The sequence below is a fragment of the Catharus ustulatus genome, chromosome 3 (assembly GCF_009819885.2).
Source record: "Catharus ustulatus isolate bCatUst1 chromosome 3, bCatUst1.pri.v2, whole genome shotgun sequence".
Classification (NCBI taxonomy): domain Eukaryota; kingdom Metazoa; phylum Chordata; class Aves; order Passeriformes; family Turdidae; genus Catharus; species Catharus ustulatus.
In genome coordinates, this window is record NC_046223.1 from 32706013 (window position 1) to 32982426 (window position 276414).

The 276414-nt window shown below is 52.8% G+C and overlaps 10 protein-coding genes and 3 long non-coding RNA genes across 39 annotated transcripts; 7 read left to right on the top strand and 6 right to left on the bottom strand.

Moving 5' to 3' along the window:
- The first annotated feature begins 6371 nt into the window (after positions 1–6371).
- Positions 6372–21591, top strand: TCTE1 (t-complex-associated-testis-expressed 1). The gene is made up of 5 exons (XM_033056561.1): positions 6372–6455; positions 10288–10545; positions 12453–13021; positions 14082–14531; positions 16432–21591. The coding sequence occupies exons 2-5, from the start codon at positions 10362–10364 to the stop codon at positions 16606–16608; spliced, it is 1380 nt and encodes a 459-aa protein (XP_032912452.1). The 5' UTR covers positions 6372–6455; positions 10288–10361; the 3' UTR covers positions 16609–21591.
- TMEM151B (transmembrane protein 151B) lies at positions 17609–37185 on the bottom strand. Of its 4 annotated transcripts, none has more exons than XR_004417547.1 (3): positions 37075–37185; positions 28085–30053; positions 17609–22796 (listed from the first exon to the last, which is right to left on the bottom strand). XR_004417547.1 is itself a non-coding variant. In XM_033056560.1 (2 exons), exons 1-2 carry the CDS (start codon positions 37165–37167, stop codon positions 28617–28619), a joined length of 1530 nt encoding a protein of 509 aa, XP_032912451.1. In that variant the 5' UTR covers positions 37168–37185; the 3' UTR covers positions 17609–28616. The 4 variants fall into 4 exon arrangements, 1 of the variants encoding a protein (XP_032912451.1); XR_004417546.1 differs by having other exon boundaries at positions 17609–28000; XR_004417545.1 differs by having other exon boundaries at positions 27611–30053.
- Positions 37186–43948: 6763 nt separating this feature from the next.
- On the top strand, positions 43949–45198 carry LOC116994316. The gene is made up of 2 exons (XR_004417456.1): positions 43949–44645; positions 44676–45198. It is a non-coding gene; the product is annotated as an uncharacterized LOC116994316 (long non-coding RNA).
- A 983-nt stretch (positions 45199–46181) lies between these two features.
- Positions 46182–59097, top strand: NFKBIE (NFKB inhibitor epsilon). Its single transcript, XM_033054760.1, has 6 exons — positions 46182–46531; positions 56642–56744; positions 57268–57499; positions 57670–57758; positions 58035–58283; positions 58604–59097. The coding sequence occupies exons 1-6, from the start codon at positions 46182–46184 to the stop codon at positions 58667–58669; spliced, it is 1089 nt and encodes a 362-aa protein (XP_032910651.1). The 3' UTR covers positions 58670–59097.
- Positions 59098–63806: 4709 nt separating this feature from the next.
- SLC35B2 (solute carrier family 35 member B2) lies at positions 63807–67697 on the top strand. The gene is made up of 2 exons (XM_033054761.1): positions 63807–63887; positions 65583–67697. The coding sequence occupies exons 1-2, from the start codon at positions 63807–63809 to the stop codon at positions 66519–66521; spliced, it is 1020 nt and encodes a 339-aa protein (XP_032910652.1). The 3' UTR covers positions 66522–67697.
- Positions 67698–69580: 1883 nt separating this feature from the next.
- HSP90AB1 (heat shock protein 90 alpha family class B member 1) lies at positions 69581–76474 on the bottom strand. Of its 2 annotated transcripts, none has more exons than XM_033054037.2 (12): positions 76366–76473; positions 76114–76260; positions 75731–75937; positions 75264–75423; positions 74937–75073; positions 74160–74471; positions 73561–73726; positions 73171–73361; positions 72743–72890; positions 72220–72488; positions 71447–71780; positions 69581–70169 (listed from the first exon to the last, which is right to left on the bottom strand). In XM_033054037.2, the coding sequence occupies exons 1-12, from the start codon at positions 76426–76428 to the stop codon at positions 70060–70062; spliced, it is 2244 nt and encodes a 747-aa protein (XP_032909928.1). In that variant the 5' UTR covers positions 76429–76473; the 3' UTR covers positions 69581–70059. The 2 variants fall into 2 exon arrangements, 1 of the variants encoding a protein (XP_032909928.1); XR_004417297.2 differs by lacking the exon at positions 69581–70169 and adding an exon at positions 72008–72114 and having other exon boundaries at positions 71690–71780; positions 76366–76474.
- Positions 76475–78708: 2234 nt separating this feature from the next.
- On the bottom strand, positions 78709–111796 carry SLC29A1 (solute carrier family 29 member 1 (Augustine blood group)). 9 transcript variants are annotated; one of them, XM_033054040.2, is made up of 14 exons: positions 111645–111796; positions 105736–105900; positions 86188–86270; positions 85656–85737; positions 85251–85417; positions 84888–85027; positions 84573–84707; positions 84323–84420; positions 83885–83975; positions 83685–83773; positions 83434–83542; positions 82098–82183; positions 80267–80466; positions 78709–79716 (listed from the first exon to the last, which is right to left on the bottom strand). In XM_033054040.2, the coding sequence occupies exons 3-14, from the start codon at positions 86214–86216 to the stop codon at positions 79605–79607; spliced, it is 1338 nt and encodes a 445-aa protein (XP_032909931.1). In that variant the 5' UTR covers positions 86217–86270; positions 105736–105900; positions 111645–111796; the 3' UTR covers positions 78709–79604. The 9 variants fall into 9 exon arrangements, with proteins under 9 accessions (XP_032909931.1, XP_032909932.1, XP_032909933.1 ...); XM_033054041.2 differs by lacking the exon at positions 111645–111796 and adding an exon at positions 111142–111473; XM_033054042.2 differs by lacking the exon at positions 111645–111796 and adding an exon at positions 110908–110973.
- Positions 87286–105693, top strand: LOC116993462. Of its 3 annotated transcripts, XR_004417300.1 has the most exons (4): positions 87286–87378; positions 91108–91175; positions 91346–91436; positions 103669–105693. It is a non-coding gene; the product is annotated as an uncharacterized LOC116993462 (long non-coding RNA). The 3 variants fall into 3 exon arrangements; XR_004417299.1 differs by having other exon boundaries at positions 90566–91436; XR_004417298.1 differs by lacking the exon at positions 87286–87378 and having other exon boundaries at positions 88291–91175.
- A 274-nt stretch (positions 111797–112070) lies between the features above and the next one.
- Positions 112071–132753, bottom strand: LOC116994478 (spectrin beta chain, non-erythrocytic 2-like). 4 transcript variants are annotated; one of them, XM_033056200.2, is made up of 33 exons: positions 132215–132753; positions 129021–129128; positions 127502–127657; positions 126680–126811; positions 126381–126572; positions 126216–126299; positions 125982–126100; positions 125718–125832; positions 125366–125449; positions 124957–125072; positions 124654–124798; positions 124355–124461; positions 124158–124236; positions 123876–123995; positions 123670–123801; positions 123156–123412; positions 122915–123038; positions 122556–122750; positions 122118–122273; positions 121431–121651; positions 120940–121117; positions 120470–120616; positions 119848–120246; positions 119412–119531; positions 116779–118284; positions 116288–116368; positions 115981–116067; positions 115762–115853; positions 115476–115561; positions 114833–114899; positions 114546–114709; positions 114131–114265; positions 112071–113920 (listed from the first exon to the last, which is right to left on the bottom strand). In XM_033056200.2, exons 1-33 carry the CDS (start codon positions 132641–132643, stop codon positions 113685–113687), a joined length of 6369 nt encoding a protein of 2122 aa, XP_032912091.1. In that variant the 5' UTR covers positions 132644–132753; the 3' UTR covers positions 112071–113684. The 4 variants fall into 4 exon arrangements, with proteins under 4 accessions (XP_032912091.1, XP_032912093.1, XP_032912090.1 ...); XM_033056202.1 differs by having other exon boundaries at positions 112072–113920; positions 124170–124236; positions 125366–125452; XM_033056199.1 differs by having other exon boundaries at positions 112072–113920; positions 125366–125452.
- Positions 132754–139087: 6334 nt separating this feature from the next.
- On the bottom strand, positions 139088–151948 carry CAPN11 (calpain 11). 2 transcript variants are annotated; one of them, XM_033055762.2, is made up of 22 exons: positions 151890–151948; positions 148731–149013; positions 148084–148153; positions 146660–146778; positions 146389–146522; positions 146062–146230; positions 145458–145541; positions 145289–145374; positions 145031–145105; positions 144458–144618; positions 144209–144378; positions 143994–144005; positions 143510–143721; positions 143347–143386; positions 143015–143080; positions 142603–142660; positions 142440–142504; positions 141522–141590; positions 141316–141394; positions 140738–140854; positions 140606–140664; positions 139088–140359 (listed from the first exon to the last, which is right to left on the bottom strand). In XM_033055762.2, exons 2-22 carry the CDS (start codon positions 148974–148976, stop codon positions 140333–140335), a joined length of 2118 nt encoding a protein of 705 aa, XP_032911653.1. In that variant the 5' UTR covers positions 148977–149013; positions 151890–151948; the 3' UTR covers positions 139088–140332. The 2 variants fall into 2 exon arrangements, with proteins under 2 accessions (XP_032911653.1, XP_032911654.1); XM_033055763.2 differs by lacking the exon at positions 151890–151948 and adding an exon at positions 150886–150931.
- Positions 151949–154503: 2555 nt separating this feature from the next.
- On the bottom strand, positions 154504–201177 carry TMEM63B (transmembrane protein 63B). 5 transcript variants are annotated; one of them, XM_033054520.2, is made up of 24 exons: positions 201080–201177; positions 173042–173246; positions 172343–172422; positions 170773–170811; positions 167192–167282; positions 166377–166414; positions 165480–165622; positions 165173–165224; positions 164778–164886; positions 164189–164259; positions 163326–163406; positions 163069–163192; positions 162841–162974; positions 162558–162695; positions 162130–162283; positions 161755–161861; positions 160950–161036; positions 159468–159533; positions 159166–159328; positions 158891–158996; positions 158587–158754; positions 158337–158452; positions 158056–158136; positions 154504–157014 (listed from the first exon to the last, which is right to left on the bottom strand). In XM_033054520.2, the coding sequence occupies exons 2-24, from the start codon at positions 173222–173224 to the stop codon at positions 156850–156852; spliced, it is 2496 nt and encodes an 831-aa protein (XP_032910411.1). In that variant the 5' UTR covers positions 173225–173246; positions 201080–201177; the 3' UTR covers positions 154504–156849. The 5 variants fall into 5 exon arrangements, with proteins under 5 accessions (XP_032910411.1, XP_042635086.1, XP_032910409.1 ...); XM_042779152.1 differs by having other exon boundaries at positions 201066–201170; XM_033054518.2 differs by lacking the exon at positions 201080–201177 and adding an exon at positions 174430–174446 and having other exon boundaries at positions 154504–157011.
- Positions 201178–201281: 104 nt separating this feature from the next.
- Positions 201282–211530, top strand: MRPL14 (mitochondrial ribosomal protein L14). Of its 4 annotated transcripts, none has more exons than XM_033055903.2 (3): positions 201282–201335; positions 208438–208524; positions 210880–211530. In XM_033055903.2, the coding sequence occupies exons 2-3, from the start codon at positions 208451–208453 to the stop codon at positions 211244–211246; spliced, it is 441 nt and encodes a 146-aa protein (XP_032911794.1). In that variant the 5' UTR covers positions 201282–201335; positions 208438–208450; the 3' UTR covers positions 211247–211530. The 4 variants fall into 4 exon arrangements, with proteins under 4 accessions (XP_032911794.1, XP_032911796.1, XP_032911797.1 ...); XM_033055905.2 differs by having other exon boundaries at positions 201288–201309; XM_033055906.2 differs by lacking the exon at positions 201282–201335 and adding an exon at positions 201665–201991.
- Positions 211531–233255: 21725 nt separating this feature from the next.
- On the top strand, positions 233256–268673 carry LOC116994461. 2 transcript variants are annotated; one of them, XR_004417492.1, is made up of 4 exons: positions 233256–234906; positions 238981–239074; positions 264725–265451; positions 265560–268673. It is a non-coding gene; the product is annotated as an uncharacterized LOC116994461 (long non-coding RNA). The 2 variants fall into 2 exon arrangements; XR_004417491.2 differs by having other exon boundaries at positions 264725–268673.
- Positions 268674–276414: the final 7741 nt, after the last annotated feature.

Here is a 276414-nt window from a genome sequence, read left to right on the forward strand (position 1 = left end):
GCACTTGGATTTATCTAAATACAGCACAACAAGGAGAGGTGGAAATTGGGGCAGGGAAGGGAATGACACAGAGTCACAAGCTAAAATGCAAATCATGGACCATCCTGTGGGAAAAAAGAGACCATGCAAAACCAATGGATCATCTCCATGAGAGTGCTGGAAAACAGCCTCCCACTAACTCTCATCCCCAGCCTGGTAAGGGAAAAGCTTCACACCTGCTCTGAATGTCGTGAAGTCTGCAACAAGCCCAGACAGGAATAGAACTCACTAACTAGAAGCTTTCCCTCCTCCAACCAAATATGCAGCCAGCTCTCTTCTCCCGCATGGCACCACAGCCTGGCTCACGTGCCCACTGCCAGGTTGGTGGAGTGGTGATGCCACATCTCCCGGCCACAGAGCCCTGCAGCCAGCAGCCAGGTGGACAGGGCAAGGCAGATGTGACCAGCATGGCTGAGGGAAGCTCCCACAGCTGGCATCCTTGGCAAAGACACAACAGCACCCCATTCACCAGGAATTGAGGAGGAGGGCTAGCAAAATTTCAGTGATCAGTGTTTCTGTATTAAATACCTCCCTCGTGACCTGCTGCCTTGCAGCAGGATACATCTCTTATCTTCTGTGTATGTCTCCTCCTGGACCTTACTAAGAGTCATGTCTTCCTCATCCTCTCCAAGGAGCTGAGTGACAGCAACCTGGCAGTGAGGAGACACATGCTCCAGGGACAGGACCTGTGGGGATTGCTGTGACACAGTAGTGACAGCAGAGACCCCAGAGCTGAGGCACTACTAACGGAGATGCCCATCCCTGAGTATCAAGAAGAGCCAGCAAAAAGTGCCAGAGACCCTCCAGGAAAAGGAGGGATTGCTCAAGAGGCAGCCAGTTCTGAGCCAAAAGCAGCAGGCACTGTGCTAACACAACTATCTGAAGCAGAAAGGCTGGGAATATCTGAGCACGTCCACCCTGAGCTTCTTTTGCTGTCCAAACACAGCCCCATGCTCCCAGCAGGACTCACAAACAGCAAATTTCTGCTGCCCACAGCCTCTGTGACCTACCTTCTGGTAGGGTAGTTGCTCTGCTGTTCCTCTCCTCCTTCTCTTCCTCCTCCTTGTTTCAATACAGGGGGCCTGGGCGTGTGTCCTGCCTGAGAGGAGCTTGCTAACCTTTTGTCCTGCAGACCTGTAACTACCTTTCAGGTGGTTACCCAGTGCTGGGGAACTACTCCAGACAAATAAGAAATTTTCCAACAAGAAAAGAAGGAAGTGGGGCTGGGGGAGCATGGAGGAAGCAGTGGCTGTGGTTGTGTCCTCAGCACTGGTTGTTATAATTAACACAGAGCTGGGCACAGAGGGGAGCTTCAGAGCAGGTCCTCTCTTCCATGGCACCCCTTTCTCCAGGGTTGTGCCAGTACCTCCCATGTCAATCCCACTGCAACTGGGGCTGAAGACCACAGAAGCTGGCACAAATCCGGCAGCCTGAAATCTGGCAGTGCTGGTTCTCTTTTCTGTAGATTGAAGGGTGGAGAGAAAGGGAGGGGAGCCTGGCACAGCTCCTTCTCGAGCCTAGAGTGCCATCTGGCACTTGGATGCAACACAAGGGGCTGAGTGGGAGTCAGCAGAGGGACTTGAAATTTCTGGTCTGACGTTGGAGGGATCTCAGAGAGAGGGAAAAAGAGAGGGCTCCAGAAGCAAGGAGGCAGGAGTTTTTAAATGAGAATCAGTAGGTCCCTGGGCACAGATCCTGCCTGCTGGAAGTTTATTTTAATGCAGTCAAGAAAACATATGATCTGGGAAAAAGCTATTTAAAAACTAAGAGGCAAATGAACTGTCTTGCCTGGGAAGTATCAGCTTGGCAAGATGGTGCAGCCTTTTTCTTCTTGCCCTGCTGCAAGCAGCAAGGGTCAGTGAAGAGAAGAAGTTCCATGGTGGAAAGTGTTACCAGCTGCTAAGCTGAACCAAGAAAAGAAAAATCTAAGTTTTCAGGGAGCTGTAAAGATTCATGAGGCACTGTGGATGTTCAGGTAGGCCAGGCAGCACAGAGGTGGGGTTGTGAAGTGCAGCCTTGCCAAGCGTTTTGGGCAAACACTAATGCAGAGGATATCCTGCCCCAAAGTCTGGGATGTACAAGAAAGATTTAACAACCATCTACATTTGCTTCCATCTACTTGGAGGTGATTCCTAGGAGGCACAGCCTCCCAGTGAATGAAGAAAACCTCCTGCACTGTTTATGCAGTATTTTTGAAGTAACCTAAATGAAGGAAACCTTCCTGCTTCAGAGTTCAGGCCAGAGGGGCACTGGTGTGAGAAGAACAAAACCATTCCCCTTGTGTAGGTCATATCCTGATTAACCCAATGGTACCTAGACTGTGCCCTGCAGAAGACAGGGAGCAAGTCCAGGAGTATTCTGGGACTGGTTTTGCACCAACAAGGGAGGAAGGATACCCCTTTTCACAAACCTTGGTGTGATGCATGATGATGGGTATGCCAATCATAATAACAGGTCAGATTCCCTGATCATTTGTTCCCCTGTTCTGTTTGTTTAATTAATCTCAAAGAGAGCATCCAAGCCACCCACACCCTCAGCCTGTGGTGGGATGATTTATCTCACACCCCATGGGGCTCCTGTGAGCCACTGGAAAGGCCAAGCTGAAGGGAGCTGCTGCAGCCTGGCAGCTGGCAGGCTCTGCCTCCTGCCCTGTGCCCAGCATCCATGAGCAAGACCTGTGGGATGTCCTGGGGAGATGACCTGCACTCCTGCTGTCAAGCTCTGCTCGCCACAGAGCCAGTGCAGGCAGCAGATGGGCTGGTCTCTCCCTGCCAGCACAGGCAAGGGGGCTGGAAGGTAGGAGGTAGAACCAAATCCAGTCTCATTAAGAGTAATTACCATTCATACCAGGAAGCAGTAGGAAAAAGAGCCCACGTTCTCCCCATCTATTAATAGCTGTCAGCAGCTGCATGGTTCCTGCTGGGACCCAGGGAGAGCAGAAAGCTTTGGGAGAGCAGCAGCACAGAGAGCATCCTGCTCCCCCATCCTTCAGCACTGGCTGTGCAGGGGCACTTTTCTTCCTTCCAGGATGTCATTTGTTTTGCTGCTTCCCCCAGGACTCCAGGAACTGCTGGCTGCTTGTGAGCAGTGTTTTCCAGCAAGAGCTGCAGGGAGCCAGCCAAAGAAGGACCTGTAAATAGAGCTTTGGAGCCAGTCCCTGATCGTCAGTATCCTCAATTTTCTGAGTCCTGCCCAATTTTGGCAACTTTCTATGCTCCTCATTCGAAGGGTAGAAGCCATTCATGAAAGAGGATTCCACTAGTGCCAAGGACAAACCTTGCTGGCTCCTACCCTAATGAATCCCTTTGGTGTCAGGCAGACATCAAACACCAATAGGCTCCTCTCAAACCTGACCTTCAGCTGTGCCCATGGCTCTTCCCCACGGAGAGATGAACCACATTTGACAGATGGAGGTTGCCTTGCTGCAGGCATCAGCTAGAGAGGCTGCCCCACATGGAGTGCAGGACTCAAAGGAAATTATATCCTGGACTGGTGTGGTGACTTCTGGCCATCGTGGTGTGATGTGAGGACACAGGGGAGCTGCAGGAGATGCACTAGCAGAGCTGACCAGGACACAAGCACAGAGAGGGTTTTTTTTCACTCCTTCTACCTCCAGCTGCCACTGCAAACAAACAGCCTGCTGCTTGCTGTGGGCAGAAAGCTCACCAGATGTGTTCCTGCAGTCCCTGAGGAGACAGCTGGTGCTGGTGTAACTGGAGAGAAGAGAGGGAGAGGTAGAGCGAGAGGAGAAATGCTTGGCTGCAGGATGTGTTGGTGGCTGGGCAAAACCAGGGAGGATAATGTTTCTAGTCTGTCATGCTAGGACACTAAAAAAGGTTGTCACCCTACAACCATAGCTCTGTTTCCAGAACAGCACCTGAATCTCCCATTAGCAGCAGAAGATGCCCCATGGGATGTGTTCCTCCCACACAAGGCTGCAGGACCTGGCTCCTGTCCAATTTATTTGTTGTGATATGAGGTTTGACTGTTGTTACACTGTTCTCCAACTCCAGGCAAAGCTGGCAGAGCTGATAATGTACAACACTGTCACAGGTGCTGTCTGGGGGAAATGTGAGATCTGGCAGCTGGAGGGATCCTGAGGGCACCTGGGGGCTGCTGGTAGGACTGTGCTTTAGTCACTAGGGCCAGCAAGCAGCACCTTCCCTTCTCCTCACTCTCAGATGTCAACAGTGGGGATGGGAATGGATGCAATGTTTTACCCTGCATCCCTGCTCCACCACATTTAAGGAGCAACTGCCACTGCACATCCCACTGAGAACAACACTAATGTCAGCACTCATGGATATAAATGCTAAGGTAAAGAAAGAGTTAACATAGATATTTTTGATGGCCACTACTTCTTTTCAGTGTATGATTCAACACCTGATTTTGACAACTGACTGCAATATTGGGCAATGTTGTCTCTGGGAATCAATGACTGGATAGACACAGTTGGACTCTGTTGGACTGTAAAGTCTTCAAAATATGACATTTGTATTATATTGGCCATGAGGTGGGCTAAAAACCTCAGTGTTGATGGCTTGCTGAAGGCTCAGCTGGGAAATTGATTGTCATTATGCAGGCAACTCCGGGGTGCTGTTTCTGTGGATCTGGTTTGGCTATCTCCTTTGCAATTCAGGAGTCTGACCAAATGTGTGCATGGAAATCAGTGCAAGAGAAAATATCTCTGGTTTTATGTTGCTGTCATTTCTGCTTTTCAAGGTCTCAAAAGCCCTGGAGATGTGTTCCCAGGAGTAGCATGGTCAGTGTGAGGCCCCAGTTTGTGAAGGGCTTTGCAAGGCTTCTGACTACCCCACTGTGTTAAACACCAGCTTGACTCACAGGCAGTGTCACTGTCTTCTGGGGAGCTGAGTGACAGAATCAGGCCACACCTAGAAAAAGAAGTACATTGCTGGCAAGGTCTAACTTTCTATCTTTGAAATTCACAAAGGAAACCTCAGAGTCTTGATCCTTTTTTTTTTTTTCAATCTATGCCTCTTTGCATTTATTGTTTTGTTGCTGAGCCTTTGGGGTGATCTGGGATCATGCTTTTAACATCTTTTTCATGACCAGGAGGTAAATTTTATATGAAAGTCAGCACAGCTCCCTAAAACTGCCAGCTATTATGGGACTTGCAGGACTATCATGAGAGCTGGCACCAGTGTTATGTATGCTCCCACAGGGCACAGGCTGGCTGCACTCCTCTTGTGCCCGCTACATCAGCATTCCAAAGGAGTGAAAGAAAAACCTGTTTCAGGCTGGAAATGCCCTGGCGCATACTGCAATGCCTAGATCTGAGAAATGGGAAAGAGGGAATGCATGTTTTCATCCCCTTGTTTACTCTTTATATTCCACAGCATGATATGTGCCTTGGTGAAGATTCTGGTCTTTCCCCACCTCTGCAGAGGATGCTTAACAGCAGAATGAAAAGCGAACAGGTCAAGGAGAAGAGACGAACATGCAGCAGATGGACCAAGATCTTCTTGTTCAAGAACTCCAAGTGGAGTTCTCAGATTTGCTTTCCTCCCCCTCAGACCTGCCTGTGATATCGTTCTACCCCAAAATACAGGGCCTTGAAGCAAGCCCGTTTCAGGTGCACACAGCGTACCTTTAGCCGTACAAACAAGCAACGAAGCGTGTATCTTGAGGACAGCAATGCATTCACCCTTTGAATACTGACTGGTACCGAACCATTCGCATTGCACACCTCGCTCCGTTCTTTCCATGATGTCACAGCAGCTGCTGCAGGAGTGTTCGGGATCCAGCGAATGCCCCCACCCCCCTCCCCACCCAGCACTCGTGGAGCATGGTGGATAGTGGTGAGCTCACACATTTCCTCCGTGCTGGAAGTGGGGGCTCCTACTCCCCCCGGCACTAACACCCAGCAGCAGCAGCAGCGGGGCGGGGTGCCGGGGGAGCGCCATCCCAAATCCCGTCCCTTGCCTTGCTGCTGGTTCTTGCAGCCCCGCACGCCCTGACGGTGGGCAGCCCTGTGACAGCTTGGCTCGGGACCGAACCCCCCCGTGCCCGGCGGGACCGAACCCCCCCGTGCCGGGCGGGACCGAACCCCCCCGTGCCCGGCGGGACCGGCCCCCCGCGAGCCCCCCGTGCCCGGCGGGACCGGCTCCCCGCGAGCCCCCCGTGCCCGTTCGGGGGTCGCGGCCCGCGGGGGCCCCGCCCCAGCAACGGCCGCGTCCGTGGAGACAGCGGCGGTGGCGAGCGCGGGGCCGGGCTGGTCCTGGTCCCGGTCCCGGTCCGGTCCGGTCGCTGTCCCGCAGCAGCAGCAGCAGCACAGAGCCACAGCCGAGTGCCCCAGGCCCGGCGGTCCGGAGCGCGTTCCCGGCCCGGTGCCCCCGGCGGTGCCGGGGCTGGGGACAGCAGCGCCCGCGGCCCGGCTCTTCCCCGGCGGTTCGCAGGTCTGGCTCGTAACGAAGCGGCCGCGCTGAGGGGCTGCCCGCCCTCTCGGGTCTCTTGGCTGGCAGGGGAGCGCAGGGCCGGCATGCCGTGGAGCGGGGCTGGTGGGGCTGGCGGGGGCCGCGGCGTTCAGCAGCATCCCGGCGTGCTCCTTGTTATCCTGGGGAAAGGCACCCCGAGCCGAGCCGCCGGGGGCTGCGGTGGGCAGTGCTCAGGTCCGAAAGGGCTTTGGTTTTTCTGGCATCCCACTGGGGCAGTGGCCATTCCCAGGTCATGCTGACACAGATCCAGGAGCACAGTTTTGGCCCTTGACACCGCCAGGATTACAGCGGTGACATTAACCAAATTCCCAAACGGCCAGCTGGCCTCACTCTGCCCAATTTCCCATTACAGACAAATTTCATTATATCCAAAGCTAAATAGATTCCTCATTGGACTTCTGCTTTTTTTTTTTTTAAAAAACTCACTTAAAGCCTATTGCAATGTCTCGGGCCCTGGATTAGCCTGCAACACGGTGTCCTAATGCACACTTAGCATTAGCATTAGCCTTTGGAAGTTCCACAGAGCATGGCAGGTCCCCACAGGTGTCAGTGGGATAAGTGGTGTTAGCCAGACTCAGGACCACTTGCCTGGAGTACAGGTAACAGCATTAAGGTCAGCGCACCTGCACAACAACTGGAATTTTCAGGGTGCTGCTGCAGTGGCCTAAGAGCTTCCTCAATTAATGGGCAGACAGAATTTCAGTGCAAATGCAATCTTGGCTGGGGCATAACCACCCTCAGAAATAATTTATCCTGCTCTTACAAACTCTCCAGTGAGCACAGTGTTTACAGTTGTTCCATTTCTTGGATCTCTGTAATGTTGGTAGGAGCATCAACCAAAGGTCACCAGTTTCCATGCAGCTCTTCTTTTTTGGTCTCTCTGGGATTTGGTGTGAATGAAAAGAGCAAAAATATTTTATTTCCAGATCAAAACAGGTTCAGCTGAAGAAGGTTTGTTAGGCATGTTAGTAGCAGCACAATTTGGTTGTGTGAGTAGATTTGTGAGTTCCTCCTGGGAAGGGAAGTGTGATTTCCTTTATTTTTTTAAGAACTTCTAGCATTATTTACTTTTCAGTCTGATCTGGGTGTTAAATGACAGAATCTGGGAATTTACTATGTGGCTCTGTTCATTATATATTGTCTAATAAAGTCTTTTTAGGATAGGCGACTGATGTGTATTTAGAGTGGGTGGGAAGGAGCGTGCATTAACAGTGTTGACTTGGTTTATTGATAGTGAATTACAGCTCTACCCCTGTGTTTAAATATGTGCTTAGCAAACCCGGCTCTGGAAACTGGCTTAGAGTCTCAGCTCTGGCTGGGTGAGACTCCTGCAGCCGAGGCAGAGGGGGTGAGCAGTGAAGGAGGCCCTTCCCCTGGTGGCAAGGGCACCTGGCAGATGTGTTCACCACGCTGGTGTGGTGGGAATGGATGTACGGGGAGCAGTGGCTCAGTGTCAGACCTGGCACCACAGGCATGGGGTAGATCTGGAAGCTTTGCGGATTTGCAGTCTCACTGCTGTTGGCTTCGTAGTGAGTGACAAGTGGGCATGGTGGAGTCAGCTGAGCTGACTGCTCTGGGGCTCAGATCAAGGGAAAGCTCAGCAGCCTGGGCAGCTCTGCCTCAGGGCAGCTGTGTCCCCTGCCCCGACTCTTGGAGCCCATTCAGCAGTGTGCCATGGGTTATCTACCCTCTGAAAATCAATCTGCCATCAGTAAACATGCAATCCAATCATCTGCTGGAACAGACAGGAAACAATCCTAGGCCACCAATGCTGCACTGGCTCTCCCCAACAGCTGGCCTTTAATCATTGTTTCCAAAAGGTCAGGAAAGCCATCAGAAGCTCCAATCAGCTGTGACTGGCCTGGGGGACAAAATGATACAGATGCTTTTTGAATAGGACAAAGGACTGAGCAAGGAGAAAACAATTTTTCCAGGCACTTCTATTAATGCCACCTCACTGCCTTCTAGCTGTGCTTTGCCCTTCCACTGGAGTCCATGGAGCACCAGGAGCTGGGTCTCAGCTGGGTTAGGGTGCTGTGGAGAATCAGGTCTCTTCCCCTGAAAGGTGGCCCATCATCACAGCACCTTCCTTAGGGTACAAGGACCTTTGTAGGGAAAGGACTCCCAGTCCATCCTCAGGGCCTCCTACCACTCATTCCTTCTCCTTCCACATCCACCCTTCATCAGATCAGGCTCCCATTTTCTACAGCCTTTACCTTTGTCATCTGTACACTACTGCCTCCCAGGAAATACAGCTTCCCTGCCCTTGGCACCCTTCATCCTCCTGCTTTGGGCCAGAGAATGCCCTGCCACTGCCATCTCCACCCTTTCCTGACTGTCACTCTCAGGCCTGCCTCAAGTGCATTTGAAGAAGCCTTTGCTGACATAGTCACAGCAAGAATAATTTGCTCCTCTTTTCTAGACCTCAGTGTTTCACATCACAGATCTCCTCTCTTCCCTCACAAAAGAGGAGCTGGTTGGGATCAAACAGCCCTTCAGATGAGGGATATGGTGGCCAAAGATACTTCATGGCAGTTATCCTTCCACAGGATCCTTTGACCCTGTGGTGGCGTGAGGCCACCATTGCCCTGAGATATCCTCCTGGACTTGCAGGACGGTGTTCTCACCTCTGACATTGCCGTCCACCTCTGTCTCATGCTTCTTGCAGGTGTCCTGCAGCCTGGAACTGCCCAGCCCTGTGCTGCAGCCCTGTGAAGTCCAGTTAGCCCCAGTAAGGATCAGCATGGGTCTGTATGCCCTGGGGAATGCTCACCAGACCTAGATGCTCTTGTGGAACCCAGAACTTAAGTGGATGATTCCTTCCTGGTGTCTTTTCTGCCTCTTTCAGACTGGCTGGTTAGAGAACCATTAGGACTTCCAGGCAATAACTACACATGTGGAATTGTGAGAGTGCTGGCCTTGAGGTTGGAGTAGGAAACAGCAAATGGAAGGGGAAGGCTCTGCAAAGTTAATAGGACCAGGCATCCTTCCTTCTGCTCCAGGCTTTTAGCTCATATGCTTAGGGTCAGTGTGGTCTGAACAGGTCTGACCCATCTCATCAGTTAATGGATGTTTGGAAGGAGTTCAGCCAGAGAATAATGGAGAAAAGCAGGAAAAGAATACATTTATAATGTATGCATCTGTAAAGCATCTGTCTTTAGAGAGCCATAAGAACGGGCATATCGAATCAAACCAGGGGATAGCTGCTCAAAAACCCATATCTGACAGTGGCTAGAAGCAGACACCTGGAGAAGAGTGGAAAACAATGCAAGTGTGTGTTCTTTCCTCCAGCACTCTCCCCACCTCCAGCTGTGTTCAGCTGCTCACACTGAGCCACATGACTTCTGTGTATTTCATCATTCTCAAAGGGTTTCTCTTCCATGTACCTTTCTTAGAGTCTGCACAGACTCCTAATGTCCACAGCATCCTGTGGCAAGGAATTCCCCAGCTCAACTACAGCCTGTGTGAAGAACCCTTTGCTTTAAGCCTAGCTCCTGCCAGCTTCCCCTATTACTTTTATTGGAAAAGACAGTAAACAATCAATTCCTGTCCATCCTCTTCAACAGCACTCTGAATTAACACCACGTTATTATGTCCTTATTACATGTGGTGCCTAGAGACCTCTTTGCACAGGGCAGGGTATAAAGATGAGGCTGAGTAATAGTTGTTTGGCTGCAGTGCTTCCAGTCCAAAGCAGAGGAGGCAGGCAAAGGGCAAGGTGTTACAGCAGAGCAGTGTGAGCTGACCATTAATATTGCAGGCTTCTTTCTAAAGCTACCATTTTCTTTTGCAGGTAACCACGTAGTGGTGACTCTCAAGGAATTTTCCCCTTGCTTCTCCTCAAGGAGAAGTAGGTCCTGAGCAAGGATGGAGCAGCCAGCAGCTGCTGACAAGAGCAGAGCCATTCCCTCACCATGCCCACCTGAGGCCAACGCCGCTGATGGCTCATTCTACGTACGCCGCTGCATCACTGAGGATCCCAGTTGGTCCCTGGTCACTGTCCCCCCCCTCACTGAGCTCTGCCTCCAGCACATCGCTCACAATTTCCAAAGTAAGTGGGAGCTCATTTACTCTAGGACTCATGGAGAGAGAGTCAGTCCCAGGGAGCAGAGGGTCAACAAGGCAGGCAGATGCATCTGAAAGGCAGTGTGGCATGCAGCCCTGCCAAAGGAACAGATGGGGAGAAATATCCCCTTGGGCAGCCAGTTAAACAAACTGTTTAGTTGCTAAGTATGTATTTGTACACTCCAGGGATGGCTGTAGTCCTCTGGGCTGCAGTCCAGGATGTGACTCTGTACTGACCTTCCTCTATCACATCTTGTTCCATCCATGCTCTTCTGGACTCACCTCAACCAGGACCAGGGCTGTGCAGTTGCTGTTTCCTGCTCTCGATTCATACAGACAGTAGGGTAGCACTCGAGGATGGAGCCCTGTTGTACTGAGTGCTGTGCAAAGAGATGGAGAATGGCTCCCTGCCCAGAGGAGCTATCCTCTCAGTATTGTACTCACAGGCTCAGCCCTCCTGCATGGCTTTTGGTGGTGATGTGACAAGTTATATCCTCAGGCAGGGAATGTGCTTTTGAAGCAGGTGGACTGATGAAACACAGCAAAAGAAGTAGTGTGTCTCATCTGAGAACTGACTGGGAGGGGGAAAAGAAGGGCCTACCTGTCTTTTTGGCTGACCCAGTGAAGTGGCAGCAAAGACCAAAGATAATTTTAAGGCTACGTCCACACTGGGGCAGTAAGACAGTACAGAGGAGCTCAGTGCTGCATTATGCCAGGAGCTGATGGTACTTGAGGGTCTGAGCTGGGACAACCTTGCAGTCCCAGCAGCCTGATCAGTCAGTTTGATGCCAAATGCATTGGACCTGCAGTGTGCATAGATAAAAGCAGTGTGCTCATTTTCATGGGGACCCTTGTGCTGTTACCTGAGCTGGGAGGCTGCACCTTGCCCATGATGGGGCCTGAGTGAGCCTGAGTGAAGCTTGCCCAGCCCTGCCCACGTGTCCCACCTCTGCTTGTGTCATGGGCCTTTGCAGAGAAGGTCACTGCAGTGTCAGCTGCAGACTCCAGGAAGAGGCTGTGGTAAAACTGTCAGTGTTCTTAGGAAGGGAATGTCCCAGAAACAGAGGAAATATAAAGCTAACCCCAGTTTGTGTTTCATAATCTGGTTTCCCACACACAGATAGGTTTCTCCACTGATTTATGTTACTCAATACAACTGTACACTTAACCAAATATTCATGGTGTGAGTACACATGGCTTTCTCTGGCATTTCTTGCCACAAAGAACTTCCACCAGAGAAGACGGCTGAGACTTAGGGAAGGAGACTCAGGTGAAAGAGACCTGGGAAAACAGAACTTTTATTTCAACAAGGTAGACATAAAAGCTAGGAGTGTGTCTCAGCAAAAAGGAACAGGAATCAATTTGAGGTAAGACCAATGCTTGAATTAAGACAAAGAGGCACAAGGAAATAGGCACGTGCACTGTGTGCATGAAAAGCACACAGTTGTTCTCAAACACTGATCTTCAATACGCTTAGAAACCAAAAGGGAGAAAGTTCAGCAAATGGCAGGCCAAGTTCTCCCATCACTGTAAGGTTGAATTTGTTCTCTTGAGAGCAGAATTCGTGCTTTGAATAGAAACTGCATTCAAACTAAGTTTAAATTTTAAATGGGGAGCTCAGTTTCTGGTGCAGTTCCCAAATATTATGAGAGTAAAGCAAATTACACTGATGTTTCATTGTAGAAGTGAGAAATCATATATGGAAATGTACAAATGAATCCTACATGTCTTCTGCCAACTTAGTTCTGTGCTCCAGCTTCTGGCAACCGAGGAGAGAGCCAGTACCATCAGAGGGGAGGGCATGAGCACATAGCTGGGGGCGCGGGCAGAACCGTAGTGCCAGCAATTGTTCCTATGCCCAGACCAACCTCTCATTCTTTTTAACTCTTCCAGACAACCCTATTTTGAACTGTCTTCTGCCTGAGGACCAAAAGAAGGTGGTGGACAGGCTCTCCACGAGCCTTCCACTCACTGTGACTGCCAATACAATAAGCCATGAGGACTACTGGAAGAGGTGCTGCATGGAGCGCTGGCAAGTGTGTGACGTCTCCTACTACGGAGGCAGCTGGAAACGGATGTTCTTTGAACGTCACCTGGAGAACATTCTGAAGTTTTTCATCCCTAACACCACAGACCCCAACGAGGTCCTAGAGCTCATCCCGCTCTGCCAAGGCTACGTGCGGAAACTGGAGATTGATCAGTTCCTGCCACCTCTGCGGGTGGATCAAAAGGAGGAGAGCAGTGACCTCTCTGACACAGAGGATGATGCTGAACTTGGCGAGGTCTACATGCATCACTATGACCTGAGAGATCTCATTCCTGATCTCCCTCACCTTGAAGAACTTCATCTCACTTATGGTGTGAAGACCTGTGGCATGAACTTTGAGTGGAGCCTCTTTAACTTCACTGAGCTGGATTGCTCCAACTTGGCTGCTGCAGTGAAGATGTGCCGTAACTTGAAAGTAATATACCTCAAACCGAACCTTACTCCCTCAGCTAGGTCTTCAAATTGCCTGTGGATAGAAATACAGGGACCGGTTTTGCTTGCTGGTAGCACCATTCCTTTTGCAAGTTACAGACCCTGTCAGAGTGCAGAAATGCTAACCTGCTGGCCTAGTGCTGAGTATCTTGTTCTGCCATGTCCTTGTTAGAATGGGTTGTCAGAGGATCAGTAAGAAAAATACTTGCTCCCACAAAACTTGTTGCCTGTAGTGTAAGGGGCAGCAGCACTCCACTGTTGTAACTCCTCATATAGTTCTGGGAGGAAGGAGAGGAAAAGTCCAGATGGAGCTTTCCGTAAGGAGTTTTTGGTAGTTTTGATCAGTAAATGCATGTCAGCCTCTCCCAGAGGATCAAAGACCTCCAGGAATAGCATGGGGAAACATTCACAATTGCCTTAGAGCAGTGAGGGATTTTCCACCTAAGCACTAACAGTATCTTCAGCTCTGTGGCAACTGCAGTGCAGATACTCAGCCCCTCCAAAACATCAGTGGGTATTGCTCTCCAGAGTGGAGCCAGAGTGAGCTGGATGAACTCCCCACAGACTGGCATGCTTTGGGAAATATGGCTTCCAGAAGAGAAATTACCTTTCTTGTGGTTATTAAGATGCCCCAACCACACAGGACATTGTGCTGTGGTTACCACTGGTGCACATGCTCATTCAGACAAGGGTCATCTGTGATCTGGGGTGGGTTCTGCTGCTAGTTGCTGTAGATATTTGGACAGCTTTACGTTGCTTTAATTTAGCCCCCAGTTAGAGATCTTTTGCAGTCAGAGGAGAGGAACAGGCATTTCCAGGAGGCAAACCCTAGAATAGGCGTGGGACATCAGTGGCATGCCCTGCTTGCTGGAAGTATCTGTCCTCTAGGAAAGCAATTGCTTGAGCCTGCTAGCTGAAGGTGTCTGAAGTGAAGGGAGATGAATCCTCTCTGATGGACCATAGGTTTAATTCTATTATGATCTTGTACAAAGCTCAGTCCAAAGCATTGGCTGTGGTAGTGACCCTGGTTTTTATGCCCACAGGTTTTCAAGCTGACACGAAGCAAAGTGGATGACGACAAGGTCAAGCTCCTGGCCCGTAACTTGCAGTACCACCCTTGCTTGTTGGAGCTGGACTTGTCCCACAATCTCATTGGGGACCACGGGGCACAAGCTCTTGGCAAGATGATCAGCCACAACAGACTACAAATCCTCAATCTGTGTAACAACCAGATCTGTCACCTGGGGGCTCAGGCTCTTGCTCAAGGCCTGGCTGAGAGCTCCACCCTGACCTCCCTGAACCTGCGCCTCAACTTCGTGGATGACAAAGGCGGGGAGGCGATTGGCCGTGCCCTGCTGACCAACAAGAGTCTCAGATCCCTCCATCTGGGAAGTAATAACCTGTCAGAGCCCACCGCAGCAGTGTTCTCCCAGGTCCTGGCTCAGAACACCACTCTGAGGAGCATCAGCTTCTCATGCAACCACCTGAGGCTGGTAAGAGAAGCCTCTTCTCCCTGCAGTCTGTGAGCCTGTGTGGTGGCCTAGCAAAGCAGATCCTGAGCCTGTCTCAAAGCCACAGAGGCAAACACATCCCTCACTTTGCATTCTTACTACGATAACAATCAGTTGTGAGCAGGGAAGAGATTGTAGCAGATGTCAGGAAAGGAAAGAACACCTTCTCTGCATAAACATGCCTTTACCTCACTTGTTACATCTAGCTCTGTTCTGAATCTGTCTTTGAAGCTTTGGGCTTTTGGGCAGAGAGGGATTTTCCCCCCAGGAAACTGAAAACCAGGAAGCATGTCTGGGAAAAATCACAGACGCTTCGCACACGTGAGTGTAGTTAATGATAGGCGGCATGAGATGAGGGTCTCATGCATATCCTCTGTGCTTTGGATCTGCTGTGCCATCTGTCACTCAGCAGCACACAGATAGAGTCACCCTTCCCAGAATTTCTCCTGTCCATCACATGCCCAGAGGAGACTGTTAGAAAACTGGCTTGGCTGTTGAGCTTCATTAACTCACCCTGCAGCCCGGGAGCAGTGCGGTGGGTCAGGAGTGTCACGTCTGTGTGCTTGTAAGTGGCTCCTAAAACATAAGCTTACATTTTCTAGGCAGAAGAGCATCCACAGATCTTACTACATCCCTAAGAGCTGCAGTATGCAACATGCCCACAAACCAGACCGCTCCTCTTCTGCTGATTAAAAAGAGCTTTAGAAATCTGAAACTAGACAGCCAAAAGCAATCACGCTGGCTTTTAAACTTTCTGTGCTGCCTCAATTATTCTCACTGTCAAATAAAGAGACAGCAAGACCAGCTGTCCCTGCTGGCAGGAATATTGGCATCGATGTTTGACAAGGGTTTTAAAAGGATTTGATGGCAGAAAACCTTTTGTGAGTTCTGAGTTTTATGGTCCTGGATGTGGAAAACCATTTGAGTTTAATGATACAAGGGGGCAAAGGTTGGAAAGGATAGAAGGACTTTTGTTTAGTAAATAATAATCTCTGTGCTTAGTATCTTCCTTCTGATGAGCTCTCCTGTTACCCATTTGTGAAGTTCCATGGCAGCCCAAAAGATGGCTGGTGGTATAATCTTTGGGAAAATCGGGGGTTTTGCTAGAGAAGCATTCAATTCTGACCTCTGTACCCCATAAAAAGAGACCTCTTCCCAGTCCTTTTTGCTCTGCCATTTTTTGGCAAAAGGGCTAAGAGGCACGGTTTTGGGATGAGGGGACCATCTGGATGGAGGAGAAGGGGCAGGAGGTGTATTTGGTACCTGTAAGGGAATAGCAGCAGTGGAAAAAATACAAATTATCACATCCCTAAATACTGTGTTTTATGTATGGGGGGCAAAATGCCTCAGAGCGGGTTCCCTCCCTAAGGCTACATCACATTTTCGGTCTCATGCAGGCTGGTCTTCAGTTACATGAGATATTCCCCTCAGGAAAGCCAACCCAGCCTGGGAAATGGCATCCAGAGAGAAAACTGCCAGTTCTGGGGCCCTCATGACACCAAGATGAGAAGCAGCACTCTAATCCATTTGTCCCCAGCCAGCAGTAAGCTGGGAACCGGGGGACAAGGGAGAGCAGACTCCTCAGGTTATCATTGCCAGATGTGTTATTAACCAGCATGAGCTTGAGAACTCCTGACATGGTACCCAGAGGGAGTCATTAGCATGTGTCACATCACAGAGAGCTGCATAAGGTTACACTCCTCCTCTGCACTTCTCCTGTGAGCAACATTTCGGACCTGGGTGGAGGCCTTTATCCCTTTTGGCACCATCTCATGGACCTCCCACTGAAGCAGCAGAAATTGCCCTGGGGAGGAGGGAAAAGGAGCAATTCACTTCTGTTTTGGACCTCCTCCTCTAACCATCCCCTCTCATCCTTTTTTAGGATGGTGGGAAGAAGCTGCTCGAAGGTCTGGCAAACAACAAGACACTGACTGAGCTCGATCTCCGGCATGCAGAGGTGGATCAGGAGACTGATTTCCTCATTCATGAAATTGTGTGGGCCAATCGGGAAGCGGCGAGGCGGGGATCTCAGCAGCACCCCGCCACTGAACCCCTCTGAATAAAGTGCTCCAGAGAGCAATGAGCTTTGGGTGTGCAGTCTTTTACTTCAGGGTCTCGGTTTTATTTGCTTTTCTGAGAAACCCTTGACTTGTGACTGCCACCACAGCCTTTCCCAGACCCCCATCATCCAACCTGTGGCTTAACTGGATACATTAGATCCCAAAGCACTGTAGTGGCACCACACAGCAACCTGCCTCTCAAGCCCTCTCTCTCACTGCACCCTAAATCTCACCTCCCGTGATGCTTTTATAAGCTCCAGCAGCAAGCTTAGCTCAGGCAACTGAATATTGTTTTACCTGTAAAGCAGCTAAGATGAAGTCTCTGCCACCTAAATGGTCTAGTCCAGACCTAACTTTTAGGTTTTGCTGAGGATGTGAGAGGCATAGAGGATTGAGGGAATGTTGTTTCTAGTTCCTCAACAGCTTTTTCTGGCTCTTGCTCAGCTCAATAATCTATTTGTACTTATAGTAAAATCTGTCTGGAGTCTGATATGGGTGGTGAAAAGTAAATAGAAATAAATTCAATAGATCAAGAGGTCTCACCACTGTGGTTTCCTGCTTTGGGTTGCTCTGCTTTTGATCAGTGCTAGCCTGCTTTCCAACAGGTGAATTCTTTACAACCAGGTGCTTACCTTACCTAGTAGTGCTCTTCTGTGCAAACCTGTCCAAAACAATCTGTGTTTTGCATAACTTCAAGCTAGAGGGGCCCCTTCAGGACTGCTGGCCCACATAGCTCACAAGTTTGAAAACAGTGCAGCTTCCTTGGACTCAGCAAAATGGAGCAGCTTCCTTTTGCTCTACAGGCTGTAGTCACCTGAGGATGGGACGAGGCACATACTTGAGTGAGGTGGTCCATTGACCACCCTGCTCAGGAGATATCAGGGAATTAAGCAATTGGGTTTACTTCCATCCCCTCCCACTCTCTGAGCAATGCAGGAGCTTCCCATGCCTCCCAGCCCTGCCCAACCAGTGCTCACAGACCCACTGCTGGCAACCACCTCAGTGAATCATCTGAAACTTTTATTACACCGATTTGGTTTACAATCTTTGTACTTTGATATTTCCAACAAAAAAGGCAACATTGTGATATACTGTTTGTACATATATAGAGAGACAGACAGAGCTAGATCATATTGACAGAGTTGAAAAGTAAAAACCGTTTCCCAGTGTTCACAAAAGAATTTATTCACCACGTACCCGCTTCTGCCTTGCCCTGCCTGATGGATACAGACACCGACAGTGCCACTGGCCCCTGGCTGACAGGACCTTCACCTGCACCCTGTCACGCCCACGTAGATCAGAAAGGATGGAGTACAAGGCTGCCCTGACAGCAGGGGCCACACAGGGGGTGCTGACAGGGCTCAGCCCCAAGCCCTCACAGGTTTGTGTAGCTCCCTTCCCAACTATTGATGGATGCTCCAGCGGCTACGTCCAGAAGAATTCCTAACCAGCAGTAGCAGCTGTGAAACCTCCCTACCTGGGCATCTCCCACTACTTGTTTCCCATCCTCGAGACCGAGGTATTGAATATACTTATTTATTTTTATTTGCATTTACAAAATATTTTCACTGGATGACACACCTCAATGAGATGAGAACTCATGTTCAGAAATAGCAGAAAAGACCCAGATCAGCATCAGGCTGATGAAGCAACAGCTCCAGCAGCGAGGGTGGGGGTTTAATGGGGGTGGCCTGGTCCTAGGCAAGCCTGCCTGTAGCTCCAAGGACAGGCTGCAGCTGGTCAGCCGGTTGTGCAATGAAAGCTCATGCTTGGTGGGCAGCAATGAGATCCTGCAGACATGCTAGCAGACATGAGGAGGAATTGGCCACCAGAGCCAGTGAGGACAAGGGACAGAAAGAAAAGGGCTTGGGAAAACATGTCATCACCAGAACAACTTCGGACTTGCTTTCCAGGATATTCACTGCTTATTTTCCTCCTAACAGCTGAGACTCTTAACACCTCTTAAGCACCCTTCAAACCCACTCCTGGGCAGCCACATGCAGGAATGCCTGGATAGGTAACTGTTTCCTGGAGAAACTCTTTGCTCTCTCTCCCATCAATCTCTTGGCCAAAAAGCTTAGTTCAAACCAAGCAGCTTGCACCACTTGCCCACAGCCAAGACCAACAGTCAACTATCTGCCAGTCTGCAAGGGTTAAAACCATTTCAAATGCCACACACTCTGGCCAGACAGCAACAGCAGACTGTTGGAGTGTGAACATTTCTGCTGCTGGTGGGTCACTTGTCAGCTTTAGGTCCAGCTACCACAGGGTGGGTAACAAGCTGGTCACTCTGTGCTGAGTGCAGGGCCAGAAGAGACAGCTTAGCTCTCCCATGAGATCCATCTCCAAGGAGTACTGTCAGGCTTTGAGAAGAGGGGGTCATTTGTGGGCCTCCATCTGGAGAAGGGAATGAGTTTGGGCACTGCCACCACCCACCAGCGCAGCAGCATCAGCAGCACTCAGCAGAGCCAAGCTGGGAGCACCCTCACCCATGGGTCTGTGCCAGCAATGGAGAGAGACAGGGGTGGCCAGAAGGTAAAGACGGGGGAATGCCACGAGGGCTTGCTCTGGGGCTGTGCCGGCGGGTGTCCCATCAGGCTGGAGCAGGGACACCCGGCTGGCTCCCTCCCACAGCAGATGGCGAGCCCGGCTTCCGCTGCTCTGAGCAGAGCGCACGCGGCAGCAGGAGACAGTGGCCAGCTTCCCAAGCCTGGCAGCTTCGGCTCAGAGACCCAGGCATCGACTTGCAAGGTGTCACACTGGCATATGTCACAAACAGGGTGGCAGATTGATTTTGAGCACCGACTTGGGGAGGAGGAGCAGGCTGCCACAATGATGAGCAGAGGCTGTGCACAGAAATGGTTGCTGTGTTCATCCTCCCTTTGCTCCTATGGAGCTGGATTTGTCTAGGCTGAGCTGTCCCTGCCCATTTGGTACCTGCTGGCCCTCTGCATCTGCCAAGGTGCTGGTGGCTGGGGTTCAACAGCACAGGGGGTCCTGAAAATGGGGGTCCTGTGCTCTGCCTCTGGGACAGCACAGTGGGGTGAGGAGGAAACAGCACGCTTCTAAAGCATAGTGCCAAGAACTCCTGGCCTGAAACACACCCAGACAACTAACACAAGCTCTCCCAGTCACTGGGGACCACCACTGTATTGCATCACCCCTACAGCACCTGTGCCCTGTGTCCAGCAGCTTCCCTCCAAACTCAATCACCAGCTACCCCATGTACCACTCTGCTGACAGGGCACTTTTGGCTAATCTAGATCCTTTCATGCTTCTTCAGCTGCATTGAAGAGGGATGAAGCCTGAGCTCATGTGGCTGGGAAGATGAGAAGTGGCGCAGAGCCAAGCCCTGCATCAACTTCTCTAGGTGGAGACATTTCTGGATGGCTCAGAAACGAAGTGTTCCTCCTCCCTACAGGGTATGCCTGAAATAGCCAGGCTTGTCAGATCCCTGTCTCTGGCCGTGATGGATTAGCCCCTCCAAGGCACAAGGCAATTTATCCATTAGTGACACTTACACCTTGTGGCTGCGTTAGCCATCGTGGTTGATGACACGTGCTCAAGCTGTCAGTGCTGGGCTTGGAGGCAACATTGCTGCTCCAACAATGCAGCAAGACATGGCCTGGGCACCTCAGCTCAGGAATACCTCCTGCCTTTCTCCTCAGCCAGAGCATGCACAGATTGCTTTGAAAATCCACTGTATTCCAGAGCTTCTCTATCAAATTCCCTGTTCCATTTCTCCCCCACCCTCCTTGCCTTGCAGCACCGTTGCTCCAGCACCACATCCTCCTGCCCCATTTTGCCTTCTGTCTCCTGTAAAAGCCACCACCTTTGCAAAGGTTTTTACAGCTGTTCTCAAACAGCTCTCATCCTCCCATGTCTTGCTGAGCATTCACATCCTATTCTGCCCTTTGTCATCTGCCCTCAGCCCCAGTGGAGAAGCACAGAGCCCGCGTCGTCCTGCAACATTTCACCACGATGCTGTCCCCTGGTCCCACACTGCCACAACAGCTGACCTGCCTCTCCTCTCCTCCCTGGTCTGGAGACCAAGACTGCCAAAACATCAAGGCCTTCTGTTTTCTAGCTTAGGATGAGCGCTGCAAAATTCTCAGGGAAAGCACAGAGTGATGCCAAAGTGATGCCAGGGTGTGCTGCGGTTGCTCTGAAGCAAGCAAGCAGTGGGCATGCCAGGGCAGGGAGCACTGCTGGGAGGCTGTGCACAGGCAGGGCACGGTGTGGTCTGGCCACCAGCATGCCTGTGGCCATCATGCATCTGCTGGCATTTCATGGCTGGCCCATGGCACCCAGCAGGGAGGGGACCAAAATGATGAGAATGCACAGTCTCGGAGGAGTTCAGGGGAGGGGAGTGCTTTGGCTAGCTCAGAGGAATGACAGTTTGCACATCAGGTTTGGGGAGAGTGTGAAGAGCTGGAAAGCATTGTCCAGGGAGCAGATCCGGCAGCTCTCCAGTTTCAGGCAGCCAGTAATGAATTAGCTTGTTCTCAAACACAGCTTGCTCCATGCTTTTATCCCTGCTCCCTGCCACTCGCTGCAGCAAATGTGACACTTCACACCATCTCCTCACAGAAACCAGGTCAGGAGTTTCCCCTCATGAGAACAAGCAATGCTCTGTCACCCTGAAAAGCCCTTGCTGCAAGGTGGATGGTGTCACCACACCAAAGCCACAGCCCTATCAACCCTCTGCAGGGCCACAGATCCCAGCTGTGCACGAGCACACAGAACCCCACCCTGCTACGTCTGAGTCGATGGCATGTCACACCCCCAGGGGCAGAGAAAGATTTCAAACTCTGGCCTCCATTCCTCATCAACCTACCCCACTGCAAAGCCACAGGGCCACCATCCTGATCTGACTTGGGCATTCCTTCTCCACCAGCACAGCACATTACTTACAGAGATGGAAGGAGTGGAGAGTTTAAACTCACATCATCATCAAATTTTTGTCTGTTTTTTTTTTTTTTTTTTAAAGCAAGGAACAGCAATGTGAAACTTCTCCCAGCTGTTAAGGCCTTCTAGTCGCATTTCAGTTTGAAAAAGCCATTGGCGTTCCCAAAGTGAAATCCTGTTATTTTGGGGTTGTCATTGCTGTTTCCCCAGTCAGCTGAGCAGCGCTGCTCCATCAGACACACTCTGCTCAGCCCTGGGGACAGGCTCTTCCTGGGGGCAGGTGCAGCACAAACAGAGCCCACCAGGTTCTGCCAGAGCTGAGCAGGAGGTGATGCCTGCTTTCAGCTGATCCGCCCTCTGCATCTGCTTCTGGAAATGTGCATAGACTCAGGCTTGGGATTTTCCAAATTTTCACCCTGACTGGTTCATGGGCTGCCATCCAAAGTCTGAATTCATGTCACGGCAGCTGACGGCGCTGCTAATGGACGTTGGGACCATGGGACTGACACAAAGTACTACGTCATCTCACCACATTCTAGCTAGGCTTTTTCTTTCACTAAAGTGAGTAGCTAAGATTGCAGAAGCAGCTTGTGCTGATGGAGAGTGAAAGAACCTCATGTGTCTGTGTGTGAAGTTATTTTGTTCTACAAAATCCACTAAATTATAATCACAGTAGGTGATCCATCCATTCACAGAGTTCGAAGGACTGGGGAGGGTTCAGGATGGGCACCAGTTTCTCACCATCTTAATTTCCCCCAAATGAAGTTTACAAAAACCAAACAAACGAACAAACAAAATGGCCCAACAAAAAGAGTCTTCCTGGGGAATGGGGGAGGAATAAAACCCACTTAGCTTTCCAGCAGCCGCTGTGCTTATTCTCAGTGCTGGATGGCCATGCTGCACATTGTAATGGGCTCCTGAAAGAAAATCTGGCAGCTTCTGAAGAGTTGCATAGGTGGATGATATACCTGTTAGTAGAGCCTGTTTACGAGCCGCAGGAAGAGGAGCTTGTTGAATTCCACAGGGAAACTGTCCCTCCCCCAAGAGAGACATGAGGTAAGGAGGGAAGGAGGAAGGGCAGGCCACGAGGCCATGGGTCTTGCAGTTCTGTCCTTGGGACCTCTTTTACATCAGAGGCAGAAAGGCTATGGTCCTGTGGGAGAAGGCTCCTCTCCCAGTGCTGTGGAGGTGCTGTGGAAGTCAATTTGCTTGTTAGCTTGCTTTTGAGGGAGTTGACGAGATCACATCCATGGGCATAATGTTCCCCTTGGCGGAGCAGCTGTGATAGAGGCAGTAGAGCAGAACAATTCAACCCACTGCTTGTACAAACTACAGATATTCAACATTCATTCATGTTGGCCAAGTCCCAACACAAAATCTATGCATCGAAGCAACACTGTGACAGACCAATTTTTCTGGACTCAAGGACAGACCCCTCTGAGGAGCTACTAAGCCAACCTCACATCAGTATAGTACCACTGGGTTCAGTAAAATTACACTAGCAATGAACACAGCCCATTAATTTCTACCTGAAGTGTGACTGTGACCCCTTTCCACTTTTTCCAGAATGCCCACAGGGAAACAGCCCTAGGCAGGCTCAGCCCCAAGTCCCACTGGGGTCCCAGGTCCTATGGACCATCCTTTGGTCCCCATGCATACCTGGCTCAGTGGAAAGTATAGACTCAAGTGCACCACAGGAGGCAGCAGCACCAGACAGAGCTATCATTTAAACTATGTTTCATTTCTGACATTACCTGGACCCAGATCATATTCCTACAGACTTTATTCTAACCACTGAATATGAATGAAACATGATCAGAAGGACATATCCCAACTTGAGACTCACAGCTCTTTGGTAACACAACATCTTGGTGGTGCTGTAGCATTTCAGACCCAGCCCCTACAGCGACTGCAGCAGAGTAGGAGCACACTGCAGCAAAGTCTGTACCCTGCTAAAGGCAGCACCCTGGTGACATTAGACAGCAGTACTGAAGCTGTGGTTGGAAAAGCTGAAAGGAGAGCTTAAAAGGCGTTATTCATCCCACCTGCTAAGCAGCAGGTGCTGTTTTACAGGTATCAGATGCTATCTAACTTTTTTAAACTTCCACTTAATAAATCTTTTCCTGCAGTTCTCACCCCATGGGCATCCATCAGTTATTAAACAACTCTGCAGCCTTTCGAGTGAAGAGACAACGAAGATGGCAGGGACCAGCTAGATCTCTAATGTGCATTTTATGGGGAGCAGAAAGGAATGGGGGTGCATTTGTTTGATAACAGATGAACAACAGCTTCTCCAGCCTTAATACTGCATCTGCCTGGAAGGCCTGGCCTTGACCATAGGCTCAGATTCCATTCCTCCATCCTATCGAATGCCCCTACAGCTGCTCTCCCTGACAGTCCTCTCTGAAACCCCCGTCCTTGGTGTGGAGTGAGATATTGCACACAGAGGGCTAAAAGAACCCTCTCAACCACTTGGCTGGTTGGTGTAATCGACTGGTTCTCACAAGGTGCCAGGCACTATGTGGGAAGCTTCCACTGTGCTGAAAGATAGATAAAGAGGTGGTGATGTGTCTTTATGATCAGCTAATTCAGAGCTTATCACACAATTCTCTCTTTCTTTCTCTATTTCAGAAAAGCTGGAGAGCTTTCAAGTACCTGGTAAGTATATTGACAGCAACGGGAAACACCAAACAGCCCAAACTAATTCTCCAGCCTTGCAGCAGTAAGGACTAGCCCTCTTCTGGCTTGCATGAGCACCATGAAGGGCCACGCAGAGGAGCTGGTAGCACTACTGCCTCCCTCCTTCTGGTATATGAGGAAAGTCTGCTGCTAAGTGCAATGCTGAGCCTGATTCTCAGCCCATGGAGAACTGCAATGTTTGAACGATGTATGGAAAAAACCAAAGCCATCTGACTGCAGAAATCCTCCTAGTTATTGCCCCTATCATACTGACAAGCACCCAGCTTCAACCTTCCCAGAGGGTGATGCGTGCTGTCCTGCTTTCCTTGTGTAAGCTCTGTATACTCTGCTCACTTTGAAGAGATCTTCAGCACCAGAAATGAGGACACAGCCACCCTGACAGACCAAGGCACTGCTTGCACCTTTGGCCCTCCTGCCCAGGCCAGGCTCAGGGCCGGAGTGACATACTCACTACACAGTGAAAACTTCTGCACCATCACTTAAGCCAGGGTCTGGCAAGTGAGATCAAGACTCTGGGATTGGTGAAGAGAAGGCTACAGATAACTGGCCTACTTGTGTCAGGAAGGCCATGAAGAAAAGGAACAGAGCCAATGAGACTCACCAGTCAAAGGAGGAGATGTAATGGGATTAAGACAGAGCAGGGAGAACTCAGGTTAGATAAAAGGGAGAGGATTATCCTGAGAGGAGCAGACTGGGCTATCGAATGACCTGCCAAAGGAATCGCCATCACCAACGTGGATGCAGCAGAGAGCAGACACAAGTCTCAGGAAGAGCAGACACCTGACTGCTGCACAGCCCAGAGCCGTGGTGGGTGAGGTGTGTGTGCCAGGAGATGGGACCAGAACAGGGACAGGCCATGTCTGGGTATCTCTGCTCGTAACCTGAGCAATAAGGAGTATTACAGCAGCTGCCCTTGGCCCAGGGCACTGTGGTCTCTCACCAACACTTAGGAGGAAACCCTCTTTGCCAGTAGTGTCCCATGCCAGGAGTAGTGCCCCACGCCAGGAGACAGAAGGGAGAGCCCAGTTTTCTGCTCCGAACTTTCCTGCCTGACTAGATGTGCCAGGACAAACCCTACCTTCACTCTCTCCTCTTCAGCTCCACCACTGGTCAAGCCACCAGGCAGCTCCTGCCCAGTCCTGCTCCCCTACCATGTCCAAGTGCAGAATTCCCCTTTCCTGAGCTTGAGGCATGTCTCCACTCTTTAGAGAATGGAATAGGATGGACTACGGAGGCAGTTCTAGCAAGTGCATTTGGGTAGCAGGGCCAGGAATATGAGAGATGGGATCTCTGAGAAATCCTGGCATGCAGTGGGAAACACTAGAGAGGTCTCACTTCTCAGGGTACTGTGGCTCTGGACTAGCCACAGACAGTAGCATTGGGACTACAGCTGGGACCTGGCTGCAGCTGGGGAAGGTGCTCAGCAACAGGAAGACTGTATGGATCCTGTGGGTCAGAACAACAGCTGTGCCTCGAAGATCCATGTGTCCACCTGGATAAACCACCTCCAGAATAAGATTTCATAGGTGAAAATGGAGCCAGAGGAACAAGGCAAGGCTTTCTTATGGAAAGCCCGAGAAAGAGCTGAGGATACAGTGCCTGAAACTCTGCTGCAGGTGCTAAAAGCTGGGGGGCACAGAGACCCTGCTAATCTGTCCCTATTGTGAAGACTGTCTTTGCCCCAGGGAGCTTAAAGGCCTGCCAAAACTTAGATAAATCCATCTGTCCAAGGCACCTTGGAGGCTGGAGATAGAAAGATGAGCCATTACAGCCTAATTTAAGCAATGTGCAGGAGATTTCAAAGAGAAAATGTCAGGAAGGACAAGCAGGGACCTCATTCCTCACTAATGACCCATTGCAGCTCCACTGTCTCAATTCAGTGGGACATACAAGCACACACCATTATCTCCCTGGAGTCAGGAGCACACTCCACATTGGCCTTGGCTTACATTAGGCCCTTGGAGAGAGAAGCACGAGTGCACAGCAAGCCAAATGTCATTACTAAGCAAGGAAATCCCAGGGCTGCTTTCGCCCAGTCTGAATCTATGCCAAAAATAATGAGAACAAAATGCAGAGAGGGATGTGCCTGCACCAGAGACCTTATGCTTCTCCATCGTCCAAGGGACCCTCTTCTTAAAGCCAACATCTAGCTCTGGTAGTGAAAGCAAGGGCAGATGCTAAGACAGAATCATAAACAGAATGAGATTTTAAGAGATTTCCTGTTCAAACCACTGTTGTTCGTAGTTTAGCACCCAAGATCCAGCAGGACAAGGTGACTTGAAGGGCAAAAGACATTAAGCAAGATATGCAGGGCATAAAGAGCAGAACAGACTGCTCTGGGGGAAACGAAGAGTGGAACCCTACAATGCCCACGTGCTGACCACTCCAGGCTTGCCAGCAGGAGATGACTTTCAAAAGAGGACTGGTGTGTACATGGGTGCATTTGCAGCCTCCTCAAGACCTGGGAGGCAAAGCAGTACAGCAGCACGATGAGAGAGACAGACCCCTCATTAATAGCTGGCAGGAGGAAGATGGCTGTGTGGCAAACAGCGCCTCACTGTTTGCCCTTCTGTGACAGATGGGGAGGCAGACACCAAGCACAAATGCCCAGGTGCCAATGGACTTGCCCTTGTCACCCAAGACATGCTGCCCTTAGCTTTTGTTTGCCACAGCTGATGAGGGAAGCAGGGTGAAGCTAAGGAGTAGTGCTATCTGGAGAAACGGCTGGCTGATTTGGCATGCACTCCCCAAAGAGCTGACGGAAAAGGAGACAGCTTTTCTGAGAACAAGGACGCAAGAGAACTGGGGATGTGTTGCTGGAGGAGGAAAAGCTGGGTGTCTGCATGCTGAAAATACTGTTGCAGCTCCAGTGACAAGAAGGCTCTTTGCCCAATGTCACTGAGATCCTTTCCAGCGTGGTAGAAAGGGCAGCACAAAGCTCAGACCAGCCTGCCCCGACAAGAGCAAGGCAGAAGAACCCAGTAGCTAATGGGCAACACAAAAGTAACCTCACTTCTCACAGCCTGACACCTCCCTGCAAAAACCTCTGTCATGCCACAGATTTAGTTTTAATCAGGTTCTCCTTTAACATATCCCTGATCTCTGTTCTGCAGAGCATGTCCTGGCAGATGCCTCCTGCACCAATAGTGGGGTCCAACAGAAATGGAATCCTTTTGATCCTCCTTTCCCCAGCCAAAGTTCCCAATGCTCCAGCATGCTTTTGCATTTGTCCCTCCTATCCCCTCAGAGCTCTCTGGCAAAATGAGGCTCCCAGGATCCTGCAGCTCAGAGTCCACAGCCAGAGCCCAGCTGGATCTCATGCAAAATTCACTCGTGCAGACATACACCAACCTGCTGCTCCATTATCAATAGGTGAACTGCAGCTGAACCTACCAGAGACTTCCTTGCTGCGTGGCTGAACCAATTAGGACTCACTTGAAAGCCAGGAAGGGTCCCCAGCCACTTGATGTGCCACCTGATACCACGATGTCTGTCCCAGTGCCATCCTCTTCCCCTTCCCTAGCTCACCAGGGGCCTCTCGTTTTCTCTTTCCAGCTGAGCCCTCCTCCAGCAAACACATCAGTAGCGCTGCAGATCTCTGCTCCATCTGGATTTGCACATTCATCCCTTGCCCGGTGCTGCACGCCCAAACAGAAAACCCTTTACCAAGGGGGTGCTGACTCACAGCTGGCACACCGACGCTTCCTAAGGAGCTGAGCCTGGGATCCTCTGGAGGCAATGCCATTCCCAGCAGTGAGAACAAAGTAACAGTCGGAGCATGGTCTAAAAAAAAAAGTGGGGAGGGTGGGGAATGGTCAGGGGGGAAGGGGAAGAGGCGGATTCGTGGCTTTCAGCCTTTGCTCTAACCTGCACTCAGCTCCATGTGCCTGGGTACCCATAACCTTCTGTCACAGGCAGCGACACCCTGCTCCCAGGGGATGTTCTCCTCCACCCTGTGAGGGGTCTCGCTCCAGCGTGGGAAGCAGGGTGTGCGGAGGTGCAGCAGGGTGCTTTTGGGCGGCTGCTGGTTCCTTGGAGCACGAGCCAGCCCAGAGCCAGCCACCCCCTCCCTGCATCAGGCCTGTCATTTTATTCCCCCCTTTGGGTCTTGATACCATGAATTATGGTTTTGCAGGTGGTTTGGTTGAATTGTTGTTTTTTTTTTTTTGCATGTGGTGATCGGTCTAGAGTTCTGTGCCATGTCAGGGGGAGCATCAGCATCCACCCCTCTGGGAGGTCAGAGCCACGGCGGGGGAAGCTTCTGCTGGCTGCCAGGGCAGGATGCCATGTCCACTCCATCCTGATGTCCTCCTAGGCTATCCCCCTTGTGCTCCTCTCCCCAAATCCTGCGCTGGCTCGGGCCAGGCAATGGACAATGAGATCTCACCGCCTTCTGCTTTCACAGTGAGGTCTCCACGCAGGACCCATTGCGGTGGAGGTGACGGTGGTCGTGGTTCAGGCAGCCTTCGTTACGGTGTACAATGAGGACGGGGAAATAGAGGGCATCCTGGTAAGGAGGGGGGTCTTCCTCCTCCACAGTCACCTGGCTGGAGAGGCGTGTCTGCTCAGTGGGGCAGCTCTGCTCGTTCAGGCTGCCACTCCGGCTCTGCCAGAGGCAGCTGCGTCGCGAGCCATACAAGCGGCCCAGGGAGAAGCGGCTGCTGCTGAAGGGAATCCTGGGACTGCCGTTGCAGATGCTCAGAGCACTGCGGGAGAAGATGGAGGAGCTGCTTATAGTCCTGTGGCACCGCTCGCAGTTCTGCCGGTAGCCCCCGTAGCGGCAAGCGGAGTAGCTGGTGCAGCCGGAGAGCCCCACTAAATCCATCAGGACCGCTTCCGAGTAGCTGGGCACCAGCTGCTGGTTGGATCGTATGTGCCACTCCAGCTCGGTGCTGTCCACCGTGTTGACACGGGGCATCCTCCGGCAGAAGGAGCGCTCCTCAGCCGGCGTCACCGCCACGTAGTCGAACCCAAAGAGTTTTTCCACGTGGTAATGGACATAGGAGGTGCGGTACTCATTTAGCACCCGCAGGGGCCAGGAGAGGGTGAGCAGAGCTGCCACCCAGAACACGTAGTGAGATACGTACCAAGGCAGGTTGTCTGGGTCGGAAAAGGCCACCATGTATTCCTTGAAGTCCACATTTTTGAGGTGCATCCCCTCCCTGGCCTCCATGTAGTCGTCTAGGCCCTCGTTCTCCGTGAAGAAGCGGGCCCGCTGGGTCAGATAGGAGTTCTCGGACTCCACGTTGGCAAAGCTGAAACACTTGGTGAAGCGGAGCCGTGTGGCTGGGTAGCTCTCCAGGTCAATGAGGTCCTTGGAGATGTCCTTAACCCCACAGTTGGAATAATCAAACTCGGCCTCTGCCACGTGGGTGTTGACGCGCTCGTGGTACACCTGGGTGGTGGTGTAGGCGTCCCCGTTGCGGTAGCGGGTGACCTGCCGGGTCCTGCGGACGTAGTGGTAGCTGATGGCCTTCCACCAGATGCAGGGGGTCGCCTGCTGCATCCGCTGCACACGCTCGTGCACGCTCTCCACGTCCACTTTGTACTGCAGCTCGTTGCGCGTGTAGCAGTGCCAGCACTCCACCAGGTACACCACGTAGAGCATCACCAGGAAAGCCAAGGGGATGTAGACGTAGCCGTTGGAACAGGGGCTGTCATGGTACATCATGGACTTGCCCTTGTAAGCGCTGTCAAAGGTCAGCCGGGTCACCTTGGTGACGTGGCACCAGGTCATGGCTCCCATGCAGCCATACATGAGCAGGGACAGCAGCAGGCATTTCCAGTGGGACTCTCGGCACAGGGACTTGCTGAGAGACTGCTTCACTGGCCGCTGCTGCTCCAGCGGAGCGGGGAGAAGGAGAGAGAAAACAAGAGAGGAGTCAGTAGGCTGCAGCGGCAGGGGAAGGGGAGCAGGCAGCAGGGTGCTGTGGCAGCACCTATAGTTCTGCCGACAGACAAAACAGCAGATGCAATGGGGCCCCTGGCCTCAGGGGGCAGGGCAGAGGCTGGGATCTCTCACAGGATGACAATCATGCAGTGCAGACAACTGTCACCCCCCACCTCCCTTTCTGGTGCTCTGCCCTTCCCTGGGAGACGGACAGAACCCAGCTGGACATGGGGGAAGGTGTCAAAGGACAATTCTGTCAGCAACACCCTGAGCATCCCCCTTCTTCAAGGGGGAGTAACCCCTACCATTGCCACTTCCCAGGGAGAGCTCTTGGACCACAAGATAAAAGTCAGGGTGGTCTCCTGCACATTCCTCAGCTTTTGCACCCACCCTACCAGCACAGGCAGCTCTAACTGATGTCAACCCACCTGAACCCCTCACCACAGCTCATCCCACTGCACACGAGTCTCTCCCCACTTTCCCAGTAATGGCCAATAGCAACATTCCAGCTTCTCCACCAGGGCGGCACAAGTGCCTGGTGTGTCTGTAAGATGGAGAAACAGACCTTCTGCAGCTGGGAAGGTCTGTGTTTGGTAATGACAATTCCCACTGCAACACTTGGCAGCCTAAGGAGCTTCAAAGTGCTTCTCAAGTGCTTTATAAACCACACCAATGAGAAAGTACTTTTCCACGATTAAAATGCAACCACCTCTGGTAGGAGAGAAAGCAAATATGGAGTAACATCCTAAAAAGTGTGCAGGCTGGAAGGGAGGAGCATCCTACTAATCTGCAGCAGCAAAGGGGGCAAAAGGCCACTCACAGCTGCTGGCAAATGTGCCTGCTTGCGCTGGGATTCAGCTGTGACAGCCCACACTTCTGAAAAAACTGCTCTTAGGTCTTTCATAGTGAGGAAAAAGCAGAACTTCAGCAACGGGACTTTTTAAAGGGATTGCACTGGTGCCTTTACCATAGAACAGTACAGGGTTTCACACAAACCCATGAAAAAAAATTTGGTTAAGGAATCCTCACTCTGCAACACTAAAGTCTCAAGTATTGATCCAGCTTTTTCTGTGAGATCTGACATCATCCCACTAAAAGAAAGAACAGGCAAAGTAACTATTTGCTTTCTTATAGAGAAGATTTCATCCAGCAATCTCCAAAGGTGCAACCTGAGAGTGGGGGTCGAGAACCCCAGCCTTGTGCAGATGTCACAAAACTCACTCAGAGGCTTCAAGCTTTGCTCTCCCTCTGCACCTGCATGCAGGTGCTCCTTTGCTCCTGAGCTCACCTCTGCCATGTCAGGGGCCAATGCCATCTGTAATGACACTGCTCACGGCACTGCAGTCCAAGCCTGGCTCCATTATTCCCCACTCCTGAGCATGCTGGTCTGGAGAGGTCTCTCATCCAGGAATCTCAAAAAACTGAACGGGCTCACACTGTTAGAAAGCAGGAGCAGCACTTTCACTATGGCATGAAAAAGAAAATTAAAGCCAAGACCAGAGATCACAAGGCCACTGGCAGATCTGGGCCTCTCCTTTCCTTTAAGAAATGCATCTTGCTCTTCTGAAGAGCCCCTTGTTCCTGGCTTGGTGCTCTAGAGTCCCACAGGCCAATCTTTCCTCCCCAGCCTTGTCAAACCCTCCTAGGCGGACTTCTGTCACTGCACTCAGCAGGGCTGGATCCTGCCCAAATCTCCAACAGAGGTTTCTCTCCTAGAGGCACAGAGCTCCTCTGGCTGCCCACCCCATCAGCCAGCCCATGATGAGCAGAGCAGGCAGCACATCCAGACAAACCACTGTTGGCAAGGGGAATGGTGGTACATCCCACTGGCAGTCCCAAGTATCAGTCATGCTGAGCTCTCCTCTTTGAAGCCACTAGCTGAGAGCAAGACACACAGACAGAGCCCAGGGCTGGCAGGTGGGGTGGTGCTGGTCTGCAGGAAACTCAGAGAGGGGCAGGGTGGCTCTGCTGGCACAGCTGGCATGGACACATGTGCAGTCCAGTCTTCCCAGTGCAATTGAGCACTGCAGCAGCCTCACAGTCATGGGGCAAGAAGGCAACCCCAGGTAAGAGAAAAGGGAGTGGGGAGAAGAAGTGGGGAGGCTTTCAGGAGGCAGAGCCACCTGAGCTGCCTCTCCCTCCTGAGGTCAATGCTGCAGCTACAAGAGCCTGCTCAGACCCCTCTGTCTGTGCTTGGCTGCAGCACAGCTCTCCCATGCTGGAATATTGTACCACTACCCAGGCAGCTAAAGGCTTCCTCTCTCACTGCTGCCTTCTGCGTTGCAGGCTTTCCCTGGCAGCGGCAGCTCTGACTGTGAGGATCTAAAGGAGCTGCTCAGGCAAAGGAGGAGCATAGGGAGGGACAGGGCCCTTGGAGTGGTACATGCAAAACCTGGGGTGTCTGCAGGGTGCGAATGCTCAGAAACAGCGCCTCGTTTAGGAGGCAAATCCACAAACGGAGCACAAGGAATAAAGCAAAGCATCCAGCTCATTCATTTGCCAGCTGGGGAAGGGGCACCAGAATGACAGGTCTTTGGACATGTCTGTCTCAGAAAAGCAAATTCCTCCCCAGCACTTCACATTCCGCACTGCCTGTGTCGCAGGAGAAGGGAGATGCTGGCTGTCACCCTGCAGAGATGTAGGCAAGCCCCGCTGCGGTTACCCACCCAGGGCAGGGAGCACGATGCAGCTCAGGCTTGGTTCCAGGAACTGTGTTAGCAGGGCTCTAGTCCATGCATTAGTCTCCTCCTAGGACTACGCAGTGTTGAGATACTGCGGCGCTTTTACGGGGTCACACTAACCCCTGCTGTAAACTGTTTACAACCCAGCTCTGTCCTAGGCTTTTGAGGTAAAACACATACACCTCGGCTGCACTGCTAGGGTTTCCGAAAGCTGATCAAGTGCCAATGACAAGATACAACCACAGCAGAGACGGAGGAGGAGCCAGATGCAGAGTCTAATCCCAGTAGGAACTGCAGCATCCCTGCTCCTCTCCCAGGCTGCAAAGGGCTCACAGGAGCAAACAATCAGCTCCACAGATTCCCCTGCAGGAGCAGCTGAATAAGGTTGTCTCCTTGAGCTCTTAACCAGTCTTGGATAAGTCCAGTATAGCTGAGGAAAGAGAAATCCATCTCAGAACAGTGTCACTAGGAGGAGAGCAGGCACTGATATAAATGCCATCGTCATCTGCCCGCTGCAGTCTGATGGAATGAGGCAAAAGACTTGCCCTACTTCACTGCAAACAGGGTTTCCCTCCATCACTGGGAGCCTCCCTCACTGCTCAGGCTCCAGCACTGGAGAGTGGCAAGCAAACCTGCTATTGCAGGTGCACTGAAACATCTCTGCAGTGCTAGGGGGCAAGGCTAGCCATAGCTTAGCTGAACTTGTTGTGGGATCCCAACCAGCTCCCTTCTCTGGGCTTCAGTTCAGTGTAGAACTCATGGGGCAACCTTAGCAGGTGCTGAGACACATCTTGTGAAAGGCAAGAGGGAGGCTGCTGCTTGGGCCTCCCCTCCCTCCTGCGTGGCACTGGCCTCTGACATTGCCCCTGAAGTGAACAGAGATGGAGGCCCACACTTGCAGCTGCTGCTCGGGATGTGTGGGGTGGATGGAGGGGACGGAGGGGATGACTAACAACCAGACAGGGAGAAAAAGGAGGCACCCACAATGCACAGGAGAGACAGTAGAAGAGGGGACCCCCATCGCTGCTTGCATTAAACTCCTTTGAGATCTGGGGGATCCTCTTCTAAAAAAACAGCCTCAAGGCGACAAACATGCCCAGCACCTCAGTGACCAAGCACATGGGTCAAAGCCCCTTAATCACCCCTGCAACCTTGACTGTGCAGCTTTGAATACTAAAACCCCTTAAGTTCTTCAAACTACTCCCTGTAACAGCCTGGCCTTGACCTCACCCACTATCCCCTTTTTTAACAAGCGTTTCCATGTCATTACCTCCCATGCCTCTCACCCGCCTCTCCCTGCAGAGAACTCTGTGAAATCACCAATTCACCTCCAGAGCGCTAAACTTTCATTTTTCAAGACAGCCTGGGGTTCAGAGGGTTAGGTGTCCTAGAGACAGCCCTCTAGAGAGCCGTCAAAACAATCAAAAAAAGCCCCAGAGCACCAGCCTGAAGGCCCAGGTAGCTCCCGAGTGCCAGGTGGTGGCAGCAGCTTGCAGGAGACTCCAGAGGGACTCCTGAGCATCAGTTTCCATGGCTCTTCCCCAGGATTCACTTACATCATGCAAGAAATGAATAAGCCCTAATCCCTTTGACCTCAAATCTCCAGAAAAAGGGAAATAGAGAAGATCCAGTAATTTCTAGGAATTACCTCTGTCTTCCAAGGCTCTGGACAAACACTGGCAATTCTTGGCCAGGATGGTCCCAGCAAATACTCACATCACACACCCCCTGCCTACAGCCCAGGTTCAGGAAGTACCTGCCCAAAAGAAGGAGGTGGCTCAGCCCCAGGCTGGCAGTGTTGCCAACTGCAGAGGACAGAGGAAGGCTGAGCATCGACAAGCCAGGGAATCCTGCCAGCAGTCAGCTTCTGCAGCGGTACCAAAGTCTCCATTTTACACAGCAGCTTGGAGGAGGACTGGCTCCTTCCATCACATCCCACCTGAGCAGCAGGACAAGGATATGTTTTTGCTTGTTCCCAGGCTGAAGAGCTTGTCCCTTGGCATCTCCTATCCTCCAAGTATGCATTGATGAGTGAAATTCAGTTCACCACCACTAAGTGTGGGTGTAGGCACGTGATGCCAAGATGGAACAAGGGCTCAGTCAACTCTGGCTAATAGCTCTTGCATCTGGGACAAGCTGAGAAGCACCTGAAGCCCTTCCTGGCTCCTAGACACAGCAACCTGAGAGACCAAGATGAGGCACCTTCACACAGTAGAGGGCACGTTTCCCATTTTCCAGACATCTCCTCTGGCTTCCCACTCACCCTGGCCAATGGACCCTGACATGTGGGATTCAGCCACACTGCAGGGACACTCAGCAATGCTGGCACCAGCAGCTGGTTCTGATGGAAATGAGGATGTTGCACAGCCTATACGGTGCTACATAGGCACTAGAGGGGAGGAGGAACATTCTCCCCTCCTGACAGTTCTGAAGACAAGAGGATTGCACTAGGTCAGTCCATGAATCCAAGCTCACCACTAAAGTCTCTGCTCATTGCATCAGATGAGACACCAGCAAGTACGGCACCATCACGAGAGGCTGCAGCTTCCCTCTCCTCCACCAGCTGCTTCATGCAAGTCTGTGATAGCTTAGGGCCACAAGAAGGATGTCCTTAGCCCAAACAGAGCAGGTCGTGGACTACAGCCTTTCTGCCTGCTCCCACGGAGTGTTATACTGACACCCTAGCTGGCAGCCTCCACAGAGTAACTGAAGTCCGGACAATCTCATAATCCCTGCGAGCCAGGGGCACTGTAGGTGAGGGAAACTCCTCTGGGCACTGCCCCTGCTACACTTCTTTCACCCAAACTGGGTCTTGCTCTGCCGCCTCTGAAAAGGCTGTGCTGTATTGAAAGTAGAAACAGCACTTCCAGAGCACCGGCAGTAAGAGACCACATCATGTCACAAGCATAGCACAAGCACGTCCTCATGCTAAAAAAGTGCCTCACAGTTTAGCTACCCTCGCCAGGATCATCTGATTGAAGAGCTGGGCTCAGGTCATCAGGAGTTGTTGAATGCAGGCAGAAAGAGAGGAACTGACACAGGGCAGCATATACAGTATTTGTACAGCTTCCCAGTCCTTGAACTTCAGCATTCCTCTCCTGCAATTATTTATATCTAAATATAAGTCTGTATATATAGAATAACAGTGCATGGGCATGCATGTTCTGCCCAAGCCAAGGAGGCAGAGAATACCAGGATTATGCAGCACTCACAAACTGCAGCTCCTCAACAGCAGAAGGGCAAGTGATGCACCAGCTTCTGAGTACCCCCTCAAGCTGCCCTTTGAGCTGTGGTCTCACCAGACAGGACAGCCCACCACAGCAGGAGAACACTGCCCTTCCTACACTGCCTAGTTGCCCTCCACAGGTCAGCAGCCCCACGGCATAAAGTGAGTCTTGCCAGTCAGTGCAGTGGCTTTCTCTCTGCTTGGGAAGCCCAAGCTTGCAAGCAGGATCTGTAGAGGCAGACAAAAGGGCTGGCACACCTGCCTCCTGGTGGTGCTCCCGAGGCACAGGGCACCCTGCTCTTGACCCTTTTTGGCATCTGCTGCCTGGACTCCAGAAAAGTCATCTGATGAGGGAGACTGCAGTACACCTGGAGGCAAGGCTGTGCTGGTACCTGGCCTGCCCTAGTCTGCACCTTCCACTTTCCCCAGCCAACCTCTAGCTGGGAGCAGCCACCAGCTGCCAACAGCCCCTGGCTTTGCCACGTCCCCAAGCCCTCTACCCTGCTGCCCACCGCATCTTCCCTCGCAGCGACCCAGGCAGCTGTGCCACATCCTGGATGCCCCCAGAAGCCAGCGCACAGCAAGGAGGGGGTCTCCACGTCCACTTCTTCCAGGCATAGCAAGCTCTGCCCGCGGCAGCAAGCCCAAACGGTGCCCCGCTCTTCTCGTTTGTGATATTTTTCCCTTCATCCTCCATCCCGGCCACTCCAGCCCCGTCCCCCGCTCCGGACGGCGCCGGCTGCCGCTTCCCTTCCAGCCCCGGAGGCTCCGCGGCGATCCCCAGGTGACGGCCGAGCGATGGAGAAGAGGTGCGCCGGAGCAGCCCACGGGCGGCGGGGACCGACGGGCGGGCATCCTCGGCCCCCAAACCCCCCCGCCCCGCCGGCCCGCATCGCATCCCCGGGGCCGGAGCGGGGCGAGAGGGGCTCGCAGCGAGCGGGTCCGTACCTGTGCGGGCAAAGCCCCGCGGCGGGGCCGTCAATGAACGCGCCATGCAAAGCGGGCGGGGAGCGAGGGTGGCAGGGGCAGCCCCGGGCGGGGGGGCGGCCGCTCTCCTCACCTCCTCTCTGGCCCCCTCCGCCTCCTCCTCCGGAGGCACCGGCGTGCTGCTGCCTCCCTCGCTGGCGGCGGCGGCCGAGGCCGGGGGGGACATGGCGGCGGGGGCGCCCCGCTGGCGGTGCCTGCGGGCCGGGCAGCTGCATTATCCCGCCCGCCGCCGGGCGCTGCCTCGCCGGTGGCCGGGCGGGCGGCGGGGCGGCGCGGCGGGCGGGCGGCGCGGCGGCATCGCCCCCAGCCGCGGCTCGGCGGCAGCGCTGGCCGCCCGCCGGCCCCGGCCCCGGCCCCGCCGCAGCGCAGCGCCGCTACACGCGGCGGAGGGCGGGCAGAGCCGCGGTGGGAGGGCCGCGGCGGAGGCGGGGGGAACGGCGCGGGGATGGCATGAGGATGGGGATGGGGTTGGGATGATGGGGATGGGGGCACGGCGGGATCCGCCGAGCGGAGCGGCGGGTGACCTTGAGGCGCCGGCCGGCGGCAGAGAGGGAGGGAGGGAGCGAGCCCGGTGCAGCCGCCCCTCCCGAGCCCCACCGGGAGCGGAGCTGCCGCCCGGCGCTGTCGGGGAAAGCTCCTGCTCTCAGCCGCGCCGAGGGGTCGTCAGGCTGGACTGCTGATGGAGAGGTGAGGGGTCCCGTGGGTTTTCCTTCCCTCGGGATGAAGCCGGAGAGCCAGGAGCATTTTGCATGTGCCCCGTCTGCTATTCTAATCTGCAGGCACCCCAGCTGGTCGGGGTAAACGGGGTAGTGGTGACCGTCAGTGTTGATGCTGGCACTCATGGAAAACCTTAGGTTGGACAGGATCTTCCCTGCTGTGATCTGCACCGGGCCCAAAGCTTCTCAGCTAGCTATTGCAGAGCCAACTGCAGCTTATTTTTCCACAGAGCTAACCTGCGTGGTTACAGGGATGAGTGGAAAAGCCTCTTCAGACCCTCAATCTAAACTCACTAGGGGACACACACAGAGTTTGGGAAGGGTCCGTACTTGTCAAGGTCTTGATACTGGTACAGCCCAGCTTCCTTGATAGTCAGAAAGTCAGGTGTCTCTGCTGGTGCTTCCCCAGATCCAGACTGGGGAGAAGCATAAGCTGCAGAATTTGCTGGAAACTTCTCTTTTTCTGAGCTCTGAGACTTAGCATTGGAGATGGGATGATTGGCATGTCCTTGTCCACCGTTGTCTGGAATGAGGAACAGTGTGTAGGCTGATGGCCTCACTCAAGGAGGTGCATCCGAGGGGAATTGCCAATCCCTGCTTCTTATGGGAATAGATGTGATGGCCGGGGGTGCTGCTGAAGGAGCTCATCTTCAAAAGAGGCTGGGGATGTGTTTCCTCTCGCCTTTCCCCTGTTTCCATGGGAACAGCAGCAAGCAGGAGCAGCCTGCTTGGAATTCCACTGCCTACCGCTCAGACCCCCCCTGCCCAATCATCCCGGCAGACTTTGGCTCTTGAGGGTTTCAGACCCACCCTCACACGATGGATCCCATGCCTCCGAGGAGAACTCACCCATGCATGTGTGTCATGGCAGAGCAAGGCAAAGAGGCACAAGCCCAGAGCTGCCACAATTCCTGTAGCGGCACTGAATGTTATTCCATGCACACTAATAGACAGCTGTAAATAATTTGCATTCCTATATGCATTTCTGCTTTTTATAGGATGTGACCTCAGCTAGACCAAAGGGTGCCTGAGGGATGATCGCCCTCTAGGAACAGCACTGGTTTTATCTCAAATATGTGAATATCACACAAAAAGAGCAAAGCAGAAGGGTGAAGAGGGGGAAAAGGTGGTACAAGTTTGTCTTTGCATTTTATAGCCCATGGTGTCTTTTTCTCCAAGGAATTTGTCCATTCACTTTTGAATTCTTTTTTTTTTTTTGGACTTGTAGATGCTTCATGCATTCTGTGGCAAGGAGTTTCACAGCATAGCCACAGACTTGGGGAGCTTACTTTGATGTGCCCATTCTGTGCTTTTTATCCACTAGGACTAGCCCTTGGGAAGCAGACTGCTGCCACCCTTATGGACCTACCCACAGTGCAATTTATCCTCCACTGGTGGAGTTGGTGGCTACTGGTGAGCCAGAGGTAGAGTTTTTTTGTGTCAGGCATCTTTGATACTGGTCCTGGCAGCATATCTGGAAGACAAGAAGGGTTGAAAGAATAAGGGAGGCTTTTAGGAAGATACAGCGACTAAAGTAGAGGTGGTGCCCTTACCAATAGGTTTGTTCTTCAAAAGCTCTGTATCTGTCACCCTGCAGAGACATTCATATCTGTTCCAAGCAAGCATAAAGCATGACATCATATTAGCAGGATTCGCTCACTTTCCATAATGCATTGAACCGCAAAAGGTCTCACTCTTCTGGGTCTGGTAGTTACAGAAAATAGCCTTTTAGTTCCTGCTTAAATATGCTATAGTTCTTACCCACGCAGCAAATTTGCGTTCAATTTCTAGAAAAAATTGTGACAGAGGCTGCATTTTAAACCAGATGGCCATAGATAACCTGTCCTTGTTAGTATTGCTAGTATTGCTGGTATTCATAGCCTAAATTTAAAAATTGATTTTACAGCATCTTATAGATATATATCACATTGTGTTTAGCTTTATTTTTTCCAATAGACCAAGTGTGATCAAAACTCAGTCTTTTGTTCCAAAGGAATCGATGATTCCTAGCAGTGTGCTGCTTTTTGTCTCATAAGAAGATGTGTGGCAGAGAATCTCCTTGTGTTAGGATGCAGGATTTTTTATGCTCAGAAATAAATGCCTATTCAATTTTAAAATTTCAAGGATACTTTGTGCTGACTGCCTGAGCCTTCCAGAATGTGTCACTCCAATTAAATTACTCCTTTATTAGTGCAACAAGGGGAGTGTGGGTAAAGGAATGTGCCTCTTGCTCCTGTTAAACAACATCCATTTGCCACTGCTGGTCAGTGGTGTTGACTGTCTGGGTGCCATTTACCTCTGCAAGCTTTGTCCTCAAGGAAATATGTGTCATTAGTTGTGTTTTTGTCTGCTACACTCAGGCCTTGTGTCTGCTGGGAAGAGACCCAGGTGTGCCGTTTTTTATTGTGGGAAGGAAACCTCCTGGTGATATTAATTGGTGGCTGGGGAGCTCATTTCTGTTTAGCATCACTAACAGGGGTACACGTCACGACTGCAGTCCCCAAACACTCAAAATCTTAAACCTCACAAAGTAAATGGGTTTGTAGCTGCCGGTCTGGGGTACATTTCACTGAATAGAATTGCTGTCATTGAAAAGTCTTTGATCCCCGCTCTGATCCTTTCTTTTCCAACAAGCTGCCTGTATACAGTTTGTTTGTTTTCCATCCAACCTCATGAGAGTCTATTTTGTCATCATCACAGCTTTTGTGAGGCTCCACAGAGGTTTCTGGGTCAGGTTAAATCACTTTCCTCTCTGCAGTAGCCCAGCAGGATACCCAGGGCCCTCCCTCACATCCCCCCTAGAAATGAAAAGCGGATTCAGCACTGCCCAGATGCTGTTTGACAGTCCTCAGGACATTTTGTCCAATATAACTCCAGAGCAGCAACCACCCCAAGTGCCTGGAAACTGAGCCAAATCCTCCCTTGCCAAATGCTTTGTTCTCACTTAAATTTTTGGCCCATCACCCCCAGAAAGGAATAAACCACAGAAACTAATGGCTCAGAGAATTTACTCTATCTCTAGTTATGGTTCCGGGAGTCACCTCCCTAAAAATAGGTTTCTGTAGCAGTTTGCCTTCCCCACACTGAAGGGGTGGAGTTGACATAACCTGATCTGGAGAAGCATTCCTGCCCTGCCAAGCTCTCCCCATGGACCTGGCAGGCAGGGAAGTCACTGTGTTAGGGAAGAGGCTAAAACCCACTGCATGCTTAGGGGTCATTGCATAGGCCAGGTCTATGTGTCAGTCTGGCCAAGATCCTGGGGAATGGCTGCAATCCTACTTTATGTGTGCCCCATCACCTGGGCAACACAGACTTGGTCATCACTTTTTCATGGTGTCAGAGCTGCTGTGTCCAATGGGATGGCCACCTGCTCCTGCTCAGCACCTGAATATTTCAAACAGCTCACTGAGCGCCCCCTCCCCTCACTGCCACCCTGCTCACCCTCTCTTCCAGCCCCTGCCTGGGCTCCTCACTTGTTTCCAGTAGCGTGGCTCCACCGAGTCTGTTCCAAACTCACTCTGATGCAAGTGTGGAGAGGCACAAGCTCTAATTCAGTCTGGCAGCTGGGAGGTTTAACTCTCCTGAGAGCAGAGCCGAGCTTGCATGAGTAATACCTAGCCACTCGAGCTCTGCTAGGACACAAGGACTGGACTAGTGGGCTGTGGCGAGGGGCTGAGGTGACGCAGAAAGCAACTCAAGCAGAATCAACTTAAAAATGAAAGTTAACCCATCCTCCCTTCTACCAGCCAGTGCAGCAATGCTGGAGCCCAGGAGCAGCACTGGCAGCATCTGTCCTGTGCTCTCTGGCAAGGGGAGCTGAGGGATGCTTGGGTGGATTGAGGTTTTTGTTTTGTCTTGGCTAGTCTCTGCCAGATGAACTGTACTTAGAGAGTCATGAATAAATGATTGTCCAGCGATGGAGCACTGTCTTCCACAGCTATTCCATGGGGAGGGAGGAGCGTCCTTTATTATAGTGATGTGGCCAGACAGAGGTTATCAGAGCCACCCTCTGAAGTGAGTCTGTCTCATCACTTGCTATAAAGAGAGCCTCAGGTGACAAGATTTCTCACCTAGGGCACAGTTTCACCATCTATTTAAGCACGGTTTTATTATCAGTTCTCCAAGACCATCTGCCACTCCCTCCCCACTCATAATCACATCTGCCACCTCCTTTGGGACAGCTCTGAGCACACACACACATAAACACATAGCAAGGCCCATCAACCATGCATTCACCCAGACGCAAGCAGAAAGCATTGTTCCTGCAGCCACCAGGCTCACAGGAATTACACAAGAGGGATATAATTTAGAATGAAGGTTTGTTAAAATATCTCCGGTTTTTGTTCATTCACTTTGTAAGGTTGAGGATTTTTAGTGCATCCTTATACCAATCACTTTCTGCTTGTGGAAGTGAATGCCATGGCCAAGAGTGGAGTGAGTTAGGTGTGATTCCTCATTCAAGGAGTTAACTAATCCTCTTGTCCAACTTCCCACACATCATACACACACATACACAACAACAGAAGGAGGCAGAAACTTCCCTGTTCACTGTGGGACTCTGAGCAACAGCGGGAATCTTCTCAGGAAGGGCGTTAGCTGGGCAGCTTGCCGACCACCTACCACATGCAGACAAACCTGATCTGCCCTGGGTTGTGTCAGCACAATGGCATGATGGCTCCCATACATTACAGGAGTGCACTGTGGAACTATGAGAGGCATGCAACACAGACTGCAAGGAGAAGAATTCTGGCTGGAAATAATCAGGTATTGAAAAAGTAAGCAGATGCCCAGAGCAGCATCCCTGGAGATATTCAAAATGACCCTGTGACTTCAGCCAGACTTACCAGGAGAGGGCAGCCAGTGCTTTCTGGGCTGACTACCCCAGAAAATGGGTACCCGAGGAGGACATGCTTTGCATTGCTCTGTTGGAAAGTTTGGCCTTGCTTCTGGGCATAGAATCTTGAAAAGTCATGTTTCTTCTTTCCTTTATTGGTGCAGAAAGTGAAGTGACCCAGTTTGGTGCACTACAGAACTGACTTGCTGTCAGATATATGGAACCACAGTCAGAGAGACAGTCTGTCGTCTTTCCTGCAACTTTCATCACTCTTCCAGGGCTTCTGCTTCCCTTGAATGCCTAGCTGATAGGCTGAGCTCTCTGAGCTGGAGCTGGAGCTCCAGAGGTCCAGGTTGTTGCTTGTGGTCCAGGTTGTTGCTTGGGATGCCCAGCAACATCTCTGGTGGGGAGAATGCAGAAGGAGCTTCCTCAAATCGGGATCTAGCACATTTCTTATGGACTCAGCATTTCTGATTCTGGGGATGAGGGAAAAGGGCTGCATCCTCAGGGAATGGAGCAGCTCAGTGCTCATTTGGGATAAAAGCTGTGCAGTGGACAGTCTGCATGAGGGGAAGGTTACGTTGCCTGGTGTGAATTATTGCAGCAATAACTGCTTATCACAATTATCCATGTTGCTTACAAATGACAGGATCACAGCTGGTAGTTAAAGGACCATTGTTTTTTCTCAGACACAGACTGGGTGTAACTTCCCTTTCTCCACCTCTGTCAGCTGCATTTCACTTATTTTACCCAATTGACAGCTCAAAGAACAGAGAAGATGCTGGTGCCAGGCCAGGCCTTCGTTTCATTTAGTCACTCAGAGGGTTGTGCTTAGGGACAGGACATTGTCAGGGACAACACCCGGGGGTCTGGGTAGCCTGGGGATTCCTTCCCACGTCCATGTCTGACCTGACGCTCCTCGCAGCGCAGTGTGATGGGAGAGCGCTGGTGCCTTGAACAGCGTGTGCTGACACTGACCTCTAGTGGGAATAGATCCCTTCCTCTTTAGATGGTCCCTGCAGTTTTAACCATTTTGAGTGACACATATTAAGGGGGACTGGAGAGAACCAAGAATCAGAGCTTCGTTTTTAAAACCTGCAAAACTAAATCAGAACATCAAGATTTGTCCCATATTATATTTAATTATTTTTAATCCCTCTACCATTGCCTTCAATACACTATATATAGATATTTATGCATATGTGTATCTCTCTGTATTTAAAGCCTCTGAAAATAATGGAAGTCCAAAAATTGCACAGTCAGGCAGAAAAGTTCTCTGTTAGGAAGACAGCATGAAAGGGGGCCCAAGCCTTGCAGAATGAGTAAGGCTTTGCAGAAGGGGCAAAGTGGCCAAGTTCCTCTTTCAAACTTTCCAGTGAAATTATCTGAAAAGTTAATAGAAGCGCACCCAGTCAGAAGAGGGGTGGGAGGAGATGGTGCCTGAGCTGGGTATTAGTGGGTGTAGTTGAAAGGGCAGAGCAGAGAGTGGCTGGCCATGGCTGCCTGGGGGGCATAGCTGGTGTTAATGGGGCATGCCCGGTCTCCCAACTCAGCTGCAGCAGATCACAGTGTCACAGCCCTGGCACAGCACTAGCCAGCTCAAAAGAGTTCAAGGCTCACCTTAAGGAAGCTGCAAGACCACAAACTCTAGCTAAATTCACATCAGCAGAGAGGAAGGCCATTTCCAGGGGCTACTTGATAGCCAGAGGTGTAACAAGACAGCTTGCAATGGACTGGACTGTAGAGTGGTGGGTCTTGAATTGCCTGTCTGCTAGAGCTAGTCCAGGGCTTACTACTCCAGATTCTGTGCTTTGGCTGAACTGTTCCTGGACATGTGCTAGTCCTGGATCCACACCTATTTCCCAACTGGAACAGCACATCGCAATATAATAGAGGTGTGACTGATACAAAGATAAGCTGCAACTAGCTCACAGAAAAATTAAATCTTTGTGTATCACCACACAAGTTGAACATTTTATTCATAGGAAAGTGTACAAGGAACCATTCCATGGTGAAGCTGCATCTAGTATGTTACTAGAGAAAATGGCAAAGGCATTTAGGGAGGCAACTGATGGATAACCTAGTAGTATTTAGGTATGGAAAGCTGAAAGAATAGAAATTCAGGTATGGAAAGCTGAAAGAATAGAAATTCTGTGTGGGGATCGGGTGGAGCCACCAGGGTGTGAGAGGGATTGACATGGATATATGGCCCAAATCCCCATACTGCACTGGACAGAGCTGACAGATGTGGGAGAAGCTCCTTTCCCTTAGTAATTGTAATTTTGCAGTGACACAGTGCCAAAGACACAACTGGAGACACTAAAACAGATCCTGAGCATGGGAGGAAAACTTATGATTGGAAGTCATCGATGCCAAAAGAGACTTCTTATGTCTCCCTGCTGCTGCCCTCACACCCCAAAACCTTTCTTCCTACAAACCAAAAGCAACAGCTACAGTGTGGGATAGTGAAATATTTGTCGCTCTGCACGTGATTCCTGTGAGTCCATCCAACATCCATCACAAAGCTCTTCCCAGGTAAGCTTCCTTGCAGGAGATTGTTCCCTTCCTGCTCAGATGAACTGGAAGAATGGGCATCCTGCAGAGACAGGAAGTCATGTCAAGCAATAAAAGCAAAAAATGAAACTGATTTTGAAGTGTCAGCTGTGTTCAGAGCTATCTAGTTTGTCTTTTGAGGAAAGCCCACTGCTTGGAACACTGGAAAGTAATTACATGATGTCTATGCAGATCCACAGGAGTTTTGGCACTGGGAGGAGAGCACTGAAATGCAGTCTGGTCAATCATTCACAGGCAGTGAGCTGGGCCTTTATTCAACCTTCTATTTCCAGGTTTGAGCTGTGTGGCTTGGCTGCTCTTGTGTGAGCCCTGGTAGCCACTATGCGCTTTGAAAGGATTTCTATTTGCACACTGGAAGGTGGTGGGGAGCGCTGGACCAAGAGGCTTGTGCAGCCAGCTACAGTGACCTCCTGGCTTTTCCTGCGAAGGCAGAACCGATGAGAAGGAGTCTTAGTGGGCGGAACAGTTTAATGCATGCACATGGGAAGCGCAAACGCCTTGCTTGCACCTCTGCTCCAAGTGACATCCACCATGTTGTTTCCCACAGAAGAGCCTGTCTTCAGTCAGCACCTGCACAGGCAACAGCATCCTCACCCACACACCGCCTGCCTGGACGAGCTCCCGCTGCCTCCCCTGCAATTCAAAGCACCCAAACCAGCCGGGCCGGGGAGGCGGCAGGCCCGGGACAGCCCGGCGAGCACCGCCCGGTCTGGGGAAGTGCAGCGCTGCCACCTCTCTCCCCCGCGCAGCCCGGGTGCCGCTCCTCGCCGCCGCAGCTCCCCCGCCTATGGCGCCCGAGCGCTGCGCACACCCAGAGGGCGGGGAGGGGCAGCCCCTGGCCGTGCCGGGGCGGGCCGGCGGCGGGGGAATCCCGGGCGGGCGGGCCGGGCGCGGCTGACTCAGTGCGGCAGCAGCAGGAGGAGGAGGCGGAGGCGGGGCCGTGTCGCCTTAGACGCTGCGCCGGCCGCGTTCGGTGGCTTTCCGGCCATGAGCCCCCCGGCAGCGGGGCCGGGAGCGGGACCCGGGCCGGGGCGGGCGCACGGCGGGCGCTGAGCCATGTCGCGGGCGGCGGGCGGCGAGTGCCGCAAGGAAGCGGCGGGCTGGGAGGGCGAGGACGGGCAGTGCGACTCGGGCATCGAGTCGCTGCGCTCGCTGCCGGGCGGCAGGGAGACCCCCGCCGCTCCCGAGGGCCCGCCCGCCCTCTCCGCCCCCGAGGAGACCCTCGCCGAGGCCGCCGCCGCCGAGGAGCGGCTGGATTCCAGCTACGGCTCCGGCGCCCTGCCCGAGGCTCTGCCCGGGCTGCCGGGGGCTCCGGGGGGCCGCCCCGAGGAGCCCGCGGCCCGGCCCGAGGGGCTCAGCCGGCAGCAGCTGGAGGCCCTGACCTACCTTTCGGAGGACGGAGACACGTGAGTGACCCCCGGCGAGCTGCGAGCCATCGCCCCCCGGCCCCGGGCTGCTCCCGGTGCCTAGAGATAAGCCAGGCTGTGTTTGCCGCGATCCCCAGCCCTCTCCCGAGAAACATCCCTTGCTGTTAAGCCGTGTTGTTAAGGACTCCCCGGGCCCCTGTCCTAAGAGCCTCCCGCCTTGCCTTCGTGCGCCTGGATGCTTGGCATCCAGGTTTGGGTGGATGACCCCTGGGCCTGAGAGGTGTCTGAGCCAGGTCCAGCGGAGTGAGCGGGAAGCGATGCACCCCGGGCTACATGGCACGGAATGGACTCGCCATAGGAAGCCAGCTTCCACTTGCCTTGGGACTGCTAGCAACCAGAAGAAAAGGGGGAGCAAATCAAACCCTCCCTCCACTGTCTCTTCCCCAGAGCATGCAAGGTTTCCTCCACAATGGGGAAGGCTTGGCTGCGTAAGATGGCACGTAAGCAAGTCCTGAAACAAGATTGGCCATGCAGGGCAAGACCTTGAGATGGCTGTGTTAGATGCTGCTCAACCGAGCAACCCAAGAGCTATTTGTTCTCAGGTGGGAATCGCCTTGCTTTGCCAACTTGCCCACAGAGCCGCGCTTTTGGCAGAGTTGTGACGCACACCGCGATGTGGGGCTGCCCTCCTGAGCTTCTGTGACGGAGACAAGTGTTTCTCTTAATGAGGGGGGCTTCCCACATCCCTAATGCCCTCTCAAGGGCAGGGGCATCACGCCAGAGTTATTTGGTTTGGCTTCTGGTAATTACCTTCAGCTAATCACAGCGTTTTTTCCTGTTGTACATTCCGTCGATGGAAGGTTTTCATCATGAGTGTACACACAGAGCACGAGCGAAGTGTTCTCACAGCTGAGGGCAAAGATTTCCTCCAAAACCAGGCTAGAGTTTAGTACTGAGTAATTGGTGCAAGAGGAAGAGAAACTTAGAGGCACTGACATGATCAAGCAAGTGTCTTCAATAGCGAGAGCAGCCAGAAAGCTCTGTCCTTGCCTGGCAGAGCACATCTGGATTGAAGCTGAAGATGAGCTGGGAGACAGACTGAGTGTTTACTTCCCTGTTAGGAAGGAGGTGTGCATCTGCTAATTAGCTCATTAATGCTGACTGTGGGATCTGTTCTGAGGATTGGCTGGAAGTCTCATGGCAAGCAAACCCAGCCTCCCACATTCCCCAGACAGGCTTTCTAGTCATGTCCTATCTACAGGCTGATTCTGTGGCTCCTCAGAATGGAGGAGCTTTGCCAGTTTCCCCAGCTGTAACACTAGAGCCAAGGTGCCCATGAAGAGAGCCAGGCGTCTTTTAATCAGAGCTGTGGAAGTAACGCTTCCCCCCAGGTTTGTCTGTCATGGTGTGCCCAGGGCTCCTTGCTTACTGTTTTATTAGCGAGCCCCATAGATGCAGCTGCATGGAGATGCTTTTAGTGCTTGAGGCTGTCTTGTTTGGTGTTTGAAGCCTTTTGCCTGTCAGACTTGCTTGGAGAGACCTAACACAAACATCTTATTAACTAGGAAAACATTAATCAGTGGTGCCTTGTTTACTGTAGGCAGGAGAGGCTCTCAGAGCTCCCCAAATGGTTGCCTTTGCTTTTCAGTTTTCTCTCACTCACAGTGCATTTCAGAGCAGGAAATCTTTCAAGAGTGAGGGAGGGAGTGATAGCTCTGCTGGTTGTACAGCTCTGGGCTCACCATGTCCACACAGGAGAGAGGCTTTCCTGGGATCTACTCCCACTGCTGGGAAAAAAAAAAAAAAACAACTATTCTTGTGGTTAGAGTTGTGAGGTTGTGGATTTGTGCCTCCGCTATTCTTGTCTCTCCTCCTGACCCTGCGGCAGAGGTAGGTGGCATTTATATTTAGAAGTGCTGAACATCCACCACTCAGGTCGATGCAGATGGGGACTGTGAGCACGAAGAGACTCATTGAACTGCCACCGTCTCAGGGCTGATAGTAATGCTAAAGTCTATGGTGCAATTGCTCATCCAGTGACGAAGGTCCCCAGAGGAAAGGGATCAGATGGCCACAGGCTACATCCCTTTCATCCGGCCGAACAAACCCATCTTCCTTTCTTCTTTTCATCTCTGTCAGCAGCACATTTCCTTGTGTGCCTTTTTTTAATGTCTGCCACTAAACAGCTCCAGGCAGACAATTAAAATCATACTATCATTATACTTCAGAAGACTTGGGCAACTACACTTTCCTGTAATTGTAATTTTAAAAATACAAAAAGTTCAGGGGTTTTGGCCAAGTAGTTCCTGTTTCCCCAGATGCCCTGGCTGGTACTGAGCTGAGAGGAGCACTGGGCTTGCACAAAAGGAGCTGGCAAAGTCTTGGCTCTACATGTGACAAAATGTTCACTGTCTATAGCTCCCTCAGGCTCACCCACCTGTGCCATCTCAAGGTGTGCCTGTGTTTGTCAGCCTGGCACTTGTGGGGTAAGAACAGGAGGTGGAGGCAGAGGTGAAGAGCACATGCTTGGGCAATTGGAATGTCAGCAGGATTCTCCTTGGATACCTCCCTGCTTGCTTCTGCAGGAGTGGAGCGTCAGAGCAGGCAGGATGAAGCAATGGGGCTAAAACTGTCTCACCTCTGCCCAAAGTTAGAAGGAGTCTAACTTTGGCAGGAAGGAAGTTGGCTGACAGGAAGGATGGGGGTATGATGGCCAGTGAAATGCGTGGGTGCTGTCTTCCAAGAATTATTTGCCCAAATTTCATCCTCTCCATCTAGTACTGCTGGCTGCCCCTCTGCCTCAGGGAAGTCAGAGCTGCAGTAATCAGGCTCATTAGTCCCCAGGAGAGCGTGGCTCAGCTGTGAGGGCAGGAGAAGTCAAGCATGAGGAGTGGGGTGGCAAGCGGAAGGTGGTGGGTACACTTCGGGCAGTGATCTGTGTCCTGCTTATCGCGTGGGCTGGCAGAGAACAAACCCGTGCACTCAAGCTCAAATGTCTCCTCCAAGCATCCGTCTTTTCCTTGTGACCCAAAGCTCCACATATCTGTCTCATCCATGTAAACAAGCTCCTTTTCTGCTGACTTGGGTCCTGATGGGACTGCTTTGCATGGAAGTGAAAGAGGGGCTTTCCAGCTGTAGGCCTGGCTTTCTGTGAGCGGACTGCAGACGGGTTTATTGCTGTGCCCCAGCCTCCAGACCATCTCAACCTTTGTGAAGATTCACTGAGGAAACCCCATCCTTCCCAGCCTCACCTGGCAGATGCACAGTTCCAATATCCTGGGGAAAGGATGGGTGTGGGACAAGTTCCTTCAAGGTGGAATGGGCTGTGAAGGGATCACCTGTTTTTGTTCCAGCTCGAGAGAAAACCTCCCCATTTCTTTGGGCTGGTATCAGCCTTTGCCAGCTCTGGAGAGGCAGAATTGTTTCATCAGTGTGTGAAGTTAAGCAGTTTCCTCTCTCTAGGACTATATAGTCTGTCTTTAAAACATGTGTTCCTTTGTGCCCATGCTGGTCCTTGGGCCACACACCAGTTTCTACCATGGTGAGGGAAAGGCTGGGGGCTGTGCCTCTGCAGGAGAGAGACTGTCGTCTGCATGGGGCTCCATGTGCAAAGCAGTGCAGCCCCTCTGCAGGGCTGAAGGTCGAGGGACCCCAGCTCAATCACAAAAGGAAGACCTAGGCCTCCCTCAGATGGAAAATGGGACTGTGTGGTTTTGGTTGAGTGTGTGTTTCAGGGAGGGAGGGGAGCAGAGGAAGCCTGACTTCCTCCTTCCACCAGAGACAAGTGGTGCCCCATCTGCTGATAAGAAATCACGTGCCAGTGACTCGTGGGCTGAAATGCCTTAACAAGGGCTTGGGGACAGTTAATCGAGTAAAATGAGGGCCCCATGGGAACTGATGTTCTGAACTCTTCACATGATGGTAGTGAAGGGGCCTTCCCTACCTGCCCAGGGTGTTGCATTGTTGCTGCCCATGAAGGGTCATCTTGAAGGGGCCAAGAGCCACTTCTAATCATTCATTGGCATGTGCCAATCATAACCTTTTTGAGCCATGTAGTCTCAGGCTGGAGATCTTCCCTGAGCAGGGGAATAGAGGTTGTCCCCATTCAGACTGTCTGCTCCAGTGTGCCTGCTTTCTCACTGCTTGCCCTGCTGTGCAAGGCTGTTGCTGAACCCCTGTGTACCTGGGGAAGTGCTCAGAATGTGACAGCAAAGATAAAGGGAAAGAAGGAAAAAGAAGCAGAGGACTGGAGAGACTCAGTTTTAGTAGAAGGATTAAAGAAGTCTGATGCAGAGAGCACACCTTGTTGCTGGTCAGGCTGGGAGTTCCCCTGCTTTGCTGGGCTGTTGCCAGCTGCCCAGTAGTGGGATGGCCATAGTTAATGGGAGGTGGGGATGCTCTTGGTTTTACCACAGGGTCTTCAGAAACCTTCTTGATTGCCAGAATTCAAGTTCATCCCAGGTTATTGCCTAGCATGCTGCCAGTTGTGGGGCATTACAGAGAGCGAGTCCTAACATTCGTCTGCCAGGAGGGAGATTTTTCTGTGTCCAGCTCCCTGTCCCTGAACTTTCAGTTCTTCCTCTATGCGTGCTCAGGAGTCTGGTAAACAGGGGAGCTTGGTGTCCCTCTAAGCAAGGCCAGGCAGCTCTGCACATGTTGCTTTGGAATGCCCCAGAAGTTGCTGGCTGCTGCAGGGGTCACACGCACATGGCCTTGGCGTAAAGTGGGTAAGTCCTGGCAGCCTTCTGAGATCGTGCTTGCAAGATTTTTCCCTGTTTGCATGACTTCAGCCTGGCCTGGAGGAAGTTTCTTCAAACTTTCCACCTGCCTAGGTTTGCCTCGGAGCTGGGAACAAACATTGGGAACTTCAGCACAGAGGAAGGGAAAGAATAGCTGGAAATTTCTGTGTCCTGGGATGAAGAAGCCTGGCTGTAACAGATCAGCCAAGGTGGGGTGGGCTTCAGATCCTTGCACTCTGTAGGCAAGCTTGACTGCTGCTGGAAAGGGGTTGAGCTCAGCTAATTTAACACTTTTTTTTTTTCATTGGCTTGGGTTTGGGTTTTTTTTTAGTATAATGTGAAAAAAAGAGGAGTCAGACTTGAGTGTGTAGGAAGAGGTTGTGGATCTGAGCTGTGAGAGTGGTTACTGCCTCTCAATGAACTGCGTGGGATGCCCTCTGTGTCACAGAGCTGGGAAGCCCCTCTGACTGGGGCAGATCCAGAGCTGAAGGGGGGCCCTGAGGTATCTTAGACCCACGGCTCGTGCCTCGTTAAAAGAGAATCCTGAGACAGTGAGGATACCTGTGGGGCTGTAAATGATTGCTAGGGTGTGTTGTACAGGCTCTGGCAAAGTCCAGGCACTTTCCTCTTGTAAGAGGCTCTTCTGACCTCAAGATATCTCTTTGTGTACAGAAACTGTGGAAATGTATTTGCCTCCCAAGGAGTCAGGTGTGAGTTTGTTCTGTTTGAAATGGACTGTCCACAGTTAATGGACTTTTTGGGATGTTTGATGCTTTTATTGAAGTTGTTCATCATGCTTCTCTGATGGTGACTGGCCCCTGCTTGGGTGGGCTGACCTGTTTTCTGGCTTGGCCCATCTGTGCATAGATAGTAGTATGGGACAGGCCCCTTGTTTTGCAGGGAACAGCCCACATGCCTCTGATGTTTAGTGCTTCTGCAATCCTAGACCCACCATCTGCTCAGAAATGGAGCAAAATTCTCAAATGTGTGGGTTCAGAATCTAGAGGCTGTGAGGTCAGGGTACCTTCTCATCCCCACCTCAATGAAAAACAAGGCACCCACAGCCCTTCTGCAATGCCTCTCCTGCTTGTCAGCCTCCAGCTCCCCTCATCCTCAAGCACTCAGAGCAGACTCTCTGCAGAGCACCCCAGGAAAGGTAAGACTGTCTCCTCTGCTCACCTGTTGGTTCCCCACCCTCACTCTGGCCCCAGGAGCAGCAGGCTGGGAAGCAGATCCTGGAGATCAGGAATGCTGAACCTAATGTGGCTGAACGGGCTTTGCATCCCTGTAGCCACAACCTCCCTCCAGTCCCATCCCAACCCCCCTCCACTCAAATTCAACCTGTGCCCTTCCCAGGGAAAGGGATGAAACCTGCAGGGCAGGAGCACAGAACATGGGATAAGGCAGCTGAGACCCACTGCTCCCTTGGAGCTGCCAGAGGGCAGCTGGAACAGCTTTGTGGAGCAGGGCAGCATTGCACTGGTATGTGGGGAGGAAGGAAGGGAGCCAGGCTGGGCTGGTTCAGGGCTGCAGGGCAGGATCAAGCTGTGCTTGCTAAGCCCGCTGGCAGAGGTTCATGCTGGTGGCTGAGGAAGCGGTTAGCAGTGCAGGTTACAGGGCTGGAACAGGAGAGCAGGGTAAGCGTGGAATTCCCCTGCTGTTTTCCTTCTGCCTTGCTCTCCCTTCTATTGCTGCTGGGGCCATTTCCTCCCCCGAACAAGTTTTTCTTGTGTGAATTGTTTGTGTGATTTCCTACTGTTTCACTCAGCCAAAACAAGGAGCTGGAATGAGCTGTTTCTGCTGCAGACAGGGACCTTATCTAGAAAGGGAGAAAAACTTGTCAAAGCAAATTCCATTGAATGCTGGATTCCCCTGATTAAGGTGCTTCTCTGGTGACATGGTGAAGGGAGAGGGGCCTTGCTCTACAGATAGGGGGGATCTGCATGCTCAGCTCCTTTTCTAGAGAGATGGAAAAGGATAGCCAGAGAACTGGTGGGACTTCATCAGTTCTGCTTGTCTGTCAGTGCTAGGTGTCACCCCTTACCCTGTTCTTCCTTATGTGTGGAAACTTTTCTTACTGGACACTTGAAGTCACTCAGAAGTTGGAGGTGGACAACAGTGGAAATGGATGCCCTCCTGTGCCTAAGCTAGGACCACTTTGGGCATGGCATGTTAATTCCCAGGGATATCCCCAGGGATAGCCCCAACCTCTCTGCTACAGGGTTGTTATCTCTCTGATGATGAGTAGATCACATTGTGCCAGGGATGTCCTGTGCTTTTGTGATTCAGAGTGTTGAATCCCCTTATGCCAGGACAGAGCTGGTGTGCAAGTGGAAAATCTGAGAATGAACCCAGCAGTCTGTACTCCTGCTGTGTTTCCCTTGCTCCCAGCTCCTCTGTCCCTTGTCCTTTCCAAAATTCCCTGTTGCCCTTTCTGACAGTTCCTGCTGGACACCCACCCCTGTCGCTGCAGCCAGGAGCACTGCAGGCAAGATATGGGGATGGAGGGAGCAGGCAAGTAGAAGAAAGCAGAGGAGAGATGTGCAGGCAGCCCAGGATGGGCAAGGATTTGAGCATGGCAGGGCAGAGGGCTTGTTCTGGCAGGGGCACACTGCTGTGGCTGGGCAAGGAGAGGTTCTGGCAGTGAGCTGCTGTCTCTCCATCACTGTGCCCTGGCTCTGGCACATGATTTGCCAGCACACAGGAGCCCATCAGCAGCTGGACCACTGCTCTCTGTGACACAGAGAGGTGTGCTTGTAGCCTCAGTGGAAAAAAGTGGAGACTGGCAGGATGCCTGCAGCTCAGTCTCCTGGTGTAAGAGGTTTCCTGAGTTAGGAGACAGTCCCAGCTCCTGGTTGGCAGCACTGCCGGTGGCACAGAATGCTGCGGTGACATGTGCTCGAGTGGGCTCCTCCCAGCCCACTGGCCTTGTGATGATTCCCCCAAGTAGCTCAGGTTCTTGCAGCCATTTCAGGAAGTTGAGGGCTGGTAATGAGGAAAGGCGGGAACGAATGCAGAAATGAAAGCCCAGGAGGATGCTGCACCCGGGTGGAGAAGGAAGGGGGAGGGAGGCAATCAGTCCTTCCAAGCAGGCACATCCCAGCTGCAGGGTGAAAGCCTGAGCTCTGGCCAGGGACATGGTCACGCCGTTGCCTGAGCAGCATGGATACCCAAACTAGCTCAGCATCAGCCCAGCCCTGAGCAGCTCTGCTGCCTTGTTGAGCTGCAAAGGCAGCCAAGCCAGGAAAAGTGAGGTGGCTCGGGGGTTTCCAGCTCGGCTGGGTGACTGCCCCCCTCGTCCCCACATGATCGTACAGTGTGGTGTGGGTAGTGACAGAGGGGCCCGGGGGATTCCTGGGGCAGCAGGCCTGTCAGCCGTGGGACACAGCCCTGAGCACTGCTCTCTCCCCTGGGAGCCCAGCGTGGCTCTGGAAAGCGAAAGCACCCGCGGTTTAAAGTTCAAGCTGAATTGCCGTGGAAAGTCCCTCATTTGAGCAGTCTTAACTCTGCTGTACCTGAGAAAGGCAGATCCTGCAGCCTCTTCCCGCACGTGGTGCCTGGGAACAGGTTTGGAGGAACAGGGGCTGTCCCTGCAAGTGTGCAAAGGACACCTCAGCAGAGGTGCTACCACAGGGACTGGCGGCCTGATGCAAAACCCAGCAGGGAATCTCCCTGCTTGGATCACACCTAGGCTAGGGTTAGCAAAGGCCTGATAAGGGGAGAGCTATTCTTACAGCTGGTTGCCTTGTTCCTGGGCTGAGCCCCTTGGCTGTGCCTCTGCCCCATGGTCCTCTGAGGGTGGCCAGACCCTGCCCGTGGGGCTGCACAGTGCCCGTGGGGTTGCAAATGAGGGTTGCCTCCCCTTCCTGTGGGGAATTCCCTGCTGCAACAAAACCTGGGGTTTCCCCCAGGAAAAAGCCTCTCCTGTTGGGCAGAGCCTCTGCCCTGGCAGCAGGGTGGAGAGAAACGGGTCTTGTTTTGCCTTCAAGTTTCAACTGAAGATACCTGGGTCCCAGATGCTGGCTTGATCTTCAAGCAGCACTTGGGAGGAGGTCAATAAAGGACATTTTTGGGGACTGGCGTCTGAGCTTCTCAGCACATTCATGTCCCAGTGCAACTGGCAAAAAGGCAGCCCCCAGCCTCACTTCTTGTCTGCAATGCTTTAGGGCCAGGTGTTGTTCTCCTGCCTGTGGAGGGATGCTCTCTATCCCCCACATTGCAGGTGGCATCCCAAAGCTGGGCTGTCTGGAGAGCGGGGTGTCTTGCCAGGGCTGGCACAGATCTCACCGTCCATCTCTTGGCCCTGTCAGTGTCCATCAAAGCAGCGGATCCCAGCCTTCAATTTGGAGCTGGTTCCTTCCAGAGTCTGAGGCCACCCAGGGCCTCTAGTGCGGTGGTGAGGGGTCAGGAGGCTGAGCTCATGCCTGCCTTGCTGTGCAGAGTGGGAGCTGCTGCCTGCTCCTCACTGCTGACCACGGTGGCCAGGTTTGGCTGAGAGGTCTGTCCTGTGGTGGAAGGATGGGCCCTTCAGTGCAGGGGGCCTGGGAGACAGGAGGTTGGCAGGGGGGACTGGAAATTCCCTCTCAGCTCTGCCTCTGTTATGCTCTCACTTCTCTTCTGACTATGCAGAGACTGTCTGGAAATTAAACCTGTCCTTGGGCTGGTGACCCTGAGGAGCCTGGCCACCCCATGGCTCTGGGGACCACAGTGGTACCTGCTTGCCACCAAGCTCTGACAGCTGCACCTCTGGTGTCCCTCTGTGCTGACGGGCTGTGTGCCAGCCCTGCCATGACAGGGCTAAAAAGGAAGGAAGGATGTGGGGGAAAGAAGAGGAAATCGGTTTGGACTGGCAGATCGTCTGGCATTAGGGACTGTGCCATGCAGGTGATCTTGGACCAGCCCTGGGATCCTGCCCAGCTTTGCCTGTTTGCCTTTGCGGAGGGGAAAGCAGAAGTACAGTGTGCAGCTGGCAGTAAGGAACCGGAATTCCCCGGGCAGCTGCCAGAGCTCAGACCTCTGTCCACAGCCACCAAACCCAGCTCTTGGACTCTGGGAAAGACATCCCAGGCTCTTTGGACCTACACCAGTTGGAGGCCTGGCTTTGGGCAGTGCTGGGTTCAAATCCTACACATGCTGTGAGGTCTGAGGGAGGACCCTGTGTTGCTTATCAGGGACAGGAGGGTCTGTTTCCCTTGGGGATCAGAGTAAAGGACTGCTCTGTGGAGCCTCAGACCATGTTCCTGCCTTGGCCTTCTGCTGGGCTTCCCCAGGGAGAGGGCAAGATGGATGACCTCCAAGCTGGAGGGAGGTAGACTGGAAGAGGCAGGGAGATTATTCCTTCACACAGCAGGGAAGGATCTCTGCTCCTGAGCATGGCACTGGGGACTTACTTTTTTTTCTCTCCCTCTAGGTTGGTTCATCTGGCCATTATCCATTGTGTGCCAGCTGTAGCACTCTGCTGCATTGCTCAGCTACCCAGGGAGGTGCTGGAGATCCAAAATGATCTTTTCCAGGTATGCTGTTGTGATAGGCAGAAGATTGGAGGAAGAGAGGTGCCACAGGCTGTTCCCTGGATTGCTGCTCAGTCCATCTCCCTTTCCCCAGGACCCCACACCTGCTTCCTCCAGAGCATGGTGAAGGTCCCGTGTGTGCAGCCTCTTTGCAGGGAGGGGAAGAAGGGAGCTGCAGATACCCTGAGAGAGAAGTGTGACAGCTCCCAGCACTGTAGGCTGAAGGGTTTCTTTGAAAGGCCCCAGGACATTGCAGACAGCCATGGAAGAGGCATGGCTTGAATGTGGCAGGGTAGATAACTTGGGAGAATGAGATCTGTCTCATGAGTGAGCTGTGAGCTGAGGTGCAGGGGAACAGCCAGCTGTGTGACCCCACCAGTGTCAGCCACATGTAATGTCACAACAGGGATGGCAATGTCCCGCATGGCAGTCAGCCTGTGCTGCCAGGCTAGCTCCTGGGGACTGGTGGGGCTTGTCATACCTGGTGTTCTGCAGGGCATTCTCCCCTTTCCTGATTTCTCTCCAGACCCCGCTCCACCTCGCTGTGTACCTGGAGCAGCCCAGCGTGATCCAGGCACTGATCCGCAAGGGAGTGAACCCTGGGCTGCAGGACCGCAATGGCAACACCCCGCTGCACTTGGCCTGTGAGCAGCAGCACCTGCAGTGTGCCCAGCAGCTACTGGAGGGCCCAGACACAACAGATGGCACAACTCAGCCCCATGGGCACCACCAGGACCTGCAGCTCCAGAACTGGCAAGGTGAGACCTGGGGCCAGCGCAGTGGCAGAGCCGGTGGCTAGATTAGGGCAGAGACCATGAGATGTGCATGCAGGGATCCAGGAGCACAGCAGAATGGGAATGTGGCTGGGATTGGTGTGCCCCAGGGTGGTCTGGGCTGACTGTGACTCTCTTCTGCCTCCCCATCACAGGCTTGGCCTGTCTGCACATCAGTACCTTGAAAGGGAACATCCCAATGATGTCTCTGCTGCTGGAGAGCGGTGCCAACATTGATGTTCGGGTAAGACTGGGCACGGTGTGATGTTTTGTAAAGGCTGGAACAGTGGGTCTCTCCTTTGGATGCTCCCTGCAGCCCTGGGGCAGGCACTACTCTGAGGCTTGGGAGCACTGAGTTTAGAGGGAGCAGAGAGTAAAGGTCCTTGAGAGGTTGTTGGGTGCTGTGACAGCAATCAGGGTGGGGACTGCCCTCTGCACCCATTCAAAGGGGTGTGCGTGGGTGCTGCAGGGCCCAGCTGAGGGACTTCTCACCCACACCCTTGTGATCTGTGGGTCACAGGAGGGCACGAGCGGGAAGACCCCATTGCACCTGGCTGTGGAGTGCCACAACCGTAGGGCTGTCCAGTTCCTGCTGCGCAATGGGGCGTACGTGGATGCCCAGATGTACAACGGGTGCACTCCGCTCCACCTGGCCGTGGGCCGCAAGGATGCTGCCATTGCCGCCATCCTCTCACACTCTGGGGCTGACACCCTGCTGAGAAACATGGAGAACGAGACAGCTCAGGACCTGGCTGATGGCAATGATGATGTGAGTCTCTGTGGGGGGAAGCCTGCGGCTCTGAGAGTGTGCCAGGGGGTGCAGGAGTTGGATGATTAGAGGGGCCCTCCTAGCAGGAGTTTCTAGCTGTTCCTATCCTTCCCTGAGTGTTGTAGGCATTGGCTCTGTGGTGTGTTGGACAATTGCCTTTTGCCTTGAGCCCTAGGTAAAAGCCAGATGGGGTTTCGTGGGGCTTCCCTGGGGATGTGGGAGGCTGCAGGACTGGGTGCGGGGAAGATTTGGGCCCCTACCCCAGCTTGGTGAAGGCACAACCTTGGATGCTTACATGTCCATACCTTTGGTCTTTGCAGCTCCTTGCCTTGCTGCCCTTCGATGACCTGAAGATCTCAGGGAAGCCTGTTGTGTGCTCTGAATGAGCAGATGGATTCCTTTGGCCTGTCAGGCTGCCTCCTTCCTCTGTGCTGCTGCCCTGCTGCCCACTAGGATCTTGCCTGCCTGCAGTTCAGTGGGTGCAGAGACACTTTGGGAGACTTATCCCACTGCCACTCTCCTCTTTGGAAAAGTTTTGTTTGCCTCAGGCTGCCTTCCCAGATGGAATAAGGTGGCATTATGAGCACTACACGGGGGAGGCTTTTCTTTTAGAATCTGTGTGCTGCAGCAGGACTGAATTTCCCCTCCCTCCCATGACTTGTGGGGATCTCCAGCATACAAAGGGAAGGAGCAGGAGAGGACTCATTTTCACACTGTAGGATGGACAGAGCATCATCTGGCACCCCATCAGAATAAGTGTGGGGTGAGGAGAGTCAACACTCACTCTAATAAATGTTTGTTGTTACTGTGGGCATGCGAGGTCTCATGTGATCTAACCCACCCCCACAGTGTCAGGAGGCTGTGCATCACCATGGGGGCTTGGGGACGTGAGGGCTACAGGGGTTTCCCCAATCCGCCTGCTCCCTCGGGCCCTTCACACCACAGGTGAGTGGGAGCACAGGGCCTTCCCCACTTGCAGAGTATTTCCACTGCTCAGGGCCGAGGCTGGGGGATCCCAGCAAGGTGCTCTATTCCCATTATGTCTTGCTGAGCATCTAGCTGCAGGGTTGGAGGAAGAGCATAGGAGATGCTAAAGACTAGGTTGTGGATCCTTGCTTCTGCCATTGTGCCTGACACCTTGCTGCTTTACTGTGCTGTGGTTTCCTCTTTCACAGAGGACAGGAAGATGCTGCCCGCTCTCCTGGCTGGGAAGGGGGTTAAAAAACTTAGGGTATGGCTCTTTCCTGGGTTTTAGATTCTCCCAGGCTGAAAGTGGAGAGGTGGCAGCATTATCTTCCCATCCCTTCTGTTGTTTAGCTCAGCGCCCTTCCCTGTCACTTAGTTCTCTAGCCAGAGGAGCACATGCAGTGCATTAGGAAATCAGCCAAAGGTGCTGTGGGAATGGAGGCACAGAGCTGACAGCCCATCTCAGCCAGGAAAATTCCTCACTTGTTGCCTGGGAGCAGCTGCTATTGTTTGGGACAAATACTGGATGGTGCAATTGACCAGGATGCTCTGGAGTGAGCTTTTTTTCTTCCTCCCTTCTTGCAAGGGAATGCTGCCAGCAAAGCAGCATAAGGACCCCCCAGGCCTCTGGACCTTGTCTGGTTTCCTCAGCAGTCCTGGGCTGGATTGATCTGTTTCTTTTGAATCTTTGCCTCTCACCTTCTGGCAGGGCCCCTGCTGCAAATGCACGGGGGTTTCAAGGACACCTTTCACAAGGGACACGAGGCAATTCCAGGCTGCCCAAAGAAGCAATGACAGATGCTGCAGGGCAGTGTGGGATGGTGTGGCCAGGGCTGTAGCTGGGAGCAAAGGGAGAAGGCAGAAACAAGTGATCTGCACTTTTTTTGTTTGTTTTGTTATTTTAAAATAAAACTATTTGTTTTAAAAATATGTCTGTAAGTAAAACATTACTGGGTGGCCCTGCAGCCATGCCTGAGGCTGGGATACGGGATTTGGGAGTGGGGCTGGAGTAGGTGCCATACTGACCTGCAGCCAGCAGCCCCAGGGACCAACTGGCAGGGCTGGCAGCTCAGAGGGGGCTGAGACAGGGGGCAGGGATGGGGGGATGCTGTGGGTCAGCTTTGGGGGCTTTTAGCTTGAGTTAAGAACAGTGTGGCCATCAGGACTAGAGAAGTCATTGGCCCTCTGCACTTGTGAGGTTTCCCATCGTATCCTGTGTCCAGTTCTGGGCTCCTCACTTTAAGAGGGTGCTGGAGTTTGTCTATAGAAGGTCAATGGTGCTGGTGAAGGGTTTGGAGCAAAAGCCGTATGATGAGCTGCTGAGGGAGTTGCGGGTGTTTAGCCTGGAGAAAAGGAGGCTCAGGGGGGACCTTGTCACTCTCTACACCTCCCTGAAAGGTGGGTATAGACGGGTGGGCATGGCCTCTTTTCTCAGGCAACCAGGAATATGACAAGAGGACATAACTTCAAGCTGTGCCAGGGGAGATTCAGGTTGGATGGGAGGACGACTTTCTCTGCAAGAAGGGTGATTAGACATTGGAATAGACAGGCCAAGGAAGGTGGTGGAGTCACTTCCCTGCAGGTATTTAAGAGTGGCTGTGGCACTCGGTGCCATGGTCGAGTTGAGATGGTGGTGTTCGGTCACAGGTTGGGCTCGATGATCTCAGGTCTTTCCCAAGCCGATTCCACGATCCTGCGGTGGCCGCCCCGCCCCGGCCCGCCCCGCCCGCCGCGCTCCCTCCGGAGCGGCAGGGGCGCTGTGGGGCGCGGAGCGCGCCCGCCGGGCGGGGGTTCCGCCGCCGCCGGGAGCGGAGCCGAGGGGAGCCGGCCGGGACGGGGCCGGGGCCGGGCCGCAGGTGGGTACCGAGGCCTTGGGCGGGCGCGGAGGGCGGGCCGGGCCGCGGGCGGCAGCTGCCCCGCTCGGCGAGGGCGGGCGAAGGCGGCCGGCGCGGTGCCGGCCTGCTCGCTGCGAACGTGGCCGCCGGGCAGGGAGGCGGTGCCAGGGCCACGCTCGCCCCGCAGCCGGCCGGGCGCCGCCGGAGCCTCGGGCAGAGACGCCCCGGAGTGGCAAGGGCAGGGCTGTCCCCTGCCGGGAGCCCCGCGGCGAGGGTGCCCCGCGGCCGGCGGGCAGCAGCGGCCCGGTGCCTCTCTCTGCTCGTGGCCCCAGGGACAGCGGCAGGCACCGCTTGCGACCCGGCTGCGTGCAGGGACAGGGAGCAGACACGAGATCCCGATGTTGGTATGGACTTGTCAGCTCCAAGCTTGCCTTGGACCTCAGCCCTTCCAGGCGCTAGAGGCGCGCTCAAGAGCATCAGGGCTGTAGGCAAGGATCTTTTTCAGACCCGGGCCCCAAACTGTGCATCCCAGGCAGAGGGCTGGGTGCCAGCCCGGCTCTGAAGCGGTGCCTTTGAGAGCTGCCCTTGCAGTGCCCAGGGGAGCACGGCCGGCTCTGTTGTCTGGGCTCCTGGGCTGCTCTGCAGACTAAGGCTCCTTTCATGCTTTTGCATGTTGCCTGCTCAGCCCCCCCGCTTTCTACCTGCAACACTGGCGTCCCTGTTCCTTCCCAGCCTCGGCGGAGAGGGCAGGGCCTGCTGCATTGAGTCAGCTCTCGGGGCCTGGGAATTGCTAGCGCAGGCATAGAGAGCCATTGTCCCTCCATAGCCTCCTCTTCACGGTCGCTGTGGGAGAGCGGGGCTGATTCTCCTCCCATGGCAGCGCTGCAGGAGCTGGCAGGGTAACAGCAGGCGCAATCGTGCTGAACGAGCTTGCAGTCCCTGTCAAGTTGCAAATATGGCAACAGACCCTGTCATTTATGTCTGACTTCTGCAAAAGTGAACAGCCGGAGTTACGTAATAGTACCAACCCAGGAGCACATGTGCAACTTCAGCCCCAGGTGAGAGCACCTAGCCCTGTTTTCGCATCCCACAGCACCTGTGCAGCCTGTGATGATGCAGCACGAGAGACTGAATGAAGGTGTCTTTTTCTAGGGGAAGGGGGACACAGAAGAGTAAGAAGCAGGCAAAGAAATCCACGCCTAGCCATTTGCACCACTCTCTGGGCTGGGAATTTCTATGTCCTTTAAGTCACAGAAGGGAGATTTCTGGGTGAAACACAGCCTTAGCTTTGGTCAGGTTATTGAATTCCCAGGGCCTTGCCACAGTAGCTGAGGATCAGAAAAGTCCCTGAGGTCTTTCCCAAGGGGACAAGATGTTGGTGGGAGTGCTTGCTCATGAAATGGCAGGGGACTTTCTTGCCTTTAAAGCCCTTAAGTTTGTAAATCTCAGTTTCGTGTGGGGGCTACTAAAGGTCACAGCTACACAATATTGAGGCCAGGTACACCCCTAGTTAGAGCCTAAATTCCTCTGACTCACTTGTTTCTGGGGGAGGAGGAATTAACATCTCTGTCCCTTTCGGTCACAGGAGCTTTTCTGGTGTGTGTAGCCAGCCCACAGCACTCTCACCTGGCCCCCAAGGCAACTGTGGCAGAGCAGTAGCATGGACCAGAGAAACCTTCTACCCTGATGCAGGAAGCTGCAGCTTGCTTTGTGAGGGGAGGATGCAGGCAGTCTTGGGTGTAGGAAGTTCTTGCCTGGTCGCTCATTCTATTGAGTACCTGGTGCCCCTGAATATTGCAGGTTTGCCTCTGTGAGAGAGAGGACACTGAAGGGAAGAACTCCTTCAAAGACTATATAAAGCTATTTTAAAGCTGGCTAGATCACTTCCTACAACTATAGCTGAAGAATATCAGCTATACCTCATTGCATAGTCCTGGTAAAATCCCAACCAGACAGCTGGTAGGAAACTTCCTTTCCAGCCTTGCTTTCTGGCTGTGTTTTACCAAGCGGGTGAACCCTGGTAATTTCCTCTGAGCTGTGAGGAATGCTTTGGCACACTTCCAGGGCTCCACGGGGAGGTGGGGGAGGCTGGCAGTCCCAAACCCTGCTCTGCTCCACTCACCTGGTGTAGCTGGAGGGGAAAGCTCTGAGCCGTTTGCTTCCAGAGGAAGGTTGCTCATTGCCACAGGCTTGAAACATGAGCTTCTAAGTAGGAGTCAATTTTTCCATTCACTGACCTTTTCCTTTTCCACCCAAAAGCTGTGCTAAAGTTTAACTTACAAAGGTGAGGTGTGAAGTGCTCCTCGCATTTGGAGTAAGAGTGTAGTCAAAACCAGATGGTTACAGTAGTGTTCTCTCTAATCCTGGGAATCCAAGGTTCTAAATCCACGTGTTCCAGAGCAATCACCTTTAACAGAAGCAAACATATATGGCTGGCCTGTGCTTTTCAGCTCTGTGTGCTGCCAGCATCACTGTTGTTGCTGCAGTGGGGTCTGGGTGGCCGTATTACAGGTGGTGAGGAGCAGGCTGGATGGTGGGTATTACAGGCAGGTGGAGTGGAGCTGCCCATGTGCCAGTAGCCCACCACCTGTCTCTTTGTCTCTCTGCAGATTTTGCCTTCCCCTCGTGCTGGCTTCCCTCCCTACAATGGCTACAGGTGAAGAGATAGCCCCTGCCCTGCAGGACTCGTGGGGGGACTTCTGGCTTTTCCGTTTCTTTGTTAATGCTGCTGGCTATGCGAGTATTGTGGTACCGGGCTTCCTCCTCATCCAGTACTTCAAGAGAAGGAACTACTTGGAGACAGGTAGGAGTGGGAACTTCCCTTCCACATCCTGCATCCCTTGGAGCTCTCTGCTCTGCCTCTGTCTACCCCACTCAGGTTTCCCCAGTCTGCATTGTCAGGCTTGAGCCACTCACGGAGCTGTGTCCCAGTGCTGTCCAGCTGCTATCCTGAAACAAATGTCTCTGAGGCCCCCATGCCAGCAGATCTGGAGGCTAGTGAGGAGGGAGGCTTCACCTCTCAAGCTGGTGCAGCATGTGGTGCCCAGGCTTCGGTTAATTGTGTCCATCTTCTCTTACCTTGTTCAGGCCGAGGCATTTGCTTCCCTGTCATCAAATCGTGTGTGTTTGGCTCTGAGGTGAAGTCTGTACATCAGGATGATGGCTCCCTGCCACCCCGAGCAGAGCCCACAGAGTCCTCCACAGCCCGACAGGTCTTCAAGCTGCTCTTCTGTGCTGCTGGTCTACAGGTAGGGGTCCTGTGCATGTTTGGCTGTCCCATTCTGGAAGAAGGAAGTGGCCAGTGGGTTAGGGACTGTCAGTTCCTTCAAGACCAAGGATGCAATGCTGTCCTTGATCAAGGCTGGGTTGGAGGCTGGGATAGCCCACCTCTGAGGGCTGTGGAGGTCCATTTAGCTTTTGTCATTTGGCTTGGAGCCTGTCTGATCGCAGTCCTCTAGAGCCTCTAAAAATTCTGTGATTCAGCAGATTAAGGCTGCTTTTGTTCTGGCCCTGATGTCAGATCAGCAGACAGTTTGAGCCCTCTTTTCTCCCAGGCTCTCCCATGGGTCACTGTCTGGGGTTGATGCATTCTGCCTTGATAGATTGAATTTGAGTACTGGAGAGAAAATACTTAATTCAGCTACAGATAAAGGGGAATTTAAAATCTTAGATTCCCCAAGTTTCAGCTACAGCCTAGGCATCATTAGGAAGGGCAACGTTTTCAGTCTGTGAGGACAAAAAATAGCAATGTGGGCACTGAGATAAAAAAAACCCAGGTGTCCTGCAGCCAGAAAACTACTCACTCTCTGGCCTACACCCCCAGCCCATTCAGACTTGCTGTGAGCCACTGAATTCTTCCATCTCTCTGTGTCTTAGTTTCTTGGGAGATGTGTGATGAGATAGTCTGTATTACTTCTGTGAGGGACTTGGTGTTGTTGCAACAAAAGTAGTGGAGATGATAACCAGGACAGTGATCATTTCCTTGTGGACAATTTTGTGTGCTGGTTTTGAAACTAGAATTGATTTGGATGTAAAAACCAATCCTAGGGAGCTGGAAGTGAAAACCAGTGCAGAGGCCATTGGGAAAACTGCCAGGACGTGCCGCAGGGAGCTGGCACCAAAACCACAGATAAAAAGTAATCAGTATCAGTAATGTTCCCTGATTCAGTCAGTCTGGTTCCACAGGCTTAAAGTAGCTCAAAGCATAACTGCTCATTCTCACCAGGATGTTTGCATTGTGGGCTTTTCTCCCCTGTACACTGAGCAGGTGTGGTTTGGAACAGGATGTTCCTGGTGTAACCACATGGGACAACGGGTTCCCTCAGACGGGTGGAGTGGGGGGTGGTCCCATCTCCCAGTGTCTCAAGGAAGCATTGGCAATGCACAGGATGAGGCAACACTGGGGAAAGCAAGGATCTCCTGGGGACTGTTCTTCCTGTTGATATTGACAGCTGCTGTTGTGGATCCTGACTCTCCCTGTGCTCCTGCTGCTTTGTAGGCTTCCTACCTCACATGGGGTGTCCTCCAGGAGCGTGTGATGACGAGAACGTATGGTGCCACTGAAACAGACCCTGGTGAGAAGTTCAAGGACTCCCAGTTCCTCGTGTTCATGAACCGCATCCTGGCCTTCACAGTGGCTGGTCTGTACTGCGCCCTGACCAAGCAGCCACGCCATGGGGCTCCTATGTACAAGTACTCCTTTGCCTCCCTCTCCAACATCCTCAGCAGCTGGTGTCAGTATGAGGCACTCAAATACATCAGTTTCCCCACCCAAGTGCTGGCCAAGGCCTCCAAAGTGATCCCAGTGATGATGATGGGGAAACTGGTGTCACGCAAGAGTTACGAGTACTGGGAGTACCTGACTGCTGCCCTCATCTCCGTGGGGGTCAGCATGTTCCTGCTCTCCAGCGGTCCTAACCGGACGGTGTCCACTGTCACCACTTTCTCTGGCATAGTGCTTCTGGCTGGCTACATAATCTTTGACAGCTTCACCTCCAACTGGCAGGACGCTCTCTTCACCTACAAGATGTCTCCTGTGCAGATGATGTTTGGCGTCAACGTCTTCTCCTGCCTTTTCACCGTGGGCTCGCTCTTGGAGCAGGGTGCCTTGCTGGAGTCGCTGCGCTTCATGGCTCGCCACTCGGAGTTCACGGCCCACGCCGTGCTGCTCTCCGTGTGCTCTGCCTGCGGCCAGCTCTTCATCTTCTACACCATCAACCAGTTCGGGGCAGCTGTCTTCACCATCATCATGACACTCCGACAGGCCTTTGCCATCCTCCTCTCTTGCCTCATCTATGGGCACACGGTCACTGTTGTGGGTGGGCTGGGCATAGCCGTTGTCTTCATGGCCCTCTTTCTCCGTGTCTACGCCCGCAGCCGCATGAAGAAGCGCAGTAAGAAGCTCCCGCCGGGGGAGAGCCCTGTACAAAAGGTCTAAGGAAGCTGAGGCCATGGCATTTAAGCCATGCCCGCTGTCCTGCCTCCACTTGAGGGTATTTGCTTGATTTCTCAGAACCCACTGAGGAGAAGAGTGGGGTATGGATAGGCAGGACCAGTGACTCAGTTTTCCACCTGCTTTTCCTGGGAAAGGGGCTGGAACAAGCCCAGGAAATGCTCTGGGCTGATGCAGCTCCAAACCTTTCCATTTGCCTTAATAGGTCAGAGACTTGCTGCCAAGGCACGGGCCTGGGGGCACACCAGCATGGGGCTGCTGGTATTCTTGCCCCACCTCTGTCTTGTGGCTTCTCCCCAAAGTCAGTGGTGAACAAGGGAACTCCTCCCTGGCACTGTCTTGCCTTTGGTTAATGTTCCTCCAGTTCTGTTAGTATTACAGAGCTTGGCAGGAGGAAAGGGCAAGTAAAACACTAAGTTTCTTTTTGAAACACCTCTGAGTGAGGCAAGTCCCAAGCCGAGCCCATCGAAGGGTGGGAAGTGCTCTTCCTCCATTCCAGGAGGGGCTCTGGGTAGTACAGGCACAGCCAAGGGAAGGACTTTGAGCCTGTCCTACCCCAGGCCTGGGATCTGCTCTGGGAGGGCACTGCAGTAAAAGCCGGTACCTCCCTGTTTGGTTTTATCAATTCTTTGCTCCTGCCCCAGGACACTTTTCTTTGCTCCCCTCACTCAGCCCAGGCTGATTTTTATGCAGTACCTGAGCTGGACAGTTCCCAAGGCTTGCCAAGTCCTTTGTGGTTGCTTTTTGGTTACATCTGCTGCTGGTACAGGCCAAAGGCTGCACTGCCCAGAAGCCCCAGCGCCACCTCGGGGTTCCTGAGTGCCATGGTTTCTGGGCTTTGCAGTTGCCATTCAGACAAGCACAAACAACCCCTCTTTTTCCTGCCACCTGGAGGCACTAGCCCTGGTTTTCCCAGGGGCTGCCCAGTCTGTGCCTGGAGGGTTGGGACATGGGGCAGAGCCCGCTTGCGGTGCCTTGTTCCTGCTCCACAGACAGTGGGGAGGGAGCAGTGAAAGCTGTTCTTCCCCAGAAGCCTGGGTGTTATTGGATAATCCTTTTCTCATCAACAGAACCTGACTGACAAACCAGCAGGTTTTGGTACTTTTGCAAGGCAACTTTTTTCTCTTTTTATTTTATTAAATTAAAAATATGCTGCATATAGTGCCATGGACATAAATGTGGGGTTTTTTTGGTCAGTTTTTTTTTTCCATGTACCTGGAGGGGGTGGGGGAAGAAATTTTCAACTCTTCCTGTGTCCCTAGTCTCTGGGACAGCAAAGTTGTCTTCCCAAATACAGGTGCCACACTCTGTATTTGCCAAGGCTGGTATCAACCAGGGTTGCACTCAAACCTGCAAGGCCTGGAGATCCTTGCACACACAACCAGGGAGCACAGCCAGGTTTGGAATGCTGCTTATGCTGGGGGCAGGTGAAGGAGCCATTAGCCTGACCCTGCTTTGGCTCCTAGGTTCCCTGCATGGTGCAACTTAAGGAATTCCCAGTGGCTGTGGCTACCTAGAGGTGATACAGAGACCTGCTGAGCACCTACCAGCCAGGGCCCACCAGTTCTGTAACACTTTGTGGGGTGTGCTGCAGCAGCCAGAGCCAGGAGAGGCTTGAGGTGTGGATGGTCCATCCTGCTGGTAGGTGTGGGAGGCGTGGAGAAAAACTCTGTGGGCAAGGGTAAGTCTAGGGTCAGAGACAGGACTAGGGCCTAACACAGCTAGGGAAAGGGGACACAGGAGGAGGGGTACAGGAGAAACAGGAGGAGAGTAGGGATAGTGGTGACTTAGCTGAGCCTGGAGGGATACCAGAGCCGGTGCTGAACATAGCCCAGGCTTCAGAGCACTTGGCTCTCCAGCAGTTATACCCATGCTCCTTTTTAGCTCTGAGCTTTTGGGTGTGCAACCTCACAGCTTTTCATCCTGCCCTACAAATTTGCCCAAATGGCCGCATCCACCATCTCTGACAGACTGGAAATGGAATGTGATTCTCTTTGATTAAAAACAAAACAAAACCCCACATTGCCAGGTTAGGAATGGGATACAATGGCATAACTTTTCTAATTCAAATGTAGATTTATACAAAACAGTGGAAAAAGAAAACCCAGGACATTAACTTAAAAAGTTAATTTTATCAATTCAGTATTTGGCAATGCCTTCCTATCCAGAGAGAAATCCTACTTTTAAATAATTTGCTAGCTCAGCTCCACCACTGCCCTACCAGGTTGCACCTACACAGCTGCCCCACTGGCAGCACAGGCAGTGTCTTGGTGTGCAGCAAGGGATTCCAGCAGGCTCTGCCTCCCTGTTGAAGATGGATAGTGGCTAAAGCCCATTCTATTTTGTGCCTGTGGCAGTTGGCATGTGGGCAGCAAGAGAACTTAATGCCGGTGTCACTTTTCTCTGACAAACCCCAAGGGCCACTGTTGCCAGGCGTGACAAACCTCACAGTGTGGGCTCAGTGCAAGGGGCAGCTCAATCAGAGGCGATGTCCCAGGCTTGCCATCTAGGACACAGATGGAAAGAAGCCAGATACTGCCCAACACCTAATGGCTGCAGAAGGCCAGAAAGGGCAGGCTGGAGGTGGGAGGAAAGGAGTTGCGTCTTTGGCCCAATAGCTGAAGACAGGCCTGAGCTGTCAGTCCACACCCTGCTCCACACTGTACAAAAACAGGCAGATGGCTCCTGCCACTGTCCTGCCCCAGAGGTGCCCAAAACAAACCAGCCAGCAGCAGCCCAGGCTCAGGCCCAGGCACCAAGCTGACCCACACAGATTGGAAGTTTGCTCCCAAGCTGGAGGGCATGCAGCACTCCAGGTGGACAACTACTGCTCATTGGAGATGACCCCACCTGCATAGCAGGTCAGGTGCTCCTTCCACTCACTTCATCTTGCCAGGGCATGGAAGAGATAAAGATGACCTAAAGCAGGGCTCAGGAAAGCAGTCAGGGCACAGGGGAGACAAGCACAGGAGAGTCTAGTGCCCTCAGGCACAGGATGAGATGTTTTCCTGAATTAGGCATGAAACACAAGGCACCCTGCCATGTAAATCATCAATTCTTTAATTCCAGTAAAACAAACAAAAAAGCCCAGAAAAATAATCAAACAAAACCCAGCCCAAATACATTATGCTATCCCCTGGGCCTTCAGGGAGGTAGCAGTTCAGAGGAAGGGCTCTCCCACCCCAATGGAATAAGGACACTGTTTGATGCCTACTGGTAACATGGGACACTCCATGAGGGGGAGAGAGAGGAGAGGCCTGATGCCTCCTCACACCTCTGCTCCCCATCAGCTGTTCCTACACAAGCATAAAGACACAGAACAGACAGGCCTCAGGCTACCTGAATCACTACTAACAAACAGGGAATCATGCCCTCCTGCACCCTGCCAAAAACAACCCCAACCAAACAGAGCCAAAAGAATAGCCACCACCAAGAAGTCAGTAGCAGCTGGTGGGAACAGACCATCTTCTAAGCAGACATGATAGATCAGAGGTCTGGCAGGTAAAGGAAAAACCTTCCTCTTTTAGTCTACCTCTTCCATGCGGGATGCATCTTCATCTCCCTCCAGAGGGGGGATTTCCTCAGGGACAGCAGCACTGGGCTCCTCTGCTGTAATCTCATCTTCATCAATGCCTGGGAGAAGGAAGAGATAAGGCCTTCAAATGACACCTGATCCCAGATGTACACCGTCTCCCAGAGTAAATCTGGCTCCTGCCCCTAACTGAGGAATGAGGCTATTAGCATCCAATAGTTCAAGGAATCATAGAACATTCTGATTTGGAAAGGACTCATAAGGAGCACTGCAATCAGCTCCTGGCTCTACACAGGACAGCCCCAAGAATCACACCATGTGCCTTGTTGTTCAAACACTTAAACGCTGGCAGGCTTGGTGCTGTGATCACTTCCCTGGGGAGTCTGTTCCTTGGGCAACCACTCTCTGGGTAAGAAACCTTTTCCTAATATCCAACTTAAACATCTCCTGACAAAGCTTCATGACATTCCCTCAGGTCCTATCACTAGTCACCAGAGGGAAAGTATCAAGGCAGGCCCCTCTGCTTCCACTGCAACAAGGTCACCTCTCAGTCTCCTTTCCTCCAGGCTGAAAACTAATAAATGAAACTTGTTACCAGTTACTGTCAACTCCAGCACTAATGCTGAATCAGTAGCATCTTCCCAGTAACATCTACACTAGTATATGGATACTACCTATGCCATTAGAGTGCACTCTTGGCCAGAGATTAACTACAAAAGACTTATCACCCAGCACCACAAAACCTGGAGTTGAAGCCAGAAGAATGTGGTTTGATTTCTCTAGAGAAAAATGCAGTAAATCTAGTCAAGTCACAACTAAAGCAGTTGCAAAACTCTAGAGCTCATCAGCTTCCAACACTGCAGGTTGCTGTTTCAGTACACCCTGAAAATTGTACTACCATACAGTCCCCTTACCTGCAACTTGACTAACAGAAGACCCTTCTCTTACTGACACTAGCCAGCACAGAGTTCCTAACTTAGTTGTGCCAAGCCACAGCACCTTCTGAATCACGTTTTTAGCTAAATAGTGAATTTGGAGGAAAAGGCTGTGTGCAAGCATAAGCTGTTTCGCCAGATGGGTCACATCACCCGTGACAGACTTTTCACATTTACTCCGAAGGAATAAAAAGCCTCAGCTCGTCATCCTGAACATCCTGGTGGTGTGGTGGATGGGGCAGTCCACCCAGAGTCCTGAGCCCTCCTGAAGTACCTTGTTCCAGATTTACACTTTCTCCTGGCCACCTTATGTACAGAGCCCCTTCAGCACATCATAGGAGCATGGCTCCCTTACTGGCCTCCCTCTGCCCCAAGACACTAGCCTGACCAGTTAACCTGCTTTGAGGCCTGCTGCAGGCTTGGGAAGCTGCATGGATACACACCAAGCCCGAGTTTGATCATCCTGTAGATTCGGTTGGAGTGGGTCTGGGGATCTTCCAGGGAGAAACCAGAGGACAGCAGAGCAGTCTCAAAGAGTAGCACCACCAGGTCTTTAACAGCTTTGTCGTTCTTGTCAGCATCAGCCTTCTGGCGAAGGGTTTCCACAATTGGGTGGTCAGGATTGATCTCCAGGTGCTTCTTGGCCATCATGTAGCCCATGGTAGAGTTGTCCCGCAGTGCCTGAGCCTTCATGATGCGCTCCATGTTGGCTGTCCAACCGTAGGTGCTGGTGACGATGCAGCAGGGAGATGAGACCAACCGGTTTGAGATGGTGACCTGCCAACATAGCCAAGTGTTAGCTAAGTGAGGCCCCCATAAGCCCTGGACTGGCCTGGCCACAGCACATTACAGCGCAACTCTTTGCCCCTGGTTCACCTGGGGACACCCCAAAGCAAGCAGAGATGCTCCAAGCAACTCCAGGACTGCTTTGACTAATTTGCACAGACTAATTTGGACAGCTCAGCCAGCACTTAGAGCACCCACTGCATGTTTCCCACACTTACCCTCTCCCATTAATGCACGTATTTGGGTCAGTGCCCCTCGCCTGCAGCCTGGCTGCTTAGAGCAAGATGGTGCATGCTGGGACCTCCAGTCTCCTTTATCGGCTCCTCTGCAGGAGATGAGAGGCATGCATTGAGCGGGGACCCTCACCTGCAGCATGGAGGACCCAGCCCTCCTCCCTCCAGTCCAGGGCTAAGATCCCTGCCTGTCTCACCTTCTCCACCTTCTTGTCCAGGATTTCCTTCATAAGTTTGCAGAGGTTCTCAAACTTGGCCTTGCTCTCCTCCATCTTTTTTTTCTCTTCCTCATCCTCAGGCAGCTCCAGCCCCTCTTTGGTGACTGATACCAGGGTCTTGCCATCAAACTCCTTGAGCTGCTGCACGCAATACTCATCGATGGGCTCTGTCATGTATACCACCTCAAAGCCACGCTTCCGCACACGCTCCACGAAGGCTGAGTTAGCAACCTGCTCCTTACTCTCCCCTGTGTTTGTGGAGGGTAGAAATGAAACATCACCAAGAGAAGAGAGCTGGTTACCACCACCAGTGACTTGGGACCCCAAACATTAACCTGGTAGCAGCCATGGTTCTAGGCCTGGTGGCCTTTCCCCAGCCCCTAGGAATGAGCTGTAATTCAGCAGGGATGACCTGCTGAAGGCAGCACAAGTGTTTTTAATTAGAGCTCGTATGCAGGTTACCTGCCTCTGCCTTGCTAGGCTCAGAGGAGCTCTGGCTCACCTGTGATGTAGTAGATACTCTTCTGGTTCTCCTTCATACGGGACACATACTCAGAAAGCGAAGCCACCTCATCGCCTGACTGGGACGTGTGGTACCGCAGCAGCTCCGAAAGGCGCTTTCGGTTGGTGGAGTCCTCATGGATGCCCAACTGCAGGCAGAAGAGATGCATGAAGCCTCCAGGATAGGACTTGGATGCATTTGGCTGTCCCTGAGGCACAGCCATCTGCCCAGCTCCTGACCATTCGAGTGTTTAACCTAGGGCAGCCAGAGGGGACAGGTGCCCACAAAGGCACTCCAAGGCATTCGCAAGACCCACTCCCTTTATCCTAACATCGATGCAGAGGAGGCACAGCACAGGAACAAGATTGCTCCTCAGACAGATGGGTTCTGGGCCCTTTCCTCCTCTAGGTGTACGGTGCCCAACTCACCTTCAGATTCTTGGAAAAAGCCTCGTAAAATTTCTTGTAGCTCTCTTTGTCTTCTGCCAGCTCGGAAAAGAGCTCCAAGCATTTCTTCACAATGTTTTTACGGATCACTTTGAGGATCTTGCTCTGCTGGAGCATCTCACGAGAAATGTTCAGAGGAAGGTCCTCTGAGTCCACAACACCCCGGATGAAGTCTGAGTAGGGGGAATGAAAACAGGTGTCAGGTTAAGGATTTTGAGCTTCAAAGAAGAAAAGAAAGGAAAGAGCTAAACCACTGGCTGCTATGCACTCACACCAGCTAGCACCTCAACCAGTCCCTTTTTACTGGAAATGGTACCTCAGGCTGTGGGGATCCCAGCTCTGCACTGGGAGGCTGAAGCAGGGGGCTCTTACTTAGGTATTCAGGGATGAGCTCGTCACAGCTGTCCATGATGAAGACCCGCCTCACATACAGCTTAATGTTGTTCTTCTTCTTCTTGTTCTCAAAGAGGTCAAAAGGGGCACGACGCGGGATGAAAAGCAGGGCCCTGAACTCCAGCTGCCCTTCCACAGAGAAGTGCTGTGGACCCAGGAAAAAAAACAAAACAGCTGCTGGAGTGCTTCACTTCTCCTTTCCCCAGCTCCCACAGCAGGGAGGCTGAACTGCCACTCCTCAGCACTGGGGCTGGCAAGGGGGCACAGCATCATCTCTAGCATCCAAGATTCCTCCTGCTCAGGCCCACTATTCCCTATGTGCCAAGGTTCTCTGGCATACAGCAGGCTTGGACAGAGAAGTCAGTGCTTCTCTGAGACCCCACATCATCCTGTCTTGCTTATGGACTGGCACTGCCAATCCTTCCACCTGCACGGGAGTCACAGTGCAGGCAGCTCCATCACCAAGTGGCCTGAGAGTGCTCAGTCCCACAGAGGCACAACCATGTGGTAACGCTGGATAAGGAAAGCGAAAGGGGCCCTCTGTCTCTCCCTGGAAGGCAGGGTAGCCCAGCACCCACCTTGACAGCCAAGTGGTCCTCCCAGTCGTTGGTGAGGCTCTTGTAGAACTCGCCATACTCCTCCTGGGTGATGTCATCAGGGTTGCGGGTCCATATTGGTTTGGTCTTGTTCAGCTCCTCCTGGTCGATATATTTCTCCTTGATTTTCTTGGTCTTTTTCTTCTTGCCTTTGTCTCCCTCCTCCTCCTCATCAGAGCCCACATCCTCGATTTTTGGTTTCTCTTCATCTTTGGACACTGACTCTTCCTCCTTCTCATCTTTCTCCTCCTCTGCTTCATCATCACTGATCTCTTTCTCACGTTCTTTCTCCAGCTGTGGCAAAAGATACAAGCAATAGTCAGGTTTAGCCCCAAGTTACCAAGAATCCTTTTGCTCCAGATGAGAAAAATAGTGTCCTCCAAGGCCAAACAAATGCATCATCTAGAATCACAGCTCTTGGAACCAGTCCTCAAAAGCCCCTTGTCGTGCAACCAAAAGCCATGTCTGAGAACAGACAAGTGGAACGAAACCCTCCTTTTTCCATGGCTGATTTAAGATGATCTTCAGCTGCAAAGATCAAAGGCCTTGGAGGTGGCTGGACACCCACCTCCTTTGCCTCCAGTAAGCCCCCAGCCTCAAATCACCTTTGGCCGCAGAAGCTGAGAGTACCACCCAGGACCCAGGAACTACAGAAGAGACAGAATCACACACTGGGTCTTTTCTGTGCTCCTGTTCCTAACACCACCCACCCCTGCCTCCAGCTTTCCAGTTGGTCCCCACGGTCCTTTCCTTACGTACATAGAGCGTGATGGGGTAGCCAATGAACTGGGAGTGCTTCTTCACCACCTCTTTCACACGATGCTCCTCCAAGTACTCAGTCTGGTCCTCCTTCAAGTGCAGGATCACTTTGGTGCCACGTCCAATGGGTTCCCCACCTGCAGCGTGGGGAGAAAAACATTAGTATTTCAGGGCAGAGTAAAAGCATGACCAGCTCCTTGAGCCTAAATATCATGTGCTACCCAGTGTTAACCAGCGTGACTGACAGTGCAGCACAGCTCTAGGGAGCACCAGCAAAAGGGGTGCTTCTGGCAGGAAAACAGGCTTGGTTTTTTGTACAATACGCACCATGGTCAGTTCGGACAGTAAATGAGCCTCCAGCTGATGACTCCCAAGCGTACTGCTCATCATCATTGTGCTTGGTAATGACAACCACCTTCTCAGCCACCAGATAGGCGGAATAGAAACCCACACCAAACTGTCCAATCATGGAGATATCTGCGCCAGCCTGTGAAAGCAGAGAGCACCTGCTAAGATCAGTGTGGAGATAGAAAATATCTGTGACTGATTCACAGCAGCAAAGAACTAGGTCAAGCACCCAGAGAAAAACATGCAAGTACCAACAAGCAACCAGCTCTAGTCTCAGCTCCTCCCTGGTGTTGGAAAGGTGGAGGAAGCACGCTTGGGTAGACCAACAGCTCCCACGGCAAACAAAGCAGTGGAGCCTTTCTATTATTGATTTAATGTTATTTGTACATTCAGTGCCAGCCTGTGACCCAGGCCCCAGGGAACCCACGCAGCCAAATGCAACCCACCTGCAGGGCTTCCATGAAGGCTTTGGTCCCAGATTTGGCAATGGTGCCCAGGTTGTTGATGAGGTCTGCTTTTGTCATCCCAATGCCAGTGTCCACCAGGGTCAGTGTGCGGTCGCGGGGGTTGGGGATGATGTCAATTTTCAGGTCTTTCCCACTGTCCAGCTTTGAGGGGTCAGTCAGGCTCTCATAGCGGATCTTATCCAGGGCCTGGAGAGAGAGAGCTGCTCGACACGGCCTCCCTACTGGACAGCCTCCTCCGTCCCTCCCCTGCACAAGCCTTCCCGGAGACAGGAATGGGCCTCTCCTCAGGCACCCCCGGGAGGACACCAGCCCGACCCCGAGCCCGCCGCCAGAGGAAGGAGCCCACTCCCGCCCGGGCTCACGTCAGAGGCGTTGGAGATGAGCTCCCGCAGGAAGATCTCCTTATTGGAATAGAAGGTGTTGATAATGAGCGACATGAGCTGGGCGATCTCCGCCTGGAAGGCGAAGGTCTCTGCATCCTCCTCCTCGTGTTGAACTTTCTCAGGCATCTACAAGGCAAACACAGGCCTATTTCAGAGCATTTTCAGGCTATAAGAAACACGGAGGGGATGGTGAGTGTATCAGGCCCAGCCCGTCCCCCATCCAGTCCCTACCGTCTCGGGCGTGAGGGACCAGCAAAAGCAGTGCGGCATCCACCGGCCGCTTTTTATAGACATGGAGTGGGGCGGGCGCCTCACTGTGCATTGTATCCTTCCGCCTTAAAGGGGTCTTGGTCAGAGAACTATAGATGGATGGCGCATAGGAGTCAGCGGCGTTGCCCTTTAGCGGCAGCCATGGCGGGGACGGGCGTGCAAATGAATGCTCGGCTTCATGCTGCCGCTGTGCGGTCGCCAGCCGCGGCCGCCCTTCGCCGCGACGCTCGGAGGGCCTCAGGACCGGGACTCCCGAGCGCCACGGCGAGGGGTGGCGGGGAGCTCCGGCGAGGAACTCTTTCCGCGCCCGTCGCGGAGGAATACAGCTGCGGGAGAATGGCACTTCCAGAGTGTTCCAGAGAGGTTACGGGGCGCCTCTCCGGCTTCAGGGCTGGGGCTGGGGGCTGGCAGCTGGGAAACCGCGCTGCCCCAGCTTCATCCTGCAGCTCCCCCTGAGGCCGGGAGCCGCGTAGCTGTGCCGGCCTGGGGCTGCGCGTAGCCGCAGCACAGAGGGGAGGGGCCGGGGATAGAAGGTGTCAGGGCCGGAGTGTACGGCAGGCCCGTGTCGCCGACGCAAAACTGTGTTTGGAGGCGTAGTCTTTTCAGTGTCCAAGAGAAGTAATAATATAAACCTATCTTAAGCCTTACCATTCTAGTACCTGCAGCGCTCTGTCTGCTTCTGAGCTCCTCAGTACAAGAGAGATGTGGAGCCCCCGCAGCCGGTCCAGCGGAGGAAAGAAAGATGATTAAGAGACAGGAGCATCTGTCTTAAGAGGAGAGGGTGAGAGAGCTGGGCCTATTGAACCTCAAGATGACCGAGAGGGGAGCTCACCAATGTCTGTAAGTGTCTCAAGGGAGGGTGAGGATAGAGCCAGGCTCTGCTCGGTGCTGCCAAGCAATAGGACAAGAGACAGAAGCCAGAAACTGATGCACGGGAAATTCCACCTGAATATGAGGAAGAACTCTTTTACTGTGTGGGTGACCCAGCACTGAAACAGATTGCCTACAGAGATCGTGGAGACTCCCTCACTGGAAATGCTCAAGAACTGTCTGGACACAATCCTGTGCCTTGTGCTCTAGGATGACCTCGCTAAAGCAGAGATGTTGGACCAGATGATCTACTGTGGTCGCTTCCAACCTGACCCATTCTGTGATTCCGTGTTGAAGCTGTGGGTACAAAAGCCCTGACCAGCAAGGAAGTTAGAAGTGGGATGAGGGGACCAAAGCTCCCACATGGGTTTTGGTGCCTGGTGGTGCAAAGAGGTGATGGCTGTGAATGATGTGGGACAGAGGGAGGGAGATTCCCGCTGGCAGGCTGGTGTAGTTCACCCCAGGAGCAGGAGGTGGCACTCTGGCTGTTCCCAGGCACAAGGAAAGCTCCCAGGTGCTGTGCTGCCGGTCACTCCACCTCAAAATGTGAAGGTGCCTCTGCTCTTTATCAGGTGTTGGTGGTCCCTTGGTGCACCTGAAGGGCAGCATTCCCGCGATGCTGGTGGATGAGAGACTGGCCATGAGTTCACCGTGTGCACTCACAGCTCGGAAAGACAGTGGTGTCCTGGGTTGCATCCAAAGCAGCACGGCCAGCAGGGCAAGGGACAGTTTTCTGCCCCTCTGCTCTGGTGAGAGCCCACCTGCAGTGCTGCATCCAGCTCTGGGGTCCCCAGCACAGGAAGGACATGGACCTGTTGGAGATAGTCCATAGGAGGAACACCAACATGATCAGAGGGATGGATCACCTCTCCCACAAGAGAAGTCTCCGAGAACTGGGATTGTTCAGCCTGGAGAATGCTTTGGTGTGACCTAATTGTGGCCTTCCAGTACCTGAAGGGGACCTACAATAAAGATGGACAAGGAACATAGTTACAGGACAAGAGGGAATGCTTTCAAACAGAGGGAGGGTTTAGCTATTGGGCCAGAAATTTATTGCTGAGGGTGGTGAGCCAGAGAGCTGTGAATGCCCTACCCCTGGAAATCTTCAAGGCCAGGCTGGATGGGGCTACAGGTAACCTGGTGTAGTGGAAGTTGTTGCAGCCCATGGCAGGGGCTTTGGAATTGGCTGATCTTCAAGGCCCCTTGCAACCTGTACCATTCTGATTTTACAGTTCTATGATCCCCTTCCCACACTGGTTGTCCTCATAGCTGGGCCTGGCTGTGCAGGAGATGCACACACCATTCCCACATCTGCTGCTGGTTGCAGGGGACCACAGGATGCCAAGGAAATGCCAGTGCCTTCTCACTTCAACCCTTGACCCTCCACAGCCCCTCTCCCCTGTGGTGACAGAGACAAAAACACATACCCAAAGAAGCATTTCATTCTTTTTATAGAAAATGGCAACTGTATAGACAACATTTACACAACAAAGGACAGGAAAGACAAGGGAGAGGTGAGGCCTTCCCTTGTAGCACGTGGGTAGGGAAGGCAGCTTTGTTGGGAAGGGAGTTGCTCCCTCTCCTCTTGTAGCCCACAGTGGAACCTCCTGTCACACAACCAGGAGGCTGAAAAAAAAACAATGTCAAAATCACAAAAAAAAAAAGGGAACAGAGGCAAGGAGAGGGGGAGAAGGTGGGGTGTGGAGACCTGCTCCTCCCTCAGCCTAGCCACGGTGATGGCTCTTTCTGTGGCTGGGACACAGATGTCTACACTCTTGGGATACCACTGGGCAGGGGGATGTGCGTCTAGCAGAGAGCAGGGATGGCCAGGCTGGCTGGGGCTCTCCTCCCCATTCACAAGTCTTACAGAAGGAGGAGGGGTGTGGGGTATTTCCAGGGCCCCCAGAAGGAGAGAAGAGACTCTCCTAGGTGCTTTGGAGACAAGGGCAAGAGAAGGAGTAACACTGGTTATCAGCCTTTCACTCTGTCAGAGAGAAAGAGCCTGAAAATGGCTTTTGGCCTTGAGCCAGGGAAGTTACGCAGCACGGGAGGCAGCTGGACCTCTTGGAGATCCCGGGGGTCTTACAACACACACAGCATGGGCCAGGAGAAGGCACGTAGGCCTGAAGGCATCACACAGCCGAGCGTGGCAGGAACCAGGCCAACCCTGCAGGAGTGGAACTGTCCCTGGGTGTAATGTCTGCTGTGGCAGTGTGATTTGCCAGGGACAGGTGTGAGCTGTTATTTCCCCACAGTGCTGAGGTGTCCAGGGCCTCAGTGGAGGATGCGGAGCCATCTCTTGGTGTCCCTGCACCCTCTGTGTGCCTCTGCTAGATGAGAATTCGGACCAGAAAGGAGGAAGCAGCTCCTAGGGCCAAACCCAGTGCCAGGAAAAAGGCCATGACAGCTCCAGCCGTCTCTGCTTCGTGCGCAAGCACTTTCCTACGGGAGAAAAAGATGTCAGATCCATCCTCAGGATGTGTGTCCAGTGCCCTGCTGTTCAGTGGAACTTGGAGGCTTGTCTGCAGCAGAGGAACAGCAAGAAGAAATCCCCCTTGGCTCCCAGAGCCACAAGAACTCCAGGTGTTTATACTGTGGGCTCATAAAGTGCATCAGGCAGGCCACTTTCGAGTTCCTGGCACCAGGGACATTCCTCTCTGACTCCTGTGGAGCTCCTTGTGCTGCTTCTGCTGGGCAAGGCTGCTCACCCTGCTCTGGGTGCTGTGCCATGCTTTGCTCCCCTCCACATCCCCGCTGCATCCCGCCCCTTTCCCTGTGTGGCAGGTGGAGAAAATGGAGAGCCCAGATAGCTTCCTCATCCCTAGGATATGGAGGCACAAGCCTGGGAGATGGGACACTGTGGGTAGGACTTCTGTGCCTGCAGCCTCTTCTCCAGATACCAGAGCTGGGCGAAGCCAGACTCCAGGAGTCATGCCAGGGCTGGCATGTGGGGGCATAACCAACCCTTCCCTTGTTCCCAGCTTGCACTCACTTTGGCCCGAAGCACATGCAAAGGCTGGCCAGGTAGCCATTGGAGATGGAGAAGAAGATCATGAAGACGATGTACCAGGCGTCATGAGAGAACACAACAGGCAGGTAGTAACGGGGTTTCACGTTGCACAGCATGAAAAGAGGGACAAAGATGACACGGAGGACCACTATCACTGGCAGGAGGCAGCTGTCTTTCCCGGGCTGGGAGAAAAACACAGATCACTGAGCAGCTGAGAACTGGACATTCCCCATCCCATGGCATGCTGGCAGGGGCTCTAGAGAGGCTGTCCCTACTGTGCCAGGGCTGTGGAGGAGCCACAGAGATGGCAAAGCTGCTGAGAGATTTTATCAGCCACAACAAATCTCAGCACCACCACCTGCAGTCATAAGTAGGTTCTAGGTCTGAAAGCCCTGTCCCAGGTGACCTGAAGCAGCACTAGAGCCAAAATACTGAGCCAGGCCTGTGGGGAACTGCTAAGCCCTTGCTGGCAACAGGCAAGCAGGCAAGAAGAGCTTTGTGCACACTCATGTAGTGAGCCAGCGTGCAGAATGAGGGTGGCTGAGGTCAATCCCCTCTGGCACCTCAGTGCCTGCAAACTGGGCTTTAGCCAGCTCTTCAGTCCTATGCCATCCCCCAGCCAAGCAGGGCAACATCCAGCAATGTGGGAAAGGGATTATGCTGGGGCTGTTTTGGAATGTGCTGGGAAAGGCATGGACTGAGTTACAGTCTCCTTGGATCCTACCAGAGTTCCTGAGCAACTAGGGCTGGGACAAAGAAGGAGCTACCATCCCCCTGTGTTGTCCAAGGCAGCACCTGGAATGAGACAGGCCTCGTCCCCTCAGTGAGGTGCCAGGTTCACAGATGACACTGTTCTGAGGTGATGAGAGACCCACAGCTGCCATGGGAGCTGCTGGGCTGGTGTGGCCATAAAAACTCCACGAACACAGGAGGAGACTGAGGTTAGGGCCAGCTGCCATGTCTATGGGGCAAGCTGGAGACAGCAGCTGCCTCTCCTGCTTGAGAAGAAAAAGAGCAAGTGGGGCCCCAACCAGGGAAATGTGGCCCAAACCACATGCAGTCAGACTTTCCACACAGCCTTGTTTTGGAAACGTCTCCTGCTGGGTCATCCCACCATGGAGGCTGTGGCCTGGACACCAGGCAAGGCGGCTCATGGCCAAGACCCAAGACAACAAGCAGCGATGGCCAGAGGAGAAGCAGCTCCAGGCCATGGGGAAGGCAGGCCCAGGCAGACGCCATGCGGCACATGGCCCTGAGGCGCTTCTGTAAACAAACAGCCTGAACAATACAGGGGGAAACAGGACTTGGGGGGTGGGTGAAGGGGCAGGAAGAGACCCAGACAGGACAGCCCCTTTCCTTGCCCATCCTGGGGAGATGAGAGCAAGGGGATGTGGCAGGGGACAGTTCTGTGACCCACATGGCATGGCCCTGCCCTGCTCTCAGAAGGGGCTTTGAAACAGCTGCGTCCTGTGCTGAGGCCAGAGGTTTTATTTTGGGCTACCCTGCCTTTCACCCTCTTTCCCTGTCGCCATCCTGTCTCGTTGTTTGCATAGCTGGAGTGAAGGTTTGTTTACAGACGGACTGAAATGGAGGAGGCAGCTTCACCCAAGCCATGTTGAAAGAGAGGTGGGAGGACAGAATAACACTGTGGTTCTCAGCTCTAACCCATAAATCTTCACTTAGAACTTAAAGCAGGAGTTAGCTCTGCACCTCTTTCCTGCTCCAAGCCATGGATGGCAGCCTCAGTGAGAGCCGTGGCTGAGGAACCTAGGAATGGACACTGCCCGGCATTTGCTCCCTGTTCCATACTTACCCATGTGAAGAGGGCAGTGAGACTCCGTCCTGTCCAGTCAAAGACATTAAAGAGCAGGAAGCAGGAGACAGGAATGAAGTAGACACCTGAAGAAAGGGATGGTCAATGACAAGCCTAGGGTGCCTCAGCCCCTCATACCCATTGCATGGAGACTGACTGTCTTACAGGTCTAGGTCCCACCACTTTCCCACTAAGGCCTGGAATGGTCTCCCAGCCAGGCTGGTGTCTGCATCCAAACTATCATGTGCAGTGGTTCCCTCTTCCCTTCTAGCATTCTGTATTGGGTCTGTGTGGCAAGGTTTTGGTAGCAGGGTGGGCTACAGGAGCAGCTTCTGAGAGAAGCTGCTAGAAGCACCCCCAAGTCTGACAGAGCCAATGTCAGACAGCTCCAAGACAGACCCACCACTGGCCAAGGCCATCAGTGACAGTGGCCTATGGAATGACATATTAAAAAGGGGAAAAAAAATCTCTCAACAGATGCAATTGCACCCAGAGAGAGAAGTGAAAATATGTGACAGAAACTGTTTTGCAGACACCAAGGCCAGTGGAAAAGGAGGGGGAGCAGGCACTCCAGATGTCAGAGCAAAATTCCTCTGCAGCCTGTGGTGAAGGCCACGGTGAGGCAGGCTGTCCCCCTGCAGCCCAAGGAGGTCCACAGTGAGTCAATATCCACCTGGTGCCTGTGGCAGACCACCCTACTCTGAAGCAGGTTTGCTGGCAGGACTTGTGACCCACACTGGAACAGTCTGTTCCTGAAGGACTGTGTCCCACAGAAGGGACACAGGCTGAAGCAGTTCATGAAGAACTGCAGTCCATGGGAAGCACTCACATTGGACTTCAAGGAGGACTGCCTTCCATGGGAGGGTCCCCATGCTGAAGGAGGGCAAGTGTGGGAGGTGTCCTCCCCCTGAGAAGGAAGCAGTGGCAGAGGAAATATGTGATGAAATGACTGCAACCCTCATTCCCTGTCCCTCTGCACTGCTGCAGAGGGAGGAGATAAATCGTAAATAAACTTCAGCCTGGGAAGAAGGGAGGGGTGGGTGGAAGGTGTTTCAAGATTCAGTTTTTATTTCTCATTATACTACTCTGATTTGACTGGTAAATAAATTGAATTCATTTTCCCCAGGTTGAGTCTGTGATCTCTCACTGTCCTTATCATGACCCAAATCCTTTTGTCACATCTTCTCTCCCCTGTCTAGCTGGAGTGGCTTTGGTGCGCACCTGGTATCCAGACAGGGTAACCCCACCACGCATACCTTCAAGCCCCACCTTCTTTTCTCCCATTTACCTTGTTCTCAGTTTTTTCCTACCTCACCCCTATCCCTGGCACACTTACCCCATTTGTTTCCCTCTCCGAGGACAGTGGACACTTGAGCTGTGACGGCAGGAAAGACGCCAATGGTGACAGTGAAGACAAAGCAGACAGACAGAGCCAAGACCCAGAGCTAGGCAGAGGAAAGAAAAATGCTGGTACCAAACACAGGGCAAGAGACCAGTGCAGGGCTGGTCTCTTCTCCCCATGCTCTCCTACACCTGTGCCCATCCCAAAAGGAAGGGCAGGACAAGGCTTGCTGGCAACTCACGGACCTTCTTAAAAATAGCAATGACAGAGGGCTGCTCATCAGGGTTGTGGATAGGGATGATCTTTGAGTTATTCTGCTCCATCCCATTCTCATCTGTAGGGAGAGAAACGAGTAGGGCATAGCAGACCTCAGAAAGCTGAGATCTAATTCAGTCCTTCCATCTCATTATTTCTTTAATCCCTTTTCCTTCCCTCAGACCCTCACCTTTCTTAATCAGGTCTCTCTTGGTCTCCAGCTCTGCATTGTACACGCGGTACTCTGTCTTGTCCTTCATGGAATAGTATCGGAAGAAATCCTGCAGAGAGACAGCAGGGAGGATTCATTCATGTGTGCAGAAAGAAAGCTGCCAGGGGCTGTGTGACAACAGCAGATATGGGCAATATGGGCAAAGTATTCCTTCCAGCTATGTCTGATATTGATGCATTCCTGCTTACCCAGGGACTCAGATACACCAAGCATACTGGGGTATCTGTGGTGGGAAGTATCCTAGAATGCTCCCTTGGGACACGGGAGAGCCTGCCCTGACACAAGAGGTGGAGGCTGGTAGGAGCCAAGGCTGGGCTGCTAATGGGCCACGGTTCTTGTGCTGGGAGGTGGAGAAGTCCCATGTTCCCAAGCCCTTCCCTAGGACAACAGTCTCACCATGTGAGGCAGAACTACGTAGGAGACGATTGCCAGCACGATCGTCACACAGGCCGTGGTGAAGTAACCGATGAAGCTCTCGGGTTGCTGGGCACCAACTGAGAGCACAGGAAGGGAGAGGAAAGGAAGATGATGATGGCTGAGAGGAGCAAGGCCCTACTGCCATCTCCCACACAGCATGACCTCGGCAGATGCTGTGACAGCAGTGGTCTGGGAAGGCCCTGTCACCTGCAAGGCAGGGATTACTCACTGGCAATACTGAAGATCATTGCCAAAGCAGCGAAGGTGCCTGCCAAACCCTGCCCACTCATGATGGGGGCTGTGTAGCTGGCAGGCAGGAGCCCTGCCAGCCCAAACAGGCTGCTCTGGAGAATGGCGCCGAAGGCTGCAAGGGGGAAAGATGAGCAGAATGAGAAACCAAAGGCAAGGACAGATTGCACCTCTGCAGGGAGGCAAGTCCCCCTCCCCCATGACTCTCCCACAACAAAGTTCACGCTTTTCTCCCAGAGGGATCAGCCCTAGCCATGGGGCTGTGTCCCTCTCCTTCCCTCACTGCTCCACTCACAGTTGATGAAGACAATGCTGATCATGGTAAAGACGAAGAAGGGAAGAGGCTCCATGGGGACTTTCACCATGATTGCGGTGACTAAAAACACCAGCCCAATGGCCACCAGGCTGCCTGAGATGCGAATCTGCTGGGGAATCCTACAAAAGAAGGTCTCAGTGAGGAAAACCCAACTCCCTAAAAACCTGGGGCTGGGACCAAGCTCTAACTGTGGGAATCCCAGCCAAATCATGAAACAGAAGACCAGTCTTTTGCCTTTGACTTGACCGGGCTGTAGCTTGGCTCAGTGCTGGGACAGAAGAACAGGTCAGGGCTGGGTGGCCCTGTGGGGGCTGGCAGGGGCAAGGACAGAGCAAGGCTCACCGCTGGTGGATGAAGGAGTTGAGGCAGGTGAAGATAAGGAGGGGCACCATGGCACAGAGAGTCATGAAGTTGTCAAACACGGACTGCAGGTAAGAGGGTGCCAAGGTGGCCTCACCAGTCTGGTTCCTGACGTGGCTTGTCTTGTCCGCGAGGCGACCGATGAAATACTGCAAAGGAAGGAGCCTGGTGGGGCTGAGATTCTGTGAGGCCTTCCAAGGCCACCCTTATTCTTTGTCCAGACCCATGCCCATCCCTCCTGCTGCCTCAGTGCCACTCATCACACCCAGCTCACACATGCTTGTGGTCCTCTGCATGCTGTGCCATGCTGCCACATCTACACCATGGTCCCGAGACACAACAGGGGACAATTACTGTCATGGACAACAGCAGGAGGGAAGCCCTCACCTCCCTGGCGGTCATGAAGAAATTCCATGGCAGCAGTGTTCCCAGGCCAAGGATGAAGAAGATCAGCCAGACAGCCTTGTACCTGTGAAGAGGACAGAGTGGTTTAGAGGGGAAGCTGAGTACTGCTTCTGACTGTCCCTGAAGTAGGAGGTACCAGACAATATTTATTGCCCTGCCCCACAGCCCTTGCTGGCCTGGGCTGCCAGAGAAGTGGCACTGCAGAGGGGCTGTGGGAGGCCCTCCCCAGGAGGCTATAAAGGCAGGGAGAGGTTGGCTGCTCCTCAGCATGTGGCACAGGTACACAGCATCCATCACCAGATCTGGGAGGCAGTTAGGTTCCCCAGGCGTGTTTACTGGGGATTGTTTACAGTTTACAGCCCATTTGCTATGGAAAAGCTGAGAAGGAAGGGACAGATTGGTAGCCCAGTCAGCATGCAGGAGAGGGAGTCCCCCAGATGCTGTTCCTCCTATCCTCCCTCACCTCCTGATACCCTGGCAGTACCCACACAGCTGCATCAGAACCAGTCATTACCTATCTTGGGGCCCGTCTCTTGCTGTCATCTTGTGTGGCAAGAGTCAGCACAGGTCCCAGCAAGTCTTATGGCTGCTCTCCGTCTGGAAAGCAAACAGAAGATTTTATGGGAAAGTGAAAGACACAAGCTAGGCAGGGGCAGCACTGATTTAACCCCAACCCATGCTGCCAGTAAGTTTTACACAGTACTGAGAGCCAAACACCAACCCAGAGAACGATGAGAGTGCAGGAGCTTTGGAAACCTGCAGCTCAGAGTCCTTAAGCCAAGAGGTTGTGACACAGCCTTATTCTGCTGGCCGGGCACAGCCAAGCCTTCCCTCGGAAAGGAAACTGCTTTCCTGAGATACTCAGGCTGCTCATACTGGCTGCCCAGCTGCTTGCAGCAGGTTCTTAAGGGATTTGTGAGCCTGCTGTCCCCAATCCTGGGGCTGTGAATGAACCGTGTGCGCAGCGGGCTGTGTCTGCCCCCCCTGCCCGCCCCAGCTCCCTCCAACGCCCGGGGCTCGGTGGCACAAAAGACACATTCAAGGCCAGAACCAGCAAATCCCAGTTCTCAATTCCATTTCCCTGGGGCTCTCACAGCCCTTTCCTGGGTCACCTTGAGAAGCCAAAGGCGTTCCTGGCAGTGCTGTCCCCTCCCGGTCACCCACCGCTCCGTCTTTCCCGTCTCCACCTGCCTAGGCGCTGCACCGCTCAGGCAGCGCTCTGAGAGCCCCAGAGACCTGGCCCCCCCAAGAACCCCGAGAAGGGACTTTCCCTTCCCGGTCACCCTCTCTTCCCGGGGCAGGGTGGGATTAGCCGCCAGGAGGAACCGCAGGCCTGCCTTGTCCTTTTCCAGTCCGGGCGGCGCAGCATGGGGTGCTCCGGCACTCCTCGTAGGGCTTCACCTGCAGCGGGGCTGCCGGCGCCGATTCCCCGGCTCCCCCGGGACATGCCCCGCGGATGCCTGCTCCAACGCCGCCTGCAGCATCCCTGCCCGCGCCCGGCCAGGTACGGCGGACGAGGAGGAGGAGAAGGAGGAGGGGCAGGCAGCAGCATGCCGGGATCTGTAGTCCCTGCCAGCCCCGGAGCGCACTGACAGCAGCGCAGCGCGTCCCTGTGCCCGTGGGGTTCTGGGCACAGCTCGCCTCCTCCTCGGTACGATCCTGCAGGATGGGGAGCCTGAGCCACGATGGAGCCGAAACATAGCCGGTAGGATGTGCGGAGGGATTTTGAAAGCCCCTTGGGAAAGACACGGCAGGATGCCTGCAAAGGATCGAGGGCTCTGCCAAGCCAGCAGGTGCCACCCTGCTGATGTCGGAGCCATCTGCATCACCGCTCCCCTGCCTTCCCACATAGAGCTCGGGGGCACGACAGCTCCTGCCTTGCCCTCGTGAGCCATCCGGGCCTCCAGAGAAAACATCCCAAAATCCCCTCCTGGCAGCCTGCCGGTGCCTCTGCGGAGTGGAGACATCCCAGGATTAGCAGAGGGATCTGCAAACACAACTGCGATCCCCTCGCACACAGAAACCCCACCGGGGTCACTGCTTGCCTCCAAGCAAACAGACCTCAACCCAAAATAGGCAAGGGAAGCTCAGCTTCCCCCGCGGGTCCCCAGCAAACCCTCAATACGCTTCCCCTTGCCAGCCAAGCCGCCGATCCCCTTTCCAACCCCAGCAGGTCATATCGCCGTCCCTACAAATAGAGGCGGGGATTGACCCCATAGACGTACCTGGGAGAGAGGACAGAGCCAGGGCGAGCCCTGTGTTCAGAGTATTTGAAGGCAGCGTGTCCCCCTGGCTCCACACCCCCGCCCTCGGCTCCGGTCACCGGGGCCGGAGCCCCGCGGGTCTAGCAGCACCGGCGGAGGAGGAGCAGAGGTATCGGGTACCAGAGCTGGCACACAGCCCGGGCACTGCTGCCCAACCATGCAGCGAGGAGAGGAGTAGAAGGGTGCTGAGGAGATGGCAGGAGCCGAGGGTGTTGGGGAGGAGGCACGGGGGGTCGGGAGCAGCAGTGCGGGGGTGCTGGGGCAGGGCGCTCCGCCATGCTGCCTTCCCACCGCCTCCTGCTTCCGTCCGGACAGTGCCCGCATCCCCGCTCGGGAGCCCAGCCTCCTTGGCAGCACTGCCCGGCCGCAGTCTCCTGCCGCTCTGTTTGTTTTCTGTCTCACTTCACTAAATGCCTCCTAATTTTTTCCACAAAGAGACAGTGCCTGCCAAGGGCAGCAGTCATTACAGCTGGAAACACTTCCAGCTGCTGGCTGTCACAAAGAGCCCTACAACAAACAGAAAAGGTTACACGAACCAACACCAGCAACAGGTGGCAACCCTGCTCCCACTTGCGGAGAGCTGCCCTACCCGATGGGACTGAGAACAGATGCCACTCTTCCAGCTGGCACAGCACAGCTCCAACCCCCACTCCCACAGGAGTCTGCTGGTGTTTAGCCCAGGCACCAATTTGGTGGCTGCACGTCCCAAAGGACACAGAAAGGAAGGAGCAATGTGGGGCTTTGGCCTAAGGACATCCCTTTTGTTCCTGGGCATAGAGGAGTCTGTCTTAACCCCACCGAAGTGATGTGTAAGCAGAAGCAGCAAGACCACAAAAGTGGGCATAACAAACCATAAGCTCAAACATTTGAGCAGGTTCAAAGAGATGGCACAGTTTTAATTGCCCATTCATGACACACAAAGGCTGTGACAGATGCTAAGTGACACCCTCAGTGGCCATGTGCAGCCCCATTGCCAGCCAAGCCCTGGGAGGTGACTGCAGGGCCAGCTGTCACCAAAACCGCCTAACCTCTGCAGAAAAACCCGCATTGCAGGACAGCCACACCTGCAATCAGGCATTTGTCACCTGCATTTGGACACTTCCCTACCTCTCCCTTTCCCCACATCGCTTTTTCCTGCTGTCTTTGCCAAGAGTGAGCACAATGCATGCTTAAATTCCCACTCAACAATTCCCTGTTGCCACGTAGGCATGCTATGGCATCATGGAATTTTAAAAGAAAAACCATGTAGAAGTGTCCTGGCAGGCCATAGCCAAGGGGTTGCCAGCAGATTCACTGCTAAGCACCTCATGTCCTCCTGACACCACTTGTCAGGGGATCACTTTGCAGGGATACTGTCAGTACTTCCCTCAAGCATGGCCAAGATGGGACAGGACCAGTTGCCTCACCAGCCCTTCACCCCATCCCCTACGTCCACTTGCAACACCAGAGTTCTCCTGTCAGGAAGGCTGATCCAGGGGCCCCTTGAGGTTTATCTGCAGGCACAGAACAAGCCCAGCACAGGTATGTAGGCCACATGAAACCTTGGTGTCCGTGACTCAGCTGGAAGATAGGGAACACTTACGAGGCTGCCTGCTTCATGAGATCTCATATGCGTGCCTGAACTCTGACCACGCTGCTTGCAGATCCTCCTACCTTGTACCGAGGCGCAGGGAATTCCACCTCCACCTTCAGTCACCTGCTTGAGGACACACGCTTGTATTTCACAACACAGATGAGTGTGCACTGTTGTGAACCACCACTGTGGTGCTGAGACAAAAACAAGCCCTCCCAAAACAAGGGTAGGCACATGCCTTGAGTCAAAGCTCCATCAGAGGGCAAAAGCAGATGCTAGGAAAGACTAAATGTTTTTTTACTTGGGTACAGCTATGGACTGACTGTTCCCCAGCCTCCAAGCTGGAAGGCTCATGATGTTCGTGTGTTTTGCAGCCATGGTGGCTTTCACTTCTGTGAAGTCCTGCTTCCCCTTTCAACTCAGGAGCTCCTGAGAGGGGGTAGCAGCTCCCCCCACATGCAGGGCCTCACCCTTGCCTTCAACATCAAAGGGTGGATGAACACTGGAGTGGCTGCTTTACAGACCAGGATTGTATCCACCCAACAGCACATTTTCCAAATAGAAATTCTAGCTCACTTAGTCATTCAGGCATGGCTCCATGGCTTCAGTCCTCCTTGTTGCTTTTCCCCAAACCTTCCCCAGCTCCTCTAATCCTTCCAGAGATGCTGGTGCTGGGGGCACACAGGGACTGTGTGGGGGGGTGAGACACCAATTTGAAGAGTGGCACAAAGCTTTCCTGCTTTGTTTCTGCTTTGTAACTGGGAAAGATAATTTAATGTGCTTTTTCACGCACACTGAGCTATCTAAAATAGCCCCAGGCCTTGCTGTGAGTGGCCAGCTCATGGCTGGCTCTGTTAATAATCTTGTTTGTGAATTTGGGGCTTCCTCCCTTCCCCCCTTGTCTATCACTTGATATTTATCTAAACTGAATTTCAGTTGCCTGGTGTTGTAATGGCTGTCAGTACTCCTCCTAGCTGGCACTTGTCCCCATGAACCTAAGTAATCCAATCACCTCAGCAAAGCCCTGTCATCTCATTGCTCATTCTCTTTTCCAGGTCACTCATAAATGTGTTGAAAAAACATGTGACCAGTGCAAAGATCTCTTTTCACTGAAAAAACTGACTGCTGACTCCTACACCTCCTTCCTGTTTTCATAATAATTATGGAGCCAAGTAAGCACTTTCCCTCTTGACCAGCAAGTTCCCTTAAAAACTGGGCTGAAAGCCGACTGGAAGTTTTTGGGGGCAGCAGTGTGGACACTCTGAGCCCAGACTCCGTAGGAACTGCTACTCCAGTCCTGGGGGCCCCTCCACAGGAGCCTTCCCACCTGCCCACAGGCCCTGTCCTGCACAGACACCCAGGACGTGCAGCAGATTCAACAGTCATCTTTTCCCTTGAGTTCCTTCAGCCCTTCTTAGAAAAGAACGTCATATTTTTCCCTCCTCCCAGTCCCTGGAGGCTGGAGCAGTTGGAAATGAATGACTAGAGGCCACACATCATAACCAGCTGCTTCACCCTCCCTTTCCTTCTGGGGAAAATTGCCTTGCCCAAGACACTTGCTGCTGTTTACCTTTGCTTTCTAACCTTTCCTCTGCAGATGCTCTGAGGAGCTCCCTAAAGGAAGGTGGAAGAAACTGCTTAGGCTCTAGTAGAGCTAACAGAGAGGTAAAAGCTTCATCTGTCTTTTCTACTATGGCCTGTCTTCCTTTGATCCCTTGTCCCTTCAACAACACCAGCAGGTTTCCTAGTCCTGGAGTGCTTTGTGAGCGGTTTCCACCAGCAAGCTGATAGCACTTCCTATTCTTCTTTTTCTTCTTCTCCTCTCTTCCTCTCAGATAACAGCCTTGTGATGCCATCTCCTCTTCCAGCCCTACTCCTTGCCTGCGTCCTGAGGAGAGAACTTAGCAGGAGAGCAGGAGGTAGCAGGTATTTCTGCCTTCTAACTTTACTTGCTGTCTGCAGACAAAATCCTCTGCTTTGCCAGGGCTTGGCCAGCAGAAAAAAAACCTCTTACAAAGTGCTCTGTGCAGCACCCTCACCCCACAGAATGAGGGTCCCTGGGCAATGTTTCTGACCCATTTCACCTCACTCTCTCATGGACAAAAGGAGAGGCGCCTCTAAACCCCCTCTGCCTTTGGGCTTGCTGCACTAGCAGCCGCCACAAACTCCTCACGAAGCAGCAGCAGCTGTGGATACTGACCTTGCTCCCAGCACTGCCGTTATCTCAGATGCCGGGTGCTGCAGGGCGAGTGTTCAGCCCTGGTGTGTTTTGAACTGCGTAGTAACCGGCTGCAAAATCCCTTATCTGGAGAGTTCAAGGAGCCCTGAGAGGCTCTCTGGGGGCCCTCACCCCAGGCAGGTAAAGGAGCCGGCTGGCAGCAAATTCCCCAGGGCCTGGCGGGACTCCAGCACTGTCCCTTCCTGGCTTCACCAGGTAGAGGGCAGAGGACAGTGACAGGGCACAGCCAGCTTTAAAACTAACCCAAATGGCACAGCTGGGACTATCCCACCCATTACTGAGTCCCAGGGAGCCCTGGACATCCACCTCTTCAGCAGGATGAAGAGTTCCCAGCCCTATTACTGGTCAAATGGCATCGATGGCAGCCCCACGATGAACCCACACACCTCCCTCCTCAGCACATGGCAAGTGCCCAGGTGCAAGCTGGTCCCCGGCCACAGAAAAACCCCCCAGGAGCAGATATGGGTGCTCCTGCCCAGCATCCCATCAAACGCCACAGGACACTGTAATGTCACAGCGACAAGCTTACCAGAAGGGCAGGGTGGGACCAGCCCCTTGCTCCTTGTCACTTCAGGCCACAGGACGATGCAGGGACAATGCAGCCTTGGGACAGGTAGGAAAAGCCCCACAGATACTGGAGCCGTTGCCTGCTCCAGGGGTGGCGGTTTGGGGATCCAGGAGGAGATACAAGCGCCTGGGGGAGGGCAGGAGCAGGGGGGGAACGTCATTTATGAGCAAGCGTCAGAGGAGGAGAGATAAGCTGATCTCAGGAGACTGTTTGCAGAGACAGGATTCTTCCAAGAAGCTGGTTTCTCTGATGGCACATGCTTAGGCTGCTCCCCAGGGAAAGGGCTGTCCCCTCCAAGCCACAACCCCAACCTGCTTCTTGGGAGGCTGTGGAAGGAGACACGTTTTTCCAGGGCTAGCTTCAGTCTCCATTTGTTGAAAATTTAGAAAAATAAAGACCCTTTTTCCCAAGGGCAAAGGGAGGGATTTGCTCAGGGCTTCACTCAGTGCAGCTGCAGAAGCCTCCAAGCCCAGGCAGAAACCATCTCCAGGACCTGGATGGTGCTTCCAGGCAGTTTTCAGCACCTCCAGGAGCTGCAAGGAGGTGGGGAGGGGCAGAGGGTGACCCACTACAGGCATGCACAGCTCACACCAAGCTCACAACACCTGACCGTGGCTTCTTGAGGGACCACCACGGGGTTGGGGAGAGCCTGGGGATGCCTCGTCCCAGACCTTCATCCTCATCCAGCAATCCTCTACAGCCAGCAGACCCTCACAGCCCATGTCTGCAGGGCTGGTCCAAGTCCCCAGGGGTGCCAGGATGGCCAATGGAGGTGCTGCCCCGGGGGCCATGGGGAGGGGAAGTGCTGCGGGAAGGGATCCTTCCCTGGAATCGATCTGGGGGCTGCAGCAGGAAGAAGCACAATGGCAGGAAACCACGTTTCCGCTTCCAAATGGAGAAACCTTACAGGACACCTGGAGAAAACAACCAGATATCATTAATGTAAAAATTCAGCTGGGAGCACAAGGAGCAGCTCCGAGCTGGAAGCGGGTACTCCTTGCATGGAGGAGCCAGGGTGTTGATGCAGTAGTGGCACAGGCCACCACGTGCCAGGACAGCAACGCACAGAGGACAAAGGCAAGCCCAAACATGCACAACACAAGGCACAGTTATGGCTCTTGCCTGCCCGCAGCCTGGCTATCCCACGGGCAGGTCCTTATTTCCACCCAGCCAGGTGGGAAGAGGGATGCTCCCTGGTGGGCTGGGACAGCAGTTGGGTAAGACCCCTTGGGATGTGGCTGTCAGATGCACCTATTTTGCATTAGCAGCTTTCCCCCCCTCTGCACTCATGTTTGCTCAAGAGGAATCCCTGTCTCTGCACCATGGTGTCTTGGTTGGCCACACCTTGGGCAGAAGCTAAAGCAGGTCAGAGGGATGGGTTGTCCCAGTTCCCTCTCCTGTCTGCAGCTGAGGGGAACAAAGGTGAGACACAGAAAAAGGAACCCACAGCAAAACAGGATGAGAGCAAAACAGCTCTCAGCCCAACAAGTCTGAAGATAAGGACTCAATGAATGTGTGAAACCTAGGGGGTAGAATCCCACAGCTCAGGAATGAAAGAGACGTAAAATTAATTTTTCCATAGCCTGTCATCTCCTGGGTTCGGCAGGGCTATGTCTACACATGGCTACCCCAAGGTCACTGCTTGGGGAGCAGTACCAGAGGGAGACCACCTGCCACTAGCACCCCCAGGGTGCTGGGATGTAGACTGGAGAGGATTCCCCCTTCACTGCTTCATGTTCCTGGCTCCAGGACAGAGTCAGGGCAGGATATATATAACTTCAATGTAAGGGAGCTGAGCATGGAGAAACCTGCAGTGAGGGTCCAGAGAAGAAGGATGGGGGACAGCTTAGATTTCATTTGAGAGGCCCTCAAAACAGTCCTTCTGTGAGGGGCAAGGCAGAAGGGGCTTGGAGGGCTCAGCACAACCACTGTCCCACCCCAAATGCCACCCTGCACTTCACAGGAACTCCTTTCCCCAAGGAGAGTCTGAGCCCTCACTTGTCCCCAAAACCAGGAAGCTTCTAGAAGAGCAGGAAAAGCTGGCAGCCAACCAGCAGTGAGAGCACCTGCCTGCAGCATCCCATTGCCACCTGCACCCCCAGCACCTCCACCTCCCAGGAGAGAGGCTGTCCTTCCTGCTCTGGCTCCTTCCTCTACGGAGCCAGATTCAGAGGTGCAGAGCTGGCAGGACCCTCAGCAGGCAAGAGCTGCCCAAACCCAGTGAGATCTGCTGAACTGCTGTCTCCTGAGAAGGTGGGAGAGCATCCCCAGGGCTGGACAAAGTGAGCCTTGCTGTTGCACCCGGACAGCCCAGCAGAAGGCTGCAAGTCCTGTTTGGGGTACTGGCCCAGGAGCAGAGGTCATTTTGCTCCCTCCTAGCAGTTTTTTGGAGGCTGGTCTGGCCTGCACATCTGTTTCCAATTTAGTGGAGGACAGAGAGATGAAACCAGAGCCAGAACAACACAATCTTCCGTGTCACCATCTCCCCAGCTTCTAAAATTCAGAGAGGAAATTCCTCCCCACTGAGCAGCAGCCCCCTTGGCAGAGGCTGGGACAGACATGTAGGAGCCAAACACCACTGGCCTGTGGCGAGTTGAGCTTGGCTCTGTCCTCTGCATGTCCCAGAGGCCAGGACAGAAATACATGGGCTATTTTGGGTCCCCACAGACCAAAGGGGCCCTTCACTTGTAGGCCAGCTCAGAACAGGGGCCCTGGCTGACCGCTGCTTTTGGCATTAAATGTCTCAGCCCTACTGAGATTGGACTGGTGAGCACAGAAGCGGGTTTTGGGACCTGCCAGCATTCTGTGCAGTCTGTCTGTCAGCCACCTGTCCTGCCAAGATCCTGCTCACTGCCCAGACAGCCACAGCATCACACAAATCCCAAACTGGCCTCAGGTGCTAAATGCAGCTATTTCACAGTGGCTCTACTGCAAGGGATAGAGAATGTCTACCACCCCCTCACCTCAAAAACCCACTCTGTCCCAGCCCAGGGACACCCCACAATCCCCAGAAACAAAAGGAAGGAGAATGGATGGATGCCCTGTCTGGGTCTACTTGTCCCAAATCCATTCACTTCCAAAGCTGCAGCCATTTCCAAAAGTGGGGTAAAGCCATCCCCACAAGTCCCAGGAGTTGAAGGGACTTGAGGAGCCACATACACCTGCACATTTCCCAGCAGGGAAGGTGCTGCCTGCCAAGAGCTGGGTTTGCCATATCCCTGCTCTGGTGCAGACACAGGAGAGCTGCGTGGGCAACACATGATCTGTGGACAGAGGAGGGGAAAGCCAAAGAAGCAGCGTGCTGTCAGCGATGTGGTGCAAGCACAGGAGTTGAGCAAACACCCAGGGCAGAAGCACCATCTCTGACACTCTCTTCCCGAGTAACTCAGCTTCCCCAAACAGCCTGGCAGGACTGAGGTCTCACATGAAGAGCCAAAGCAAGACTTGAGGCAGACACCTCCTTCGGAGCAAATAAGTCAGAGCTCAAACCTCCCACCCTTGGCACCAGCCTTGGCTAAACAGCGGCAAACAGGAAAATCTTTATGCAAGTAGGATCAGACAGGGAGAGCAAACAGGAGGTGGGGACAGCTGTGTCTGCCCAAATGCCATCAAAATGGAATCTCACACGCAACCAACAATAATAAACTCAGCCACAAGTTGGGAAAGAGCAAGTCACATCCCCTCCAAATCCCAGCCTGTGCTGCTACATCCGTGCAAGCAGCCACCGCCCAGTGTGCCACAGCCATGCTATCGCAGCCTGTCTGGCACCCTGAGCATCCTGAGGATGTCTCAGAAAAGCACAGAAAACTCTGGTTGAGAGCCACTGAGTGCTCTGCTCTTGTGGAAATAGCACTTTGCAGCCACTGGCATTTGCTGGCGGGCTCCAGCGGCCTCTCAGCCTCCCCAGATCAATGTGGGGAGCAGAAGAGATGCTCAAAAAGGCAGCTCTAGACACCCTGCTGGGAGACTCAAGGTTACAGCAGCCTCCACTGAGGTGAGCTGGCCATCTGGCAAGGTGTCCTGTCACAGCTTGCCTGGGTGGATGCTGATGTACTTCCATGGTGACACTAGGTGATAGGGAGCCCAGGGTCTGAGCCTCACTGAAGCAATCCCTTCTGACAGACTGCATCCCCTTCACAGCCACGGGGGAGTGCAGAGCTCTTCTGCACCTTCCTCATCCCCCTGCAAGGCATGGATTCTGACCCACATGACGTGGGCAGCCCGTAGCCACTGCCTCCAGCCCTATTCAGGAGCATGCAGGCAGATCAATGTCCTGGTGTGGTTCACCACGCAAACACACCAGCCTTGTGTTGCCAACGAGGAGTGGCTGCGAAGATGGGAAGGAGAAGCTGCAGGGTAGGGTGGATCACTTCATAAGAGCTTGGCTGTGTTGCTGTTGGTCTGTGGTTAATGGATAACACTCCTGCTCTTGCCAGGATTCCATGAAGACCCACCCAACCCTGCCATCCTCAGCCACAGCCCAACGCCTACAAACCCTGATGGGATAAAAGCACCGTGCACTGTGTGCATCCTGCAGCAGTGGGCTCCCCGTGCAGGCTGAAGTCCAGTCCAGAGCAAATACCATCAGGGAGCTGAGGATACAGAACTGAGGGAGGATAAAAAAATGGAATGGCCTCCACCTTGGTCCTGAGGCCAGGAGATGACAACGCCTGTCACGGGCAGAGCAGGCGAGGCAGATAAGGTTGGCATCTCTTTCAACCGTGAGCCTTGGGCAGGACTGAGAAGCCAAATGTCACCAGTCCCTCCTGCCTCCATGGCTGTTCTCCAGGGGTTATCCCCAAGCTTAAAAGGGGAGTTTCTCTCATGAGGGTTTAACATGACCATGAACAAAAAATCTCTAGCAAAACTCCAAAGCTCTCACAGGCTCGAGCCAGGTGAACGGGCGCTCAGCCACAGGTGTAAACTGTGTCTGTGGTTGGGTGTGCTGGGCAAAATGAACCAGGCAGGGATGAGGACCATGTCTGGAGCCACAGCTTGGGCAGCAAAGGAGACACCAAGCAGGACAACCCAGGCAGGACACCCTTCTCCCCAGCAGCTTTGCAGGAGGCTGGAGCCACTCCAGTGTCAGTCTGGGGCCACAGACACACATTCAGGTTGATGGCTTGCTCTTGGCAGAGCACAGCTGATGACACTGTCCTGCTGCCATGACTGAGCCTCAGTACATGGCCAGAGCAGACTGCTCAGTGGGTGGGAGGTTGATGGCACAACCCTCCACTCCCACTACTGCTGCCCACCCAGTCACGTCCCTCCCAGCCCTGCTCTTCACCTCCAGCTCCTGCCTGCCTCCTCCCTCTGCAGCTTCCTGGACTGCTCAGTCCATGAGTTTCCATCTGGAAATTTCACAGCGAGGTGCCTTCCTATCAGACTAGTCCTAAAGGAAATGAACTAAAGCAAGTCTCACTGGCAGCCGTGTAGTGGCAAGAAGCAAGAAGGCTCTAAGGAAATCTGCCTGACTTCCTGCTGACAGCTTCTGCACGACTTGCTAGGCAGGCAATAGGTCTCTGCTCCCTTTGGGCCCCAAAGAAAGTTGGTCTCCTGGAGAGGAAGGCTGTGTTCACAGCTTAACCAAGAGGCTGAAAGAGAGCCTTGAGCACTGCACCCAGAATGGCAGGCTCACCAATTTGTGTCACAGTTAGTACATGACAGCCACACACACAGAGCTTTGAGCCTACTCTTTCTTGGGGAGACCAGGAAAAAGCCTGCTTCAAGCCAGAGCAGGACCCAAAGTCACAACAGTGACAATTTTCACGCCACTGACACCAGCAATGAAATTACAAAGGACTTACCAGTGTTATTCCTACGCAACAGCTTCCCTTGTCTCATGGGAACAAAAATCCTCAGATGCATTCCTCATGCAGCATCGCAGCTCCTCTCCCACACAGAGACCCCACAGCCCATGTACAGCCCCCCACCCCAGCTAGGTCCATGGAATCTGGAGTGGGAGATGGGGTGCAGTGTTGCTGCAGCCTCAGCTGGGGCACTGAGACCCTCCAGACCACGCATCCTGATGTAACCAAATCCATCCAGACTCTGCCCCTACTCTGCACACTTCTTTTCCCATCCCACATCTTGCACACTCTTAACCTAAGAAGCAATTAGTCTTTATAGCACTGCTTAATCAAATCAAAATAGCTGTGTGGCTGGTGAAACCCTGACTCCTGCCCAGCTGCAAATGCCTGCAGTTCATTTTGCATAGTGCTTTGGAACTCAGCTTGTTGGTAGCAGAGTATACGAGCTAGCATGGAGATGAGACGGAGAGCTGGCAGTTCTGCAGCCTCAAGCAGTGCAATGCTGGGCTCTCAGGACAGAGCTTGATGTTGGGAAGGCTCAGGAAGGCACGGGGAGGTAAGTGAGGTTTACACTGTGGGGTCAGTACGGAGCCAGCAAGGACCGTGAGCAAACAGAATTCCATGGATGAGAGCGGGCATTGCAGCTGCTGTAACACTTGCCAAGGCCTGGACGTTACACTGAACAAAACCAGCCAAGATCTACTTGTGTCCCATGGAAACCACCAGAAACCACCAGAAGCCACCAGAAGCCATTTGCTGGCTTCCTAAAGCCAGTGGCTGGCGCCTTCCCATTTGGACAGGGCATACAGGAGGTCCTGGGCTCCCTGTATCCCAATGCGCTGGTCCCTAAGCCCTGCCTCTGGCAGGAGAGCTGGGAATGCAGCTGGTCAGTGGAGAAGGAGCAGCACGGGAGTGGGTGAACGGGTGCCTTGTCCTCCGCACCCTGGCTTACCCCCATACCACAACAAGGAATAAGGCAGGTCAGGCCGGGGCAACAACAAAGCCCATGGCTCATCTTCAAAGAGGAAGAGGCTCATTAACACCTCCCAGCCCAAGATAATGAGAGCAGGGATGCCGTGCTGGGGAATTGATGCCAGTAGTTAATTATGCAGCTTGGTGAGGAATGGGGAAGAGGGACAACTGCAGGATGGGGGTGCCATACTGTCCTGTGTGCTGGTGCCACATCTGCTGACTTAAACTGAAATGAATTTCTTCAGCCTACTCACTTCAGGTATCTGATACAGCCTCCACCTCTTGTCTGCACTAGTTATGGAAGGACAAGTCATCCTGCAAAGCATCTTCTGGGGCTGATGCTACAGCCCTTGGTGCTGAAATGAAAGTGCCTGTGCTCTGTGAAAATCTCTTTGGTGAGCCAAGAGCAAGCCTACCTGCCTTTCTGAGGAGCAAAAAACAGTGTCAGGAGCAGGAGTGCTTTGGAGGGCATATGTGTCAGCATTGGACACTAACAATGGCCCTTGAGCAGCACGAATACAACCAGTGAACCCTAGGGAAAAGCATCCCTCAACAGTCACATGCTGAAACAGCTTTGCAGAGAAGGCAGGCTCAAGGGAGCCTGAGGCTCTCCAGCAGCTTGCAGGTGCTGGTGAGTGGAAACAATGCCACCAAGCTGGGATGCAGTGCAGGAGAGTGGGATTTCCCATGTCGGCACTCACAGAAGTCCCTCAACTGTGTCTGCTCACAACAGGCAACTGAGGGGCCACTGGGCTGCTCTCTGTTTCAGAACAGCCGGGAAGTGCATCCAGCTGTGGCCAACAGCTGCACAAATTCCTCCTGCAGCCCCTAGCCCTGGGATCAAGGACACAGGCTTTACTTGTCTGCGATCCCACAGCTCAAGGGCTTAGCCGCTGTTGCCTTCCCACACAGTCTGCAATTCCACAGCCCATTCCCCGGAGGCAGATGGGAGCGCTGATGAGTACAGGCAGGGACTGTGTTGGTCTGGCAGAATTAGCATCTAGCAGGGGTGAGAGGCTCAAATTTAACTACAGGGATGAGGACAGCACAAAAGGGCTCTACAGGAGCACTCGGCACTTCTACCTGGATTGGGCTCTCCATAAACGCTGATGGCTTACTCAGGAATGGAAAGAAACACTCATTGAAATCATCCACAACATCCCACAGCCAACTAGGAGCATTTTCTTGAGCAGGACGCGGAGCAACCCCGGCCCAGCAGTTTTTCTACCAAGGGGGCCCTGCCCCACTTCTCTCACAGCAGCACATGGCACCCTGCCCACGCACCTGCCCGCGGGTCCCCAGCACACCCGCCGGCTGAGGCAGGCTGCCACACAGACCCTGATCGGCAGGGATGTGCACCCCTGCAGCCGGAGGACCGCGGCACAAACCCCTCGGTGAAGTCCTGCATCCCAGGTACCAGAGCATCACTGCGCTTTGCCTCCCCAGAGCCACGTGCTGGCCGCTCCACTTCGCATCCCCAAAACCACACGCTCTCCCCCCGGCAGTAACTATGAAAGGGGATTTGTAGTTGCCGTGCAAGGCAGCAAGGAGGACCCCCTCCCCCGAAAAGCAGCATCTATGCCTCACAAACCCCGCCCGGTCCCCCAAGCCGCGACTCGCACGCCGCCTCTCCCCGCGCTGCGGCGCCGAGCCCTGAGTTTGGGGCATCCCCCGGCTCCCTCCGAGGGCTCCCCACGCACCCGGCAGCTTGGGAACCCCGCACGGAGCCTCGGCGGCCAAAAGCTCGGCGACTTTGCGCCGGTATCTCGAAGGCGAGCGCCCACCGCTCCTTCTCTGCCGAGAGCGATGGGAACCGCCATCCTCCCCCGTCCCGCTCCCCAAGCCCCGCCTTCCCCAGCGCCACGCGGTTCCCGCGTGGGAGAGCCGGCGGGTTCTCCCCCTTCCCGCCCGTTCCCCGTCCCCCCCGGCCCCCGGGAGAAGAGGGATAAGAGGAGCCGCGATCCCTCCGCGGGCAGCCGTGCGCACCCGGGGCGAACCCACCTGCGCCGCGCTCTCCGCCTTGTGCCGCCGTGCCTGGCCGAGCCCGCCCGCCCCTGGCTCCCCCCATTTCCGCGCCTACTGCAGCTCCCCGCCCCGCATCTGGCGGGAAACCCCCCTGGCCCGCCTCTGCTGCCTTGGGGAAGGAGAGCAAAACAAGCCCCCTCTAACTCCGGAGCCGGGTTTGCGCTAACGTCCCTGCATTAGTAGAAATTATAGCTAAAAAATTGTGTTAAAGTGTGGCTCTAAACGGAGTGTGAACTGGCCCTCATGCTGCATTCTAATTCAGACAAAAACAACTCCGCCGGCAGTCACCACCTAAGGGTGTAATTTATGTACATATTTATATATATACGAATGTGTATATAAACGTACACACAAATATACATATGCATGTGCATACATACGCACATATATTATATATAAAAACAACTTTCTTGAGTTAGTGATCTAGTGGGTGTCAACCCTATCCAAGGCAGGGGGACTGGAACTTCATGATCCATAAGGTCCCTTTCAACACAAACCATTTACAATTCTATAAGTCACAGAGAGGATTAAAGACAGCTTTTTGCACTGTGTATTTGTGATGGTGCTACCTAGGATGACAGGCAATCTGCAGAGCCCTATGAACCTTAGCAATCCCCCTATATTTGGAGGATATATGTGTATTCAGACTCCAAAGGGCAGGCAAAACGCTATGGCGCTTTCGAGTTCCTGCCTCTCCAGAACTGATATCTACTCTGCTGTGATAAAAGCCTGTTGCTCATCTGAAGTGCAAACGTGGAGGATTCCTCAGGTACTTTGTCCCCCAGCAAAGGGGAGTGCACCTGAATTTAACCTTATATCCGTGCGGTTAAACAGTCACAGAAATATTTTTTTATCTAGCTGTATGTTTAAAGGAAAACAGGGCCCTTCTGGCTCTCTCCATTCACTGTGCTGTGCAGGCACAGTCACTGGCACCATAAAGTCCCTGCAGCAGCTTTGACCATTAAAACATTTGTTCCATTAATAAACAGCCTCAGAAAATTCTCTGCAGATGGTGATCAGTTTGGGTTAGAAATTAAAACCAGAAGTTAAAACACCCCCGAAAGCTGTGGCAGATTCTCATTCTCACACTCTCTCAGCAATATGATCTCTAACACATCTTCCTGTAGAATCCAAGCACCAAGTTTATATTTTAACAGACCTACAAAACATTGCCGCATAAGCAAAAAGTCCTCAAAGCCCAAGAAAAAGGCAGTGGTAACAGGGCTGAGACAGCTACTGGTGCTTTCTGATCTGCAACAATGACACTGTGGAGTGTCACCCTGAGGAAAAGATCTCTTCACTGATCTCAGCAGCAATCTCCACACCTGGATTTCTCCCTCTGCTCTGGCCATAGCTATTTGTCATGGTTATGGGCTTCTGGGGTGACATAGTAGGGTACACTAACATCATGAGAAGAGCATCAGACAACACTGCCAGATAGTAAGACAGGAGGCTCTTTTCTTAAATTTAAGATCCATATCAGATCAAATTAAATTTAAAAGCTCTCATCTCCAATTAAAGCTCCCAGGCTGCATCTTCCAGGCAATGACAGATGCAAGCCGTGGGCCTGCCTTTCCTCAGCCCCCTTTCTGCAAGCCATTCTGGTCTGGAAGGTGTTCTGGCTAAGCTGCAACACAGACAAGACCTCTCCTCTCCCCACCTTGCCTCATCTTTTCTCTCTTCTCTGCAAAATCCAAACCAAACAGAAAAGCACGGTCGCCTGCTTGGGGTGTCTTATGTCACCTCTCTAGCTTTGAGATGTGCCATTTTGCCACCCACAGAGCCACACAAGCCCCCTTGGTAATCCCTGTAATATGGATGCCACAGCAGCTTGGGCGCCGTGTTTCTCCTTGTGATATCCACACTTCCTGCTCATCAGAATGAGCTAAAATTTCAGCATCTCTGCAATTTTATTTTTCTGCATAAGCTCCAACTTTAGCACAGACTAAAAGCTGTGAGAACCAATTCCCCCAGGAACTTGAGCACAGGGTCGAGACTGGCACTGCCCAACCAAACTCATACTTGTGCTTCCACAAGCCAGGACAAGGCTCTCACCCTTGACTATTATAACTTCAGACCCCATCAGGAGGAGAAACCACTGCAAAATTTACCTTTGAGTGGATATTCCAGGAAGTTTCTCCTTCAGGACAGGGCGGGTGTAGCTGCTGCCTCACCCCAGGCTTTCAGCAGCAGGGCGCGTAGCACTTACCATCACCAAAGTGCAGGATTAAATGTTCTCTAATTGGCAGCTCTGGTCCTGTCTGCACAGCCACACCCCCAATCACTGGAATCAAACATCTCTCCATAGAGACAGCTCTCACTGGAGATGGCGAGGTTGAAATCCATTAGCGCTGAACAGCGTCCCAGCCACTGGTGACCGCAGGCAGACAGGAGGCCAAGACAGCCCTGAGGGGAGGCACGGAGAAAGGCAACTTCCAGATCCTGAGCACAGCATCGGCTGCTGGCTGCTTCCCTGCACACACCTGGGCACCCACCCATCACCAACTTGCAGGACAGGGTCTAACGATGGCTTCTCTTGTGCAGGCAGAAGACCTGGAGCGAGCAAGACACCATGGGGTGAAGAAGGCTAAGTCTGGAAGGCAGTGAGTGTCCTTCAAAACCCAGCCCTGGCTGCTGCAGGGCAGGAGACATTTTGCCCAGAATTCTCTTCCCCGTAGAGGCACTTCAGCCCCTCAGGGAGCACGGCTGCTCCCAAGAGCGACGCAAGTCCTTGGGTTGTGTAATGTCAGTGGCAGCTTGCAGTTCCAGAGGGGTGACACCTCCTCTACAGTGCATGGAAAGGTAACAAATTGCACTCGTTTATTGCCCCACAAACATGAGCCCTTGCTGCAGGGCCAAGTGGCCTTGCTTCATCTTGGTAAAGGTGTTGTGTTTGAAGAACCCTCTGCTCCCAAGTGACTCATGTTATCATCTTCACCTCTGCGTGTACAATAACAAACCTCCTAGAAAAAGCACACAGCTACGAAAACAGTCTGTGCTCCAAACTGGAAACAGCTGTGCTTTGCCCAGCACTGGTCCTGGGCCCACCACTGTATGACCCACAGAGCTAGATGTTTCTCCCTTGTGTAATTCAGCCAAGGAGGAAAGGCAGCCTCGAGTGGGGCCCGGGGGCTTGCTGTGCTCCCACCCTCTCCATCCCCAAAGCAGCAGCACAGCGCCAAAACACGCTGCTGCTGTTGGCAGATTGCTGCACTCCCCAAAGCAAAGGGAGGAAGGCAGCCAGCAAAGCCTCTCTCTTACATAAGGCTGGGAGTCCCATGGACATGCTTTCCAGAGCACACTTGTGGGGCTGAAGCTGCCCAGCCCTTTGAGTTTTCTTTCTGGAAACTCGAACGTGCACTACAGGCGATGCTGTCACCTGGAGCCCAGTTTTTGTATGCTCTGGTCACAGCTAGTTTGTAACAGGCAGAACAAACAGGCGAAGTGCTCTCCCTTCAGTGACACTTGCTGCCAAACCTTTCACAAAAGCTGCCTTTTTTTTTTTTTTCCCCTCCTTCTTTGTAGCAATTCCCTGCTTCAACTAAAGCTATGAAATCCAAAAGGGGAAAACAAACAAACAGCTGGTTTGGAAAGCAAGAGCAAAAAGGGAGATTTATTCCAGGCAGTGGATAATGCATCATAGAAGCTAAAAGAGTATTTTTGGTGCCTCTTGGGCAATATCTGAGTTTTAGGCTGCATTTGCAGGCACTTAATGTTTCCAGAATCCTTTACACTTGGCACCCACGTCGACCGTTTTCCTTGGAGATTTGCAAGCACTTTGCAACCATACATTAATTAACCCACCAGCCCTCCTCTGCAATGAGGTTTCCCTTTCCCTGTAATTTGCCTGTACTAGGGACAGGGTAAACTGAGGCATGGCAAGGCCATCAGCCTGCAGCAGAGCTGAGGCCAGGGGGCTGCATGCCATCCAGGTCTCCTTTCCATTGCAAAACCACCCTTCCCTTTGCAAGCATGACCCACAGCGACTGCGTTTCCCTCCGCTGGATGCTGCCTGCCCCATTCCAGAGGAAGGCACGGGCAGGTCAGCTCACAGAGCCTCTGTGCTGGCCCTCGGTGCCACTGAGCAGAGAAACAGAGAGCCAGTGTGTCTGAAAGGCAGAGCAGGCAGGCAGGAGTGGAATGGCAAGCAGATTAGCAGCTGTCCCATTGCCTGCATGTGTGACAAGGCAGCCGTATGGGGAAAGGGGGAAAAGGGGCATTTTAATCAGTCACATGGAGAGAAACATAGTCAAGTACCAGCAGGTTATTAATCTATTAGCCAATGGGGGCAAAAATCCTACTACAGGCTTTTGGTAATCCAGTTATGACAAGACTACAGCGATCATGGATGCTTTGATAATCAACAAAGCATCTCAGCCTGTTGCTGAGGCCAGCGAATGGCTTGGGGATGGATCGTTTTAGTTTTGCTATTCCCTTGCTGGTCCTGACTGACCCTGGAGCAAGGTTCTGGCTGAACAGCTGCTGGCAGACGTTTTTGGGGTGGGAGATCTCTCCAGTCATTGCTTGCAGGACTCCTGATGGTGATCCCTGGGCTCTTGGTGCCCTGCCCTGTATTTTGGGATGGGATGGTAGGGCAGAGGTCATGCTCACCTGCTGGCCCGAGCCTTGCTGGGATGAGGTGGGGAAGGAGTGGGCTGCAATACCCTCCTGAACTCTGCCTGTGGCACAGAGATCCAGCTGGGACATCACCGCTTGCAGGGAGCCACGCAGACCTCCAGCATCCTGTCGTCCCTCTGCTTCCTTGCACAACTCGACCTGCAGGGATAAAGTCAGGCAGCTCTCTGTGACTTCTTCACTAGTGGGCTGAGGGCAGTAGGAGCTCGCTGCCAGCAGCCGAGCAGCCCTGGGTGAAACCCTGCAAGGAAAGGCAAAGGAGAGGGAGGCCCTTGCTGCCAATCAGCCCCACCACCTCCCCATGCTAAGCATCCCGTTCACGGGTAGCACTGAGATGCGATGTGGTGATACCACTATCCCCGAAGCAGTCACATCCCTGGTGAGCAAATGTTCTGGAGACATGACAAGGAAGGGCCTCCATGCACCTCCAGCCCAGTGGCAGTGGCAGGGCCGTGAGTGTTTTCCAGCTCGGCAAGCAGAAACAAATCCCATTGTCCGCTGATTGGTCACAGCTCAGCAAGGGGCCCACGGTGCCCCACAGGGCTCCTGGGGCCTGGCACAGACAGTGGGGTCCAGTCAAAGCTCCAGCCCCCTCTCAGGCTGCCAGAGGTGGGGCAGCCTGCCCCAATGGAACAGCAGCATCTTTGGGACACAGAAAATCTCCCTGCTGTAAGGCTGGGGGACACAAGCCCCTCTGCCCAAGCCACTTCTGAGGGTCTCCCATCCTTCACCATCTCCTGGGCACAATCCTTGCACAAACAATCCCTCCCTCCTCCTTCCCCATCCCTCTGTCTCCCTCCCGGCACTGCTGCTGCCCTCTCCTGAGCTGCAGCTGCCCATTTGCTTTCTGCTACAAGCATTAAGGCAGTAAATATTGACTAATGGCACCAATTAGCAGCTGAACTGCTGGGTGCTAGTTACTGAGTGACAACTGTGCCATCAGGGGCCAAGGGTGAATTGTTACCTCACTGCAGGCAGTCTCCACCTGCCAGGGCCCAGGCTGAGGCTTGGGAAAACTTAAGATGCACAGTGAATGCTCCCACTTGGACCAGGGGAGCCAGGGTTAACCCCTGGCTCCGCGGCAGGCAGGAACACCCTGTGGCATTCAGAAATGCTAGCCCTGGGGCACAGACCACTCCAAGTACCCGGTCATGGTGTCACCCCAGGTCTCCTTGGCTGAGGATGGAGCTGGTGCTGGCAGAGGGAGCCACACTATAGCCAAGGTCATCTGGCCCATTGAAGCACTGCTGGAGGCACATCCTCCTCCTTAGCTGGCAGCACCAGTCTCCCACAATGGAGTACAGCCATTAAGAAGTTGGCTGGCACTCAGCCACACTCGTAAAACACTGCAGGGGAGCTGCGGGCTGCTGGGAACCAGGGAACCTGGCAAAAGGAAGAAGGGTGGCAGCTGCTGTGTGGTCCTGTTCACACCCATCCACACGCCAGTGGAGCAAGGTGCCCAGTGACTCCTGGGGTCTCCGAGAACCATCTAACAGGTAGAGGGTGGTTTTCTGTAGGATGGGTGAATACCAGCTCTGGAGGATAGCCTGAAGCAGTGGCTCCCCATCAGCCTTCCCAAGGCACCTTGGTGGCAGTAAGGAGAGCCATGCTCCAGCTCTCTGCGAGCACTGCTGCAGCCAGAGTCTGCCCATCCTGCATGGCCAAGGCGCCTACCTGTCCTCCCAGCCAGCCTGCTCCCTGGGCAGTCTCTGCGTCACTGGCACCACGGGGACCATGGCACATGGCCACCTGCAGAGATGAGGGCTCCAAACACAGGTCCAGGAGCTCTCACGGCCATGCCAGCCCTGGTCTGTGCCTGGCCCAACATTTGCTGGCTGGCATGGAGGAATTCCGCTCTGTGCAAATGTCTGGCAAGGCTGACTAAATCCTGTCTGGAAACTAAGTCCATCCAGTCATGCTTTCCCCTTTGGGCGAATCAGCAGCAGAGCTGTGGCTGAATGCTCCTAAACATCCCCCAGGGAGGTCTCCAGGAGGGCCCTTTCCCACACTTCCAACAGTACCAGCCGTTCATCATTTCTTCTCCTTGCCAGTCATGCTCCCGCAAGTTCCCAAGCTGAAACGAGGCCCCCAGGCCACCCACTGGAACACAACCATGCGACATCAAAAGAAGGGCAGGCCAAACCCATGACCAGCAGCCCAGCTGCCAGGGTACCGCTGGGACTGCCCTCCCCCGCTTCCTCAGCCCCTCTGCAAAGCGGAGCGCGCACCGCGGGCAGAGGATGCTCCAACACGGAACCTCGGGGGGTCTCGCACCCCTCACACGAGGAGCCTACAGTGCCATGCTGCCGGGGGAGCGCGGCAGAGTTTGCCGGTGCCCAGGGGGAGGCAGTGTCCCCTTCCCACCCCTGTGCAGAGCTGCCGGGCCCCGGGGATGCCCCGGTTCGGGCTGAGCCCCCAGAACCGAGGGGCGGGCGCGGGCCGGCGCTGCCCCCTGGCGGCCGCGCGGGGCGCAGCGACAGCCGCGGGCCGGCCCGGCGTGACCGGGAGCACGGGGAGCGCACGGGGAGCGCACGGGGAAGGAATTAGCCGGGAGCGGGCTTAAGCGGCTGGCTCCGCGGAATGCGCCGCCAGCGTGGGGAGGCAGCGTTGGGGGGAGCGCAGCAGCGGCGAGCTGGTGGCTGGTGGGAGAGGGACTGGCATTCCAGAGTGGGGAGGCATCCCACGCCACCCCTCGGGCAGGGGGTTTAGGGAAGGGTAGGCACGGCGCCGAGCACGGGGATCACCGTGAGGGTGAGGAGGTAGTGAGCGACAGCAAAATAGCACTGGGAGCCAAGTGCACAGAGTGGGACAGGGCACCCCGAAGTGTGGGCTTGTTGTGCTGTGCTAACCCGTGGGGGATTGGGGATGAGTGAGAGCCTGGAAACCTGGGAATAAGCTGGGAAGTCCAAGGGCAGAAGAAGGAGCTTTTTGTTTGAAGGTGGTTTAAAGAGTTTGCCTATAGGTAATACACTGTGCAGAAGGGCAGGGATAGTGTTAGGAAGCAGATTTCAGGGTCAGAATGGATCACATGAGGTCATAAGACTGTGACAGTCACCCTGACCGTGGTAATTATTCCGCGGGGCTGTGCTTCCTGCTCAGTTGCAGGCCACAGAGTCTTGGCTGGTCCCCTGAGAACCCGAAGTTCCACAGGGATGGGGAAAAACTTAAAGTACACCTCCCCAGCACAGGTTTATTCTCAAAAGGCAGCTTGCCTGCTTCTCTCCTTGCTGCCTGTCTGTGAGGCATCCAGAAGCACCCTTGTGCCACAAGACCTCAGGGATAAGAGGGGCTCCTGGCACTACCCTCCCAGGGCCTCAGGCTTATTCTGTACATCCATACTCAGCTGATAGGGACTCAGTCTCCGGGGAAACAGCCTGCTCTTCTAACACTGCTACCGAGACCCAGTAAATCTCTTTTCTGGCAAGCTAGATGACAAAATATGTCCGGACAACAGTGGTGGCTGGCTTCCCGCAAAGATCCCTTTTCTAGGGAGAAGCTGCAGACATCAACAATCCCCTGTCTTCTCCACTCTCCACACAGGATCTGCCATCTCCAGAGGATCCAAGCAGGTGGGAAAGTCTCACCTGACTTTTGCTAATGCTGTGTCCTGGGATGGTAGACTTGGGATGCTTCATGGCAGAGCGGAGCTGCTATGCAGTGCCCAGCAGTGCTGCTGCTGTTGGCCCTGTTTGCATTTGCAGTCATGGAGGTGCTGGGTTCCCTGCAAAAAAAGCAGGCTTCTCAAGAAGGAAAAGACCTCCACAGAAATCTAGCTTTCTGGAGAGCCCTGGAGGGTCTTGTTGCTGGCAGTAGCTCAGGGCAGGGCTGCCTGCTCTGATGGAGGATAGGCTTCTCTGCCACTGCTGTCCAGTATCTCCCATCCTGCCGGTCCCAGTGACATCTAGCTTGCCTTCAGGGATGCCCTGGGCATTCCTGGCAGCGAATGGCAGGACTTCTTATATGTCTGTCCAGAAAATAGGGCAGCACAGCTGGTGCTCCTTCACTACATCCTCCATCACCTTCCCTGCACAAGTCTGAGGAACATGACAGAAAAATTTCACCATCTCCTACCACCCAGCTGTGCCAGCTTCCCTCACTCTCTATGTCTGCTGATCCATTTCAGCCCTTACAGCACGCACTCCCTTCCCAGGACAGCACCAGGGCACTGGAGATATAAGGACAAAAAGCAGCAGTGGGGACCCTGTTTTCTCACCTCCTGCATTAAGATCTTTACTGGGGCAGCAGAGCAGTGCCCTGACCTTGAGAGGCACCACTGATTTGGGTCAAGGGGCCATGCTATGAACCCTGCTCTGCCTGTACCTTCACCTCTCTTCTGCCTGCACGCGAGGTCAGGCTGCTGCAAACAAGCCTTGGGCCATGCCTTGAACTCAGAATGCGGCCAGGAACTCTGCACTGGGCCAAATCACGCCGAGGGCAGCCAGAGAACGGTGCCTGGGGAGGAAGGACCTGCGTGGGGAATGGTGCAAGGGGGAAGGGCAAGCTCCCAGCGGTCAGCCTACAAATAGAAAGGGTCATGGGAGAGTGCCCAGCTACAGGGACAAAGGGCCTGTAAGAGGCGAATAGGGTTGTAGAAGAAGTTCTGGCAGGGAGGTGAGCGGTGGCACTGCCCCAGGAACCCCGAGAACGTGGAGAGCTCCCCAGAGGTGCTCCCTGTGGCGCAGGCACCCCCGGGGCCATCCAGGAACATGTGACTGGCGGGCCAGGGAGGGAGCCAGCACTCAGAGAGGGCTGGGACTGACACAGGAAGGTGACGGAGCCAGTAAGCGGTGACCGTGCCAGTGACATCTACCACCACGGGTAGCCAAACACCGTCCCCAGCTGGTTGTTTCGGGGGATAGCGAAAGGGGAAGCGTTTCTTTCCCCGTGGTACCGTGTTCCGGGGACAGGCTCCCTGGCCGGCCCCGCGGCGGTCCTGTAGAGGAAGGAAAGGCAGCAGCACCCAGCACCAGCAGGAGCGGGGCCGATACAGCCGGGGCCGGAGCTCCGGTCGGACAGCCGGCCGGCCGCACAGCCCCGGGACGGCTCCCGGCGCTTCCCCGAGCGCCGCCACCGCTGCTGCCGGGGGCCCCGCTCCGCCCCAGCACCCACCCCCGCCCGAGGCAGCCGGGGCACCGCCGCGTCGCTTACACGTCTCCCCGGGGCTGCCGGCTCCTTCCCGCGCCGCCGCCGCCCGCAGGGCACGGTCCCGTCCCGCGGCGCTCGGTGCCAGCAGCGCCGGCCGCGGCCGGCCAGGTCCTAGCGCTTCCCGCCCGCCAAGGGCACCGCGCGGCCGCGCTGGGACAGCCCTCGGCTCCGCGCCCCCTGCCCCCGGCCCTCGCACCCCGCCTTGACCCGCCCTCCCCACAGCTGCATGGGCCGCACCTGAGAGCGGGAGGCTGCCGGAGTCGCCCCGCTACCGCAGCTCCGGCACAGCAATGTCCAGTGCTCTGGCTTTTCCCCAGCGTCTCCCCTCCTCCTGGAACGGACGGCTGGCCCTGCTGCTCTGGGAGGGGGGCATAGCCGTGCTGTCCCTTTGCTGAGGCAAGGAGGGCAGGGTGCCGGCAGCCAGCCCCTCCACTGCTGCTCCCCGCTTTCACTTCCCCCTGCGCCGGGGTCAGGCTCTGAGCCCTCCTTGCAGCTCTAGGACTAGAAAGCTCCGGACCCTGTTTGGGGTCCCTCAGTGTGCGGTGGCCTCAGAGCTCAGCACAGGCTCCCGGCTGCAGGGTGACCTTGCAGCAGAACTGCCGAGCCGCCGAAATGGGGGACGAGACCTTGGCTCAGCGGAGGAGGCTGGAACCAGCCCCTCTCCTTGGTGCCCGGCAGAACAAGGCACAGCAGGGACAGTGCTGACTCGGGTCACCTCCCTGCCTGCACCGTGCCCTTACCTTGATAGCTCAGCTCTCCTGGTGCCAGATGATGCTGCCTGCAGACTCCTCACTGCCTGGTGCCAGGCAGGGTTGGGATTTCCCACAGCAGCAGGACCAGGGTGCAAAGGCTTCGACACCCCACAGGCGCTGCAGCCGGAGTGGGTTTCAGAGCCCTGGCACTGGCTGGGGCTGGCTGAGCACGGCTTCCGCTGGCTCAGCAGGTGGAGGCTGCATGCACGGGCAGATTAGTGGGGGGGGGAGGAACTGGCTTCTGCCATAGGAACGCAGGATTCGTCAGCGGGTTGCTGTGGGGCCAAGTGCCAGCACGAGGGAGGAGAGAGGGGAGGCTGTGGGTGGGCAGCTGCCTCGGGGGGACAACGAAGCCTGTACAAGGGGGGTACACTGAAAGCAATTCTGCAGATGCCAGCATTGTCCCTTGGGATGGTGTTATCTCTAGTGGCATGTGTCACCCCGTGCTCCTGTGCTGGACTTGGGCCATGGTGGGACTCTTGTTGAGCTTGTTAGCATCGACCCCTTAGGGCAGTGGGGGGGGCCCTTAGTAAAGCACCCTGCGCCCACTGCCCCTCTGCCGGGCCCCGCAGCTCTCAGGAATGAACTGGCACCAGCCCACCAGCTGCTCTCCCGGTATGAGCAGACAGAGCTGGAATGCTGTGTCTCGGCCTCCTCGCTGGCCTGGACAGGCCTGGCCCCTGCCCAGGGCATCTCCCCTCCCAGCCTTACCATCCTGCTTGTCTTTTCCCATTAAGGAAGTGCAGGCAGCTGAGCTTTGGTGCTGGAGGAAAACAGGTGTCAGAGCCAAGAGTGATGGAGCCAAGTGTAAGACACAGGGGAAGCTCAGAAAGCACACCCCCGTCCACACAGCAGCACCTTGAACGGGCATTCCCTCCTGCTGGGAACGTGGAGAAAGTCCCTCTGCTGGTGACGCTGGTGTGCCCACCTCCACCTCAGTGCCTGTCTCCAGCCCAGCAACACTGCAGGAGGGAGATGGGGTGGCAGGAGCATTTCTGCTCTCCCAGCCCTTACTGCAGAGCTGGGCTGCAGCCAGCGCTTCTATTTTAAGCCCCACACAAGCGTTTGAGGAGGCGAGTGGTGTGCACAGCTGAGCCTGACAGCCCAACAGGGAGAGGCCATGCTACCCACTTCCCTGGAAACTTCCCCTTCTTCCTCTAGGGCTGGTACAGGCTCAGGGCAGGTTGGACCAGCTGCTTTTCCCCCCTTCCCAATACAGGCGGCAATTTGGGCAGTTGAAACTGGTGTGGTCTGGTGAAGTTACTGCAAAAGTATCTGGGCTGCAGGAATGGGGGTCTAGCCACACACCCCTGTCCCCGTCTGGTCACACAGCATTCACCTGCTGTGCCCTAGGCTAGCAGCCACCCTCTGAGAGAGCAAGGCTGGGCAGGTTTGGCAGGCTTGGCAGGCAGGAGTATTGACTCTGTAGGTAGTGACTTCCCCGCTAAGCTCCCAGGGCAGGGAAAAGGGGCCCAGATAGCCTGCAGGATTAGCTGGGCTGAGTGCAGGCAGAGGGGAAAGCACGGGACAAAGTATCTTTGTGAAGGGCACCAAACGGCTCAGGCTTCCCCCAAGAAGGACTGAAGCTCATTGCAGAGCCCTCCTGATCTGAAGCTCCCCTGACTCCTTAGCAAGGACCACCTTAGAGAGAGCTCCTTTCCTCCTGTGCCAACAGGTGCTGCTGGACAAAAAACACTCCCACGCTAAGCATCTATTTATCTTTTAATAAAAACCATCATCCACCCCGCTCTGCTTATGCTGTGTGTCATTAGGGTGCCTGGGAAGCCAGCGGCACCCAGGAAGAGTACTGGGCAGGAGGGGTGCTCAGCACCAGGCTGAGGCTGGGGGCTGCAGTGGCTGGGGCACAGGGCAGCCCTGAGGCTGGCTGGAGCAGAGCCACTTGGCACAGCCTCTTGCCCCTGGGTAGGCAGCGAGCCCTGAACTGGTGCTGGGAGTAGAGACCATGCCAGAATGGCCCAAGAGGAGGACAAAAGACAGGTTAGAGCATTTTCTCCCTTTGTCTTGGCCTCACTCTTTCTTCCCGAAGAACTTCTTGAAGACAGATTTGTTCTTGATACGAGGGGGGCTGGTGGTCTTCTCCCCTCGTGTGTCCCGGGGGCTCCCTGTTTGGGCCACAAAGGAGTGACAGCGCGCCCGGGGCATGGCTGACACCTGCTCCCCGATGTACAGCGTGACAGAGTAACTGCTCCCAGCCTCCACCGCCTCCTTGGGCACGGCCAGTGGCGTGATCTTCTGGTAGGTGGCTGCAAGAAGGAACAGTCAGTGGAAGGAGCAGGGTGCCAGCTGGCCCTGGCAGCCCTCTAGGGCCCTTCCCAAATGGGGGCTGCAGCCAAGGGCAGAGCTATGCAGGATCAGGTGCGTGCTGGAGCAGCATCGCATCTGTTCTCAGCTGTCTGTGGGGACAGAGGCAGTGGTGCCACCTCCTGGCGATGACAGCGACATCAGGACTGTACCTGAGGTGAAGGAGTAGGACCTCCTCTTGTTGGCCACCAGCCCATAGTCGTCTTCTGGGCAGATGTTGTCCCACAGCCCGGGGGATGCCCTGGGTGACCACTGCTGCTCCTTGTCCCCAGCTCCCTGAGCATTCTCTGAAGCAGAATGGAGACAATGTCACAAGGCAAGGCCATCACAGAACACCCCTATGCCAGTCTCAAAGGGAAGAGGGAAATGTATGACTGTCTCAGTATCCCAGGAAGTGAGGTAAATGTTCCTTTCCCCAAGTCCCAAGCCCTGGGACTCCTAGCCCAGACACAACCAAATTGGACTGACTGACATCCTTCAGTCTTCCCCAGCTGTCTCCCATGTATCTCTCTGGGGTGGGGAGAGAAGCTAGGGGACAGTGGCAGCCCAGCCAGAGAGGAAAGTCACCTGCTGCTGCCACAGTCCCATCGACTGGGCTGTCCTGGCTGCCCAGAGGCCGCTGCAGTAGTGTGCTCGCACAGGGTAACACCACAATCTCCTGGCTCTTAGTGGTCGTGACCTGATGATGTCCCTGGAGGTGGGAGGTCCCAGGGCTGGAGACCTTGCTGAAACTGAAAGTAGCAGAGATATAGCAAACCAGACTGGCCCACCAACGTCCTGCTGGAGCAGCACTCACTGGCAAATGTGGGAGAGAGACAGAGCAAGATCCAGCAGTCCAGCTCCTGGCTACTCACCTGCCAGTACCACCGGCACCCTCGACACACCGTGCTGCCGCCTGGAAGTAATCCACTTCGGGGAAACCTGGGGGCACAGCAAACATCCTGCTGGATGCTGGCAGGATGCTGGATGCACACAACTGTTGCACAGAGCCAGTCCCTGATCCGAGCGCCCAGGCTGCATGGCTGGCTCCTCCAGCCTTGTGCTGTAGTGCCTGCTCTTGTCCTGATAACCAGCCTAGGATTTCATAGCAAGGCTTGAACTCCTCAGGTATGGGTACAGCAACAGAAAGATCTTAGTATTAGAGATGTCCTTGCCTCAAGGGCAAGCAAGGCATTTCCAAGCCCAGAGGATATGGAGGAAGACCAAGGCACAATTATAATTTTCCTGACACGGGCTTTTTGCTGCTGAGGCACCACTGACGTCAGCTGAGCTATTCCTGATTTATAGCTGTGTATGTGGTGCGAAAACAAAGCCTCCAAATCCTGCCTGGCAGAGAAATGCTGTTCCCAAGGCAGGCTAGGAGGATGCATAAATCAGAGTAAAATGTTGTGCTGCTTCTCTTCTGACCCCCCATGTATCAAAGGGCTCAGCAGAGGCTGAACAAGCATGGTAACCACATAGAGCTGGGCCCCTGCTCTGCCTGCAAGGACTGCTCACCTGAGTTTTGCTGCAGCTTTGAGACCCATTCGTTCATGAGGGGTTGGGTGGGGGCCCTCAGGAGGTATTCAGAGCCATCCTGCAGCCTGCAAGGAGAGGGGAAGGACTATGATGTAGGTGCAGATACAACAGCCCCCACCAGACCACGAAAGAGAAACAGGTGAGAAAGGAGGAAGGAAATCCTCATCCCACTGAGCTGATCCTGCCTGGGGGCTTTGGTACGTGTCTACCCCAGCAGGCACACACTGGGGAGAGCTGTGGTTACTGCCTTGGACTGGGGACTCACTGAAGCCTGAAGCAGTTGGTCTTCTTAGTGTACTCAGCATCTGGGGTGCAGACTGCTCCGGAGAGGTTCAGGGGAAGGGCCACTACGGAGCTCTGCAGCACAAGGGAAAGCAAGAGCAACACCAGGGTTGGACGGCTCTGCCTTCCCTGGCCACAGGGCCCACAGCCATCAGCCTGCTGCCAGCCCCCTCCCATGTCATCCCAATCTCCCCCACCACACCTTGAGGCTGTCCCTGCGGTCCTGGTAGAAGCACAGCGTCTGCCTCATCAGCACGGCGTGGAAGAGGCCCCAAGCACGGCAGCTGGCCTGTGGGACACAAGCAGGGGACAGCTGTGATGCCAACAGCTTTGGAAGAAGACAGATGGTCTCATGTCGCTCAAAATGCAGCCCAGCCCCTCTGAGGGTCTGCCTGAGTACTGGCCAGCAGTACTCCCACAGTAGTTCCAGGAGCATCCCTGGCTTCCTTCCATCCCCTGGCATGTCCCAGCACCCCTGTCCCAAAGGAGCCCCACAGCCATATCTGTACCTTTCTCCCTCCTGTCTGCAATACGTGCTTCCTTTCCAGCGTCCCCTCCATCATCTGAAACTCCATTTTACCAGGAAGGACCTGCAAGGGCACAGAGGGTGAGTGAAAACTTCTCTGGGGCTCAAGGTACCATCTCAGCCTCCATGCACACGAGGTCTGTATGACCCATCTCTGGTGAGCGATGCCAAAGTGGGAGTGGGATGACAATGAGGAACAATGTTCTCACCTGGGCAGGGGCTGGGCTGTGTATCAGCTTTAGGGGTGAAGTGCCAACTTGCTGAGGCTATGAGTTGGTGAGGTGTATGTGCGCTGCAGGCACCCCAAACACCACACCTAGCCTTTCCCCACCAGCTGAAGAAAAGGGGCCACTGGAGCCAGGGAGTCCCCAAATACACGTTATGTTTGCTGGAGTGGGTAACCAGCTGCTGCCTTGGGTGCTCCTCAGCCCCCCACCTGACCCTGAGGGAGAGTCCCTGGCCTGTGGATCTCACCTTGCTGCTCTCTCTCTCCTCTTGCCCGTGCCCCCACTGATCCCAGGCACTGGAGGCATCCAAGGGGGCTGCAGATACCAGCTCCTCCACGTGGGAAGAAACTCTGAGCCCAGTGGGGCTGCCACTACCGCTGTGCACCACCCTGGGGCTCTTCTCTCCCGACGGGCTGTGGAGCAGCTGGGCAGTGGTGGGAAGGCTGAATTTGGCCACTAGCATGTTGTTGGCTGATGAGAGGATGAGGGGACCACCAGCAGTGGTGCTGGGGCTGGGCAAGCTGCCTGCCCTGCTGCCCGTCCCATGGCTGGCACAGCTGCCTTCTGGTGGGCTCTGTGCCTGTCGCTCGTGTGCCCCATCCCAGATGGCCTGCAGTTCCTCCTCCTCTTCCTCAAACTGCCTGTGGGCAGGGTGGCAAACTTCCTTAGTGCCCAGTGCAGGGCTCTGGGGCTGTGGAGACCCCAGTGCCCACTCAAAGACAGAGAGTTGTGTGGGGGCGGCAGGGGAAGCTGGGGACCCTCTGGGCTGGCTGCTGCTGGCTGGCTGCTGTGCACAGGCAGGGCTGGGGATGGCTCCAGCCCTGCCTGGGATGCTGGCTGGGGATGATCCAAGCTCCAGCCAAGCAGCTCTGTGATGCCTGGCCCTGCCAGTGGTAGTGGGGCTGTCATCCTGGCCAGAATGGGTGGTCAGCTCATCCCCCACACCGACACGGGACAGCTGGCTCGGCCTCAAGTCCAGAAGGTCTTTGCTGGTGTTGCTGTGGTGCCGCAGGTTCTGGTGCTCCTTCCCAGCACGGTGTGCCCTTTGCTGGCTGTAGCTGGGGTTGAAGCTCACCTCCTCAAACCATGTTTCTTGCTCACTCTTGGGGGACATCCCCAGCCTCTTGCTGGGCCTCTGGGGACTGTGCCCATCTTCCTGCCATCCAACTCCATGTGTGCCTCTGGGCTTCCAAGGCCTCACCCCTCGATCCTGCCTCTGCTCCTGCCCCTCTGCCTCTTGCTGCTGTGCCGCAGCCTCTCGGCGGCACCCCAGGACCACAGCATCCCGTGGCAACTCCAGGCTGAGCACAGAGCCCAAGGAAACACGGGGGCATGTGATTTTTGGGCTAGGGAGGCAGGGCTTCTGAGGGGCTGCCCCGCACTCGGCATCGATGTCCTGCACCAGTGGGTTCCTGACATAGAGGAGCAGCTCCCCGAGCTGAGGTCCAGCAGCAGCTGCCCCCGGCCCCCCCTTCCTCCAGCCGCACTTCTGAGGCCACGTGTGGCTGGGGCCATGGCACTCCTCAGGCGTGGGCCGCAGGGAGCTGTCGCCCATGATGCCCCGGAGGGTCAGCAGCCGCGCCTGCTCCGCCCGGGCCTGCTCCCGCCGCTGCAGGCTGTTGAAGAGACAGCCAGCCCCGGCCTTAGGAAGCGTGTGGGAGACAGCCGGCGCCCCTCCGCTGGATGCTGGAGGGCGGCGGACAACAGCGGGCGGCCGCTTCGCTGTGCAGGCCTTCCTGGCCTCCACCTGCACCTGGGGAAGCAGAGGAGAGAGGCGTGATTCCCATGGCTGGAGCTTCCACCACCCTGTGCCAACTGCCCCCTTTCCATGCTGCATCTGGAAAGCAGGGAGCTGCAAGGGCAGGCAGACAAAGATGCTCACCCAGCAGCACATGCAGTGCTGGGAATGACAGAGCTTTGCCTCAGTCCCCTGAGGGCTGCTCCCACACTGGTGCAGGCAGGGTAGAGGCAGACAAGGGAATCTGCCCACGATGGAGTCCCCCAAGTGTGGTACAGCTGGGGCTGACTCTGCCACACAGTTTTTCCCTGACACTGCTGACTTCCAAGCCATCACTTTTGGGTGGCTACTGAGACAGCAGTCACTGCTGTCCATGCCTGCCAGCCCTGTATGCTCCAGGCAGTAAAGCAATGAATGCAAGGGAAAGGACTGAGTGCAGACCCTTCCCCTCCCATTCCTTGCAGACCCTCTCCCAGGCTTCCACAGCTGCAAGAGTCTGCAGGAGCTGGAGCAGTGTCCTCTTGTATCCATTAGGCTGGATGGTGCCCATTACCAAACCCCTCCTGGCAGCCCAGCAGCCCCTCTCCCTGCCTCAGGCCCTCCAGCCTCTCTGTCCTTCTGCCCTCTCCCTTGGGCTACTGAGCCTGGCTGCCCTTGGTGCTCCTCACACAGAGACCTTTTTGACTCCGGAACAACAAACAGATGTGAGCCCAAACAAACTCCCAGACTCCAGGGTTACAAGCCAAGCAACCTGGAGTGAGACCCTCCACCATCCCAAAATATGCACCTCACACAGCTCCAACCACCCTTGTCCCCTTCAGCTGGCTACACAAGGAACTGCTGCTGCCCCAGCAAGGGAGCAGGGAGGCTCTCCCACTGGCCACCAACTAGCCATACATCCCATGGCCACCAAAACTATTTCAATTGGGGGGGGGCCAAACTGCAGCAAGCCCGGCCTGAGCCCCCTTCTCACATGTCCCAGCAACCCACACTCCGGACCCCACAGCACCAGAAGGGTTTTCCCTTTCCCAATGGACCACTGCCAACAGAGCACAGTGGCATGGCCAGGAGGGTTGGTGTCAGGCAGGTTCACGCCATGCAGCCACTCTGCCCAGCATGCACAGCCTTCCCCAGGACGTTACCTCTTCCACCAGCTGGCGAGGTGGCTTTCTTTTTCGCTTTAAGCTACCCCAAGTGTTTCCTAAAAGCCCCTGGCAACGCTTCCAAAAGGTTTTACAGCCTGAGTGTTTAGTGGCGGGGAGCTGAGCAAGGGGAGAGAAAGAGACACACAGAGAGGACAGAGTGGGCAAGGAGCTGCAGCAGGACAGCACAGGCAAAGTGGGTGGCGCAAGCCAGCCTCAGCCCTAAGGCATCACGCAGCATCAGCATGGCCAAAGGCCCCTCTCCCGAGACTCACACAGTCCCAGCAGCTCACTTAGAAATAGCCTAGAGGGGTCTCAGCTTGGGAGTTACCCTGCAGCCCTCACAGCCTCCCAGTCTGCATGGGGCACAGCTCCAGAGAGCTCCCTGGCTGCTTGCCCACGGCTCTGCCAAAGCCACCCACCATACCCCCCGTACCGTCGGCAGTGCCTCCTCCCCTGGCTGCTCACTGCTGGCCAGCAGCTGTGCCTTCTTCTTCTCGCCCTTCTTGCCAATGCTGAGGATGAGGTTGACCGTCTCCCCGAGACCACAGGGGCCCCGCGGTGGCAGCAGCAGCATGGAGGTCTCAGCAGGATCCCAGGTGGCAGCCTCCTTGGGGGGTTCCACATCATGGGGTGTTTTGCTGCTGGGCTCCCCCCAGCTCTGCTCCACTCCTGGTGGGGCATCGGAGAGGGATGATGCGGGTGGGGAGATGGCTGTTTTCTCTGGAAGCTTGGCCTCTAATCTTTGCACAGGCTCAAGGAAGGAGCAGGGCATGAACTTCACTGGGCTGTGGATGCTTTCCTGGTGGGGTGCAGCATGTGAGGCATGCTGCTCCTGGGAAGCAAGGCAAGAGAGGGAACATGAAGGAAGGGCTGCTGGAGGCAAGCATTCTCTCAGGACAGCCTTCCCTTTGCCCTGCCTGAACCCCAGAGACTCCCAGAGACTCCCACACATCCCTCCCTTACTTCTGCACCACCCACTTCATCCAGTGCCTCTGCTACCCTCAGAATCAAGGCTGTCATTCTCCCTGACAGTCTCAGCATGGCTGGGTACTCACTTGACCAGTGGGGGATGTGCTTGAGAGGCTCTCTGGGTCCCTCCTGTTCTCCAGTCTGCTCCCCAGATCCTGCTGGTGCCTCTGAGCTCGCCAGCGCACCAGCACCCAGCCCAGCATGCTCTGCAGCTCTTCCAAGCGCTCCTTTATCTGAGGAGAGGAGAGATGCTGGGCAGCCTGCAAGGACTCCTGGCCCAGGGACACTGGCTCTACTAGGATATCTCACAACAGAGCAGTTAGGAGATTTTTGGGAGTGGGATACAGTCACAGTCACACAGTCACATCATTCAGATCTCAGGATCCACTGGATGAAACTTCTTCCTGCCCTGAGCAGCCCTAGGGATGCATAGCTGTCCCCATCCCACTTACTGGGGCTCTGCACCCATACCTTGCTCTTTCTTTCATGGTCTGTCCCCAGAGGACATCAGGGAGTGCTGAGAATTTCCCCCCGACCCTATTTCCCCTGTCCTTACTGTTGCACTCAGGTAGTGCTCCTCAGACACCAGCTGCTGCCCTGCTGCTGCTAGTGCCTCAAACTCCTTGAGTTTGTCTTCAATTCTCTTCTCCAGTTCCTCACAGGGAGTCTCTGGGAGACTGGAACTGCTTGGGCTTTCAGAGAAGATCCGAGCCCGTGTGTCCTCTGTCCAGGAGCTGTGAGCACGTAAAAGACAGGCTGAGGAATGACCCAACCTTTCTTCAGCCCTGCAGGCCCCAGGGAAGCCATTCCCATGCTCAGGAATAGCGGGAAGCAGCTCAGTGAGGTTGTGGCAAGGCTGTTGGGGCAGGACAAGATGCTGCAGGGCTGCCTCACAGCAGACAGCTGTGGTGCAACCCTGCATTCCAGGCTCCCCATGGTCACGCCTGGCTGCAGCTCCAGCACTGCCCACATACTTGCCAATGCCATGCTCTCACCAGCTGCCCCCAACCACCACAGAAGCAACCCCAAGAGCTCACTGCCACTTACATCATGGCTAAATAATCCTTGAAGAAGTGCCGGAGCTGGCTGGCCTGCTGCACACGGAGCCGGGTCTCCCGCAGCAGCTCTTGCAGCCCTGCCCAGGCCCACAGAGTCTCCTGCAGCTCCCGGCTGATGGGGCACTGCCGAGCGGGGCACAGCTCTTGCAAGCGGGCAGCGGCCCTCTCCAGCTCCTCCAGCTGCCCTTGCAGGCTCTGTGACACTGCACGCTAAAGATCACAAGGCAGGAAAGGTTCGAGATGCATCCAACCCCTCTGAACCCAGGCTGGACTCCCCTGCATCCTGGGATGCAGGGACAGAGGAGAGGATGCTGGTACATGGGCTGCAGTGAGTGGGCAGCGCTAGCCTCTGTGGGGAGCACAGGAACGGCACAGAACTGCCTGGTTTCCCAGCCCTGTGTGCAGAGTCGCTTCCCCACCAGTGGGAAGACGAGTGAGGTGCTGGCAGCTGGGTGTTGGCACATGGGAGCTGATGCAAGCTCTGTCCCCTTGCCTGGCCCATGCTATCAGAGGGGAGCAGAGCAGGCAAGTCCCAGCTCCACTGGAAAATTCCAGCCTGCCCTGCCACACTGTGCCAAGGCTTACAACACCTGGGCCCCTGGAGGTGGGGCCAGTGCCTCACTAGGACAGCCCCAGCCAGCCGGGACACCTCCCTGGCAGTGCTCGCCTGACTCACCTCCATCTCCTGCTGGCAGCTCAGCAAGCCCTGCAGCCCTTGCAGGTCCTTCTCACTCTTCACCGTGGTGAAGCTGTTCTCTGCTAGGGCAATGTCTTGAGACAGCGCCTTGGCTCTGCTCTGCAGGGCCTCCAGCTGGGGGGATACCTTCGCCACCTGGATAGGCAGGAGGGGACACAGAGGGAGATTAGCCCCAGGGTGGAAGCCCCTGTGCTACCACCTGCCACACAGCCCCAGCCCACCCCACCCTGCCACCCAACCACAAAAGGGCAGGCGCTAGCCATGGGAGAGACAAGGATGCCAGCCTCGCATAGAGTGGTCCTCATGAATCCCAATGCCCTTGTGTCCCACTCATGACAGCTGAAGTGCGTGACCTGTCCCAGTTAGCTGGCATGTCCAGCTGCAGAGGAACCACCCCGTTGCATCCCCTCTCCCTACCAGACGCTCCAGGTTCTCTGTCTCTGCTGCCACCTCCATGACCCGCTCCCGCTCCTTTGCCACGTCATTCAGCATCTCCACGGCCTCCTGCAGCTCTCCCAAGGGGCGGCTCATGTCCTCACTGCTTGGAGACTTCTCAGCCTGGGCTGAGAGCGGGGGAAAACACCCCTGCGAGCCGCAACGCCCACTCCCTGGCTGAAGCCAGCAGAAACACCAGATGTAAGAGATGGGCAGTGACACCCCAGGCAGCTGGGCTGGCGGGGAGCACTCAATAGGGTCCCCTTGTAAACCACAGATCAGCCCTTGGTCCAGACCCAGGTGCTCTGTGATCCCAAGGGATGCCTTGCCCTGCTGCTCACCGCTGCAGATCCCTGCTGGCTCTGTGCCTCCTCCTCTTGCAGGTCCTGCAGGAACTCGGACAGCACCAGGGAGTCCCGCAGATCTGCTGCCCTGTGCCGCAGGGCTGCCTGCACGTGTGCCAACCTGTGGGAAGAGGTGCTCATCAGAGCTGCTGGCAGCTTCTACACCTCCTCAGGGACAACATCTTCCTCCCCACCCAACCTGAGGACCAGAGAAGAGGCACCTTCCTCCAGGACTCACTTCTCCTCCACCATCTCCACCTTCCTCTGCATCTTCCTTGCCCCCTCGTGCTCAGTGGGCGACTCGCCTGCTACTTCTTCCCTCAGTGCCTGCAGCTTGAGGCCACACAGCTGGAGCTGCTTCTCCAGCTGGCTCATTTCTTCCAGGTCCTGGCGTAGCTCCTCTGGGCTTCTCATGGCAGCTGGTTCCAGGAGTGACCCAGACACATCTTGCAGCCACCGCTCAGCCTGGTCCAGCTCCCCCACCAGCCTCAGTGCCTTCAGGGAGAGCAGGGAAACCATCAGCCTGGCTCTGAGCCACCCAGAGGAGCAGGAGCCATGCTGGCATCCCACTGGGGGTGCCTGGGGCAAAGGCAGCACAGTGGGAGAAGTGTGCCATCTGCAAGGGCAGCCAGAGACGTCGGTGCCATGCAGCAGCTCCAGGCCCCACAGGTGCCAGCCTCACCTGGTGACCCCCAGCAAGCTGCTACAACTGGAGCAAGCCCTGTGCTCACCCTAACCCTGACTCCACATACCTTATCAATTTCTTGCAGCACTATGCCATTCTCCTGGTGCTTCCTCTGCAGGTCCTCCCACAACTCCCCCAGTTCCCGCAGCATGGCCTCCACCTGAGGGCTTCCGGGAGGTCTCCCTCGTGCTGGCCCCTCCTGGGAGGCAGGGAGGGCAGTTAGGATGGGCCCCACATCATGTCCTCCCTCATCTCACATCCAAGCAGGCTTACCAGGAGCATAGCTCTGGCACTGGAGCTGGAGACCAGGGGCTCTTGCTGCATCCGTGCTCCCTCCAGGCTTGTCACTGGACATGGGGGGACTCTCACACTCTCCTTGTATGGAGACAAAGTCTGCCGAGGAGCAGAGACATGCTGGGTTAGTGGCCAGACCAGGTGAGCGTGCAAAACATGCATGCCCATGAGCAGCAGGAGGGCGTCAGGGAAGCGAGTCCCTCCCCAGCAGTCTCCTCTTGGATGGGCAGGGAGCAAAGGGGACTCTTGGAGAGACAGTACCGCATTCACCACCTGGCAGACGTCCTGCACTTGGGTCTCCAGCTGTCGCATGCCCCACTCAGCCTCTGCCTCTCTCCTCCTTCAGCAGAGAGAGGAGAGGGACAGTCAGGACTGCAAGGTTCCCCCTTGCATTTGGGAACTCCATCCCTGTCCCCGCTGACTGTCCCGCTCACACAGCCACCTCCACAAGCTGGTACCTTTTGTTGTCCCCTCCATGAGGGGGCTGTCCCATTGCTGGGGAGCCAGGGTTACTCTCCTCTCCTTTCTTGTGCTCTGCCTTCTTCTCTAGCACATCTTTTGGTACCTGCAGCACAAAGGTTCCCATTCCTCCTTGGCCAGCACAAAGCATACACCTGCTTTGCACTTATCACCTCCCGTAACTGGTGGGACCAGATCCAGAAGCATTCAGCTTGGATTCTGTCCAACACCTGAACCCCTTTCCCTCGTCCTCTCAAAGCAGAGGAGCTGAAGATGCCTGAAGGAAGATAGTGCTTACCACGCTGCCCAGTCCTCTTGTCCATTTGGCTGCTGCTTCCTTACCCACAGCCCCATAACTGCTATTGTCTCCTCGAGGGTCAACATTTGGAGCTGCAGCTTTGCCCCCTGGGGAACTGCTTGCCCATGCTGGGGCCTTCCCTGTCCTGGGAAAGGAAGGCAAGAGAAGCCCAGGGGAGCAGAAGGTGAAGGGAGACCTTGAGTGGAGCTGGTGCCCCAGAGACAGCCTAACCCAGTTCTTTCCCAAGCCTCTGGCTCCAGTGCTGGGAGGTCAGGGTTGGGATCCTGCCCAGCTATGCTCTACCTCAGTGCCTGCTGGAGCTGCGCCCAGCTCTCCTTTACGTCTCGGTGCTTTGAGGTCACTCGGGCTGCCAGGCTGGGCTGCAAGTTTAGGAGCTGGGACACTGTCACATCCAGCATCTGGAAAAGAGGGAGCAGCTGGGAAGTGATGGAGACAGGGTTCATGAGGGATGAACCACCATGGCCATGGGGAGGGTGTGGGATGACAACCCGCCCTCTGGGGGCAGAAGAGGCAGTGATTTCCTATCCTGGTCCTTGGCTGTCCCCAGGGAGACTCTCCCATCCATCACACAGCCCCACAGCTGTGGGATGCCCACAGAGGCCACAGTGCTGCTGGTGGCAGAGCTGACCTGGGAAAGCTCACACTCCCCCTCTGTCAAGATGCTGCCTAGGTCTCAGAGTCTGGTACTCACCATCACCTGGCTGGCTATATCCCTGACATCCCGATCCTGGCATGGCTCGCCATCCCCTGGCTTCTCTGTACTGCAAATGCTGCTCTGCTGTAAGAAAAGGCCAACAGGTCAGCAGTGGGAGAAGGATGGGGCCCTGCTCCCAGCTCCAGCAGAAAGAAACAGTGCAAAGCTGCACTTGCCAACCTGGGTCCCTTTCTCCATCCCCTGGTTCTCTCCCCAAACCCCAGGCTGAGAGTGCTGGGACCACAGGAGCCTCGACACAGGGGACAAGAGCAAGGTGCTGCCCACCAGGTTTCATTCAGCCATGCAACAGCCCCACATACCAGGGTGAACCTGGCTCCAGTGCAGATACCTTTGCATGGATGGCCCCGAGCAGGATATCTGCTTGCTGGAGGAAGGAGGCCACCTCCAGGGCCAGCTGCAGAGCCTCGTGGTGCTCCTTCAGCGTCCCCTGCAGCCGCAGCCACCTGAGCAGGTGGAAGGGGAAAGGTGAATGGCAGTCCGTGCCTGTCTGCGCAGCTGTGCAGAACGAGGCCAGGAAGTTTAGGGGGTTCTGCTTCCCAGTCTGTCAGCTCCTGATGCCCAGCTCAGCCCTGCTCATGCATCCTCCACTCACATTTTGTTGAGGTGTTTGCGCCGGGCTGAGATGTTTCTGCTCTCGCTTTTGCCTTGTTTCTCCAGCTTCTGGGCCAAGCTGTTCAGCTCCTTGTGCAGACTCTGGAACTGCTGCTCCTCCTGGCCCAAGCAGAGAGGAAAGAACATCAGCATCCCTCCTCAGGGATCTGTGCCATTCCCCAACTTCAAGATATTGGGTCCCTGACAGGCTGGCAGCCCCCCAGCAGCCTCTCACCTGCTTCAAGTCAAGGATGCGGCGGGTGAGCTGGATCTTGTCCGGGCTTTCCTGCAGGAGAGTCGCCAGAGAAGGCTTCTCCTCCTGGGTCAGTCAAAGGTGTGAGAAGTTGGGGGGAAAGCCAGGTTGTCCCCTTCCCCACCCCGTGCTTCCCATCCCACAAACCTTGTGCTTGATCCACGCCTCCAGCCGCTCGGCTTTCCGGTTAAAGTCCTGCAGACTCCGCAGCCCCCCCAGGGCTTTGCTCTGGCTGGCAGCCGTCTGCTTCAGGAGCTGCCACTGGTCCTGCAGGGCCAGCAGCTGCCTCCGCACGGCCTCAGCACTGGGGCTTGCCCTCCACATCAGCTGCTCACCCATCTGTGGGGCCAAGGGACCCACTCAGCATCAGGGCTTCCCAGGGACCCAGGGACATGGGTACTGTGGCTAACAGCAGCCATGCCACGCCATGCCCTGCCTGGCCTCACCTGATTGAGCTTTATCAGTGTGTTCTCAAAGTCCTTCATGTCCCTCTGCAAGGTCTGAGCCACCTCCTCCCAGTCCTGGAGGTCACAGCCGTCCTTCAGGTCCCGCAGCTTGCCCCGCACCCAGCTCTCTGCCTGCACCATACAAAGAGCCACGTGGCTGGGGGACTCCACCAGAGCCTCGAGGACACGGCTTGGGGAGCCAAGCCCAAACCTTCCCAAAGCTGTGACAGGGACTGGAGTGCACCCTTTCAGCTGACAACCCATTTGCTCTGGGAATCAACAGGCCAGCACAGGCGCTCAGGACAGCATCTGTGGCAATGGGGATATGAAGGTGTGCAGCACCTCACTTCTTTCCAGCATCTGCCTCAGCCCAGCAGGAGAAGCTGGGCTTGCCCAAGCAGGCCAGTCTGCACAGAACATCCCTGCACAAAGCATCTCTCCGTGCTGCATGCTGCTCCCCAGTGCAAATATCTATGCATTCTTCCCACCATGGCATGGAAGCAGCCCCCCCACCATCTCGGTTCCCACGCTGCTGGGGAGGGACAGGGGCTGAGAGGAGGAGGAGGAGGACGGGGGACAAGGAGCATGCGCACACGGAGAGGAAGCAGGGCCCTGGTGTGGGCTGACCCCCTCTCCCTGGGGCTGACAGCCAGGGAGAGGCAGCCAAACATGATCTCATGCCACAACCATGGCTTCGCTCAGGCTGGGAGTTCAACCCTCCCTGCTGCGCACCCCACCCCACAGCTCACATGAAAGGCTGCCGGTGGCCCTCCATCCCACTTCCTATGCAGCCCCTTGAGCAAGTGCCTCAGCTGGCCTTACCTGCAGCATCTCCCGGTTGAACTGGGCTATCAGAGGACTCAGGTCAAGGAGAGGGGCTGCTCCCACACCACTTCTCCCACTGCATCTTGGTGCTGCAGCAGACTCTTTGCCCTTAGGGCTCTCTTTCTGGGGTGATGACACTGGGGATCCTGCCAACTGGGGGGAGCAGAGGCAGAGTAGGGGGTGTCAGTGTGCTTACACAGGGAGCCCTCCCCATCACCCCCAGGAACAGTTCAGAAACCCAAATCAAGTAGATCAGCATGCCTTATTCTTGATTCCACTCCTTCACTTACATATTTGGGGCTCTCCTTCAGCACACTGAGGTACCACTTCCCTCTACCAAGGCCACACTGGTGCCTTTTGCAACCCCAGCAGGGGGCTGCTGGGCTGTCCCTCAATTGGGTCACTTCCTAGGTCATTTCAGGCTGTTGGGATGGCACCCAGCACCTGGACTGGTCCCAGCACCCACGCTGGAGACGGATGCAATGCTTGCTGCCCCTCCAGCCTGAGGCAGTGCATCCCTGCGAGGAGCATTCATGTCTGTAGCATCTGTTTGGTGCCACACAGGGGGATGCTGCCAGGGGATGGGATGGAGGGGCCATGGGGCAGGTTCCTGGAAAGCCACACCACTCCTTTGGTGGCACCCAAGGCCCCCATCCCCAGTGAGTGGTTGGAGGGGGCAGAGAATGCAGCATCTCCCTTGGGATTTGGCCTTGTGGGCAGTCGACGCTGACGAAACCCTCTGTCATGGTTCCAGCTCTGCCAGGGGTAACAGCAAAGGTCAGCCAATGAAAGTGCTGGCCCTTCTCCAAACTCAGCCCAGGGCCCAGCTGCATGCAGCCCAGGGGACAGCACCATCACCCGGGCACGCACTTCCCACCCTTCTGCCCAGGAATATGGATCTGACTGCATACTAACTGGTGGCAAACAGGAAATGGAGCATTTTCAGGAGGAGCCCAAAGGTGCAGAGCTTGCTGTCTCCTCTCAGCAGGCAGAAATTGCTCCTGGGGCCAGCCTTTCCTCCTTGAGAGGGCTGGGTATGAGCTGCCCCTGAGCCCACCAGGGAGCAATTTTCCAGGAGTCTGTGGAGTGGTGGGGTTTGGGCAACTGTTTCAGGCTCTCTAAGTACTCTGGCATGTGCTGCCTTGCTGACAGCATGGGACTCACTTTCCAATGCCTGTTCTACTTAACCACAAGAACTACAGAAATCCTCTGTATTTTTTTTGTTTTGTTTTAAATAGCAACACAGATTCTCAGGCCCTCCTGCAACTCTGTGACCTTTAGTCACTTGGCTCAGCCAGGGCTGGAAGAGCCCATAATCTGCCTCCCTTGAAAGCAATAAAATCTCTGGTGCTGCCTGGGGGGCTGATTCCTTGCCCCATCATGCCCAGCTCCTTTCTGCACTCACTGAAAGAGGCAAGGCTCCATCCACACCTGGGCACACCACCAGTGACCAGCCTCACTGCTCAGCTCGAAGCTGCACGCCATGGCCCCTAATGTTGAGGGCAGGGGGACATACCGCATAGAAGGGAGAACATCTGTCCACTGGAGAGCAGAAAACACTGGCCTGAACACTCCCAGGCTCCTGCTGCTTCTCCTCCGCATCCACATCCTTCCTGAGGAAGACCTAGAGGCAGGAAGGCACAGCTGTGAGCCTGGTAGTGCTTAACTGTCCCATCAGCCAAGGCGACAGAGGAGCATTCACCCATCTCCCCGTGCCCTGGGCCAGAAGCGGCTGCTGGCAGTACCCAAATGCTGCGTGGCTGTGCTCTTGCCCATCCCTCCTCATGGGTCTAGGACAGGCTCTTCTGAACAGCATCCACAGCTCCCACTATGTGTTCAGCATAGTGGCAAGAGCTCCTAAGCCTGCTTTGCTCAGTGCTTTTTCCACTGCAGCTCCCAGTATCCCAAACACCCTTTTCTCTCCTTGAATTGACTCCACAGCCAGCAGGAACCCATTTAGGGATCACCACTGGTCCCTGGTTATTGGTCATCTAAGGATGTTCAGAGTGAGACTCCCCTGCCCTCTTCCAGGACAGTAGGGCAGAGGCATGAGGGCACAGGATAACATTAACTCCAACATCATGAACTTGAATCCTCTCAGCTGCTGATCCCTGATCTCAGCCTAGCTGGGAAATGAGTTAAGGGGGCAGCTGGTTTGCAGGGAAGGGCTTCCAAAGGACAGGGGTGAGGGTGGAAGCAGGAGAGGCAGGAGGAAGGAAGTCCAGGAACTGCAGCCAGGCACAGAGAGGATGTCCAGGATGAACTCCACATTACCTTATCCTTGATGCAGCACAGCCCCAGGAGGAGAGGTGCGTGGGATTGTTTGGATCATGCCCAAGGGCATTAAGTCTCATTCTCTACAGATGGATCTTTTCTTGGGCTGTTGGATATAACAGGGACCTCCTTCCACTCCCTTCCTGGGGCCACCTTGCTGTCTCTGTTACAGCCATCCAAGCAGGCACAGGGCAACAGAACCAGGGGGGTGGACAATGTGTGCTGCTCTGACAACCCCTCCTCTGAGACCACAGCAAACGGGGTGCAGGATCAGCCAGAGCCAGCTGGCCGCTGCTCAGGCCACTCCAAACTGAGGACACTGTCCAAGGGAAATGAACCTAGGCAAATCAGAACTCCCTCCCTGCACTGAACATGGCTTCCCATAGCTCTCCAGGATTGCAGAAGAGTCCTGACATGAATGGCAGCTCCCAGCATAGAGCTGCTGCCACCAAAAAGGCTCAGAGCCCTACAAATGGCTCACCAGCTCTATAACATCTAGGGGAACAGCACCACTGGACCTTTCCAAGGGCCTGCAAAGCTTGCCCCGTGGCTGCAGAGGACAGACCACTGCCACATCCCACAGCACCCCATCCCAAGCAGGAAGAACAGTCAGGGTAGAAGGCTGAATCACAGCCCAGCAAGCACAGTGAGAACTCAGCAGGATGCTATCAGAAGGGGAAGACACCTCCTTGTATGACCACGGGGCTGAGAGGTCCAGATGCATATTTAGAGAATGATAGAGAGCTAAATGTGAAGTGCCTGTGAGGCGTAAGACCCTAGAAAGTTCTGTGCAGTAATGTCTCATGCTGGCTCCCAGGGCTCAGCTGTGGGAGACAAGCATGCAGGTGACACGGGAGCTTTATTTAAAGTCCCTGTCTCACGATCCATCAGCCGCAGGAAAACAGGGCTGCCAGCACAACGATGACTTCATCCTTCCCGCAGAGCTGCTCCACCGGGACTACCCCCCCTCGGTCCCTCTGCCTGGAACTGGGTCCCCGATCCGGCAAAACAGCAAACTCTCTCAAAAGCCGAAGCCTGGGAGAAGGAGCTGTGCCTGCCTCAGCATCCACGAGATGCTGTGCTAAACGCATCCTAGCAGGACCCCAGGCTTCATGTCATGAGCAAAGCCACACGTGACATGAGTGCGGCAGCCTCAGCTGCCGCCTCTGCAAACACTTCTTTCCCCCTCTAAAAGCAAAATTAACACGGCGCATATGCTTGCCGCATTCCCATGGAATAGGCACCAGTGACTTCCCACGAACAAGACGAGTGGGGTCAGACCCTCCTAGGCAACACTGTGCTCATCCCGGAGGAGCTCTCCTTCCTACGGGGTAGGAGTGAAGGGCGAAGCCAAGGGCTGCGGGGCACGCTTGGGAAAGCACTACCGTGCTCTGTGCGGGAGACAGTGTCCCTCCTCTCCTCCAGCTGCCATCCCACATGTTCTCCCCTGCCCCTCAGCTCCCTCTGTCCCTTCCAAAGCTCCATCCTACAGCGTGCCCACCTCTTTCAGCTCCACACGCTCAAGCTGGACAGGGAGGAGGGCCCGATGCTGGCAGCCTCCCGAGAGTCCCACACCACCGTGCCCAGCACGTGTCCCTACCTTATATGAAAGAGGGGAGCCCTCATGCCGCTGCCCTTTGGGCTGCGCAGACTCCGGCCGCCCAGCGAGGAGCTGCTTGCGTGCCGGAGGAAGCGGCACCTCTTGCGAGGCTGTGCCTGGCCTTTATTGGCAATGAAGATGAGGATGTTGGCAGTGGGCTGTGCGGCTCTCCCTAGCACTATCCTGCCGGGAAACCAGCCGTTGCAGATCAGGGTTAAATCCCAAGGAGGTCCTGCCTGCTCTTGCCAGAAACTGCGACGTCTCCGAGATGCCTTCCGTCCCATCCCACACACACAGGGGGTCTCCCGGGCTCTGGCACTGTTGAATTTGTACCTCTGTGCCTGCTAGAGCTCAGACTTGGAGGGTGGGGTGCCGAGAGCCCTGGGTCCTGATCCTAGCCTTGTCCCAGCTTTGCCTGGCTGTGTGGCCCTTCATGAGTCACTTCCCTTCTCCCAGCCTCCGTTTCCCCTCTGGTAAACGAGAGTGAGTTCCCAGCTCCCCGCACTCAGCACAGGCATCTCAAAAGCTGAGCCCTCCATAGCCAGGCTCTGGGGCAGGGCTTTTCTCATCTCAGCCCCGGGGAAAGCTCATCTCCGCTAACCCGGGAAGACTTCCTGCCCTCCAGCCTGATGGGACAGAGAAGTGCGTGGGGGGCACATGGGAGGAAGAACAACTACCCCAGGAGCCCTGCAACCACTGCTACCTGGACGGCACGGGTTAAGGCAACAGGGATGGGCGCAGCCTCCCCAGGACCTATCTATCCCTTGGCAGCGAGGAATGAGGGAATGCAGGGAAGACGGGGCGAGAGCAGGGCACAGGGTACCGTGAGCGCTTACCTTGAACTGAGCTTTCCCTGTCCTGCTGTTGTTGTTGTTGTGGTTCCTCTCGCCGCCGGCGCGGGCAGGGTCCCCGGGTCCCCCTGACTCTCCCGTGCCAGCGTCCCCGTACCAGTTGGACAGCGTGATCTTCTTAATGGAGCGGGCCAGGGAGCTGCGGTTCAGCCGGTCCTCGTCGGTGCCCCCGTCCTCCCCGGGGCTGGGGCTGCGGGGCTGCCCGGCGGGGGCGGCGGGGCCGGCCCGGGCGTGGGCCAGGTAGAGGGAGATGCGCTCGTTGATGCTGCGGCGGAGGCCGCGGTGGCTGTCCAGCGCGGAGGCGAGGGCGATGCCGGGGCAGGCGTCTCCGGGAAAGTCCGCGGCACACTTGGGCAGCGAGAGCCTGGTGCTGATGGTGAAGGGCTGCACCTTCCTCGCCGTGCTGCCCGACATCCTCGCCCTCTCCGCTGCCCGCTGCGGGCACTGGGGGTCCCGGCCCGGGCACCGTGGGGAGAAGCGGCAGTGTGGGGCCCCCGCCGCCCGGGAGAGCGGCTGATGGAGATGGCCCGGGCAGCGCCGGCTCCTTGCCCGGGGCGGGCGAGGGCGCTCAGCGGCGGGGCGGCCCCGCGGCGGGGGGCAGTGGGACAGGGGCCGGCCCAGCGACCATGGCCGGAGCGGCGAGGCGCGGGCAGCCGTCCGGCCTCGGCTGCCTGGGCGGGCCCTCCGCCCCCGCCGGGGCGCGTCCCCTCCCCTGCCCGGTCCCTCCTCCCGCGGCGGGCCGGGCAGGCGGGAGGAGCTGCCGCGCCCCGCCGGGTCCGGCCCGTCCCGTCCCTGCCCGTGGCCGGCCGGCTTCAGTCGTCCGCCTTCTTGCGCAGGTTGAGGAGGCAGAGCAGGCAGGTGAGCACGGCCTGGCGGCTCTCCCGGGAGCGCAGCCGGCGCCCCAGGCGGCGGAGCGGCGGCAGCAGGCGCCGGCGGGCCAGCGGCAGCAGGCGGGCGAGCAGGGCGCGCAGCAGCGGGACGGCCAGCGGCGGGGCGGGCATGCTGCCCCCGAGCCTGCGGGCACAGCGTCACACCCCGGCTGACCCGCAGTAGCCGGGATGCTCGGCAGCTCCTCACGTTTTGGAACGTCTGAGCTGAGCGGGAAGTTGGGGGGTCCGCACCCCTCTGAGAGCGGGGGCTGCTTAGGGCAGGCTCGAGGGAGAAGCACTGGAGGGGGCTTCTTCCCACCTCTTGCCGGGTCACTCTTACCCTCTTTGGGATCCTTCCTGCTCCGGGACACCACTCAGCTCTTTCTCCCGGAGCAGCCTGGACTGCTCAGCTTCCCCAGCGTGAACCTGCTGCCAGCCCAAATGGCAGGAACAGCTCCAGAGCAAGAGAGCAACAAAAAGCCCCCAGCTGTTCATTTAAATGCCCCCTCCTCCCAGACCCGACACACACTCCCTGAAAGCGATCCTGCTTCGTAGCCGAGGCCACATTTGTCGGGGCGCAGTGTAGGGGTGAGAAGGGGGGTGAGGGAGGATCAACATCTGCCCACCACAGAAATGTGGGCTGGCAGGGTGGGGTTCTGTTTCACTACAAGTCTTTGCCATAGCCCTTGAGCAGGCAGCTGAGTCCAAAGTATGCTCGCCTGTCATTCCCTGGCAGTGCCAGCAATTGTCACCCTGCTCCCATAAGGGTCAGGAATGCAGACCAGGTGAGCCAACAAGGAGAGATGGCCCAAGGCATAATACACTGAGGAGCAATTGGGTACTCCCCTGAGAAAGAGCTTTGGTTTGGCTCCCTGAATGGCTCAAGAGCAGGATGGTAAGGAGTGTCCTACACTTCCAAGCTGTGTTCCAGTGTTCCCAAGCTGAGTTAGTTTGGGCCAAGCAGCCAGGGGAGCACAAGCTATCCAGAGTGAGGGTGCAGGCAGGAAAGTCCATGGTCATGTCTGTGCCCTTCCACTTCCCTCCTGTGCCGAACCTTTGTTTTGTTCCTGGTGGATGTCTGTCTTCATTTCCTCCCCTTGTTCCCTTCCAAAACCCTGCCAAGGCCCTACTTTTGGCTCTCGCTCAAGAAGAATTTAGGAGAACGAACAGACACAAGGGACTGAAAGCTACTGCTCCATTTCCCTGCCTGCCTGCTGTAAGCTGTCCCTTGCCCAGTAAATCCCATCCAAGGGTGCTTAGTTCAGCCAGGGTGACCTTTCCCAGCCCCACGGATTCTTCCCGGGGAGCCAGCCATGGATGAGGAAAGTGGGCTGGCCGTGCCTCAGCACAGGGACACCATGTGCTGAAAGCAGAAACAGCTCCCCGATGGCCCCAGAGCTTCAAGGGCCGGGGTTGACGTCAGTCCCTTGGGACTGGCCTCCTGGAGGCTCCCGGGCTCCGGGTCTGCTGTGGTCAGAGGCCGCGGCAGAGGCGCAGGGCTCTGCTGTGCACTGCTCCAGCTCCGTGCTGGCCCCCTTATGGGAGTGGGAGAGCTCAGACGAAGGAAGCTGGAGCCAAACTTTGCTTCGGCTATGTCAGGGTTTGCAGGGTTTCCCCAGGAGGGAGTTTCTCCCCTTTGATCAGAGAGGCAGCGGGTGCAGTGCTTGGCCTGCTCCTGAGACTCCTGGGTTCACTGTGCTGCAGCCAATCCCGGGTAAGTCTTGCCTGGTGCCTTGATTTCCCCAGCAGTACAGCTCCAGTGGGAATACCCTCTCCTTGTGCAGAGGGCACTTGCAGCATCCTAGCTCTGAGCAGACTGGGGACCACTGGGATGAAAATGCAGCTGTTAGTGATGAGAGTAATGGAGGAGAGTGGACATCTTATTCCTAGGGAGCCTTTTCCCAGGGGAACTAGGGGAACTGATCATCCTTCCATCCCTACTGGGGGAATCCTGTCCTCCAGTCCCATGGGGAAAGGGAGATCCTGTCCAGGTGCAGAGATGCTGGCACATTCCTGGGAGTGTTGCCTTTGAGTGTTATGTTGTATCTGAGTGTAATGTTGCCGAGATACACAAGGGAGTGGATGGAAAATTATTTGGGAACAAAGGGGCTGTAGTGTGTGGCCTCTGCAGAAACCTGTTCCTTCCCGGGGAGGGAGCGCAGGAGGCTCTCACCCTGCTTTGAGAGCCAGGTGCTTGCAACATCCGAGCACTGGAAAGAAGGTGGGGCAGGGCTTAATTGCCAAGCTCTTGGGACTCAGAAAGGCAGATTTTTGTCTCTTGCCAAAAATGCAGAGATCTTGCCAAGTCTCTTTCTCCATCTGGAAGGTCAGGGTCCTTAGCCTCCAATTGGGCAAAAGTACAGCCCAGGGAGATGAAGGGATATAAACTTGCTCCTCTGTCGAGTCATGCACTGTGCTGAGAAGTGAGCGGAACCTTGAAAAAAAACAAAATCTCACTAGTATCTACTTCAAAACGCAAGATTTAGGGCAGCAGAGTCCTGCCCGTGTGTTTCCTAGGCCAAGATGTGTAGAGCCTTTCTGTAACTTCTCTGATCCATGGAGATCTTTCTGGTCCTGCAATCACTTCTCTGTCTCTTGACACTTTTTACTTGTCCATGTTTCATCCCTCTCCACCAAGGGACTCATAATTCCTCACCAGATGGTTGGCTTATGTTTTGCTGGGTATGTGTCAAGACCACTTCCTTTCAGGCATCCGTTTTCTTTATTGTATCAATTGCACAACCACGTATCACCTATTAAATTATGGGAATGGCTGAGATCCACTTCCCGAGCCTACACAGGGACTGTACACTCCTCCATAGTACTTATTTTTCTCAGTTAACAGCTGGACACCAGCAAACAAGGAGCAGTAGATTCCCGCGGGCGGCACAAGGATGATTTGGGCTTCTGCTAAGCCTGTGGGTGGAGCAATGCTGGTGAGTGAGATAGCAGGGCTGGAAACAGCTCACACAGGGGTCTGTCCTCAGGGTGGTGGCAGGACTTGTCTTCTCTCTGCCATCCCAAAGCCTTGAGAATTCAGCTTGTCCAAAGCCCAGCCCCTTCCTTCTTGCTGCTCAGCACAGGTGAGCTCACAGCCCACACATCCTCTGGGCAGATCCTGGAGTTGGAGCCAGCCGGCACCTCCATGTCCTCTGGGAGAGGATGGACCCGTTGGGAGGCCACCTCAGAGGAGGCACAGCTGGAGGGTCACGGGTGTGTGACATGCCAGCATCTGGGCAGGAGATGGCAGTGCTACCTCCTGGTACAACTCCTCTTGGTCGCTGCTGCCCTTCTGCAGAGGGAATGTCTTCCCAGCAGTCCTTTGCCGTATAACACAACAGGCAAATCTGGCACAGGCCACCCCATCCATGAGTGACCTGTCAGCACTCAGCCTGCTCCCAGAACAGCATCTCTGCTCTGTGGGAGGGCAACCATTGGAACCTGATGATGCCAGAATAGGCTGATGCATGATAAAATCTCCATAGGATTCAGCAATCCAATGGGAAGAAGGGCATCTGCACAAGATGTATGAGATTTACTGCAAATCTTGCTCTAGGCAGCACTGGGATGTCTCAGAAATTATAAGGGGAGGAAGATGAGAGAGTTGGGAAGGCTGAGAGTATTTTGGTTTTAGGAAACGTCACCCATCTGGCAGGGATCCCAGAGGGTGCTGGTGGTGGGGACAGTGATGGCACCCAAGCACCCAGCCCTGTGCAGGAGGAGCACAGGCCATTCCTACTGAGGAGGGATGTAAGTGCTATAAATAGGTTGTTTAATGCTCTGTGGCCAGGGCTTGGAAAGCCCCAGCCCATGCACATTCCCTGCTGCTGGCACTGAGATGGCAGCTGTTGAAAAAGGCTGAATCCAGCAGCTGCTGGCTGGTGCTCCTGGCCCCTGCCCCAAGTCCCAGCCCTCCTGCTTCCCTCCTGGGGTGGCTGAGCCCTCTGGTACAGGTGCTGAGACTTTACTAGTGTGATGTTCACGCTGTACTGGTGTTGGTGCTGCTTCCTGGGCCAGCAGTGACTGCAGGACGCTGCTGGTGCTGGAGAGACAAGGAGGAGGAGGGCTTTCATCTGTGATATCCCTTGCAGACTGCCGTGCCTGGGTGGGAGCTGTGGGGCCATGCCGGAGTCAGCTGCTGCCCACCCACGAGCCCTCAGCTGTGGCTCTCCCCAGCCCCAGCTTGAGATGCTGGGCTGGGCCCCCACGCCCTGTCTCTGCTCAGACAAAGGCCCCTTGTGCCCACGGGAATGACATTCCTGCAGCCGTGGGCCCGGGGCACAGTGAAGCGTAGCCAAGGGGGAGATGCCAGAGCCCAGCTGCTGGGGCAGCTGGTGGGGCCAGGTGGGGATGGGCTGCAGTCCTGACCCCCCTTCTGTGCCTGGGGGATGGACATGAGCAGCTGGTGGGAGAGGGGGAACCCCCAGGAAGGGCAGGCAGCTCTGGGCTGCGGGAAGCAGAGCCATATGAGGTGCAGGAAATTTCGGGATGTTGGGCAGTAGGAGCAGTGGTGCTGTGCATCCATGGGCACTGCTGGCTCACCCAGCACAAACCTGTGGGATAGGTGTGGGAAAGGCAGAGGTGGGCTGGGCTGGCTTTTGCTGGCTAGTGCCTATCCCAAGACAAACCCAAAGCAGCTTTGGTCACATCTGGCCCTGTTGCTACTCACCTCACCTCAGCATTTAAGATCTCTCTCTGCTGGGCATCTTCCTTGTCCCCTTTGCAACAAGGGGGATGAGCCAGGCTGCTTTTAGTGGCATTAGCTGGCAGCTGGGGAAGCCCTGCCTGCTGACCCCCTTTGCTGATGCTGGCCTGCCAGCTGCCAGGGCCAGCGAGGGAAGGGATCTGCCAGCTGGCACCGAGGGGGAGGGAGGGATGGGCTTCTGGTAAGGCTACGCCGGGGCACCTGTCATCCCAAAGCCAGGGTGTCACCATGCCCTACAATTGGGCCTGTGTGTGTGTGATGAGGCCCTGCAGCTGGGACAGCTCTGCCTGCCTGCACCCCTGCTCTGTCCCACCTGAGCCTTGTTCTGCAGGGGATTTGGGATTGCATGGAGGAGCAGAAAGCTTGGGCTGGTGAGCCCTAAGATCACCACCCAAGGAGGCAGCTCATCTCACAGATAATCAAGAGACAAGCAAAAGTAGCCCACCTCCATCCAGCCCTGGGGAGCCTCTTTAGTAGAGGGCAGCCTTGTGAGGCAGCTATGGGGGCTGTTTCCTCCTGCCAGCACACCTCAGCTCCTGTCTGTGCTCTGAGCCAAGCTGGCTTGCCCCAGAACTGGGTGCTGCCCCACTGTAGGGACATTGGTCCCAGAGAGCTGAGCGGGTCCAAAGGGCACCCATATAAGGCATATTGGGATGGATAAGGTATCCAGGGTCACTCTTCTTACAAATGCTGAGCACCCCTGGGCCATCCAGGCTGCAATGTCCTTCTGGAATGTGAGCAAGGAGCAGGATGCATTGACAGCAACTCCTGCTCTGAGCCATGCTATGAAAAGCCCCACCAGCGAGCACACCATTGTCATTTCCATGGAAGGCTTCTGCTTCTAGCTGTAACTGGCATGACCTCAAAGGAGGCAGGGGAAAACATTCACTTTCCCACAGACTGTACCCAGAGAAGAAATAAACCTCTTGGTTCCCTTCCAGGGTCCAGAATTCCAGGCTACTGTCCACTTCCACCAGCTCCATTGTTAACTCCATTCTATCCTCTTTCCCCTCCCCAGCCTCCACAAAACACCTTTCTTTAAGAGCTCCCTTCCCTGTGTCTTACATGGTGCTGCCCCATGTGTTGAGACACCTGTGCAAAGGAAGAGGCAAGTTTTTTTAAGTCGTAGGGAATGTGGATGTCTCCAGCCCCACAGCAAGACCTGCCCTGATGGTGCTGCTCCGCCTGTGCTCCAGGCTGGACAAGCAGTATGACTTGGCTCTGCACCAGACCGTGGTGAGCAGAGGGAGGACACAGAGCCCAAGACACCTCCCAGACCACAGGTGTAACAGATCTGTTTATTCCTGGAGAGAACAGCGAGCAGGGTGAGGAAGCAGAGCTGCCGGGCAGGCAGCAGTGGTTATTGCTGCAGGTGCATCCTCCAGTGACAACAGGGGTCTGGGGGAAGCAAACTGCCTGCCTGCCTCTACAGGGCAGGGGACGGGCCCTCGCCCACTGCCAGGCTGGAGCCACCCATTACCCCAGAAGAAGGTGAGGGGAATGGAGCAGCACAGAGAAGTGCAAATATATTGGCACCGGAGTCCATCAGCACTGGGCAAAGGAGCCCAAGCTAAGAGGAGAGTGTTACAGTGTGGGAGGATGAGGGATTGGGAGAAAAAACCCAGCTTTGTGCCAAAGACCTCCCTAAACCACCACCCCTTGCTCTCTGCAGGAGGGCATTGCCTCTTGGGTGCTGTACCCCCTAGCCCTGCTGTGGGCCATGACCAAGGGCAGCAGATGTGCCAGGAGCTCCCAGGGATGGGAGGGGAGGCCAAGCTGCTGTGACATAGCCGTGCCTATGTGGAAAGAGGAGCTTCAGCTGCTGCAATACAGGGTCACATGTGTTCCCATGATGGAGGAGCCCCGAAACATTCAGTGCTTGAGCTGTAGGGCTTGACCTAGTGGTGAGTGGAAGGGATGTGTTGAAGGCCACGCAGAAAAGAGCCAGCAGGCTCCACGCTTTGGTCATGCTTAGTGGTGATAAGTACAGTGCAAGGGCTTCATGATAGCAAGTATGGCCATTCCTCCTCCCAGAAGGCCACTCTGGCTCCCTCAGGAACCTGCTGCCTGAGCAAGGCAATATGTGCTGATGCTCCCAGGTGTGGGTGCAGAGATAGGCAATGTGTGCTGGAGGGATGGGTCAGCACTAGAGCAAGCACTACGAGTGTCCTCCCCCTCATGCCCCAGCAGCTGCCTCTCCCTGCTCTGCAGCTGGCCCCCAGCCTGCCACCATGCAGGGATTCACAGGTACCCCATGCTGCTCACCCTCCTCCTGTTCTGGGGTGACAGGGAGCAAGGGGGAGTGGAAAGAAGCCCAGCCCAGAAGAGGAGAAGGGAATCCCCTGCCTGCCTTGACCCCTGGTCCACTGGAGAAGATGGTGTGAGGCTTGCTGGGAGGCAGGGCTGGTGGCTCAGCGTGGGATGGAGCAAGGGGAGAAGAGTATCCTGTATCCATAGATCCAAGGGGAGGCACTTGGAGTGGGCCTGGCCCGTTGGGGTGTCCCAGCTGCAGCAGATCTGTTGTAACTTTTAGCCACACATCGTCAGTAGCAGCCACTGGGAAGGAGAGGGAGAAGGGATGAGCAGGGTGCATTTTTGGCATGTTGTCATGAGTCAATTTTAACAGCCCTCCAAGAAACACAGAGCCTGCAGCAGTCCTGTTTATTCATCTTGATCTTTTATGGGTTCTTCCCCTACCCAGGGGGCTGGAGGTTTTTCTACCACCCACCCCAGGTGCCCCATTCACCCTAATGCCATGTCCCCTTGTTTCCCACCCCAACTTTCACTGGACTGAACTCTCACCTCAGAAAGGTTCATGACAGCAGTGCCAGTGCCTTCAGGGTCCATGCTACGGAAGAATCCTGCAGGGACACAAACAAAGTGAGCAACACATCTCTCTGTTCCTGCCCTCTCTGCCCCAGGCACGTCACTCACTGAACATGGTCTCCAGCTTCAGGAGGCAGCAGACAAAGTTGTCAAAGTCCACACCCAGGTCATTGTCTGCATAGCGGGCCACCACCACCTGATGCAGCTTGTTGTTCAGCTTGAAACCTGCAAGGCAGAGAGCAGTCAGCCCCCAGGGAGGCAGGAGAGCAGGGTGTAGTCGTGAAAGTCCATGCACCCACACAAAAGGTCCACCAACCCACCCAAAGAAGGGCACTGTGTCCAGCCTCAGTAGGAAAAGGGGATGCTGTCCCTGCAGCCATATATGACTAGTTAGCTCACTGATCCACCCCAGGCCTCTGCTTTGCCAGGATGGGATTCTGCAGGTCAGAGGAGGACAGAGGCTGGGACCATCTTGCAGGCATCTCTACCTCTGAGGCTCCAACACTTGGCACAGCTGTGATGCAGAAAGCCTGGTGCATACATGAGCCACATCTCACTACAACAGGTTGGCTTCAAGCATGCAATACAGGCCGGATACACTCTCCTCCTGCTGTTTGGGACAGGACTCTGACAGCAGGAGCCCCCTCCCCAGCCTCCAGCCCAGTCCCATCCTTCTCCAGACGTACCGGCTGACTCTAGAGCCATGCGCATCTCATAGGAGCTCATGGTGCCTGACTTATCCAGGTCGTACTGGCGAAAGATCGTCTGCAAAAACATCACACAGGACATGAAGGGAATGCTCTCCTGTGGCCTCCAGGGTGGCTGTCCCCACTCCTTACTGCCCCAGGAGGGGTGCTACCCCTGTCCAGTGCACCATGCCCCCTCTCCTCACCAGCCAGCTCCGGATCTTGTTCCACAGGATCTGGAACTCCACCAGCCCAAGGCGTGCACTGCCGTCTTTCTGGAGAGCAAAGGGTCAAGGAGGTCAAAGCAGCCAGAGAAGGGTGGGGGGACAAAGGCAAAGCTACCAGACCCCAGGCACAGGAGGTGAGAAAAGCCTGGACACATTTGGCCTGTCCAATTTTTCTCCCAACCTTCCCCTCTGTCCTGCAGCATCAGCAAAATAAGAGCCTGGAACCCTGCAAGGAAAGAGTAGCACTTGAACTAGTAGCCATGCCACTCCCTGGGAGCAGCTGTACTGCTGCTGTAGGAAACAGATTGCTGTGTTGTTCTTGAACCACAGCTGGGCTGGCCTGCAGCAAAAAGGAATGTTGTGGGGCAAGGCTGGAGAAGGGCTGAGAGGTGCTCCTTGTCTGATCTCCAGCTGCATGTCCTTGTACAAGCAGGACAATGCCCATGGCTCCTGTCACTTGACTCATTCACAACAGCTGGACAGGATGGTTTGGAGGAAAGAAGCCCAATAGTACTGGTTCCCTTTGAGAACTGCCTCAAAGGCTGGGTGGCACAACAGCACTAGGCAAATCAGGCTATGGAACCCATGGGAAGTGAAACATAGGAACTTCCTCCTGCAGGTGAAAGTAGAAGGGTGGGGCTGTGCTGGGCTTTTGGTGGCAGAGCCAGGGCCCAAGCAAGCAGGGGAAATGATGATGCTTGCCAAAAAAACCTGCTGCTAAAGTTGAAGAGTGTAGGGGAGGTGGGCCCGAAGCCGTAAGGACCGCTTGCTTTCTTCCCTCAGTTAAACAGCTTCAGTACTGCTGGAGAGCCAAGCCTCAGCCCCAAGAGACAAGTCTTGTTCCTTGCAGTCTGAGCACCACAAAAAACAGCCTGGCCCACAGCACCAAGAGGATACATCCATCAGGTTGACCATGTTGCGGCAGGAGTCCAGGCTGAACCCATCCGTTTTCAGATCTTTATCTGAGGAGAAAGGAGAAGGTTGATCACACGCATCAAAACCCAACCTGTTGAGCAAGCCTGGGCTGCAGGGAGCAAGGGGTAGGAGGAGTAGTGCTTACGTCTAGAGATCACTCTGTTCAGGATAGTCCGAAGCTCAAAGACGCTGATTTCCATGTCCTGGAGCAGGAGCAGAGTTAGCATCACCCCTTGCCTGCTCTACAGCCCACTGAAGGCCACTGTCCCTCTCCTGCCTAAACATCTCTGCCTTAGTCACAGAGCATGAGGATGCCATTACATATCTTGTAATATCTCTTTTACCCAGAAGAGTTTTGGTCACAGCTGGAAGCCCTTCCTCAAATCTGCCCCTGTCACACCATCCCTGGGGGCAGCTGGGCTGAGCCACAGCAAAGATGGACTGCAGGATGGGACTGAGTGAGTGTGGGGTAGGCTGGAACTCCCACGGCCAGAGGTTTGGTCCTGTCCCCTTCTCTCCCCAGAGGGCCTTCCAGAGCTTGGTGCAGCCGTACCCACCTCCCCTGCCAGCTGCTGGAACATGTTCTTGAAGCTGTCCTCTATGTCATCCTCAGTTATTTCCTCCTGGGGTGATACAAAACAGAAAGAAGAGGTTAGTGGTCAAACCCAGGCTCTGCCCTGCCTTGCAGGCTCAGTAAATGCTAACTGGAAAGGAAGCTCTTCTTCGTTCTTCTCATCTTTGTTAATTCCCACATCCCCGTCACCCCGACCTTGCCAGCCCCTCTCCAGCCACAGTGACATCCCAGACTCAGAGAGCCACCCCTGCCTGTAGCTCCCCCTCCCAAGTGCCAGAGCCTCAGCACCAGCCGATCCAAAGTGGCTGCTCCTACCTCATCTGCCAGATCTGCCGTGATCTCCTCATCCAGCTCCCTGGGGAAAACAGGAAGGGGAAAAACAAAGCGATGAGCAGGGTCCCCAGCCAGCAGGCAGCCTGCAGTGGGGAACATCCCACTGCTCACAGACACGGGGTGTCCCTCCCAGGCCGGGACTCACGCTGTGTCCGACTGCTTCTCAGTGAAGACGCGCAGGACGAAGTCGGCCTCCTTGTGCGGCTCGAAGGTGGAGGGCACCACGATGTACTCGCCGGGGGGCAGCCGGATCTGGTTGCTCACCTCCCGCAGGTTGATGAAGGTCTCGGACCGTGCCCGGGACTGGTTTCGCAGGAAGAAGTCCTTCTTCAAGTGCACATTCTGCATGCCCTGGGCCTGGGGGAAGGAATGTGCTTGTGGACCACAATGGCAAGCACCCACAGGGAGTGGCGAGACCAGCGCCAGCCCCATCAGGTAGGATGGCCCTGCCCTGCCTATCCAGTAGGAGCCATCCCTCCCTCCCACCTGGAGGTGCCCAGCACCCATTAGCACCCCAACCACAGCCAGTGCTTTGGGAGCTCCCATGCCACTGGATGCATCAAACCCATTTTTGCCCAGTCTTGTGCTTCCCTCCAAGATGGGGTAGGCTCTGACAGCTCGGGACGTACCTCCTCAGGAACCTGCAGACAGGAGGGAAAAAGGGGGAAAAAATCAGAATCCCAGTACCTGCCCCATCCCTTAGAGCTGCAGGGAGGACAGGATGGGGGACATGAGCCCACAGCTGGCCAAAGCTGGTGGAAAAGAGTTTCTTGAGGGCTGGGGTTGAGGTGGAACTGGCGGGGCTGAGCCCCAAGGAAGAAGCCGTGGGGCGGGCAGGGGTTACCTCGTAGACAGCAAAGCCGATGGTGTGCATGTCACCTCCCACCCGCCGCTCCCGCCGCCGGTGCTTCTGCATCAGAGCCACCAGGAAGCTGCAGGCCACCTCATCGTCCCCAGGGTCATCATCTTCCTCCAGCAATTTGATCTTAAACTGGGGGTTGATCCAGAATGTGGCTGGGAGGAAGGGGATGTGTGGATGAGACACCTGGTTTCACCAAGCTGCCACGAGCACAGGTGTGGAGGCCAGAGGTACCTGGGTGGTTCCTGCAGCCCCCGGCAGTGCTGCCCCGGCGCCACGTGCCCTCGAACACCTGTGTGTGCCATTTGCTGAGCTCGTCCTTGGTGAGGGCATCGGGGGTCAGGTTGCAGATCTCGAGCCTGGAGAACTCCCTCATGAAGTCCCGGAAAGACATCCTGTGGGAGGCAAGGAGGGGCTGAGGCCAGGGCACTGCTGTGGGGAGGGAGGAGAGCGCAAGCAGCTCTGCACCCAGCTAACATTTTAGGAGAATTAAGTGACAGTAAAATCTTTTACCCTAAACAGTTATAACTTATTTAAATCCTCATGCAGGGTTTAGGTAGGAAGGGATATTTACTCTTCCTAGATGTTTATTTTGTGTTTAGTTGGCCTAAATTTCCTTCAAGGGAGGAAAATTATTAACTAGATGAGATGAGAAAATGCTGGCAAGCTCTCCAGTGCTGGAAAGCCAGCTCATAAAGGCAGGTCATGTGCTTCAGGTGAAGCATGACTGCAGGATCTCTCCCCGGCTCCTCTGCTACTTCCCAGACTGGCTGCTGAAATAGAGCAGCACTTTGCTCCAGCACTCACCAGAATTCTCCATCCTCCATCTTCAGCTGCAGCTCTTCCCTCTCATCAGGGTCAATGTTGTTCCACTCAGAGGAACTGGAATTGCAGGAGAGAGACAATGAGATAGGGACTCCTGAGAGCAATTCAGAGCTGGCCCTCAACTCCTCTCTTTCTGCACACTGTGAGCCTCCCTTTGGCAGTGCCCCGTGCCTGACTGCTGTGTGTGCAGCACTTGCTGGCCTGACAGAGCAAGACTGCCATCCCTCCTGTCCTGCTTACCCATCACTCCAGGCTCCAGTCCACTCCACCTGACCCCAGGGGTTCCTGATGCGGATGAGTTGTTCCTGCTGACCCCGGTAGTTCACCTGCCAGACACCAGACACAGAGGTGGAGCCCAGGCCACTTGCCAGGCTGCTATTGCCATTAAAATCTAATCTAGGTGACTCACATCTCTGAAGGCTGTGACGGAATAGGCATGGCCCTTCACTAACTTCTTGAAGGTCACTGCTTCCATATCAAAGGCACTTGTGATCTGAAGAGAACATGTAATGTCAATAGGACTGAATTCATGCAGTGTTGTCCCTACCCCTTCCCTCCACTGTGTGAAGAATTCTCCTTGCTTTGCACTGCTCCAGCCAAGAGAAGTAGCAGGTAGCAGCTCCCCGTGTTCAAAGGCTGCTGGTTGTGGAAAATTAAACTACAGTTGGCTCAGCAGAGGACCCCAAAGATCCATCAAGGAACCACCCACACTTCAGAATTTAAAAACCCTGCTCCAGGTAATTTGGCGGTTTGAAGCATGGCCAGAGTTGTAGATAGTCCCTTGTCCCGCACTTGAGATGAACGATCCTGCTCCATCCAAAGGAGCCCATTCACAGCAACTGGGCTGCAGCACCACAGTGTTGTGCCACACTGGCTCTGCGAAGAGTGCTGTGATAAGAGGGTCAAGAAGTAACCTCCCCCCCGGTGTCCCAGCAAGGGGACTGCTGGTACAGCCTGGGGCTGTGAGGCCTCACTTTGGCCAGCACTGTGGCTCATCCCGGCACATGACTCACGTCGATGGAGCAGCCCAGCAGGGAGCCCCTCTCCAGCGCCTTGCGGATGATGTGGGCCATGTTGCGAGGCGGCCGCTTCAGGTCGTACATCTCTGCCACGCCGCCCGTGAAGTCCTCGAAGCCCTCGGTGGTGCTGCCCCCCGAGAGCGACTCGTAGCAGCCGTTCAGCCTGAGGGATGCATGAGGAGACACGGAGGGAGCACACTGCAGCACACCCAGCACAAGCAGGGCCAGTGACACAAGAGACTCCCTTCCCCCCACCCTGCACACGCCCACCCTACCCCATACGTGCCCACCCGCCCACATGGCCACCACGGGGATACCCACTTGGCATAGGCCTTCTCCAGCAGAGCACTCCAGAACTCGGTGCACTCCGCCGAGTGGACAAACAGAAGTTCCCCATCCTTGGTGGGCAGCAGGTCATCCACCACCACATCCACCCACTCGCCGAACTGCCAGATCTGGGGGGTGAGGAGAGAGTGGGGTGAGCTCAGAGCATCACATGGCTCATCCCTATCCCAGAGGGATGGCCTCAACCCACCACCCTTGCTTCTGCCACCGCCCACCAGCTGTGGAGGGCCAAAAGCTCCCAGCCCACCTGGAAGTGAAAGATGCCAGCATAGTCCTCCTGGAAGCTCTGTCCATGAGGCACCACGCGGTGCAGGAGCTCCTCGTTGAGCGTGAGGGAGCCAATGGCAGCCAGCAGCCAGCAGTCGCCTGGGGAAGGAGAGGAAGCTGGTATGAGTACCTCTCTAGCTGGGAGGGTGTTTAGGAGACCATGGTGTGCTCTCCTTGCAAATGTTTGGGGCTACCCAGCTCAAAAAGTCCATGGAAAAGCCAGAGAAGGTCCAGCAAGGAGAACTCGGGGATCCAGGCTTACTCAGCTTGCCCACAGAAAGAAGTATTAGCTCAAGGCAACAGGGAATGTTCCTCCTTCACCTGGAGCCTGTGTCCAGACCACCACACACAGTCAGCACCAAAAGCGCCCTCCTGCAGCCATTTATCTGGACCCTCTTGGAACTCATTCATATGACTGCCCTCCTTATCCCAGACAGCAAGTTCAGACAGCAGAATTACACTTTACATGTAAAAAGCCATATTAGCAAGCAAGCGGTTTCATGCTGCTGCCCCAGCTTCTCAAATCACAAGCAATGCCACTTTTCCTTCCGAATGAACTTAACCACAAGTGCTGCTCCAGGCCAGCACTGGGCTTTAAATTCTTTGCCTTGTTTCTCTTTTCTCTTTTGTCTTTGAAGCCTTTCACACCTTAGCCTTGAGCCTGCATAATCTGTAACTAGGCTGTGGTTTGACAAAATGCCATTTCTGAGTTTTTAATGATCATGTGAACACTACCAAAGTGCTTTGGGCTGTTATGCACTTCAGTTGCCACCTCGAGTTTGTCCTAATTACTGGATATATAAAATGTAGTCAGCCCTGAAAACAGCATGCTAAATGCGCTAAGGTATACAGTACTCCCAGTCAGTGCCCTGTTTGCTCACAATCAGGACAACACTGTGTGTGGTACCAAGATCTGTTTCTGATGACCACAAAATCCTAGTTGTGGTTCAGCTCTGCTAGCCTACCCAGCCCGTTAACACTTCTCTCCTTGCCTCAGTGCCTTCGCTTTGGGAGACACCCCTGGAGAAATGACAAATTGTCACTTGTACACCTCTCGATTCCCTTCTGCCACTCCACAGTTCTTCGCAAGCACTTTGTCACCACCACCACTTCAGTTTGTTACTGTCATGCAGCTGCCATTCCTCACCATTTACCAAAGCAGGGAGCTCTTTGGAGCAGCTCTGGCATTGCTGTCAGCATGTGTCAGGCATGGATGCACCCAGAATCTCCCCTGATCTCAGCATGGTCAGGCTGTGCACACATCAACTCATTTTTGAGGAGCTTTAACCTAGAGCCACCAGGAGGCACAGGATGCCCCCAACTTGCATTTTCCACCTCACAGAATGGAAAGGGCCACCCACCCTCCCCAGTCACTACTGTCAAGGACAAAGCTCCAACACTCACCCAGAGCCCCCTGGCAGATGTCTGTCCGGGTGGCACCGCCAACGATGAACTGAGGGTCACCCACTAATTCCTGAAGAAGGACAGAATCAGATGCTGGTCAGAATCAGATCTTGGCAGGGCCTGGGCTTTAGCAGGGCTGGCACCCACTCAGCTCTAACTCGAGAGAAATGGTATATGGTCCCTTGTGAGATGTACCCCACCTGCCCTCTGCTAGGGAAGGCTGCTCGACTGCAAGCCCAAGGCCATCACATTAAGGCAAGGCAAGATCTGCTGTATCCACAGCCTGGATGACATTCCCCTTGCCCTCATGGCACCAGGGGATATGCACTATCAAAAGCCCCAGCTACTGAGAGTGATGCATCCATGCCATGATGCCACCTAGAAGCAACAACACAGCCTACCTGTTTTGAAGCCCACAGTGTGCTGCCCAGAGGAAGCAGTGCCTGCTAGACACAACGCTTTTCTGAGCAGACACTCATGGGCAATGGCCCCGGGCCCTCGGGAAAGGAGGTCTGCAGCATTTCAGGGACCTTGAGCACTAAGGGGTGCCAGCAAGGGCCAGTCTGCAGCTCAGCACACCACATCAGTGCAGAAGCGCAAGGCAGGGATGCCAGCCCAGCCTGAGAAGAAGCAAGCTCAGCACTTACCGACGGACGCTTCCACTCCACTCCCCGTGTCTTGCTGGAGTGCGGCCCCAGCTCCTTGAATCCAAGGGCAGTCGGGCCAGCTGGGAACTGAGGATCCCTAAAGAGGGTGCCACTCTCAATGCACTGCTGCTTGAGGGCCTCGTAGTCCTGGTTGAGGTACTTGATGGCGTTGTTGTGCTGGCCAAGCCCCTCGGCTCTCAGGCGGTCTCTCTCTACACGAGCAGCCATCCCGCCAAAGGGCATCATAGCCGGGCACCAGCACCGCTACCTCCCGCTCCACTCCCTGCAACACAACAGGCACGGCCACGCTGAGGCACGGCTGCCTCGTTCTTCCCTGGGGATCAGCCATCACACAGAGCCAGCCTTGGAGGCTGGATCCCCAATTCCCCACCACTGCCACAGCAGGGACCTGTCCAGCAGCACTGGCCTGGCGCAGTGAGCCCAGTGATGTGCAGAGTACCCCAGGGTGGGCACACACACACACCAGGAGAACCTCGCACACCCCATCCCCAGCAGCAGCCCCGCTCTGAGCCCTGTCCTCCAGCCTGGCCGCTGCAGCCCTGCTGTCTTTAGGGGACACAGAGGGGGCAGAACAGCACTGAAGGCGGGCTGGGAGGAGGCAGCCCTGCAGCACCTAGGGCACGGGTCCTGTCCTGTCCCCGCTACGCCAAAAGGCTGAGCCCGGAGGAATTTCAGACGCTTTCCAACCTCGTCAGCCTCTCCTCCCGGCGCAGCTTTCCGGGTTCTTCCCTCGTCCCGGCTCCTCCTTACCCGTCTCGGCTGGGAGGCTCCTTCCACCCGAGGGGCCTCTCCCTGTGCTTTTCCCTCTTCCCCGAAAGCCAGCCGGCTGCCTGAGCTCTGAGTCAATAGGGCCGGGTAGGGAGGAGCCCAGCACACAGCTCTAGCTATCTATGGGGCCAGAGAAGGACAGGGAGGAAGAGGCGGGACGGCACACACACACACGGGGAGGATGACTCAAGGCTCATCGACCGCCGGCGGAGCAGCTTGCTGGGAGATACCGGGAAGGGACTGCGGAGTTCAGCGGGGAGAACGGGGCAGGACAGACACTGCAGAGCCCCCACCCCGCACCTCTCCCTGCCCTGGCCACCCTCCCGGGGCTTTGAGCAGCAGCTCACGGCCAGGAGCTTCGAGCCAGCTGCCAGGCATGTCTGGCCCTGCAGCCCTGCCCCACCGTGCCCGCTGCGGTGGGCAAGTCCCAGCTCCTGTCCGGCGTCCAGCTGCCCGCAGCCCTGTCCAGGCTCACACCCACCGCACCGCCCGGGCTGGACGGGGCCTCTGGCACCGTCTGCTCCAAGCCTGTCACAAGCAGTGTCACCTGCAGCAGGGCCATGGGGCCGGTGCCACCACCACCAGCCCACTGGCATCTGTGGCTCATCCTGCTCCACTCCCCAGCCATCTCAGCTCCCGCTTGGCTGGGCTGGTGCCGAATACTTCAGAGGTCTCTCCATGTGAGAAAGTGGCACAGTCCTTGGTAAATAAGCCAGAAGCCAGCAACCCACTCAGAGCAGCGAACTCGAATGCCAGTGCAGGCCCGCTCCCTCCCCAGTACCCTATCCCAGGGGAGCAGGGTGCAGTCTGGCTCCAAAGAGGCGGCTCTCCTTGTCCTGAAGTGCTGTGACAGCCAGTGGGAAGGCAGGCAACAGTGAATAGGGTGCAAGCTCCTGGCACAAGCATAGGGCATAAACTCGGCTGCCAACCCATGTGGCTGCCCTAGCCAGAAGCTTTTTGGAAGAAAAAAATTTACTCCTCCCCATCACTCCACCTGCTCTGGGATGCTCTAAACCCACTACCCTTCTCCAGGGCAGTGCCAGCCCTTCTCTTTTCTACGATGGCCCCAAATCTACGGAGCTCCTCCTACGACTCCTGCCCTGCAGCCAGCACCCTGGCAGTCTCTCCCAGTAGGAAGGCACTGAGTGCCTGCAGAGCTGGCAGGATGGCTTCTGCAGTCCCAGACACTGCCCAGAACACAGGGGGCCTGAAGAAGGAGGGATCCCAAGTACAGCTGCCCACACTGCTTCCAGATCCCACCTTACCACCTCCCCGGCACTCACACCACAACCTGCCAGTGGCCAGGAAGCTTCCCCTACCCACAGCCCCTTGACAGGTTCCCTGCACCGTTTCCCACCCTACCTACCAGCAGTGGACATGGCTGCGGACATGGGGAGCTCTGTGCAGACACGGGCACTGTATGAGTTATTCTTAGCTCTGTGGCTCAAAATACTCGGGAAGGCTGTGCTCAGTGGCAGACGGAGGTCACGCAAGCGCAGAGCAAAGCATTTCAGACCCCAGAATGGGAGAGGAACCACATGGGTCTTTAAAGCAATGGGGTCAGCTGCTGACACCTCCCAAGCTTATGCTGACGGACACTGCAGGTCCTCCATGGAGAAGGAAGTGGTGTGATGTGACAAGCCAAGCCCCCAGGGCAGTTTTGCACCACAGGTGCCATCCAACTACAATAAGATGCTTTCCAGTACTCGACACACCTCTAATCTCTCCCAGGTGGGAGCAAAAAGACGCACTGGTTCCTGCAGGGTCCCTGACACCTTATGCACTTTGGCGCATACTGCAAAACCCTTGGGCAGCATCATTGTTGAAGTTCAGCCAAAAATCTTTGCAGAACTCTGGTTTGCCAGCTGCTCTTGCAAATCAACGGAAGTGGGGAGTTCCCTTCCTCAAAACCAGCCCTGACACACGGCATCCTGCCGCATACTCATCTCGGGGCAAGGCGTCACAGCCGCCCAAGGCATCCCACAGTGCTCAAGCAGCTCTCAGGCCCTTTCCAGCCCTCCGGATGACAAAGATCCTCCTTTCCCACAGGCTCCCCTTTATTTACAGCATCCTTTGACGGGATGCGGGATTGGCTTTGGAGTCGGCAGCACATCCCGGGAGGCAGTGGTATTCAGTTCACTCGCCGCCCCGACTGGGAAGCCTCTGGGTCTCTGCGGATGCGTTACCTAATGCAAAAATCCCGGCAGACAGAAAGGGAATGGGAGGGGTAGGCATGCCTAGATAAGCTTAGAAAACAGAGAAAGCAGCCGGGGAGGGAGAGACGGAGGGACCCGCAGCTCCGGGTCCCCCCCGGTGCTCAAGCTCATGCTGGGGGTCGGATGAGGCTGAGGATGGGGGGGATGGACTTACGGAAGCTGCTGCCGCCACCGCCCTGCCCGCTTCGGCTCGGCCCGGCCCAGCCCAGCCCAGCCCGGCTCAGTACAGCCCCGCGGAAGGTGGAGTTTCGGCGGGCACAACGTACCAGCAAAGCCGGGAGGGCAGTGGGAGGGGGAATTAAAGGAGCAGTGACAGCTTACAGACGCTGGGAGGGGATTATTCATCGAGGGTGATGGTGAGGCTGTGTCTGCTGTCACCCTCTCCCAGCTCCCAGGCATGGAAGGGTGCCGCCGGGATGGGCGTGCTCCTCTTCCACCATTGTTCTGAGGAAAGGGCTGGGTGCACACGGAAATCGGAGCTGGAAGGAAAAGAGGAAGCAGCTTTCCCCTAGGAATGGATTTGCGGATGACTGCTCTGCACTGCTGGCACCGCAGCGTAGCTGGCTGAAGCTCTGTACTGCACCTTGTCCCCAGGGCTTGCTGACCTCAGCCACGGCTGAGTACGGTGGTCCCACCGCATATCCCAGACTGTTGTGTCCCTTCTTCCTTCCCTCATGCCTGGGGTGACTGTGCCCACATCGCCTCAGTCGTTACAGTCCAGGTCAACAACGCCACCATCAGCTTCCCCAGCCTCCCTGCGTGTCCCGGCTGGCACCCTGCACCACCAGCGGCAGCTGCCCCGCACTACTGGGTGCCAGCAGAGCCCTCTCCAGGCAGGTCCCACTGCCCTGGGGCTTTCCACAGCCACACCGGGGCTGCCCCTGCGTGCCCTCCGTGACTCACAGCGCAGCTATGCTGGGTGGTGCTGTTACCAGCAGGCATGGCTACACAGGGCTTGGCACACTGCCATGGTGCCCAGTGTGTTTCAACATGGTTTTGCCTCACATGGCATGGCTCGGCACAGCTTGGCCCAGCATATCTGACAGGTCCTGGCCTGGCATGAGCAGCTCAGCTCAGCCCCATCCCAGGAAAGCCCCGTGTTGCCCTTCTTTCTGTGCCAGGGCTGAAGAGGGTGATCCTAAAAGGCATCACCAAGCCTGGAGCTCCGTCTCCTTCCCTGGTGACTGTTTGCAGCTGGGGAGGCTGTGCCCATACAGACTCACTGCAGCAGCTGGCATCGAGTCTGCCTCACAGCGCACCTGCTTTCTACCTCACCCCACCTTGCCCCAGGGGTAAATCCTTCCTAAGCAGGGAGGAGGTTGCACATGGGGCCAGGAACCATGTCCCTTGCCTGAGGAAAGGGCAACCCAAACATTTAAAACCAGCTGTAGTGTGGTCCTGCTGCTGCATGCAGAAGGGACCAGTCTAGTCCTGGCCAGCATCCACTAGAGCTGCCCTATCCCTGTACAGAGGGCACAGAGGATAGAGGCAGCTTGTTCTGCCCACCTTAGTGCAGAGGGGGCCTTGGGCTGCCCTGCTCTGAGTTCTTGCAAGGGCTGCTGGAAGGGGGTCCCTGCTGGGACATTATTTAGCTCTGCACAGAACTGCAGGCAGCAATGTGCTGTCAAAGAGCAAGAGGCCTGTAGTGCCAGGGCCTGTTCCTGCTTTGGGTTTGTGCCCATCCTTGTGACCCCGTTGTCCTGTTCAGCTCCTGCCTTATTACCCTTCAGTGGCCTCCAAAGCTGCTTTCACAGATCCTTCTCCTGGGGCAGGAGACAGCTGCTCAATAATCCTGTCACAAAGGCTGTCCCACATCCTTCTCCCTATGCTTGGAAACTGTTTCCCTAAAACACCTGCAAAATCCATGTGCAATTTCCTTGTTCCCTTCCCTCAGGCTTTCTTTTGCAGTAATGGCTGCAGGGACTTGGCAGCAAGCACGGTTCTTCTTTCTGTCTGCAGTTCTTTGTTCTCTGGCATTCCCTCTTCCGTTGTCCTTTGGCTGTGGGCAGGAGGGTCTTTGTCCGCTGTCGGTGCTGCACTGCTGGCACACGAAGGCACAGGGCCTGATCACAGTGAGGCAGGGACAGAGCTGGGGTCACTCGTCCATCTCCCAGCAGCCCATGCCAGGCCTCGCCTCTCCATTGTGCCATCCTCCAAGCAACGGCCATAGCACACAGCAGGCTCCCGGGAAGCAGGCCAGATCGAGCCTGCACAGAGAGCAGCAAGGGAGCAGCCTGGGGCTGGCTGCTTGGCACCTGCTCCAGCACTCAGGGGACGGCTGACACAGGAGCAGCATCATGTTTTGGGAAAGTGCTCTTTGGTGCTCCAGGGGTCTAGCACCTCTCATACTTTCCCCAAAGCTTTAGCTGTTCACCCAGACCAGCTGTCCAGTTTTGAATGGATAGGGCAGGAGTGGCTATGTAACTTACTACTGGAACAGTACGTGTAGAGACAGGCTACCAGAGAAACTTCCCCACCACATCATTCCCAAACCCTCTTCCATCCCAGCCTTAGTGCACACAGGTCCCTCTCTACCTGCTTTCAGCAGCAGTGTCTCTGATGCCTCTGCAAGCGAGAGGGACAGCCATTCATGCTGCGAGAGCCTGTGAGCCATGGCTGTGTTCTTGGCAGCAGGGCAGGGCTTATGCTCACACTAGTCCCCCCTCCTCCTTTTGCACCACGCATGCTCCTGCAGCCACTAGGGTCCTCTCCTCCCAGGTCCCAGCCCCCAACCCACTCCACAAAGAAAAGACTGCACAAAGAATAGCTCCTTTTTTTCCTTTTTTCTTTTGTACACAAATATATACAGGGTATTATACACATCTCTACACAGACAGTGCCACTCAGAACACACAGTTCTCTGTGGGCAGGGCCCTGCCAGCTGCGGAAGCAGCCCCAGAGCATGGCCATACCTACAGAGACCATAGCATCCCAGCTCCCCTGCTGGACCAGGAGCAAGGGCAGGAGGTGGGTGCAAGAATAGGTAAGCAGGATCAACATCCCCCTTGCCCCAGCCTGTGAGTGGACCGGGAACTCTCAGCTCACATGCTCATTTCATTCCTGGCCACTGCCTGGAGGGGACAGGTGACTCTCACCATGCCCCTTCACACCCATATGTGCTCCAGCCCCAGCTTCCCTCCTGGAAGCTGGTAGGGCCTGCCCTTCTCATGCACTGAGGACCCACATCTCTTCTGTTCCCTCCATCCTTTTCTCTGGGCCTGGGATTCCTAGAGAGGTCTGGTACAGGAAAGGCAGCTATGTCCTCCCTGGAGCAGCCCCTCCCACCTGCTCTCTGTGGGTCTGGCTCCTTTCCTCTAGTGGGAGGCACAGGGGAGAAAAGCTGTAAGATGCAACCACCATTCCTGGCAGCTGAGGTGGGCAGGGCTGACACTTCACTTAATCTGGTCGATTAAAGTGCTTGAAGCTTCAGGGCCAGCACGGGTGATTGAAAAGGTAAATGACTGTCCCCTTTCACCCAGCCCCTCAGGCCCTGGAGGGCACAGCCCCAGGGAGCTGGTGCAGCACCCACAGGTAACAGGCAAAGGGAAGGTGATAGTGTCCGCAATGAGCACCAAACAGGATGGTGGCAAGGTTCGAGGGAAATAAATATAGCTAAATAGCAGAGAGATTTATAATTTTCCTTTACATTTTACACAAGAGGAGGGGGGAAGCAATTGAGGGCAACTGATACTGACCAGAAACCATCTCATGAAGTGTCTTTAAACAAGGTCAGTCCTTCTTCCATGTGCCAGGGGCTCCAGTCCACCTCTCCCACCCATCCTGTTCCCTGCCTGCCTCTGGGACAAGATATCAACAGGGAGGGGGCAAGGGCAAGAGGTAGGAGAGGAACAACCCCCCTCTCAGGCTGGGTGGTGGCAGGGGAGCCTACACCAGTCAGGACAGGTGAAGAAAGTCAGCATAACCCCAAGAGGCTTTTGTGCTCCTGAAGACAGTGGTCTTGGTTGGAGACAGCTCATAAGGGCTGCTCTCCCAGGGCTCCCTCCCTCTCTGACCACCAGCTGGGGAAAGATCCTGCAGCAGCTCAGGGAAGGAAGTCCATGGGGCCTCATTGCAACCAGGCAGTGCTGATCTTGCAGAGTGTTGAGGGCCTATAGCCTGAGACCCTTTCTCCCCTCTCCCTAGCACCCAGGAGACCCCCAAACAGCCCCCATCCTCAAGCCTGACCCTGCTGTGCAGATACAGGGCAGCAAAAGGGGGACTGCAGTACCACATAGGGGTCAGGTTGATTTGTTTGAAAGGGGAGTAAAATGTGCAAAGAAAAATGCCACTTTAAATGATGCTGCAAACCCCTGCCCTGGGGGACGAGGGAACAGGAGCTGGGGGAGAGGCTGCCTGCGCCTCCTCCTGCTCGTAAGAAATGCTCTCAGCACCCCTCACCCTGCGAGGGCTTGTCTAGCTCATGCCAACCCAATGCCCCTTCCCTGGCGTGATGCCACCCTTGACCATGAAGCCAGGCTGTCACCATCACCATCCCTGCGGTGAGGGGGAAGCCTGTCACCACCCCTGGGCCTGGACCAGCTCCTGGGATGCTGCACCAACTGGATGCTGGAAGCAGTCGAGAAAGGGCACGCACAGGGAGAAGGTGCAACAAAAGCCAACCGCACCCGGGGTGGGGTTTCCAATTGACTGACTGAAGTGTTTCATTTATCACCTTCCTGAAAATCTAATAAATTATTAGTGTTTCTCACCAGCAAGATGGGGGATCCAGTTGCCTGCTCAGAAGACCCCAAATGTTCCCCTTATGCCCCTTCCACAAAGCACCCAGCTCTCCTCCTCCCTGCAGGTCCAGGGCAGCACTGCGGGGATGACGGTCCCCCTTCCTCCCCAGCCTCTGGGAGTCTGGGGTCCAGGGATGCATTGAAGAAGGTAGCTAGTAAAGAGCATGCCTGCCGAGCAGCTGGGCTGGCGCAGGAGTGGAGGGGCAGGGACATGGAGAGCTTGCAGCAGGGTCCCTGCCCTCACTGAAGGCAGTGGCCCTGGGCGGCGGGAGGGCGAGGGCAGTAACCAGCACCCTCAGATGCCTCTTCCCAGGTCTCTGTGCGCACAGCCTGCCCTGCTCCTGGGCCTCCTTCCCCTCCCGCCCTTTGAGGTCCCTACTGGTGGATCTCATTCTCTATCAGGCTGTCCTCACACGACTGGAAATCTGTGTCATTCATGCCATCTGCGTTGATGAGCTCCTCATCCTGCGATCCCTGCTCCTCCGACTCTGTTGCTTCTCCCTCCGGCGAGGAGTCCTGAAGCACTTGGGCGATGTACTTCTGTCACAACCAGGTATGGGGCAGGCAAGGGGCAGGGAGAGAGCAGAAACACATGTGAGTCTAAGGAACTTCTCCAGGAAGCAGAGCACCACACACTAAGCACCAGGCATGAGGCTGAGCATGGGGATATGCTGGGAGGGCAAGGAAGTGTCCAGACTCCATGGAATATACCAGGAAAGGCTTAAGAGTGGGGCTTGACCCTGAAACACTGGATGTGTTTCAAACCCCAGCATTCTGGGACAAGGCACCTGGACTGGGAAAAAATGTGGCTTCTCAGGCTCTTTGGAGCCCATGTGACCTGGAAGACTGCACTCCCTTTTTTGCTAGTAGATATGTCTTTGAGGGTCTGCCTGCTTTTTATAGGGATTCTCCTTTTGGCTAAATGTTGCTGCTCTTAGGTGTCTGGAGACTAGGAAGGAGCCTGGATTACATGTGCACACCCCAGCCCTACTCTGCCGAGGAAGCAGGAAGCTCTGCTTTACCCCATCTCTGCAGCCCTGCACAGATCCCCACTACAAAAACCTTGTGGAAGGAAGCAGTTGGAGTGAGCCAGTTGAGCCAAGGTGAAGTTCCGAAAACCAACTCTGGGGGTCTCAGAACACTGGACGGGGAGAGAAGATTCCCCAAAGCCCTTCCATGGCCTTCAGGGCAATGTCCACAGAGACCCCTTTGTGTTGGCACTATGACAAGCCTGGTGGGTGACAGCTTCTGCTGGCGTGCAAGCGTGCAAAGATACAGAATGAGAAGGGAGACTGACCCAGCTGGATTCACCGTCCCAGCCGAAAGAGAGACGGAAAGTAAATGCACAGCATCTGAGGAGCAGCGGGATAGAGGTGTGTGTGTGGGGGTTACACTTCATCACCCAGAGCAGGTGAGGGGCGCAGTGCCCAACAGTTGCCTCCCACCCTCACTGGGAAGATCCAGGTGCTGACTCAGAAAAATCAGAAGTGAGGAGTGAGGTACTCAGACTGGGAGTTACCTCCCCCCTTTCCAAACTCAGGTAAGGAGTGTGCCAGGGCACAGAGGTGGGGATAGACTCACAGCAGATTTAGGAGCCGGCAGATTGGTGGCAGGTCTCCCATTCTGCCTGTTGTCCATGGCATCCACTTCTGTGTGGTCAATCTGGAGAGAAAAGGAGAAATTGAGACTGCCAGGGCAACATACTTGTTTGTCCCACCTCAGGAGCAGTATACAGGCAGCAGAGACAGCCTCTGGACTATCCCCTCTGTGAAGTCAGAGCTCTGCCAAAGAGCAGGTCCAGAGCCCGTGCTGTTTTGTTTCTACCAAGAAGAAGGGTCCCACACCCAACCATTCTGCCTCACCTTGTAGTTGTGAGCGCTGAGGTATTTGAAGTGCCCAAAGCAGACATGACACAGGCATATCACAATAGTGACCACGAGGACCACAAAGGTAAACATGGAAGTTGGGGCCAGGAACCCTGGGGCAAAGGAAAACCAAAGCAGCAGTGTCAAAAGGACTGTGCTCTGTGGCTGGAGGCTGCCAGGATCAGAGCCTGGCCAGGGAAGTGACTCAGTAGGAGGCTAAGGGGTGGCATCCCAGCCAAGTGCTCACCTGCACGCACTGTGGAGAAGAAGAGAAGCCAGAAGAGGCAGAGGATGGGGGCTGCCACTACCTGATTCACAGCCCCTGAATGGATCTTCTTGTCCAGCTTGGCAGGCAGGTAAGCGTAATACAGATTGTATCGGTCCACCAGATGCTTAAGGAGCATGTACATGAGGCCTGGGAGAAGGGGAAAACAGCCAGACGAGTGGGGAATCAGCCTCTTTGCTAGACTGAGAGGGACTATCTCCCCCACATCAGCCTTCTTGCCTTCCCCTCCATCTCTGGCACAAGGTGGCAGAGGGGTATCGCTTACCAAAAGGGACAATGATGGGGCAGGTGATGCTGTATGTCATGACTACAGTGAAGACACACATCATCCAGGCATAAGCAGCCCCAAACTGGAACTCGTAGGCCTGGTGCTGCAGGGGGAAATGGAGAGCCATGAGCAGGAGAACCCTGAGAGCTGAGTGGGCACGTGCAGCACACCCAGCTCTACACACAGCACTGGGCAAGCCCCATCAGGGTCCCATTGCAGCACTCCCCTCCCTGGGTGCAGGCCACAACCCATCCCTCAGCCCCGCTACATACTCGTTTGACGTTCCTCCGCTCGGCCGCCGAGCGGGCCAGGCAGAGGCGTATCATGTACATGAGCAAACCAGGGATGCGCAGCAGGTCCATGGCATTCCCGATGAAGGCAGAGGCGATAACGTAGTTGACAAAGAAAGCCCCATTGTCTGGCAGGAACACACACCTGGAGAGATGCAGCAAGAGCAGACTGCAAAGGGTGCTCCCTGTTTGCAGGGCAGCAGCTGGAAGCCTCCATAACCTTTGGATGACAACAAGAACCACCTCCCATTGCAAACAAAGCTCTTCTGCTCAACTCCACTTACTCAAATCGCACAGCGGCTTCAGCAAGGAATTTTTTGTCAAACAACCAGCGGAAAAATACATCCAAGCTGTGGGAGAAGAAGGCAAGAAGAAAAGATGAACCATCAAGAAGCAGTGACAGGCAAATGCACATGGCAAATATGTAGAAGCTGCTCTAGAAGGATCTAAAGTTCTGACCACAGACTGTTTTGTTCCCTGTTGGAGTGTGTCACCAGCACTTATGTAAACTGGACATTGGAAAAAAAGAATGCAACACTCAAAAAGGGATGTAAAGCTTCCCATTAATGTGTGTGCTTATCCCTTTACCCTGATCCTATCAATATTTTTCCTCTCTCCTGTTTGGGCATAACATCCACATAAAGAACAGATGATGTTCTACAGAAGAAATTGATTAGGCACAAGGCACTCTCCAACAAGAGATTAAAAAAATCCCTTAAAAGAAACAAATTCCATTTTCCCCAATTCTGATTTTTCGTATGAAACTATCCAATCCCTCTGGCACTGGTGGAGTACAGAGCTCAACAGGTAACAGCAGAGGGACTGACTCCTCAGAAGGAAGCATAGCCTGTTTTGTGGTAAAAATGCAAACCTTCTGAGAGCATTCACCTGCCCAAGATGCAAGTTCACATGCAACAAAGCTTTTTTCATCTGTTGCAAATATGTAGTCGACCAGTGGGATGAAGGACTATTCTTCTGCAACTATCAGAGGGTTTGTCTATTCTCAGCTGCTTGACATCACCACTGAAGGGCTGTATCTCTAATATGGAATTTAGGTGGTACGTAGATAATAATATCATAAAATGACTTAGGTTGGTAGGGATCTTAAAGATCCCTGAGCCCACAGCGTGTAAAGAATGAACTAGCACAGTTACCCTGTCCCCCACTCGCTCCCCAGTTCTTTCTTCCTCATACTGTTCCCCTGCTTGGCACCTGTTCAGCACTAGAGCCCACACCAATGACTGGCAGGTGATGCATCAGTGTTTCCCACAGGGCAATTCTATAAACTCTGCAGGAAGATTTGAGGCATACACACAAACAGATGAGCACTTCTGTACCCACACTATCCCAGCCAAGCAGTGCAACCTATTCAAGTTCTGGCTTAAAGGGGGAATTCACTAGTTTTGCGCAAAATTTGGACTGCACACTGAGCACAGAGGTGGAGAATACCTCCTTCACCAGCAGATGTTGAGAAGACTTTTCACGCATACTCATCCACCATGCCAAATTTTGCTGCATTATTTTTAACACCATGGCATACATCAATGTGTCTGCAGACTGAGTCAATGAAGTCCTAGAGACCGAGTCATGTATGGACTGGCCTTCTCTCCCTCAACAAAAATTGAAACTAGTCTTCCAAGGGGATGGTGGCCAGAGTACCAGTGCAGTGAGGAAAGATGTTGTAAAAAGAAAACAATCAGGGGTGCACCTCAACCCTCCTTGTGCTCCACATCTCTGTTCTTGCCTTCCTCTCCCATGACTCCTACCTGCTTAGGCCCAGCGATGGCAGCAGCAAGACCATGAAGATGAGGAAGGTGTAACACTTGTGCATGGTTGTCCTATTCTCTCCAGACCTGAGGACAGAGAGGCTGTTAACCTTTCACCCTACCAGTCACACAAGCTGTGCTCCCAACGGCTTCCCACCAGTAAGCACTTCCCAATGTCTAATCTAAATCCCACTTTAATACATCCCCTTTCCCTCCAGCACATTTGAAATCTGTTATCAAGTCTGTTCCTTTTCCCTTCTCTCACGGGCTCTGCAATCATCTTCCCTGACCTGCAATCCTGAGAGCTGCTGACACCCTCCCCACCAGTCTCTGCAACACAGACCAGAAAACAAAGTTTACGTTGCATAAATTGTGGGGAATGTGCTCTGCACTTCAAGTGCCTTCCCTGTGGCCAGAAGCCAGAGCAGCTAAAATGATTTTCCCTTGGAACTGCTACATCTTATACATGGTACAGGCACACACCCCGCCCGCTCACCTGAGCCAAGACTTCCCTCTCTTACTAGCATTTCTCATAGTGACCAGCCCCAACTCCTCACAGCTTTCTTCTTGTAGACCTGTTAAGCTCTGCTCAGACAACCCAGCTGCACAACGGCAGCTAAAGACTGGCAGAACATCTGTCTACAGCAGTCCCCAGGTGCCCAAGAGGTGTAACATAACACCATGCTTGGAGTGGAAGACAGAAGTTCAAGCAGAAAGATCCAGCCCGTAGCTTTATGTCGGTGAGAAGTGTCTAGTGGCCAATCAGCTCACTGAGAAGGCAAGAACAGGTGCTGGCTGTCCTTACCTGGTCCAGTGTGCTTCGAAGAAGGCAGAGTAGTATACAATGGTGGGCAGAAGAGCAGAGAAGCACCACAGTAGCAGTGTGGGGAAGAACTGGGTGATGATCGGGTTCTGCAACAAGGCAGAGAAGAAATTACATGTTACATGGTGCACCAGCTCTTGTGCCAGCCAGAGGTACAGTTGCCTTTGCTGATGCCAAGGCCCCAGCACTATGACTGTCACTGCACCCTGTCCAGGCTCAGCACCTCCCTCATGGTCAGGCTGACAGGATCTGGGGAACAATGACAATCTGTCTCCCTATCCCCAGCCTTGCAGGGGATGTTGTGCCTTGGGGTGGTTCCTGTGTTACCCACCCTGCACCTGTCTCCAAAGTCCTTACATTGAGGTACTCCACGGGCTTTGTGACATTGAACTTGTCCATAGTGGTGATGATGATGGCAGGAGTGGTGAGAAAGAAGAGAAGGATGAAGAGAACTACATTAATCACAAAGCAGCGGATCCACCATATAAAGCCCCGGATGGAGAGGTGTTCCCTGGGAGGGAGAAAGAGAGCATCAGGATGGCTGCACAGGGCAGAATACCAGGTATGGGGCTTTGCATGCACACCACAGCCCAGCCCGGTGAACAGCACTCAAGGTGCCAGACCAAGGCTTTCCCCCTCCAGTCAGATCAGACCTCTAGCTTAGCCAGGCTGGGCTTCAGCAAGAAAAATTCACTCAGTTACTGAAGGAGCAGGTGGAGAGGGAGAAAGGAAGGGTGCACTCCTTTCCCACTGGCAGGGCCACTGAACCCTACAGAGCTGCTCACCAGTAGATATTCTGTGGGTCAGGAGCATAACTGACGGTCCAGCTGGAGACATGGAGGGACTCGCTGCAGGAGGAGGCTCTGGGCTCCCCACGGCATGCACAGCCTTGGCACTTACAAGCGTTGAAATCTTTGAGGATTCTGGACAAGAGAAAGAGGGACATGCTGACATAAAAGGCAGGCAGGCACAAGCTGAGGGGCTGCCTTAGTGCTGCTGTTCTTCTGATTTAAGGCAAAGGCTGGGACAAGTCACCTTCTTGGGGAGGGCAGGACCATCTGCACTCACATGGCTGTGATAGTCTCATTGTGGAAGGTGACAAAGGCCATCCCCAGAGGCTTTTCATTAACCTTCTCCTTTTCCCGCTTGTAGTCATCTTTGAGCTTCTCCTCCAGCTTGGTATAATACTCAATGGCCTCCACCTAAGCAGAAGGACAGAGGTCAGAGGAGAGATGATCTGGGCACCCAAGTCACGCAACACCCAACTGCTACCCAACACCTTCAGTTCTCCCCTACCTCCTCACAGCCCCTGATGGGACAGCAGCATAGGTGGCCACAGGGCTTGGGGTTGATCATGGATGGGGTGTTGTCCTTGCTCTGCAGGTTGGTGAAGTAGATTCGTCCACGCTCAGCTTTCTTCCTGAAACACAAGAGCAGAAGAGAAGGAAGAAAGGAAAGAAAGAGGGTGACTCATAAAAGCTCTGTGGCACCAGACTTGAGGGGGTATCAGCAGCATCAGTCCACTCTGCCTTTCCTCCTAAAACAGAGGTTACCTCTCTGCATCGAGGAACATCAGCCGGGCAACATCATAGCAGAGACGGGCCTCCAGGACGGTGCAATTGGCATAGGCCTCTCTGTGGATGAGAAACATCAGTTCATCACAAGTGGCATCAAAGATACCCCTCAAGCAAACTCCATGTGTTCAGGACTTCTCTCTGGCCCTGAGAAGAGTGTCCTGGGCTGCATACAGTGATGCATACCAAAAGTTTGCAGGGGAGCCTGCAGGCTCTGTCCCTTACAGCGGACACAAAGTACAGGGCAAATGTTACATCCTTTAGGCTTTGGCATAGGGAGCCTTTCTGGACTTTTGCCCTATAGCAGCTAGGAGCCTCTCTGACCCACACTTCCCTCTCTGCCTTCACAGACTTGTGGTCAGAAAGAGGCAGAAGGGTTCCCAAAGCTTACAAAGCATTTTTTTTCTACCCATGATGCTTCTAAACATGGTCCTGACAATGAGGTTCTGTCAGAGGAGGAATTTAATTTTCTTGTTATATACTTTCTACAATGACTGTAATCAGGGCAGCAGCACAACATCCCACAGTCACTGCTTGAGCAGCTCCTGCCTGTATCTCATCTGTGAGCTTAACTACAACTCAAGACGTGCCCTGTCCATTGCTTGCCACACTGACCCCCAGCTCTGCAAGAGATAACTATCTCAAGGCATAAAACAAAGGATATTTCAAATTCACGTAAAAAACAGAAAAAGAACAATGAGAGGCCCAAAATAAAGATATTCACTGATTTTGCCTAGCTCTCTGCTCTCAGTATATTATTGTCATTCCAGATAGCACTAGTACTACTCTTAATGAAAACATCCCTGATACACAGCAGTCTTTAGGAACACAGTGAGACTTACTCAAAATGCTTCTTGATCTTCTCTGGCTCAGCATATTTTGAGATCCCATTGATGAATAGAGTTCGCTTCACCTGGAAAGAAGAAAGAAGGGAGAGGACAGGGAGATGTGGATGGTGTAAAAGACCAGATTGCAGCAAGTCCCCCTCCCAAGACCTGTGTCAGTGATAAAGAGCAACCCCATCAATTCTAGCTACCAGGGCTTCCCCTCTCCTGTGCTTCTGCTAGTTGCTGTCATCCTGCACCTGGGTGCACTGCAGATTGACAGGCTAGGGACTTACACTGTAGGTGCCTGAACAGAAACACAGCTGTCCTTCAGAAATGAAGGCAAAAATAGCTAAAGCAACCCCTAAGGACGAATGGGGTCCTTCCACATGTTTACCCAGTGCAGGCCTCTTCTGTTACTCCACAAGCAGTCACAGCTGCTGCTCTCGAGATGATCTGCTTTTAGTCAGGCAGAATAAAACCAGCCAAAACATGATAGCACTAAATTGCTGTGGAAATTGAGATGCTCAGCATTCTCTCCAAGGCTACTTGACTGACCATAGGGCATGGGAAAATGTGCCTAGGGGAGTGGTCAGATCCTGCTCACCAAGTCATCCTCTTTGTAGCGCATCTTGGAAGTGTGCCGGCGCATGCTGTACACTGTCAGCAGCAGGTACAGGAAAGCAAAGGTGGTGTGCAGCCACAGCAGGTTATTCCTGTCACAAGAGAGACCACAAAGGTCAATGCAAGGTTGCCACTACAAGTCTATGTGTGGCTGGTCAGGTCCTGAAGGCACTGGGGTCACAAGTGCATTCAGCATAGCACACAGAAGCCCTACAAGCAAATTCCAGGAGCTCAGCATGGAAATTGGATCAGGGACAGTAGCCTCACAGCAAGGGCAGAAATACAACCTTACAGGAGATGAGGCTCTGCAGCAAGTCAACATTTACAAAACACCCCTCAAGGGCCTCAGTTATGCATCCCACCCCTGCCCACACATACCCAGACTTCAGGTTAGCAATAGTTGTCCTCCCAAAGCTGTAGGCATTGTTTTCTAGAGAGAAAAAGGAAGACACAAACATGTTCAGTTATACTGAGTGGGACAGAGCACCACTAGAGTGAGTTACAAGAGTATTACCTGCAGAATACTGAAAAACCCAAGTTACACAGGATGACCCTGTGAATGCACTACAGCCAAAGTGAGACAGCAGTTAGGGTTTGCCTGTGCTAGTCCTGTCCTGCCCTCCACTGCTACCCAGTGTTGCTGAAAGCAGATGCCCCAGCCCAGCCAAAATCTCCTTGCTCTCACCTAGCAGGTCCCCTGAGAAGTTGACAGGTAACACGATGCCCACAGAAAGCACACCCACGACCACCAGCAGCCCAATGATGTGCCTCTGGAAGGACAGGTAGTGCACTGCATCAACCCCGCATTTGTCCCGGATCTCATCATCCCTGCCAGGAGAGAAAAAGCTGTCAGGCAATTCTCTACATTTCCTTGAGTCAATGTAGAAAACTGGGGAAGAGTACAGGGTTCCAGCTGCTCTCCTGATCTGAGTACACACAGCATCCCTTTTTCTGCCTACAGAGCTGTAGCCAGACTCTGGGTTTGGGAGCCCAGCACTTGGCCTTGAAGCAGCCTGGGCAGAAACCTGCCTGTGCAATGATTACCCAGCCCTGCTCCCCATGGCCCTGCTCTCTGTCCCCCAGGAGAGGCAACTGGACATACCTTATACCCTTCAGGAGGGCCTTGCCTTCTCTACTAAGATACAGATGCTGTCTCACAGCATTATGAATAGAAGTGCTTGGGAAACTACTCCTGTTTGTCATCAAGCTGAGGGTATCTCCCTGCACACTCCAGTGCTCTCCTCATAGCCATCCCCGAGACAGCAGCACCCCTAGCAAGAGTGCCAGAGAGATAAGTATCTTCGCAGAGTAGTGGACAGTGTTTTTTCTGAGATGGGACTACCATGGGCCTGGATTCTCTCCTCTGTCACAGACTCACTTTGTGGCCTTATTTTGGCTTTTGGACCCCCGTCCTGTCTTTGCTTGTCCTCTCCAGAGGACAAACTTCACTTATGCTCTTCAGAGAGGAATCTGCAGCAAGGGCAGTAACTTCATGAAGCTGTAGTGCACTGGGTGTCCCAACAACCCTGCACTGCCCCTCCTTCCCCATGTGAGTCCCCCATACAGGTCCTGGGGCACTTACTTTATCCTGAAGATGGCTGTAAGCCAGGAGCAGAAACCCTGTGCAAAAAGAAAACAGGACTGTTTCACAACACTGTGCTCCTTTATCCCAGCTCCCTCCTTCAAAGGTCCCAGGGACCAGGCTGCTATCCTTGCACCTCCACATACTTTACTTGCAGTGGGGATAGACCACAAGAACCCAGATATGCAGAGCCACAGATGGGCCAAGGTGAAGGAGCTGGCAATGCTACTCCATGGAGCACAACACAAGCTGGACTCTGCTATGTGGCTCTCCTCTACCAACTGGCAGCTCAACCTTCCAGGCACCCATGGGCTCCTGACTAATATGGAAGCTCTCCAAAGCCATAGCAGACCCAGAAAAGCCAGCATACAGGTACTTCAGCCATCATGCTGGACAAGAGAAGCTCTGTAAGGACTGGGAAGGTAGGCTGGGCCAAAGCAGTGCTCCTCAAAGGACATCTGGGGGAGCTTCACCCTGCCATCCATCACACTCATTAACCTCCCCCTTCAGCGAGGAAAAAGCCAGTAGAGGTAGACAGCAGTGTGAGGAAGAGCTGGCAAGTTAAGTATCGTTTGTAATGCTGAGATTACAGGCTGGACAAATATCTGTTAAGCCACAGTGATGCAGAGCCTATTTACTTAAGCACATGTCTAAGAGCTGCATAGTTCCTTGAGCTCTACACCGCACTCACACACTACAAGATGTGGGACTTAAGGCCCAGGAACAGGCACAAGTGTTTCTTCTGAAGAGCCCTTGGTTCAGCCAAGCTGTGGGTTCCTGGCCCTGCAAAGTATTTGTCTCTTGTGGCTACTCACGTTGTCCCTCTGGTCGAAGTCCACAGAGCTGGAGACGGAGGTGAGGCGCTCGTAGCGGTCATGGTTGTCAGAATGCAGGGCGGAAGCTACGCTAAAATGACAAGTGGGAGGTGAGGGAGAAAGTTAGAAGATATGAAGAGGCAGCCTGGCCAGGAACCAAGAGCACCCAGGAGACAAGAGGTTAATTCAGGTCAGTTTGCACCCAGTAAGATGGAGAGAGGTAAGATCAGAGATAGCAGTAAAGAGAGAACCCTCCTTAGATGGCATGCTGAGCCTGGCAAAGCCCGTAGGCTTAGCCCATGGATGTTACTTGTTTGGCGCCTTCTGAAAGGCACCCAGAACTGTTGTGGCAGTCCCTGCAAGGAGAGGCTGGCAGAGGCTGCCACAGAGGAGAGGTGAGGTCTGTTTAGCACAGGGTTTAGACAACAGAAAGGAAGCGAGAAATGGAGGCTGCCACAGCCCCTCTGGCTCTGACATAGCTGGAGAGGCACTGGGAGCAGCTCCTGTCCTGGAGGACCTCAATCATCTTCAGGAAGAGGAAGGAAAGAGTCTGGTGTGCTGCATCCTGCTACACCAGTCCTCCCACCCCTAGTGCTTCAGTGCAGGAGGAAGAATGTAGCTGCCTGGAGCCAGGCTCAGTGCAACCTGCTTCCCAGCCTCAGCTGAGCCTCCAGCCTGGAAATCCCTTGAGTAGGAGCAGGGCAGACAGATAGAACTGAATGTCTCCGTGCTAAAGGACAGGAAAGCAAAAGGGGCGAATATCACAAAACAGCTTTACTCCAGCCAGAGCCAGGGACCTAGATGAATAACCTGCAGCAGAAGCATCCAAGGCTGACAACAGCACCCACTATAAATAGAGGCAGAGGGCAGCTGGAAAAAGAGGCAAGAAAATGGTCCAGAGATCTAAATTAAATAGCACTTGCAAGGTGACAACAACAGGCTGGGATCTCGGAAGTGCAAGAAGAGAGATGACTGATCTGAAGGCCAGAAACAAAGGAAAAAAAGCAAATGAAAATATGGTGTCCCTTCAGTCAGTGCAGGCTCAAGGAGGGTAAGATGGGCAAGAACAGAAAGAAACAGTTGCTGAGAGAAGTGCTAGAGAGGAGGTAGATGACACTATGGGAAGGAGAACAAGCAGAGATCCTCATGAACATTCTGAGGGAAAGTGAATGAGACACGTGGTCTCTCTCAGAGTAGAGCAGCACCTGCTGAGTCCCCAGTTCCTAGCTGGAAGCAACAGAAACAGGGGAAAGGAGATTAGCTGAGGGTCAGGAGACTACAGCAGTGCTGATTAGACAGTGTGCAGCCTTGCCACTGCACAGCCCAACACCCTGCTCTGCTGGAAGGAAAGAGACAGCTTCAACCCAGCTCTCAGACCTTCAGCTCCTTATAATCACAGAAGCCTTGCAGCTGGGCACAGGGAGCAAGGGTGAATTTTTGCTGAAGAGAAATTTCTGCCCTAAGGAAAGCCCAGCACAATGACATCATGAGCTTTTGGATAACCAGGATAATTCAGCTCTGTGCAGGGGGTTGCAGTGACAATAATCAGGATGACCTGAAGTGTTTAGAAGACAAAGGATAAAAAAGCTTGCCAAAGATAGAAAGTTGAATAGGGAGCTCCAACACCACCTGCACTTGGATGGAGATTTTTTTAAAGCAAAGCACGGTGTAAAAGGTGGAAGCAGTGTAAATGGGTGAAAGTAAGACTGTCCTAAATCACAAGATTAGGGTGTGACCCTGCATGACGCAGGTTTTGTGCAGGCCTTGCTAGGGAAGGAGAAGGACAGGGTCTGAGGCACAGCTAGCCTCAGGCCAAAGGAATCACAGGCTCCAAGAGGGCAGGCCAGGCATGCCATGGAAAGGGCTTGCTGGGGTGCAAAGCTGGAGGTGGCTGCACAGGTTGCAAGCCCCACAGGGCTCTGATCCCTTCCCTCATACGCAGAGGTGTAAGTGGGTTGCTATGACCTCTCAGTGCAGACTGAGTTGCCAACTGAGACTGTTGATGGCTACTGACAAGCTCTAACAAGTCACAGGACAAGGGCACTTGCTGGTTCTCGGGGAAAGGGAACACATCAGAGGTGGATGCCCTCTCCCACAAAGCACAGTGTTGTACATTCGGGGCTGGGTGCACCAGGTGACATATACATGTTCCTAACCCACCTCTTGTCACTGCACTCCCCAGCAGAGAACAGCTGTGATGGGAATGTGCCATCAGCCTTGAAGGAGCACAGACAGAATTAGACTTCCTCACTGAGCTCTGCAGGTTTTTGGAGGCTTCTGGCTGCTAACACTGTCCCAGCTCATGCAGTAGCTTTACTGGTGGTATGTGTGGTGTGTGTGGAGCAGATGGCTCCAGCAAGCTCAAAACAGGAGCAGGAAGAAGTGGCCCACTGGAGAGAGACAAGCACTTGTGAAGATAAATGAAGTTGCCCTCTCAAAAATCCTCAGAGCACGATGGTTCTACTACCTCAGCCTTACTCCCCCCACAAGATGTTAGCAGTGAAAAGTTGCCAGACACACCTGAAGCAGGGCCAACCACTAGTGAAGCAGTCAAGCACGAGCGAGAGGTCCCCTCTGTGCCATGTACCACAGCAACCACCAGTTCTAACAACTTTGACTGCTCTGCTCCTGAGGGGCAAGGATCAGCTGCAAAAACAGGCACATTCCTGTATCTCCTTTAAGGCAATAGCAGGCCCCTGCTTTGCAAGTGGAAAAAAAAGAGGCTGCAGCATGCTGCCCTGGTCTCAGACACAACTCAGTGTGGCTGGAGTGACCATGGCAGGCTGTGCAGTGCCAGCTGGTAATCCCCTCTGCAGCACATACCCAGCAAGGCACAGGCAATGGTCTTTTCTCAGGCATAAAAGCAGGAAGAAAGAGGTAAGAACAAGGACAGTCCATGGCAGGGCTTAATGGGCATCACCAGGCCAAGGTGATGAAGGATGCTTTCAGCAGCACTGAGGCAAAAAGGTTTCTTCCACAAAGAGAGAAAATCAAGAGTGCTGCCTTGCTGGGTGGGGGTTTAGGTGGCAAGGGATGAGGGACAAAGGTTGCCCTGGTTTCAGCAGCCTCATGGGGTAAAAAAGAAAGACAGTAATGTCGCCAGATCCTCTTTGCGCATCTGTCTACCTTTGCGGATGGTGAGGGGACAGCTCTTGGGGCAACCTGGCACAAGAAGGACCAGGCAAAGCAGCCTCCCCTGCACCTGGGTGACCGAGTGTACTGTGGGCTGAGGCAAGCAGGTTTGTTTACTTCCATCATAAGGCAGGATAGCTGGACACAAGCAGGTAGAGCAGGGCATGTGATACAGCAACCTCTGCCTTGGTCAGGATTGAGAGCTCCCTGGCACTGCTGCTCTCAAGGAGCATTTAAGGGCTACTGGGCTACAGGGTGCATTCAGCTGTGGTAGTGGATGACACAAAGGGGAGGGAAAGAAGAACACAAATCCACCAATAGACACAAACTCATGCCCACACTCCCAGCCATTTAGATTAGTTCAGAAGCAAGACAGCTGCAAGAAAAAAGGAGAGAGAGGTGGTGAGCAAGAAAGAGACAAGAAATGAGACCCTGAAAAAACAACATACTATTCCCGCTCCTCTCTTTCCGTCTCCCAGCGTCGGCGCCTGGGGACACAGAAACAGAAAGGGACAGGTTACAACTACGGGAGTAGGTGATGAATTCTCTTTTGCAGGGAACTATGCAACATGCAACATGGCTCCACATCATCCTGAAGAAGAGAAACCTGCCAATGGTCAGGTTGGAGAAGACCTTCTTTCCAGAGCTCAACAATGCCTCAAGTCACAATTCCACAACCTGGAATAGCCACTGGTCCAGGGGCAGAATGCTTTGCTGCCAGCTGAAGGGAAGCTGGCTTCACTGGGAAGGTGACCAGGTTCCATCCCATGGCCATTGCAGGGAGCTCCTGAGTGATGGAGTCAGGTAGGAGAGACTGTAGGGACTGCCTGCCTGCCATCTAAGCTCCCCTTCCATATACCTCCTCCCCATCCAGGCAACAAACACACATGCATCCCCCTCCTGAAAACCTCATCCTATCCCATGGATGAGCCAAGCAGCATGGGCTCCTCCCTGCAACCGCAGTCCTGTTTATTCCTAGCCCAATCCACAGCCACCCAGTCCCTCTCCCTGTGCTTACCAGCACACCCTCTCCAAACAGCTGGCACCCCTCTGCCTTTCTGCCTAGAGCCACTGCTTGCACCCCCTTGCACCCAAGGTGTTCAAGCATTGCCTCAGAAAATCCAGCTCTCTCTCCTCACTGGAGGACAGAGCTGTGCAGCCCCCATGGCTTCCTGCCACCATGTGGATCCTGCTCAATCCTGCTGCCCTCTCCCCATTGAGGTCTCCTACGATTATTCTTTTCTCCTTGTTTCCATTCCACCTCTGTACGGTTGATTTCCCCAGGCAGACCAGGAAAGGATGGGCAGAGGAACCACAGGGACACACCTGCTTACCAAACCCTATCCAGGACCACTTACTTAAACCAGAAGAATTCTTGGTTTGATGCTGGAAAAAACCAACTCTCTCCACTGTTGTGCAGGGAATGCTCCTTCTGCTGTGGAGCTGCCATCCTCAATGGGCCCCAGTTTTTTCTGACAGACACTGTAGCCCACAACACATTAGTCAGGAAGGATGCACATCCAGACCAATTCATCAGCAGTTGGGATGTGAGCTAAGCTCAGATCAGCACAGCAGTACCACGCTTGGAAAAGCAGCATACTACTGTCAAGTGCTCTTAACAAGAGCTGCATCCAGCAGAGTCACATTGACACCTTCAGAGGCTGAACAAAGCCTTTACTGTGGCAGCTCTCACCCACACCCTTCCTGTGACCTCTTGTTCCTCTCCTCCCTCCATCTGCTGTTCCTCTGCAAGGGACCCTGCACACGTGTGTCACTGAAGGGACCATAAGTGATATGGAGCCAGAGGGGACCACTCCGTGTGTTGGGAGAAGGATGCTGAAACAAAAGAATCAGTAAACAGGGATTTCTTCCTATTCCTGGAGCTCAGGGGATGCAACTGCCACATCTGCCTCTCCTCTCCAGCTGCTCAGGCACACAAAACGGCATTTATCCCTTCTTCCTCACAGTAAAGAAGGGCACTACTCATATCTTACTACCTTGCCACTCTCCCACGCTTACCTGTCAGCATCAGTCACCAGGGCCAGGCGTCCATAGTCCCAAGCAACTTTACGCAAAATTGAAAAGACAAACAACAGTGCCTAAAAGAGACCAAAAGAGGAGCTGTGAGAAAAGGCATTGTCCAACTCTGCCCTTGTGCTCTGCATACAGAGCCACAGGCACAGGGAGGGTAGGAGGGGACAGAGTCCTCAATTAAGAGCACACTGAGACACAGGAGAGCACAAGTTCCCCAGGACTGTTAAATCAGACTATCTGGACTATCAGCCTATCTGGATAGCTGTGGGAAGGAGCGGCAACACATAATAGCTAAGGTAGTCGCACAGGATCAAAAGACCCTGAGGTTCCTAGAAGTAAAAATTATGGCTATTTCATTTGTGGTCCCACAGTTTCTAAGGAGGAACATGCAAAGCCATTGGTTGGTAAAGCTTCAGGGACTTGGCAAGATAAGTGGGAGTTCTGGGAGCCAACATCACCCCCATCCTGCAACACCCTTCCATAGGGCTCAATGTGGTGGTATTGGAGCTAAGACAGTAGTGGCTAAGCCCATAGCATCTAGGAGACATGATCAGGGCCAGAATGTCAGCCAGCAGCAAAGTCAGGGATGGCATTTGGGGGCCTCAATCCTAATCATCTGACCACCATCCTCATTTCCTGGTTCATTAGGGGAGAAAGTGTTGAAGCAACAGTAGGCAGACTTACAAGAAAGCACATAAAGTCAAGGGCTAGGACAGTAGGCACCCCACCAAAGGGCAGCCCCTGCAGCACAGTGCTGCGGATGCGAGCACTGTAGCAGTAGTCCTTGGTAGTGCTGTTGTTGTTGCATGTGGGAGTTTTGCAGGGGGCCCCTACTGAGCCCAGGGTGGCGATGACGTAGGGAAGCATCTCTACAGCTTCATCGTTTTCCCTGGAGAAAGGAGAGAAAGAGCTGGTTAGACACGTGCCAGTTTGATGACAAGGTAGCCCTGCTGCAGTTGGGGGCCAACCTTGCCTGCCACCTCAGGCTTCTCTGTGCTACAGGATTTTCCTGGGACCAGTGTCCAGGGACAAGGTCATCTGAGAGGCCTGCTGAGTTCAGTGGTGCCAGAAGAACCCATATGCTTCAGCACGGAGTCCCAGAACTGCCTTCACTGTTTGTCCACTCTCATACCATTTAGGTGCAGCTGTCTCAAGACTGCTTTTCTTCCTGAGAACATGACGTCTCAGCTCCCCCTCCTCAGCAGTGAGAACATTTAGGAACCGGAAAAAGTGAAAGGGTGGGGTTGGGGCATGAAGTCACGTCTGGATGATAGAAACAAATTGCTAAAGGACAGTTGCTGCATCATGATCCCACAATTTCCTCTGCCTGACTGCATAAAGCCATTAGCTTTATTAGGCTGAATCATCACCCTCCCTTCACTGCAGGCCTCAGTCTCCAGCTCCCAGGGCACCCATCAGGGGCTGGTCACACCCCCTGCTTGTTTTGTCTCCTTCCTCAGATTTGGAGGCCATTTAGATGCAAGCACACAGGGTAAAAGGAGGCTTAGGCTCTACTATTTAGCTGGTCAAATATTTTATTTATTTCAGTGCCTTCTCCAAACTGTTACAAGACCCACAGCTGCATGCAGGTCAGCATCACTGCTTGGACATGGGGAAGTCCTCCTCCCGTGCAGAGCAGCTCCATAAGAAGCACAGAGATGATTATGGTAGCAATGGATAAATGTGAACTGAGTAACTCAGAGAAGGACGTGCTGACAACAGAAACACAACCACTTTTCGGAACAGGCTGAGAAAATCCTATCAGATGCAGAAGGAACAGTGGTAACAGGAATACCTATACAGGCTTTTGATCCCTAAACCATTCTTCCTAATTCAGCATCCATAACTACCCCAAATCCTTCACCATTACCATGAACCACACAGAAAGGCTGGATAGCAGAGCATCACTTCTGGGCAACGCCTGGGGCTTTTTTTCACCTCAGAAATGCCATCCCTCAGGGCTGGGCAAAAGAGCCATTGCTTGCCCGAAGGATGAGAAAGCTGCCACCACCGCTGCCCTTCAAGCTCTGCATTGTTTGGTGACATTAGCAGAGGGGATGCAGGACTCTTACCTCCAGCTCACAAGTATAATCCTGGCCATCTCCTGCCTGGCTGCAGAGATTTATCAGCATCGCAGCACAATGCTAGATAGATAATGGCCATAAAACGATTCGCTGCAGTGACCTAGAGAGCTCTGCTTCAAAGTGATCCCTCCCAGCTCAGCCCCAATGGGTGCACAGCTACAAACCAGCTGAAGCACTGATGACAAAGGGCAGCCCTGGGCAAAAGCCCAGCTGGGTACAGGCGTTGAGAGGGGGGGTCAGCCAGATTGGAAAAGCCGCAAAGCAGCCTGTTAAGATACAATTCACAGGTACAGAGATGGAGCAGGGTTGCCTAGAGCAGAACAAAGGAGCAGAAAAGCAGGAGAAAAACAAGCCAAGGCATGAGATCAGTTCAGAATAAATCAGGAAGACAGGATAACTCACCCTGGGTGAACTAACTAGAGACTCGGAAAATCTAGGGGAGTGATGGGAAAAAATGATGGGATGAGACTCAAATGAGTATCACACACTTTGGAGCATGAATGGTTACACCTCTCTGTAAGTGCAATCCAGATGAACTGAATGAAAAAAAGAAATATCTCTCAATCCTTTCTGGGAATCTTGTAAACTTTTAGCAATGAGTTCCAGATTTTGAGTAAAGACTACAATCCTACTGTAACACCACAGCCTTGATTTCTCCTTGTATAGTTAAAAAATGCAGAGAAGAAAAGTGTTTGCTTTTTCTAGACGTTTACTACTAAGTGCTCTCTCCTTCCCAGGACATAAGATGTCTTCTAGCTCTAATCCCTAACACATTCTCTCTTTTGAACCTATGGAAAGGTGACCAGAACCACATACAACACCCTGGGTACGGAAATGACCTTGACTGCCAGAACAGCACCCTGATGCTCTCAGCATCTTTCCTTGCACTACTCCTCATATGGCTGAGTATGATTTACTTCTCTGATGGCATCTTTGCACATTGAGGAAAAGCATCTCTCATCAGCCTGCAATCCCACTGCTCTGAGTAGCCAAAGTAAATTAGAAGTCAGCAGTGTCCCAGAGCAAATCACTCTTTCCAATACACCTGGCTGCATGCTTCTCATCTTCTCACAGCACTTCACTACATGTGGTGTCACTTTGGAGTCACTTCTTCTTGACAAATTCTAATGACACCAGGGTATTGGCAGATTTTAGGTACCTTGCAGCACATCACCTTTTCTGGGTCATTAATAGCAAAGGACCTCATCTCTCTGCACTTGTCACATTAAAATTGCTACTTCACTCCTTGACTCTGTTTGTGGAACCTCAGCCAATTTTTGAGCCAGAACTCGACATCTCCTCCAGTAGACAGTTTTCTGTGAGAAATTTCAGAGGTTTTCTGAACATCCAAGCGAGTTACACAAGTTTGCCAAATGCTGTTATTTTACCACAGTATTGAAGGACTTGCAACAGATCAGGGAACTATGATTACCCTCTGCAGACACCAAACTATTTACCTCATTCTTGCATGTTTTATAGCTCCATTGTTCCAGTCGTCTTTCTTAAAAGCAATGAGGCTCATATGCTCACATTGCCCACAACCCTACCGAAACATTATTTATACAAACCATTACATGCTGAAGACAAATTCTGTAAGTCTACAGGTAATTTAAGACACATTTCAGAGAGACAGGTCCCAGAGAGATCCTTTTTCCCTGAAGCCTAGAGGATGGACTGGATATAAACCTTCCTAGCCTCTTCAGTAACCCAGCCAGAATACCCAGCAATGGAAAAGATGTGGCATATGCCCAAGGCTCACATTGCCTTTTCATGAGCTGAGTCAGGAGGCACAGAAGCAGTCCACACAATCCTTAGTTATGCAACCTTCCGCCCACCTGGTAAGCACAAGGGGCTCCCCATGGAGACAGAGGTGCTTCAGGTGTGTGGGAAGCTGGGAAAAGCTCACAGGAATGTTCAGAGCACTCAGGCCCTTCTAGTTCTCCCAGCTGCAAGAATATCTGGTAGCAGGCTAGAGGTGACCAGTGGTTTTATCACTTTAGGTCAGACCCACCAGGGTTCTTCTGGGGTTTCAACACCAATTAAGCAACTAAGAAAAATGCTTTGGCAATCCCACAGCCTTCATCAATAGTACCTACCTAGTATCCTTCACCAAAGGCCTTTCCCAGGAGTTTTCCACCTAAGCAGGAGACTGGCTGGTTTTCTCAGGCACAGTGCAACTCATGGGTCTGGAAATACCTCTTTTGTATTTGGTTTGCACCTTGGTCTCAGATGCTCACTCCAGGGGACTCTGCCCCCACCATCAGCCAGGCAGGGCACGCTCCAATGTGTCCCCTGCTGCAAGGTGCCCTGCAGGCAGCTGATGCTGGGTACATCTAAAGTCAAAGCACAGACAGGGAGGAAAGGTGGTGCTTGGAGCACCCACAGTCTTACGGTACAGAAACACAGTTCCCAATTAGGAAAGGAAATCCCTTCCAGCAGTGTGGGAGGGATAAGGGGATTTTTCTAGCAACAGCTGCTCTCCTTAACTCCTAACTCAAATACACACTGAAGGCAGAGGTGGTTTGCAAAGCTTTCTGTTTTGATCCCAGTGTCTCCCTCTAGGGGAGGATCTCGCATGTTTCCCTACACGTTATGCTGCCACCACAGGAAAAGGAGCATCTTTGACCACACAAACTATGCTGCACCATAACATGGTTAAAGGTGTCTGTTCTGGTCTCTCCTTCCTCTTAAAGGTCAGGGCAAGCTTGGCTCAGCCTGGGCTAAGATGCTAACATCAGCATGAGCTCCTGAGCATCAAGAGACAAGGTGCAGGGAGTTCATGGGAAGCTGCTGTGAGGCTGGAACAGTGGGAACCAGCTCAAGGTATGCAAACCCTTTCCTGATCACAAGCATGGCTTGTCACCATAAAATATAGTGGGGCCAAAGACACACAGTAAGAGCAGGACATCAAACCAGGCTCCATGCAAGCCCCAGAGGATTCCCCTCCTGCACTCTGCATAATTAATGCTGATTTCCTCGAAACACAAAAGACAGACTTGCCAAAAGGCATTTTTCACTCTTACTCAGCAATACTGGACTCTATGCCCTTCCCTATTAACAGAAGAGAAGAAGCTTCTCCCAAACCCCTGGCATCAGGGGAAAAGAAGAAAGAGGAGGAAGCACTGTGCTAGGACTCAGGCAGGAGCGACATAGGAGCTGGACAGCCAGCTAACCAGCAGACAGATGCACTGACATGGGTAAGTGTCTGTGTTCTTCCAGCCACACCACTAATGTCAGCCAGACACAAGGAGGTGACTGGAGAAACGCCTGCAGAAAAATATAAATCAATAAAGCGGATGTTTGAGCTCACAGACGGAATGACGTAAGCACACAAGCTACGTGCATTTGTTTTCTCACCAGTAAATGTTAATAACTCCATCTGTAATTAGAACAGTGAGATTGTGCTCTAGTAGAGACACATTTGTTTGTGGAAATGTGACAGTCTCACAGCAGGCTGAAGGTGCAGAGACACGCAACCGGAAACAGCAGATTTGAGGCTAGAATACCAAATTTCCAGACTAAAAATAAAGCAACTCAAACCTTGTTAAATCTCTGAGGGATGGCATTCAGGAAGGTGAGGTGTGCTTTGGTTCTCAGACATGGAGGGTGCTATGGACATGGCCCGTACCTTTCAGACTGGTTCCTCTGGGGTCCCCTTGGTCTCCTAAGTACTATAGGTAGCCCACACTGTGACTCCAGGGATCTGAGCCCAGAGGATGTGCCACCCTGAGCCTCTACCTGCCAGGGCAGTACAGACCTGCTTGCACTGGACACTTAAGGACCCTCACACAGCAGTTGGCACCCAAGGCTGAGGGAGCCTGCTCACCCCCTCAAACAGTCACCTAGGTTACTTGCACCTAAGTGGCAAAGTCCAGCAGAGCTCTGAGCAAACTGCTGCAGCCACAAGCAGACCATAGGGAGAACAGTCTGACTCTAGTAAGTAAGTAGGGAATAGCCTCAGGACAGAGGGGGAGAAAGGAGATTAAAGGTTAGCACACAGCCTTTCCCAGAGTACAACAGTTAAACACGGAAAATACCACTCTTGGTGCAGACACAGCAGTGGGAAAGCCGTCCTGCACCATGCCCCAGACGTGGCACAGAGCATTCAGGCAGCTGAGAGTTGGAGAAGTGCTGATGTGCTGGGTGCAGTGAGGAGGAACATGATCTGCAGGCCAAGGGAAAAAGCATTAAGAAGCAAACGTGCTACCGGTGCATTTCCAACAAGCCTGGGCAAAGCACTGACAAGCATACAACAGGGACCAGTCCTGTATCAGCAGAAAGGAGGAGGGCCTGCCAAAGCTCCACATCTCTTTGTCTCCTTTCCTCCAGTCAATACAAAGCTCCCTGCACATTTCAGCTCTCTGAACTAGCCAACTAAACACCAGGTCCACAAAGCTTTGATCTGGTAGTCTTGGCTTCTTCACAACAAAAACTAAGTGCACCCTTGCCCTGAGTCTGAAGTGCTCCCAATTGGCTTTGCACTAGGCCTCAAATATCTACCCCTAAAGGGCATCACTAAAGGCCATCACACCTTCCTTTAGTGTACTTCACTCCCAGTGTTGGTGTTAGCAGGTACTGCCACTGTCACAGCCCCAACGCCACACTGCTCCATTCTGTGACAGCTTGCACACTGCTGACTGTGTACATCCCAGTGCTCAGGAACCCCAGTCCTGTTCCCAGCACAACTGTAAACACGGCAAACCATACAAGTAACCCTGAGCTGGGACAGTGCCTGGCACAGATGGTAGTAGTCTGTAACAGTGGGGAGCATTTGGATCCATGTAAAACATAGGTTTGAGTTTCATGAAGGTCAGGAACCCGTTTACCTCACAACTCAGTCCCTTTCAAAATCACCCAGGATAATCACAAAAGCCTTGCCTTTGAACATCAGCAAAACACTTCATGCTGCCTTCACCCACTGAAAACACTCTACCTTGCCAAGTGATACTGATTTAGCTCCAAACAGCTAGGTCTTTCTTATGCCTCTTTTTTACAGGAACTCCCTCCAATCTGACGGTAGTGCCTTTGAGTCTTATGATGCCCTGAACATAAGGTAACACGCCAAGAAGAGCTGTACCACAGCTTGAAAACCAGTATGCTGTGGTTCATGCTCTTCACATCAGAGCTGGTTCATCTGTCCTCAGCCTAAGGGTAATTTGGTCTCCCCAGCTCTGCGTTTTGCTCCCACGCTGCATGTCCACACTGCTGTCTTCCTGCCTCAATTTTCACATCCCTTTGGACTGGGTGCTCCTAGGCAAGGGGTGTCTGTTCCTGCCTGGCCATCACAGAAGAGCTGATGATGGTCTCTTCCCCTCCAAAGAGATCTGGTGAACAGTGACACCCACACACCACCATGATGCAGTTCTGCTGCCAAGGCAACATGACTGCCTCAATCTGGCTACAAGGAAGAACACAGCCATGGTATCTGGCATTTCTGCACCATGAAGGAGAGGTTCCCAGTCCCATCTTGTTTGCTTATTGATAAACACTAAGGAGTCTCAATGTCACATGGACATCCTCAATGGTGTCTCATAGGCACCTATCCATGTGTCCCAGCCCACGGCACGGAATTCATCCTCTGCCATCAAGAGGAAGCCCAGTCTATCAAACAGTTCTTCACATCAATCAGCTCTGTTTGCATGGCAGAATCACAGTCATCTTGATTTACCATAAATCTTAAGTGTTTAATTAGTTACCAAATCAAACACTTAAGTTACAGATATATCTACCTGTCATTTCCCTTCAAGTTTCTGGGCTATAAATCTCAGAAAGATACCAAGTTTGTCTGCCAGCTTGTACTTTATTAAAGTACTGTACCTCTTATGGTTTGGCTTCCCTTGTTTCCTGTAGGCATATGCTGACAGTGATTCAGTAAACACAATAAACCATTAGGGCTGCAAGACTGATAAGGTGCTGGACCTCCCACGGTATATTCTGCAGAGCAGTGGCCATATGGTAACCAAGTTATATGGTTGGGAGTAAGTCCCAGATAAAAGGGCTTCCTCACCTATAATTCAACACCCCAGCAGCAGCAACTTCACCAATTCCCAGCAGACTTTTAGCAAAGACAAGGATGGAGACTTCATGACCTCACAATACCAGTAGTTTTCAGCTTCTAGTTTATGGATTCCAGTGGCACAATGACTGTTCTTCATGGGTTGCCTTCTTGATTATCCCTGCATGTCTATTATCATCATTTATACTACCTATATATGGCTGACACTTTCCTTATAACCCGTCTGTGGGCCTGCCCTAGGCTAGCTCTCCCAAACTTCATTTTTAAGTGAGAGTGACTATTCATACAGGCTCTCTACTGCACAAACATCACTTTGGTTTTCAAGCACTGTTAAGGAGAGCTGTTCAGGTGCATGACATCTGGTTTGGCATAAACACAAACCAATCTCCCTGGAGATTTTGTATTTACTCTGAATTTTTCCACGTCTCCCCCATTTCTCAAGTGAATAAATACCATCTTGTCCTTTCTGCACAGGGGCATGTTTTCAGCAGGAGCTCTGCACTCTTGCAGCTCTCATTCCTGTTTCTTTTATCAGTAACCTCACCTCATTCTAAAGCTTCTGATCTTAATCCCCTCATGTATAGGGGAGTACCACATATTTATATTTCTTCAGGCCTAGTATCTATTTCCTGCCAGTCACAGACTAGGTACTCTCACCTACACCCAGCTTTTCCTCTTGAGTGAAATGTGTGTTTCTTGTAAAATCAGGTTTTTATCTAGTCTCTCAAGGTCACATTGACTGTTTCCTCCTCCTCTCTTCTGCATGACTGAAGTCTTTACCTCCTTGCAGCACAGTATTCAAAGACAGAAGAATTTTGTTCACTGAGCACAGTTACAAACACTTGCCTATGAACTCCTTGGTGATGCAAGTCACCAAAAAGTGGCAAGGAGCATCTCTCTGAGGAGTCCAAGCCATCTCACAGGGCTTTACAGCTGGTTCCTCACCAGAGGCTGGCAGAACACCCTATTGCATCAGCCCTGAGAGCATCCCTATTCCCTTACCCTGCAGCATGAAAGCTGCTTGAGCAGCCAGGAGTTATTGGGGATAAGCTTCTCCCATACTCCTGCCCTAAGCTGATACCACTAAACTCAGCATGTACAGGATTGAGGCATTACCTCTTCTGGATGGTACTTCAGAAAAGCTTTGTGCCCCTTTCTGATAGGTTTGCATGGCAAGCTTTGGTAGGAAGGAGGGGGGGGCAGGGAAGGGCTGCTACAGGAGTGGTTTCTGTGAGAAGTTGCCAGAAGTTTCCTCCATTTCCAGCTCCAAAGCTGGTCATGGCTGGAGCACATAGAAATGGTGGTAACTCCTCTGCAATAACATATGTAAGAAGAAAGAAAGAAAAGTTGTTGTGCAGTTGCAATTGCAGCCAGAGAAGAGGGGGGTGAGAACATGCGAGAGGAACAAGTATGCAGACAGCAAGGCCAGTGGAGAAGGAGAGAGGGGAGATGCTCCAGACACCAGGGCTAGGATTCTTCTGTAGCTGTGGTGAAGACCATGGTGAAGCAACTGTGCCCCTGCAGCAGGGATGCAGACATCTCCTTCCAGTCCATGGAGGTGACCCACACTGGAGCAGGTGAATGCCTGAGAGGAGGCTGAGAACCTGCATGAGACCCATGGAGACAAGAACCATGCTGGAGCAGCCTGTCCCTGAAGGACTGCACTCTGCGGAAGAGTGACCCAGGCTGCAGCAGTTTGAGGGGTGCTGTTGCCTGTGGGATGGACTCACATTGCAGTAGTTCACAAAGAGCTGTTGTTCTCAAGATGGACTCCTTGGAGAAATTACCAGAGAACTGCCTCCTGTGGGAGGGACCCCACAGCAGAGCAGGGGAATGACTCCTCTCCCTAAGCAGCAGTAGAAATAACAGGTGATGAACTGACCCCAAACCCCCATTCCCTATCTCCCTGCATTACTGGGACAGGAGGTAGAGCTGGGGGGGAAAATGTTTTTAAGGTTTTTATTTTACTTCTCATTATTCTACTATGATTTTGTTAGCAAGAAAATCAAGTAATATCTCTAATTTTAGCCTGTTTTGCCTGTGATGGTATTTGATGAGTGCTCTCTCCCAGTTTTCAACTCAGGAACCCCTTGTTACAGTCTCTCTCCCCTGTCCAGCTGTGGGAGAGAGAGAGTGGTTTTGGTGGGTGCCTAGCATTCAGCCAGTGACAACCCACTACACCCTTCTTGAGCAATTGCTTCATAGGGACCTGTGAAAATTGAAACCACACATCAATCAAGAACAGTGGCAAAATGGGTCCATATGCTTAGAGCAGCATCCCTGGAGACAGCAGCACATAGAAAAACCCTCCTTCACACACTGGTGTACAAGCTTAGCATTAGCAGAGAAGGGCCCACCTGCCTGGCTCTCTCATCCAGCAGCAGACACCCAGAATGTAAACCAGGCATGCTAGAGGGAACCCCCTTCCCTCGTGGGCACTGAGGGACAAGCTGCCAGGTACTGCATGAGCTTCCACCGGAGCAGCCTCAGTGTTGCTCCTAAAACAGGAACATCTACTTCAAATCCTGGCACTGGCACCCTTCCTGTAACTGATAAAGGCTGATTCTTTTCCAAGGTCCTTAAGCAGATTCAAGTGTTTACAATTTGCAGGCTGAGGATGTTCTCACCTTTTTCCACCTTCCTTGAAGCATTCCTAAGATTGTGCTTGCCTTGCAGAGTTGGTCTACAGGACCCACAGCACAGCTGAACACCAAAGGTCAAGGTAATCACAGCCCTGCAGCAAGCAAAATTGAGCTCCCTTTACGACTTCATGCTGAGTTGTAAAGAGATTTGGCAGCAACAGCAGAAGGAAAAAAAGTCTTCAATTGTTCCTCAACAACAGCAGATATCAGCACAGGGCTCTCACAGCAAGAGGTCTGGATGCGGCCAGCAAGCCAGGATAGTTATAGGAGACCATCTAGGAATTTGTTTTTTGCATCTACTGGGGAAATCTCAACAGAGTCAGGGCTCCAGCAACATCAGCACAGCCATGACCCATGGCACCAGGGCACTACACACAGGGTTGGCATGGCACCCAGTACAACCAAGTGCAGCGGGGCAACCTTGGCCACAAACATGTCCAAACTAGGACAACTGTGCCACTGGAAAAACCTTGAGGCACTTCAGCACACAGTTCCCTTATGCACTCTGTCCCAGCAGCAATTGAACTCCAGCAAGAGACAGATGTTATGAGAGACCAATAATGAGCTCCTGCTGGGCCCTGAATAAATAACAAAGGTCACAGCAGAGGCAGATGGACATTAAACAGAGCATTGGGACTGTCCTTGCTCCAAAGGCCAAGAGATCTGTTGGACCTCACTTAGCACATCAGGACCCAGAGATGTCCCAATTCCTCTTCTACGTGATATTTGCGCTGATGTTGCCAGAGAGATCTAATCTGGAGACAGGTGCCCAATGACCTTTACCTGCTGGGAAAAATGAGGGTTGAACACCTATCTCTTCTTGAGTTTTCTGGGCAGCTCTGCCTGCTTTTGACTGCTGGGGCTGGGGTCTGCAGGCAGGAGTCATTGGCATGCACCAGGCTGGGCTCTCAGCCAGCCACTAGCCCTTGAGAGATGCTGATCAGGCTCTTCTTTTCAATGGTTTCGCTCCACCCCATTGGGCTTGGCAAGAGGAGCTGGGCCTGGCTTGGGAACACAGGGAAAAAAGCGCCAGTTGGGCACTGGGCACTGAGATCCAGCAGAGACCAAGGAACACTGAAGTGGTACTTCAAGGTAAGCAGCCCGGCTCCTAGGCCCACTGATAAAGGCGTGCGAGATAAAATGGCTGTTTGGACTTGGAGAAGGGCACTGAATTTTCAGTAAGATGTGGCAGTGTCAGCCTCATGTAATCCAGGCTCTATCTCAATGTTAGGGCAAACAAAGAAATAATACTTTAACTGGATGAAGCTGCTGTGAGTCACTGTTTATCCATGGAGCACAGCTCCAGACAAGCAAATATCAAGCTCACGAGAGCCACTAAAGGCTGCAGTTTGACTTGCCCGTAGCCCCAGCTCAAGCCAGGGTGCTCACATCTACTAAGACCACCAAAATCTTAACTTGATATGACGGAAATGGCTTGGAGGTCACCTCAAAAAACCATGTGGACCACACCAAACAGTGGAGTAAGGCATTCCTGCCTTCACCTCTCTGCTGGAGGTCTCCAGCCCAGACAGACCAGCATTATATAGAAGAACTAAGAGCAGACACCTGAGAGCCCCCTCAGGCATGCCAGCCAGGTGGTCAAACTTTCCTGGGCTTTGCTACTGAAAGGAAAACAGACATGGGTGCACTCCATGGGCTTGAGTTTGGAGAACACCCAGGAGCAGCTAAGAATCATATCCTGGAGCTGCTGTATGGCAGCTTGCACACCTGGAGGTTGCTTTCCATGGAAAGCACTGCCCTAAAAAGAGTCCAAATCAGTGGTGAACAGCCTGATAGGACCTGTAGCAATTAGCTCTGAAAGAGACATGCTCAGAAAAGCTATGCTATTCCCATCCCACCATGTCTGCCCTGCCAAGCCCTTCCGCCTTAATCCTTATTCTGGCCATATTTCCTGAGATCACCTTTCTCTCAAGCCTTTCAATCTCTGTGCTTCCACAGATGGCTTCTAATGTCAAAAGAAAACAGTGTGGTGGGTCCAGGTGCCCCAAACCTGAGATGGCACTTATCTCTGATCTCCTGTCTCCATCCTTGTGTGAAGTCTTGAAATATGATGGTCACCCTGTAGAACCCTAACCCTCTGCTGGACACACTTAGCAGCACACAGCACAACACTGCCAGCATGCACTGACACATGTCATGGGCTTCTACCAAGAAATCACATTCCTGACTGTTCATCTTCTATGGAAGGGGCATCTGCCTGGCTGGACTGATGTAAAGCACAGCATCACAGAAGGGTGCACGAGGGGCTGTCACCCAAACAAAAAGGAGTCAGTGGACTCCAAAGAATCAGGGTACCTACAGACAAAAACCCTACTCTGCTGGTTCACAGGAGTGAACATGCTGCTTCATACCTCATTTCTGAATGGGGACAACACACCCCATGTACTGCATGAAAAGAAACCACCCAAAGCAGTGGCTGAGGCATTTTTTTATAGGCATGAAGTTACTTGGCCTTCCCAAGCACATCACAAGAGTATGAGTTAAAAAAAACAACTAGTAGACTATGGAATTCTGAGATACATTACTAATTAATAACCCAGATGAGATTACCGCTTAGTATTTCTCCTAATGCAAATCTCTGGCAACCGTACAGGATAATGCTCATTAAGATATTTCTTCAATGATCTTCATGCAAAAGAAATGACCCCTGCTCAGGAAAGCTCCCAAGTACATACTTATCTTGAAACACTTTTACTGAAGTCATCATAAGTACATGGCTAAATTAAAGTGTTTACCCAAAAAGGGACAGACTTGAGTACTGTACTCTGCTTCAAGCACCAGATGTTTTCCAAGACCATTCTCTGCACTCTGGCTATATGTAGCAGTTACCAACCTAGCCCCTGCTGGGTGCCTCAAGGTAGGGGCAGCAAAGACTAAGAAGCTTAAGTAGAATTTTTCTTTAACGATGACAAATAGGTTCCTGCAGTACACTTCATAGCAACTGGTTAAATAAATGATCCTAGACCAGAAAGCTTTTTTCTCTTCCTGGAGAAATGGTTTTGGCAGGCTTGAAAGGCATGCCATTTCTCCTGATTCTGCTTCCAAATTTCATTACTTCTGTTTCTCACTGCTTCTTCAAAAATACTGTTCTCCCTTCTCAGCAATGCAATTGAAGATCCCTTGCTGACAGAAGCCATCTCTTACCTGCCTCCACTTTCCTCAAGCTGAAGTCTGTGCACCTGTCATTTTTCCAAGCACACCTTTCCAGTGTGACTGTTTCCACAGCTGATGTCTCTCTGTGTGGTCAGCATTTCTAAATGTATTGTGCCCAAACACCCCAAACACAGACAAGGCTCGAGCCAGAGGGAGGAGAGCTACTGCGGCCTCCGTGCTCTGCAGCACAACTTTGCATTCTTAGCTTGAGAGGCCAAGGGGTTCTCTTTCAGTCACATCGTGGCCAAATATACATATATCCCAGTACTCTGTCACCCTACCTTGTTTTCTCACTTCCCATTTCCTTCCGGCCCAGCTGCCTCCCACAGTATCCAAACTGCTCACAGAGGGAGGGGAAAGTAAGGTTTGTTTTGTTTGGTTTTATCTTCCAATTTCTAAAAAAAAAAAATTTAACACAATATTTTGCCACCTGTTACAAGGAGAACTTGAGTTTTCCCATGTATATCAACAAACGTTAAAATATCTTAGTATCTCATTTTTACATAGTGGGAAACACCCAAACCTTGTTACCAGATTTGCTGTGGATCATCAGCATCAGGGCTTGCCAATTGGCTCTTGGCAAATGCAAACACACAATCAACACAACCTTTGTTACCTCTGCTGATGTATAATGTATTTTGAAAATGTCTCCTGCACTGAAGCACTCAAGCTCCCTCAGAGTAATCCCAAGCAACTGCATGATTTAGAATTTCCTGCACTCTTACTGGGGCAGACAACCTACAGGTACCAAGGGTAGAGGCTTCCTAATATTCATTTTTTAGATTATGGCATGGAAAGACATGTGCTACACACTATAGATGAGGCAGGAGCCTCTTACAGCACATTTTGCTTTTTATCAATGGATAAAGTGTAGCCACACTGCCGCATTTCGCATGCCAATCAGGCTGTTCCGGGATGCCTCTTCCAACACACCCAAATCAGCTCTGAGGAGCAAGCCCAGGAAAGCCCTAGGCAGCATTAGATTTAGGTGGCTTAAAACACAACCTGGACAATACAGAGCAAGGCTGGACAACACGGCTTAATTGAGCAGCAGACCAAGCAAAGCCTCCTTCCCCCAAACCAGAGAGCTTTCAGATTCAGTTTGCACTTTACAATCCACCACTACCACCCTCCCTAGGGAAGCCTGCTGCTCCTTTCCTCAGCCACTCTCACATTTAGTACAGAGGAAGGCTGCAAAGTCAGCTGTCCCCTGCCTAGGACATCCAGGCATGCTAACTTACAGCTCCTCCTTGAATCACAACCTCCTGAGGAGGGTACATCACATTTCCTCCCTACACTGCTGGGGCTAGGAACACATCCCAGACCAGCCTCCAGAGGGGACAGTGCCCAGCTCCCCCAGAGCAAACCTGACAGCCACACTTAGTCCTCCATGGCTTGAAATGGGAAAGCACAGGGGTGCAGGAGAACAGCAGCTTCTCTAGCCTCCTGTCCTGGCTGCTGCTGCTGTCCCTGCCCACCTGTTTATGCCTAAGACTTGTCACAGTACTCCTGCCACAGCTCTGTGAGTGAGAAGGCTGGAATTTCACAACTGGCACCCTGCCCTCTGCTTATGCCACTTGACCAGCATCCCAGTCAAAGTCTCCAAGAATCCCCACATACAGGAATCGGGTCTCTACTGAGGCTGTGGTGCCTGCCACGGGCAGGTCTGGGTGGCAGGGACATGTCCTGTCAGAGTCAACACCGGGAGCTCTGGGATCAACTCTGCCACACACATCTCTGCTGGGCTTCACCTCATGCACTCACACTGGGCGTATGCGTGTGACTCATTTACTGCAGCTCATCAGAAATCCACAGCCCCAGCAGCATTTTAGGGTCAACACTTGCTCTCCAAGTGGCACAGGGATGTGTACATGTGACTCCTCAGCAAACAAAGAGAGATCCCTTGCTTAGTTTTTAAATACTTCCAGGGATGGGGATTCCACCATATCTCTGGATATCTTGTTCCAACGTCTGACCTCTTTTGCACTGAAGAAATTCTTCCTAATATCTAACTTAAACTTCCTCTGATACAACTTAAAGGCATGTCCCTAAGTCCTGTCACTTGTTAGGTGGGAGAAAACACTGTCCCACATCTGGCTACAACCTCTTTTCAGGTAGGTACACGAGTCCACCCTTAGCCTCGTCTTGTCCAGGTTGAATATCCCCAGTTCCCTCAGATACTCTTAATTAGATTTGTGCTCTGGATGTTTCAGCAATTCCACTGTACTTCTCTAGACATGCTCCAGCAGCTCAACATCCTTGTAGTGAGCAGGGCTGGTAGGGGTGGGAGGTTCTGGATCGCTTCTCAAGGCCAGGTAAACAAAGCTGGAGCTCAGGAAGCATCCCCTCAGCCACACTCACAGCTACCCCTTGATGGGCACCACCAATGCCCCTGCATGCCTGAGCTCAACTCACAGCTTCCAGGCCCAGGTTTTGCTAAGCCTGTGCTCACCACAGAAAACTCCTCCCAATATAGCATCAGTTGCCTATTTATAACATGATGTTTACTAACACCAAACACATTCCTGTTGGAAGTGGAGGATGAGATGAGTCAAGGGAGCATGAGCAAGGGAACTTTCTTTTGCCGTGGGAAGATGAGGGGATCGTGGGAGGGTTACCTAGGGATGGGTGCTGCAGCATCGGCTGATCACCTGCAGCTCCCTCAGCAATGCAAGGAGACTCAAGGGCACACTTATTTTTTCACACCAGACCCTTAAGCTCTGGGAACATTTTCCTGTGAAAGTGCGAGATTAGATGCAGCACAAAGGAGTGTGCCAGCATCCCACTGCAGCCTGCTCCAGGCTTGAGAAGCACCAATTTAAAATGAAGGCTCTGAAAACCTCCTGACAGTTCCTGGGACCCTCTTGAAGCTGCTCAATAAAGCACTGCTGATTGTTACAGTGCTTTGACAGGGCCTCTCAAGGCAATGCCCATCTCCAGGGGAACCACAACCCCTCCAGCCAGTGGGTGGGGAAGCAGCCCCCACTGCTCATCCTTGTCTCAAAGCAGGGTAGGGGAAGGAAAAGGATTACAACCCCACGTCCCCAAGGCACCATGTCACACCAGCAATACTAAGAATATGCTCCTGAGCAAGAGAAGGCAAGAAATGAGTGCCTTCTAGGGCTCCTTGAATTTTGCAGACTCTCCCCCGTGCCAAGCTATAGCCCATCCTGTGTAGCTGGAAACAGATCCCACGTGATGTTACTGAACTGTACACCCATATGGTGGCAGATCAGATTCTTGAAGCCCCTCCAGGCAAAACAATCAGTGCCAGTCCCTGACTCTTTCTAGAGTCACCACCACATTTTCCATTTTTCCCTCCCGGCTGCATCCAGCCATCTCCTGATGTCAGGCTAATTTTCAGAGCCCCACATTTTCCTCTCCATCTTCGAGAAAGTTACTGCTCTCCTGCCCTCAAACAGCCAACACCTCTTCCACCCTAGCAAACTCATAATGGACCTCCTGGCACACTTCCCCAGATTTCTCTTCTGTGCCACTGCACTTACCAGCCTCAAATGGGCTGACTAGAATGCATATTAACATTAAGGGGTTGGATTGATTTCTGAATTTTTAACCCTTCCTAACAGGCAAGGGAGGGTTGGTGTCAGGGGCTTTACCAGAAAGCCTCAGTTGACTTCTGGTGCATGTTCTGCCAAGGCTTGGAGTCCAGAGGCATGACTGAAACACGGGACATTGTCACACATAGGGGCCAGGAACTGCTGGACAACTGCATAACAAGTTTTGGCTATAAGCCATCTACTCAGCTTACCCTTGTGTACCATCCCTTCAGCATGGCTCAACAGGAGTGCAGGCTTCTGCACTCCATGCATTGCCAGAGGTGAAGGCATCAGCAACTTTGCCCATGCCTAGCATGGTCCTTTGCTCCCCTCATGCTCCTGGTTCACCTCTGTACCCACTGCTGGGTCCCCACGCTATGCCCACTTCCCACATGTCCATGTAGCATCTCTCGGCCATCCCCACCCCTGCCCACCTGCTCCTCCCAGCACCCATTCACCCGCCCCCAGCACTGACTCACACCCTGATACTCCCAGCCATGCATCCAGCCTGCCTTTGGCATCCCCAGCACACCGAGACACAGGCTGAGGAGCCAACACTCATCTTTAGACAGCAGCAGTGAAGCAGCATGGATCCACAGCATCCCATCCTGAACAGCTGCATCACTACACGCGTGCTGCTGATATGTCCCATGCCTCTGTCCATCGGAATCACATACAACTCCTCCCAGGGAGGTAACACAGTTGATTTCTAGCCACTGGGAAGACAATCCACTTTCCAGATGATACATACTAGCAGCACACTAGTCAGCTGAAATCTCTGTTGAGTTACTAGGAACGAAGGGCAATCGACCGCTGCTCCCATTGTTAAGGTCCAGAAAAGCAGCAGGGAGCTGTCACTGCCATGGTGTCACTTGTGAATTTACCCCTCTCCTGGATGAGCAACACCTGCCTTGGAACTAGCCACATGATTAAAACCAAAGATGTTTTTGGGTCACACTGCCTCTACCAGCTTGGTCAGCTCCAAGCAGACAGGGAGATGTCCAGGTGGGCAGCAGCGCACCTTATGAAGTTTTGTCACTGCTAGTTTAATTTTCCATCCAAGATCAGTGCTTAGGTTCTCCAGGACCAGGCATGCTCCCAGCTCTCCAGGGAGGATGCAGTGGCACCAAGCTACAAGTTTAACATGCGCACACACAAACAAACAAAAAAAAGGGAATAAAACATTCCCCATCCATCTCTAGTCTGAGTCATGGGAGTCCATCCCAGCACCACTGCAGCCTCTCCTATCTGCAGGCAGCATCCACCTTTGTTTAGAACGAGACTGCTCCGTTCAGTGTCCCCAGCTGCCACTCCCCATCCATGAGCTCTACATTCTACACCTCATGCAGCTATTGTCTCCTCCTGCTATCTGCCACCTGTCTCCACTGTCACATTTTCTCCTTTAGTTTTCACCTACCTGAAGAGGTAGGGTTCAAGTTTATGTTACGGCAAGGTCATTCCCTAGCCTTGTGGGGGATGTCAACAGAGACAGCACATATGCCTGACCATTTTTCTTTTCCTCTGGAATTTACTGTCACCAGATTAGGAGAGTGGGAACCACATCTTGACTATTCCCTCTGGTATTTGCTTTGGTACCACAGTACAAGAAGGAACGGGAGGTTCTCCTCCCCCAGCACTGCAGGCAGCAACATGTACCAGCAGGTCTTCCTCCTGGACCTTCTTTAGATTATTCACTTACCAAATGATGGGACAGCTGCTCTTGTCCCACCATCTCCAACACACGTACTTTAAGTACAGGCAGACAAAAAACCCAAGAAACAAAATTCCCAATACCAAACCACCGCTCTCCAGCCACATTTGAGACTCAAATCCTCCTTGATCCTGAAACGCACCTGCCACAAGATTCCTGCAGGCAAAAAGGGTATGAAAATGTACACCTATCTAAGTGGGAAGGCAGAGCAGGAATAACAAGGCAGCTAAGCCCTGGCGCTGGGATAGGAGGAGAGGGTGTTGGCCCAGAGCTCTTGGAGTCTCCAGTGCCAGCTCAGAAAGGAGGAGCTGGTAGAAAGGGTGGTTTTGCAATCAGAAATGTTCGTTGCAAGTCAAAGGATGCTCTGAAATGCTGGAGTGGGCTGAGAAGCAATTAGAAGATGATCAGGATGACTGACAGGATGGAGACAACCAGAGGGAAGAAGAGTGGAACAGAGGGAAGAGCAAGTGGACATCTTTGCCTCAGGCCAGACAGGCTCACCACCCTGCAGTAGTTTTTCAGGACTAGGCTGAGAGTTTCCAACCACACACCTATACAGCCACAGTATGTAGTCCTACCTGTACCACTGCTTGGAAGAGTTGGAGTGGTGTCTCTTTCTGAAATAGAAAAGGTCTGCTTTCACAAAACAGGTTTAAAAGTTCCTTTTCTTGTTCCAAGAAATGCAGCGCAAACAACACAAGACAGAATATATGCCGTTCAAATAGCAAAGCTACCTCTGCCTACACTGTCCATGTATTCTGAAAAACAACTCAACAAAACTGCCCACCTCCTCTACTAAGATTGCCCCATCTCTTCCCCAGATTTGCAATCTCCATCTAAAGATTCTATTTGATCATTCACATCCAGCCACCCCCAGAGACATCTGCAAGCATAGCTGTCAGACACAGAGGCAAAGACCCAAGCAATCAACATGTCTCCACAGGCATAAGTCTGCTGATGGAGATGCAGTTATACCGGCAAAACTGCTTCTCAGTGTTTTAAGGTGGTGGAATAAAACCAGACTTTAGGAGCAGGAGCATTTTTTGCTAAAATAATGTATTCGGTAGAGTAATCAAAACAGGCAGTTCTACACATTAAACAAAGCAGAAGCTGCAGTTGTTTTGGAGGAGACCCCTAACACACCCCAGAGACATGGCCCAGGTCATGCTCAAATACTGCCACCATACCATGGTTTTAAACCCTTGATTTGCAAAGGTGTGTCTCGCACTTCATATCCACCAAAGCAAAACTGAGCTATGGCTCTTACTCCACAAGACTCTCCTGGAGCAACTTTGGCTGTTCCATCCTGTAGCACTCAACTCCTCAGATGAAAACAAAGGCTCACTGGCATTATTCCCTACAAACCAGAGCTCTGCTCTCATCAACTAGAACAAAGCTTTAAAGAAAGGAAAATAAAGAAGTGAAATGCTGGGGGTTTCCCCCTCTTTTTGCTTAAAGCACATCAAAGCATTTGCCTTCCCTGACTTGAAACCATAGTCAGGAGGTATCTACTAGCTTTGAAATTCCCCTCCTACCCGGGGTGGTGATAAAATATGAAGACTGAGAGCATGAGATTCCAGGAGCACTATGCAGCAGGGATTTACAAGGGATACATCCTGTCAGGCACACAGGATCATTTTTATTTTTAACAGCATTACAGCGTTAGTGAGTGAAAGGGAAATTGTGGATGTAGCAAGATTTTAGTGAGCCATCTGCTGCGGTATCTCACCCGGTCTCCCTTCCGAGGTTTGTTCACTGGACTAAGGAAGAAACATCACCTCACAGACTGAAAACAGGCATAATGATCCTAAATAAACCAGTAGCTCAAAGTTACAAAGCACTGCATTACAGACTGGCAGGAACCAGAGGCAAGGGTGATCTTTGGTTTCACTAATCATTTTCACCAGCCAGGGTACTGAGTTCAGAGAGGTGTTAGGTTCTGGCTGCTCTCAAGTACCTGTTTGGCAAAGCAGCTGAGCACCACAGAAGGGATGCTATAAATCAGACAGAGGCAGATGACAGGATGGGACAAGGAGAGGCAGGGGACAATTCCAGAGGCACATGCACAGAGAATGGGCATAGGTTTATCAGGGCATCACCCTACATAAGCTGGGGCCAGGTGAGTGCTTTGTTTTACTGGAGCTGTCTCCTCATAAGGCAGAGGAGTCTCAACAAAAGGCCTTAGATACTAAGGAGCAACAGGCAAGGGGAACAAGAAACCCAGAGAACAACCATGCATTGGAAAAGTAACAGACAAAGACCTCCACATGTACAAGAGAAGGCAGAGCTGGTTACATGGCTCTGAAGGTGACTACAGTCCCAGCATCTCACCACAGGTTTTTTTGCCACTCTTCATAGCCTGGCATTTCTACTCCAACAAGCTAATGATACATAGTCATAAGACATGTTATGCTTATGCAGGATAACCAAGCCTCACCTTCATCTTTTCCTTGATTAGATAAGCAGATTGAATCTCCTTATGTTTCTCACCACAAATCTATCTCTTAAGGCCTCAGACTAATAGTGTAACTTTCCTGCGTTCAATTTTTCAGCAGCCTTTTCTGAGCACCAACACTGGATTTAGACAGAGTATTTTAGTATCAATCTCCTCAGCATCATCTATGGCAGTGCAGTCTCATTCTTAGGGCTATTCATTGCTGCCTTTCCAGGTATAAAATGTTTCATACAACTGCCAGGTTTGAAGAGGCCTTAACAGTCATCTGTCAAGATTCTTCACTTGAGGCACAGCCAGTTGCAAGTCATCCAGATCTACAGACTTTCAGCTAATTCCTTCCAAAATTAACATATAATACCCCAACCCCCATAAAACCCTCCAAAATAGTCTCCATTTCTGCTTTGCCATCCCAACTGATATTACAGGGAACCATAAAGTCTGAACTCCCTTATTACAGGTAAAGTGACTCCTGCCCTGTCCTCATCACAACTACAGTCTTCTAAAAATGTACATTAGTGTATATTCTTAAAGACCACGAAGTTCCCTCCTCCACCTTTTCTTACTCAGGCTACACAGCCCTTCTCATAGTTCTTCTCATCCTTCCTCCCACACCATATTCCTAAGGACCTTAATTTCTATTGCTTTGCTGGATAGTCTCTCGTTTGCGCACATCCTTCTCCAAGAGTTGCATCTATATCTGAGCCTGGCCCTTCAGCAACACCTCATCTCTGTTCAGGAGAGCACTAATTGCTTCCTGCACCTTAGAGGCGTCGCTCCTTACACATCCTGGCACAAAGCTCTGGAGAGCACTTATTGCTTCCTGCACCTTAGAGGTGTCATTCCTTACACAGCCTGGCACAAGGTTTTCCTTGTGTTTTTCTGCTCCCCAGAAGAGCACTAATCCTCAATCTCCAAATTCTGGCAATACCAATTGCCAAAGAAACTTTAGAATACAGCTTTGCCATTAGTTGAGGGTCCACGTGGGGCATGCTTCCTATCTCCTACCCCTTCCTCATTTGTTTACAAGGCTTACACTTGGGTCACTGACAGGCTGACTTAAGTCAAGGTCTAGTACATCCACCGCCCCCGCTCAGCTATAACGCAGGCCATCCTCTAAGGCAGGGGTGTTGACCAACTTGATGCACTACGTTCCAAATGGATGCTGGTGATTTTTAAATGGCATATTCTCCCACCTCCCTAACAGAACAAACACTGTTTATTCCAGCTTATTAAGACAGGCTGGATGTAGTCCCATTAATTTCCCCTGTATTTCAAGGGATCAAACCTTGGACTGTCCCTTCACCAGATGTTTTCTCTGGGGGCTGCTCACCATGCAAAAGTTGCCTTAGTGTGGAAGTACTTTCAGGGAAATTTCATAAGGCTTTGCCCATATGACTACATCTAATTTACCAAAATAGTATTGTCACCTGTTCTGATTTGTGCTTGGATTTGCTTTTTAAAATTAACTCATCACCCCTGATCTTCTTTGCAAGGTGAAGACAGAGCTCTTACTGTCACATTTCATTTGTTCCTCTTTTCCACGCCTGCAGGAGCTAAGTCCTTCTATCCAAGAGCTGCATCAGCTCCTTCTGCCCTAGCTGGGAGTTCACACCAAGTTTCACATCCACCGCAAACCCAGTTACTTCCTCCCAGATTTATAACTTTGTGACTAATGCCAACTCAAGCTGCCTTTTCTGTGTTGTGAGTAATAGCGAGTCCTTGGGCAGCAACCGCAGCTCAGCAGACACACAACAATAATTCATTTCCAGGTCTATGCCTCAAGCATGGAGTTAGAGCTGAGGAAAACCAAACCACCCACTTGCGTATACAGACATCCTCAAGATGTTAGCTTTACCAGCATCACCTGAGAGCCCCCAACACTCAACGGCTACACATAAAGGGAGTGTAGGCCATAAACATAGGGAGATGAAGGATAAATCCCTTTTAAGACCTTCCTTGAGACCCAAAGGCACCATATTTGTCTCAAGAGCACAAGTATGCTGAGGCCATCTTCAGAGACCCTCCCCAGTCTGTCATTGCCAGGCGCTCTCTGCCCTCAAGCAGAAAACATCAGATGTGATCATTACTTAAAGCAGAAGACAAGACCTGCTGCCATCTGAATTTCCTCTAAGTACAAGATCATGCCAAGATTGCCTCTGACTTTGAAGGGACGTGAAATAAAGTCTACTAAAGGCCACTGTTTATCTGGAAAAAGCAGGGCCAGGCCAGCACAGAACTCCCCCACCAAATGCACTCTTGTGCAAAACTACACTTATGAGAATACCACTCTTCCCCGACCCATGTCAGCAATACATCAGAAGACAGGTGGATGATTTAAGGGAGCCCATCAGAACAGTTCTTCCATGCAGGTCAACAGGAAAAAGGACAACACCTCCCCACAGGCAACACCACATGGCCACAGAGCCAGAGGTCACATCACCGGTGGAAGCTGCACAGTGATCCTCTGCACTAAGCTGGGAAAGAGACCTGCACAGAAACCTGAGAGAGCATTGCTTGGGAAGGGGGTGTCAAAGCAAGCAAGTTCTCTGCTCAAAAAATTACAGGGCTGAAGAGGCAATGAGCACACCCAGGGAAGGGATATGGCTAGCTCTGGGGGCATAGAGTCCTTCCAGGGAGTGGGAGGGAACAGACACACAGAAAAGGTCTGCAACAGTCATTCTTCCAGACAGAGAAAGGGAGGGAGGTTTTTATGCTTGCTGCTCAGAGGCAGCATGGCTATGGTGGCTCAGAAAAGCAATAGCAGAAGACTGAAAATAGGCAGCATGAATCCTCCCTGTGACTGTTTTCTCCTGTGCTGATGCAATGTCTCGCCCTTCTAAGAGATTCAGCCCTTTCTTTTATGCACCAGCACAAACAGCCAACAGAAATGGGAATCTTCAAAACCTTGCTTTAAGCCAGACCTGTACTACCAACAGCCAATTTCTCTGGGGAAAAACCAGCATGCATAAAAGAAGAGCTCTCTTCTCTTCCCAGCACAATAACCATGTGGGCAGAGGCTGCTGGCATCAACAGTTAGACCAAAGCACATCTAGAACAGGAGACCCTGCTCAGATGTAGTGGGCTATGCCAGCAGGATGCTTATCTTGCCCATATAAACTCTGTAGCCACTCCAAGAGTTTGGCCAGACAAGAGCACTGGGATACTGGGAAACTGTTTCCATACCCCCAACCTGGCTTTAAGAACGAATAAAGGAAGGGAGGTGAAAACAGAGGGAGAATGATGGGCAAAGCGCAAGAACCACAGGGAGAACAGAAGCCTTTCCAGGACTGCTTAGCAATCATGTGCAAGGAACAGGTAGCATGCAAACATAACTCTGTAAAAAGGGCAGTGAGCAATGTGCAGAGAAACACAGAGGAAAGGGTTCTGCAGCTCTCATAGCAAGCCAGCCTCAGGCTTCCTGCAGCAAATCTGTATTTGGAGCAGAGGGCAGACACCCAGCTCCATGCTGGAAGGACATGAAGTGAGAAGGCAGTGCCAACCACAGGCCTGCAAGCTCAGAGAAAATCCATTTTATACTGCAAGCCTTCACTCTACAAGCTTGGCAGCAACTTCACAAATCTCACCCTCTCTGTTGCAGAATGCATACATACATATGCATTTTTTTTCTCATTCCTTGATTTTTATTTTTCTCCTTTTAACCAACTTTCTAGGCAATGCATCAGGCCTGCCCCCCAACTCACCACCCTGGACAAGACGAAGGCTGCAGGCAGAGAGGTGCCTCCTGAGAAGGCTGTGCTCAAGGCAGGTCCTGCACACATCAACTTGCCTTATGGACAAGAAGGTGAGGAGTCTTCCCAGCAAGAGGCCGAGCTGTACAGGGCACAGCAAAGAGGACAAGGACTGCAGTTCCAGGCAGCAAGCACTCCCACAAGGAACACAGAGCTACCTTCAGACAGGCCACCTGCCCCACAGTGCAGTCCTTTGGAGCTAGAGCATCAGGACCAGCAGCACACTTGCTAAGATCAAGGTGGCAGAGAGACACAGGGATCCCCACCTCTCTCCCTTCCCGGAAACCTGCATTTCAGTTTCCAGCTCAGCCTGCAAACAAGCTTGAAGCGCCCCAGGTACGTTTCCAGAGCTAGGAGGAAGAACAGACAACTGTACTGAGATCAGATATAGCCAAACCTTCCTGACTCATTCAGTATCCCAGAGGCCACAGCCCATTCCAGGCTCAGCCATTCCCTGTCTCCCCTCCCCAACATCTCTTGTGCCATCAGGAAAGAACTGAGACCCTGCAAAGCCATTCAGGCAGCAGGAAATCTGCCCCTTTGCTTTGAGGCTCCAAGCAGGGCCCTCTGGCTCCTTGTGTGAGAGGCAGTGTGGAGGACAGGCAGCAGGCTGGCACACTGGCCATTTGCTGCAGGAGCTGCCGGATGATGGGGGGGTGGGGAGTGTGTGTGCATCTGCAGGGCTCGACACTGTGAGCTACCCAGCAAGCTCTCAGTGGCAGGAGGAGGCAGGGAAGGAGCAGCCTAAGGGACTATCACCAGGAATTGCTTGGTTCCCACCCTCTGGAAAGCAGCTGCTAGATTTAAAAAGCCTTTGTGGCCCTGTCATTCAAGGACATGGAGACAAACTCCATTTTCCAAACACTCCCATCATCTTGTCTCATCTGTGCACCACAAAAAGCCCCGGGGAAGATCCGGTCCCAGCCTCCAGTAAGCTTTATCATCCTTGCCCATCCCTACCCACGGCAGAGCTCTCAGATGCTTTGATATGCAAATCAGCCACAGGATCCATAACCAGCGCTGTCTGCAATTAGCAGCACACACGGAGTATCCTACACGCAGGGCCTCCTCCCTCCCCAAGCACCGCACGGCTGCGCAGGCTTCACGTCAGATGACACAGGTCCCAGCTGCCTTCGGTGGGAGCGGGAGGTGCTGCCTGCAGTCCTCGGATCTTCACACAGCCTCACCCTGGCCACCAGGATGGATATGGGTTGCTTACAGAAAGGATGCAGGCTGGGGCTGCACCTCGGTGCGGATGGGCAGAGAAGCTGCCGGCAGGACGCTGCGGGGCTCCCAGTGACCGGACACTCACCCAAAGTGTAATGAGCAACAGACAAAAAACAGGGCCTGGGCACTGCCAGCTCTCAGGCTTTTATTGTAAACCTCAGGCTACCTGGGATTTTCTGGAAGTTCTAGCTCTCAGAATGAAGAGACTTCCTGAAGATTTTTTTCCACATAAACAACATAAAACCCCCTTCAAGCAAGTTCCTAGCCCACTTTATTACTGCAGAAAGCCGAAAAATATAACTAAGGATATTTTAAGCCCAGAAAGAAAAAATAAATTAAACCCCCACACAAAGTAGAAGCAAAGCACACTCAGGATTTTTCTTTTCTTGCCTCAACTCATGGCTTCAGAACAATTCAGGATAGCTTTACTGCGCTCAGGTCAAAGGGCAGGAAAATGGAGCATAGCAAAGCCTCGTGGTGATGCCTTCTTGACATGAAAACTGACACCCTCAGAAAATACAGTAGCTTCAGTTCCTTCCAAGGTTACCAAAGACAGGAACAGACAAAAATAGAGCAAACTTAGTGCAACAAAACATACTTATGAGTCAAACCAGAGCCTTTTCCCAACCCCCTCAGAGGCATCTTCTTTCATGTTTATTTTGCTCTTATGGTATCCAGGTGAAGACTGCAGAATGGACTTCTCTCCCCATAAAGATAGCATATTCCTACTACTAAAAGGCTCAAGATGAAAAAGGCCTTCCTCCGTAGATACCAGCTAATTGCAGTCATTAGAAGTAATGCTTTGCTATTTCTGGTTGAATGGAGTCCTCCTGGAGCTGAGTGGTCGGCTCTGCCTCTCTCAGAAGCATTAAGAGTAATAAAATCCATTAGGGACTCTATAGGCTGATTGTTTGGAGGGGAGGGGTACTGGTCCCTGTCATGCACCTGCAAAGCTCTGTCCCACACTCAGGTGGGGCATCGGCAGCACCACCCAAGAGGCACCTGAGCCACGCAAACCCTTCCAGTAGCTTTGTGACCGCTGCTAATCGGCCACTCCTGCCCCACAGCCCATGGCCTTCCGTGCGTGCTTCCTCCAGAGAATGACAGCATGGAGCAGGACACTTTCACAGTGACAGAGAAATATAGGAGAGAGGGGACTCCTCTAGACTATGCCCAACTAAATTAGTCATCCTGAGCTCACACTGATAAGCTTTTTGTTTCTAACTTCTACTATCGAGAAGAGCAAAGGAGGGAGGTGCCCAGAATCTCAGATTGCCATAACACCTGCTCTCCCATCCAGCTGAGAGCTACCAAACCTGCTGAGAACACCTGGCTTACTGCAGCCACATTGCAGATTTTTGGCGTGTTGCCCCCTCCAGCAGGTAGCTACATAAAGGGTGCACTCTATGGCACGAGGAAAAAATAAGGTTTGCTGATGTGGAGGGGCTGGCGACCGAGACAAGAGCAAAAAGAGACAGCTTGGCTATCTGGCCACGGACATGAGCCACATCGGATAGCCCTTTGTCAAGTATTCCAGGGGAGCAGAAGCAGGGTAATATCAGAAGCCTGCTCGCTACTCCCACCACCCTTAGAACATCCCTCCTGCCTCCCCGCTGCTCTCCTTCGCAGCGGTGCCCGCAGGAGCGGCGGGGGGCGGGCAGGCAGCTCTCCGAGCCCCGACACGCACAAAAGCGCCGACCGCAGGAGAGAGGGGCGCGCCGCGGGCAGGGGTCCGGCGACCCCCGAGGTGCACAAACCCCGTTACCCAACAGCAGCCGAGGCGAGGGACGGCAAAGGACAGGCAGGCGGGGGACAGAAGGAAACCCCGGGCGGCCCCAGGCGCTCCCCGGGCGCCGCGCCGGGCGCGCCCCCAGCCCCGCTCCGCCCCAAGATGGCAGCGGCGCCCCCGGCCCCGGCCGCCCCCACCGCGGGCTCGGCGCAACGGCCGCGCGCCCGGCCCGGCCTCTGCACGGCCTCAGGCGCCACCGCGGACCCCCCCATCCCCGCCGGCAAAACCCTCCTGGCCTAGAGGAGCCGCCACCGCCACCGCCGCGCCCGCAGTACCCCGCCATACCCCAGCTCCCGCCGCTTACCGGCGGCGCCTTACCCCGTGTCAAGCGCGGACGGGCTCCCCCCGGGCCGGGCCGGGCGCTGCGGTACCGCGCTGCTCTCCGCCGCCCTCGGCAGCGAGCGGCGACCGCTAGGCTCGGCTGAGTTCGGCTCTGTTCGGCGGGGGGCGGGGCCCCGGCGGGGGGCGGGGCGTGCAGCCGCCGGCTCTGCGCTGGGCGTGGGGCGGGGCCGCACCGCCGCGCGTGCGCACCGGGGCTGCGCTGGGCGGTAGGGCGCGCGCGCTCCACGCGGAGGTGCGCGGCGGGGCCTGGGGAGCGACGGGGCCTGGGGACGGGACCGGGGACGGGGACGGGGACGGGGACGGGGACGGGGACGGGGACGGGGACGGGGACCGGGACGGGGACGGGGACCGGACCGGGACCGGACCGGACGCTGGGAGCGCAGCGCTGCGTAGCTGGTACCGTACTGCCCAGCAGGGTCGGTACCCGGCCTTGCCCCGCCGCCGGGCCAGCCTGCTCCCTGCGTACTGGCTTTTTCCCAGTGCCGGGAACGTCACAGGGCCCTGTGGTCGGGCGGCCCCTCTCAGCCCTCGGGCTCTGGGGCTGTGCTGCTGCCGTACTCGCCTGTGGGCTCAGGGGCTGGCCAGGCCTTCCCTGCCCCGGGTCTCGGCCCGGCCGCCTGTGCCCCGGAAGGAGCCGCTTGCAGGTGCCCCGGTGCTCTGGGCACAGGGCTCTTGAGTGTCTCTCACTAGTGGGTGGTGACATGGCGCGATAGCACCTGCGGCCTGGGGCCTTTGTGTCGCTTACACGCTGTGCTCCCACTGGACTGGGGTCCGTGCCTCTGCAGTGTGGCTTGGGAGAGAGGGAAGACACTCTTCTGAAGTTCCTGCGTGCTCAGAGAGTTTCTTTGCTCAGAATTCGTGTGCGGCTGCGATATTCGGCTTTGTTGGGTATGAGGTTACCAGCAGTCATGCTGCAAAGTTAGACCGAAATTCCTCTGTTCTGACAAGTGTGGCATTTACCCGTGTGTGTCATGGGGACTCGGGAAGTGTGGGCTCCAGCCGGTACTTTCCTGGTTATTCTCCAGAAAGCTTTTTTGGCGGTCCAGTGAGTAAGGGGAGGCAGTTGGGGGAAAAGGCAGTATGACATACTTCTTAAAAGCATGAATAACTTAATCTTTGTAGTAAAAACAGGTGGGCAAGCCAGCCTTTTAAACAGCAGGACACAGATGCTTATCTGAGTTCTCTTGGCTTCTCTGGTTCCAGAGCTCTCCAGCCTTGCCTGAGAGGGTCTTGTTTGGAAGGAGAGACTGAGTTAAGGGAAATTTCTGAGCAAGACATGAGGCTTATGCCACCAAAGCTGCAGGTAGCTCTGCATTGTCTTGCAATGTGAGCAAGCATGCCTTAGTCTCCAGGTCATGTTTCTCTTAAGCCTGAATTCTGACAGCATTAGTCATCCTTTTCTGGTGCAGCTTTATCAGGGAGACCTAGAGCCACTATAGTTTTTTGTTCTGTGAACAACTAGCCTAGGTCAGTTGTTCCTGACTTTTTTCATGGTCGAGACACAGCTACACACCTTCACTTCCGTCTTGTTTGTGTTCTTTTTGCCACAGCTCCCCCCAGTGTGGTTCCTGCTGCCTGGGTTGTGGTTGCATCTTACTGGTTGGGGCCTGGCCACCCAGGTTGGGGCTGGGAACCAAATCTGGTCTTGTGGCTTTCCACCATTGCCCTGCTCTTGAGACCTCAATACTTCTAAAACCAGTAAAGAGACATTTGAGAGATGACAGCAGTGCAAGATTACTATGGTGGCAGTTCTCTGAATTCACATGTAATTCCCAAAAGGCAGAGACAGGGGAGGGACCATTTTTGGCTTCACCTCAAACCCTAAAAGTCCTAATCCAGTACTTACTCTACTGCTCATTTCCTTTGACTTCACACAAATAGTTGTCCTCTCTCTAACTTCGTTATCTGCAGGTGCACTGGGAATAACCCCTCCCTATTTTAGTATAGTGCTGTGAATATGAATATATAGGATGAATTTAGGTGTTTGGATAATAGAATAATAAATACTGTAAATACTTTAGAGTTGTTGCTTCTGGATACTCAAAATTTCAGAAGTAAGTTTTATTTTAAAGGTATGCAGCTCTTTTGGTATCTACCATTCCTGATTGTGGTCTGGAAAATTAGGTTAGTATGTTTTGCTTCAAAATTTTTAACAGACGTACCTGTAATGAGTTTCTGTTGGTAACTTGGATCAGTAAATATCTTGTTTAAAAGCTACTTCTATTCATAAACAGATTTAAAAAATATTTAATTTCTCTTTGTGGACCCTGGCCTTTTTGTCTGTCATTAATAGAAAACCAATTATGTCTTGATAATGAATATCTTGTGTATTTTTAACACACGCAGCCCTTAATCACATTGTTTCCTTTATGAGGAGAGCTGTGAATGGATTGAGTCCTGTAGTCCACAGTTGGCTTCTGCAGCCCACGGTGGCAGACTGTCTATAAATAGACCTGCAGTGGCAGAGTAGGGGTTTAGGCATTTGTGTTGCCTGTGCTGTCTTTGGTTTATTTCCTGTGTTTAAATGATGGATGACAGATGCAGTTCAATCTTTATGGTGCCTGGGGCATGTCTGTTTTGATCTTTTAAAAGAATAAAGGTGATGTTGGTCCCCACTGTTTGACTGTGCAGATCAGGTCACTGTTATAAAAGTGAAGAATATTTTTGTCTGGTTTCTTTGGCTTTGACAGCAGGCTTTGGGTAGTTGGCCTCAGCATTTGCTTTGTAACATCCATTGGTTTTTCATGGGGTTTGTCTGTGGGGATGAGTTGCCAAAAGAAAGAAGGAAAAGGAATAGCTGACTGATCATGGAATTACAGATCTTGGGAACAGGGGTTGTTTCAAAACTTGTGATTAAAAAGGAAAGTAGTACTGGATTGCCAGGTAGCAGCACTCTTTAAAATAACATTTATTCTAGGATGCAGGCAAGGTAAGAATGGTGCCTTGACTGTTTTTTAGGGTATAAGAATTTGGTCAGAGGTGTTGCACTGTTTTCTGGAGTGTTCAGATGCAGACCTTTTCAGTGCTCCCGTGGCTGTATTAGTAGAGCAGATTCATGCAGACCATTCTTGTGAAGCACACTGGTGTTTTTGCTGAAATGACAAGAGATCCTTGTCCAAATCTTATTTGGAGGTACTGTCACCACATAAGTCTGGGCTAACAGTGGAAGAAGGCCCAATCTTGCATTGTGCCACATTCTGTTGCAGCAGTGTTCAGGCTGAGCTGGATCAAAAAACTGAGCTAGCTGAAAACTGTGACTGATTTACATAAGTGCTAAAGCCTGCATAAGGGAAGTGATGGAAATGCGGGTTGGGGGAGCACAGGGCTTCCTTTCTTGGTGCTGTGTGGCCTGATGTTCATTCAAAGTGAGTGTGTAATCCTGTCTTCCTTGTCTGGCACATGTCCTTTTTCTGTAGCAGTTCCCTGATGTGGTCTGTTCATGTGTTTGCATGCATTTGATGAAAATACTGTACATATATTTTTTGTATTTTCCAATTTTATTAGCTGGAATGAAACCTCCCAGAATTTCTCCATTCAAAAGCCACTCAGTATTGCAGTAAATACAAGTTAGTTCTTAAATATCAAGGAAAACCACTGAAGGTGATAACTAGAAAACTTGAAAATGGTGCAGTGGGTAAATAACTTCCAGACGTTTATAACTAGTGTTAAGAGTTTCTTTGTTGAGCACTGTTGGAATTTTATGTCAGTCTTTTGCGTTGAATGGGGTAAGGCTGAAGGGCCCTTGAGAAGAGTATTTGCAGTAGCAGGTTACTGTGTGCTCAAAAGTAATTCAATGAGGTAGAAATAAGGTCATTTTAGTGAATATTTGATTAACAAATTCCTCACCCTTTTCTGAATGTTACTTTGAGCTCTTGTCTGAGGCCTGTGATAACTTTTTACAGATATGTGGAGAGGGACAAAGTGTCTCTGTGACTATGATTTTAATAGTCACATTTTTCACTACTAGAAATTGGGGGCAGCAGGGTAGAAACAGCAAGAGATTCCTCTGCATGGTTCTTAACTGCTGCTTTGGTGCAGCTATGAGTGGTCAATGTTATATCAATAGTTGCCTTTGTGTTAGACCTCTCATTTTAGAATATTGTTTGTTTAAATACTGCTCTTGCCTAGCATGAAAAACTTGGAAGTTAATCCTTCTTGAGCAGGAGATTGGACTAGATGACCTCCAAAAGTCCCTTCAAAGATAAATCTCTGTTCAGGAGTGTATTAGTGACTAAGTACTAAGCAAGTGGTGATGTTCTGCCTGTCCAGGGTATTTTGGAGTACACTCCTGCCTGTATCAGTTGGGCAGTACTGATGGTAGACTTCTGGAAATTCCTACAGGTTTTCCTGTCCTTGAAGGTTATGGGATTACTCTTCCCACACATTTGTGAGCACTGAAACCTGGTGACCTGCGGAGAGCCACCTTCAGAAGCAAACTTGGATCATATGCATTCCCTGTGTCTAAGTGCAGCGTCCTCTGAGCCTTTTTAAGGCTCACTGGTGTGAGGTAACCTCTGCTGGGAAGGAGAAGTGTACTGAGGGCACTGGGGCTGATGGCTGTCATTGATTTATAGCAGCTCTTCAATTTTGGCACCAGCTCGGAGTGTTCATGTGGCAGCACCAAGTGTGGCAGAGTGAATGGCTTCTGTGCCCTTCAGAGTTTAGTTGTTTAGTAATTAGCAACTCCACAGGGGGAAACTGAGGGCAGGAGAGATAAGTTCACAGCCACAGAGGGATCAAATTGGAACTGGGTCTGGTTGAGGAGCACCCGGAGACAGACCCAGACTATTGGCTCTTTCTTTCTAGAAAGGAAACTAGCATGTTACAATACCTAAAGTTGTGATTCACTCCTTGTGAACACGCACCCTTGAATGCTGTTCTTCATGCCATAGATGCATTCTTCTTTTCCCTCCACCCTGAACCCTCCTGCTAATTGGAAGCATCCCCCCTGTTTACTCAGTTGCTAACAGGATGCTTCATACCAAATAATCAATCATGCAAAATTTTTTAACTTGTGACACATCTTAATGTGCTGAGGAACAATTCTTAGCTAAGAAGGGGGTACTGAGTCATCTGGAAAAATAAACAGTCCTTGGACACTTAATGCTGTTGATGCTTCCGCTGGTCGTTTTGTAACTTCAAACCTTCACTGCTGCCACGGGGTAGAAACAAACAGTGACTTCTCCCAGTGAGTGACTTCAGAGATGAGGCAGCATTTTAGCCCATTTCAGATGTGCTTTAAGCACATCTGGCTGTGCTGGTCTTGATGCTGCTGTCCCTCTGACAGCAGGCAGAGCCTGTGCCTGCCTTGTCATGCACCCACAGACCTCTCCAGTTAGTCTTGTATAATGGTGAGGATGAGCAGACACACCTTGTCCAGCCACCAAGGCTACCATGCCTGCTAGGAAATAGAGATGGGGGTGACAGTGGTATCTGAACTCCCCAAGAAGTGTCCCTGAAAGATAATAGAGAGGCCAACTTGCTGCTGCTTGTTTGGGTTTTGTAGAGGGATCCAAAGTCTCATTGTGATTCTGGAGGAAATAGGAGCATTATTACCCACCAAGTTTGAATTTCACATGGGGAGACAGCACACCCACAGGCAGACAGTAGGCTTAAAGCAAGTCAGCATAGTTGAACTTGCTTAGAAATCTGAGCAACAGCAAGGCCAGGTGTTGGACTTTGATTGCCAGCAGCACTGCAAATGCAACGGGGCCTTGCTGTCATTAGGATCACACAGCTAGGTAAGGCGATGTGGCATAAACAGCCTGTATGGAGTCTCATTTCAGTGCAGGCAAGCCCTCGACTCATTTGGTGATCATCTACCCCACAGAAAAGTGGTGGGGGTTATTTTTGTTTGTTTTGTGTAAATAAATATAAGCTTTGGCTCTTGCTGTTCTCTTCCAAGCCTGCATGTATGACAGAGTTAGTTGGCCACCTGTACTTTGCTCAGATAGCACCACTCAAAACTGCTGTGGTGCACATATCCTGTGCTTCTCACTGTGCTCTCGGGTAACGCTTGCTCTGTAAAACAACTGCAAACCCTAAAACTTACACATGTTCCCAAGTAAGCAAACACATCGGAGAAGAAAAGTAATAAAAGAGAGAGTAAAGATTTAGGCTGGACTTTACTTGGTTGTAATAAAAGCTATAAAATTGTCTGACAGAAGGCTCTGTGGGTATTTTTTTCTCCCTAGAGAAGTTAACTCGGCTTCGTTTTTAAAATAAAAGTTTAAAAAATGGCTTTACAATGTATTGCTGTATTTTGGCCCAAAACTCATCAGAACTGTCAGAGAGAGAGATGAGGTCAATGGATTTTTAGCGTTTGCTTTAGAAAGGAGAGAAGCAGAGCACGTGTTGGTTACACTGCCAAGGTCACAGCAAGCAGTATCACATGGTAGAAGTTGCGGTCAGGTGGAAAGTCTTAGCTGTACCTGAGCTGGCCTGAAAGAGGAATGGGTCTAAGTGTGTGTTGTTTCCTCCCTTCACTTGGATCTGCCGGCATAACCACCTGGGTCATCGCTCCCTAATGATGTTTGGGAAAGTGATCTGGGTTCAGATAAGCCTTTGTGACTATGCCTGCAAGCCGGTCCCCGTCAGTCTGACAGAATGAGGTTAGGGAGCCGCCATAGACGTGGGCAGGGAAGAGGGTGTGGCTCTCAGTTGAGGTTACCCTTGTAACCCATCTCTGCTGCATCAGGGTGGTGTGCAGTGTACAGCAGCACTGAGCAGCACTGTAAAGGTACAGGGAACGCTTTTCTCTGGGCAGACTGGAAGCAGCGCAACTGTGGTCTCTAAACAGGCTGCTTAACACCTTTGTATGCTAAGAGAGATCATGCCCTCACCAACGGAGCTCTGACTTGTTTCTTGTCTGGCAAATTGTTTCCTGAATCTGTGATGCCAGTCTGTAGGTGAATTGGCCTTTTGCTTGGTTTTGTGGGTAACCTTGGTAGCTTTTATAAGTAACCATGATGGCTTTTACTGTGCACTGCAGCCTCTAAACCAGTTCACATCTGAAATTCTCAAACCTTCTTCTTGTTATGTGATTCACAGTGCATGCAGAAGGGCCCTTACCTCAGTGTGTAGGAAACTGCAATGCAGTGATGCTGAATCCAGCTTTGTAGTCAATGTGTCTGAATTACATTGCCTCCTGAATTCAGGCGGGGGTTGTAGATCTGCTTATAGTGTGCTGCAGATGTTGCTACCATTCTGTGTCCTGTAGATTGCAGCATCTAAATAGGTGCTGAGGCCCTAGCATGTGATTCATGTGAGGGAAAGAAAGCAAACCAAATTCTGTCAATTTTCCAGAGTTAATAATTCTTTTGTTTCTTATGCAGCGTTGGCTACCAAATGGCTCTCTTCAATAGACGATTTGGTTTGTCTTTAACCCATCTAAGCAGTGCTGTGATCCAACGACAGTTCAGGTAACTTTCAAATTTTGCTTTTGTTTTCTTCAGAATGTTTCATGATTGAAAGAGATGCTGCTAAGTAGAATCAAGAATAAGATACAGTATTTGTAATTCAAAAGGAAAATGTAATAAAATAAAATTCGCACAGTTGTCCTTTAATAGGTTGAAAAGTGAGACCAGGCATTCCACTTGCAGGTTCCTGGCAGTCTGAGCTTTGCATTTTCATGTGTGCAAGGAGGCTTTTAAGCCTTTGACAGCAATACATGGGCCTGCAACTCGAAGTTGAAAGTGTCTGTTTCTCATACAAGTGCAAAAAACCTAACAGTGAGCCCCTGCTTTATCATTTAAGTTATTTAGAATAAAAATAATATAAAAATACTTCTCACACTTTAGCAGTGTCTATTTTGTTATGTTTCTTTTGTTTCTTGTTCCAGGCTGTAGGCATTTAAAGTTTCAAATTCATGGACTTCATATTTTGCAATGCCTTGTGCAAAACTTAATCCCACAATACACTCTGCCAATTTGGGGAATCTCTATAACTCTTTGAAGGGTCAGGGCTTCACTTTAAAGGATGAGAATAGTCATTCCCAGGACTGTGGTCTAGAGGGGGGATTAAGACAATGCTCAGGGCTAGGTAAGGAGATGTGGCATAAACACAGCCACGTGTGATAGTCCTATTTCAAGGAGGTATCCAGGTCTTTCTGGCTTTCTCTGTAAGTGGGCTGTATAGGAGCATTGGCCAGTTTACATTTAAAGCAAATATAAGTGACAATGACAGGGAGGTGAAGTCCAGTCCATAGAGGCGAACAGGACTTCAAAAAACTTAATGGGGAGACCTTTTCTTTGTGAGGTCTTTTCTTTCCTTTCCTCCAAGACTGTGGCAGAAATGAAGAGAAAAGGGAAAGAAAAAGTTCTCCCAGTGCAGTTATTCTTGTCTAGTGGTTCCTGGACAGTCACATTTATATCTATTTGCTACTGCTGTGTTGTACACTTGGTCCCACCGAGGTTTTCCCTGCTCCTTCCCGTGACAGCACTTTTCTGTTTTCAGCCTCCTCCCTTCTGCTTTCCCTGTTGGGCAGCCATAGGTTGTGGGCAGAGGAGAGAAAGTGTGGTGTGCTGCAGTCCATGGGATGGGGTGGGATGGGAGAGGGTGGCTGCTTGCAGAAGTTAGTGACTTCTGAGAGAGAGAAGAAAGCTCAAGTAGGCCTCTGCTGTGGGAAGCAGATCTTGAAAGGCAGTGCTTGACCTCTGGAGCAGTTGGACTAATGCAGACTGACTCCACTGGCCTTCTTTACTATGTCTAAAAATACCTGCTTCAACTGATGTCCATCCACACCACATTTGGTGTGCATGCTGATCTTTTAGGTAGCTTTGCAAATACAGACCCTTCCTCTTCAAGAAGGGATGATGGTCCCTGTTTACTTCACATGCTTCTGCTCTAAAAACAAGATGAATGGCTAGGTTGCATCCATACGTTATCTCTGAGTAGTTCAGCTGGCAGCAGGTTGCCATTCCTGCAGCCCTGGCCAGCATGTTTCTAGTACCTCACTGCAAAGCAGTTGTTTAGCAGCAGAGAGGATCTTCCTGCTTTTCCAATGGTCTGTGTTTGGGTGTCCTTTGAAGACAAGCAACAAATCACTTGAGTTTGAGCTCCCTGAATAAAAGAATAATGGTTTCTGTAAGGGAGCATGTTCCTGCTGTTCCCAAGTATAATCAGACTCAGACATAAGAAATTAGTATTGTACAGTTTACTTATGTTGTTTCTTACTCCCACAAAGCAAGCATACAGAAGAGACTGTGTCTCTCTGGATTCCTTCCACACAGGGAAGGTGGTGATCTCTTAGATTCTGTTTGGAACCACAGCCACAGCAGCACCTCAGAGATCTTACTGAGGGCAAAATAAGCTGTGAGACTCAGACTTCAGTGAAGGGAAGGTTGGTCATAAAAGTCCTTAGTACTGGGGGCTAGGTGCAAGATTGGAAGAGCCTGACTTGAGTCTTAGCTTCCTGCAGGCTGTTTGAAACAGAAGTGAGCACAGTTTTTTTGCTCACAGATTGAAGCTGGATCATCTGCAGTTGCTAAAAAGCCCATGATATGCAAGCCACTCTTCACGCAATCTTTTAGTTGTGTTTCAGAGTAGAAAGGTCGTTTTGTATTTGACATTTACTAAAGAGTGTGCAAAGCCCAAAGTAGCATCTGGCTTTCAAAGGGCACACTGAAGGCAGTCAGTGTGTCACCCATATGGTATATATTTGTTGCTGGCGCCTTCTGAGTGGCTTGTGTAATTACAAGATTCTGTGCTGGGTTTGCCTTTGCTCCCCGAGGATTATTGAGGAGATCTGTCTCTCATTCTCTCCTGTCTTTTGGTAGCATCACTGGAGCATGCCAAGCGATACAGAAACTAACCCGTGTGCGAGTGGTGGACAACAGCACCTTGGGGAACACACCATACCACCGGCCACCAAAATGTATCCATGTGTACAACAAGACTGGAGTTGGCAAAGTTGGAGATAAGATCCTTCTGGCTATCAAAGGAGAAAAGAAGAAGGCTTTAATTGTAGGGCACAAGATGCCTGGCCCCACCATGACGCCTAGATTTGATTCCAACAATGTGGTACTCATAGAAGATAATGGAAATCCAATAGGGACTAGAATAAAAACACCAATACCCTATACACTGCGAAGAAGAGAAGGCGAGTTCTCCAAAGTATTGGCCATTGCCCGCAACTTTGTATGAATGCTAAGAGAGGTCTTCAGCAATCCTTTCATACAGTAGCTGTTCCTTGGTCCTTTTCCAGAAATTGGTGAAACATGAAAAAGCTGATGTTCATCAAGAATCTCTCCTCCCTTTTAAGAATTTCAAGCAACTAATGTAAATATTGAAATAGTTTCTTTTTCTCCAAAAGAAGGTTAATTTATTTCACAGAACATCTGCAGTATGTTTGGGAAATCATCCTTCACCCTTACTCCTCCTGTGGTGTTAATCTGGTCTTTCATCATTAAAATGAGAACATGAAAATCCTTGACGTGTATTGCTTATGCTCTCTTTTCCCCTATTTCTGCCTTTCCCAGTTCCCCAGGAGCAAGATTCAATCCCTGGAGCAGTGATACTGGGGGCCTACAAAATGTATTCACAAGTATAGAGTAGGAGAGATAGATAATGAACTATGGCTGCTTTGGGCACATTCAATAAAAAGACTAGTTTCTGTCTTTGACTAAGAGAAATATTTAGGAACAATTAGAATCAGGAGGGCATGGTGGCCTGCAACATCAGTGGTGTGTGCTTGAAGAGGGCATACCAGAGACTGGGAAGCAGAAGTAGGAAGGGGTGCTGAAGGGGGAGCCAGAGGGTGAGCTGAGATGCAGCCTGTGCTCTCCACCTCACCAACCCCTGAAAATTGTGTTCTCAGATTAATGCAAGGGCTGGGTTCAGATTGAAAGGTCCACAGAAAGAAACTTCCTTTTGGACTGCTTCTCGGGACCATTGTCAGACATCTTCGGTCGGCTGTTGGGGAGGCTGGCTGTTACCCAGTTTCCCAAGCTTAGGCATAGCAGTGGGCAAATGCTACTCTTGCTTTCAGGAATTGTTGGGATCAAGGAGCCCCAAAGAGCTGCTTTTCTATGGAGCTGAGCAGAGAAACTTGCTCATGGCTGATGAAGGGACGTCAGTGCAGAGCATTCCCAGACATGGCAGTGCTGGGAAAGACGGTGCAGGGGGTGCAATCAGCAGGAGTTAGGCCAATACCTCAGTGGTCGCTCGCTGCTCTTTGCCCTGCTGCCTCTTCCTGTCATTCTGGGAAAGCTCCTTACTTTGGCTCTCCATTGCCTCAGTGTGAAGATCTAAAGAATGCAGTGCTGAGCTATTGCACATTTCAGTTACTCCTTGCAGATGTATCTGCCCCATGGTCCCAACTGTGAAATCCACATTGTCCCTGGAAAAAGTGAGCCCTGGATCCCCTCAAACTCCATTACTCCAGGTAACACACAAAAGATTACACTATAGGTTTAATTTCAGTATTAACCTTTAAGTAAAGGCACTGTCCCACTTGTCCCACTAAGAAAAACTTCTCTGTGAACTCAGTTCTGGTGGGAAAGCAGAATCATCTGCTGCTGGCAGCATGTTTGTTTGCTGTTGTCCAAGGGCTGGGGAACGTTTGGTCTGCTCCAAGTCCACTGTGCCCCATGGGCATTGCCTTTAAGCCCTGGGCTTGCCTCCTCCATAGGTGTCTGCCCAATGGCACAGCAGCAGAGCAGATGCTTGCCTGGTTGAAGTCAGTGTTTCCAGTCAATCTGAGTGCAGTCAACTTCCAGGAGGAACTCTGTGTGCTCGGAAATGTTTATACTGTTTTTCTAAGTGGGACAGTAAGCAAACTGCGTGGCAGTCACAGCGATAAGTGTGACTGGCCTCCCTCCCTTGGGTGGGGTTTACTTCGGTGTCACAAGGGCACTAAGCCTGGCTCTCTGACATTGTCCATTGCCTTTTTTTCGTGGTTAGATTTGTTTCTGGATCATATTTGGAGAAGAAAAAAGGTATATGCTTTTATGCATTTTTATGGAAAGTGTTTATGCCGCTCAATTGCTCTGTGGTCTTGCTTTTTAAAACCTGCAACTTTTGAAATTCCTCCAACCCTGATAAACACATAAACAAATACTTTTACAATTTTTTAATAAATCATAAGCCAGTTGACAGGTCTCTCCCAGCCTTCCTGCAGACAGGAGCTCAGTCTTCCTTAATATAAGTGCTTTTGAGAACAGAAGAGGAAGATGCCTTCCACTAACAGAGTGCTGGAGAACAGAGTTTGAAATAGTACTTGTATGGGGTATTTTGTTTCTGTGCACAGTCTGCGGGTAGAGCTGAAGCAGGGTTCACCCCAGCTGAATACCTCATTCCTGCCTAGCTTGGTTTATAACTTGTCTGAAGGGACAATTTACTGTGAGATTTTTGCTTGGCAACAACTCCAGCCTCAAAGCATCAACCAGCAGGACCTGGGCGCCTGCAAACAATCCTTGTTTTTCTTCTCCTGACCATAGGGGCTTTGAATCTCTCATGGGATGCCAGACCCTGCTGGTTGGATATTAAACATTTCACATAATATTTGCTAATAACTTTCCAGCATTTTGCTGAGGAAGAGGTCATGGGGAGAGGGCACGAGAGGAAGCGGGCAAGACAATGCAGCATACTTGAGATTAAAATGTGAAGTGATGCTTTAGTTCTAAGTAAACTGATACGTGTGGAACTAAATCCTTAATCTCAGAGCTTAATAAGCAGACATGCAGACAGCTAAGCTAAGCATATCCCATAGTGCATCCCCTGCAGTTTTTACCTGTCTTCCCTGATGAGAAATATAGACTCAGCAGAAATCCCTGGCCTATGTTGACAGCTCTGTGCTTGGCAAATTCCAGGTGCTGCCTGTAGCAGTATCTCTCCGAGGGGAAAGGGTCAGCCATGTGGGTGAGCCCATAGCCTGCTGCCACCCATCTCACTGATGTGGGCCCTGACTGCAGAGCCTGTGCAAGCAGGGGCAGATGGATGGGGCCTTGGCCAGGCTGATGTGGGTTCTCAAAGCCGTCTTTTCCTGTGAGCAGACCCTGCTCAAGGATCCTCATTTCCAGGTCCCCTCTTTTGTTTCTGCACACGGGATAATACCTGCTTGCCCTCAACTTCCAGGCTGTGCTCTGATCTGTTCCAGAGCCTTCTGAGCAGTGAGCCAGTGCTGTCTTGGGAGCAGCTACTGGGTTTCCTGGGCTCTGGCTTGGGGCATCCTTCTTTGGGATCCACTGAAGCTTAACTCTCTCCAAATGGGAGGCTTTTCCTTTTGCATCCATCCTACTAGGAAAGCAGATGTGATTTCCTGTCTGTGTAGCAGTTCTTCCTGCAGGTCCTTTTCTTAAAGGATGGCTACAGGCAGGTGGAATGATTCCCTCAGAAGAGGTAAGAAAAACCAAAACGCTTCCTATCTCGGCTGTCGCCATATGGTCATTCTCTTCCCTGGTCCCTGTTTATTATTCTGCCATTAACATGCTTCTATATCATAAATGAAAAAATGAAAAAATCTCTCATCTCCTGAGCAGCTTCTAGGGGAGCTGCCACCAGCTGCAAAGGGAAGAGGAAGCCAAAGAAGAGTCCTGGGGTCTTCTTGTCTCATTACAAATGTGCCTCCCATTCAGTTCCAACTGGGTCCTGGGATTAGTGTACATTCCCACGCGTTTGGATATAGGATTTGCATCAGCTGAAGCTCCCAAGAGAGTGCCTATTTGGTGGCGATGGTGGGGACTTAGTGCCCAGACATTCTTCCATGGGAGTTGGGGAAGAGGTGTCTTGTTTTAGGACATCCTGCATAGGTAGGGAGAGATGGCCTTTGGGAAGATGCTTACCCGTGAAAGACATGTGATGAGGCTGGGGTCTGGAAAAAGACAGGCAAGCACTGGGGATTTACTGGCCGTGAGAAGAGGTGTCCCTGAAAGGAAGCGGGCGAGACAGACTATCGTGGAAGGATGCACCAGGGAGCTGATGTCTTCCATCTGCTTGGAGACTGAGGCTGGGAGACAGGCGGCCCCATCTCGTGGCCCTGTGCCAGCAGGGTGGATGGACCCCAGAGCCGGGGGAAGCAGCTGGTGAGGAGGGGAAGAGGGCTGAAACCTCAGCCGAACTGGGGGTGATGCAGCCGGAGATGCCTCGCTGGGCTGGCGGGGCTGCGGGCGGCGAGCTGCACATCCCCGAGCGGGAGGCTAGATGGCAATGTGGGTGTGATGGTGTGCCCGGCAGCCTGCCTGTGCCCCGAGCCTGACTGACGGCACAAAATCGCCGCACACCAAATCCCCCTCGGTCAGCACGTTGTGCGGCCGCCAGCCCCGAGCGGGGCAGCGCAGAGTAGCTCCGGCCGCGGGAAGGTTCTGGGGGGACCCAGCCTGACCTGCTCCCTCGGGAAAAGCCCCGGGAGAGCCGGGGAACTCTGCCTGTTTGTCTCCACGGTCAGGAGGGTCTAGGAAGATCACTGGGAAGATCGGTCTGCAAAGCAGCATTCTGACTCCCGTGGGGTAGCTGGTTGGGAAGAGGGGGGACAGCTGCAGGATGCTGCTCGTGGATTGCAGAGGGTGCAAACAGGAGTCACGGGTGGGCAGCAGGGCTCTCCTGTGAAGCCCTGAGCTGGGCCACTCTCCTGATGCAAAACAACCCCTTAGAATGCATTGTCACTCCTTGCTAGGGTCTCTCAGCTAGAGGCAGATGCCAGATCTCCTTCCCTGAGGGAAAGGCATGCCGAGCCTCAGGTTTGCAGGCTGAACAGCATTTTCCACCCAGCTGCACACAGAATCAGTGGCAGGAGCCTGCTGAGCCCTTCTGATGAGGGCTGTCATTTTTAGTGTCTGCATCTCATCTGAATGTGGCTGCGCTATTTAGGGTTGACATGACCCAGGAAGAGCAAAGAGGATAGGGAAACACCTGTATTTATACTTATTTATAATACCCTGCAGCTACGGTTCAAGATGGACAAGGACAGGGGAAGAGTGTCCATCAGGGAGACTGAATGGGCTGGACACTTGTACTGGGAAATGCAGAGGGGCTGGAGGGAGCAAAGAGTTGGGAGTGAGGGAAGTGGGATGGGGTTGGCACTGCTGCGAGGGCAGAGCCCCAAGGTTAAAGTTTGTGTGGTGTCTGCCCAAAAGGCTCTCTCCTGGGTGCTTTAGCCCCAACTACAGCATTGCCAACTCATTTTCTGAGTAGTTTCTCCTGTTCTACAGCATAAGAAATGGGGTGGTGAATGACGCTGAATCTAGTCTGAATGCTGTTGCAGTGGTGGAGCCTCAAGTGAGCATGCCAGGCTGGTCAGCTTATCTCAGAATCTGTCAGGGATAGAGGATGGAAATTTTCCTAGGCCTGTCACAGAAGCACCCTATAACAAGAAAATAGAATTGTAAAGCTCAGCAGTGTCTAGCCTGGAAAGAAGAAAGATTAATGAGGGCTCATGACAGAAGGATAAAAAGAAAGATGTGGAGAAAACACATCAGGCACATCCATTCACCCTTTCTGAGAGTGCAGTAGAGGCAGTGTTCAATCAAACAGGCTGTTGGAGGAAATAAAATTACCTTTTTTTCATTTTTCCTTTCACCCAAAACACAAGATGTTTCGGGAAATTCATTGCTCCAGGACTTCACTGCTTAACAGAGCTCAAAAATGAACCTGGATGCTCACCTCCATGCTGGCCACAGTGAGTGTGCTCAGTGTGAATAGTACACACACCCTCCTCAGAAGACTGGGAAGTGATATGCCCAGTTATTGTGGCAGAGATACCAGAGACAGGCTGTCCCTTGGGCCTTGGAAATATGAGCTTGCTTTGTGTCTGAAGGCTGTAAACTCCATGAACCAAATGCAGTTCTTTAAAAATAAACATGCAAGCCCCAAGGTACAACATGGCCTAAGGCAGAGCCTGTGAAGGACACCCAAGGTCTTTTGGTACAAGGCTGTACCCCATATCCTGCTCACTCTCTAGCTCAAATGAGCTGCTCTTCATAGCTATGGCTATGGGTGTGGAGTGTGAGGGGCACTGGTGAGTATTCCCAGGGGCCAAGGCCAGGACATGGACAAAAATGTCTTCCTCTGATGGCCCCCAAGTTGTGACTATAGCACCCCAATGTGGTTCCCCATATTAGATACATCTCTTTGGATTAAAGGATTTGTTGCTCTAGCTTGTAAGACTGGATGCTGACCCTGAGTGAGGTAAATCTTCCTCACATTTCTGGGGCAATATGATGCAGTGATTTGAAGTCATGATGGTCCCTTCTTGGCTCCAAAATGATAATGTTTTTGGATGGGAGCAGCAGTCAAGCTTTAGGGGGATGATGTACTACTGGGGAGTATGTTTCACCCACTGTGTTCAGGGGATAGGAAGAGTTCAGGTGTTCCCTGATGTCCTGGTCCTGCCAAGCCTGGTCCTGCTCGCTCAAACAGGCCCCACACGTTGGGATGGGGCAGAGAGAGGTACAGTGGGGTGAGGGATGCCCAGTCCACTCTGATGGCCCAGTAGCAGTTCCCTGGTGGCACTGACAACAGCAGAGCACTCCAGGTTCACCAGGGATGGCAAAAGCTGAACAGACCAGAATGTGTTTTTCACTCTTGTGCTTCAGGCCATCCCTAAGGGAGCCCTGCTGAGGGCCCTCAGGTGCTGTTTTGTCCTGACTTTTCACACTTCACCCCAAGCATCTACCTGGGATGCACGGGAGGCTTAGGAAGGTGGTACCCATCTCCAGTCTCCAATCTCTATTACTTCTGCGGGACAAGCTTTTGGGGATTTGTATTTGTGCTTGACTGGAGCATAGACAGTGGTTGTGTGCTGCCCAGCCACCTGAGCTTTACTCCTAATCATGTTTACTTTCCTTTTCAGAATAAGGCTCAAGATTCCCTGTAGGTGTCCAGAGAAGGGTAGGAATTGCACCAGTTCACTGGCAGCAGAAAACTCTTTGCTTGGAGAAGTGGAAAGTGAGGAGAGGAGGTGGTAGGATGGTAGATGTTATCTTTGCCCTTGTCTCCTGAGCCTGATGCTTGGCTCTTGGACATTCTTCCAGAGGCTCTAGACAGTCCCAGGAAGCCTCCAGTCCATGTTTCATAATGCTAACATCTGTAAATAGCTCGTTTAACTGGCTTCACAAGTCTGACACTGCCTCGGCCCTGCCTTGTGGAGGAGGAATAGGTTCCCAGGAGGCCTCACCCACAGTGGGGTGGGCTGAGGACATGGGGACCTCCAGGGCATCAAATGCAGCCCTGCAGAGGCAGTTCCCCCATGAAGGCTTGACAGGCCCTCATGAAAGCTCAGGCAGTAGAACCTGAGGGAGAAGGAAGCCAGGCTGTACTCCAGCCCACAGGGGAGGATCTCCAAACACCCATCAGGCTCTGTGGGGCAGGATCCACCCTTCCCCTACTCCCTGTGCTCCCTTCACTGGTGGTGCCTCCACTTTGCCAGCCTGCCTTGCTTGCAGGAAAACTCAAGGGCAAAACACTGCCAATGCAGAGTGATGGCTGCCAGGCCGTACCTTGTGTTTCTGTGGGAAGATGAGCAAACATTAAGACTTTAAAGAATGGGGAAATGCAGCATTAGTGGGCTGTCCTGTGCAAATTTTTGTCCACCTGAGGCTGAGCTAAACTATTTTCTACAACCTCCAGCTACTCCTTTGTGGGTGGTTGAAGGATGGGGAAGAGCCCTGAGAAATCCTTGCCAGATGGCATCACAGGGCAGGGAGAGGAACTGTAGGGAGAGGGGTTCAAGTTCAGAGCAAAGGGGCTGCATAACCTGGGAGGCATATGCTGAGGTTTTAGAGCAGGTATTCTATGCTGCTCTTGTTCTGTGCAAACGCTGAGTGCTGCTGAGATATAAAGGCACTACTACCCTAAGGGACGCCATAGCTGGTGTACAAGCTTTGTGTTTCCTGCTCTTCAGCAGCCAGGCTTTTACTGACTGTGAGGACAAAAGATACAACATGAATTCTGCTTTTTCCTACATGGACTAGGAGGGTTGGATAGGGGCTGTTTATCATATCTAGGGATTATAGTTACCTAGTTTATGGTAGGGATGCTACTGTGACCCTTTAAATGATTTGACGCAGAGCTAGACCAACAATTTGTGTGGTCCTTGGGGAACGTCTGAAATAAAGGCATGCTAAGAGAGGTGTAGACCAAACCCAGGCTGTATTCATGGCTCCAAAATCTGCCACTTTGTTATGGGGTGGTCAGTAGATTTTAGTATGCAAGTGAGGCTGGTGTTTGCCTTTCTTTCCCTGTCTCTCAGCCCACCTTACCCTAGCTGCTGTCTTGTGCCCATCCCAGTCAGCAATGAATACACTCAAACCTGGCCCACGCACTGGTGGGACAAGCCCATATGATTACCCAGTCCTTCCTGTACATCCCTCTCACCTCTGATTTCGCCTGGCTGTGCCTCAAGCTCACCCTATTCTTTCCACCTCCACATCACCTGTATTTAAGGGGCAATTCAGACAATAAGCCAAGTGTGATGGTTCCTATGCCCTCCTCTTGAGATGCAGCAGATTTCAAGACAATCTGAGGAAGGAGTTACATTACAGAGCATATACTAATGCATATACTTTAGCCACAGGCTCTCTGGTCTCAGGGAAGGCAGCAGGAGTGCTCTGCTGCAGTTGTGTCCCCACCAGTGTTGCAGACCTGCAGCAAGGCTCCCAGGTCTTAGCTGACTCAGTTTCACACACGTGGCACTGAATATGAGGGGTGGATAACTTAGCTAGGGCTGACAATCTCCTCAGCCTGAGGCTGAGTTTATTGACCCAGTACCTGTAAGGTCAACTGCTTACCTGATGGTATAATCCAGCAGCACCTCACTGGCACACAGCCCCCCAGCCCTGCTCAAGTTCTGCCTCCGAGGACTATTCACTGGCCTGCCTTTTTAATTAAGAGAATCCAGGAGTTTGAATGGGCTTTGGGTTGACTTTCTACTGAGTCTCAGCCTGGCTTGGGTGCTGGCCTCATAGGTGTTGAGACCTGTTGGGGCTGTGGCAGCCTGTGGCTCAGCTGCATTGAGACATCAAACCTGAGCCGAAAGCCCCTGGTGCCATGCAGAAGGGTTAACAGTCTGCTTGCTCCCTCTGTGCTTCAGAGAGCTTTGTTCATTGGAGTATTAAATTCCACAGCTGTAAATAATCTGCAGCAGGAGAGATTATCAAGGCCTTGGGAAGAAGCAGCTTTTATTAATAAGATCAGTTCTCCCTGCAAAGCATCACGTAGTCGCTCTCCACCCTTTCCTTGCTGTCTTACCAGGCATAACTTCCCTACCTCCATCCTATGCCACCCATCTTTCTGCTATGCTCCCTCTGTCTTGCTATTGCTGATTGGTAAATATGGCTCTTCACAGCAACCAGCAGTGCAGGCTAGAAATGGTCCTCACGTTACCTGAGATGTAATTGTGGTTTGACATGGCCAGGCCGCTGCTAGCCAAGGTGGGAAGGTAGGGGACACATCCTTGCTGGGACAGGAGTCTGGTGCTTCTCACCATCATGGCCCCTACCTGTGTGCCAGGCTGGAGGCTGCTCCACCTCTGACTCCTCCAGGGGTGTGGCAGTGGGCAGGTACAGCATGCTGGGCCTAGATGTGGTTTTCCATGGCTGTCCCAGGAGAAGAAAACAGACCTAGTGGGTATTGGAATGGAAAAACATTCCTGGTAATTTAGAATTGTGTGGTTTAGTGTCTGGAGTTTTTCCCAGAGCATCGTTCATGAAGGCAGGAAGATGCCCAGGGTGGACTAGGCTCTAGCTAGAAAACTAGCCTAAAAGAGGCTTTTTAGGATGGACACCAGGGCTTGGCCCTCTTTCAAGCCTCCCAGTCCCAGGGGATTCCTCGCTTCTGTGTCAGGAAGAAACCCCTTGCCTAATTCTTCCTCAAACCCTATTCCCCTTCATGAGTAATTTCTGGTTGTAACATTCCCAGCAGTGATGGATCCCCTCTCTCACCAGAGCTGAGAACACAGTGGCTGAGTTTGCAGTGGGACATCAGATCTTGTGGTGATTCCCACCTACAGGAGGTGGCTGTGGCTGCAATGTCTCCCCACTATGCTGCACTAATCCACTAATCCACCTGCTGAGCATTTAGATTACTTTTCTGGCACAGCTAGAGAGTTAACATGAGGTCCCTGTACCCCTAAACATCTGTAAGCAGTGCACAGACATCCTCCTCTGATGGGAAAGGGATTGGCATTTGGGGAGCAACACATGCTTTGAGTTTGGGAGAGGGCAGACCCCAGTTTGCACCAGGATTTCAGGACACTGTTAAGCATTGCCAAGAGCACCAGCCCCACGGTAAGGCCTCTGAGAATTGAGCTCACCCTGCCAACTTCCCACTTTCCTGGCAAAGCTGCTGAGATCAGAGCTAACCCTGAGGAGGCACATCTTCTCTCCCCGCCCATCATTCACCCAGCTCACTTCTCCTCCCTATATTCCCAAAGAAGTTTTGTACCCCGCTGACCAAAGCATCACTTTTAATTAAAACGGTTCCCCTGCGATGCATTATCTGAATGTCTCTGGTTATTCCTGCTGGGCTCCAGCCAGAGGGATGTGCGGGGGCAGAGTATCAGGTCAAAATCTGTCCAAACTGCAGGCAGAGAAAGTCAGAGCAGAGAAAGCAGCTGGTGTCTTCACTGCCCCGCTGCCGATGAGCTCCCAGCAAGGGGGAGCTCTGCCCCAAGAAGGCCTGGGAATGAGACATGGCCTTTCTCCCTACAGAGGTGTGCGGAACTGTGGATGCCCAGAGGAGGCCAGGAATGAATGCTGTGAGCAGGGATCACCAGCTGCCTGGGCATGGCTGACGTTCCTGCAGGAGAATAAAGCCGGCAGCCATGTGCCATGCTTGGGGTTTGGAGGACTCCCTCCAAGGCCCTGAGAAGAGTAAGGGTGGGACCTCCACTGGGTTTTGTAAAATGGAGAGGGGTCAGTAAGAGTACACAAAGGATTCCCTCCTAAGTGGAGACAAGCTTTTATATCAAGGTTGCAGGGCTTCATTTGGGTTACCTAGGAGATCATCTGGAGCAAAGGCTTCCTGCTCCAATGTGGCTTAGCTCTCAAGAAAAACACCTTCACCTCTCCCTACGCTCAGTGTACTGGCAGCTTTTCCAGGGATGAGAAAAGAGGAGGCTAAGGATCAGTATTTCCCCTGGAGCACCACATGGAGCCATTCCTCACACTTCCCTAAGGGTGAGTGCTAGCTCCACCCGCAGCTGCTGCAGGAGTTTCCCTGGGCTGGGGTCCTGCAGTGTTGTATCTGCTGCTGGTGCCTCAGACATGCTGCAGGCTTAGCGCTGATCAATGGGAATTGCCAGGGTGTGGCACTCTTGCACGTGTGTCCCCCATCCTGACCTGGGTGGGACACACGTCACACATTGTCACCGTGACTCTCACACCTCGCATGTGGATGCAACAAGTGGAGTTGGTGGTGTGCAAATACGGATGTTTTAGTCCAGCCCCCACAGAGACCCTGACCCTTGTGCTTTGGAAAGTGGAAATTCATCCTTCTGGCAGGAGGTCAGTAAAGCCAGGGAGAAGCAGGGAAAAGGCCTTGCTTTGCCGTAGAGGGGACTCCCTGAGGGGCTTGAAACCCATATGGTTGTTCTTAGGAGCCTCCCATCTGTTGGGGCATTACTATAGCAGCCCCCGCTGTCATGTGCTGCCATAGAGCAAGAGATCTTGTGCACTCATATGAGCCTGTGGCATCAGATAGCAGTAAATTGAAATTCTTTTCCTCCTGGACATGCTGGGCTGAATTCATGGGCATTTATGGAAACTGCCGGGACACGTGTGTGTTGCTTTATTAAAGTTTGTAGCACTTCCTCCCTGCATGGCGGGTGGCAGGAGTCAGGTCTGTGGTTTCTCCCTGCTCCTGTCAGCTTTGCTCTGCTAAGAGACTCTGTGAGCCCCCTCCAAAGCAGCATCCCCGTCCCCGTCCCCATCCCCATCCCCATTCCCGTCCCCATCCCCATCCCCGTGCCGCTCCACGTCTCTCCGCGTCCCTGCAAGGCGGGAGGCGGCCACAGGGTGTCAGGCGGGTGCCGGGCTGCCTTCCCGCGGAACCGGGCTGCGGGACCGCCGGCTGCCGCCCGTGGGACCGGCCATCCCGGCGGGCCCGGGGAGCACGCCTCGGGAAACTGCACACGAGGGGCAGGGTTTGCTGCCACCCACACCCCTGAGCGCGCCTCTCTCCAGGAAAGGGATGGCTTCTCTTCCTTTTCGCACGTAGGGAGGGAGATACGGTTTCCAGGTGCTGTGTGAGTTTTGCCTGGTCTTTCAGAGGAGGGAGGGGAAAGCTGGTGGGCTCCCGTCTGGAGCACCCCAGGTGAGATGAGTTGTGTAGGGCCTCAGCGTCTGGCTGCGGAATGCAAAGGAAGGCTGCGCGACGAGGGAACAAAGGGCCTTGGGTAGCAGCACTAGCGAGCAGGGAGTGTTGGCAAACACGGCTGCCATTGCTCAGGGAAGAAAGCAGCTGAGCAGGGACGTGGGGAGACACTGAGCTCAAGGGGCTGTGGGTTCCCAGCAGGAAAAAGGTTTCAGGAGGTTCGTGGTGCTGAATCTCCCTTGGCAGGCACCTGCTGGACCTTGAATCAAGTTCAGTTGTGCTTCTCCCAGCTCTCTGCTTTGTGGCTGTGCTGAGCGTGGGGGGGAACCCATTTTTCCCACTGCATTTTCATGGTGGAGGCGGGGGAGCTGGTGCAGAGAGAGGCTGGGGAGGATGCACCAGTGAGTGACGTGTGATGCTGGCCCAGCCTTGCTCAGGTGCAGTTCTCCGTGCTGCGCCTCACGTACAGAGACGCTGTCTATCCTCCAGCTATTTACCACCAGCTCATTTTGCAAACTCTGCACTCACAAGATTTTTTTTCCCCCCTCTCCCTCCCTCTCTCTGTTCCCTGTAGAGATGCTCAGTGTTCCCCATTCAGCTTCAAGCGCAAGGTCTTCCACTTGCATCGGCATTGCACACGCTGACCTGTGTGTAGGTTCTGTTGGGCCTGTCCAAATTCACACCCTTCCCTTTCTCCCACTCCATCGAGGCTTTAGTCCTGGTGGGGTGAACTGTGGTGAACAAAGAAGGAGGCTGATAAGAGCTGAAATGCTGCCAGGGGACACCTGGCCAGAGAGCCTGCTGCTCCTGCTCACGAACCCGTGAGCCTGGAGGTCTGGCCCCTGCTGCCCTGCAGGGCTGCTCACTTCCCACTGGCGTGTGGGGTTGCCATCTTTGCTGACTGGGGATAACTGTGCTTTGTTAGGGGAGGGGAAAGGAAGGAAAAGAAGGTCATGCGGGACTGGGGAGAGTTCCCTGATGTGGGAAGGCACAGGAGTTTATTCCTGTGGGTGCTGGAAAGGGATGTGGAATAAGACCCAACCAGGGATTGCCCCATTGTGTGCTGAGGAGGGAGAATAGAACGCTAAAAGGAGAAGGCGGTGGGAGTCTCGGCCCTCCCCAGTGGGGAATTGGAAAGGGATTGCCGAGGAAAAGGGGCTGCCCCTCAGTGTCTCTTCCTGGAGGGGGTTGCTTGGCCCTAGGAGGGCTTCTTCCTGAGCAGAGACTCTGGCTGAGGGCTTAACTCACCCTTCTCCCGGCGGGTATGTGCTGCTTTAATCCCTTTTTTTGAAACCTAAGGCCCATGACTTGTCTGAGGCTTTTATCTCCTCCATCTCCCCCGTGTCGAGAGAGGGCTTTGTGGTTTTACGGAGGTGCTTGAAAACAGGAGCTGGGGGTTTCCCTAAGGGTGGGAAGCCAGGCAGCACAGGTAGGAGACTGCTGTCTCTGACTTGTGATTTCCAGCAGGTTGGGCGGCAGCGGGGCTGACAGCTCACCTCGAGGGTGGCGAGAAGAGCACCCCAAATACAGCTGGGGCACACCTGAGGCTGCGGTGAGGGGCTGGATGGAGAGACCCCGACTTGGTTTTAAGGACAAGGACAGGACTGCCGTTCTGCCCCGTGGGAAGGCTCGTGTGGGCTTTGGGGACGCTGCTGGGCCGGGGGCTGGCGGTGGGGCCGGGGGTGCTGCGGGGTGCCGGGGGCTGGGCCGGGGGCTGCCCGCGGGCCGAGCGGAGCGGCGGGCCGGCCGCCGCACGCTACGGTAGGTGGCAGTGCCGCCCGGATTTTATGAATGGAGGAGGAGGAGGGGAGGCAGATGGATGCGGGGAGGTGGTGATGGAGAAGCGGGGGGGCGATTAGGATGGGGGAATTTTCTGGCTGTGCTCCGGCCTCCACCTCCGTCCCCCTCGCCCCTGCGCCAAGCGCCCTCCCCCCGCTATTAGCATAGGCCTGCCCGGTTTACATGTCGGGCTGCACGTTGCCGCGGCCGGATCCAGCAGCCAGCAGCGCTGGCAGCCGCCCCGAGTCAGCTGCTTCCCCGCGAGGAGCGGCGGGAGCCGAGCGGGGCGGGCGGCGGGAGGCGCCCGCGGGCACCGCCGTTAAGGTGTCCTCAAGGAGATGGGTCCGGTACCGGCACCGCCGCCCCCGGCTCGGTACCGCCTGGCACCGCCCGGCACCGCCGCCCCCCGGTACCGCCGCCCCCCGGTGCCGCCGCTCCCCATCCGGTACCGCCCGGTACCGCCGCTCCCCGGTACCCCCCGGTACCGCCGCCCCCGCCCGGCTCCCCGCGCCCCGTCGGCCCCCGAGCTGATCCCGCCTCGGGGCGAGCGGCACCGCACAGGTTTTACGCCGGACTGCCACCGTGACTTGGTGGCCCAGCGCTGCTCTCCACGAGCCCCTCGGTGCCCTGTTGGCAGTCCCAGGGTGGGGGCGCTGGGAGCAGGCTGGGCTTTGGGGGGCACAGCCGCCTTCGTGCGGTCAGCAAGCTCCCTGCTCCGTGCTGCCCGTTTCCATGCCCGGCCTCGAAGGGCTGTGCCGGGGCATCCTCTTCTTCTGCAGCTGCTTTGTGCCCTGGGGCATGTTCACAGCCCCACATCCTGCTCTCCAGTGACCCACCACTTGCATCAGAGATTCCCTTTGGTGGGGAAAACCAGAAGAAGCTGAGTAACTCCCTGATATTTGCTGGCAGAGGAAGGAAGTGAGGTCTGCTTAGTGGTTTGGTATAAGGAGAGGAAAAGCCCCTTTTTTGTTTGTTTCTTTGTTTCTGGGGCGTCCGAGGCTCACCTGGAACTATATGTGTTGGTCATTTCCAGCTGGATCTGGGATTTCCCAGTGTAGGGACCGGGACAATAGCTTCGCTGGCACAGCTGTGGGACGGGTGACTGAGCGGAAGAAATGACTGCTCACAGCCCCACAGCTTCCCTCTGCCCCCGGGGTGGGTGTGGATCATGCCTGCCGTGCACCATGAACCAGCCCTTGAACTGGGACAATCGCTGCTTTCGTATCCACCCTACCCGTTCTGTCACATGGGAAATAAACTTTCCTTCAGAGGCAGCTTTGTCTGCCAGTGTTGGTGAGGTTTCCTTCTGGGGAGCATTGAAGGTGCAGAGCTAGTCAGGGGGAGCTCTGGATGGGACTCTGAGAGAGGCACTTCTCCAGGAAAGAAGGTCTAACATAGCATTTCCAAATGGCACATTGGCCCAGTTCCTGCTGGGGGTACCTACCCATGTGCCACCCCTATGCCACTCTGCAGGAGCAGAGCTGTCCTGCAGTGTGGGCCAGGGACCCTGCAGAAAGTGCCAGCACAGTGCTTGCAGTGGCTGGGCCCCATTTTTCAGCAGCACCCACGTTACTTAGGGAATGGACAAGAATGGTCCTGCAGCACTGACCCTTTCAGCATGGCCAGCTGTGCCCCCGGAGTGGTGTCATGCCGATCTGGTGGTGCCTTTGGAACTGTTTGGGTACCGGTTTAGGCACATTGGTCCTGCTCTAGCCTGGATGATCCCGTCTACCTGACCTAAATCTCATGGTGGTTTCACAGGACACAGGGTTTTTCATCACCCCTTGTCTGAACCAGTTAGGTAGGATTGCTGTGTGCTGGGAGGTGGTTACTCTAAAGGAGTCCACACTTCAGCAGCATCCTGGATCCTGCACCATCCTTCATCCAGAGGGCAGGCGAGAGAAAAACTCTTCATTCAGTGGAGTGAGGTGCCCCTGGGGCCATGAGTGGATGCAGGAGGAGGGCCAGAGAGCCTGTAGCGACATAGATGCTTCTGCATTGTGGTGGGCAGGAGGTCCCTGCCTGGTTTTGCACTTTGCAGCACCTCCAAGCCACTGGCATCACAGGCCTTGATGGGGCTCAAGCCCAGGGAGGACAAGGGCCTACCTTGTCACCCTGTGTTAGCCTGGCTTGAGGAAAGAAGAGCATCTAAACTCCAGATGAAGCACGGAGCAGTGCCCAGCTGCTCAGCTGGGCCCACAGTTTCTCACCTCCACCCTGTGACCAGTGTTAGTTCTCACTGCTTGGCTGCCAGGAACTCAAATGGTGCCTTGCTTGGACAAGCTGTCAATCCAGGGATTTTTTGTTTTCATATTAAACCAGCTAAGTATTCAGAATCAGTTCCAGCTACCACCACGGGGAAAGCAACTCCAAGATACATAAATCCCTGCCAAACCTGCCTGTGCTACCTCTGAGGCAGCAGTACTGCTGCTCTGTGGTGCTGCTGGCAGTGGGTGTGTGGCAGGGCTCTGACCCCCTGTCCAGCACTCACAGTGTGCAGCCGAGCTCACCGGGAGAGGATCTCTCTGCAAACCTGGCAGCCAGCACACAGGGAGCTTGCCCTGATACCGCTTTGCTGAGGGGTGTCCAGATGTGTGCCCAGATCTCTGTCCTCAGGAAGCGGCTGGAGAGGGGGGGATAATGCCTGCCTGCAGCCTCAGGTGGAGGAGAGCAGGATGGGGGAGCTGGTGAGCAGCCCACCATCCTGTTCTTAGGTCCCTGTGGCTGTGGGACAGACCACTCCACATCCACGCATAGGGCAGGATGAGACCTCACTGTGTAGGACAGCTGCACTCAGGCCATTTGCTGCGTGCCTGGCACTTTGTCTCGTTGGGTTTTCCCCATGTGGTTTGCGGGACCTGGAGCTTGTTGGCCTGCCGGGCACACCACACAGCATGTCCCTTTTCCAGGGGGAGCTCGTCTGGCTCTCCCAGTCCTGTTTTGGGAAGAAGGAATCAGGGGAGTACGCCCTGCTGGGCACGTAGGCCATCCTTGGGTAATGACTCTGAATGTTTGGCCGTCTGATGTAATAAACTAATTAGGAATTTGCTGTCACCACAGCTGGACTCACCTGGCTTGTACACTACAGCCGGGTGATTCTCACTCCGTGTGACAGTCCTCTAGCCTCACGGGGCACCAGGAATAGCAGTGAGGGGATCACATGGCCACTCTGGCTGTCCTTCCCTGCACTATGACAGCCTTTTGGCAGCCACGCGTGCAAGTGTCATGAGGTGGCTTCAGTGACTGTGGAGGAACATGCTTCTTCTTACCAGCCCCCAGGACAGGCAGGTGACACGTCTCCTGATGTGCTGGCTGGGGCACAGCCCTAGCAGCAGGCAGCAGTGGTCATGGCACCCCTCCTCTCAGGGATTCAACAGATAGCCAAGGGCACTGAGGTGACCAAATGCCTTTGGAAATTTCTCCCTGGTGCTTTGCAAAGAGCTGAGCAGGGCAGACCTGTGCTCCTTGCAGCCGGGAAGTGTTCTGCTGCCTGTCCAGGCATGGCACTCTGCTTGTACTGCCCCAGAAGCTGTGAAGTGGGGTAGGCACAACACACAAGGACTCCACTTCCCAAGTAACACACGATACAGAGAATCCTTCAATGCTGATGAATGATTTTCATACCTGTCCAGGCGCACAGGTTGCTTATGGGGCCTTCAGTCTGATGCTAGCTCAGGGCATGCCAGCATCACTGGGTTTTCCCGCAGGGAACTCCTGGAAAGAGCCTATTCCCAGCATATGCCAAGGGCTGGTGTCTGTGAGTGGACATGCTGAGAAGCACTGTGATGGCCATGAAGGTGAGGGGTCCTGGAGAAGACATGCAGGGAAGGAGCAGAAATCAGCCACAGCTGCTGGAAGAGCCTCGGAGAGGAAAAGTATTCAGCCCACAGAAAATGAATTAGTGTTGATGTTCACTGAACATTTGTTTAGATTAAGCAATATGGCTCCAAGTTTCTCAGCTGTGGGGAGCTGGTCACCACAGCACTTACTGGATGTTTTTTGGTATTGCTGTTCATGGCACTGCCCAAGGCGCTGAGTGGTGGTGGGGAGAGCTGGCCCCACCCTCAGAAGCCTCCTCCTCTGCACCACACCTTCTCTCCCTGGTTTCTCCTCAGCCAGAGCTGAGGCAATGGTGGCTTTCCTTTCCAGAAGTGGATGCTCTGGGTGATGCCCTGTCCCAAAAGGCATATTCAGCATTTGCAAGGAGGCCTAGTGGGGCATCTGGTGCAAGGGTGTGCCGAACTTTCTTGTGGGTGCTGGAAATATGGAGGTGACAGGCAGCCTTGCCACAGCTTGGTCCCAGCCCTGCTGGGATGGTGACATTGGGGTCCCTGCAGTCATCAGGGCATTGACTGTTCACCAACTTCCAGATGCAGAATTTAGGAAAGGCTGTGGCTGGGGACTGTGAGCTACTCTCCACTGGCACCAATGTAGCAGTTGTACGTGTGGCTCTGCCAGCTGGGCATGCAAAAATGCCTTAGAGGCATGGAATAAAACGTATTTATTTCTTAGAAATCTGTATAAATTGGAACCATCTCCCAGCAAGAAGTGCTGAGTTTGGTTTCCCGATGTAAAGTGGCAGCTACAATGAAGAAAAAGACAAAAAAAGGCTGGACCACCCACTGTCAGGAGAGAGAGTGCCCTGGGCCCCCGGGGTGCTTGGAGGGGGAACCATCTGGGCCCTAGGGTCTCTGCAGGTGGGATGCTTTCTGCCTGCAAATGTGGGGAAGCCTTCCCGCAGTCCTCCACAAACCCAAGAGAGCCACCTTAAGAGCTCTCCCTCCATAGGACCAAACGGGATCCGCCAGGCGTTTCATATACCATATTCTATAGCCAAGGAAGCCTTAACAAAGAGCCGTACGCTCTCACGTTTCGCTTCAGGCTTCTCCCTGCTGCAGCTGGAGCTGAGTTTTTAAAAATCTTTGTGTCATTATTTCGTTCCTCTTTTGATTCAGCCACCGAGGGACAAGGAGATGCCAAACGAAAAGAATGGGCATTTAAACAGAACTAGATTGAAGAGGCAGTGTGTGCACTGAACAACAAGTCTTTTTACATTTCATATGATCTTATACATGGGCTCCATTCAGTATATTTCCCCTCTGTTTCATTTGAATGTACAGAATTAGCCATTCACATCCTCTGGAATTACGGCTCTTTAACATTTCCATTCTGAGCTGCCTCCATATTTTGGGGGTTGGGAGTGTTATTAGCTCAGCTGGGGAAGCACAAGCTGAGGTCACAGTTGGTCTTGCAGGCTGGAAATGAGCTTTTTCTTTTTTTGGAAAGTGCAAGATTTGGTGCATGATGACTCTGATCAGAAAAATATACGACTCTACACAATAATGTGTATGTGCTAGAACATGCATGGATGTGGTTTCAGTGGAAGGGGTCTTTTTCACATTAATCCCAGTGAAGTTATTTCTTTAGACAGAAAGGCAAGCCTCAGTTTTGGGATGTGGGGTGAGCTCCGCAATCGCCTGAGGTCGCACGCATGGCCGTGTCCTTGTGCATGGCTGCTGCCTCATTGTCTTTTTGAAAGGCAAGTATCAAAAACAAATATTTACTGTGCTATTTACTAAAGCTCCCTGGATACTGATACAAATTTAGAAGAGTTGGCCCAGAAAACTCATTCAAACTGAGTTAGAGTCACAAGAGGAAAACCATGAGGGATGTGTGCGTGCAGCTAACTCTGCTGAAAAGCTCTGGACCTGGAACTGCTGCCCTGAGTAAGGATGGGACTGTGCAGTGGCATTGGTGCACCCTGCAGCCTATGCTGTCTTCCCTGAGAGTCCTGCAGCATTCCTGGTGTTACATGCATCATCAGAAGGAAGGAGGCTGACTTGGGAACATTTCTCTTATGAATCTGCCTTTTTTCTAGCTTTACTTGTCTGTGGCACACCTAAGCCAGTGTCATCTTTGAGGATGTTTCTCCTTTCCCCAGCATTTACATACAGGAGGGTTTATTGCCAGACAGCTGGGATGTCAAAGTGGGAATAATCTTCAGAGAGGAGAGAGTGGAACCTGCTGTGTCTCTGCTGGCTGCTTTGCAATGCCTGTGTGAGAGGTGCTTCCCTTGAGGGGCCTTCAGACCGAGTGGTCTGCAAGAACCAACCTCCCAGAAGGAACTCTCTGCCTCCTCTGCCACTCTTTCTGTGCTATATATTTAACTTCTTCTGTCTATGGCTCCTGCATCATCATTTCCTCAGGCCACTTCATCTGGAAATGAGGACAAGGTGGCAAGCAACAAACACAGGCCCCCAACAGGGCAAATAAACCCAGCAAGGTCGAGTGTGACTCAGGAGGCAGCAAGGCTCACCTGGCTTTCTGTAAGACAAGGTTTAGCTGCTCCTCAAGGGCAGGAGCACAGACCTGGGGACCGGAACGTCATGCTCTGCAGGGTGTTGTTGCTAGCTGACTTCACTTTAATACACAGCATCTGCTAGGGAGGGTTCACCTGAGCCAGGCACAAATCCCAAGTCCCCAGAGGACCACCCCTGAACCAGTCAGACACAACCAGGTTGCAGGCTTTCCCGGAGATCCCTTCAATCACAGCCCCTGCCTTAATTTAACCTGGTTATTTATACCTTTTCCCGTGTGTGTTTAATTATAGCAAAACCTGGCAGTACTGCTGTGCTTAACGGTCTGTTGGCATTTCCATTATGAGCCCAGACTGGAAGGGATTATATAGCCTGAGTGTTTGAACTGAGCCTCAGACAGAGACTTGGCATAGACTTGCAACCCAAATACAGAGATTTTCAATTGGCTAATGGCAGTTTTGAAAAGGGAACATTTTTCACATGCTTAGGCCCTTCCATTTGCTTAAGCTGCCTTCCTCTGTTTTAAACTCAGCAAGCAAGGAGTCGTAATTCAGCCTATTACAGCAGTGACTCATGTTCATTGCACAGTGATGCCATAACCAGCCAAGGCAAGGCCTTCTGCCTTAAGAGGAATTACACACAGAGAGATGACTGGGGAAAGTCAGCTATTTCACTCACCGGAGTCACACCATCTGTGCATCCTAACTGCAGCTGCCATGGCCAGCATGAGTTGTCTGACCACGTCTCAGGCTCTGCAGTGCAGACACCTAATGTCACCAAGATGTCCTGGACCTCATGAGCAGCCAGTAGCACTTATAGGGCATCAGTTGTTTCATCCTCAAGTAGACGAATCAAACAGGACAGCTTGATCAAGGACTAAAAATGCTTTTTCTTCCCATCAGCTCTATGAGGAGCTAGGGCTAATAGACTCAGGCAGCAGTGTCTACAGTGGGGATAGTCTGCTGGGACCAGTCACACTTGCTGGGAATCTGGAGGAGCTCCCATAATGGAATGTGGTCCATCCGTCTATCTCCATGGAAAGCAGAGCAAGAGCAGGCAAAAAGCTATGTCTTCTTCCAATACACAGGAGTCTTTGACATGGAAGACCCAGGTGATTTACCCATGGTCTCCCAGTAGGTCAAAGAGAGCCTTCCCTTGGAGCAAACCTCGATCTGCGCTGTACACTGGTGCCTCTGCAGGGTCTCTCCTTCTTCTGAATGCATTAAGTAAGCTAGTTGATATAACAAGGAAGAGAATATGTTTTGGGAAGAGTTATGGGTCAAGTTGGCCAGACATCAGCAAAGAAAACTAACTAGTGAATGAAGAGAAGCTTATAGCAAAGACCATGGGTTGCAAACAGCCTTTCTCTCCAGAAAGCTTGCTTTTGACCTTGGGGGAAGGTGTTCTGTGCGAGTGTCCAGTGGAGAGATGGTCCATCCGTCGCTGTCTCCAGTCTCTTGCCTGTTGGAGCTGTGTGGGAGGAGGTGAATACCAAGCCCTGTACTCAGCTGGAGGAGAAGCATCAAGGCCCAAAGCTGCTGCATTTGCAGCTCATCCCAGAGGGATGCTATGCAAGGTGCCCTGGCTGCTGCTCCCCTGGAGCTGGGGCTGCACTTTGTTCCCCATTTCAGGGAGTTGGGTGAGCTCACCCAGGCTGCACTAGGCGGCTGCATCCCCTGACCTGGGAAGGGCTGGTGGGGACTGGACAGAGGAGACAGCTCTGTTCCTGACCTGGGAAGGGCTGGTGGGGACTGGACAGAGGAGACAGCTCTGTTCCTGACCTGGGAAGGGCTGGACAGAGGAGACAGCTCTGTTCCTGACCTGGGAAGGGCTGGACAGAGGAGACAGCTCTGTTCCCACCAGGGCTGTCACCATGGGAACTTTAGGGACCGAGGCCATTTACGGCTAGTTGTAAACCCTGACTCTGACAGCAAAGCCTTTCTTCGCCTTTTCCTCTGGACTTGGCCCTGACTGTCTCAGAGAAAGCAGGCTCGAATTCTACCTCCGGCTGGCTCTGCACACACATCCCCTGGCACTGAGCGCTGGCCCGCTGCGTGGGAGCTGCTCGAGCTCAGCTAAGTGTCCTGGCTGTCTCTCCCAGAGAAAGTGGAGCAGATGCCTGAGGTTGCTGAGCATCACAGGTCTGACAGCTCTGCAGACACCTGCAGATATGCAGAGGGAGAGAAATGGTGGGTTGGCAGTGCCATTGCCCCTTGGAGGAGCTCTCAGATCAATTTGTGAGGCAAAGGATCTCTGCGGAAGTGTGGATCCCCTCGGCAGACTCCCAGCTTTGAGGCTGGAAAGGCTCATCTTTCAGTTTGGCCAAAACTGAAAGTGCTGTGGTGAAAAGATGGAGAAACAGCTGGCAGGAGCCAGCCTGTGGAGAAGAAGTTGAGGGCAGAAGGACTTCAGCAGCCAAATCTCATCTGGTCCTTCTTCTGGTGCCAAATGCTCCTGTGAAAGCCACTTGGGTTGTGCAGTTCCTGAGGACTACCCCAGTTTGGATGCCTGCCCAGCCTTCCTCTAGAGAGAGAGAGAAGTTCAAACAGACCTGGTATCGATGCTGCTCTGTCTCATGGGAGCTACAGTCCAGGTAGCTCATGACCGTCTTGTCTTTTGCAGGCTCAACACCCTAGCTGGACCACTGATCCCACTGTGTGCCACAATGCCCTGCTAACAAAATGTGGTGGCATGACCATGGTCATGGGAGTCTCCATGGCAGGGGAGCGTCTGGCAGGGCAGGACTTGGGGACCAGGAGGCAGCCCTTGTTCTTCACGGTGAAGGCCTGGGGGAGAGAGGGCATTTTGCCAGACTGCCTGGCTTTCAGGAGTTCAGGTTTGTGTTAAAAAGTAAAAGCTCATTGCAGAATGCAGAACCTGCTGTTACAGCAGAATAAAAAATTCAATACTCAATACTTTGTTATAATTTGGACTCAATGATCCTTGTGGGTCCCTTCTGACTCAGGATATGCTAATACAAAGAGAAAGCTCCAAGAGATACTCTCCAGCCACTCCAAACAGAAAACCTTTCAGGGGAGAGCTGCCCACAGCTCTCAATTTTCCAATGGCCCTTGCAGGCACAAATACTCTCCACCTCAGTTTTCCCCACAGCTTGAGGTCCAGCTCTGCCCATTGGGCCTGCCAGGACCTGTGACCCATCTGCATAGGAAGACATCTCCTGGCAAAGTGACACTTGGAATAACATGGACCACTGCTTTCTCCATTCTTCCGCTTCATGCGCCCTGATTTCCGTGGTGGATGAGTCACTGGCTGGCACCTTGGCTGAAGATGGACGAGCCACCCCCATACTGCTGACACAGCCTGAATACAGACTTTCTGCTCTTACCTAGGTATGAGATCAGGAAGAGGAGATGTGCTTCCTAAGAAAAAGTGACTGAATTTGTTCTAGGCTTCCTGTGGGATTCTGGGAGAAAAATGAAAAGACTTTGCTGCTTTGTGAGGGTAAGCACTGGTTGTTGTTGTTTTTTTGGTTTTTGTTTTGTTTTTTTTTTTTTTTTAAATGTGTGTTGCTTTTGCATTTTTTTATTTTTAAGAAAGTGGTAGGAAAATTTTCCTCCTTAAGGGAGAAACAAAGCAAAAGCAGAGACTGGTAGTGTTGACTGCTTATCCATGGAGAACAGTGGTTCCATGAAAGGCTAAAGTCTGTTTGCACTGGTTCTTAGAGCTAATGAAGTATGACTGTGAAGGGGGCTCCTAATGCTGGTGCAAAGCAAGTCTCACAAGCTTCAAATGTTTTCTTGGATGGTCTCCAAACCTTTTGCCCTCCTTTGGGCTACAGCTGAGGTTGGAGACCTCAGAGCTGTGAAGACTTCAGTGCAGCTGCTTCCAAGCAAAACCAGAGCCATCACAATGAAAATAAATAAACAAATAGTGCTATTCTGAGCCTCAGACACATTGGAGTGTTTCATTTGCACCACAGCATGCAGGATGTGTCCTTCCCTGTTTGGGAGCAGTGTCCTGATTTATAGTCTATTACTTTCTGGTGAATTCCCTCCTCTGTCTTCCGAGAGGGGAGTCTGCACACCTTTAGTAGACTCTCAGCTCACACTTAAAGAGTTGGTTTCCACTAGCAGGAAATCATGGTGCAGGACTGATTCACCTCCTACCAGCGTGAGCACTCACAGTGTATTTCCATGACATGCAGCTACCCCTCCATACCTCGTGTTAAAGAAACCTTTTTGCAGATGCAGTCTTGTCCTGACATCCCCAAAGCCAGCTCATATGCTCCCTGCTCACCTCTTGGCTGTCACCTCTTCCTGCAGTGCTGTCCAAGACCTCTTGGTTTAACTGAGTGCTTGCCTCATTTATTGCTGGTAATACTCAGCAGCTGGCTGTCCCCTTCTCCTGCCCCTCTCCTTGTTTCTTCTGGTTCTTGGGATACCCCAGCTTTCTCCAGGACTGCAGCCTTGCAGGATCCTTTGCTCTCGGTTGCATTTCTTCATGTTGAGTCTTCATAGAGGTTTACTTTCCTTTTCCCTCCTGGATTCAGTCCAGTGTCCCTTCAGTCAAATTCCCATCCCAAATCCTCCCTCCTCCCAGCATTCCTGGGTTTTTCTCTTTGTCCAGTCAGCCCCTTTCCCCACCTGCCTGTGCAGGCATTGCTCACTCTGCCTGAGCCAGGCTGGGGCCTGTGGGGTGGCAGGAGCTGTCTAGTCTCAGGGACAGACCAGACTTGTGATTTGGACTGCAGCGATCCACAACTCTGCTTATCTGAAAATCCTGCTCAGCCCCTGGCTGGAGCGCATCCTGAAAGGGGAAAAGTTTCAGGGAATTCGGCCGGTAAGCTCTTTAAGACTGCCTTAAGGGAACACATGTGAAACGGAATATTTCAAAGACTTGGCTAAGTTTGGCAGCAGCAAAGGGTGCATCTGGACTAAACCAAAGGCCTTCCCTGCCTCTCCTTTTGCCAAACTTCAAGTCTGCAGGCCAAAAACATGCAGCCTGAAGAGCTCTTCAAAGAAAAGGTCATCAGATTTCTCCATAACAAAAGCAAGAGAAACCAAAGCATTTCCCCTTACAATGTTCTTGGAAATACATGAATCATTTTGGCTGAAATTATATATTTTATAACTATATTTGCTTTGATAGTTCAGCATTAGGCAGCTAACCAGCAAGATGAAGTTCAACCCAAACATTTTAGCATGGCCTAGTTAAAACCAGCTGAATAACAGCACTTGGCATGGGAAGAGTGGCTGCAGGTCCACAGCACTGGGAAGGGACAGGCTTACCTGCAATGCCTGTCCCTTGTGTCATTGCCTTCAGAGATCTGCTGGAATGGTGATAATATTTGGTCAGGGTGAAGGAAACTAAAACTTTCATCCTTTTTTACCTTCACTTTCTTTCTCCTCCAAGCCAGAATGATAGTGCCCCATGTTTAACCAGTGAGTGGTGTGCCCTGGTTTGGAGATGGCACTTGGAGTGGAGATAGTGTGATTTCTTAGGCACAGTAGAGTTGGTCAGCTTTTACCAGTGCTTTCTAGCTACCTCCAACTTATACCTCATGGTAGTACTGAATGGTGGTGTATCCTGCAACACATCCTGCATCAGCAGGAGGCTGTGTGATCCTTACCCCAGGGTGAGGAGGGGAGGGAAGAGTGGAGCCAGGCATCACAAACCAACATGTGCTGGGAAGTGCAGATGTGCAAGAGGAAATGGCTGAAGATGGGACCTGGGGGAAGGCAGGGCTGGACAAGGCTGTAGCACTGCTCAGGGCTGTACAGTATCCTCTCCCATTTTTCTGCAGCACGATGAAATGGTGCTTCACCAGCTTCTCTTCTGGTGGTCTGTGGTGTATCTGTGTTCTGTCAAGCTGGGGAGTCAGCATCCCAAACAGAAGTGATGCTGCCAAGGACTGGGAGGAACTTGTACTGCAAGGGATACGACACTGGGATGTACAGCTGGGCCAAAGCAAATGGCAGAGGGCTGCACTGCAGCAGTGGAGCTGTTGGAGAGGATGGTAGAAGCCTTAAGTCCTTGTTTAGCTGCTGAAACACTGTTCACAGAGAGGTGGGTGCAGATGCTGCATCAGCTCAGGGCCCTTTTCCCTCTTCTCTCTCCTGCACCACTGCCGTGCCCTGGCACAGGCCACTGCTGTCACAGCAGACAAGGAAGGCAAGAAGCTGACCCTGCTGTGGCAGAGCTGCAGTGGGTGCAGGCAGGGCTGAGAAGCCCTTTGCAAAGGTGCTGTGTGTCCTCAGAGGTGCTGGTTTTGCTCTGCTGACAGTTTCCCATGAGCATTCTTTTTCCTCTCTGGGAGACTAAATAGCCTCTGAGCAAGGAGAATCTGGCAGTCATCCCGGCCCTGCTGTGTCACTGGGGTGTTTGGGGAGGGGAGAGAATAGCCCAAGATGTGGAGAGCAGGAACTCATGGTGCAATTGCAGTTTTCACAACAGCCTCCTTACTCTCTACCTCTGTCATGGGAAGGGCTCCCCACTAATCCTGGGTGCTCAACAAGGAGCAAACCACACTTTCCTTTCTGCCCATCTGCTGAGTCTGTGGCATCTCTCTCCCATTTTTCTTGCCACTGGTGATATGGATGTTTTTGATAAACAAAGAAAGGAGGGACATGTCAGGGCCTGGACAAGGAAATAAATATTTAGATTCTGATCCACAGAAGATAATGAGGTGCTTTGCATCTGGCTGCCACCAAGATGTGATGAGCAGCCTCCGAGTCAGGAGAGTTTGCCCATCCTTTGCTTGGGTGGCTTGTGGGTGCTCAGCACGGCTCCAGCACTGTGGTATCTCCTGCCAGCCTTGGTCATCTACTGGGGTTCCTTGGCTGGAAGCTGATGGAGGCCAGGGATGTGAGTCACTGGCCTCTGCTGGCCTTCTTCCATGCACTCCATTTGGTGCTGCTTTGTGTGTGTGAGAGCGTGCTCCCCTCTCCCAGCTGTGCGTGCCTGCCTGCCAGCACGCCCCAGATCCAATCTGCAGCTGTGCTGGTTTTCTCCTCTCTTCTAGCTCTGAGAGTCTTGTTCATGGATTAGGGGGAAAGGAGGAGGAGGAAGAAGGGGAGGGAGAGAAAATGAAAAATAAATTAATAAACCAACACAGGGACAGATGCCTAGTAGAAGTGGGTGTTCTGCCCATGGGCAGCATGGTGTGGCATCATCCCCACTGTGCCTTTACCACCAGCAAGCAGAAGATGTCGCCTCCCTACACCTTCCTGGAAGATGGACTGGGGTCCCTGTTGGAACTCCCTGTGCTTTGCTGGGGGAATGCTAGCTCCTACAGGCACCATGTTGATTCCCAAGGAAAACCAAGTCACTGTCTCATGACTCTGAGCCCAGTTATGCTCGGCTTCCCAGCTCTGCACGTAGTGAGGGGGTCGCCCATCCTGCAGGCAGATGGACTGGAACTTCCTCAGTAAGGCACCATCAGCCTTTGGCCATGGTGTACATTCAGTAAAGCCCAGTGGTGAGTGCAGAGCTGGACAGCCCCTACAGCCAGAGCTGGCTGGCAGCTGCTGGGCTAGGACACACTACCTCACGTCCTGACAGCCTTCTTCATTGCAGAAGGTGCCCAGGAAGTCTTCAGCTGTGACAGTTTGCAGGGGAACCGTGAGACATCCCAATGGGGAGAGTTCCACGTGTCAGGAGGTGTTTGGAGGTAAGTTCTGCTCTTTGCAAAAGGTTGGGGAGGGCCTCAGGGTGGACTGTCCAGGATCCTGATTCCTGTGGTATCCTACAGGCACCGTAATTGTCAGAAGGTCTTGTGGGTCAGGAGGGGTGAACTGAGTGACATTTTTGAGAACTGCAGTGGCATCCTCCTCTCTCCAGTGGGGCGCTGGAGACTTGTGTATCTTGGTCTGAAGTTTTCCTCTGCAAATCACAGAAGGCTCAAAGGCTTTGCCAAATGATCTGTACCCCTGTGTGCCCCACAAAAATCTGCAATGGTTCTTGGCATTGATCACATGGGGTCTTCTGAGGATGAGCAGGACTGTGGGAAAAGTGATGGACCAGCCAAAATGGTATGGGTTGTGCTACACAGTGTCTTGCTTCCCTGTGTTTTATGGTTGATGAATTTGAAAAAGACTCCACAGCCATTAAAATATTGTCTTCCCTTCCAGAACCGTTTTTGTAGCAGACAGTTTCTAGAATGTGTTATGTGGATTTCCCATAACTTGGCCCTGTTAATCCTGTCTTTTCCCAGGAAACAGCAATGGCCTAAAGTTTGATTTGCTTTACCTGGCATGGATGCAGATCTGTGGATTACAAGGGTTCCCCACCTGTGCAGATGAGATTAGGCAAGGCCCCAGTGACATGGGTCAAACTGGGACAGAGTAAGGGCTTCCCAGAGAGGGGATGGGAGGGCTGTAACTTCCTTAGCAGCTGTGATCCTGCGGATATCGCTGGGAAGGCACTCAGGGGGTCTGGGCTGGTGTTTAGGCAGCCTGGAGCAGAACCAGGCTGACTTTACAGTTCACAGCTGAGGTGCTCGCTGCAGGCAGGAGAAGGTATTTTCCCAGCCTTTCTGGCGGTCTCTTTTCACAGCTGGAAAAAAGTTTTGGACGTGAGTCTCCCGATGTCAAGCCCATGTGCTCTGTGGGCTGTGGCGGACAGTGGCTTGGACATGAGAGCAGTGAGGCCACAGCAAACACCTCTTTGCTTTTCACTGAGGGGCAGGGGGAAAGTGCTTCTTGTGTCCTGGTCCCTGGGCTGAGCCCCTGCCCTCAACCTGCCCTTGCTCACCTTGCACACCATGGACTTTCTCTGGCTTGCAAAGCTCAGGTGTGATTGTGGCAGACCTCTGATCAGGGACTTTGCCTCCTGATCCAAGTGCATGAGGTAATGTGGTGCCACCCCTCAGCCCAAGGCTCTCCCTGCTGCAGTGAGGGTGGCACAAGGAGTGTACTGGTGCTGGGGCAAGGAGGGGTGGCTTTTGCAGCATGTCTAGCTGTGCTGTGGGACAGGGTGAGGAGCATGGACCTTGGTGCACCAGCCCAGAAACAAGTCTGTGGATGAAGAAGGGGTAGCTGCTGCGTTGGTGGTGATGGTGAAAGTGAGGAAGGAGTGGCTGGAGAGAAGGGACCCTCTATCCTGTGAGGTGCTCAGCACCTCACAGCATAAGCCCTCAAAATTCCAGGAGGTCTTCAGTTACCCTCAGGTGCTGCATCCTCTGCCGTCATCCCACAAGCAGCAATCAGATAGGGACCTTGGGCAGAAGCATCCTTCCCCCTCTCCTGCCCCAGCAGAAATGGCTGCCAGCTGGGATAAAGGATGGAGGAGGCAGCTCCAGAGGCGCTGGGCTGGGCAGGAGGCCCGGGGAGGGGACAGGGAACAGGCAGCTGGCAGCACCCTGGTGGGTGCAGAGGCCAGAGGAGTCACGAGAAGGGAGCGGGGGGGACATTGCAGCCTTGGTCCCACCCACCGCACTGTTCAGTGGGACGCAGGGGTTGGGGAATTGTCCTCCCCTCCCCTGGCCGCTGTTTTGAGCGGTGGGAAAATGCACACGGTACCAGCCAGGGAGGGGGGTCGAGCTGGCACCCCAGCTCAAGCAGCAAGAGTTGGATGCTGGATAAGGAGCCGCTGTCCCGCAGCCCCTGCGCTGGGAGCGGGACCCGCGGGCGGCATTCCCGAGCGGAACAGCGCTGGAGCGGGGCGGCCGCACCCCGCCTTGGGCAGGGGGGTCCCCAGCAGCCCCGGCCCGGTGTCCCTGAAGCACAGGCACCGCCGGCACGGCCCCGCCACCTGCAGCTCGCCCCGGCATCCCCGTCCCGCGTGGGTGTGGGAGGCAGGCACCTTCCTCCCGCTGCTGCTCCCCCGGCAGCCCCTCCTCCCCACCTGGGAAACAGGCTCCCTTCTCTTCCCGGCCGCTGTGCAGACACCCGGCTCTGCACGTAGCAAATGGAGGCGATTTCCTCCTTAGCGGCACCACATGGAAAGTATTGAGCAGTCTGTGGTTTAGGTTTTTTCCTTTTTTTTTTTTTTTTTTTCTCTTTTTCCCTTCTCCGTCTCTTCTCTCTCTCTTTTTTTTCCCATTTCTTTTTTCTTTTTTTTTTTTTTTCTTTTCTTTTCTCTTTTCTTCCATTGCCTGACATAATCTCCGTGTGCTGTTGGTTGCGGTATTAGATCTCCCCACTCTCCTCTGATTGCTCATATACATCTGCTGCTGGTCACCCTGCACAGTGCTGAATGTCAGGAAGTGACTGAATCCCACAGTGAGTGCAGCTGTGGGCTGGCCTGGCAGGGGTAGCCAGAAAGGGAGCTGGGGTAGTGGTGGGTATGGAGAAGCAGGTGGGGAAGAGGAAGGTTTTTGGGAGCCATGGCATGGCTCACATCTCTTGTGCTACTTCTCTCCCAGTGGGTAGACCTGTGAGGGTCCCCTGATGTCTTGGACTCCAGTCTGGTTGGGGTCTTTGGGGTTGGTTTGTTCACAGAAGGGACACAGAAGTACTTATTCTTTTGCTTTTCCAATAGGTTATTATTTCCCAGCAACCAAGGAGGGTGAAACCACCAGAGAGACCCTGGAGAAGAGCCCTTTGCTCATCTGGCTCAGGCTTGGGGCTGGCCACAAATATACTGTGTTTTGTTTGTGTGAGATGCCAATCAGTCAGTGGGACTGGGATGTCCAAGGAAACCTTGTACTGACTGGGAGTAAGTCTCTTTAAATAACCAAAGCTTGCCCTGGCAGAGAAAACAAAATGCTGGGGACCTAGAAAGGAGAGGTGTTGTAGGCCTGGAACTGAGGGTAGCGACCAACATCAGTGCTTGTACATACTGCATTCTGAGGATTTCTGCTGTGATCATTGTTCCCACAGACTGTGATCCTGTGATTCTGTGACTGGCTGCAGCACCAGGGAAGGGATAACTGAGGCAACCACACAGCATCAACCATGCTGCCTGCCAGTCAAGGCAGGGGGAGGCAGCACGGGGCAGGAACTGTGCAAGGACAGCATTGGTGGCAGAGTCCAAGGGCTCTTTTTGTGAGAGGGATGACTTTTCTTTTGGAAAGGGCAGCAGTAGGGCAGGTATAGAACATATATAGACACCTCTGAGTGTTATGCCAATAGTTAGTCACCACAAGGACATGGTCCAGGCAACATGCTGGGGTTAAATGACTCATATTGAAGTCTGTGGGACCAGAGCTTTGTTGCTCTTGGCACTCAAGCCAGCTGGATTTAATGCTAGATTGGGTTCATCCTTCAGAACTGATAGAGAGTCCTTTGCAGCATACTATGCCATTTGCAAGGACAGCACATGTGCTTTCTGGGACAAACATCCTATGAACCCAAGAGCCATCCTTCCCATCAGTACCCTGCTGTGTGTTCAGGGGAGATGCCAAAGGAATCAAGAATTTGCAATAAATTCTTATGGGGAATTTTTGCACTGGGCAGCTCACCAGCTTGCTGCAGTCCCTGTGCTTGTCTCTGAGCCTCATCCTGCACACCACCAGGGCTGCCTGCTGTGGCTGTGCTGAGTACACAGACAGATGTCACTGGAGTCCAAGGGATGTGTGGTAGGCAGGGTGTTGTAGAACACGTTCTCAAGTGGAGTACCTGGGCTGCTGCTATATTTTATTAGCCAGCATGTCAAGGAGCTCTCCCATTTCTGTTCATCTGAGCTGGGCAGTTGGAGTGAATCCCTTCCCCATGGAGATGCTGCTGGTTCCTCTTGCAGAAGCCCCTGGTACCTGAGGGCCAGAGCACTGTTTCAGGAGAGGAGGTGGTGGCCCTTTTCTCCACTTACCTGTCTGGTTTTGTTCTCTACATCATTTCCTTCCTCTAAGTAAGAGGTGACCTGACTTTGTGTTTGAATTCCTTTCCTGCTGCTGCTCCAAGTGCTCACTGCATACAGGGATTGCTGTCTGTGCAGCCCTTGCACCATGACATCCCTTGGAGCACGCTCCCTGTCCTCCCACAAGCTTCCATCTCTGAACTGGTTACAAACTTTCTCTCTTCCTTGGATTATTTTACATCCAAGCCTGGTCTTTTGTCTTCCCAAATTTTAACACTGCTCAAGTTCTCCTTAAGATCTGAGCCCTCTACTTCTGCAAGTTGCAGTCCCAGTGTGGCCAGTGCTTGCAGAAGATTGTAGGGCATGCAGAGCATGAGGGCTTTCAGAAAGCTGTGGGGCTCTTGAGACATTAGGGACATACTACATTTTCCTTGTTTTGGTGCTGACCTAGCCCCTTGGTGGGGCGCTATCTGCTGAACAAGCTTACAAGCTTGTCTGCATCTTCCTTACAAGCCAAGGGGATTTTGCTTTTGAAGCATATGGGGAATCTTTGGGCAGAGTGGTACAGAGTTTTCTTTGTTGCTAGCTCGTCAGTAACATCCCTGACCAGATCAGCCTAAGAGTGGCTGATGCAAACAGCACCGATAGACTCAGCTTTTGGTGGCCAATGGTGGAAGAGGAGACTGTGGGGTGACAGGGGATGCAGCCCATCAGGAGCCAAGGGAGGGCCCAGGGGATGGGGCTGCCTGGGGGAGGAACCCTGCAGTGCGGTAGGACTGGGCTCTCTCGCCCTTCAGCATCTCCGGTTTTGGAGGAGCATAGTCCTGTTAGTTTGGGCAGCCAGTTCTGCTGTGAGCTCAGGGATGTACTGAAGTGGGACTAAAGGCTTTGGAAGGAGAAATCTTCCCTCAGGGTAGCCCTGGCAGTCAGAGCAGAGCAAACACGTCCCTGTTTCCATGCATCCCTGTGCCTCAGGATGCAACTGCTGCCTTTCCCAATGCCTGACCCGTAATGCCACACCTTGGTCTTTGGGGTCTCTCCTTGCTTTACTTTTCATCTGAAAAGGGCTGATCCGGGTCCTCTGTCCCGCACATCAGCTGCCAAGATCCACAGTCACCCAGGCCCTCCACGAACACCATTCCTCTTCTGGGAGCTGTGCAGCGCTGCCCCAGCACCACAGCATCCCCCAGTTCTGCTCGGTCCCGTTACCAGTGACCTGCATCCCAGAGGGTCACCTGCGAGGAGCTGGCACCAGGTGGGACCAAGGCCCACAGGAGCAGGTGAGAGGCACAAATGGGCTGCTGCCACCCTCCTGCCTGGCTTGCCCCACAGCTCTGCCCTGCCGGCCAGGCTCAGGAGGGAGCAGCCGGGGTGTGGAGATGGGAGCATGCTGCTTGGGATTCCTAGGCAAGCCTTAGCCAGAGCCCTGCTCCTGTACGTGCAGGATGGCACTGAGATGGGAAGTAAGCCTTGCTGAGAGGCAGGGATTAGTGAGAGGTGGTGATAAATGAGCCTAGGTGATTAATTCACACTCCTGATATATGTTTGCTCTCCCAAATGTGTGTGTTGGCATGATCCCGGGCTGGGCTTGGCCTGGCATCCAGCAGACATCCCCCTTTATCTCGGTTACTGCATGAAACCTGTTAATTGTATCTGTCTCAAGCCCTGAACTCGGGATGGAGATTTCACATCAAACAGCAGCACTCATAAAGTGGATCTGAGCAGGGCACTGAGCTTGACTCTGATGCTGAGGAGGAATAAGAGACCTTCCAGACTGTGATTTCTTCCGAGGCTCTTTGCAAACATCCTCCTTGCCCAGCTGGGGCAAGCAGGGTCAAACTCAGCATTCAGCAGGCTATGCAGGGAAGATTCCCTGTTCCGATGATCTCTGCTAAAGGATGTCCCAGCCCTGCCTGCAGCAGCTGGGGAAAAGTGGTCACCTGAAGCTTGGAAACATGTTACATCTGCAATGGTTTGAAATAGGGAGCAAGTAATCTCTGTAAAATCCTTATCTGGAAATCAGGCAGTGAGGCTCATCCCAAAATATATGTGCTGCCAAAGTTCTGTGTGTAGCATGGACACCATGTAGTATTACATAGGATGTTGCTCTTGTGGGAGCTGGCTACCCTGCTCCAGGAGTGTCCCAAGGCTTCCTGCCTGTCCTGCACATGCACTGCAGGCAGCCCATTAATTTCCATTCCACAGCCCAATCACTTCTTCCTCTGAAACAATTACTTTAAAGTTTCTTTGCAGCCATCCAGGCGTCCCACCCTCTTGCTGGCTTCCATTTCCACAGCGCTCTCCAGCTTGTCTCCACAGGACTTTGACACTAGCCTCCCTTCAGAGGAGCTTCATAGCTGGGGCCCAGAGTGGGGATGTATGGAGAGACTGGAGGCGTTTTTTCTTACCTTATAGACCAGACCTATACCTTCAGGCAAAAACAAGAGAAGCCCCTAAAAGGAGCATGGAATAAAATTTGGGCAGTGCTTGTTTCCAGAGGAAAACAGGTCTGTTCTTGGAAAGGGCAATGTCCTAGAGACTGTCTTGGGGCTGCTTTTGGATAAGGGGCTTCAAAGCAACAAGCCTGGTCTGCAAGCATATCTTGCTTCTCTTCTGGAGTGATCATCTCATGGTGACATAGGTAATAATAAAAGGCTTATTTTTGCCTTTGGTATCCTGGGGGCCATACCTTTTGTGCCACTGGGGCCATACCTTGTGTCTGGAGTGCAGGAGCTGATTTTTGACCAAATACTCCTTGTGCAAGCAGAGCTCCTGGGGTGCTGCTGGGCCTCGCTGAGACACAAGACTATTAAAGGTGGCTCCTTCCAAGGATGTTCTTCTCCCAGAGCAGGCAGCCAAGCAACAATCCTGGCACCAGCCACCAGGGATATGGGGAAGACCAGGAAATTCAGTGAGGCAGGTTCACAGCTGGGATAAAGCAAGTGGTTGTTCTCTGTCTACGCTCCCCAGCACCACAGTGGAAAAAGATCTGGAGAAGATGTGTGGAAATCTTCTCCCGGACACAAGCAGGTGAGAAGTGAAGGAGCATGCAGGTGCTTATTGGGAAAGCAGGCCAGCAAGCAGAATTGATTGCCTGGTAGGGCTGGCAGAGTGGAGGCAGGATCTGCTCCCTCCTATGACCTTAAGAAAGTGGGGAGGAACCATGCAGTTTTTGGAAGTGGAGGTGCTATGTGTGATGGGTGGGAGGGGAGACTGGTGCCAGCAAAGCTATAACTCCTCCCACAGGACATCTATCTCTGTCCTATAAACTCATAAATCACCTCTCAGCTTGAATCACTGCAGCAGCACAGCTGTATTCTGCACAGCTTTGTCTCTTCCCTACCTAAACATGGGCCACTCCCTTCCCCCAGCTGCCCTTCCTACATTCACCGACGGCAATCCCAGGCCTTTAATTCCAGTCACAAATTCTGGAAATGATTAGTGGGCTGTCATCACTCAGCCCCACCGGATATTGGGCACAGGGCATTTCCATCCCCTGTAACTGATGGTGTGCAGGGCTGCCTGGCTCTGGGGCAGGCTGGGGACAAGTGAGTGAGAGCTGGGTGTAGTGTTTCCCTCCACCCACCTCACTCACGGCTCAGCTGGGAAAACTGCTGGACCAAGAACAGGGCAAAGAATAAATTCATTCATGGCTAAAGGTAAGGGGACAAGGCAGAAAGGTTCCCCAAAGACTTGGGCCTCTCCTGTCTAGTGAAAGAAATGAAAAACAGTGTGGCTGGGACAGGGGGGCAACTCTGGGGCAGCCCCTTCACTGATGCGCAGAACTGCACTTTGTAAAACTGCTGTTGCATCCCTCAAGGGGCCTGGGAACTCAGTGGCCCACTCATCCAGGGTGCCCAGAGGCAGCTGCCAGCTCCAGCCTGATGGAGAGGATGCTGATCAGCATCGCACCCGCAGCCCCTCGGCAGCCTTTGTTCCCTGCTCTGCCTGCCCCTTTCCCAGGGTGCTCTCTGGCTCCTGGGAGCTGCCCGTTTGCCAGCTGCCTAGCGAGCGCTGCTATCTGCCCCGTGTGAATCTCTTGAATCCATCCAGCAGACTCCCAGCCTCGTGCTGAAACGTCTCATTGTGCAGCTGGCTGGGCTACGTGAGCCTGGCTACGTGGAGCTTTGAAGTTAACTCTTCCCTTTTAGTCAACGGAGCTGTGTGGTGTAATTGTAAAATTTCCCTTCATTGGCTAACCTCCTGATGTTAACAAAAGCTCCTTGCTATGTAAACAGGCCAGATACTGCAGGATGCTGTCTGCAGGCTCACGTACATTCCTTGTGCCACAGGAGGTGCTGGACTTGCACCTGCAGGCTCCCTTAACCAGGCAGAGAGATTGGAGCCACGTGCCCCACAGATGGGCAGAGTCCTGGTTCCCTCATCCTTTGGTCAGTGACCTCAGATGTGTCTCCCTTCCTTTCAGATTACTTGGCCCTGCAGCCAGAAATCCTGGCTGAAATGGTTTTAAATGTGGTAGCAATTATCTTAAGAAGAAGGGGTGAGGTTTCAGATGACTTGGGAATAAAGGCAGAAGGATAGTACCTGTTTTTAAAGGAGTAAAGGAAGTGGAGTCACAGGACTTCAGAACTTTCAGGCTGCCTTCAGCAACAGCAAGGGCCCTGGAATGGATACTCTATTTGTAAGGCTGACCAAGAGAGCAAGATGAGAAATAAGAGTCAACAAGGGTTTGGCAATAGTCTAATTTCTTTCTACAACAGGGTTGGAGGAGATGAGCGGGATGTGTCCTGGCTCTGATGCCGAGAGCTACTTATGTGATCAACCTGGTTCTTGGTGTCAAAGATGTGTATTACATTCCACAGAATCATAGATTGTTAAGGGATTGAAATGGCTTAAAGATCATCTAGTCCCAACACCTCCTGCCATGGGCAGGGACACCTCCCACTAGACCAGGTTGCTCAAGGCCTTACCCAACCTGGCTTTGAGCACAGCCAGGATTGGGGCATCCACAACCTCCCTGGGCAACCTGTTCCAGTGTCTCACCACCCTCACAGTACAGAATTTCTTCCTAATATCTAACCTAAATTCCTTCTCTTTCAGTTTGCAGCTATTACTTATTGTCCTATCACGACAGCTCCTGATGAAGAGTCCCTGTTCAGCTTTCCTGTAAGCCCCTTCAGATATTGGAAGGCTCCTCCTGTAAGGTCTCCATGCAGCCTTCTCTTCACCAAGCTGAAGAGCCCCAAGTTTCTCTGTCTGTCTTTGCTGGGAAGGTGTTCTGGTCCTCATACCGACTTTATGGCTGGCATCTTGACTATCTCGAGCAGGTCCATGTCCTTCCTTGTGCTGGGAACTCCAGAGCTGGGTGCAGCACTGCAGGTGGGGTGTCACCAGAGCAGAGCAGCAGGGCAGAATCCCCTCCCTTGCCCTACTGACCACTCTGCTCTTGATGCAGGATTCCATTGCGCTTCTGGGCTTTGAGCACACAATACTGGCTCATGTTGAGTTTTTTGCTGACGTTGATTTGCCATGTGGTGGTTGCAGACACTTTGGAGGTCAGGATGGGAGTTCAGGCAGGGTGTGACACTGGTGAAATGGATATAAACAGGATGCAATTCATAAAGGCAAATGCAAGCCACACATAGCAGAATAATTTGCTGTATGCATATACAAGGGGGCAACAAGGCCTTCAGAAAAGGACATGGATATCATTGAGGTGATGGGTGTCATTACTGTCATTACTTGATGACACACAGATGTGAAGGAAAACAAAGGTTGCTGCTCAGCTATATAAACAGAAGTGCCACAAGCACCAGGCATGCTGCAATCATTCAATTTTATGAAGTATTAGGAAAGCTTCATACTTTCTGGATATATTCAGTTTAGGCAATATAGTTCAAGAAAAGCTTACACGTATCAGAGTCTATGAAAGATGATCAGCAGCCTAGTAACCATGACCTATGAGTGAAGTTTCAAAGAACTTAATTTGTTTAGTCTGCTTATGAGAGGAGGAAAGGGGAAACGTGACAACCTTCAGATTCATAAAAAAAAGTCTAAAGAGGAAACCAAACAAGTTGTTCTCCATCTTCAGGAGGTTAGGCAGGGTTAGACACCCAGAAAAACTTTTTAGCTCCTTTAGGACTCCTGTTTTCTTAAGACAGAGTGCTTTGTGGAGACCACACAATCACAGAATCACAGCATGATGGTTGGAAGGGACCACAGTGCTTATGAGAGGAGGAAAGGGGAAACGTGACAACCTTCAGGTTCATAAAAAATGTCTAAAGAAGAAACAACCTCTCTGTTGTGGAAATCTGTTTCAGTGCTGGATCACCCACACAGTAAAGAAGCTCTTCCTCATATTCTGTTCGAATTTTAGGACATCAGTTTCTGCCCATTGCTTCTTGTCCTATTGCTTGGCAGCACCAAGCAGAACCAGGAAATATCCTCTTGGCACCCTCCCTTCAGATACTCATAGACACTGATGAAGTCCCCTCTCAGTTGTCTTTTCTTGAGACTGAGTAGGCCCAGCTCCCCCAGCCTTCCCTTGTAAGAAAGATGCTCCAGCCCCTTAAACATCTTTGTTACACTCCACTGAATCCACTCCAGGAGCCCCATGTCTCTCTTGTCCTGAGGATTCCAGAACTGGACACAGCACTCCAAGTGCACCTCACCAGGGCTGAGCAGAGGGGCAGTCACCTCCCTTGACCTGCTGGCAGTGTCCTTCCTAATGCACCCCAGGATTCCATTGGGCTCCTTGGCCACAGACACACTGCTGGCTCATGGATGGCTTGCTGTCCACCACGACTGCCAGTTCCTCTGAAGAGCTGCTCCTCAGCAGGTCACCTCCAGCCTGTACTGATGCCTGGGGTTATTTCTCCCCATGTGCAGGACCCTGCATTTGCCCTTGTTGCATTTCACAGAGTTCCTCTCTGCCCATCTCTCCAACCTGTCCAGGTCCTTCCAAAGGACTGCACAGCACTCTGGGGTATCAACTGCTCCTCCCATCTTTGTGTCATCAGTGAATTTGCTGAGGAGGCATCTGCCCATTCATGCAAGGATAAGTTAAACAATACAGGGCCCAGTATTGAACTTTGGGAGACACCACTGGTGACAGGCCTCCAAGTAGATGCTCCAACAACACAATCTCCTTCTTGAGAAATTTCCAAAACCAAGATGCTACAAACACTAGTCCGGCCTGCTTGGATAGTGGTATCTGTCCTTGGCAGACATACAGCTAGATGATGTCTCAGGTGCCCTGTTTTAGATCATGCACCTTTACATCATAAGGCACACCTGGTCTTTGCAGGGTGACAAGGGCATAGCAGCGATTCTCCCCACATTGCCATGTTTTCTAGACACCACACTATACTCCCTGTTTCAAAAAGTGAATAACCTTGCAGGATACCTGGCACAACACCAGGACACCTAAATGAAGCTTAACCTGCTGTTCAGACAGTTCTGCCCTTGAGCTGACAGAGGACAGCAGGCTGCTATCACTTCTTCATGGGAAATGCAGTGATTTAGTTGCACTCTGGAGGCTCCTAAATTTGCAGTTGACCAGAAAGGCTTATTACCTCATTCCTGTGTACAAGAATCAGATGGGAACACTTCTTGAATAGGTCCCCCGTTCAGTGCTGGGTAGATAACAAGTGAGGATCTAGAGATGAGGTGGAGGAAGCATACCCTTTGTGGTGACTGAAGTTAAATCACTAATGGAAAATAAGCTGTTAGAGTAAACAACAGTCTTTGAATGAGGTTTCAAGACATCAGGAGAAGGGGGTCTCAGTCTTCACTAGACCTCACAGCAGTCCTTTGGGAGGAGAGCACAATGAAGTTGCTGAGTCCTCTCGGGATTCAGTGTGAACCTGAACCTACAGGAGTCCTTCAGAGCCATGCCAGACTTCTGCAAAAGGCTGTCCAGAGCAGACCTGAGCTACCTTCCTTTTCACACAGACTTGTTACCATTGTTTGCATGGGGAATCTGTGCTGGTTCAGCCTGGTGCCAAAGTGTGCAAACCACTCCTTCAAACTCAAATGCTCTGTAAAAGCTGGCTCAAGCAGTGGGTGCCTCTGCTAGAGGGTGAGCATGTTCACAGAGACTGATGGAGTCTGCATGGAAAAACTAGACTCTAAAACTCGCTGACACAGAAAAGCCAACCCACCACTCATTAGTGTAATGGAGGCACATTTGCAATGGTCGAGCTGACCGTTGTCTGGATTACAGCTCTGAGATGAGAGAGGCCACTGTGGTATAAACATCTGTCAAGAGCAGATGAGGTCTGCAGCAGACACATTCCCCACAGGTTTATATGGTTTTCAAGGACCTGAGGCAAATGATCTGTTTTCTGCCTCCCGGTGATTTCACAGAAAAGCGACGTCAATGATCTCATGACCCATTAATAAATAATTCCTCCAAACTCCTTGGCTGAATCAGCCTTGTGTAATGTGCAGGATGAAATCAAGTGGAATAGCTTCCTCCAAGATGTTATATTGCAGCTCAAGAGTATCTGATAAGGCCATCCTGCAGAGATTACAAAATCCCCTATTCTTGGAAGGGAGAAGGGGAGTTACAGTGGATAGTACAACTAGATCTTGGAAAGTACCTTCTCTGCATGTCCTGCTTAGCCAAGATGAAACTTCCCTAGCAGTTGGTTCAATTCTGCTGGATGGGGAGATACACATGCATTCAACCCTCAGAAGCTATGAGTGGCCTTCCAGACATTCCTGGCTTTCATTGGAAACCAAGTAGATTGCGTCTACACTGTTGATTTCTACCAGCCAGCACAGCTTTGCTGCTTGAGGGCATGAAGCAGGGAAACAGCCACACTAGCCAAATATCTCATAAAATCTTATTTTTGTATCTGGCAAATTTGTTTCAGGGGCTGAGCTTGGAGGAGTACCACAACTTCTTCCCCTCCCTATCTGACTGTGGTGCTCAGGAGTCATCCATTTTTCATCTGGAGCTCCCCATTGTTCCAAGGAAAAGGCCATGCTTCCAGCATCCCTTGGCATGTAGGTTTCCATTCATCTGTGGATGTCCAGGCAACATGCCATCCCCATGACAAAATGGCTGCTGCTTAGTTCCTCTGCTATTAGTTCATCCCTTAGGGTTTTGCTAAGTTTCTCCAAGTCTTTTGGACAGTCTGAGTAGAGAGCACTCAGTGTCTGGAGGTTTTTCACTGTGTTCAAGTCAAAAAAGCTGCTTGTTCTTTTTCCTTGGTTCCTGCAAGTCCTGCACAGGGCAGGACAGATGTTTTGCTGCTCCAGATTTTCAGGCAGCAGAGGTGTATCTGTTCCCATGACTTGTCAATAGAAGAATAAAAGGTTAGGGAATGCAATATCCCCTCTTGCCTCCTGGTCAAGAGAATGTCAGATGAATAAATAACCCAAGGCAGGTCAGCCAAATCAGGGCCTTCTGATTTGGAGGAGTCAACCAAAGCAGACTGGGTGGTCATCAAGTGGTCCCCTTGCTCTGGGGAAGAACATAACACATCGTTTCATGGTGGGATCTGCTGATGTTCTCCTTGGTGTGGACAAAACTCCCCTGTTTCGCAGAAGGTGGTAAACAAGCCCTGGACCTCATCCCTTAGCTCCAGGGCATACAGTTGCAAAGCTCCTCTGATCATTGTGGGAGGAAGGCCTCCACCCTCCTTATGGCTGCCCAGTAATGATCCCCAGCTGTAAGCCTCTCCCTTCCATGCCTGGAAACCCAGGCTGGCCTCGAGGGTGGAGCACAGGCTGTTTAACTCATTCCCTGGACAGATGGACGGATGGACGGACAGATGGATGGATGGATGGATGGATGCATGCACCCCAGCTGCTGCTGATGCACTGGGAGCAGCTCTCTGCTGGACTGGCTGGCTGGGTTGCCAGAAAGGTGCTGGAAGGCTGGGGGTGTATGGGTTCATGTGCCAGGGTGAGTAACTATGGTTTCACTTGCTCCCTGCTTGGATATGCCCCAGAGAACAGCATCTTCTCTGGACTGATGGCTCTGCAGGCACAGGAGCATGACTGGGAGATGTGCTGCTTGGAAGGAGGATGGGTTCTCCCCAACACCTTCTTCACAGTGTTCCCAGTGGCTCCTGCCAGCACCATGGGGCTGGGGGTGTCCATCCCACAGATGTGCAGGTCTGTGGGTTACTGCAGGGCGCTCTCTTCTTCCACAGCCTGGCATCCCAGCAGCACCTGGGACTTTGGCTCCATTTCCCAAGCAGCTTTTGTCCCTTGGAGAAGGTCGGCAGCAAGGAGCCATCTCTGGCTGGCTCTTCTGTGCAGGCGCAGGCGAGTGGCCAGCCGCTGGTGTGATGCCTACGTAGCACCGCACCACGGAGATGGGGCACGGGATTCCTGAGGTGACAGGGCTGAAGAGCGAGAGGGGAGCGGATGGTGAGAGGCTTTCTCTGCTCATACAGCTAATAGACTAATTAGCAAGGAGCTCGAAACTTGGCTGTGTTTGTTGTCAAATGCAGGCCCCTTTCCAAGTGGTGTTAACAGCCTTCCCTTTTCACTCTGCGCACATTGTACAGCCAGGGCTTTTCTGCTGCTGTACAGAGGATTCTTCTTTTAGTAATGGATATAGGCTGAATAGCTGTTGCAGCTATAGGTGACACCAGGGTCAGGAGCGAGGGGTTGCAGGGAGGGGGCAGGAAGGGTGCCGGGGGCTGGGGCTGGGAGAGCAGTGGGAGGCTGGGAGAGGGGATGGAGGGGGCACTGACCCAGCCGTGAATATCCTAACATGCAACTGGGCTGGGGGCAGCATGGAGCTGTGGGGACACTGCAGGCTGCCAGGGTGGATCGAGGTACTTAGCCAGCTGGGCTTCCCAGGGACCTGTGATGGCAGGGAGGGATGTCTGTAGGTGAGCGGAGTGCATGGGCAAAGGCGTGCTTCCAAGCTAAAGGTATTGCTCCTTGTATAGCTCCTGGTGCCCGTTGCCCACTTCTAATTAAGATGCATTTAAATTGTTTAAACGATTCCTTTGCTAAGCACTCCCCTTTCACACAGGAGACAAAAAGTTCACAGAGGCGAAAGGCTGCCGGCACTGGCAGGACGCTGGCAGCATGCGGGCGAGGGGCGGGCGAGCTTCCCCGCCACCCTGCTGCCAATGCAAATCTCCCAGCGCAGCTGAGCCGGGACCAGGGGAAACCGGGAGGGTTTCCGCCAGGTTCCCACAAGCACGGGAGCCGAGGCTGTGCCTGCAATCACGTCTGCCCGCAGGCAGCGGTCTTTGTAGGCGCCCCGGCTAATGGTTATTCACTGCCGGCCGGAGCAGGGATGCTAGCCACCCTTCCATCCGGACACCTGGCATTTCAGTTCGCTGCAGTGTCCCAAATGATGTGTGTATGACTCTCCAAATACAGCTCCTCCTTAGGAGTGTTGTCCCTTGGTTCTCCCTGGTGTGCCTGGGACCGAAGTGACTGGGGGCTCCTGGAGCTGCCCTGTCCTCCCAGACCAGTGCTTTTTGTAGGGAAGGCAAGGGAGGGAGATGAGGGCTTTGCAGGAGTTTGCCTGCAACCCCAGCTGGAGGCAGGCTAGATGCCTGCACCCCTCAATGCTCTGCAATGCCTGAAGCAGGGTGTAATTCACACCTTCGCCACACGCTCAAATACTGCCCCAGCCAAAGCGAGGCGAGCACCTGCCAGCCGCACACAAACATTATCTGGGTGTCACGGCAAATATTAGGCACAGGGCTTGGAGCGTGCCCAGCCTCCCCCTCAGCTCCATGAGGACTGCTTGCCTGTGGCAGGCCTGACTTTCCCACAGGCATTTGCACTGACATGGCACCGCTGCTGCTGTTTTCTTTGGATTGAGGCCAGCTGCTTATGGAAAAGCAGCTGAAGCAGCACGGACTGCAGGTAGCACAGAGCTGGGCTGGGGGGAGTGCCCTGCCAATGCAATGGCTCACTTTCCTGGCATGGCATGGTGTAAGTTGCCCAAAACCTCAGATGAGGGATGGTGGTTTGGCAGAACCATGACTTCGTGACAAAAGCCATGACTGAAAGAGTCTGACATATCCACACTCATTCCTGTGATGCTTGGAGCCAGAAAAGGCTTCTAAAAACATGTTTCCTCCTGCTGCCAGAGAATGAACTCCCTTCAATAGCAGCTAGGGGACCGAATATCAAACCAGGTATTTGAGCCCTCTTACACCCTTGCCACTTACTACCAGGCTTTTGTCTCTCTAAAATCTCTTTGAACATCATGCAATGAGTACTCCATGCCAACCCAAATTTAGCCAGCACGTGGCTGCCTGGGAGCTGGCAACAGTGTGTGGAGTGTGATTTGCCACCACATCATGCTGGCTGTGCTCATCTTCCCCAGCTGAGCCACTGACCCAGCTGCAACGTGGCCAGAGACACTTCTGAGATGGCTGTGCAGACTGCCGGGGTGCTGAGCACTGGCCCCAACAAGCCCAGGATCTCTATTTGGGCCTCAGGGCCAAAGTTTTCCATGAGCATCAGCTTCTGGCCTGGAAAATAAGTTTGGCAACAGGGTTAGGTTTCCAGCTGAGAAGAATGAATGATCTCACCACCAACTAGAGTATTTCCAGAGTGACATTTCCCTAATGGAGAGCTCCAGTGCTAAGCTCCTCTGAAGCAGCACTGGTGGCACATGGCAGGGCCAGGCTGTTTTCCCATGTGCCAGCTCAGCTTCACCATTTCCTTTGCTTATCCCATGTGTTAGGGATTGCAGACACCTGGCTGTATTTGCATTTCCAGCTTCTTTCTATATTTGCCTTTCTGGTTCTGGATGTCACCACTAGTTTTCTGGTAAATCCCACCCTTTCATCTCCTTTCTAAGATCTGTTTTAAATTCACACATCTGTCAATTTGTTGGTCATTTGGGATCCAGGTGATGCCTGGAAAGGCTGACCTGGGACAGAGACTAAACAGAGCAAAAGGGATAAAATAGGTATTTATTGAAAGGATACACCTTGGGCAGTGCAAGAGCCTGGCCGGGGCTACACTCAAATTGAATCCAAGATGGTTCCTGGCTAGGAGTTTTTACACTTTTATAAGTTTTGGTTCATCTACATATTGGGGTCAATTGTCCAAGCACAGCCACAGGTTATGAAGTCTCAGCCCCCTGGCTTGCCCCCTTCCCTTAGCCATTATTTATGCTTTTTGGGTAAAGGGTGTCCTTGATTCTCTAGCTAGGAAAGGCATTGTTTTGTCTAACGACCCTGGGAAGAAAACTTACTCACACCTAATAGAAAGTTTCAGAGTTACACATCAAGCAGCAGAGAATCTGAAAAATATAAAAGCTAAAACCCAACCTAGAGGTTGGGCAGCTGTGGAGGCAGTTTCTGTTCCAGATAGTTCTCAGTTTAAACAACCCCTGTAATTCCCTTTGAACAACCTCTTCCCTTCTGGTCCTTTCAGTTTATCCCTTAACTTTGTCCCTTCTTTCTGCCTCTTTCTTCATCTGACCACATTTTTCATACCCGCTTTCTACTCATCCCAGCTTCCCACCTGCTACTTCTTGGCCCCTCTTCTTCCTCTTCCCAGTGACCTGCTTGCTTCCCTGGAGAGAGGTTGACACGTCACCCCAGCACTGTGCCAAGTGGTCTAAAATGATGACCAGCACGCTTTTTTTGGACCTTGCCATGCCTGGGCCAGTCATTTCTAGTGGAAAATTGCCTTTCCACTAGAAGAACAGAACTGAACAGCCCACACATTTGGAGAGCTCTCCACAGCTGGTTTGGACCTGAGAGCTTGGACCTGGTTTGCACGTCTGTCCATTTTAGCTGCTCTGCTTGGGCTACCTGGATCAAAGGCTCACTCTTCCTCACTGAGCACTGCAAAGGCAGTTTGCAGGATGCAGTGAATGAAGGATGTGGTTAGATCTGCCTCATTTACCTCCATTGAAGGGAATGTGGTGGCAGCCCATTGCCAATCTAGCTTTTTCCAGTTTTCTAGACACATAATTACTCATCTGCTTCAAGAAACCTGAGTTATTATTTGGCACCCCCTACTTTGCCGTGACTAGAAATATGAATTATAAATCTGGTGTGTACATGACATGTTAGGTGGCAGTCAGGCATGCTTCAGGGCAGGGGTGAGGGGCAGGGGTGAGGGGCAGGGGCAGAGCCAGGGCCTCAGGGCTGGGCTAGAAAGCCACAGTGAAGACATGAAGTTGAAAAGTGCTGCTTTTACTCAGCAGTTGTTACATGTCAGGCCTGCTTATACACTTAATGCTCTTAAATGCTTTTGCTCTCTGATAGCCAGAGGCTGGATGGTAGCTTTCTACAGTGAGTAACTGAGAAATGAAAAAATATTTACAAGCACAACTGATGTGAGCTCAGAAGCTGGTGTTCCTTCCTACCCATGACATTTGCCTCTCCCTGCATGTTTTAATGTTCCCCCTGCAAAGAGCCAGGACTCTGTGACAATGCCCTCTGGGCTGGTCTGCAAGTGACACCCAGCAAGGGAGGTAACTTGCTGCCCAGGAGCATCTCAGTACCCTGAAAAGGCACCAGCCACCCCCAAGCCCATATGCTACCGCTTCTCCTTGGGTTTGTCTGCTGCAGGATGAATGTCTTTCTCAGAGGATCTCAGCACCTGAAACCCATCCCCTCTGAGGAGCAGTTGTTTGGGTTGGATATCCCAAAAGTGTGCGGATGGAGACGGGAATGGCAGAGAAGCAGAGCTGACAGCGCTGGCAGCGGAGCCCTGACCCACGGGAGCTGCTGGGGCTCTATCCCTGCATGGCTACACTGTTGCCACCTCCCCGGAGAGCAGAAGTGCTACGTGCTCTCCTGGACGTAGGGACTCCTTGGATGTGGTGTTGGTATATTCTTAGTCGTGCCAAGGGTGGGTTTGAGTAATCAGGGCACTACGTGCCTGTTGTCCGGTGTGTGACATTCCAGGGACTTTCCTACCCCAGTGGTGTCACCCACATGTGTGGAATTGTTACTGACAGCTGCTGACTCATGGGTGCAGCACACCAAAGGTCTCCAAAATATCTGGAAACCTCATTCATTTTCAGGAGATGAGGAAAAGAAGGAGACTAAGACTTAACACCCAGCTGGCCTGTGACATAATGCACAGAGGTGCACACGAAGAAACCATGTCTTCTGAAATGCTCCCCTGTGTCAGTTCCCTTCCCTTCCCTTCCCTTCCCTTCCCTTCCCTTCCCTTCCCTTCCCTTCCCTTCCCTTCCCTTCCCTTCCCTTCCCTTCCCTTCCCTTCCCTTCCCTTCCCTTCCCTTCCCTTCCCTTCCCTTCCCTTCCCTTCCCTTCCCTTCCCTTCCCTTCCCTTCCCTTCCCTTCCCTTCCCTTCCCTTCCCTTCCCTTCCCTTCCCTTCCCTTCCCTTCCCTTCCCTTCCCTTCCCTTCCCTTCCCTTCCCTTCCCTTCCCTTCCCTTCCCTTCCCTTCCCTTCCCTTCCCTTCCCTTCCCTTCCCGTGAATATAGGGGAAATAGTGTGCGAGCGTGGAATATGAATGTCGGGTGATTTGGGGAGGCATTTTTGAGTGGGGGGTAGAAGTGAGACTTCCTTTTGCTCCTGAGCTTGTGGGTGAGAAGTGGGAGCAGGGCAGGATGCTCCCAAAGAGGTGGCCAGGATGCAGGGGGTTGAGCGGAGGGAGAGAGCCGTGCCAGGCTGGGAAGCGCTCTGAAACTGCTGACATAAGCAGAAGGGAGCCGCAGCAGCAGCGTGATCCCCGGCACGGCATCGCACACGGGCCAGCGGGAGGAGGCGTGTGGCCTTGGCACAGCGGAGGTCACAGTTTCTCCCTCTTCGGTCAAAACTGGCAAGCCGGCTGGTGAGATAGAACCGCACACCTGCCCTCTTGGAAACTTGGGAGCACCTGGACGGCAGCGGCCGGGAATGTGCGCGGTGGCACATGCTGTCCTTGGGGCTGGCCGGGGACCAGCAGCCTGTCCCACCAGCTGCCCGCCAGTGATGGGGCTGGTGCAGGAGCTCCCTGCACCCCGGCTGAGGAGGGCAGGGCGGCTGCCAGCCTAGCCTAACCCAGCCCAGCCCGGCCCAGCCCGGCCCGGCCCTGCGCACGCTGCTGACCGCACGTATAAGCCCGCAGCCCAGAAGGCCCTGGCACAGCCGCGTGTCCCGGGCTCCCAGCCGCCCCTGCCGCGCTCCTTGTCTGCCTGCCAGCCAGTGCCCCATCGGCTTCCTCCCTCCCTCGCTCTGCCTTTCTTTTCGCTTCTTTTTTTCCCACTCGCCCTGTTGCATAAGGAGAGGCGGAGGGCACAGAAAGAGGCGATGCCAGCAGTGAATGGGAGGCAGTAGGGGATGGGAGAAGAGCCGGGGCATCACTGCTCGGTCTGTTTGGAAAGAGATGGGTGCTCATCCCGCCACCACAATCGCTTCCAGAGAAGTCACTTCCTTCCCTCCTTCTGCTCTTTGTTTCACAGCACAAAGAAGGAGCGGACGGTCTCTGTGCCAGGCAGGGAGCATGTCCCCCTGCTGCTCCAAGCAGCTGCTGTGCCCACGAGTGTGTCTTTGTCCCAGCTCTTGCTGCCCAAAGCAGAGGGCTTCTGCTGCCAGGTGGGGCTGGCACCTCTGGGCCTCTGCCAACACGGACTAAGTCATTGCTTCCCCTCCTTCACTGTGTCACATCAGGGTCTTGCTGTGACACACAGGGCTGGGTGGCCTGGCCCAGATTTTGGGATAGGTGGCTGACCCATCAGGACATTGTACAGAACACAGTGGTGGTTGGTGATGAGGAGCTCTGTGACAGAAACACGGTCAGATGCTGGGCCTGTATGTTGTCAACTCAAATGATGGATAGAGGATTAAAAGGGAACCTTCTGGACACAGTAGTGTGCAGGGGTTGTTTGCATTCATGTTTGTTAGTGTTCCCTGTGATGTTCAGGACGATGTCCCTCTCCCCACTGTTCCTTCAAATCCCTGTCTCTTTTCCACCTTCCACCATGTTATTTCCCCCCAGATTTTTCAGCCTGAGTTCTTTGCAGTCATATCAGGGAGATCTATCCCTGTATTGTCATGACCCCAGAAAGGGAAAGGTACTATGGCAGAATCTTGGCCATAGTACTGTGCAAAGCCCTCTGATGCATTTTTCTCCATCTCTCTTTTGTAGGTGACCCAAGGCAGAAGGCAAACTCTGATTCAAGGTTTGAGAGAGATCTATGAGTTTTTCTTTCATTAACGTGTGAATCCTGCTTACAGAAACAGCACATTGATACTCTTACGTTCTTTCTCTCATTTTTGCCTTCCACATTTGTTTCCTTTCCAGAAACTCTGTCCTCTTGAGTTCTCTGACTGGGAACAGTGAACTCATCCCTCATCCAGGCAGGTTCAGGTTCTCATGGTCCCTGCCCTAGACTTCCCAATCACCCTACTGTTCATAGTGAGTCTCCCCCTGTTACTAAGAGAAAAGGTCAAGGGTATGATTTTTTTCTTTGCACCGTCTCATGGTGAATGTGTCTTTCTGACTGTACCCCATGGCATCACCTTCACTCACCACGGGAATGTCTGCTCACATCCAACATGCCCACAGATGTCAGGGGGCAACTTGCCTCAGTGAGACCTCATGCCAGCAATACATGTTGTGCCAGCAGCCTCAGTGCACCAGCGGGACTCACTCCATGAGCATGTGCTCCCCGTGAAGTTTGCTCTGGCCACGCTTTCAGTGCTGGCCCCCACAGCCAGCCACATGCTGCTGTCACCTCCCCTGGTGCGCGTCTGAAGGAGCTGCTTAGTGACCTTGCCCATTTTATTCCTGACTTGCTTAGAAATCAGAATGCCTGTTTTCCCAGACACACTGCCTTGTGCTGGCACAGCAGTCTTACACACACTCCAGCACTTGTGGGTGCTGTTGGATATAGTTCTGTGTCCTCAGTGTGGAGGTGCATCTCCTTTCCTTCACTCATGTTTATCCCTTGGCATTTGTCCCTTGATTCTTTACCCTGAGGATGTTTCCCTTGAGCTCTTTGCTGTTGGTCTGGTAGCAATTCCAGTCCCCTCTGACTATCTTGTCCATGGAGATGGTGACCAGTGAGGCCACAGGGCTGACTGGGTGGTGGATGTCACAGACCACAGTGGCCTCCACCTCATTTTCTACTAAGCTTGAGCCAGTCTCTCATTTCAGAGAAGTCTGCCCATTAACTCTCAGGGTTGGAGAGTACAATTATGTGTGCTTGTATAACTTGAAGCTTTCTAACCAGCCCAAGTAAGTGGTTTTCACCTTTTCATCCAGTAATTTTCTGTAAGAAGAGACACATCCGTTCTCTTTGAGTACAGGTCTCACAAATGAGTACAAACCTCACACATGCCAGCACTGGCTTTCTTCTGTCCTCATTCCTGGAGGAGAATCTCCTGGCCTGCACGTCCTTTTGGCTCTCTAAGATTATATTTGAATGAAGAAAATCTTCCTTCAGCAGAAGGTTTGTGCTTTGCTAACAAAAGGAAATCCCTGAATTTGTTGATGTTCTTGGGAAACTTCTCCAAGTCCTTTTCTCCGGTACTGCAGGGGCAGTGTGGACAGTGCTGATTTCTTTATGTGAGCCCAGCGTGTCTCAAGCCATGCTTGAGGCTGCGGGTTGGTAATGAGGCCAGTCATTTGTTTGGGCTCCTGTGGATAATTCTGTCAGGGCCAAGCACTCTGCCAGTGAGCTTCTTTTAAGGACTGATTTTCTTTTACACAGTCAAGACTCAGACAGCCTATTATTAACCTCAGAGCCTGATGGCTTGCTTTGCATTCCCATTCCAGTCTGTGCTTACACTGATTCCAACACCCAGCTACTGCACTTCCACGCACCCCTGTTGCCTCCCTGCACTTGCTTTGAGCCCTGCCTCACCAGACCACCTTTGCCAGTGTTGTACTTCAGTGAAACTTGTCATTCCTTCACCCATCCATAGAGAAGAGGCCCTGTGAGGACAGTGTTGAGTTTTCAGTCATCCTGTCCCAATTACTTGTCCCAGCAATCCCGTGGAATAGGGAAACATGACCTTGCTCTTCTAGAGATGGGTGAAGAGACGCGGCAGCAGAAAGTGGAAAGCCAACAGTAGAGAAAAAAAAAACTTGAATGCGAAGCTCCAGGGTGCCAGGCTTGGGTCAGGACAAATTCCACCAATCCTGAAGGAGAGCAGTAGGCGCAAGTGTGTATTTTGCCCATACCCAAGCAGCAGTGTCACCACTGAGAGCAGGAAAGGATGAGGGGCTCTGCTGACAAGGACTCATAATGAGGCTGTGCCTGAGCTCAGACCTCCTGCTTAAAAAGTCCCTCGACGTGTGAGGAAGCAAACAGCAGTGACCATAGCGGGGCAAACCTCAGAGACCATGGGAGGTCTGAGGGTGCCAGGCAATAAAAGGGCAAGCCTTTGCCAGCATATCTCCGTGGAGAGGTGAAGCAGGCATCCAAAAATAGCCCACCCTGCTGCCAAGGGCACTGAGCCTTTGATAAACAGTTTAAAAATAACCTCAGTGGGGAAGACATTGCAGCTCCCTCCATCTGAACTGAATCTGTGTCCTGTTTGCACTTCCATGCCTCTGCCAGCTTGCCGTGGAGCATGTTGCTCATGTGATGCCTGCTGCCTGCAGATACTGGCCCTGACTGGGATGTGGACAACCATGATGACTGGGAAGATGGTTGGCTATATTTTGCTGCTGCAGCAAAGGTTTGTCCTGGCTGGAAGCAGGAGCAGGGAGGCAGTCTGATCAGGACGTGCCTGATCAGAGCTACATGGTGCTTTTTATGTTGTGACTTCCCATCCTCCAGGTGACACAAGGGGATGGCTTGTGTGGATGCCAGGTAGAGAGGGGAAAGTGCAGGGTGGTCTGCAACAGGAAACTGGAGCCAGATGAGCCAAGGGCCAGCCTGTCCTGGAGAACCCTTCCTAGGGAAGGGGGCTTTTGGGGACCCTCTGCTTTGTGTGCCCTCACCCAGCACTGGGACGTGGAGTAGGGACAGAAAGGAGCCCTCCCTACCACCTCTCCACATCTCCAAGATAACAGTGCAGGCCGTAGCCAGGAGATCACATTGGGATGCAGCCCCATTCCCACCTGGCTGCCCTGGGACAGCAGCACCTCTCTCTAGGGAAATTGGGATTTTGTGGGCTGAGTCCCCTGGTGTGCTGGTTCTGCAATGGGGGAACTTCCAAGCTCTGGAAGGAAGCCATGGCACAGAGCAGCAGGGCTCGCTGCACTGACGTGTGCTCTTGGTTGCAGTGCTGTGTAAGGGACAATGCTCACATCCCCCTTAGCCCAGGGCCACCACACACCCCCATTCTGGGTTCGGGACACAGAGCCTGCCCTGCCCTCCTGCCTCAGCTCCCTGGCAAGACTCCCTCCAGAGCAGGGCCTGGAAGGAAAAAGATATGTACTGACAGAAAAATCTGGTACTTGGAAAGGTTCTTGTATTGCTCTGGTGGGTGGGGGAGAGTGTGATGGAGGTGGGGCAAGGCAGGGGCCGACAATCCTCCTCCAAACGTGTCACTCCTGTGCAGTGATCCTTGGAGAGCCCTTGCCGTACTGCTGCCAGCAAGCAGGAGCCAATTACGGGCAATTAGGGTGGAAGCGGAGAAGGCGCCCCTTTAGCTGCCGCCAGAGCGCCACTGGGAGCGCTGGCACGGCTCCACACTGTAAGGTTATTAGAGTTCTCCCCCATATTGTCCTTGGAAGAGATGCTTCGGAGCCGTCTGCTTGGAGCAGCCAGATGAAAGGGAGACACCCTTTGATGTGCTTGCCCGTTCACACAGTGCCTGTGTGGGGAACCAGCCCGAGCACTTCTGCAGCACCTTCCACCACTGTTAATCACCCAGGCAGCTTGCCCTGGTATCTGAGGTCTCCCAGGGCACACATGTGGCCTCTGCCCCACACAGTGAATCCTTTTCCACAAAACAAAATGCAGCAGGCAAGAGCAGAGAGCAGCAATGAGGACAGAGGATCTAGGGCAGAGGGCTAGCCCATCTCCATGAGGAGAGGAAGAGAGGCACAGCTGACAGTAGGTGACCTGACTGCTGCCATACTGACCATGGCTTGGTCCCAAGGCTCTTCCTGGATGCCTGCATGCTCCACAACTGCATACTGATAATCTCAAAGTCTCCCTCTTATCTAAATGTACAGCCATAGCACATCAAACCATATGGAATGACAGTGACTGAGCTTCTAAAAGCCTTGCTGCCTATTTTGTCCCAACATTTGCACAATCCCCTTCCTTGGCCATCCCTTCTCTCCAGCTCAGGCAGCTGAGGAACAGCAGAGGTAGAAGATGGCTCTGTGTTGTGTCATGGAGACATCATGGGAGAGATGGTCCTTGCTCTGCAGACCTGAGTACTCAGTGCCTCTGGGCACCAGGGTCCTGCCAACACAGGGATCCCACCACAGCACAGGTTCCTAATATGTTGCCCACAGCATCTTTATTCCTTTCCCCCTCTCCATTCTGCTTCTTGGACAGTCCGTCTTCCTCCCTAGGGGCCCCACCTCCTGTCCCTATTTTCTCACACTTTACTGCTCCCAGTGTCACTGTGCCCATCCTGTGTTGCTCCCTGCATTATTTTCACTGCCAGAGGACTGCAGTGGGGGTGAAGCTGGAAGAAGAAATAGGTGCAGCTTTTATCACTGGGCATGGGCTGTGGTGGGATGGGAGGAAGGCCCATGGCAACTCACCATTTTCACAGAATCTATATTTTTCTTGCATCCAGGAGCTGCTACTGGGTGGACGTCAACATCATTTTGATATGGAGGAGAGCAGGAATGCTGTCAACGCCACGCATCAGTCTTTCTGTTGCAGACTGCAGGCGTTATTTGTTTGGACCCAGTTCGCCAAGGCTCTTTGCAAACTAAGTGGCTCTAGTGAGGTGACCCTTTGGGAGGGTGCCTTGCTCTGCCCCTCTTCCTCTTTGACTGGATGGCTCCTTGCATCTCCCAGCCAGCCAAGCCTGCTGTGCAAAGCTGCCATCTCCAGCACTGTGCACAGAGTGAGCACTGTGTGAACAGCTGGCTCTGAGCGTGCTGCCTCACAGCCTCCAGAGCAAAGGTGGCCCCAGGGTACTTCCCATGGATTTTCCACCCACAGGTGCCACCACCCTTCCGGAAGGAAGCAGTCAGCCTTGTTTGGAGCAGCTGTCTGGCAAATGCATCCTCTCTATCACACAGCTGCCTGACCCAGGACAAAGCAACCTGTGGCCTCAAGGAGTGAAACACAGCGTTGAAAACAGAAAGTGCTGCACACAGACAGAGCAAGTGATGCTCTCCACTGGCTCCTGTGACAACCACCTTTCTGCTTTTCAGTCTTTGTCAGGAACAGGAATGATCTTTGTAGTTTCTTTTCTTGCCTGGTGCTGCCTTTGCATCTGCTGCAGAGCAGAAATTCAAGGAGATGGATGCAGACCTTGGTCTGCTTTGTGGAAACACTTCTAATGATTTAAGGTTAGGTAAAAGTTTTCAATTAACAAATCCTACCTGCTGACCCCACAGCACGTGATCCTCTCAGATTTTTTGCCAGCATTTCTCACACTTTTGTCTTGCTTCAAACAGGAAAAAATGCTCTTGGAAAAGCTTCTAGCAGCTCCAGAATGGGTCCCTGGAAACTTGGTGAGCTAGTTGCAATGTAGAGCTCAGAAGTGCTCTTTCCACATGTGCTACCTCTTGGAAGCCAAGGAGGGATTCCTAGGGCCAGGAAGAGAGAGTGTATGCCACCATGTGGCAGCAGATTCCCAAGTGTGGAGCTCAGGAGAGCTTCAGGCAAGCCCAGCTCATTGCTCAAGCTGGAGGACAGCCTGGCCCTCACAGGCAGAACTTCAGCGAGGAGTTATGACCTTCTGTGCACAGACAGGGAGGTGCTGTCCCATCTCCAAATGTACCAGCCACCCCCTCCATGAAGGTAAGATTTATTCTGCAATTGAGCAGCCCTGGAATTTACCATGGAAGACAATATTCATCTGAGAATTGTATTCCAACACCAAAGACCCATTATTCACAGTGACAGCCAGCAGAGCTGAAAATAAACAAAGAACAAAGTCAAATCAAGTAGCTTTGGACAGAAACCACCCTGCCTCAAGGCAGAAGACAACTTCTAAGCAAGAGAGACAACTTCTGAGGAAGAAACTCTTTTGGAAGCACATTATCCCACTGATGCAAAACTTCTTGCCTTTCTCTCAGAAGCAACCAAAAACCAGCCTGCCAGAAAACTTCGGGCGAGATGGAGGCTTAATTTGATCCAGGCTGTTCTTATCTTCTGCATTTTCACTGTTAAAAAAAAAAAAATCATCTTTCTGGCAATGAAGAGAGCCCTAAATATCTGAAGTTAATATAAAAAGCCACTGCATTGTTTGTAGTCTGAATTATGCTGCAATGAGGACTCTGAGCTGTCACTCATATCAACAGGCTCTTAACTCTAAACTCAGCAATGGCCACTCCAGCCTTAGCTTCCCTCACTATTGCATGTTGCCTGAGGATGTGTTTATCCCCTAGGCTCTGCACTGCCCTCCTAGACAGCAAAATGCCTATTTCTGCCTCCTCAACAGCTCTTCTAGGGTGTTGCACAGTAACTGCTGTCCTGTATTCTATAAATACAGCACTGTCAGCTTACATTTGAATATAGAGAGGAGTAGCATTAGGGCAATTACCTGCTTGGGTTACTTGGGTATTTCATTCTCTTAAGTGCTACACTGTAATTTGAAGGTGGTAATGAAGTATTGACAAGTCTGAGATCTTTTTCCCTGGAGATCCAGGTACTCTAAAAGGCTCTGTTCCCAAAAAAACTTGGAGTAAACTTGTCCTGAGCATCTGGATCGGTGCAAGGTCTAAGAGGCTAGACCACACTGGCAGACCTCCAAGGCCATGTGCTAATTTGCCCTGGTGGAGACTCCAACCTGTTGTTGCTGTCTGGGAAAACCAGATCCATGTGTCCTTGAGAAGAGCACATAGAAGATCAGAGTGTGGACTGGGGAAAAATGGACCAGATCTACTCCTTCTGCTTCCCTCTGTACTTGTGCAAGGTAGACCAAAGCATTGACTCAGGAGGCAGGTGAGCCTGTGCAAACCAGATGCAGCATGGAGGAAGAGGAGGAGCAGGAGAACGAGGAGGAGGAGGGACATGGGATCTTCAGTATCAGGATGGAAATGTGAGACTCCCAACTTTCAAAGGTCATCCAGTTGGTCTCACACTTCAGCTCACACTGGCTGGGGAAACAGGTCTTCATATACAGCAACCAACACTCAAGACAAATCAAAAAGCATTTAAAATTATTGTCCTGGCTGGTTGCTCCAGGTAAGTATTGTAGTGAATCTGGAGGTGCCTTTTTCCTGGAGTGCTGTGCTCCCATTATGCTGGCCATGAGCTGCATGGGATCAGGGCTTGGCACCATGGGTCACCAGACACAGTCACCTTAACCAGCTTAAACCATAGCTTGACTTAGGCCTCAAACTGTGCCACCCATCCCAAGGGAAGGTCTCTGAAACAGAGAGTGACCGCCCTGAAAATTCCTCCTGTGGTCACTTTCGTAAAGGCCTGCTCAGCTCGGAGAGGGATGGGGAAAGAAGTTAGTGGCATTCTGTCTTTAAAAAGCAGAATGTTTCAGCTGTGATTCATTTTGTCTGGGGATTTGGCCTGTTTTGCTAATTTGTGGGAAGCCAGTTCAGCAGAATTGGTAACCTGTTGTTTGCCAATGCCACCTTTGCGATGGAAGGTTGTCACCTTCCACCTGGGAGAAATCGGGAATACTATTACCGACACAGATTAGGGCACAGTGTCATTTCCTTCATAATGTCCTTGAAGATGTGCAGAGATGGGCCTCTTGTGTCTGTGGGGCTAGTCTGGCTGATTTTTTTCTTTCTTTCTTTGAAAGAGCAATAAACACCTTTGGACTGCCCCATGGAGGCCTGAGTTGTAGCACATTGTCCTCAATTTGCCTTCTGCTCCCACTGCCTGTTGTCTTTGCTCCTTTGTAGCATATGTGAGGATGAATATGTCTGTCCTAAGAAATTGTCTGCAGTCATTTTGCACTCCCTTTGACATCTCACAGGCCACTTGTGGCCCACAGACCACAGGGTGAGAATCACTCTATGGGGCGATGTCTACTGAGTTGCCTCCCAGAACTCAGGTTCTTTGAAGCACATAAAAAGAAGTAGTTTCTGTCCTGGAAAAGACATTGCCTTGGGCAGACAAGCACGGGGGAGGCAAGGACAGGGACACCCCAACCACCCAGCTGGACTGTCCTCCAGCCCAGGAACCTGACTCTGCCAGAGTTACTGTCTGAGCAGCCTGGGTGAGAATTTTGGGGGTCCCACTTGCAGCTGTGCTGTGTCATGAGATGGGGATGCTAGCAAAGGGCAGGCAGGTAAGGAGGTGCAGTGTGGGTCTGTGGTGGGAGGGAGCAGAGGGGGAGGAGGGAGCTCTCGCCAGCCCCACCACACTCCAGCAATCAAAGCCCAGCCTCTGTAATTAATACTATTTAGCCCAGGTTAGTAGCAGAGGAAAATGTCTCTTGTCAGCCTGGCTTTGCCCACTGGCCCTGATTTAGCAACATGAAAGCATTTTTTCTGATTAACTGTTCACTGAAGGAGATAAAAGAGATGACCATGAAATGTTTTCTTTAATGTGATGAATGTAAAGGGACTGGTAGAGCTGGAAAGGGTGAGAGGAGAGAAGAGAAAATGCTCTGACAGCAGATGGGGCTGGGGTGGGAAAAGGGTGTAGGGCAGAGCTGGGGGGCTGGGATGGAGGGGGCTGTGAGGCAGGGGCAGAACTGGGGGGTGTCCAGGACTAGGCTGGCAGGGGTCCCGGGATGGGAATGAGTGGATGGAGGCAGTAGTAACTGAAACATTCCTGAAAAGAGAACTATGGTAGCAACTGTAATTGTTACAGATGTATATATAGATAGATATGTATATATGCATGAGGTTTTTTTAAGGCTTTTATGAAATTGCAGTCTGAACGCCAAATTTCACTGCTCATCTCTACTACTAAGCTAAAAAAAATGTTGGTAGCTAGGAAACAAAGTGAAGTAGTAAAGCTCGATTTCTAACATGATGTGGTTAGGATATTTTGGGGAACAGTGATGCTGCTCCTACTTTGTAAAACCATAGCAGGGGGTTGAAAAGCTATATTTAAAAACTAAACACAGTTTCCTACCATGCCTTAAAAGAGATTTCACTGCTGTATAGTCCAAACTGGCCTCAAAGTCTTTCAACGTCCTTTTTAAATATGCGTTGTTGACAGCTTACATTTTAAACTTTTTTCAAGATGGACAATGAAGTTGATCTGACCCACTTAAGATTAGCTTCTGTTTTCTGTGTGTTGGGTGGGAATAGGGTGGGTACTTGCCAGAATGAAAAAAATACTGATTTGGAAGAGAGAGAGAAAATCCAAAGAGCCTCCACAGTCAAGTCTGTTTTTGCAGAAAGTTGTTTGCAGAAAGATTTTGCCCTGATGTTTTTACCTATTTCAGGCTAGAAGGGGAGAGTGTGTAAAATAAGAAGATTGAAATTGAGAGATTCTTATTGAAAGGTAATTGTGAACAAGGTAGAGAATGAAAGTCCTTATAGATAAGTACCCAGTCACAAAAGCTGATGTGTCTTGTACAAGCTGATCATGCTAAAGGGGATGTAACTTCACAGGCAAGCCAGCAATCGTTGTCTTGCCAGGATGTGCAGTGAGAAGCTCAGACATGCACAAAGGCATCGCCCGTGTTCGACATTAGGTTGGCTGGTCCGTAAGCAGATCCGATGTCCTCACACCAAGCTCCCTTTTTCAGTCAGCTCAGCTTCTCTCCCAGAGGTCAGAGGAGACACAGGAAAGGTCCCTGAGCAGGCAATGGAAACACTGAAAGGGAGGTGAGGCTTGAATGTTGATAAGAGGAGTGAAAACTAATTGATCTGAAAAAGCACTGTCATTGTGGAGTATAAAATAATGACTGGGAAGTCCCTTTTATTTACTGACAGGCAATAATAGCAGAGCGCAGATGATAACGCTGAAAGAGTGACATTTTAGGGCTCTTTAATCTAGGAGAGAGAGGCATAACAAGCAACAGGGGTTGCAGTTTCAAGCCTGGCAAATATAAATAAGAATGAGGCATGTTGCACAGGGGGTGCTGGCACACACTGAGACAGAGTATGTGTGCAGGTTGTGTGGGACTCAGCATCTCTTAATGGCTTGGTGTCCAGACAGGCTGATTTTCTGGGAGATAAAAACTAGTTACTGAGCTCAGCTGCAGGGATGGCTGAAATTCAGTGGCAGACCATTAGTCAGGTTAAGAATTCCTGCCTTTTCTTCATTCAGGTGGAGACTTGACTGAAAAATACCATACTCAGCCAAGCACCTCACCCACGGGGACTGTCCCAGTGATGAGCACAGCCACCTTCTAAGGGCTGTGATGCTTGCAAGGCTGAGAAAAGCGTGCATCCCTTTATTTCCTGGGGGAAAGCAGGGTTAGTCTGGGTGGAAGCAGCCACAGGCAATGGTCTTTGCGTGGAGGCCTGAGGCCAGGAGGAATCACTTTGGTGTCTGCAGGAACATGCCCACACACATGGACCTGGGGCAGCAGCTCTGAGAGCTGTACTGGGTGATCCCTCCTGTCCCTGACAGCCTGCCTTCATGGGAAGACAAGATGTTTGAGCCTCTGCACCCCACATGTGCTTCCACCAGCTTGTGCCAGGTCTGCTCAGAGTCACCATCCCCACTCCCTGGGAAGCCTTTCTGTGAAGGCTCTGTAGACATTCCAGGACAATCCTCTGCATCTTTTCTTTCCCCCACCCAGAAATGTTTCCAGGGCTCATCCGTAGCATCAGTGCATGTTTCCCTCGGACCTCTCAGGATCCCCTCCTGTTGTGTGCCTCTAGGGCAGAATCCTCCACATGCTTCCCTGTCTAACCATGCCTCCTGTTCCCAAAATCTCGATTTCTGTGAAATATCCTAAGCCCCTGTACGTGCAGCTAATGTGCTGTGACCTATCCTGCTAATCTACAAGTGGCTACCCAGGCTGCCAGCACATCCCAAGGTTTTGGGGTAAGGGAAGTCCATGCCAAAAGCCCTACTTTGCCTCTGGCATGCAGAGTGGGTCAAGCAGTGCACAGGAGGTGAAAAAACACCTGCCAGTGGTGACTAAGTAATAATGTTTTCCCAGAAAGTGGCAAATCTCTCATCCTGAAGTCCATCATCGTAAATAACTTTTGTTTTAAAAGCAAACAAACAAATTGGTGGAAGTCTCCCAGCAGCAGGTGCTGGCTCCATGTGAAACCCAGCCTCACAGCCCATGGTTCAGTTGTCTGTTTATTCTATCTGCTATTTATAGCAGGTCAAACCTTTCCATCCTTCCTTGTGTTTCCCACTTGCTCTCTCTCACTAATTAATGTATTTACTGTTGGTATTTTAATAAAGCAAACAAAAATTGAATGAAAAATATTGCCTGCGGCCAGGGTGCTGCTGGCTTGAGGTGTTTGGGAGGACAAAGGCCAGCAGGGGAAGCCTGTGATGTAATGGATGTTGGAGAAATGCTGAGATGGGAAAAGAGGTGATGTACATCTAAAGCACAGGACAGAGCTCAAGTATGGCAGGACTGGGTCTGTCTTCCTGGTGTGAACTGCAGTATTTTCACTGGCTTTGTCTGAACCACCCCTCATTATGTGCCAGCTATGGCTGTTGTCCCTGTTCCAGCTGTGGCACGACAGATGTGGGAAAACGATGATTGTGTCAGTCCAAGGGGAAGCTGTGTAACAAAGAGACTGGCTGTGTTATGGAGAAGTTTGGCTGGGACACAGATGCTGCAGGTGATTGCAGGCCAGTGGCTGTGGCTGCTTGGTGAGGGTAGACAGTGACTCCACAGCTGAAACACTCCAGAAACCTGTGACAGAGTAGCATCCTGAAATCTTTGGGATAGCTGACACCAGCCAACATGGAATAAATGAATTGAACAAGCAGTGTAAAAAAAAAATCCACGTGCCACTGAGCCTCACTTCATCACTCTGCTCTTTTGCAGACGTCCTTTGTACTGCTGCTGCATGAGCCACGGCTGCAGCCACCTCGCTGTGTCAGCTTCACATTTTTCTCCTTTAGGCTTGTATTTCCTTACTTACGTGCAAGTTTAAGCACTGCTTTATGGCCTCAAGCAGACACCAACCATGTGCCTCTCCCTTATTTCAATTCATTTTACCTGCCAACACAGCACAAGATTCTGTAAAGTACAGGAGCTATAGCTAAGCTCCTGCTTTGTGAGTTGGTGTTTTGGTCTGTGTCATGAACCATCAGGTCTCATTTGCCTTAAAATCCCAAAAATGATCACCCATGCTGATAGTGCCTTTCTGAAAAGGGCAGTTTCTTTCATTTCATATTGGGTCATTTAGGCAGTAAGCTCTAAACCTGACACTTGCTTCTCTTTCTTGAGTAGTGCATGATAAACACTTCTGGATTTTTGAACAAGTGGGATTTGCACCCCTTTGCGGACAGAGTGTAGCCCACCTGGTTGTTGCATGAGTGGATATTTTCTCATTTAGAGAAGATGATATTGCAGTTTACTGCTCAGCAGAAGACAGGTCCCCAGCCTAAAATATCTCTGATCCCCTAAGATATCTCTGTTCTCCCCAGGAAACTCCATGTCTGGAGAGTGGGGAGAGCCTTGCCATGAAATGCTGAGAGTGGTGCATGCCTCTGCTCCCAGAAAAACACCTAAGCAGCTAAGTGGATCAGGTATAAAGTGTAGATAGAGAAAGCCCAGTGAATTTTCCATTTTAAAGTAGTTATCTATCCAGGGTGCAAATCCTGAACCCTTTAAAAAGGCCAGTTGTGATCACAAATGTTTATAAAAATAAGTTCAGGGTGTGTTTTGTTATTCTTAGGAGGCCTGCATTAAATTAATTTATTAAATATTTTTACACTGGATAATTCTCAGGCTGTTATTTTGTTTATTTATTTATTTATTTATTTATTTAATTTTAACAGGACTACTAATAGGATAGGACTGAATTGTTGCCAGTCTCAGGTATTGAGGTATTGTGCAATGATTCACCAAAGCATTTCACTTGTACTACAGCTGATATTTGTGTGACATTCAGCATGCCAGACTGGAACAGTCAATGTTTGGGACTCGGATTCCTCCCAGACAGAAAGGCGCTTAGGAGAGGCTTCAGCCTATCTCTGGGCTCCTTCCTTTAACAAAAATCTGATTAAGTTAATTATGTTTTGTGAGGAAAAAAAAAAAAGAATAGAAAAAACAACATATGAGAAGTTGGTGAAAAGAAATAGAAAAAGCTTTCTGAGGAAAAGCCTTGAAACAATGGATTCCTGCCATCTTAGCTGTTTCACCTTTCCTACTGGCTCAGCTGTGATTTACATTTCTATTGATGACACAGTGATCCTGATGTGAAACAGCTCTGCAAATAACCAGAGCAAAATCCATGTATCCTTTCTCAATATCTTAGCTCGATATTTTAGTGGAATGAAAAACTGAAGAAAAAGATTTTTTTAAATTGATATTTTCTTTGGAAACTGGGCAATGGGGCTATTTCTTCAGAATTGCCTTGGCAGATATAGTAGAGCACGACTGGATGCTCTAGAAGGGCAGGCCCTTTCTGCAGAACACCACCCCACGTTCCAGCTTTCTCACCTAAGCAAATTTTTAAAATGCCAAATACCTTTTCTGGTTTACAGGGGTCTTAAAGAATCTTATAAAAAATCAGATTGGATAAAGGTCTAATGGTCCTTCCTCCATCTGGTACAGAAGGGAGTTAACAGCATAACAATGCAAGAATGTTTAACAGTTCATGCAATTGAACAAATGTTTCTTCTATTACTAGAAATGGGAATCAAAAAGGGCTTTATGAGTTTGACAGATTGCCCCATTCTACACTGTCAGTTGCTCATTTCACTTCCAATGATAAACAGCTGCAACATGTTTGATGTGCCTGTGAACCCAAATCAAAGCAGTGAACATCTTCCTAAGTATTTCTGTAACAAAACCTGCTCAATAGCCTAAATTATCTACAGAAGGAGTCCTACAGGAAACACCTGCACTTTGGTATTTAGTTCAGCATTGTGTTACCTAATGCTGCTGACCTGTTCTGTGATCTTGACAAAAAAGCTTTTTTATTTGTTTCCTCTCAGATCCCATCACTCTTTTGTCTCTTTACATGCTGAGTGCTTCATAGCAGAATCTGTCTCATCCCCTTTGTTTGTGGGAGGCTCTGTGTGGCTCAGTCAAAGCTCACAGAGAGTGATGTTGTATGAATAGTGCTTGTCACCTGGGCAGAACAGTGGAGAAGTCTGTCTGATTTGCCCCCTTGTCTGTTGTGGCACAGGACCATTTAATGGTGTGGTGAAAGTTGATGTGAGTGAAGAGATCAGACCTCACCTTGGGATGCTGCTGCAGTTGCTGGTTGCTGGCACAATAATGCAGAAATGCAGACAAATTTCCTGCTATGCCTGGACTAGATGCAATAGAAAGCAACTTGAAGGAAGATTTGTTCAATTCCAGCTTCAAAGAAGCAGGAAGTATTTTTGTTGCAAGAAGAACACCAGCATGGTCCCCTCTAAAGGTGCAGGTACTGCTCTGAGGTATGATCTCCAGAAAGTGAAGTTAAATCCATGGGGAGCAGCAGAGTTAAGGAAGCTTAGCTTCTAATGGCTGCCCTGCAGTGCTGGAACTGCATGCTTCCCATACTTACTCTTACAATACCCTCCAGTCCACTTCAAATCCTTTACTGGGCTGTGCAGCAGACAGCAAAGGCTGGACGTGGTGCCTGGACACCAGACTCACCAGGGACCCTGTGATGCCTGATGGGGAGCCTGTCAGGGGTGCCACCCCATCTCCATGTGCCTGCAGCACATCAGCAAGAGCACCTTTTCCACAAGGACTGCTCTGAAGAGACAATGTCTTGGGCTGACACAATGTGCACTGAAGGCAAGCAGCTCATCAGAAGAGAGAGGAGAGAGTTTCGTACCAAAATGTTGAGAGCTGTAAATGACAGAAGAGCATATGAAAAAGAAAGGCAGTTTTCAGTAGCTTGGATCAGTCTGAGCTGTTAAGACTTCGTACAGCACTTCAGTCCTGGAATATTTAGACTTTTTATGTAACCAAGCTACCTGGCTTGAGGCCATTCTTTGCATGGGGCTTCTTACAGCTGCTGGACCAGAAACTTGGTGGCATGTAGTATTTCTTTGAAAGTTTAATGGGGATAAAAGCCATATGAAGGTAATGAGATAAAAATCTCATGACATCTGTTTGCACTTTTAAAAATTACATGAAAACTGAAAGCATGCAAATAAGCTCAGCATTTGATGAGTGGTGAGCAGTCTTCTCTCTGCTTGTGTGTCAGCCTGGAGCTGCTAATGACTAGACAGACTGTAACTGCAGCTAAGAGAAACCCACAAGAAAACAGTACTTGATTAATAAAGCAAATGCCAGCTTTTGGTATTGCTGGAGTCCCCAGACAGGTAGGGTATCACAGTCTTGAGCAGTCCTGAGAACTGCTGATTCCACCAAGCTGGCTCAACAGAAAGCCCACAGTGGCTCTGGAGTAGACAATCTTCTGTCTGTGTTTCAAATCACTCTGACACTATCTAATGCTCTTCCTACACCCTGAAGGTCCAGGTGTTATTCCAGACTGTCAGCATGATAGCCAGGTCATCTCCAGCCTTGTAACTGGTGGAATCAGACAGTGAAATGCAGGATTCTCCAGGTTTCTCTACAGGTGCTGCAGACATTAAAGCATGGGAGGTCATGGTGGGTTGTAGGACCCAAAGCCTGAAACTGTGCTTGCAGCACCACAGAAAAAAAAGGGAAGGGGACCACTGGAAATATGCATGTGGAATGAATCTTTCTGTCCTATGTCCAACAGTAGCCAGCAGCAGGTTTCCTAGAAAAGGTGTCAGGTCTTGGAGGGCTCAAGTGTGGAGTAAGCATATCTCTGCTCTTCATCCTCTGGCATGGGTATACCTGCCAGCTAAGCAGCTCAGTCAATGGGCAGCCAAAGACAGGTCCTGGAGGAGGATAACTCATACTCCTTCTGACAAGTGGTCATTATTTGCAGTGTTTCTGAGCCTTGCTGACTGCCTTCAAAATTATAGAAGTTGGCCTGATGGTACAGAGATAACTGAAGTCAGACATTCCCCCACTCCCTGTGAGGGAAACTCCCTAGGCCAACTCTCAGAAGCCAGCAACAAGAATGAGAAGAAAAATTGCATAACTTACTGTTATTTGCAATGGCCCTGTGCCTTCTAGCTGCCCAGGCCCTTTCTGAGTACTGCTGAGTTTATGGCTGGTGTTAAAATATGTGTATTCCACTGGAATTCCCCATTCTTTAACTCTTTTTTTTCTTCCATCACTTTTGTGCTTATAAGGGAAAAAGCCAGGTGTTGCCAGCTGTCCCTTTTAAGACCACTGGCACACTCATACTGATG

Bases quoted from the DNA above. Each gene is read 5' to 3' on its own strand.
- TCTE1 (XM_033056561.1), top strand. From the start codon at position 10,362: ATGGAGCAGCCAGCAGCTGCTGACAAGAGCAGAGCCATTCCCTCACCA. The intron at 10,546-12,452 runs GTAAGTGGGAGC...TAACTCTTCCAG, and splicing joins CATCGCTCACAATTTCCAAA to ACAACCCTATTTTGAACTGT. The intron at 14,532-16,431 runs GTAAGAGAAGCC...ATCCTTTTTTAG, and splicing joins CATGCAACCACCTGAGGCTG to GATGGTGGGAAGAAGCTGCT.
- TMEM151B (XM_033056560.1), bottom strand. From the start codon at position 37,167: ATGTCCCCCCCGGCCTCGGCCGCCGCCGCCAGCGAGGGAGGCAGCAGC. The intron at 30,054-37,074 runs GTGAGGAGAGCG...CCGCTGGAGCAG, and splicing joins CGGAGGGGGCCAGAGAGGAG to CAGCGGCCAGTGAAGCAGTC.
- NFKBIE (XM_033054760.1), top strand. From the start codon at position 46,182: ATGTCGCGGGCGGCGGGCGGCGAGTGCCGCAAGGAAGCGGCGGGCTGG. The intron at 57,759-58,034 runs GTAAGACTGGGC...TGTGGGTCACAG, and splicing joins GTGCCAACATTGATGTTCGG to GAGGGCACGAGCGGGAAGAC. The intron at 58,284-58,603 runs GTGAGTCTCTGT...TGGTCTTTGCAG, and splicing joins TGGCTGATGGCAATGATGAT to CTCCTTGCCTTGCTGCCCTT.
- SLC35B2 (XM_033054761.1), top strand. From the start codon at position 63,807: ATGCTGCTGGCTATGCGAGTATTGTGGTACCGGGCTTCCTCCTCATCC. The intron at 63,888-65,582 runs GTAGGAGTGGGA...GCTGCTTTGTAG, and splicing joins AAGGAACTACTTGGAGACAG to GCTTCCTACCTCACATGGGG.
- HSP90AB1 (XM_033054037.2), bottom strand. From the start codon at position 76,428: ATGTCTATAAAAAGCGGCCGGTGGATGCCGCACTGCTTTTGCTGGTCC. The intron at 75,074-75,263 runs GTGCGTATTGTA...CCCACGCTGCAG, and splicing joins TACTGTCCGAACTGACCATG to GTGGGGAACCCATTGGACGT. The intron at 74,472-74,936 runs GTACGTAAGGAA...CTTTTGCCACAG, and splicing joins GCTACCCCATCACGCTCTAT to CTGGAGAAAGAACGTGAGAA.
- SLC29A1 (XM_033054040.2), bottom strand. From the start codon at position 86,216: ATGACAGCAAGAGACGGGCCCCAAGATAG. The intron at 85,738-86,187 runs GTAATGACTGGT...TCCTCTTCACAG, and splicing joins AGAGACGGGCCCCAAGATAG to GTACAAGGCTGTCTGGCTGA. The intron at 85,028-85,250 runs GTGAGCCTTGCT...CTTCTTTTGTAG, and splicing joins AACTCCTTCATCCACCAGCG to GATTCCCCAGCAGATTCGCA.
- LOC116994478 (XM_033056199.1), bottom strand. From the start codon at position 132,643: ATGTCGGGCAGCACGGCGAGGAAGGTGCAGCCCTTCACCATCAGCACC. The intron at 124,799-124,956 runs GTAGAGCATAGC...TTCCTTTCCCAG, and splicing joins CAGCTCCAGCAGGCACTGAG to GACAGGGAAGGCCCCAGCAT. The intron at 123,039-123,155 runs GTGAGTCCTGGA...CTCTTCCCACAG, and splicing joins GTGGAGATGGTGGAGGAGAA to GTTGGCACACGTGCAGGCAG.
- CAPN11 (XM_033055762.2), bottom strand. From the start codon at position 148,976: ATGATGCCCTTTGGCGGGATGGCTGCTCGTGTAGAGAGAGACCGCCTG. The intron at 144,619-145,030 runs GTGAGTGCTGGA...TGCCTCCCACAG, and splicing joins ATGGAGGATGGAGAATTCTG to GATGTCTTTCCGGGACTTCA. The intron at 144,379-144,457 runs GTACCTCTGGCC...CCTTCCTCCCAG, and splicing joins GGGCTGCAGGAACCACCCAG to CCACATTCTGGATCAACCCC.
- TMEM63B (XM_033054520.2), bottom strand. From the start codon at position 173,224: ATGCTTCCCTACGTCATCGCCACCCTGGGCTCAGTAGGGGCCCCCTGC. The intron at 165,623-166,376 runs GTAAGTGCCCCA...CTCTCCTGGCAG, and splicing joins ACAGCCATCTTCAGGATAAA to GGATGATGAGATCCGGGACA. The intron at 163,407-164,188 runs GTAAGTCTCACT...TCTCATCCACAG, and splicing joins AAGATCAAGAAGCATTTTGA to AGAGGCCTATGCCAATTGCA.
- MRPL14 (XM_033055903.2), top strand. From the start codon at position 208,451: ATGGCTCTCTTCAATAGACGATTTGGTTTGTCTTTAACCCATCTAAGC. The intron at 208,525-210,879 runs GTAACTTTCAAA...GTCTTTTGGTAG, and splicing joins GTGATCCAACGACAGTTCAG to CATCACTGGAGCATGCCAAG.